Source organism: Bubalus kerabau, chromosome 15, assembly GCF_029407905.1.
Source record: "Bubalus kerabau isolate K-KA32 ecotype Philippines breed swamp buffalo chromosome 15, PCC_UOA_SB_1v2, whole genome shotgun sequence".
NCBI lineage: Eukaryota > Metazoa > Chordata > Mammalia > Artiodactyla > Bovidae > Bubalus > Bubalus kerabau.
Genome location: NC_073638.1, coordinates 20,485,543 through 20,773,900, shown reverse-complemented (window position 1 = coordinate 20,773,900; position 288,358 = coordinate 20,485,543). Strand labels below are relative to the sequence as shown.

Sequence of the window (288,358 nt, the reverse complement as noted above, 5' to 3'; positions counted from 1 at the left end):
ACTCCCCAGGTCGGTAGGTGCCCACTATGCTACTGGAGATCAATGGAGAAATAACTCCAGAAAGAATGAAGGGATGGAGCCAAAGCAAAAACAATACCCAGCTGTGGATGTGACTGGTGATAGAAGCAAGGTCCGATGCTGTAAAGAGCAATATTGCATAGGAACCTGGAATGTCAGGTCCATGAATCGAGGCAAATTGGAAGTGGTCAAACAAGAGATGGCAAGAGTGAATGTAGACATTCTAGGAATCAGCGAACTAAAATGGACTGGAATGGGTGAATTTAACTCAGATGACCATTATATCTACTACTGTGGGCAGGAATCCCTTAGGAGAAATGGAGTAGCCATCATGGTCACAAAAGAGTCCGAAATGCAGTACTTGGATGCAATCTCAAAAACGACAGAATGATCTCTGTTTGTTTCCAAGGCAAACCATTCAATATCACAGTAATCCAAGTCTATGCCCCAAAGAGTAACACTGAAGAAACTGAAGTTGAACGGTTCTATGAAGACATACAAGACCTTTTAGAACTAACACCCAGAAAAGATGTCCTTTTCATTATAGGGGACTGGAGTGCAAAAGTAGAAAGTCAAGAAACACCTGGAGCAACAGGCAAATTTGGCCTTGGAATACGGAATGAAGCACGGCAAAGGCTAATAGAGTTTTGCCAAGAGAATGCACTGCTCATAGCAAACACCCTCTTCCAACAACACAAGAGAAGACTCTACACATGGACATCACCAGATGGTCAACACCGAAATCAGATTGATTATATTCTTTGCAGCCAAAGATGGAGAAGATCTATACAGTCAACAAAAACAAGACCAGGAGCTGACTGTGGCTCAGACCATGAACTCCTTATTGCCAAATTCAGACTTAAATTGAAGAAAGTAGGGAAAACCACTAGACCATTCAGGTATGACCTAAATCAAATCCCTTATGATTATACAGTGGAAGTGAGAAATAGATTTAAGGGCCTAGATCTGATAGATAGAGTATCTGATGAACTATGGAATGAGGTCCGTGACATTGTACAGGAAACAGGGATCAAGACCATCTGCATGGAAAAGAAATGCAAAAAAGCAAAATGGGTGTCTGGGGATGCCTTACAAATAGCTGTGAAAAGAAGAGAAGCAAAAAGCAAAGGAGAAAAGGAAAGATATAAGCATCTGAATGCAGAGTTCCAAAGAATAGCAAGAAGAGATAAGAAGGCCTTCCTCAGCAATCAATGCAAAGAAATAGAGGAAAACAACAGAATGGGAAAGACTAGAGATCTCTTCAAGAAAATTAGAGATACCAAGGGGACATTTCATGCAAAGATGGGCTCAATAAAGGACAGAAATGTTACGGACCTAAATGAAGCAGAAGATATTAAGAAGAGGTGGCAAGAATACACAGAAGAAATGTACAAAAAAGATCTTCACGACCCAGATAATCATGATGGTGTGATCACTGACCTAGAGCCAGACATCCTGGAATGTGAAGTCAAGTGGGCCTCAGAAAGCATCACTACAAACAAAGCTAGTGCAGGTGATGGAATTCCAGTTGAGCTATTTCAAACCCTGAAAGATGATGCTGTAAAAGTGCTGCACTCAATATGTCAGCAAATTTGGAAAACTCAGCAGTGGCCACAGGACTGGAAAAGGTCAGTTTTCATTCCAATCCCAAAGAAAGGCAATGCCAAAGAATGCTCAAACTACCTCACAATTGCTCTCATCTCACACGCTAGTAAAGTAATGCTCAAAATTCTCCAAGCCAGGCTTCAGCAATATGTGAACTGTGAACTTCCTGATGTTCAAGCTGGTTTTAGAAAAGGCAGAGGAACCAGAGATCAAATTGCCAACATCCCCTGGATCATGGAAAAAGCAAGAGAGTTCCAGAAAAACATCTATTTCTGCTTTATTGACTATGCCAAAGCCTTTGACTGTGTGGATCACAATAAACTGTGGAAAATTCTGAAAGAGATGGGAATACCAGACCACCTGACCTGCCTCTTGAGAAACCTATATGCAGGTCAGGAAGCAACAGTTAGAACTGGACATGGAACAACAGACTGGTTCCAAATAGGAAAAGGAGTACGTCAAGGCTGTATATTATCACCCTGCTTGTTTAACTTATATGCAGAGTACCTCATGAGAAACGCTGGACTGGAAGAAACACAGGCTGGAATCAAGATTGCTGGGAGAAATATCAATAACCTCAGATATGCAGATGACACCACCCTTATGGCAGAAAGTGAAGAGGAACTCAAAAGCCTCTTGATGAAAGTGAAAGTGGAGAGTGAAAAAGTTGGCTTAAAGCTCAACATTCAGAAAACTAAGATCATGGCATCCAGTCCCATCACTTCATGACACATAGATGGGGAAACAGTGGAAACAGTGTCAGACTTTATTTTTCTGGGCTCCAAAATCACTGCAGATGATGACTGCAACCATGAAATTAAAAGACGCTTACTCCTTGGAAGGAAAGTTATGAGCAACCTAGATAGCATATTCAAAAGCAGAGACATTACTTTGCCAACAAATGTCTGTCTAGTTAAGGCTATGGTTTTTCCTGTGGTCATGTACGGATGTGAGAGTTGGACTGTGAAGAAGGCTGAGTGCTGAAGAATTGATGCTTTTTTTTTTTTTTTTTTTAATTTAATTTTATTTTATTTTTAAACTTTACATAACTGTATTAGATTTGCCAAATATCAAAATGATTCCGCCACAGGCATACATGTGCTCCCCATCCCGAACCCTCCTCCCTCCTCCCTCCCCACTCCATCCCCCTGGGCCGTCCCAGTGCACCAGCCCCAAGCATGCAGCATCGTGCATTGAACCTGGACTGGCAACCCATCTCACACATGATATTTTACATGTTTCAACGCCATCCTCCCAAATCTTCCCACCCTCTCCCTCTCCCACAGAGTCCATAAGACTGTTCTATACATCAGTGTCTCTTTTGCTGTCTCATACACAGGGTTATTGTTACCATCTTTCTAAATTCCATATATATGCGTTAGTATACTGTATTGGTGTTTTTCTTTCTGGCTTACTTCACTCTGTATAATAGGCTCCAGTTTCATCCACCTCATTAGAACTGGTCCATCAGCAGATGAATGGATAAGAAAGCTGTGGTACATATACACAATGGAGTATTATTCAGCCATTAAAAAGAATACATTTGAATCAGTTCTAATGAGGTGGATGAAACTGGAGAATTGATGCTTTTGAACTGTGGTGTTGGAGAAGACTCTTGAGAGTCCCTTGGACTGCAAGGAGATCCAACCAGTCCATTCTGAAGGAGATCAGCCCTGGGATTTCTTTGGAAGGAATGATGCTGAAGCTGAAACTCCAGTACTTTGGCCACCTCATGCGAAGAGTTGACTCATTGGAAAAGACTCTGATGCTGGGAGGGATTGGGGGAAGGAGGAGAAGGGGACGACAGAGGATGAGATGGCTGGATGGCATCACTGACTCGATGGACGTGAGTCTGGGTGAACTCCGGGTGTTGGTGATGGACAGGGAGGCCTGGCATGCTGCGATTCATGGGGTCGCAAAGAGTCGGACACGACTGAGCGACTGAACTGAACTGAAAATTATGTCCATAAATAATTCATAACCTATGGGGGGAAGAAACGTAAGTATCAATTGTAGATCAATGTATTAGTTTTGAAATATAAAGAAAATTGTTCTTTGCAGGAGCCCTAAAGAAGCATGGTTAATTCTGCCTGGTCTTCCAGGAAACAGATAAGGAGAAGAAACAAGGATTTGGGAAAAGTTCATAAGTAGATACGGATTAACTCACTATCATTTTAAGTCCTTTCAATTCAGTAGGTGTTTACACAGAATCTCTATGAATCTAGCAGTATTGCTGTTGTTCAGTCGCTCAGTTGTGTCTGACTTTTTGCAACCCTATGGACTTCAGCATTCCAGACTTCCCTGTCCTTCACCATCTCCCAGAGTTTGCTCAAACTCATGTCCATTGAGTCAGTGATGCCATCCAACTATCTCATCCTCTGTCATCTCCTTCTCCTCCTGCCTTCAATCTTTCTAACTATCAGAGTCTTATCCAATGAGTTGACACTTCGCATCAGATGGCCACAGTATTGGAGCTTCAGCTTCAGCATCGGTCTTTCCAGTGAATATTCAGAATTTATTTCCTTGGGGATTGACTGGTTTGATCTCCTTGCAGTCCAAGGGACTCTCAAGAGTCTTCTCCTACACTATAGATCAAAGGCATGAGTTCTTCGACATTCAGCCTTCTTTATGGTCCAGCTCTCACATCCATACATGACTACTGGAAAACCATAAATTTGACTATATGGATCTTTGTCAGCAAAGTAATGTCTCTGCTTTTTAATATGCTGTCTAGGTTGGTCATAGCTTTTCTTCCAAGGAACAAGTGTCTTTTAATTTGACGGCTGCAGTCACCATCTGCAGTGACTTTGGAGCCCAAGAAAATAAAGTCTGACACTGTTTCCATTGTTTCCCCATCTATTTGTCATGAAGTGATGGGACAAGATGCCATGATCTTCATTTTCTGAATGTTGAGTTTTAAGCCAGCTTTTCCACTTTCCTTTTTCGCCTTCATCAAGAGGCTCTGTAGTTCCTCTTCACCTTCTGCCATTAGGGTGGTGTCACCTGCATAACTGAGATTATTGATATTTCTCCTGGAAATCTTGATTCCAGGTTGTGCTTCATCCAGCCCAGAATTTTGCATGATGTACTCTGCATAGAAGTTAAATAAGCAGTGTTAGGTACTCCTTTCCCAGTTTGGAACCAGCTTGTTGTTCCATGCTCGGTTCTAATTGTTGCTTCTTGACCTGTATACAGGCTTCACAAGAGGCAGGTAAGGTGGTCTCGTATTCCCATCTCTTGAAGAATTTTCCACAGTTTGTTGTTATCCACACAGTCAAAGGCTTTAGAATAGTTAATGTGCATCACAAGTAGATATTCTTCTGGAATTCTCTTGGTTTTTCTATGATCCAGCGGATGTTGGCAATTTGATCTCTGGTTCTTCCGCCTTTTCTAAAACCAGCTTGAACATCTGGAAATTCTTGGTTTATGTACTACTGAAGCCTAGCTTGGAGAATGCTGAACATTACTTTGCTAGCATGTGAAATGAATGCAATTGTACAGTAGTTTGAACATTCTTTAGCATTGCCTTTCTTTGGGATTGGAGTAAAAACCAACTCTTCCAGTCCTGTGGCCACTGCTGAGTTTTCCAAATTTGCTGGCATATTGAGTGTAGTACTTTAACAGCATCATCTTTTTGGATTTGAAATAGCTCAGCTGGAATTCCATCACCTTCACTAGCTTCATTCTAATGATGCTTTCTAAGGCCCACTTGACTTCACACTCCAGAATGTCTGGCTCTAGGTGAGTGATCACACCATCGTGATTATCTGGGCCATGAAGATCTTTTTTGTATAGTTCTTCTGTGTATTCTTGCCACCTCTTAATATCTTCTGCTTCTGTTAGGTCCATTCCATTTCTGTCCTTTGTTGTGCCCATCTTTGCATGAAATGTTCCCTTGGTATCTCTAATTTTCTTGAAGAGACCTCTAGTCTTTCCCATTCTCTTGTTTTTCTCTATTTCTTTGCATTGTTCCCTTAGGGAGGCTTTCTTATCTCTCCTTGCTGTTCTTTGGAACTCTACATTCAGATGAATATATCTTTCCTTTTTACTTTCGCCTTTTGCTTCTCTTCTTTTCTCAGCTATTTGTAAGATCTCCTTAGTCAACCATTTTGCCTTTTTTCATGGTTTTTTTTTTTCCCCTTGGGATGGTTTTGATCATGACCTCCTGTATAATGTTACAAACCTCCATCCATAGTTCATCAGGCACTCTTTCTGTCAGATCTAACCCCTTGAATCTATTTGTCACTTTCACTGGGATTTGATTTAGGTCATACCTGAATGGCCTAGTGGTTTTTCCTACTTTCTTCAATTTAAGTCTGAATTTGGCAATAAGGAGTTCATGGTCTGAGCCACAGTCAGCTCCTGGTCTTGTTTTTGTTGACTGTATCGAGCTTCTCCATATTCAGGTGCAAAGAATATAATCAATCTGACTTCGGTACTGACCGTCTGGTGATGTCCATGTGTAGAGTCATCTCTTGTGTTGTTGAAAGAGGGTGTTTGCTATGAGCAGTGCATTCTCTTGGCAAAACCCTGGTAGCCTTTGCCCTGCTTCATTTTTTACTCCAAGGCCAAACTTGCCTGTTACTTCAGGTATCTCTTGACTTCCTACTTTTGCATTCCAGTCCCCTATGATGAAAAGGACATAATTTCTTGGTGTTAGTTGTGGAAGGTCTTGTAGACATTATATTAGGGCTGAAAAAAATATGTAGGATAGTATGACAAGGTCCTTACCTCAAGAAGTGTACAATCATATTGAGGAGATAAAAATTTCAAAGTAGTCGTTCAGTATCTGCAGGAATTGGTTCTAGGGCTCCCCTTGAACACCAAAATCCACAGATGCCCAAGTCCCTTATGTAAAACAGCATACTACCATCTGCACTTTGTATCTATAATTTTTGATCCACAGTTGTTTGAATTCAGGGATGTGGAATTCGCCAATAGGAAAGATATACTATATACATCAAATTATCAGAAGTCTGTGATAAAGTACCAAATACATCATGTAAATAAGAAATGCAATAGAAGATAAGAGAAGGGGGCTAGGAGTATGGAATTAGGCAGTCACAAAGAATTCCATGGAAATAGGACCATACTGTATGTGTTCTTTGTCCAAACCTTGTTATGAAAAGTGAAAGTGTTAATTACTAAGTTGTGTCTGTCTCTTTGCAACCCCATGGACTGTAGCCTACCAGGCTTCCATGGTACTTCCCAGGCAAGAATACTGGAGTGGGTTGCCATTCCCTTTTCTAGGGGATCTTCCCAACTCAAGGATCGAATCTGGGTCTTCTGCATTGCAGGATAATTTTTACCACCTGAGACACCAGGGAAGTCCCAACTGGAAAAAAAAAAAAAAAAGAGGTTGTAGTTTAGGGGAAATAATTTACCTATCCTTATTTCCATAAACTACAACTTCTCCTTTTCATTTTGTTACATTTATTTTTATAAGCTTATTTAACTCCTTTTTAAAAAAAATTTTTTTAAGTAATTTATCAATTTTAATTAAAGGATAATTACTTTACAATATTGTGGTGGTTTTTGCCATACATCGACATGAATCAGCCACAGGAGGACAGATGTCCCCCCATCCTGAACACCCCCACCTCCCTCCCCATTGCACCCTCTGGGTTGTCCCAGAGCATCAGCTTTGAGTGCCCTGCTTCATGCATTGAACTTGTACTGGTCATCTATTTTACATATGGTAATATACATGTTTCAGTGCTATTCTCTCAAATCATCCCACCCTCACCTTCTCCCACAGAGTCCAAAAGTTTATTCTTTATATCTGTGTCTCTTCTGCTGCCTTGCATATAGGATCATCATTAACATCTTTCTAAATTCCATATATATGTGTCAATATACAGTATTGGTGTTTCTCTTTCTGACTTACTTCACTGTGTATAATAGACTCCAGCTTCATCCACCTCATTAGAACTGGCTCAAATGCATTCCTTTATATAACTGAGTAATATTCCACTGTGTATATGTTCCACAGACTTCCTTATCCATTCATCTGCCAACGGACATCTAGGTTGCTTCCATGTCCTAGCTATTGTAAACAGTGCTGCAATAAACATCGGGGTGCATGTGTCTATTTCAATTCTGGTTTCCTCAGTTTGTATGCCCAACAGTCCAGTTTGTATGCCCAGGATTGCTGGGTTGTATGTCAGTTCTAGTCCAAGATTTTTAAGGAATCTCCACACTGTTCTCCATAGTGGCTGTACCAGTTTGCATTCCCACCAAAGGATAAGAAAGGAAAAGAGAAAGAGGGAGGGAGGGAAGAAGAAAAGCAAAAGTCTCTCCATTAGCTTTTGACTCTTATGATGCTCCGAGCCATGTAGTCCAAGAGCATATTATTATGTAAACACTACAGTAAAGCAAAGTGGCTAAGAACCTAATCTTAAGAGCTTAACTTCAGGGGTTCAGCTCTCAACTCTGCCACTTACAGGTATGTGATCTTAGACAAGTTATTTTGTCTTGAAAAAGTCTTGAAGAGAGAAATGGAAACATTTTCTATATTTAAATTTTGAAAGTTTTGTGTATATTTATTATCTGTGCCCTTTATTTCATAAACCACATATTGAGGCTCAGTTTCATTATATATAAAATGGAAATAGTAATAGTACTTTCCTCAACAGGTATATTGGGAAGATTAACTGAGTTAATTATATTAATGAGCTTAGAGCAGCCTCTACACAAAGGTAGTATTCAGTAGTCAGTCAACAATTATTTCCTGAACATTTACTATATTACAAGAATTGAGCTACATATTGGGAATATGTAAATAAACAATTTCAGAGAAGGCAATGGCAACCCACTCCAGTACTCTTGCCTGGAAAACCCCATGGACGGAGGAGCCTGGTAGGCTGCAGTCCATGGGGTCGCTAGGAGTCAGACATGACTGAGCGACTTCACTTTCACTTTTCACTTTCATACATTGGAGAAGGAAATGGCAACCCACTCCAGTGCTCTTGCCTGGAGAATCCCAGGGACAGGGGAGCCTGGTGGGCTGCTGTCTCTGGGGTCGCACCGAGTCGGACACAACTGAAGCGACTTAGCGGCAGCAGCAGCAAATAAACAATATACAGTCCTGTACTCAAGGATTTCACAATCTAATGGTAGGAACACTAAACAAACAACTTTTATTTTAAAGAAGCCATTTATTCAGCTGAAAAGTACATAATAGTTAACATTTAGAATGTTTGAAACATGTAATATTTTAGATTTTGTGGTAACAAAGACACATAAAAGCAACCAAAGTCAGAATTCTAATTCATTTACTTCCTTGCATCATAATCATACATATAAGATATTAATTATAAGTAGTTTATGAAATACTGGATATGTTTCCAAAAAGTCAGAAAATACAGTGGAAGAAAAAATATGGTTAAAGATAGAAATGAGAAAATAAAATAACCTAGAATAATCAAGAAATATGCAGGCAACATATAAAAATACTTTTCAACATTGAGAGGTGATTCAATATTCTAATGCTAATTATTTCTAAATTAACCTATAAATTCAACTTAATATTAATAAACCTCAAACTGTAACTTTTAAAATTATGACAATTTATTTTTAAATGTATATTAAAAATTATAATGTTCTCCAAGAATAGGTAGGGAATTATAAAAAGTAATATGGGATTGGGGACACACTCTGCCCAGATAATAACTTTATTATAATACTATAATATTTTACATAGTTTGGTACTGGACACAAACCAATCAGTAGAACAGATAACAATCCAGAAATATACCCAAAAGAAAAATATTATAGATCAAGGTCCTGCTTCAACATGTGATGGTTGACAGATAGAATTAATATCCTTTTTTTAGTATTTGAATTGTTTAGCTGAGTTTGTGCATTTTTCATAGCAAGTACCTGATTCTTAGAGAATTTATTTATATGTATAACACATATAGACATATATACATAAGTAAATGTTATATAATATATTAATATGAGTGCATGTGTGCTAAGTCACTTCAGTCGTGTCCGATTCCGTGCGACCTAATGGACTATAGCCCACCAGGCTCCTCTGTTCATGGGGTTTTCCAGGCAAGAATACTGGAGTAGATTGCTATGCTCTCTTCCAGGGGATCTCCCCAACCCAGGGATTGAATTAGCATCTCTTACATGTCCTGCATTGGCAGGCGGGTTTTTTACCACTAGCACCACCTGGGAAGTCCTAATATATTAATATATACATGTATAAAAATTAAATAGATTATGAATATATGCATATATTTGTGTAGCTGCACATATATATGCATGTACACATACATAAGTGTGTGTAAAAGAAAGATAAGTAAAAGATAAAGAAATAAATTAAACATTTATTAAATATGTCATAAAGAGATAATTTTTAATAGAGCTTGAAATTTGCTAAATTAGCAGCATGCACAAGCATATCTTCATATTTTCCTTTTACTGATGTGGCATAAAATGCGTTACCTTTTTACCAGTCAAAATTGAGCTTATGCTCAATGAAAACCTCTGGATTTTGTATAAGAAGTATTGCTTATTCAAGTCTTTTCCTTCCAGTACTATGCAATCAAAAATTTTATATACATATATATTTTTGTATCACATTTTATCTGCTTTAAGCCTATAATTTCAACTCATTAGGAATGGTTTAAATCTCAGTGCCACCCTGCCCTAATTCTCCCTTCCAAGTTTGTGTTATCTGTAGATTTGACGAGTATGCCTACTACATCATCAGTAGGTTTGTGGAACAGAACAGTTATGGACAGAATCCCACAGCACCATGAAATACTTCCTTTCATATTAATACCTAGTTAATCATCTTTTTGATATACAACCAACTGTAAAATTTAGCTACTGTGTTATCATCATTTAGTTCATATTTTTCAGTTTGCTCACCAGAGTATTTTACTGAGGTGCCATGTGAGGTAATAAGAAACTATGGTGTCTCGATAAAACCAAGATATATTCCTGTATAATACTCCCTGGTCCACTAGTCCAATAACCCTATCGAAGAAGGAAAATAAATCTTTTTTATGATTCATTCTGACTCTTGACAAATGTTACCTTCTTTGCTAGTATTAACCTGCCTAGTGATTATCCCACCTCTCTAATTCCCCATCCCATCCCCTATCCAGCTCCTAAATTGTTAGCACCTCCCGGTCAGGAATACAGAACTCTTTGCCATAGGGCCTAGCATAATTCCTGATATATAGCAGACAATCAATAAATAGTTGTTTAATGAATGAATGAAATCATCTATTCTATTTGGTTTGGGTTCAAGTTTCATCTAGGACATTCCTTTGCTAAATTGCAGTAACTATTCCAGGCCAAGTGTGTGATCACCCTTTGGAAAACATTAAGTTACGGGTTGTTATTATTTATAATAATAATTTTAGCCATTAATTTAAGAATGCTAGTGTAGTGTTCATGGATAACAAATAGAAAACAGAGCTTATTTTCTGTTTTGCTTCTGCCATTTCAAGGTAAATTATCTCCATCATGAAAAAGATAGAATAAAATGTGTGAGTTAGATACAGAGTTTCTGAGAAATCATATGTCTGGTCCCAATCAGTTCAAATTCATCAGTGGGTTAAAGACAGGGAACTCCGAAACCTTGCAAGTAAAATTGTACCAGTGAGCTCTAAAGAGAAGTAGAGGAATCTTAAAAGATATAATGAGTAAAGGGAACTAGCATTATAGTTTTATAAAGAAGAAAGAAAGTAGATTGGCATTTTATTTATTTCTAATTTATTCTTTCTTTGTCCAAATTTGATATCAAGGTTATTTAATCTCATAAAATGACTTGAGAGATTTTTTTTTCTATTGTCTTGAAGATTTTATATAAGACTGAAATGATCTGTTCATTAGAGTTCTGTAAAACTCATAAAATCATCTGGTAAGATGTTCTTAATCTAGGGAAGTTGTTGATTACTGATAAGTTAAGTTCTATAAGTTAAGGTCTATTTAGGTTTTCAATTTTTACTCGAGAAATATGGTCATTTTGTATATGTTTATATTTTATAGGCAAAATGTAAACATATCATTCTGTCACTAAATTGGCTATTAATATATTGTATTATAACCACTTTTTATTCCTAAGATTTTATCTTTTTTTCATGATGTTTCAACATGTGCGTGTTTATCAGTTTTTGGTTATATTGATCTAAATTACTATATTTTTTCTATTTCCTAGTCTCTTTCTTTAAATTAGCTCTGCTGTTTGTTTTCTAATGTTTTACCTTAAGCTGTTACATTCTCACTTTTTTAAATGAATGTATTTAAAGCTGTAAGAATTTCTATGCCTGTCATTTTAGCTGTATCCAACATTTTTTATATTATTTTTACTATTATTCATCTCTAAGAATTTTCTGTTTGGGGGGTAAGATAAGTTTGTACTTTAATTACACTGTAGGCACATAATTTGTATAATACTGATTCTTTGATAGTTGAGGGGGTTTGGGGGAGTTGTCTAAAGTACAGCTAATATATGTAAATGTCCCATGTGTGCTTAAAAAAGTTGATCTTTATGTGCAGATTCCATACTTTTGAATTCACCTGCTCACTAAAATGTATTTGTACAGCCAAGATCAATATCTATGGTGGTTTCGTAGCCATGTGTGGACATGCACAGAGCAGTGAAAACTTTGAAACCTACAATGTGTACCTTCCCCCCCACCCCACCCACCAAGTGAGGTCAGACTAGGTGACACTCTGCTTTCTTGCTTCAGCTCCCGTCATCTAAACAATTGTCCTTTCGCTGTGTACTTAGCGTCACTGTTTTACATTTTAGAACTTTTTGGTGGTGATTTTTCTAAATAAAATAAGTCTCCAAGCATAGTGCTAAAATGCTGTCTGCTGTTCCTATGGACAAGAAAGCTGTGATGTGCCTTATGGAGAAAACATGTGTGTTAGATTAAGTTTTGTTCGGATGTGAGTTATAGTGCTTTTGGCATAAAGTTCAGTGTTAATGAATCAACAGTTTAAATAAGGTGTCTTTAAACAGGAATACACATAAAACAAGGTTATATATTACTGATCAGTAGATGAAAATGTCATGATCAGAGGTTCTTGGAACTTTATATTTCTCCTAGGACCAGTGTGTTGCTGGGACTATATAGAACACAACTGCCATGAATAATAAGAATCAACCATATATACATGATAATTGTTGGATAAATATTTATAAATATACATATTAAATTTTCTACAAGGAAGACATGGCCATAATGTCAAAAACATGGTGAATCTAACAAGAGCTAGTTATTTTTACAAAATTTCTTATCAATTTAGGAACAAGATTAAGGAGGCTCATAGGTAACCTTTCAATAACCCTATTCAAAAGGGACTGATTGATACATCCACATTTCACTTAGAGGGAGATTTCTAGTGGTTGGCTCTAGAGCTTTGCCCTTAGCCCTGCCCCTTTAACATATTTATCATGATATGAATAAGAACAGTCAGAGGATAAGCTCTCATAGCAATTTTTATACTCCTACTAGTTTCCTAGAGGTTTCTTCTTCTTGGCCTACATATTGAAACTATTGACTTTTCTCCTTGATACCCTTCTTCATTCTAGACTGGCTATAGAGTGAAATGCCGTTTTGCCTGTTCTCTTCTATTCCTAAGGACCAGTACACAGGTCCTCTTGTTTTAAGAGATGATTTGGGAGAATGGCATTAAAACATGTATAATATCATATAAGAAATGAATCGCCAGTCCATGTTCATTGCAGGATACAGGAAGCTTGGGGCTGGTGCACTGGGATGACCCAGAGGGATGGTATGGCGAGGGAGGTGGGAGGGGGGTTCAGGATGGGGAACACGTGTACACCCGTGGCGGATGCATGTTGATGTATGGCAAAATCAATACAATATTGTAAAGTAAAAAAATAATAATAATAATAAAATTTTTTTAAGAGATTGAGGTATTATTAACACAAGGAAATAGTCATAAGGTGAAACTGAGAACATTACCATGCTTCCCCAAAGAGCTAATCATTATGGCCCCTAGTTTGTTTCTAGTTAATTTTGATTTAATAAGCATGCTTCTGAACATCTAGTATAAGCAGGCAGTGTGCAAAGTGCCTCCAAGGACATGAGGAGAATAAAACGGTACCCTGCCTTCAAGTCAACTGATGCTTCTTCCTTCATCATAGCCTGTGATGCCTGCAGGAAGGTCAGCAATCCTGGAGGCACCCCCTCCCACAGCCAGTTTATGTGTGCTGGCTCTTCCGAGGTCCTCAGGCTTGCACGATTCTTGCTGCAAAGGATCTCAGTTTAGTGAGGGAGCATTTTGGGGGCATTCCTGGAGAAGGCAATGGCACCCCACTCCAGTACTCTTGCCTGGAAAATCCCATGGACAGAGGAGCCTGGTTAGGCTGCAGTCCATGGGGTCGCTGAGAGTCGGACACGACTGCGCAACTTCACTTTCACTTTTCACTTTCATGCATTGGAGAAGGAAATGGCAACCCACTCCAGTGTTCTTGCCTGGAGAATCCCAGGGACGGGGGAGCCTGGCGGGCTTCCGTCTATGGAGTCGCACGGAGTCTGACACGACTGAAGCGACTTAGCCGCAGCAGCAGCTTCAGTGCTACTTCCCCATGTATGCTGCTGCTGCTGCTGCAGCTAAGTCGCTTCAGTCGTGTCAGACTCCGTGCGACTCCATAGACGGAAGCCCGCCAGGCTCCCCCGTCCCTGGGATTCTCCAGGCAAGAACACTGGAGTGGGTTGCCATTTCCTTCTCCAATGCATGAAAGTGAAAAGTCAAAGTGAAGTCACTCAGTCGTGTCTGACTCTTAGTGACCCCATAGGTGACCAAAATACACACACACACACCACCACCGCCACTACCACCATCAACAATGACAATCTGTAGATGACTTCAAATTGGAAGAGAAAGCAAATATACAAAGTGAAAAAGTTGGAATCCAGTTCCCAAAATTCAAATATAACAAAGCAGTGTAGCCAGGTGTCCACAGGCAAGGGTAAAAGTGGTTATTATTTGATTTTGTCACCTTTATACTAGTTTTTGGTTTGTTGATTTTTAGAAATAATTCATTACTTGAAAACTATACCAGGGACTGGGAGAGGAAAGAATGGTAATTATTGCTTAATGGATATAGTTTGTCAGTTTTGAAGTTGAAAAGAGTTCTGGAGATCAGTAATGGTAATAGCTGCACAATGATATGAATGCACTTAATACCACTGAACTACACACTAAAAATAGTTAAGATGGTAAATTTTATGTTACATGTATTCCCCTGCAATTTTTTTAAAAGTGAAAATGAAGAAAACAGTGCCCATGTTAAAGATAAGGCAAATATATGATTTTGAAATTTCATTTCTATTGGGTCATCTACTTTGATAATGGTTACCAAGACCTCTACTAACAACACGCATTTGATGGTGGTTAATACAGAGTCCTACTTTTCAGACTGAAAACCAACAACCTATAAGGGAGAGTAAATTTAAATTAGCAGCCTTAGGGATTTCATTCTAAAAGAGATGGGAATACCAGACCACTTGACCTGCCTCTTGAGAAATCTATATGCAGGGTCAGGAAGCAACAGTTAGAACAGGACATGGAACAACAGATTGGTTCCAAATAGGAAAAGGAGTACGTCAAGACTGTATATTGTCACCCTGCTTATTTAACTTATATGCAGAGTATATCATGAGAAACGCTGGGCTGGAGGAAGCACAAGCTGGAATCAAGATTGCCAGGAGAAATATCAATAACCTCAGATATGCAAATAACACCACCCTTATGGCAGAAAGTGAAGAAGAATTAAAGAGCCTCTTGATGAAAAAGAGGAGTGAAAAAGCTGGTTTAAAGCTCAACATTCAGAAAACGAAGATTATGGCATCTGGACCCATCACTTTATGGCAAATAGATGGGGAAACCATGTAAACAGTGACAGACTTTATTTTTCTGGGCTCCAAAATCACTGCAGATGGTGAGTGCAGCCATGAAATTAAAAGACGCTTACTTCTTGGAAGAAAAGTTATGACCAACTTAGACAGCATATTAAAAAGCAGAGACATTACTTTGCCAACAAAGGTCCATCTAATCAAGGCTATGGTTTTTCCAGTAGTCATGTATGGATGTGAGAGTTGGACTATAAAGAAGGCTGAGCGCCAAAGAATCGATGCTTTTGAATTGTGGTGTTGGAGAAGACTCTTGAGAGTCCCTCGGACTGCAAGGAGATCCAACCAGTCCACCCTAAAGGAGATCAGTCCTGAGTGTTCATTGGAAGGACTGATGCTGAAGCTGAAACTCCAATACTTTGGCCACCTGATGTGAAGAGCTGACTCATTTGAAAAGACCCTGATGCTGTGAAAGATTGAAGGAAGGAGGAGAAGGGGATGACAGAGGATGAGATGGTTAGAGGGCATCACTGACTCGATGGACATGAGTTTGAGTAAACTCTGGGAGTTGGTGATGGACAGGGAGGCCTGGCATTATGCAGTCCATGGAGTCACAAAGAGTCGGACACAACTCAGCGACTGAACTGAACTGAACTGAGGGGTTTCATAAATTCCATGAAACCTTAGTACACTGTGCTTAGACCATACATGTGCTGTGTGTGCTTAGTCACTCAGTCTTGTCTGACTCTTTGCCACCCTTTGGACTGTTAATGTAGCTACTAAAACCATGAACTTCGGATAAGTCAGGCTGGCTTACTTTCCCACCTAGACTCTTACCCGTCCCTAGCTGAGCAGCTTTGCTGTGCTGTACTTAGTCGCTCAGTCATGTCCTACTCATTGCAACCCCATGGACTATAAGTTGCCAGGCTCCTCTGTCCATGGGGATTCTCTAGGCAAGAATACTGGAGTGGGTTGCCATGCCCTCCTCCAGGGGATCTTCCCAACCCAGGGATCAAATCCAGGTCTCCCGCATTGCAGGCAGATTCTTCACTGTCTGAGACCACCAGGGAAGCCCAAGAATTCTGGAGTGGGTAGCCTCTGTTCTCCAGGGGATTTTCCTGACCCAGGAACTGAACCAGGGTCTCCTGCAATGTAGGTGGATTCTTTACCAGCTGTGCTACTAGCTAAGCCCAGCTAAGTGGCTTTGGGGGCAGTTATTTTAGTTCTTGGAGTTTTGGAAAGTTACAGGCATTTAATATCTACTTCTTGGGATTAGTTGAGAGAGTGTATATGAAGTGCCTGGGCCATAGTAATCTCCATGGATAATGTTATTATTTGCACATGCTGTTCCTTATATCCAGAAAGTTTCCACACTCCTGCCTACTTTACTCTGGCTTAGAAAGTTACATCCAGAGAGCCTTACTGACCCAGACATCCCATAGTCCAACTTCTAGTGAAGCCTGGGCATGCTGAGTTCCATAATTGTTCCTACCACATGCATTTTAATTATGTATGTATCTCTCACACTGGGTCGTAAACTCTTTGAAAATAGAAACTGTCTTGTATTTTAATATCCCAAGCATTTAGTAGCACTTGTCACATAATCATAAAGAACAATATGATATAGCCACTAAAAGGCCTAATATAATCTTCAGGATTATTTATAGAAAAAAGTGGCTCTGTGTCTTTGAAAAATTTTATACCTAAACTCTTAGGCCTTTGGGATGAGATCCTGCAGAATATTATCTTCATGGCTGGATTACATTCATGGTTGCCAAGTATGTGAGGGTGCATCAGGCAAGGTAGGGCATAAATTTTCCATTCTTTCTGGAGACTACATTTCTAGACTACTATTATTGGCTACTACTACTATCTTGAGACCACATTATTAGGTTCTTTTGTGTTAAATTATTTTCTTTTAAAAAGTGAAAAGAGGTTGATAGTAGATGAATATTGTGGGGATTACTTGTTTAATTTACTACTTTTAATTAGCAAAATAAAATAATTGCCAACTTTTTCTGTTCTCTCCCTCAAACATTTTAAAAAATTTTACTAATCAGTGAGACCAAAAGCCCAGAAACAGATGAAAATTGAGGTATTTCAACCCTAATATTCTGATTGTGATATAGAAATTGCATCCTATAGATAAAGCATCTAACCGCACATACAGGCCCATTTTAGAAAACTGAGAAATGACTCCGCAAACTCATATCACCAAATTCTAGTAATCTTAGGTTAGCCCTTAGATAAAGATTTCAGGCCTGTGATAGATTTTTTGGAAACTCATTCATGATGTTAAATCCAAGCCCACTTCTTACCAGAAGATTGCATTTCAATGATGACCTAGGGATGGGAGTATATGGGGGCCTGAGATAACAGGCACGTTGATAAAGTAAATGCTCCAGCTGACTACAATAAGCTGTTCAGTTAATTTTATTTTCCAAAAGTAAAGTTTACGTGAAGTGAAAGTGAAGTCACTCAGTCGTGTCTGACTCTTTACGACCCATGGACTGTAGCCCACCAAGCTCCTCCGTCCATGGGATTCTCCAGGCAAGAGTACTGGAGTGGGTTGCCATTTCCTTCTCCAAAAATTTAGGTAGGGCCAGCCAAAGCCTAATCAGCCCTTCCCTGGAAGTACTGCTACCACAGACAGACTGACTTCTTTTCCTAAAACATAATTAAGTCATCATGTGCTTTTCTAGTAATTTCCTTTCGCCTAACTTCCAACAAGCAAGATACATTTTTTCTAAAAATTGGCTCAATAATCAGAAGTTCCTTTCATCTTCTTGTTTTAGAACTGTCAAAATTCAGTGTTCATGACATTTCAGTCCATTACATGGGAGTGATGATCCACACACTGAAATTGGCTGATGTTAAATAGCCAGGTATGAATGGAAACTTCTGCCAAAGGATTAAGTAACCAACATATGGGTAAGCGGTGCAAACAGGGCATGATGGAATTTGGTTTAGAGATATGAAACCAGACTTGTGTTAAGCATTTGAAACTTTCTAGTTCCTTTAAATAATCTGGATGACAAAGCTCTTGCCTACAGATTCGGACTTTGTAGGATTAGAAGAGGGCTATTTATCATCAGCTGTGGTACAGTTTGCCCCTGTGCTTTCCCCTAAACAGTCACACAATCCCCAACATGGGAAAAACTAGAAAGCATTCCAGGACTGTGCTTTGCCTATAAAACAAATTTATAACATTTATCTTGACAAGAGTGGCTGAAGACAGTCCTAATACTTATTAAGAGTTATTTAGCAAGTGTCAGAACAAGTGGTTAAATATATCACTTATTGTGAAATCTATCCGGTTATATTTCCCTAGGAAATACAACTTTCTATTCCTCCAGGCATCTATTTTCAAATATTCTCTTCTCTTCTCTTCTCTCTTCAAGTCTCCAATCTCTCCTCCTCTTCCTCCGTATACCTAAGGATTTCACCTCATAGAAAAATTTAGGATTTTTTTTCTAAAAAAATTAAGGATTTTAATAGAAAAATATAAATCCAGTAGAAAAAGAACCACCTCATTACCTAATGATCCTTCTGCCAATCTCCTTACGCCTTCATCCTTTGCCCTTGTAGATAAATTTCCCCCTTTCTAATGGATCATTGTCACTGACAGACAAACATGTCTTAATTAATGTGTCCTATTTAAAAAAAAAAAAAGTAAACTGGACTCCCTTGATCCCACATTACTCTAGCTCCACAACATCAAACTAAAAATAGAAGGAAAATTTCTCAATCTGATAAGGGTACAAATATACAAAATGGTGAAATACTGAACAGTTTCCTGACCAGAGTAGAGAAAAGAATGTTTGCTGGCATCACTTTTACTCAATGTTATTTTGGAGATCCTAGCAAGTGAAATAGTGAATAAAAATAAATAAAAGCGAGAAATAAATGTCAGAAATGAAGGAATATAGTTGTTTTAATTAACAAATGATTGATGTGTATAGAAAATTCAAAGAAATCTACAAAATATCTACCAAAACTGATAAGTATGTTTAGTGAGGTCATAGTACACAAAGTAAAAACACACAAAAATTAATTGCATTTCTATATACTGAATGCAACAACTCTTTTAAAAAATTTAAGAATTATACCATTTAAAATAGCTCAAAATATTAAATATTTAAGGATAAATTTAACAAAATATGTACAAGATTTATAGAATAAAAAAATTAAAATGTTCTGAGAAAGTTAAATAAGACCTAAATAAAGGTAAAGCAACATCATGTTCATGAATTGAAAGAACTGAGATTATTAAAAGATTAATTCTAGTCTCCTTAATTGACTATGGAGAAGGCATTGGCAACCCACTCCAGTATTCTTGCCTGGAAAATCCCATGGACAGAGGAGCCTGGTAGGCTGCAGTCCATGGGGTAGCTAAGAATCGGACACGACTTCACTTTCACTTTTCACTTTCATGCATTGGAGAAGGAAATGGCAACCCACTCCATTGTTCTTGCCTGGAGAATCCTAGGGACGGGGGAGCCTGGTGGGCTGCCGTCTATGGAGTCGCACAGAGTTGGACACAACTGAAGCGACTTAGCAGCAGCAGCAGCAGCAGCCTTAATTGACTTATAGGTTCGAGGCCATTTGAATTAAAATTCAAGCAGGGCTTCTTTAAATGTTTTATATTTTTAGAAAATGAGACACTAATATTAAAATTTTATCGAAATATAAAAGACTTAGAGAGCCAAAACAGCCTTGAAAATGAAAAAATTTAGAAGGTTTCTCTATAGGATTTCAAAACTTACTTTAGTCCAACTGGCATAAAGATAGGCAAATAGATCAATGTAACAAATTACAGAATCCAAAATTAAGTAAAATAATACATATATATACATATGTATATATGTATACACATTCATATATATATGTGATCAAAGGATTTTTAACAAATTTATCAATGCAAGTTAAATGTAGAAGGTCTTTGACACAATTGAATAATCATATTTTTTTTTTAACACACACCTGGAACCTCTACTTCTCTGCCTAACATCATACCCAAATTAATTTGAGATGGACCAATTTACAAACTACAAAGCTTCTAAACAAAAACACAGGAGATTATCTTTGCAACCTTTATATAGGTAGAGTTCTTAGACAAAATGCAAAAGCACTAACCACCACAAAATTCATGAAAATTTATCACCTTTGCTAGAGGGGCATGGGCAAGATGGCAGAATAGGAAGACCCTGAGCTCACCTTCTTCCATCAGTTCAGTTCAGTCACTCAGTCATGTCCGACTCTTTGCGACCCCATGAACCACAGCCTGCCAGGCCTCCCTGTCCATCACCAACTCCCAGAGTCCACCCAAACCCATGTCCATTGAGTCGGTGATGCTATCCTACCATCTCACCCTCTGTTGTCCCCTTCTCCTCCTGCCCTCAATCCTTCCCAGCATCAGGGTCTTTCCAATGACTCAGCTCTTCTCATCAGGTCCACACAAAAATTCCAACAGTTCACAGAGCAACTATCTATGATAATGAACTGAAGACTTGCAGAAAAGATTTTCCACAATTAAAGAAATAAAGAAGGCGCTATAGTGAAATCGATAGGAGGAGCAGAGATGCAGAATAGTCAAGACCCACACTCTCAAATAGCTAACCCACAAAAGGAAGAATAATTCACAACATTTGCAAAGTTTCTCCCCAAGGAGCAAGGAGTCTGAGATTCACATTAGCCTCCCCATCTTAGAGGTCCTACACTGGGAATATAGACCCCCATAAAGTCTGGTTCTGAAAGCCAGTGGGTCCTGTGTATGGGAGAGTCAGAGGACTGTAGGAAACAGAGACTTTGCATTTAAAGGGTATATGCAAAATTTCATGTTCCAAGCCCAGTGCAGAGGTGATCATTTGAAAGGAACCATGGTCAGCCCTCTTGCAGATCTTGGACAGTCTCTTGGAGAGGCAAGAGGCAACTGGAACACCCCTTGGGGACAGATATACTGGTGGCAGCCAATTTGGAGACCTTGTTCTACTACAAGGACTCTAGTGCTATCAAGCACCATTTTGGAGTTCTTTCTCCAGACTATTAGCACCAAGAACTTACCCACCTACGAGTGAACAGGCACCAGTCCTGGGACACATCTAGGCAGGGTAGGCAGTCATAAAAGGACCCAGCCTTGTCTACTAGCAGGCTGGAACCAGTCATCCCCACAGAGACACAGGCCCACCTACCAACAGAGCATCAGACACTACAGAAGGCAAGGCCTAGCAACTAACCAGACCAGGGGCCACTCTACCCACCAGTAGGCCCATAGTGATTATCTTCACAAAAGCAAGGACCCATGAAACACAGATGGGACACCCTTAAGCATATAGGTCTGGTGGCCACAAATGAGTATGCTTCTGGGTTCTATAGAATATCTTCTACATAAGGCCACTTATCCAAGATTGGGAAATGTAACTGACCTACCTAATACATAGCTATAAATACAGAAGATTAGACTAAATATGGAGAGAGAGAGTTCAGTTAAGTTCAGTTGCTCAGTCATATCCGACTCTTTGCGACTCCATGAATTGCAGAACTCCAGGCCTCCCTGTCCATCACCAACTCCAGGAGTTCACTCAAACTCATATCCATCGAGTCCGTGATGTCATCCAGCCATCTCATCCTCTGTTGTCCCCTTCTCCTCCTGCCCCCAATCCCTCCCAGCATCAGAGTCTTTTCCAATGTGTCAACACTTCACATGAGGTGGCCAAAGTACTGGAGTTTCAGCTTTAGCATCATTACTTCCAAAGAACACCCAGGACTGATGTCCTTTAGAATGGACTGGTTGGATCTCCTTGCAGTCCAAGGGACTCTCAAGAGTCTTCTCCAACACCACAGTTCAAAAGCATCAATTCTTTGGCGCTCAGCTTTCTTCACAGTCCAACTCTCACATTCGTACATGACTACTGGAAAAACCATAGCCATGACTAGATGGACATTTGTGTGCAAAGTAATGTCTCTGCTTTTGAATATGCTATCTAGGTTGGTCATAACTTTCCTTCCAAGGAGTAGGCATCTTTTAATTTCATGGCTACAGTCACCATCTGCAGTGATTTCAGAGCCCAAAAAATAAAGTCTGACACTGTTTCCACTGTTTCCCCATCTATTTGCCATGAACTGATGGGACCACATGCCATGATCTTAGTTTTCTGAATGTTGAGCTTTAAGCCAACTTTTTCACCCTCCTCTTTCACTTTCATCAAGAGGCTTTTGAGTTCCTCTTCACTTTCTGCCATAAGGGTGGTGTCATCTGCATATCTACGGTTATTTATATTTCTCCCGGCAATCTTGATTCCAGCTTGTGCTTCTTTCAGCCCAGTGTTTCTCATGATGTACTCTGCATAGAAGTTAAACAAGCAGGGTGACAATATACAGCCTTGACGTACTCCTTTTCCTGTTTGGAACCAGTCTGTTGTTCCATGTCCAGTTCTAACTGTTGCTTCCTGACCTGCATACAAATTTCTCAAGAGGCAGGTCAGGTGGTCTGGTATTCCCATCTCTTTCAGAATTTTCCACAGTTTCTTGTGATCCACACAGTCAAAGGCTTTGGCATAGTCAATAAAGCAGAAATAGATGTTTTTCTGGAACTCTCTTGCTTTTTCTATGATCCAGCAGATGTTGGCAATTTGGTCTCTGGTTCCTCTGCCTTTCCTAAAACCAGCTTCAACAACTGGAAGTTCACAGTTCACATATTGCTGAAGCGTGGCTTGGAGAATTTTGAGCATTACTTTACTAGCATGTGAGACACGTACAATTGTGCAGTAGTTTGAGCAGTCTTTGGCATTGCCTTTCTTTGGGATTGGAATGAAACCTGACCTGTTCCAGTCCTGTGGCCACTGCTGAGTTTTCCAAATTTGCTGGCATATTGAGTGCAGCACTGTCACAGCATCATCTTTCAGGATTTGAAAGAGCTCAGCTGGAATTCCATCACCTCCACTAGCTTTGTTCGTAGTGACGCTTTCTGAGGCCCGCTTGACTTCACATTCCAGGATGTCTGACTCTAGGTGAGTGATCATACCATCATGATTATCTTGGTCATGAAGATCTTTATTGCATATTTCTTCTGTGTATTTTTGCCACCTCTTCTTAATATCTTCTGCTTTTGTTAGGTCCATACCATTTCTGTCCTTTATCGAGCCCATCTTTGCATGAAATGTTCCCTTGGTATCTCTAATTTTCTTGAAGAGATCTCTAGTTTTTCCCATTCTGTTGTTTTCCTCTATTTCTTTGCATTGATCACTCAGGAAGACTTTCTTATCTCTTCTTGCTATTCTTTGGAACTCTGCATTCAGATGCTTATATCTTTCCTTTTCTCCTTTGCTTTTTGCTTCTCTTCTTTTCACAGCTGTTTGTAAGGCCTCCCAGGACAGCCATTTTGTTTTTTTGCATTTCTTTTCCATGCAGATGGTCTTGATCCCTGTCTCCTGTACAATGTCACGAACCTCATTCCATAGTTCATCAGGCACTCTGTCTATCAGATCTAGTCCCTCAAATCTATTTCTCACTTCCACTGTATAATCATAAGGGATTTGATTTAGGTCATACCTGAATGCTCTAGTGGTTTTCCCTACTTTCTTCAATTTAAGTCTGAATTTGGAAATAAGGAGTTTATGATCTGAGCCACAGTCAGCTCCTGGTCTTGTTTTAGCTGACTGTACACAGCTTCTCCATCTTTGGCTGCAAAGAATATAATCAATCTGATTTCAGTGTTGACCATCTGGTGGTGTCCATGTGTAGAGTCTTCTCTTGTGTTGTTGGAAGAGGGTGTTTGCTATGACCAGTGCGTTCTCTTGGCCAAACTCTATTAGCCTTTGCCATACTTCATTCCATATTCCAAGGCCAAATTTGCCTGTTACTCCAGGCGTTTTACTTCCTACTTTTGCACTCCAGTCCCCTATAATGAAAAGGGCATCTTTTTGGGTGTTCTAAAAGGTCTTGTAGGTCTTCATAGAACCATTCAACTTCAGCTTCTTCAGCGTTTCTGCTTGGGGCATAGGCTTGGGTTACCATGATATTGAATGGTTTGCCTTGGAAATGAACAGAGATCATTCCGTCGTTTTTGAGATTGCATCCAAGTATGGCATTTTGGACTCGTTTGTTGACCATGATGGCTACTCCATTTCTTCTAAGGGATTCCTGCCCGCAGTAGTAGATATAATGGTCATCTGAGTTAAATTCACCCATTCCAGTCCATTTTAGTTCACTGATTCCTAGAATATCGATGTTCACTCTTGCCATCTCTTGTTTGACCACTTCCAATTTGCCTTGATTCATGGACCTAACATTCCAGGTTCATATGCAATATTGCTCTTTACAGCATCGGACCTTGCTTCTATCACCAGTCACATCCACAACTGGGTATTCTTTTTGCATTGGCTCCATCCCTTCATTCTTTCTGGAGTTATTTCTCCACTGATCTCCAGTAGCATATTGGACACCTACTGACCTAAGGAGTTCCTCTTCCAGTATCCTATCATTTTGCCTTTCATACTGTTCATGGGGTTCTCAAGGCAAGAATACTGAAGTGGTTTGCCATTCCCTTCTCCAGTGGACCACATTCTGTCAGACCTCTCCACCATGACCCCTCCGTCTCTTAGGTGGCCCCACAGGGCATGGCTTAGTTTCATTGAGTTAGACAAGGCTGTGGTCCTAGTGTGATTAGATTGACTAGTTTTCTGTGATTATGGTTTCAGTGTGTCTGCCCTCTAATGGCCTCTTGCAACACCTACCATCTTACTTGGGTTTCTCTTACCTTGGACGTGGGGTATCAATGGGGACAAAAATTCTATCTGATTAAGAGTTCAAGGAAATGATTAAAAAGATACTCAATGAACTCATGAGAAGAATGGATGAATACAGTGAGAAATTTAACATAGTTAGAAAATATAATGAAGAACCTTTAAGAATTAAAGAGTACAATAACTAAAATTAAAATACACTATAAGGAATCAAGAATAGATTAGATGATACAGAAAAAAAAAACATGGAAAACTGGAAGACAGAGTAGTGGAAATCACCTAAGCTGAAGAGAAAAAAGAATTTTTTAAAAGGATGGTAATTTAAGATACAATTATGATAATTTAAGATACCTTTGGGACAACATCAAGCATGCTAACATCCCCATTATAGGGGTCCCAGAAGAAGAACATGGATAGAAAGGAACAGAGAACTTATTTGAAAACAGAATGCTAAAAACTTCCCAATCTGGGAGAAGAAAGAGAATTCTAGGTGCAGGAAGCACAGAGAATCCCAAACAATAGGAAACCAAAGAAGTCCACATTGACACATCACAATTAAAATGTCAACAAATTTAAAAAAGTAAAGAGAGCATCTTAAAACCATCAAGAGAAAAACAACTAGGTAAAAACAGGGAACTCCCATAAGATTATCAACTGACTTTCCTTCAGGAACTTGGCAGGCCAGAAGTGAGTGGTATTTAAAATGAGGAAGGGGAAAACCTACAATCAAGAATGTTCTACTTAGCAATGCTATCATTCAGATTTGAAGAAAAGATAGAGTTTTAGAGACAAGCAAAAGCTAAAAGAATTTAGTACCACTAAACTGACTTTCCATGAAATCTTAAAGGGACTACTCTTAAGCAGCAAGAAAAGGGCACAAGTATAAATATGAAAATTCTGAAAAAAAAAAAATCTAAGTGGTAAAGACAAACATACAGTAAAGGTATTAGATCAACCACTTAGAAAGGTTTAAAAAAAAGTAGTAAACTCATCTATATCAACAATAAGTAGTTAAGGGATGCACAAAATAAAAACATAAAATGTGATATCAGAAACATTAAATGTAGCAGAGCAAGTAAAAGTGCAAGTTTCTTGGCATGCATTTAAGAGAGTATCAACTTAAAAAATCATAGATTTGTAACTAAAAACCAAAAATGTATAATAGATACAAATCAAACAAAGAAGATCAAACATAACACTAAAGATAGTCATCAAAGCACAAGGGAAGAGAACAAAAAAAGAAAGAAACAAAAAGGAACTATAAAACAGCTCCCCCAAAATTAACAAAATGGCAATAAATACATAAGTATTAATAATTTCTTTAACTTAAATGAACTAAATACTTCAACCCAAAGACATAGAGTGCTTAAATGGATGTAAAAAAATCAAGACTATTGTTTGTTGCCTGTGAAAGACTCATTTCAGAGCTAAAGACACCTGGAGACTGAAAGTGAGGGGATAGAAAAAGATATTTCATGCAAATGGAAAAGACAAGAAATCTGGAGTAGTAACATTCATATTAGACAAAGTAGACTTTAAAACAAAGTGTACAACAAAAACAAAGTGTATTATATAATGATAAAGAGATCAATAAAATAAAAGGACACTACATTAATTAACATATATGCACCCAATACAGGAGCACTTAAATATATAAAGCAAATGTTAACAGACATAAAGGGAGAGATTGACAATAATAGAATAATAGTAGAAGATTTTAACATTCTAATTACATTATGGACAGACCATTCAGACAGAAAATCAATAAGGCAATGTGGTCTTAAATAACACAAGTGGATTTGGTAGGTATCTACAGGACGTTCCATCCAAAAATAGCAGAATGCACATTCCTTTCATGTGCACATGCAACATTCTCTGGGATAGATCACATGCTAGACCACAAAATAAGTCACAATAAATTTTATTTTATTTTTTTTTTTTTTTTTGAACATTGAATCCATTTTATTTTCTTTTTTTTTTTTTTTTTTTTTTAATTTTATTTTATTTTTAAACTTTACATAACTGTATTAGATTTGCCAAATATCAAAATGAATCCGCCACAGGTTTACATGTGTTCCCCATCCTGAACCCTCCTCCCTCCTCACAATAAATTTTAAAAGACTGAAATCATATCAAGCATCTTTTCCAACCACCACTGTATGAGACCACATCAAGGACAAGAAAAAAGAAAAAAACTACAAAACACACACACACACACACACACAAGAATATGTAGAGGCTAAGCTGTAAGCTACTAAACAAACAATGAATCACTGAAAAAAATCAGAGGAAATAAAAAAATATTTGGATGACCCTATCTGCAGGGAAGGGATGGAGACTCAGATGTAGAGAGAATGGACTTGGGGACACAAGTGGAGAGGGTGGAATGAACTGAGAAAGTAACATTGGCATATATGCACTACCATGTGTAAAATAAATAGCTAGTGGGAAGCTGCCATATAACACAGGGAGCCCAGCCTGTTGGTCTGTGATGACCTAGATAGGTAGGGTGGGGAATGGGATGGGGGGTGGGAGGGAGACTCAAGAGGGAAAGGATATATATGGTTATTAGTGACTTGTATTGTTGTACAGCAGAAATAAACACAACATTATACAGCAATTACCCTTCAACTAAAAAAATTTTAAAAGCATACTTGGAGACAACAGACAATTAAAACACAGTGATTCAAAATCTATGGAATCCAGTAAAAGTTGCTTTAGGAGGAATGATTGTAGTGATACCAGTCTGCCACAGAAAAATAAGAAACATCTCAAATAAATAGTCTAACTTTACAACCAACAGAATTAGAAAAAGAAGAAAAAGAAAAACCAATGTTAGTAAAAGGAAAAAATAATAAAGATTGGAGCAGATATAAATGAAACAAACTAAAAAGTAAACAATAGAAAAGATCAATGAAACTGGTTCTAGAGCTGGTTCTTTGAAAAGATACTCAAAATTGATAAACTTTTAGCCAGACTCATAAGAGAGAGAGCCCAAATAAATAAAATCAGAGGAGATATTTGAACAAACACTATAGAAACACAAAAGATCATAAGAGATTACTGCAAAAATATATGTGCCAACAAAGGACAGAAGGAGATAAATTCTTAGAAATGTACACTCTTCCAAGACAGAATCAGGAAGAAACAGAAAATATAAAAAGATGGATTACCAACAATTAAATTGAATCAGCAATAATCCTTTAAAAATGTCCAAAATGAGATTGCTTCATAGTCAAATTCTACCAAACACTTAAAGAGGAGTTAATACTTATCCTTCTTTAATTACACCAAAAAGTTGAAGTGGAAATGATGATTCCAAATTAATTCTACCAAGCCAGCATCACTCTGATACCAATATCAGACAACACACAATGAAAATAATAATAATTACAGGCCAGTATGACTGATGAACACTGATGCAAAAATTCCCAACAAAGTATTAGCAAATAAGTTCAGAAATACATTAAAAGGATCATATATTATGGTCACTTGCATCCTAGGGATGCAAGAATAGTTCATCATTCACAAATTAATCAATGTGATACACCACATTATCAATTGAAGAATAAAAATCATATAATCATTTAAATAGATGCAGAAAAAAGTTTTGATAACATTCAAAATTATTTATATTAATAAAAAAATTCCTAATGATTGGGTAAAGAGATATAAATTCTCAATGTAATAAAGGCTAAATATGACAAACTACAGCCAACATGATACTTGATGGTGAAAAGCTGAAAGCATTTCTTCTAAAATCTGGAACAAGACAAAGATGCTAACTCTCACTACTTTTCTTTATCACAGTATTGGGAGTCCTAGCCACAGCAATCAAACAAGAGAAAGACATAAAAGGAACCTAAATTGGAAAGGAAAAAGTAAAAGCATCACTGTTTCTAGATGACATGATACTATATATAGGAAATCCTAAAGACAATTAGAACTCATCAATGAGTTTAGCAAAGTTGTAGGATACAAAATTAATATGCAGAAATCTGTTTTTGTATATATACACTAACAACAAACTATCAGAAAGAGAATTTTTTTTAAAAAAAACAACATCATTACAATTGCATAAAAAATAATAAAATAGCTAGGAGTAATCTAACCAAGGAGGTACTCAGAAAAATATGACACTGATGAAAGAAATTGGAAATGACACAAAGAGATGGAAAGATATACCAAGCTCATGAATTGAAAGAACTAATACTGTTAAAATTGACCATACCACTGATAGAATGTGGTCCACTGGAGAAGGGAATGGCAAACCACTTCAGTATTCTTGCCTTGAGAACCCCATGAACAGTATGAAAAGGCAAAATGATAGGATACTGGAAGAGGAACTCCCTAGGTCAGTAGGTGTCCAATATGCTACTGGAGATCAGTGGAGAAATAACTCCAGAAAGAATGAAGGGATGGAGCCAAAGCAAAAACAATACCCAGCTGTGGATGTGGCTGGTGATAGAAGCAAGGTCCGATGCTGTAAAGAGCAATATTGCATATGAACCTGGAATGTTAGGTCCATGAATCAAGGCAAATTGGAAGTGGTCAAACAGGAGATGGCAAGAGTGAACGGCAACATTCTAGGAATCAACAAACTAAAATGGACTGGAATGGGTGAATTTAACTCAGATGACCATTATATCTACTACTGTGGGCAGGAATCCCTTAGGAGAAATGGAGTAGCCATCATGGTCACAAAAGAGTCTGAAATGCAGTACTTGGATGCAATTTCAAAAATGACAGAAGGATCTCTGTTCATTTCCAAGGCAAACCATCTAATATCATAGTAATCCAAGTCTATGCCCCAACCAGTAAGGCTGAAGGAGCTGAAGTTGAATGCTTCTATGAAGACCTACAAGACCTTTTAGAACTAACACCCAAAATAGATGTCCTTTTCATTATAGGGGACTGGAATGCAAAAGTAACAAGTCAAGAAACACCTGGAGTAACAGGCAAATTTGGCCTTGGAGTACAGAATGAAGCAGGGCAAAGACTAATAGAGTTTGACCAAGAGAACGCACTGGTCATAGCAAACACCCTCTTCCAACAACACAAGAGAAGACTCTACACATGGACACCACCAGATGGTCAACACCGAAATCAGATTGATTATATTCTTTGCAGCCAAAGAAGGAGAAGCTCTATACAGTCAGCAAAAACAAGACCAGGAGCTGACTGTGGCTCAGACCATGAACTCCTTATTGCCAAATTCAGACTGAAATTGAAGAAAGTAGGGAAAACCACTAGAGCATTCAGGTATGACCTAAATCAAATACCTTATGATTATACAGTGGAAGTGAGAAATAGATTTAAGGGCCTAGATCTGATAGACAGAGTGCCTGATAAACTATGGATGGAGGTTCATGACATTGTACAGGAGACAGGGATCAAGACCATCCCCAAGAAAAAGAAATGCAAAAAAGCAAAATGGCTGTCCGGGGAGGCCTTACAAATATCTGTGAAAAGAAGAGAAGCAAAAAGCAAAGGAGAAAAGGAAAGATATAAGCATCTGAATGCAGAGTTCCAAAGAATAGCAAGAAGAGATAAGAAAGCCTTCCTCAGTGATCAATGCAAAGAAATAGAGGAAAACAACAGAATGGGAAAGACTAGAGATCTCTTCAAGAAAATTAAATATACCAAGGGCACATTTCATGCAAAGATGGGCTCGATAAAGGACAGAAATGGTATAGACCTAACAGAAGCAGAAGATACTAAGAAGAGGTGGCAAGAATACACAGAGCAACTCTTCAAAAAAGATCTTCATGACCAAGATAATCATGATGGTATGATCACTCACCTAGAGCCAGACATCCTGGAATGTGAAGTCAAGCGGGCCTCAGAAAGCATCACTACGAACAAAGCTAGTGGAGGTGATGGAATTCCAGTTGAGCTCTTTCAAATCCTGAAAGATGATGCTGTGAAAGCACTGCACTCAATATGCCAGCAAATTTGGAAAACTCAGCAGTGGCCACAGGACTGGAACAGGTCAGGTTTCATTCCAATCCCAAAGAAAGGCAATGCCAAAGAATGCTCAAACTACTGCACAATTGCACTCATCTCACATGCTAGTAAAGTAAAGCTCAAAATTCTCCAAGTCAGGCTTCAGCAATACATGAACCGTGAACTTCCAGATTGATATAGAGAACTTCAAGATGGATATAGAAAAGGCAGAGGAACCAGAGATTAAATTGCCAACATCTGCTGGATCATCAAAAAAGCAAGAGACTTCCAGAAAAACATCTATTTCTGCTTTATTGACTATGCCAAAGCCTTTGACTGTGTGGATCACAATAAACTGTGGAAAATTCTTCAAGAGACAGGAATACCAGACCACCTGACCTGCCTCTTGAGAAACCTATATGCAGGTCAGGAAGCAACAGTTAGAACTGGACATGGAACAACAGACTGGTTCCAAATAGGAAAAAGAGTACGTCAAGGCTGTATATTGTCACCCTGTTTATTTAACTTCTATGCAGAGTACATCATGAGAAACACTGGGCTGGAAGAAGCACAAGCTGGAATCAAGATTGCCGGGAGAAATATCAATAACCTCAGATATGCAGATGACACCACCCTTATGGCAGAAAGTGAAGAGGAACTAAAAATCCTCTTGATGAAAGTGAAAGAGGAGAGTGAAAAAGTTGGCTTAAAAGATCATGGCATCTGTTCCCATCACTTCATGGGAAATAGATGGGGAAACAGTGGAAACAATGACAGACTTTTTTGGGGGGGGCTCCAAAATCACTGCAGATGGTGATTGCAGCCATGAAATTAAAAGAAGCTTACTCCTTGGAAGGAAAGTTATGACCAACCTAGATAGCATGTTCAAAAGAAAAAGCAGAGACATTGCCAACAGAGATCCTTTTAGTTAAGGTTATGGTTTTTCCAGTGGTCATGTATGGATGTGAGAGTTGGACTTGAAGAAGGTTGAGTGCCGAAGAATTGATGCTTTTGAGCTGTGTTATTGGAAAAGACTCTTGAGAGTCCCTTGGACTGCAAGGAGATCCAACCAATCCATCCTAAAGGAGATCAGTGTTGGGTGTTCATTGGAAGGACTGATGCTGAGGCTGAAACAAATTCTTTGGCCACCTCATGTGAAGAGTTACTCATTGGAAAAGACTCTGATGCTGGGAGGGATTGGGGACAGGAGGAGAAGGAGACAACAGAGGATGAGATGGCTAGATGGCATCACCAACTCAATGGACATGAGTTTGAGTGAACTCCGGGAGTTGGTGATGGACAGGGAAGCCTGGCATGCTGCTATTCATGGGGTTGCAAAGAGTCAGACATGACTGAGCGACTGAACTGAACTGAACTGAATATTGTTAAAATTGACCATACCACTCAAGCCACTCTACAGATTCATTGTAATCCCTATCTAAATACTGATGACATTTTCTACAAAACTAGAACAAATATATTAAAATATGGAATCACAGGTGACCCCAAATAGCCAAAGCAACCTTGAGAAAATAGAACAAAGCTGGAAGTATTGCACTTGCTGATTTCAACCTACAGTACAAATCCACCATAATCAAAACAGCTATAGTACTGGTCCCCAGACAGACATATAGATCAATGAAACAGAATAGAGAGCCCCCAAATAAACCCACACTTTGTGGTCAATTAGGAGGCACTAGCAGTACTTTGCCTTGAAAATCCCATGGACGGAGGAGCCTGGTAGGCTGCAGTCCAGGGGGTCGCTAAGAGTCGGACACGACTTCACTTTCACTTTTCACTTTCATGCTTTGGAGAAGGAAATGGCAACCCACTCCAGTGTTCTTGCCTGGAGAATCCCAGGGACTGCGGAGCCTGGTGGGCTGCCGTCTGTGGGGTCGCACAGAGTCGGACACAACTGAAGCGACTTAGCAGCAGCAGCAGTGGTAAAGAACCTGCCTGCAAACACAGGTAGACATAAGAGAGTTGGGTTCAATTCCTGAGTTGGAAAGATACCCTGGAGGAGGTCACAGCAACTCATTCCAGTATTCTTGCTTGGAGAATCCCATAAACAGAGGAGTCTGACTGGCTGCAGTTCGTAGAGTTGCACAGAGTCAGACATGACTGAGGTGACTTAGCACACACACATGCAATCTATGACAAACGAGGCAAGAATATACAATGGGGAAAAGCCGACTTCTTCAATAAGAAGTCTTGGGAAAACCAGACAGCTACATGCTTTAAAGAATCAAACTGGAATACTTTCTCATACCATATACAAAAATAAACTCAAAATGGATTACAGACTTAAATGTAAGACCCGAAATGAGAAAATTTCTAGAAGAAACCATGGCAGTAAGCTCTTTGACATGGACTTTAGTAGTAATTTTTTGGGTATGTCTCCTTAGGCAAGATAAAAAATAGAGAAATGGAACTACATCAAACTAAAAAGCTTGTACACAGCAAAGGAAATTATCAATGAAACAAAATGGCTGCCCACTGCATGAGAGAAGATATTTATAAATGATGTATCAATAAGGGGTGAATATCCAAAATATACAAATAACTCCTACAACTCAAAAGTTGACAGTAGATACCAGAGAGACTTGACCCAAAGAAACTAGGGTAATGGTTAATGTAATTATTCTCAAACTTGAGCCTGCACCAAAATCATCTGGAAAGTTTCTAAAACAAAACTTTCTGGACCTCACCACCCTCCAAATTTCTGATTCAGTAGGGTGGTGGAATTTGATAAACTGCATTGTAAATAAGCTCTCTGGTGATACTAATGCAATTACACCTTGATACATGGTAATACTAATGAAATTACACCTTGATAATCACTAGGTTAGTAGAACATGGCACCCCTATGGGTAAGATAAATGGATAGCCAATAAGGATATTATTAACTTTTTTTAATCAAAAGAACTCATGAATGGAAAATCAGGAGGCTAACAGGCTGATTATCCATCCCAGACTTACTTTTTAGAGTGAGGCTTATGGCAGCCAGATAATAAACAGGTTTGACTCAGAGTGCATCTACTTGATCCTTGGACTTATCTAGTCATTTCTTCAATGTTGGTCTCTTGGCCTATGACGCAAGAATGATGACACTAGAGAAGGCCAAGTGGAAACCTCTGAAATTTCCCCTAATATCAGTCAAGAAAATAAAATTGCTTCCCCAAAATGGAAGGGACTATTGACAAGTTTAAAAATCTTAAGGATACAGAAATGATGCTCCACATTAAATCTCCATTAATTCACTAGTCTGGGTCCTACAAAAACTAGATGGATCCTGCAGAATGAAAGTGGAACAATGCAAAATCAACCAAGTAGAGGACCCATTTGCAGCTGCTATGCAAGATGTAGCCAAAACTGAATATCATGGCCTTGGGTACCTAATATAATGCAACTAATCTGAGGGATAAGTTTTTTTTACCCTACCTGGAAGGAGAGCTAGAAGCAATTCACATTCATGTGGGACAAACATCAATATAAAGTTATAGTCATGCCCCAGGGATGTCAATTATCCTGTTCTCTGTCTTAATATTATCCAAAGGAAACAAGACCATCTAGACACTGCAGAATTATTTCAGTGGGCAGAAGAGCTCACACTAATTGAACAAAATACACAAGAACCTTGGTAAGTACTTTGGAAGCCTTGGTAAGACATGTGAACTCTAAAGATGCCCTATTAATATTCAAAGACTTGCCAAATCAGTGAAATGTTCAGGAAACTAGTGGAGGGACCTAAGATTGCTTATCAAAGTAAAGTACAAATTATTACATCTTGTCTCTCTGACCATGAAAAAATAAACACAAATCTTCTTTATTGAATTCTGGAGGCAGCACATTCCCCAAATGGGAATACCACTCTGACCATTTACTGACTGACGCATAAGGCTGCCAGCTTTAAGTGAGACTTGCACAGGTCCAGGCTGTGGTGTAAACAGCCTTGCCACTAGGTCCAAATGACTCATACAACCCAACAGATCCTTCTGTACATCTGATGTAGAGCTTATGGAAAGCAGCCATAGGAGAATCACAGGTGGATCCTAAGGTCATGCCATCTATAGCACAAAAGTATACACCATTCAACAAACAGCTCCCAACGCACTAGAGGGCCCTAGTAGAGCTGTAGATTGAACTATGAAACATCAGGTGACTAGGAGATCAGAACAGTCCATCATTCTGTCAGACCCACCAAGATTGATTGGGCTTTCCCAGCATCAATCCATCTTGTATGCAAAGGGTACATCTGCAGTTGAGCATAAGAAGAACCAGAGAACATAAGCAAGTTAGTAATGGGGAATCTTTGGGTGGTGTACTGGTCTTCTATTTTGTATGACGAGAGAGGTAGGCCAGGGAAAGAATATAAAGTCACGGCAGTGGTGATTGATTTGACTGGTTGATCAGGGGCCTGAAGGAGTAAGATTGGAGGATTGTTTACAAGTCTGGAAAGGAGGTATGTGGACAGACAAATGGGAAAGAGTGCAAAGGGTGTAGATCTCTAAGTCACATGTTATTGCCCACTAGATGGTATATACCACAGAAGAGACACTTAACCCCCAGGTAGACAGAATGGCCTAGCTGTTTGATGTCAGCCTACCCTTGCCACTGGAAAAATAAACACTAGTATAATTGATTTAAATAAAATCATCAAATATATTTATGGGCTCAACTTGTAGGCTATTGATCACAGGGTTGATTCAATTACTACTACTCACCCTCTGCCTGTAACAGAAACCCACGCTAAGTCCCTGTTACAGTACTATCTCTTGAAGAGACCAATTAGCCTCTTAGCACGTTTATTACAGTGGATTTCTTCCACAGTGGAAAGGAAGATTTATCTCAACTAGAATTGCCACACATTCCAAGTAGGATTTGCCTTTCCTGCCCACAAGACCTTAGCTGGTATCACCAACTGAGGACTTTCAGAGACACCACCCTACAAGGATTAAGTGTCATTCTCTAGGCTGGTATGCACTCTATTTAGGACCCCAGATGACCAACCGGGGCATTTCTTGGTACTCTTAATGCATAATTTTGATGATAAATGGATGAGTGCTAGAGCCATACTCAGAGGAGAGTATGGTGGCTAAATAGAGTCACCTTTCCCAAGACTATGCTTGCTTCTCCACAGGCAGCCCACAGCTAATGACAGATCTCTGTAGGATTACAAGGGCCCGGCCACCTTGCCTCAACTGTGGATATCTCTGAAGGTTCAGCTCCGCAGAGTTTCCTGTGAAGTTGGTTGAGCCTCTGTTGCAAGTATGTTTTACGTTCCATCTGCACAATCCTGCTTCATCTACTCCTACACAGATGTTTCTGTGAGCACTTTCTGATAACCCTCCTACAGATGAATTGGAGTATTTGAGAGTTTACTTCCTTGGAATGGGAACCTGAAGCAGTAATGTGATTTTAAATCATTTGTGGGATGGTTGAACATGAGGACAATGGAGGTATGAAGACCAGCTTGTAAGCATCCAAGCACCAGGTAATAAAGGCTTTAATGAGGAAGAAGAGTGTGTGTGTGTGTGTGTGTGTGTGTGTGTTGAGGTTGGAAGAAGATGCATGTTTGACTATTCCATACTGATTAAACATGGAGAATGAGGGAAAAGTATGAGTTAAATTTTTACCTTTGGGAATTGACAGAAAGGTAATAAAATTGAGAGAAAAGAAGAGAAACCAGTGTAATGGTGATGAAGAAGCATCCACCTAGATGTGTTGCATTTAAGTGTACACCTGAAGGAAATGCCGTAACTTTAATACATGTAATGGAAACCATTGAATTAGCAGTTTTCTCTTCAGCTATCCTTGTGAATAGACTTTTTCCTATACAAGAACTAATTAAAAATAAATTAAAGCCCAAAACGAAGTCATTGCCCCTCCAAGAGCAAATCAAGATTCGATTGCAGTTTCAACCCTCCTAGAAATGTGACCTTTAAAACAATTAATCTGAAATTTCCCAATTCACGCTAGGTAAACTGCAGGATAAAAGCCTTGCTCACTCTCTTCTTCCCACCAAAAGAAGATGACCTGGCCTAAAGTAACCCTTTCTTCTCTTTCCCTAAGACTTCCTTGGCCCACCGTCTCCTCTATAAAAACCTCCCCTTTTGTAGCTCCTTCCTCAGAGTACTGCTAGTTGCTAGATGGGATGCTGCCTGGTTCATGAATAGTTGAATAAACCCAACTGGATCCTCAAATATACTCAGTTCTAATTTGTCTTTTAACAGCTCATAAGGGTGAGCTTCACTAGACTAAAACTGAAAGGACAACCCAATGCTAGAGGTTCCTCTTTTTATTGCTCCCACCTCCAGACTTGAGGTCTGCCAGCAGGAATGCTTTAAGAGACCATTGCTCTTTATAAAATTATTTTCTTTCAAAAATCAAATGGGCTAGAACATAACCATATAATCTATCAGGTGAAGAGATTTGTAAAATAAATAGGAAAATCTTTGACATACCACACCATATCTTCAATTGAGAGATACCTAAAAATATTTCTCTTGAAGTCAAAGTAGAATGTCTTTATATTTTGTAGAGAACTGTCAGGAGCATACAAACTGTATCAGTCTAAATGCAAAAGACTCTTGATCAAGTCAGCCTATCCTGTTATATATTACTTTCCTGGATCCATGCATGGTTTGGGAAAACACTGTTTTTTATTTTATTATTTTAAATTATTTTTTTTTATTGAAGGATAATTGCTTTACAGAATTTTGCTGCTTTCTGTCAAACCTCAACATGAATCAGCCATAGATATACATATATCCCCTCCCTTCTAAAACTCCCTCCCATCTCCCTCCCCATTCCACCCCTCTAGGTTGATTCAGAGTTCCTGTTTGAGTTTCCTGAGCCATACAGCAAATTTCTGTTGGCTATTTATTTTACATATGATAATATGTTTCCATGTTACACTTTCCATACATCTCACCCTCCCCTTCGCTCTCCCAATGTCCATAAGTCTATTCTCTATGTCTGTTTCTCCATTAGTTAGTTAGTTAGTTCAGTCACTCAGTCGTGTCCGACTCTTTGCCACCCCATGAACTGCAGCACGCCAGGCCTCCCTGTCCATCACCAACTCCAGGAGTTCACTCAAACTCACGTCCAATACAATATTGTAAAGTAAAAAAAAAATAAATAAAATAAAATATATATATATATAAAAAGGAAAAGAATAAAAGAATCAAGGCTTAAAAACAAACAAACAAAAAAAAACTTACGTCCATCGAGTCAGTGATGCCATCCAGCCATTTTATCCTCTGTCATCCCCTTCTCCTCCTGCCCCCAATCCCTCCCAGCATCAGAGTCTTTTCCAATAAGTCAACTCTTCGCATGAGGTGGCCAAAGTACTGGAGTTTCAGCTTTAGCATCATTCCTTCCAAAGAAATCCCAGGGCTGATCTCCTTTAGAATGGACTGGTTGGATCTCCTTGCAGTCCAAGGGACTCTCAAGAGTCTTCTCCAACACCACAATTCAAAAGCATCAATTCCATTGCTGCCCTGTAAATAAATTCTTCAGAACCATTTTCCTAGATTCCATATTTGTGTGTTAGAATATGATATTTATCTTTTTCTTTCTGACTCCCTTCACTCTGTATAATGGGTTCTAGGTTCATCTACCTCTTCAGAACTGACTCAAATGTGTTCCGTTTTATGGCTGAGTAATATTCCATTGTGTATATGCACCACAACTTCTTTATCCAATCATCTGTCAATGGACATCTAGGTTGCTTCCATCTTCTAGCTATTGTAAATAGTGCTGCAGTGAACAAAAGGATACGTGTGTCTTTTCCAACCCTGATTTCCTCAGGATATATGCCTAGGACTGGGATTGCTGGGTCATATGATGGTTTTATTCCTAGTTTTTTAAGGCATCTCCATACCATCTTCCATAGTGGCTGTATCAATTTACATTCCCACCAACAGTGCAAGAGGGTTCCCCTTTCTCCACACCCTCTCCAGCATTTATTGTTTGTAGACTTTGTAATGATGGCCATTCTGACCAGTGTGAGGTGATATCTCATAGTTTTTATTTGTATCTCTCTAATAATGAGTGATGTTGAGCATCTTTTCACGTGCCTGTTAGCTATCTGTATGTCTTCTCTGGAGAAATGTCTATTTAAGTCTGTTTCCCACCTTTTGATTGAGTTGTTTGTTTTTCTGGTATTGAGTTGTATGAGCTGCTTGTATATTTTGAAAATTAATCCTTTGTCAGTTGTTTCATTTGCTATTATTTTCTCCCATTCTGAGGGCTGTCTTTTCACCTTGTTTATAGTTTCCTCTGCTGTGCAAAAGCTTTTAAGTTTAATCAGGTCCCACTTGTTTACTTTGTTTTAATTTCCATTACTCTAGGAGGTGGGTGATAGAGGATCTTGCTTTGATTTATGTCATTGAGTATTCTGCTTATGTTTTCCTCTAAGAGTTTTATAGTTTTTAGTCTTACATTTAGGTTTTTAATCCATTTTGAGTTTATCTTTGTGTATGGTGTTAGGAAGTGTTTTAATATCATTCTTTTGCATGTAACTGTCCAGTTTTCCCAGTACCACTTATTGAAGAAGCTGTCTTTGCCCCATTCTATATTTTTGCCTCCTTTGTCAAAAACAAGTTACCCATAGGTGCATGGGTTTATTTCTGGGCTATCTATCTTGTTCCTTTGGTCTATATTTTTGTTTTTGTGCCAGAACCATACTGTCTTGATATCTGTTTCTTTGTAGTATAATCTGAAGTCAGGAAGGTTGATTCCTCCAGCTGTATTCTTCTTTCTCAATAGTGCTTTGTCTATTTGGGGTCTTTTGTGTTTCCATATGAATTATGCAATTTTTTGTTCTAGTTCTTTGGAAAATGCCATTGGTAATTTGATAGGGATTGCACTGAATCCGTAGATTGCTTTTGGTAGTATAGTCATTTTCACAATATTGATTCTTCCTGCCCAAGAACATGGGATATCTCTCCATCTGTTTATGTCATCTTTGATTTCTTTCATCAGTGTCTTTTTTTTTATTTAATTATGCAGAGCCCCTCTCTCATATTATCTTTTAAGTCACTCTTCATCTGAAATATGTTTCCTTCCTTAGGAAAGGCAGCCACAGTAGTGACAAAGGATACTCTAATCAATTTGCACAGTGTATTGCGGAGGAGGATGTAAGTGCTTGGGTGTGCTTCTTCTCCACCTTAGGCTATTTCTAATGAATGCTGCTGCTAAGTTGCTTCAGTCGTGTCCAACTCTGTGTGACCCCATAGACGGCAGCCCACCAGGCTCCCCCATCCCTGGGATTCTCCAGGCAAGAATACTGGAGTAGGTTGCCATTTCCTTCTCCAATGCATGAAAGTGAAAGTGAAGTCGCTCAGTTGTGTCCAACTCCTAGCAACCCCATGGACTGCAGCCTACCAGGCTTCTCCATCCATGGGATTTTCCAGGCAAGAGTACTGGAGTGGATTGCCATTGCCTTCTTCTCTAATGAATGCAGTTAGGCCTAATCTTTTTCTTCCTTCCAATCATAGGTCAGTCCTTCACATACCTCTTAGAGCTTTGGCAAACTAATGCTTGTTTGCATACTAGCTCTTTTCTTTTTTATTTCCTTTCCACCTTTATACTTGAAGGTCAGCAAGTTGACTATGACAGTTTATGGAATGTGATTCTATAGGTGGGGGACAAACACATGTGTCCAATTCTGAGTTGATGCCTATGTAAACAAGACACATGATAAATGTGCAAAGCACCAGCCAATAAAATACTTAAATTGGGAAACCCCCTAATTTCTCTACTTGTATTACATTAACGTTTGGGAAGAGTGTTAATGTTTGGTTAAGCTAAGTCCTGCTGCTGTTCTTGTCAAGATAACATAGAAGTGCATTATCAGCTGTAACTTTATCTTTTCCCTTCCTAATATCCCCCTACAGAGCAACAGTATGCCTTTAGCAACACAGTCTGTGATACAATGAAGATATCTTCACTTGGTGTTTTCTTTCTAGAAAGCATTATTTTCTTACCTCATCCTCGGATTCAATGTAGATGGTGCCTAATGTTTCCTCCTAACCAAAAGACTAAGAAGATGTATTACTGCTTTTACTCAAACATCAAATGTTCCTAGGAAAATGAATGTATATTTCTCTGCCTTCCCTGCCACACACGGTATGAAAACAAATGACTGTCTGATCGCCTGACCTGATGGGACTAGCCCTTAAGCAATGCCACATGCTTAAGCACATTTCTGCAAAATATAATTTGCTAAAAACCTCATTAAACATTCATGTATACTTTGTTTCCTTCCATTCTTTGCTGATTACTAAAGCATTTCTATTTGTCAACATAAGCATTTTCTTTTCTCATTGCTCTCCTCTTCCTGCTCTGTTCTTTGAGTTATGGTGTCATTCAGTAATTTAACATGGAAGTATTTTATCACTGGAAATGTGGAGAGAGTTTTAAGTGCCTTAATGGTTAGCTCACATAAGAGAGAAGTCTTCTTAAGCTTAATTTACACGGGAGTGAATTCCCATTGTTTCCCTCTTAATTGCATACTCTCTGGTTTTGATGGCTCAGTGGGTAAAGAATCTGCCTGCAATGCAGGAGAAACACGAGTTGAGCTCTGGGTCAGGAAGATCCCCTGGAGGAGGAAATGGCTACCCACTCCAATATTCTTGCCTGAAAAATCCCAGGAACAAGGGAGCCTGGCTGGCTACAGTCCAAGGGCTGCAAAGAGTCAGACGCAACTGAGAGACTAAGCACCCACGCATAAGAAAACTGAAAGGAGGATCAGTTCTCTCCTTCCCACCTCACCCTCTCCTCCCAGACCATAACCAGAGCTTATTACAAGAAACTGCAAAATTAATTTGATGCTCCCACCCTAGAGCTAAGGTTCAGGGAAATTCATGTCTATGTTAAAGTGAAGATAACAGTAAATACCACTTGTGTTGTGCTTTACATTATTCAACATGCTTTTACCTACATCTCATATATGCCAAGCCATAAAACCATTGAGGTAAGTGTTAAATCTATCTGAATTGAAGTTCAGAGAAGTTAAGTAATTTGCCTATGTTTGTTCCTGGGAAGTGCAGCCAGGAAGCAAACTTAGATCCTTGATTCCAAGTGGACTTTATCTGCTTAATTCTACATCACATTTGTGTTCATGATTCTTAAAGGAAAGTATCAGCAGCAAATCCATAAACTTTATGGTGGTTGAGATATAATTGATATATAATATTATATTAGTTTCAGGTGTACAACACAATGATTCAGTATATGGATTTATTGCAAAACGATCACCACAGTAAATCCAGTTAACATCCATCACCACCTACAATTTTTTTTCTCATGATGAGATCCTTTAAGATCTACCAGTGAACCAGTGAAGTTGCTCAGTCCTGTTCGACTCTTTGCAATCCCATGGACTGTAGCCTACCAGGCTCCTCCACCCATGGAATTTTCCAGGAAAGAGTACTGGAGTGGGTTGCCATTTCCTTCTCCTGGGGATCTTCTCAATCCAGGGATCAAACCCAGCTCTCTCACATTGTAGGCAGATGCTTTACCATATGAGCTACCAGGGAAGCCTGTTAAGATCTAACCTCTTAGCAACTTTCAAATATACATTACAGTACTACTGACCACAGTCACCACACTGTACATTACCTCCCCAGGACTTATTACTTTTGATGCCCTTTATCCATCTTAGGTGTTTTTTAAAATTTTTAATTTTTTTATGGATAAATAGGTTTTCAATTTAAATAAAACACGAGGTGTTCAAGTTATTGGATATTAACATGGTACATGAGAATGCCAGGATTATACAATGACTGCCCAAAAAAACTAATGTAAATATGCTGTAGAGATTTAAAACTACTGGTACTAGCTATTTCTTCTTCCTTGGAATAAACATTGCAGGTCTTCTTCTTGATTATTTTGGAGTAAAACAGTTTTAGGATTCATACTTTAAATCAACTGTAAAATCTCCCTGCAAATGACCATTTCATAAAATGGTTTTGTTATCCCAACCCAGGTATAAAAAGAATGAAGTGAACAGATTCAAGGTTAATTGCTATTTAAGTGTTCCTTATCAGAGACAGATTTTTTTGCAAGGTTATAACCCCAGACCAGTTGTCTCCCTGAAATGACAACTCAACATTTACTATTCTAGGAAATCAATTTTAATATTAATGTAAATATGGTACAATTAACAATAACAATCAAAAACTATAAGAATTTCCAAGCAAACTGAGCACATTTTTTTTGGCTTATTGTGGTTTGGGACTATCTACACTTTGGATCCAATACTGGATAATCTAACATTTATATTTTGCTTGAAGAACTTTTTAAAAAATGTCTTTTGTTTTTAAAATGTCAGAGGATCATATAAGCTTTTTTTCATCAGTGACTCTATAATTCTTACAGAGCATATTATGCCCTCAAGAAACTAATGACTCATTTCAAAGCATGGTGAGAATCTTACCATGGCCCATTACCTTAGAAAGTGGGTTCATAATACTAAAATACAATCAGAGGATGTAGTATTAGTAACTGATATGTTGGTCTCTTACACAAAAGTAAAACCTGTATTTGTTGATTTGCTCATCCCTGAGGCAATTTAACTGTATGTATTATATACTTCTGTGCATATAACTCATCCCAACACAGTCACTCCTCCAAGATTTTCAGTTTTCTAATTCACGAACACAAGGATTTAGCTACTGCTCCATACTGTAAAATACCTCCTGACTTGGCACTCTACAGTAACTAGAAGTCTTTTATTTTAAATATTAAAATATACTTATTTTTTCTCAAAAACAAAAGAAAGGACCAGTTAAGACACCTCTGAACAGGCAGAGAAACCAGAGATTATTAGGTTTGTTTTGCTTTCCACAGGAAAAATTGCTAAGGGATTAAAATAGAACAGCAGTGTTTAGTTATATTGTGAGAATCTCACCACTCTCTGCCCTTCTCCAATTTCTCTGGTTTCTGACACACATCAAGAACCAAATCTCTCTTGCCACAAAGTTCAGTTCTGATCTTGAATGAAAATTGCCTAGGGCATGTTTACTAGATCAAAAAATTGGTTTGTTAAGTTAAAGACATAGGCATCAATCATGCTATCTTTCTCTGAATAACATGTTTTCCAAGAAAAGGTGAATAGGGGAGGAGAATGGATGGAAGTCAAATCAAATTATTACTAAGCACACACACACAATATTAAATGTTGTTCCACCAGAAAGTCTATGATTGATGAAATCATATAGGCCTATCATATGTTGGGAAAATTTATTTCACCTTTTAATACTTCAGTTTTCTTTTATGGGGGGAAAAAATCATCCACAGAATGATTGTAATTAAATGAAAGAATGAATATAAAGGGTTTTGAAGTTATACACCTGGGTTAGATTCTTGGCTCACACAGTGCTGGCAAGAAACTTATGCTGTATGACTTCAGACTCCTCATTTTTGAAAGCAGGAATAATAACCTTTCTCATAGGTTTATTGTAAAGACTGAATGAGATAATATATAAAAGACTTAGCCCAGTACCAAACACACATTACATATTGAATGTAATGGTATGAAAAGAGAATGAAATGGTCATTCTCTTTTCCCCTTCCCATTAGTTCTCAAATGTAACTTTCTTCCTTGCAATTATTTTTATTAAACATTTTAACAACTTATCTTCTATCAAATTCTTCACTATTAAAATTTAGGAATCTAGGGAAAGATTCATCTTAAATTTCATCTCAAAATGGCACTTAGTAAATGTGCCTGTTTGCAAATATTCTGTTGATTAAAGAAACTTCTAAAGATGTTTTATTTTAGAACTCTTTTGCTTATGCTTTTTAGAAACAAAAGAAAATGGAAGGATATCTGCACCCAGAATCAATTACTGTTAACATCTTAGCAAATTAGCTTTTTTGTTTGTTTTATAGAAAAACTGCTCTATTGCTTTTGTAAAAATAATACATGCTAATTAAAAAGGATCCAGCAATCCAGAAAACAAAGTTTAAAATTACTTTAACCACACTACCCATAAATTAGTTATTAATATTACAAGAAAATAATTCAAGTTATTTTCTACACAACATGATAGATGAATTCATGTATGTGTTTATGGGAAGGGTGAATAGAAAAATAATTACTTTTTATTTCCCTTGAATTTTATAAAAAATTTAAATAAACTGAAGTAATGTAGGGATGGACTGAGGGAGACAAAGAGACTATAAAGTATTAATAGACTTGTCATTTTAAGAAATCTAAGATTATCAATTTTAGTCAATAATAGCCATTGATGCCAAATTTAAAAGACAGTAGTGATCTTTTTTCCTAGTCTCTTCCTTTGATCTTTTAAAATTTTTTATTTATTTTTTTATCTCTATATTGTCAGTATTCAACCATGCTCATTTCTTGTCCTGTTACCATGTGCTGTGCTGCGCTAAATCACTTCAGTTTTGTCTGACTCTTTGCAACCCTGTGGACTGTAGACCACCAAGCTTCTCTGTCCATGGGATTCTCCAAGCAAGGACACTGGAGTGGTTTGCCATGCCCTCCTCCAGGAGATCTTCCTGACCCAGTGATCAAACCTGTGTTTCTTACATCTCCTGCATTGGCAGGCGGGTTCTTCACCAGCAGCACCACCTAGGAAGCCCCCTGTTACCATATCCCATAATTAATTCAAACTGGTTTTATATCAATACTTAAACTGACTCAGTGCTCACCCACCAGTCTTTTACTATGATTTCTATATTCCTGAATTCTTTTTGATTCATTTCTTAAATGGCTAGATTAATGTCAAAATATTCTGTCAATAATGCTGGGCTCTCCAAATTGTTGGAGAATGTCTATTTGCTGCCTTTATATCATAATGCCATTTTGACTAGATACATTTCTTGACTCACTGTGAATAAGTATGAAGTCAGCCTCAATCAACTCTTTTCCCCTTGTAAGTAATTTGCATTTTAAGACAATTTTTGTAACAGTTTTTCTAATGCTAAGTCACTTCAGTCATATCCGACTCTGTGCGACCCCATAGACAGCAGCCCACCAGGCTCCCCTGTCCCTGGGATTCTCCAGGCAAGAACACTGGAGCGGGTTGCCATTTCCTTCTCCAATGGAACAGTTTTAGGTTTCCTTAAAACTGAGAGGAAGGTACAGAGATTTCTCATATACCCTCTGCCCCAGCACATGCATAATCTCCCTCTTTATGAACATCACTCATCAGAATGGTACATTTTTTTTACCAAGGATGAACCTATATTGACAAGTGTAATCACATGAAGTCCATAGTTACCTAAAGGTTCTCGCTTGGTGTTGTACATTGAAAAGATTTGGACAGATGTATTATGACATATGCTGCTGCTAAGTTGCTTCAGTCGTGTCCAACTCTGTGCGATCCCATAGACGGCAGTCCACCAGGCTCCCCTGTCCCTGGGATTCTCCCGGCAAGAACACTCGAGTGGGTTGCCATTTCCTTCTCCAAAGAGTGAAAGTGAAAAGGCAAAGTGAAGTCACTCAGTCATGTCCAACTCTTAGCGACCCCATGAAATGCAGGCTACCAGGCTCCTCCGTCCATGGGATTTTCCAGGCAAGAGTACTGGAGTGGGTTGCCATTGCCTTCTCCAATTATGACATACATCTATCTTTATAGTGAGGAAGGCATGGCAACCCACTCCAGTATTCTAGTCTGCAGAATTTCCGTGGACAGAGCAGCAGCCTCATGGGCTACAGCCCATGAGGTGACAAAGAGTCGGATACGACTGAGCGACTAAGCACAGCACTTCTTTATAATATCACAACTTATTTTCATTGCTCTGAAAGTCCTCTGTGTTCTGCTGATTCAACTCCTCTCCTCCCCCACCACTGGCAACCACTTATTTTTCCCTTGTCTCCATAGTTTTGTATTTTCCAGAAGGTCATATATTTGGAATCATACAGTATGTAGCCTTCTCAGGCTGGCTTCTTTCACTTAGTAATTTGCATTTAAATTCCTCTATGACTTTCCATGTCTTGATATCTCTTTTTAATACTGAATACTATTCCATTGTCTGATATACAACAGTTCAGTTATCCATTCATCTACTGAAGGACATCCTGGTTGCTTCCAGGTTTCAGTTATTATGAATAAAGTTGCTGTAAACATCAATGTGCAGGTTTTTGTGTAGACATAAATTTTCAGCTCCTTTGGGTAAATACTCAGGAGGATGTACTGGATGATGTGGTAAGAGTATATTTAGTTTTGTAAGAAATGGCTAAAATGTCTTCCAAAGTAACTGTACCACCAGCAACGAATGAGAATGGTTGTTGTATAGCCTCACCAGCATTTGGTGCTGTCACTGCTATGGATTTTGGCCATTCTAATAGGTATGTAGTGGTATCTCATGGTTGTTCTTTTAATTTATATTGTATTGATGACACATCTTGTGGAGCATCTTTTCTTATGCCTTTCTTATGTTTATACGCCCTCTGGACATCTTCTTTGGTGAGGTGTCTGTTAAGACCTTTGGCTCAATTTTCAATCAGGCTGCCTGTTTTCTTTTTCTTTTTTTTTTTTTTAGATTTATTTATTTTAATTAGAGGCTAATTACTTTACAATATTGTATTAGTTTTGCCATACATCAACATGAATCTGCCACGGGTGTACACGTGTTCCCAATTCTGAACCCCCCTCCCACCTCGCTCCCTGTACCATCCCTCTGGGTCATCCCAGTGCACCAGCCCCAAGCATCCTGTATCCTGCATCAAACCTGGACTGGCGATTCTGGCGTGCTGCGATTCATGGGGTCGCAAAGAGTCGGACACGACTGAGCGACTGATCTGATCTGATCTGATCTGATGATATTATACATGTTTCAATGTCATTCTCCCAAAGGCTGCCTGTTTTCTTACTGTTGGGTTTTGAGGCAATTTCGTATTTTGGTTGACAGGTATCAAATATATCTTTTGTGAATGTTTTCTACCCATCTGTGGCTTGTCAGAACACAATTCTCGTGATACTGTTTTTTGAAGTGCAGATGTTTATAATTTATTAATTTCTTTTATCAATTATGTCTTTGGTGCATTATCTAAAAACACATCAACATCTAGATTTTCTCCTATAGTTTTCATTTTACATTTAGGTCTATAATCCACTTAAAAGTTAATTTTTGTGAAGGGTGTAAGGAGTGCTCCAGTACCATTTGTTGAAGATACTAAATTTGCTCCATCATATTGCCTTTGCCCCTTTTTCAAAGATCAATTAGCTATATGTATGGGGATCTATTTCTTGGCCCTCTGTTCTGTTTCATTGATCTATTTACCTATTTGTTCACCAATACTTGGAGAAGGAAATGGCAACCCACTCCAGTATCCTTGCCTGGAAAATCTCGTGAACAGAGGAGCCTGGTGGGCTGCAGTCCATGGGGTCACAAAGAGTCAGGCATGACTGAGCAACTAACACTTCACCAATACTACACTGTCTTAATTATTATATCATTATGGTCTGTCTTGAAGTTGAATAGCATCAGTTCTCCAACTTTGTCCTTCTTCAAATATTGTATTGGCTATTCTGAGTCTTTTGCCTCGCCATATAAACTGTGTAATAAATTTAATGAAATCTATAAAATCACCTGCTGGGATTTTGATTGGGATTACATTGAATCCATAGAGCATGTTGGGAGATAACTGATATCCTAATATTGTCTTCCTATCCATGATCATGGAAATACCTCCACTTATTCAGTTCTTTTTAAATATCATTCATCACAGTTTTACAGTTTTCCTTATACAAGTCTTGTATATGTTTTGTTAGATTTATGCCTAAGTGTTTCATTTTGGGGATGCTAATGTAAATATTATTGTGTTTTTAATTTCAAATTCCACTTGTTCATTATCAGTACATAGGAAAGCAATTGACCTTGGAACATTAACCTCGTATTCTGCAAACTTGCTATGTCACCTATTAAGTCAAGGAGTTACTTTACTGATTCTTTTGATATTTTACATAGATGGTCAGGTCATCTGCAAAAAAAAAAAAAAGACACGGTTTTCAATCTTTCTTCCCAATATGTATACATTTTTATATCCTTTTCTTGCCTTATTGAATTAGCAAGAAATTCCAGTATGATATTGAAAAGGAGTGGTGAGAAGGGACACTAAGTGTTTTAAAGCTGTCCTAGTGGAAAAGCTTTGGGTTTCTCACTACTTACAATGAAGTTGTTGTTTTACAGTTGTGAAATTATGTCCAACTCTTTGCAACCCCATAGACTACTGTATACCAGGCTCTTTTGCCCTTCACTATCTCTCGGAGTTTGCTCAAATACATGTTCACTGAGTCAGTGATATTATCTAACCATTTCATGCTCTGCCACCTCCTTTTCCTTTTGCCTTCAATCTTTTCCAGCATCAGGGTCTTTTCCAATGAGCTGGCTCTTCACATCAGATGGCCAAAGTATTGGAGCTTCAGCTTCAGCATCGGTCTTTCCAATGAATAATCAGGGTTGATTTTCTTTAGGATGTACTGCTTTTTTTTTTAACTTTACAATATTGTATTGGTTTTGCCATATATCAAAATGAATCCACCACAGGTATACATGTGTTCCCCATCCTGAACCCTCCTCCCTCTTCCCTCCCCATACCATCCCTCTGGGTCGTCCCAATGCACCAGCTCCAAGCATCCAGTATCGTGCATTGAACCTGGACTGGTGTTGATCTTGCTGTCCAAGGGACTCTCAAGCGTCTTCTCCAGCACCACAGTTTGAAAGTATCAATTCTTTGGCACTCAGCCTTCTTTATGGTCCAACTCTCACATCCATACATGACTACTGGAAAAATTCATAGCTTTGACTATATGGACATTTGTCGGCAAAGTGGTGTCTTTGCTTTTGAATACGCTGTCTAGGTTTGTCACAGCTTTCCTTCCAAGGAGCAAGCATTTTTGAATTTCATGGCCACAGTCACCATCCACAGTGGTTTCAAAATCCAAGAAAATAAGATCTGTCACTGCTTCCACTTTTTCCCTTGCTATTTGCCATGAAGTGATGGGACCAGATGTCATGATCTTAGTTTTTTGAATGTTGAGTTTTAAGCCAGCTTTTTCACTTTCCTCTTTCACCCTCATCAAGAGGCTCTTTATTTCCTATTCACATTCTGCCACTAGAGAAGTTAGCTGTAGGTTTTTCACAGACTTTATCAAATGAAGAAAGTTCCTCTCTATTCCTAGTTTGTTAAGGTGTGTTTTATAGCCAAGAATGTGGTCTATGTTGGTGATTATTCCATGTGAGCTTGAGGAAATTATACATTCTTCTGTTGTTGGATAAAGTAGCCTATAGAAGAAAATTTTATCCCGTTGATTGATGATGTTGCTAAGGTCAACTATGTCACTGATTTTCTCTGCATGCTGGATTTGTCCGAGTGCTGAAGTCTCTAACATGATAATGAATTAATCTATTTCTCCTCGAAGTTCTATCAGTTTTGCCTCAGATAGTTTGACATTCTGCTGTTAGGCACATGCACATTAATAATTATAAAGGCTTCTTGAGGACTGAATCTTTTATATGTAATGCCCTTCTTTAGCCATAATAACTTTCCTTACTTTGAAGTCTGCTCTATCTGAAATTAATATAGCTACTCCTACTTTACTTTGATTAGTGTCAGCATGTATAATTTTCTGCATCATTTTATTTTTTTGTGACTGTGGAATTATTTATTTCATCCTTTAATTATGTCATTTTTTTCTATATATATTATTTTGAATGTGTTATTGAGCACATAGATTTATTATTATTATATCTTCTTGATGAGCTGAACCTTCAATCATTATGAAATGTTCCTTATTATTTCTTCCCTGGTGGCTCAGACGGTAAAGAATCTGTCTGCAATGTGGGAGACCTGGGTTCAATCCCTGTGTGGGGAAGATCCCCTGAAGTAGGAAATGGCAACCCACTCTATTATTCTTGCCTGGAGAATCCCATGGACAGACGAGCCTGGCAGGCTACAGTCCATAGGGTTGCAGTGTCAGACACGAATGAGGCGACTTAGCATGCACACACACATAGCTAATTAGCGATGTTGTGATAGTTTCAGGTGGACAATGAAGGGTCTCCGCCATATATACATGTATCCATTCTCCCCCAAATTCCCCTCCCATCCAGGCTGCTACAGAGCAATGAGCAGAGTTCTCTGTGCTATACAGTAGGATCTGGTTGGTTATCTATTTTGAATATAGCAATGTGTATATGTTGATTCCAAACTCCCTAACTATTCCTTCCCTCCATCTTTCCCCTCTGGCAACCATAAGTTCATTCTCTAAGTCTGTGAGTCTGTTTCTGTTTGTAAATAAGTTCATTTAAATAATTTATTTTTAGATCCCTCCTTTAAGGGATATAATACAGTATGAAAATCTTTTTCTTTTAATTGGTGCATTTAGACCATTGACATACAAAGTGATTGTTGACATAGCGGGCTTAATGTCTACCATCATCGTTACTGTATTGTATTTGCCTTTGTTCTTTGTTCCTACCTTTGTCTTCCACTTTTTTCTGCTTTTTGTAGTTTTACCTGACCACTCTTTATGTTCAAATTTACTTTTTTCTCTTAGCACATAATTTATATTTTTTTAAAAGCTATTTTTAGTGGGTGTCCTAGAATTTGCAGTATACATTGATAACTATATTCAAACAACACCAAACCACTTCATTGGTAATGTGAGTACCTTAAAGTAACAAAATAATCCTAATTCCTTTCTCCTATCATTTATTTCATTTGTATACATAAGTATAGGGACATACACATGAGAATATATAACCAAATACATTGCTGCTATTATTATTTTTAATAAACTGCTATCTGTTAGATCAACATCACTATATATAAAATAGATAACTAGTAAGAACCTGCACAGGGAACTCTACTCATTACTCTTTAATGGCCTATGTGGGAAAAAAATCTAAAAATTTACAGATTTATGGTGGACATATGTGGATATAACTGATTCATTTTTCTGTACACCTGAAACTAACACAACATTGCATATCAACTATACTCCAATAATTTTTTTATAAAAAAAGAATAATAAAAAATGTTTTATTTTATCTTCACTTATTCCTTCTTTGATGGTCTTCATTTTTAAAAAATTTAGAACTGAATTTCTGATCTATATTATTTTCCCTGCCTCTCAAGAACTTCTTTTAATATTTCATACAATGAAGGTTCACTGGCAACATATTCTCTCAATTTTTGTTTCTCTGAGAAAGTTTTTATTCATCCTTCACTTTTCAACGATGATATTTTACAGGGTACAGCATTCTAGGTTGGTGGTGTGTGTTTTTTTCCTCTCAATACTATAAATATTTCCCTCCACCCTCTTCTTGTTACCATGGTTTCTGACAAGTCAGATGTAATTGTTATCTTTGTTCTACTATAGCTAAGTTTTTTCCCTCTGACTTCTTTTGGGATTCTTTTTCTTCATCATTGATTTTCTATAATTTGAAAATAATATGCATAGGTATCATTTGTTGGCATTTATTCTGCTTGGTCTTCTCAAGCTTCCTGGGTTGGTGGTTTGGTGTTTGACATTAATTTGGGGAAATTCTCAGGCACAATTGTTTCAAATATTTTTTCTATTCCTTTCTTTCTTCCATTATGTGTACGTTACACCTTTTGTAGTTGTCCTACAGTCCTTGGATCTTCTGGGTTTCTTTTTTTTTTTCCAGACTTTATTTTCTTTCTTTTTCAGTTTTTAAGGATTCTGTTGATACATCATCTAGTGCAGAGATTCCTTTCCCAGCAACGTCTAATCTATTGGGCCCATCAAAGATATCATTTCTGTTATGGCGGTGCTTTTTTTTAAAATCTGTAGCATTTCTTTTGGGTTCTTTCTTGGGATTACCTACCTCTCCGCTTACACTGCCCATCTGTCCTTGCATGCTACTTTATCGTTAGAGCCCTTGGTATCTTCGTCACAGAAGTTTCAAGTTCCTGGTCTGATTAATTCCAACATCCTGCATTGTCTGGATCTGATGCTTGATCTGCCTCTTCCAATTGGATTTTTTGACTTTTGTTATGCCTCATAACTTTATCTTGGTAGCCAGACATGCTGCTCTGGGTAAAAGGAACTGCTGTAAATAGGCCTTCAGTAGTCACAGATAGTAAATCATGGAACCAACTTCAACCCAGACAACTCACTATGACTCACTAGTTCAGGTTTTCAATACATTGCCTACTAACTTTGTTAAATGGTATTTTAAATTGTAGTAAGACCATGCTGGGCTTCCCTGGTAGCTCAGTGGTAAAGAAACTGCCTGCCAATACAGGAGATATAGGTTCAATCCCTGGGTCAGGAAGATTCCCGTGGATAAGGAAATGGCAGCCTACTCCAGTATTCTTGCCTGGGAAATCCCATGGACAGAGGAACTTGGCTGGCTACAGTCCATGGGGTTGCAAAAGAGTTGGACATGACTTAGTGACTAAACAACAAACAAAATGTGGTGATGAGGTATGTGGAGAGGAGGGTTGTTCTGTAATCTTATTACTAGGTCTCAGTGTCTTAGTCCACACTTCTGGACAGTGAACTTCACAAGCATTCCTCAGGATTTTTTTTCTCTCCACTTACACGTAATAGGAAGATTAGAATTGGCTGAAATTGTGTGTTTACTTTCCCTGGTCACTTAGGCCACAATAACACCCCACCAGGCAAGGCTCTGGTTAACAAGTTTCCCCTGAGGGCAGGCCTATTAAGAACAGGAATGTTATGGCATATTTCAAAATGATCCATTTACACTTGTCCCTGATGAAAACCCTCAGGGATTTTACTCCAATACTTAGTATGGGAAACTGGTTGAGCTCCTGGGAGCAAATATCACAATATGTGGGACCCCCCCTCCCCCACTCCATGTTTGAGATCCCTAAAGTTTTTAATTTCCAGACTTATCCACATGGAGCCTCCAGAAAATTATCAGTTACAGTTCAGGTTTTCCTACCCTGGCAGTGGTTCCCGTGGCAGCTTCTGCTTGTGAGTCTTTGCTCCAGAAAGCTGTAGCTCCTTGTGTTTGCCATCCTGTCTCTCAGTCTTGGGGGGAGGCATTTGCCTTGTGTCCTCCCTTATTATGGATCCAAGAAGGTTGGTTGATTTTTAAGTCCATTCAGCTTTTTACTTGTTAACAGCTAGTGGTAACTCCTAGTGTTAGTCGCTCAGTTGTGTCCGACTCTCTGCGACCCCACAGACTGTAGCCCTCCAGGTTCCTCTGTCCATGGGGTTCTCCAGGCAAGAATACTGGAGTGGGTTGCCATTTCCTTCTCCAGGTGACTCCTAAGCAGAACCAGAAATTCAATAATTTTCTTTTTATTCCTAAATAAGTGACAAAATTTTTCTTTATCCTTTCATTCATTTGACAAATATTTGTTGGGCACCTACACCAATCTGCCTGCAAGGCTTTCCAGGATTCAGTCCCTGATTCGGGATGATCCCCTGGAGAAAGGAATGGCTTCCCTTCCATGGGGTCACAAAGACAGGACTGAGCAACTAGCACTTTCACTTACAACTTCTCAGACTCGTTCTAAGCACTGGTATTATAACAGTGAACAAAACAAACTCATGCTTTCATGGAACTTGTATGATAGTGGAATCTTATAAGTTTAATAGTTTAATAATAAGAATATATCTTGGTGTTAAGGATTTTAAATTTGCCAAGAGCACAATATGTTCTTTTGATATTAAAATTAAATTTTTGTGTCTATTTAACTTTTCTGTAATGACATTGGTTTGAGTCCTCATTTTATTTTCTTAAGCACACACCCTCTGTTTTCACTTCATCTTTGGCCTCTTGTTCATTGAACACTGGTTCTTATTAAGTTGTTCAATAGAAGGCAACATTTATGAATTATCTGTCTTTTATTTTGTATTTTCATTTAGGTTGGACTCTTTTGCATCTAATGCATAATTCCATGTTGTGCTACAGTATTTCGTGTCATTTGCTTGTTTCATCTTGTTCATTCTCTTATCTCTTTTAACATTTTGTTATATATTCTATACTAGGATGTTCTGCTTCAAGTTAGGGCGGAAGGTAGGACACCCTCCCACTGGGGGAAGATCTTCAATCTTTAGATCATTTTTTGATTTGTGGTTCTGGAGCCCTCTTTCCATAAGGAAAAGGCATTATCACCTGTTTCTTTCCAGCAGTAGTGCCTGTTAATCAATGATCAGAAGGAAGGAAGAAAAAAATAAGGCTACTTCACCCATGTTGTTTCTTCCTAGATTTAGAGAGGTTAGAGAGAGTTCCATTTGGCCAGTTTGGAAGTTCATCTTCTAGGATTTGGAGTGAAGTAAGAAATATTACTCCTTTTTTACTACTCTCCAGAATCTTTTTCACCCCCTCAGTAACCAGGTTTGAAATGTTTTAATTAAGTTAATGTTTTCTAACCATGGATGTAGCTATGAAGGTTTAAAAATCCTGACATTCAGACTGCATCACAGAACAGTTAAATTAAAATCTTTGGAAACAAAATCCAAGTATAATTTTAAAAAACTCCCAAATTGTTTTCATTGCTTGAGATCCAAGCTTAAGAACCACAGGCTTAGGTTATGCTTCTTTCCTTCTTCAGTGACAGTAGGTGATTTTTTTAAAAAAAACCCTTTTTGCTTATTTTGTGATATGCTTTGGGGCAGAAATTCTATGGTAATATTTTAGCCATCTTCATAATAACTTCTTAACAGGAAATTGAAAGCTCACAATAACTAATTTTTGCTTACATGTTTTTTCATATGTATGATATAGTCCTGCAAAATCCACTTCTGCCTTTCCCTCACTCAATACAGGACTATTTATTATGGGGGATAGCCCCCCATATTCCATTTGTGGGTCATATAACAATGTTAACTTTGAATAAAAATAACAGTATAAGTGCTGCAGTTAGATTCAGTATTAGGAAAATCATGCTATGCTAAGTCACTTCAGTCGTGTCCGACTCTGTGCGACCCCATATATGGCAGCCCACCAGGCTCCCCCATCCCTGGGATTCTCCAGGCAAGAACACTGGAGTGGGTTGCCATTTCCTTCTCCAATGCATGAAAGTGAAAAGTGAAAGTGAAGTCACTCAGTCGTGTCTGACTCTTAGCGACCCCATGGACTGCAGCCTACCAGGCTCCTCCGTCCATGGGATTTTCCAAGCAAGAGTACTGGAGTGGGGTGCCATTGCCTTCTCTGAGGAAAATCATAAATTCACTTATTCAACAAACATTCGAAAGGGTCAAAAGTCATTTGTGGGATCAAAAGTCATGATTCTCCTCAACAGGAGGAGGGAAGGAGACTACACATATAAGTGTGTTAGAAAAGGAAATAATAGGGGGCTTGGGAGATGCATAAACATATGAGTATGTGCGTGCTAAGTCACTTCCATTATGTCTGACTTTCGTGACCTTTGACTGTAGCCTGCCAGACTCCTCTGTCCTTGGGATTCTCCAGGCAAGAAAAGTGGAGTGGGTTGTGATTTCCTCCTCCAGGGGATCTTCCTGACCCAGGGATCAAACCTGCATCTCTTATGTCCCCTGCATTGGCAGGCAGGTTCTTTACCAAGTAGGAAAAGAGAATCCAGTGAAGGCTACTTAGAGAATTCAGAGAAATAGGAGGGCAATTGTAATGTAAGCTTCAGAAGAGTAGAAAGTGTGTCTAAATGGTTCATTTCGTACCTTCAGTGCTTAAAATGGTGGCAAGCACAACTGAGTAATTTATATAGATTTGTGAAATGAATGAATGGTTGGATGGATGGATGAAAAAGAAGTACTATTTAATGATTGCCAAGAGAAGAGTGGCTGCTCATATGCCACCAAGAGTCGTTCTTGAATTGATTGTAAAATCTATTTTCATTTGATCACTGGGGAAACGCGGAAGGCATCTCATATTTACATGGGAAGGCAATGAAAAAGTGGAGGCAGTTTACATGGATTCCCTTCTCCAAAAGTTAGCAATGAAGAAAAAAAGAAAGTTTGGGGGCGTGGGGGGTTGGTTAAGGGACAGTAATAAGTGCTAATACACATTAGCAGTATTTCCAATGAAACCCTTCATTATGGAACCCTTTTTTTACCTAAGAACATCTTAAGGGACTAGTGTTGCCCATAAGGTGCTTTGGAAAATATGCTTTAAAGTAAAAATTCTTTGAGAATGTTCATGTCTAAGTTCTTTTTATTTGACATAAGCTCTATTAAAAGATAAGCCATATTTTTGTTTAATTACCAGTACCACTTTCTGTTTATACTGCAAATATGCAACAGGTGATTTTAATTTATAATTTAAATAGGATTTAAGGGAAAGAATTTAAGCCTTATAGTTCTGAGAGTAACAACTGGACTAGAATGCTGTTCCACCACATATTAGCCAAACAATCTTGCACAGCTTACTGAATCTGTTGAGCTCCCTTACTCTACCTCATCAGTGAGACAATAATCAACTGTGTAGCAGATCCAGCAGAGAAATAGCAGTATAATTAAAAGAGCTAGTCTCCACAAATCACTGGAGGATTATAACATAAACATGTAGAATGAGCTAAAAAGCATGCAGTCAATTGAAATGCCTAGGAACAACACAGAGAAAAAAAATTTTAAGCCCAAAGTGATTTGTTGGGGAGAGAGGTGTCAGATTGTGCTTATCCTTGAGGATGGGCAGGAGCACAAGGCGTGTAGAAGACAATAAATGATAATTAGTTAATTAACTTGGTCTGGCTCATAGAGCAACCTAAACTTCGATGGAAACCGACATTTCTTCTTTTTGCTGCTTCTTAGTAAAATATCAAGTTGCTTTGTAAAGTACATTTTTTAAATGATTAACTTAAGCCTCTGATCAGCAAGTAAGCTTACCATGAACTAAGCAGAAGGGTTTAGGGTCATATCTGTTTTATCTCACATGAAAAGGATGTAACACAATAGGATGCTCTTCATTCATAAGGAACAAAACTAAGACAATACTATTTAGAGAAGCATTTAGCACCATAGGTTTGGAGATCCTATATTTGATTCTGGCTCTTGAACTCAGTAGTCATATAATCTTTGACAAGTAGCTTGATATCTCTGAGTATCAGGCTCATCATTTCTATGATGGGTGTAAGAAATACAAGCTCTTAATTTTCTTTTGAATATTTTGATAATGCATAAAACACTTAGCATAGTGCTTGTTCACCTAATCCATATTTATACAAAGCTAATTTTCAGTGAATGGTATCTATTGCTAATAATATTATAATATTGTTCCCATCCAAAGTGTATGGTCTTTGGATTCAATCAGATCTAGGTTTAAATTCTGGCTCCATCATTTTTTGGTTATGTGATCTCAGAAAGTTGCTTAACAATATTCTGAGTCTCATCTTCATATTTAAAGTAACTATAACAATATCTGGGGCTTCCCAGGTGGCTCAGTAAAGAATCCGCCTGCCAAGCAGGAGACACAAGTTTGACCCTTGGGTCAGAAAGATCCCCTGAAGAAGGAATGACAACCCACTCAAATATTCTTGCCTGGGAAATCCCCTGAAAGAGGAGCGTGGTGGGCTACAGACCTTGGGGTTGCAACACCGTCGGACATAACTTAGTGACTAAACCACCACACCACCATAATAATTGCCACATCTTTGTGATGGTCAAGGTTAAATGAAATAATGCTGGTTCCCTTTTTACCACTTTCCCTGGAAAATAACCAAATTTTTATCATGCAGTCCAAAGCCCTTCGTGGTCTGGCCCCTGGCTCTTTTCCTAGTCTGAGCTTTTTCTCTTTTCCTTCCTCCTTTCTCTAACTCCTATGCCTCCCACTTCATAAGCTTCCACTCTTAGAACTGGGATTTGTTCTGTAAGGAAACAGCCCCATTTGAGATTCTAACCGAGGATGATCAAGAAAGCGCCACATCTGATCTTGATAATTAAAGTCAAAAGCTCTCTTCTATCAAGGTTCCTAGTCACCTTGGAGAGGGCTTGATCTCTTGCAACACTAGACACTGTCAACCTCCCTTGTTGAAAAAGTCTTATTACTTTGGCTTTAAACACACACACACATACACATGGTGTTTCTCATTCTCTTCTTCCCTGTTCTCTCCCTCTCTTACCAGTTTTTCCTCTTCCATTGTCTTACCTTTTAGTGGTTCCCCAACACAGGGACAGTGATGACTTGACAATCATGGGTGCACGCGTGCTAAGTCGCTTCAGTCATGTCCGACGCTTTGCGACCCTGTGGACCACAGCCTGCCAGACTCCTCTGTCCATGGCATGCTCCAGGCAAGAATACTGGAGTGGGTTGCTGTGCCCTTCTCCAGGGGGTAGTCCCAACCCAGGGATCAAACCTGCGACTCTTATGTCTCCTGCATTACATTGGCAGGCAGGTTCTTTACTACTAGCTCCACCTGGGAAGCCCATGACAATCATAGGGTGGTTGTGAACATGAAATGTAATTAACAGATACAACTCAGTTTTAGCTGATTGTTGCCTTGCAGAACATGAGCTGAGTGTTGCTAATATTTTCTGAATTTTTTCAAGAGCACCTAGATTTTTATGTAAATTATCTTGATTTTTAAGGTTGCCAACAAGTTTGAAAAAAAAAAAGTGTTTATGTTGAAAAATGCCTGAATTCACTCTGTGGGCCATCAGTTTACAACCCAGCTCTAGGATATTTGGATAACACTGCCTATGATTCTTGTGTGCATTTTGAGGCTTACAAGGACTACACCTGTGAACTCATCTTGACCATATTCTATGTACCTGGCACAGTGTCTGGCACATAGCAGGCACATAATAAATACACATTGAATGAACAAGTTGCACGGATGTCTCCCTTTATAGCTAAACTTACTCACTGTTAGTCAATCTAATAGTTGGCAAAACCTTTTGCTTTCATTCTTAGATTGGTTCTTGTTAAAGGTCTGCTATTGGTATTTCCCAGCTGTTACATGTTGCTATTTTTAGTACTTTGCTTTATGGTTGGTTTCAAAATATTCTGGATACATCCTGCTTGTGTCAAGGCAGTCATCACACTCCTTCAACTGCCCTGTCATCACTTCTGGTTTTTGGCATCACCCTTTTCTACAACATAACATTCCCAGGACAGGGAAAATGGTTTTTACTGTCTAAGGAATGACAGGACTAGCCTAGGACTGTTTCCTCCCCACCAGAGCATCTTCCTTGTAGGATGGTTGTTTCCAATTCTTCATTCATTCAAAGGTAAATCATCAAAAAAGTCATTGAAAGTATAATTGTGTGCCTGGCACAGAGAAGAAAAGGCAAATAAATCTAACCTTCAATTTCACAGAGTTTACAGGCAAGTAAAATAGACGATAAGAGAACAGGAGAACATAGGCAAAACACTCTCTGACGTACATCACAGCAGGATCCTCTATGACCCACCTCCCAGAATATTGGAAATAAAAGCAAAAATAAACAAATGGAACCTAATTAACCTAAAAAGCTTCTGCACATCAAAGGAAACTATTAGCAAGGTGAAAAGACAGCCTTCAGAATGGGAGAAGATAATAGCAAATGAAGCAACTGACAAACAACTAATCTCAAAAATATACAAGCAACTCCTGCAGCTCCACTCCAGAAAAATAAATGACCCAATCAAAAAATGGGCCAAAGAACTAAATAGACATTTCTCCAGAGAAGACATACAGATGGCTAACAAACACATGAAAAGATGCTCAACATTACTCATTATCAGAGAAATGCAAATCAAAACCACTATGAGGTACCATTTCACACCAGTCAGAATGGCTGCGATCCAAAAGTCTACAAGCAATAAATGCTGGAGAGGGTGTGGAGAAAAGGGAACCCTCTTACACTGTTGGTGGGAATGCAAACTAGTACAGCCACTATGGAGAACAGCGTGGAGATTCTTTAAAAAACTGGAAATAGAACTGCCTTATGATCCAGCAATCCCACTGCTGGGCATACACACTGAGGAAACCAGAAGGGAAAGAGACGAGTGTACCCCAATGTTCATCGCAGCACTGTTTATAATAGCCAGGACATGGAAGCAACCTACATGTCCATCAGCAGATGAATGGATAAGAAAGCAGTGGTACATATATACAATGGAGTATTACTCAGCCATTAAAAAGAATACATTTGAATCAGTTCTAATGAGGTGGATGAAACTGGAGCCTATTATAGAGAGTGAAGTAAGCCAGAAAGAAAAACACCAATACAGTATACTAACGCATATATATGGAATTTAGAAAGATGGTAACAATAACCCTGTGTACGAGACAGCAAAAGAGACACTGATGTATAGAACAGTCTTATGGACTCTGTGGGAGAGGGAGAGGGTGGGAAGATTTGGGAGAATGGCATTGAAACATGTAAAATATCATGTATGAAACGAGTTGCCAGTCCAGGTTCGATGCAAGATACTGGATGCTTGGGGCTAGTGCACTGGGACGACCCAGAGGGATGGTATGGGGAGGGAGAAGGGAGGAGGGTTCAGGATGGGGAACACATGTGTACCTGTGGTGGATTCATTTTGATATTTGGCAAAACTAATACAATTATGTAAAGTTTAAAAACAAAATAAAATTTTAAAAAATAAATAAAATTGAAGAGAAATAGAAAAAAAAAAAAAGAGAGAGAAGAAACCATACACAGGAGAGGCAGTATAGCCAAGTGGTTAAGGGAATGGTTAAGTGGTTCTGAAGCAAATTCCCCAGCTTTTCCAAGTTTGGCTTCACTACTTACCATCTGTTTAACAAGTTATTTAAGGTCTCTGTGGCTTGGTTTCTCCATTTGCAAAGTAAGGTGTGAGGAATCTACCCTGTAGGATTTGTATGAAGATTTACGTAACTCAGTATGTGTAGAATGCTTAGCACGGTGTCGTATAAAGTAAGCACTCCATAAACATTATCTGTTACTACTGCTTAACTTGTGTGTGTGGTGATTGGTGTGTGGAGGTTAAAGAGGACTCAAGTCAGGAAGATTTCCCTGATTTAATGATTAACGTAAGTGTTGAAGATTTATTTCTGTAACAAATATTCATTGGTTATTTACTATGCACCCTGCACTAGATAAGTAAGTTTAAAGCAAGAGGTTGGAAAATATGGAAGTAAAATTTCCCAGGCAATGGGAACAGCCCGTTCAAAGTCATGAAGATGTGAGAGGTCAAGATAAGTTCAGTGAGAGGGAGAAAAGGGTGAGAGGTGAAAAGGCGTAAGAAATGAGAAAAGAAACTACTGAGGACAAGGGTTTCAAACTGTACTGACATCTGTAGTACAACATTTGAAATTCATTCCATAGACACAGCAAGCCAAAGAAAGTTTTAGCAGAGAAGCGGTATTATCTGATTTGTGTTCTTCAATCAATACACTGGTGATCATATTAATCTGAGCAAACTCAATTTTATTTAGGAAGTGAGACCTCCCTCCAAACTCCTTACAGGAGAAGGGTAGGATGGTTTTCTATGCAAATCAAAACCAATGGATTTTGAAATAAAAGCACTCAGAAAGTAAGAAGTAAAGTAGGTTTCCCATATATGCACTATAAGGACTTCCCTCATGGCTCAGACGGTAAAGCGTCTGCCTACAATGCAGGAGATCTGGGTTCGATCCTTGGGTCGGGAAGATCCCCCGTAGAAGGAAATGACAACCCACTCCAGTACTCTTGCCTGGAAAATCCCATGGACAGAGGAGCCTGGTAGGCTACAGTCTATAGAGTCGCAAAGAGTCGGACACGACTGAGCGATTTAACTTACTTACTTATATGCAATATAAATACTACTTTGATTTGGAGCATGAGGTATATATCTCAAAATAAACACCTGATAATACACAAGGCTCTCAGTGAAATGAGGCTTCCCTCCTGGCTCAGTAGTAAAGAGTCTGACTGCCAAGCAGGAGACACGGGTTAGATCCCTGGGTCGGAAAGATCGTTTCAAGGATATAGCAACCTACTCTAGTATTCTTGCCTGGGAAATTCCAAGGACAGAGAAGCCTGGCGGGCTACAGTCCCTGGGGTTGCAAAGAGTCAGATATGACTTAGCCACTGAGCACACACTCAGTGAAATAATCAAGTCTAGCCTGGCTCTTCTGGATCTATTTCATATCCCTTTTGTGTCTCATTCATTTATTGAATCAACATTTAATGTGCCAGACACGGCTATAGGCACTTGGGATGAACAACAACAACAAAGAGTCCTCCTCTCTAGAAGACAATAAGCCTTAAACATAACATGTAACTTACATTAGATATTTTTTAATTCTTGAAATTAAAAAATGAAACAGTAAGAAAAACTGAAATCACCCATGCAAGATAGGAATCATAATAGCATGATTTCAACAAGGAATGAAAAGAGCTGCAAAACCCTCTGCAGTGTAAAGTGTAAAATTCCAAAAAAACCTCAAGGGTGAATGCAAAGCCCTGTCTGGACATGGCTCTAAGCAGCAGAGTCACCCTGAAAATCTGTGTCTGTGTGGGTGTGTATAATTTACATATGTGTGTGTGTGTGTGTGTGTGTGTGTGTGTGTGTGTGATTTACAAAGCCAGTGTAACAAGCCTACTTTAAACAATGTGATATGTGCAAGGCATAAAATGGACTGGACTATTTTCTCCCCTTACTTCCACAATAACAATTGTGGGGTTAGTGGTGATGGTAGTGTGTGGGTGTGTTTTGGACAGCAACTTTTGCTTTGGAACAGAGCTGGCCAGAACCCTATTCTTCTATAATCTGACTCGATAACAGCCCAATCCGGCAGGAACCTCTGTTTTTTCTTACCACAAAAACAAACCTCTTCCACAAGCTAGTATCCTCGAGCTGCGTCCTTCATCACCAAACCATCCTTTATGGAGTCCTGACTCCAAGGGAAGAATGCCACCTACCGAACCAGCCTCCCTAGTCAGCCAGTCCTGCAAAGTACGGCAGTGCTCAACTCAGCCCGAGTAAGCTCCAAATCCCTTCCCTCTGATTATTCTCTGGCCTTTAAAAAATTTGCCACTATTTGGGCTGACAGGAAGTTATGCTCTCAGCGCAGATATCTGATAAACACTTCCACATATTGTAGCCTTCTCAACAGCTAAGCCAAATTTCAGAGCCCTCTCTCTGCCGCATTTTCCTTAATTGAGCTTACACGCTTGGAATGCCCGGGTTTCTGCAGCCCGCAGACAGCGGAAGCCGCCGGTGCAAATCGTGCGGGGGCTGCCGCCGGGGTGCAAATCGTGCGGGGGCTGCAGAACCCGCGCCGGTCCGGGAGCAGGCTAGCGTGCGGGATCGCGGGCTTCCACTGTGCGGCCCTCAGCGACGTGCGCCTCCGTCCCCGGCCTCCCCGCCGGGGAAGGGGCGGGGGACCCCGCCGCTGTCGGCCGAGAGCGAGGCGGGAATCGCCGCCACTCCTCCGTTCAGGCTGAGGTCGCCACAGCCGCGCCGCCGCACGCGGTGCCGCGGCGCGGGAAGGGATGGAGTCGGGTGCAAGTGGTTCGAGCGCCTGCAGAGGCGCGCGTCCGCGCTAGAGGCCCGCATTCGTGATACCGCCCGGTGAGCTGACCGCACTCGTAGGCGCGGACCGAGAAGGTCAGTCGGTCGCCCGTTCCCTAATATATTATCTAGGAGGGCGCGCGCCCTGGCGCGCCGCGGGAAGGGTCGGCGCTGTGTGGGCCGCGGTCGGGGGCGGGCCCGGCGCTGGGCGCCAGGCGCCGAGGGGCGGGCCCGAGGCGGGGCGGCCGCGGAGCTGACAGGCCGTCGCCGCGCCAAACCTGCAGCTTTGGTGCCGAGCGCGGGCGGCGGTACATGGCCCCGACGGGAGGCGCGCGGCTCGCCCCCGGAGCCCGGCTCGCCGCCTGAGCGCGGCCGCCCGTCTCGGTCCCGCGCGCCCTCGCCTGTCCGGCCGCCGTCCCGCGGACATGCCCGCGTAACCTCCTCCTGGGCTGGGATTTGCTCTCAAGTGCTCTTCATGGAAGCGATGTCCCCCCAGCAGGAGACTCTAGGGGGACAGCCGGGGCGCTCCTCTTCCCTGACAGGAGTGTCTCGGATCGCAGGCGGCCCCGGCACGAAGAAGGTGAGGACGCCGAGCGGGGCCCCGCCGCCGCCCGCGCGCGCCCTCCGCCGCTGCGCGGGTCGGACGCCGCGGGTATTTAACGCTCGAGGCTCGAGACCCGCCGCGTCTGTACGAGGCCATGCCCGCCTTCCCGTCTCCCCAGGTCACCCCGGCACCCCCGGGTTCGTCGTGTCTAGTGTCAGTCTAGCTCGTCGTGTCTAGAGTCGGGCTCCTAGCGAGCGGGGCGGCCTCCCTCCCCGTCCTCATCCGCCGCCCTCCTCCCTCGGGCGGGGCGCGCGGGTCGCTTTTGCGCCATCGCCCTCCCCAGCCCCGCCGGGTGCCCGGCCCCGGGGTTCCCCGAGGTCCCTCAGGCGCTCTTCGGCACCTGACGGGGTCTTCTCCGAGATCGCCAGGGCCGAGGCGATCCGCCCTGGCGCGGCGACCGCGCGTTGGGAAGGTAGGCGGCCGGAGAGCGGCGCCTGTGGGGCTGTCAGCCCCTCACCTGGACGCGGCCCCGCGGCCGCTCCGCGGGGTTTTGCAGGGCGAGGGGCGGCCGGGTGGGGTGCTTGCAGGCCGGGGAACGAGACCCGGAATGACCCCGGGTCACTGCAAGGCGGTGGTCAGCCTTTGCAGCTGTGCTGGGGATGCTAACGGTTGACGCCCGGGGACGCGGAGGGTCAGTTCGACTGGGAACCGGACTGGAGGGGCAGGTGGGCGGCGGCGGCGGTGGGGCCCGCACCCTGCGCTCGTCCGCTGGCCCCCGGGGCTCCGCGGGGCGGGTTGCGGGAGGCGCGCGCGGCCCCTGTCAAAGCCGGGAGCAAGGATGCGGGCAACAACTTGTAGCGTTCCTTTAGGATAAACGCGGCCGCCGAGCGGCGTGCTGACTCCAATCCGGTCAGGTTTCTTTGGAATGGTTCCCTCAGCAAGTGCAAGCGGCCACGAGCTGCCGGCCTCTGCGGCTTGGCTCTCGGAGGAATTGATTTGGGTGTTTCTAGCCTTTTCTGCTCTCGCTCCTCCCCTCCCCTGCCCCTTCTGATATTTGGCCGTTTATGCTCTGTGTCCTGGTGGTGACCTTCCAGCTTCTGTTGGGGGAAAACAAAAGAAAATTGGGACTAGAGGGATAATCTAAGTCATCCTTAAGAAACATCTTGAGGAATGCTTCAATGCATTTGTATCATTGGAACCTTAAGGGGCTACGCAGGCTCCCTCGTTGTCCGGCTCTTAACTGCCTTTCATGATTTTGCCCAGCAGAATCCTGGGTTGGCTGGAGGTCAGTAGAAAAGAAATGAGGTTGGTGCGGAGTGTAGAAGTTTGTGTGAGCACCAGGGACCTTGACCCTGTTGCAGAGCCATCTAGGGAGTGTCAGTGAACTTGATGATGTATCTGCTGTGGTGCTGGCTCTGTCTTTGATATACGGAGGCTGCGGTTTGTCCTTGTCGCTTTTCCCCTTCAGATATGCAGAGAGAGAGAATTTGCTAGGTTGGCATTGTGTGACTATTCAGTAATCAACATAGTTTAAAAGCAGTTTTTATTCTTGTAAACTTAAGAAATCGGGGAAAATAAAATATTTGTATGCCAGAACACATCTCATCTTTTTTTTTTTTTTTTTTTTTTGGCTAATGGTAATTAAGCAAGAAAGCATGAAAGTAGCTTGACCAATCAAGAAGTATTTGTTCAATAAATGAAGGATTGTTGTGCATCTTAAGCCATTTTTGTCCTGCATTATAAAACGTAATGATTTGTCACACTATCAATCCAGTCTTTTTATTTTTATTTTTTAAAAAAGGAAATAGGTTTTGCCTGCTTGGTCTTTCTACAGCTTTTTACTCCCTTTAGGGCAAAAGTAAAATTGAAGACTTGTGTTTATTGAAGAACTGCTCTTTATATTTTTACTTTTAATATTTTAACATATAATATTATATATTTTCTTTTAATATTTTTCCAGAAATGTGCATCTCTACCTGTTTTAAATGTGAGTAGGTGTATCTGTTTGATTTGAGACCTCCATAGCAATAGTAATTAATTATAATAAAATTTCCAAATTGTAACTCAGAATCATTGCCATTTACACTCTCATGGACCACAATCTCCTTGTATCCCAAATACTCAGCAGATTGATCTTTTTTATGTTTCCTCTTACCTTTTTAGTGCTTGGTAGTCCTAGTGAATCATGAGACTTATTTCTTAAAATGTCTACTATGCTGTTGTACTACTGCTGTTAATTACTGAGACTTGGATCAGTGTTGTTGAAATTGTCAGTTGCAGTCAGCATTTTTAAAAATGAAATAGAACAGAAAGTATTGGCACAGTAGTAAGGGTAAAGATTGCTTTGTATGACTTTTTGCTCTGTTTTATTTATGTATATGTATGTGCATTTGGGATAGTGGAGAAAAATGTGTTTCTTACTGAATATTCAGCATTTTTTAAAGACAATGTTATTGGCCAGACTAGTTATGGAATGGGTTCACTTGGCTTTTAGTCCTATCTCTGTTACTATCTGAGTGATGTTGAGGAAATCACTTGCTTTAGTTTCCTCATTTGTAAAAGGAGTATCAAAGAGAAGATAGTGGTGAAAGTGCTTTGAAAAGTATATATAGCAGACTATTACATCTTTTACTTTATGAAAACAAGTTGATCTTAATTAATAGTCCCTGAAGGACAAGCAAAACCGTAGCATCTTTCAAACTAGTCATCCTGAAAATTAAAATCCAGTGGTACTGCCGTTGTCTAGAATATGGTTCATATTCCTAGAAACTACTATTGAAAAGGCAGTTTTGCACAGTGTGGTGAAATTTGGAGTTTGGTGACCTGGTAAATAGATGGGGAAACAGTAGAAACAGTGTCAGACTTTATTTTTTGGGGCTCCAAAATCACTGCAATGGTGATTGCAGCCATGAAATTAAAAGACGCTTACCCCTTGGAAGGAAAGTTATGACCAACCTAGATAGCATATTCAAAAGCAGAGACATTACTTTGTCAACAAAGATCTGTCTAGTCAAGGCTATGGTTTTTCCAGTAGTCATGTATGGATGTGAGAGTTGGACTATAAAGCAAGCTGAGTGCTGAAGAATTGATGCTTTTGAACTGTGGTTTTGGAGAAGACTCTTGAGAGTCCCTTGGACTGCAAGGAGATCCAACCAGTCCATCCTAAAGGAGATCAGTCCTGGGTGTTTATTGGAAGGACTGATGTTGAAGCTGAAACTCCAATACTTTGGCCACCTGATGCAAAGAGCTGACTCATTTGAAAAGACCCTGATACTGGGAAAGATTGAGGGCAGGAGGAGAAGGGGACGGCAGAGGATGAGATGGTTGGATGGCGTCACTGACTCAATGGACATGGGTGGACTCCAGGAGTTGGTGATGGACAGGGAGGCCTGGCGAGCTGTGGTTCACAGGGTCGCAAAGAGGTGGACATGACTGAGCAACTGAACTGAACTGACCTGGTTCAAGTCTACATTGTGTTTGTACTAGCCTTCAAATCTAGGTCAGTTACTTAACCTTTCCAGTTTCCTATTTGTAAAATGAAAATAACAATAGTATGTAACTCTCAAGATAGAAAAAGTTAATGTGAAATGGAGTGAATATTAGCATATGTTAGCTCTTATGTTTGTACTTCCCACCATGTTTGTAATTCACACTACTTTGTCCCAGTTGTTTAAGCCAAAAATCTGGTATTTATTTCCTCAGTCTACAGCAACCATCGGAAATGCTCGTCCACTGTCACTTCAAAACATACCTTGAATTTCTTCACTTCATCTCCACTGCTGTCATTGTAGTCCAAGCCAAACCACTACCATCTCTCATAACCTTTGCAGAAATCCCCTAACTTGTCTAACACCTTTTTTGTTTTTACCTGACCCAGTCACCATTTAGAAGCTCCAGAGTGATCTTCAAAAATGTAAATTGATCATGTTTCTAATGGTGTAAAATCGTGTTGTGGCTTTCTGTCATATTTAGAATAAAATTGAAACTTCTCTTTTTAGCCCTCCCTACTCCTCTCACCTCATCTGCCTTTTCTGCCTTGTTAGTGTATTCTCCAGCCACATGGGCCTTCTTTTTCACACATCGAGTCATCAAATCCATTCTGTTCTGAGGCTTTGGTGTTGCTGTTGTCTTTTTTTTTTTTTTTTTTTTTTTTTTTGCCACAGATCTTTGCAGTGTTGATTCTTTCATGTCGTTCCCATCTTAGGTTCTCCCAGAGGCCTGTCCTGATTACCCAAGTGGAAGTTGCCCCTCAGTCATGCCCTGTGCCTTTTGTTTTATTCTTATCTCAGTATTCAGTCTTGCCTTGTATATCCTTATTTCCTTCTTGGTTGTGTTACCTGAGCAGCTCATCAGATTGTGAACACCATGAGACTAGGGACATTTTCTGTGTTGTTCAAGGCTGCTGCCTCCATGCCTGGGACAGTGCTCCATATTATGTGTATGTCAGTCGCTCAGTCGTGTCCAACTCTTTGTGACCCCACGGACTGTATCCCTCCAGGCCCCTCTGTCCATGGGATTTTCCAGGCAAGAATAAGTTGCTATTTCCTTCTCCAGGAGATCTTCCCAACCCAGGGATCGAACCCAGGTCTCCCACATTGCAGGCAAACTCTTTACCATCTGAGTCACCAGGAAAGCTATATATTAGGTACTTGTTAAATATAAGCTGGGTTATGTACAGCAGTCAGCAGGAATAGATATGACCCTCTTGTTCAGGGTTTATGATTTATAGCAGAATCAGCAAATCTTTTCAGAGAGCCAGATAGTGAATAATTTAGGTTTGTAGATCATAAGGTCTCTGTTGCAGCTACCTACTATGCCACTGTCATGCTAAAGCATCCATAGACAATATATAAATAAGTGGGCATAACTATATTCCAATAAAACTTTATTTAGAAAAACAAGAGGTGAATCTGTTGTGTAGTTTGCTGACCCCTGGAGCATGACTGTTAACTGGAACTTTCAACAATGGCAAAACTAGTCTTTATTTACAATGTCCAATTTAATGGACACTAGCTGTTACGTTGGAGAAGGTGATGGCACCCACCACTCCAGTACTCTTGCCTGGAGAATCCCATGGATGGAGGAGCCTGGTGGGCTGCAGTCCATGGGGTCGCAAAGAGTTGGACATGACTGAGTGACTTCCCTTTCACTTTTCACTTTCATGCATTGGAGAAGGAAATGGCAACCCACTCCAGTGTTCTTGCCTGGAGAATCCCAGGGACGGGGGAGCCTGGTGGGCTGCCGTCTGTGGGGTCTCACAGAGTCGGACATGACTGAAGTGACTTAGCAGCAGCAGCAGCTGTTACGTAGCTATTGAGCTCTTGATGTGTGGCTGGTACAACTGAGCAATTAAAAAATTTTAACAGATTTTTGAGGTATTCTTGGCATACAATAAGCTGTACATGTTTAAAGTACATAAATCAATAGGTTTTGGCACATTATACAACTCTGATACCATGACCACAGCCAAGATAATGAACATATTTATCATTCCTTAAAGTCTCCTCATGTCCCTTTCTAATCCCTTTGTCCCCTCCCAATTTCTAGGCAATCACTGGTCTGCTTTCTGTCACTATTGGTTAATTTGCATTTTAAAGAATTTTATGTAAATGGAATCATACTATGTATTCTTTTTGTCTGTCTTCTTTAATTCAGTGTAATTATTTTGAGATTCACCCATTTTATTTGTGTGCAAATCAGTACTCAGTAGTATTCTATCATGTGGATAAAGCACAGTTTGTTTATCCATTCACCTGTTTATGGCTATTTTGTTTTTTTCCTGGTTTGGGATACTATGAACAAAGCTGCTCTGAACATTCATGTACAAGTCTTTGTATGGACTTGTGCTTTCACTTCTTTTGGAAAAATACTTAAATGTTGAGCCTGGGTCATAATTTAAGTGTATGTTTAACATTTTAATAAACTGTCAAATTCTTTTCCAAAGTGGTTTTACATTCCCATTAACAGCGCGTATAAGTCCAGTTTCTCTACATCTTCACCAACACTTATTATCTGTCTTTTTTATTTTGATCATCCTAGAGGATAGAAGGTCTTCCCTGGTGGCTCACTGGTAAAGAATCCATCTGCCAATGCAGAGATACCAGAGATGCTATTTTGATCCCTAAGTTAGGAAGATCCCCTGGAGAAGAAAATGGCAACCTACTCTAGTATCTTTGCCTGGGAAGTCCAATGGACAGAGGACCCTGGTAGACAAGCAGTCCATGGGGTCGCAAAGGGGTCAGACCCAACTTAGTGACTAAATAACAACAGAGGGTAGAAAGTTGTATTTCATTTTGGATTTGATTTGCATTTCCCTAGAGGCATCTGTTGCCATCACTTCATGGGAAATAGATGGGGAAACAGTGGAAACAGTGGCTGATTTTATTTTGGGGGGCTCCAAAATCACTGCAATGGTGATTGCAACCATGGAATTAAAAGACGCTTACTCCTTGGAAGGAAAGCTATGACCAACCTAGACAGCATATTAAAAAGCAGAGACATTACTTTGTCAACAAAGATCTGTCTAGTCAAGGCTATGGTTTTTCCAGTAGTCATGTATGGATGTGAGAGTTGGACTGTGAAGAAAGCTGAGCGCCGAAGAATTGATGCTCTTGAACTGTGGTGTTGGAGAATACTCTTGAGAGTCCCTTGGACTGCAAGGAGATCCAACCAGTCCATCCTAAAGGAGATCAGCCCTGGGTGTTCATTGGAAGGACTGATGCTGAGGCTGAAACTCCAATACTTTGGCCACCTCATGCGAAGAGTTGACTCATTGGAAAAGACTCTGATGCTGGGAGGGATTGGGGGCAGGAGGAGAAGGGGACGACAGAGGATGAGATGGCTGGATGGCATCACCGACTTGATGGACATGAGTTTGGGTGAACTCCGGGAGTTGGTGATGGACAGGGAGGCCTGGCGTGCTGCGATTCATGGGGTCGCAAAGAGTCAGACACGACTGAGCGACTGAACTGAACTAAACTGAACTGAACTGAGTGATTAACAATATTGAGCATCTTTTCGTACACTTACTGTCATCCATTTGTTATCTGCAGTTAATGAAGTGCCTATTCAAATATTTTTGCTGAATTTTAGTTGTTAGTTTTCTTTCTTTTTAAAAAAATTTTATGAAAATTCATTATTGTTATTATTTTCTGCTGTGCTGGGGTTTTATTGCTGTGTGTACACAGTATCTAGTTGCGATATGCAGCCTTCTCATTGCAGTGGCTTCTCTCGTTGCGTAGCACAGGCTCTAGAGCACATGGTCTTCAGTAGTTGCGGCTCCCAGACTCTGGAGAATGGGCTCAGTAGACGTGGTACACAGGCTTAGTTGCCCCGCAACACATGGACCTTCCTGGACCAGGAATCAGACCGTATGTCCTGCATTGGCAGGCAGATTCTTTACCACTGAGCCACCAAGGAAGCCTGTTAGTTTTCTATTATTGAGTGTTGAAACCTATTTAAATATTCTGGAATCAAGTCCTTTATTGTATTTTTGTGACTTATAAATATGTTCTCCCTTTTTGTGTCTTGTCATTTTGTTCTGTTAACATTTTTTTCAAAGATTGAGTCATTAATTTTGATAAAGTCCAGTTTTTATTTTTTTTGTGGATTTTACTTAATTGTAGTTTATATTAATTTAAATTGCCACATGTGTTTAGAGGTATTGGACAGCACAGATTGAGAGGAGACAAAAGAACAACAATAATGCAGATTTATTAAATGGTGGGAACTGTTACCTAAGAAACCAACATGACACTGATTTCGAGAAATGTGAATGTGGAGTTAGACCACTCTGCCCTTAGGGTGTTTCAGGGAAGGCTTTTTTTTTTTTTTTTTTTACATGCTTAACTCTTTTATTGATGAAAAAGATCATGCAATAAAAATATTCCAGGAAATGGGAGCAGTTGTTCAAAGGTCCTGAGGTAGCAAAGCACATAATATGTTTGAGGACCTAGTTTGTAAATGCTGTATAAGAAGTCAGCCTCTTAATAGCTACATTTATTATTTTAGCCTCAAGAAGGATCACCTAGCTGGTTCATCCACCTTTCTTTGTTAGTTGCATGATTTGACTGTTTCCAAAAATAGAAAGTTTTCCATAATTGAGGATCTTCAAAAGAATAGACAGTAGATTTATATGGTATTTTCTAAAAGTGTGATTCTAGAATACAATATTAATATCAGCAATAGATAATGCATTATGGATAAAATCCTGGATAACATATCCTTGAGCACGTCCATGTTTGAATAGAACAGTTTTTGTGAAATGAAATGGCAGCACTTATTAGAATGATTTCAGTTAGGGATGATGATTTTTATAATTTTCAAGTCCCCAGACCCGTTGGTTTCACACACTAATTGAAAAGTCTTTAAATAAGATAGGTTTTGAGGATGGAAGAGAGACTTGCAGGTACAGAAAATCAAAGCAAAAGGATTTAAAAATAGCTCCAACATTAAAAAGTATAACAGCTGCCATTATACACTTCATTCTGGCTTTTATTTCTACATTCTCTGGGTCCAAATGTGTTTATAGCAACTCATGGTAGAACACCCCTGAGAGCCAACTTTAAGCCATGTGTGTGTCTTGCCCTGGGGTTTGAATGAAACATCTTGGTGAGTAAGACTTGGTTTTATTCTTTAGAACTGAGAAAAATATTATGCCCATAGTTAAGCCCGTATCCTACTGAACACTTTGTGATGTTATTCACAAAGTGAGTGGCATAAAGTCAGGTACCTGAGAGATTGTTTTGGCTGAGAGCAGTCTGGAAATACCAAAAACTGAAATAGATTTTGTTTTAATCAGAAACATCCTCTGTTAAACTGGTGTGACCTCTGAACTTCTGTGTTTTGTTTTTGTTTCTTTGTTTGTAAAATGGGGATAATAATCCATATCCTGTATATCTCACAAGGTTGTTTTTTATGGGTCAAAGGAGAAAAATATATAAAAACACTTTCGAAAAAATGCAGAAGCCATCAGGAATTTTTCACAGGTACCAGGTGAAAGTACCTATAAAGCAATAAAAAGAGTTTTATTTCCTTGGATTTAATACAAGAACATTTACATGCAAATGAGTGAATGCTATTTGTCTTATTCAGCTCAGGTTGCTGTAACAAAATCCAGTCAACTGGAGGCTTAAACAACAGACAGTTATTCCCTGCAGTTGTGGAGGTTGTGAATTCCCACGATCTGGGTGCCAGCCAGTTCAGTTCCTGGTGAGAGTCTTCTTGGCTTCCAATTATTGTTGTGTCCTCACATGGGAGACTGAGTGAGAAGAAAAGCGGTGAGGGAGATGAGGGAAAGACGGGGAGGGACAGATGGAGATGAAGTTGGATATCTTTGGTTTCTTCTTACAAAGGCACTAACCTTGTCAGAGAAGCCCCACTCTCAAGACTTCATCTAAACCTAATTACTTCCCAGAGACCCCTGCCTCGTAGTAAAATTACATTGGGGGTCAGCGCTTCATCATATGGATTTAGGGGGCACAAGTTTAATAATTTGATCCATAACATGCATCATCAAAGCAGTCACCCTTGAAGGTCATAAATATCAAATATTCTAAGGTAGAAGCTTGAGAAAAAAGGATAAGAGTTTACCGTTTGTAATATACGGAAGAGGGAAGGAAATTTTTTTGAAACTTCTTTGAGTAAATGCCTCACTATACGTAACACACGTAAGCTGCATGGTAGGTGTTAATAAGGCACTCTTAGAGGAAAGGCAGGGCCCTCCAGGGCTGTGTGTGGCAAGCAGCAGAGCTGAAAATTTGAACCCAGATTTTCCAACTCGGTTTCTCTTTCCAGCTAGACTACAGATGCATTTTCTATTAATTGTAACATAAGATGTAGGAGAGAGTGGATTTGAATTTTACATAACCAGTTGAGCAAAGCATATCTGAGAAGTTTTTCTCCTGAGAGGTAATTTTGCCCTTTGGAGAGCAGAGTTTCTACCTTCTCCGTGTACCATTGAATATTACGTCCACTACTGCCATTAGATAAAGGTACTGGTCAGGGTTCTTCAGAGAAACAGACGGGGGTAGGAGTCCCTTGATTGCCATCCACAGGGAGGAAGGTAGTGTAGTCTCTCCTGAGAACCAGAAGAAATGAGATGCTCTGGCTGTACCGTGAGGGCGGAAAAGGGGGGCAAATTCCTCTTTCCTCCACTTCTTGTTCTGTAAAGGCGAATGATGAATGACTGAATGATGGGGAGGAAACCTACTTTACTGACTGCTTATTCAAATGCTGATGTCATCTTGAAAATACCCTCACAGACACACCCAGAGATAATACGTAACCTGGGCATGCTGTGGACATGTTGACACATGTCAATAATAATAATAAGTTGACAATATTAATCTTCATAATAAATATGGACTAATAGTGACAATCAGGGACACAATCATTGATAATCTCTTTGGAAATTTGTGGTCATTTTGCTTTGGTACCTGTCATTTTCAGATATTTTATAAAAGGCGCTCATATTTCAGGACCTCTTCAGGAGACCTTCTTTTCATGCTGGTATCTCAGTTCTGCTTGCTGTTGGAAAACTTGGCATGTTCTCCAAACTCATAGAACTATATTTCAAGTTATGTGTGGGTGCACTGAATCCTGTGCCTTAGATATTTCCACCATGGAAAATTGGGTGTGGGAAATGTAGCTGAAACTCTCAACTCAGTAAACATTTTAATACGATAAATCTTGAGTGTAAGAAAAAGCTTGCTTCCCTAGTTATTTTTCACTTAAGATGTGAACACAGTAGTGCATTTTAACATAGCAAAAGAAAACTCACTCTTTTGTGGCTCTAACATTTGTATATTAGACCAGAGTACATTGTGTTTTATAAAATGAAAATTAAATTTTATTTCTATACATCTATGTAAAAAGTAATTATCAGCTTTGAAGATTGAGTCCTCACAGAGAGTTGTAGCTTATTGACCGGAAATTCACAAGTCACAGATTCCTAAGTAGTGCAGTTGTTGCTTTTTGGTTCTGAAGTGAAGGTTGTTATGAAGCACTTTATCACTTTCCCTCCCTTCACTGTTCTAATTTTAGGATTTGGTGGAAGGTCTGCAGGGCAAGAGGTGGAATATGTTTAGTAGCCTGGGAGAAGTGAGACAGCTGATGGCACCTTCAGAAAAGGAAACCTTGAACTTGGATAATCTGGGTTCTGAATCCTTTCCCTGTCCTCATGCTGCCATCCAGGACTTGGTGGCTGTTTCTTTCGACATAACGTGGTCTTGTGCCTTATAGGGCCACATACCACTTAACAAACATACTGATTATAACAAAACTTGCCTTCTTAGGAGCTTTTGGTAGCTGAGAATATACTGGACTTCAATTTAAATTGACATTAAAACGTGTTATAAACTATACAGTGTCACAAAAATTGGTATATAATATCAAGGTCAGATACTTGTGTGTACACTCTTATATGTGTAGTAGTAGTGTTAGTCACTCAGTCGTGTCCGACTCTTTGCGACCCCATGGACTGTAGCCCACCAGGCTCCTCTGTCCATGGATTCTCCAGGCAAGGGATACTGGAGTGGGTAGCCATTCTCTCTCCAGGGATCCAGGATAGAACCCTGGTCTTCCCCATATTGCATGAGGATTCTTTACCATCTGAGCCACCAGGGAAGCCCAAAGAGACATTGTTGCAAAGGGGGTTGCTGCTGCTGCTGCTAAGTCACTTCAGTCATGTCTGACTCTGTGTGACCTCATAGACGGCAGCCCACCAGGCTCCCCCGTCCCTGGGATTCTCCAGGAAAGAGTACTGGAGTGGGTTGCCATTGCGTTCTCTGCAAAGGGGGTTATAGATAACTTATATGTACATAGAGTCATATACACAGTGCTTTGAAGGTATATATGTACATTTTATTAGTGTGATTTGATGGAGTTTGGAGTTTCATGACTCATATCCCTCAGTCTCATGAGTATTTGACAATAACCTCTGTTACAGACTGAATGTTCATGTCTCCTGAAACTCAAAGGTTGAGCTCATAACCCCTAGTATGATAATACAGTTGACCCTTAAACAATGTGGAGGTTAGACATTGTCACCCTCCATGCAGTCAAAAAATCCACTTAGAACTTGACATTGGACACTCTCTATCCATGGTTCTACATCTACATATTCAGCCAACCTCATATGGTATAGTACTGTAGTACATATTTATTGAAATAAATTCGTGTGGAAATGGACCTGTGCAGTTCAGATCTATGTCCCTCAAGGGTCAACTGTATTTGGAGACAGGGGCTTTTGGAAAATAGTTAGCTTAGATGAGATCATGAGGGCAGAATCCCCATGTTGGGATTACCACCCATACAAGAGACCAGAAAGCTTGTTCTCTGTGTCCCCCATGCGAGGCTCCAACAGAAAGGCAGCTGTCTGCAAACTGGGAAGAGAGCTATCACCAAGAACTAAATCTGCTGACCCCTTGACGTTGGACTTCTTAACCTCTAGAACTATGAAAAATAAGTGTGTGCCATGTAAATCACCCAATTTGTGTTATTTTGTTATATTAAGTAGCTTGAACTTACTGAATATCTTTAAAATACACTTTCATCGAGGTGAAAGTTTGCTTTCCCGTTCTGTTGCTGTCTCAAGTGTTCTAGATCACTCGTGCCTAAGTATTCTAGGAACTCTAAGGTCCTATTGTGTACAGAAAGCCTTCGAGGTGAATGCTTAGTTTGGTGGTAGACACTGAAGCAGCCTGGGGTGGGGTGATGCTTCGCTTTTGTTTACTTACTGAAGACTTGGCCACAGTGTGGGAGATTGGAAACTAGTTAGAGGAAACTGCCTTTTGTCAGCCACCAATAATGGGTCTTGTAGGCATCACGGCCCAGTCTGTTTTATAATTTTGTTTCAGTTTGATTTTCTTTATCCAGGACAGGTTTAGATTAGAAATATCCAGCTGACAGCAGAAAAGCCCTATCAGTACGTCAGTGCTGGGCTGAGCAGCCTTGACCTAGATTTGACAGACAGCTGTCACATGGAACAACTGAAAGGTAAAACCTGTTTCTGGATGTCTGGTCATGTGTGTGTGGACTCTGAAAATGAAATGTATGTGTGCCCATGTCAGCTCATGTTTCAAAGATCTGGAAAGCTCAGCTGCTCTGTGGCTTTTCCCGTTTACCTGGGTCCTAATTTATACCTAGGAGAGTTTCCGTGTTTCTTCTTCTATGCCTACAGTCAATGTCTTGAACCTCAGCTTCCATTGTAGACTTTAATATGTTACAGTATATCTAAATCTGGTCAGACCTTGGCCTGGTTTTTATTCTTATTTGATACGCTCTGTTTTTTTTGTTTGTTTGTTTTTGTTTTTACCATTATGGTTTTGGATTTGATCACTGTACTCTTTTCTTCTGCAAGAGGAAAGTGAGAGGTTGCTGCAAGGAAGAGTTTTCCAACAGCATCTGATACATTCAGCCCCTGAGCCTTCATGCAGGTGGATGGGCGCTGGAGCAACCAGAGAGCCCCTCTGTTAGAGTGTGGCATGAGTGTAGAAATAGCAGCACTTCCTATGGACTGTGATGTGATATTTTAGTGAAGCCCTGCCCTATAACAGGATCACTAGGGAGAGAGCATCAGTGATTGAACTTGCATACTCCAGGGTGATGCTGAAAGGGAATCATGACTCAAGTTTGAAACTGGTGGCTTCATCAAAGAAGAAAGTCCAGTCAATTTGAAGGCCCATAGTGGTACTTCAGATATCTATATGAGAGGAATAAATAATAATGTAGAAGGAGAGTTCTACTATCCTCATATTTATTACATACGGTACTTATGCACTCTGAAACTTTTCTCTGTATGTTACACTGTCGTGGTGCATTCCCTGTCAAAGGGCTTTCACATGTAAAATCTTATTTGATTCTTTGTGGTAGGTCAAACAGTTTTTGTCATTTTGCAGAGAGGACTCTGAGAAGTGACAGAACCAGCATCCAGAGTTTAGGTTCAATGCCAAGTGCCCATTCTTCTCCATTACGTAGATCTCATATTTATTTTATTTCAACGTGCTTATCTCACAGAAACAGGAAATATGGCCAAAAGTAAAACATTTCTTAATCTCAGAAAGAAATTATGTCCCTTTATAGTAGTCTGTTCTGTGATGACATTTGCTTTAAATAAATGCCCAAACTGATTCTGGCTGGGATTATTATGAGTAAATAGAAGATCATACTCATTGCTTAGGAAAGCGACGATAGAGGGAAGCTTTAGCTCGTCCAGTGGTCGAAACCTTGTGATGATAGGATGTAGAAGCAAGGGGCAGGGGTAGAAATAATTTCCTTTTTTCCTTGCAGGGCCACTGTCTTTGGGGTATGTCTCCACAAGTTAATGGTTCAGGTGTGTAGGGAAGACAAGAAACAGTTCAATTGCTCACTGAATTGTACAGCTCACCCACAAAGGATTGAGTTGAATTTGAGTAAACTAAGTTGTAAATTTGATTAAGCATTTTTTTCTCTTTGAAACTTTAGAGTCTTAAAAGCTTTCCTCAAAGCCCTTAATTTAATACTGTGCTAATTTTTTTAAATTTTATTTTATTTTTAAACTTTACATAACTGTATTAGTTTTGCCAAATATCAAAATGAATCCGCCACAGGTATACATGTGTTCCCCATCCTGAACCCTCCTCCCTCCTCCCTCCCCATTCCATCCCTCTGGGTCGTCCCAGTGCACCAGCCCCAAGCATCCAGTATCGTGCATCGAACCTGGACTGGCAACTCGTTTCATACATGATATTAAATATTTGGAGGATCCCAGGGACGGGGGAGCCTGGTGAGCTGCCGTCTATGGGGTCGCACAGAGTCAGACATGACTGAAGCAACTTAGCAGCAGCAGCAGCAAATTGCATGCACTGGAGAAGGAAATGGCAACCTACTCCAGTGTTCTTGTCTGGAGAATCCCAGGGATGGGGGAGCCTGGTGGGCTGCCGTCTCTGGGGTCGCACAGAGTCGGACATGACTGAAGCGACTTAGCAGCAGCAGCAGCAAATTTGACTTATTTTCAACTGAACTGCTTGAATTTTTTCCTTCATAAAGTAGCTGGAACAAAACAAAGTATGAAAAATTGCAGTTCACCTGACTTGACTCTTTCATCCTGGTCCTTTCTTTTGATAGGCTTTTTCCCCTTTACATCCCTTTGAGAACTAAGAATGACCAGATTCAGAGTGATTTCACCATTCCAAAAATATTTTTTTGTTTCCTGCATGATACTTTGAGGTTCCAAAAATAGTTCTTTGTCTCCTGGTTGATACAAAGTTAAAATTCCACTGAGAGACTACATATAGGTTTTTATATAAACAGTGTTTTATGCCTTGTTGAAAGTAAAAGAACAAAACTTTTTTCTTCCATAACCTGCTTACAACTTTAGATTCCTACGCAGGCACACTTACTTTACCACCTTAAACTCTCAGATAAAGGTGAGAATTTACTAGGAAAATACTGGAGAAGTAGGGGAGGAACCGTGGCAAACCACAGTATGCAGGTCGGCATATTCCTCAGATCTCTCATGAGTTCAAATGAAGGGCCACTCAGACATTTTGTACAAAAATGTATTGGATAAAAAAAATAAGTAATTTTCATTTTCATGTATTATACTTCAGATGGTTGTTGTATGAACAAGGAAAAATATAGCTTCTGGCTATGAACCAGTTTGCTGGGCTAGAGCTCAGTAGTTTAGTAGTTTGGTGGTTAGTTTTTGTTTTACTCATTTTAAGAGCTTTGGTGAGATATAGTTTATATAGCATACAGTTCAGTCACTTAAAAGTGTATATTCAGTGCATCCATCACAATTTTAGAACATTTTCATTACCACAAAAAGAAATACTGCACCCCTTAGCCGTTACACCCCAATTTTCTCATCCCCCCAAACCCCAGGCAAGCACTAATCTACTTTTAGTTCCTATGGATTTGTTTATTCTGAATATTTCACTTAAATGGAGTCATATAGTATGTGGTCCTTTGGGACGGAATTCTTTTAATTAGCATAATGTTTTCAAGGTTCATCGATGTTGTGCACATTCATTGCTTCTTTTATTGGCAGGTAATATTCTATTTTATGAATGTATCACATTTTGTTTATGCAGTCTTCAGTTGATGGACACTGGTGTTGTTTCTACTTTTGACTATTATGAATAATGTTGCTGTGAACATTCGTGCACATGTTTTTATGTGAACGTATGTCCTCATTTCTCTTGGTTACATACCCAAGAGGAATTGCAGGATTGTACGGTAACTCAGTGTTTCGCCATTTGCAGAACTTCCAAAGTGGCATCACCATTTTACATTCCTACCAGCCATGAATAAGTTTAATTTCTCCACATCCTTAGACTTGTCTTTTTATTATCTTGATAATAATTGATTATCTTGATAATAAGATATTAACTCATCTTGATGAGTATACAGTGGAATTTCATAGTTTTAATTTGTGCTTTCCTGGTGGCTGACAATGTTGAGCGTCTTTTCTTGTGCTTTTTGGCCATTTATATCTTCTTAAGAGAACTTCCTATTCAGATCCATTTTTAAATTAGCCTACTTTATTGACTTGTAGCAGTTCTTTAAATATTCTGGATACAAATCACCTATCAGATATATGATTTGCAAAAATGTCCTCCGATTCTGTGGGCTTTCTTTTCAGTTTCTTAATAATGTCCTTTGAAGCACAGAAATTTTAACCTTGATGGTGTTCGATTTAATTTTTGTTGTTGTTTGTGCTTTTGAGGTCATATCTAAGAAACCATTACCTAGTCCATGGTCACAGATATTTATGCCTATGTTTTCTTCTAACATTTTTATAGCTTCATCTCTTTTAGATTGTTGATCCATTTTGAGTTAATCTTTGTATATGGTATAAGATATGAATCCAACTTCATTCTTTTGCATGTATATCCAGTTGTCCCAGCACCATTTGTTGGCAAATGATTAACTTTTATTATACAACAGATGTTTACCATGAAACTCCATGATAATGTAAATGTCAGTGAAAGCTGCTCATTCATATCCAACTCTTTGTGACCCCATAGACTATACGGTCCATGGAATTCTCCAGGCCAGAATACTGTAGTGGGTAGCCTTTCCCTTCCCCAGGGTATCTTCCCAACCCAGAGATCGAACCCAGGTCTCCTGCACTGTGGGATTCTTTACCAGCTGAGCCACCAGGGAAGCCCAAGAATACTGGAGAGGGTAGCCTAACCCTTCTCCAGGGGATCTTCCTGACCAGGAATTGAACCGGAATCTCCTGCTTTGCAGGCGGATTCTTTACCAACTGAGCTATCAGGGAAGCCCAATGTAAATGTCAACACTCTGTCAAAAGCTGTAGTTTGCAATGTACAAGGATGACTCTCACCATCCAGTTCCATAGCAGATGCTTACATTTCCTTAGTGACAGTGTTCCAACAGAACCCTTTAAGTAAGTCTGTTTGCCTTTCTATGTGTGTGTTGGAAACAGTAGCATAGATGTGGAGAATGAGTACATTTTAAGATTCACTGACAACCTTCGTTTATTAAGTATATAGTTTGTACCAGGTATTGTACTAGGCTCTAGTAATACAAGGATAGTCCTGCCACAGAGGAGAATTTCAGTAATTGTTGAAAGATAGGATAAAGTTTGGAAAGATGGGAGAATGTTTGGACATAGCCCTTGCTCTCAAGAAAGAGATAATTATAATATGAAATGCTTTAACTGAGGCATAACTATAAAGTTAGTTAGGAACACAGGAATTCAACATTTAGTTCATCTAACCAATTAAAAAAAGAATTGAAGTGAAAAGCACCTTCCAGGTTAGCTGGTAATGTTGCTATAGTTTTGTATTATTATTGAAACATAAAAGAAAAATTAATTATAGGCATTTGGTTTTTATCTTCATTTACCTCTATTCATATATTCTTTTGCAGAATAGGTTTTTTGCCTCTAATACTGAATATAGCTGCAGAGGGGGCAGCTTAGGAAACCAAAGATTTAATTTCTGTCTAGTGTTCATGTTATATTTTCCTAATAAATGGCTACTAGTATAAAGATGTGGAGAAGGCAATGGCACCCCACTCCAGTACTCTTGCCTGGAAAATCCCATGGATGGAGGAGTCTGGTAGGCTGCGGTCCATGGGGTCGCTAAGAGTCGGACACGACTGAGCGACTTCACTTTCACTTTTCACTTTCATGCATTGGAGAAGGAAATGGCAACCCACTCCAGTGTTCTTGCCTGGAGAATCCCAGGGATGGGGGAACCTGGTGGGCTGCCATCTATGGGTCGTCGCACACATGACTGAAGCAACTTAGCAGCAGCAGTATAAAGATGTCAGTTTTTAAAATTTAATCACAATTCCCTTTTACAACTCTGTCCAAGCCTCTCCTCATTGTTCCCATTTGCTAGCAGAGGAGTAAATAAATCCTACTTTATAATTTGTTTTTCAGCTTATATAAAAGTCTTGTTTAGTTTTTGGGGGGTTGCTTAAGCCTTGGCTTAATTAATTGGTACAAAGTCAAGAAAATCACTTCTAAAAGATTAATGCAGTTGATTTTTTGCCTAATGTTTATCAATTTACAAGATTATCTTTTAAAAACTACTCAGTTTCAGAATGGCATCTAATATTTGTGAGGTAATCTCAATATAGACATCAAGTATTTGGGCATTCTGAAAAGCCACACAGTGGATTGTGATTTTAACCTCACAAAGAAAACATACAGTGTTTAAACCTATCTGCTCGTTTCCTGTGAGGCCAAGTATCGTAGTTTTCTCTGTTACTGAGCAACTGGGAAATTTGTTGGTGCTGATATGACCATAGCTTCAACCTGTCCTGACAAGTTTGTATTATTATAGATTTAGAAACAAATCAGTAGTCTCCTTCTATTTTTGTGTATTTTATTTCACAGTTGTTAATAAACCAACAAAATCTAAGTCTTTATTGCCTGAGAACAGATTCTTTGACAGATGAGTGAATTTTTTTTGAAGTCATCATTGGTTCTTTATTTTGCTACACTTTTGAGCAAAAAAAAAAAAAAAAAGCGTACTTTGAATGAATTAATACCTAGATTCCCATTATATTGACAATTCTTAAGACTTTTTATTACTTAGAGAAACAAATCCTATGAATTCTAAATTCATTGTGTATATAACGTTTATTTTCTTGCTTATCCAGGGTGAATCTTTGGTAGACACTTACCATGAGAATATCAGAAATAGAAGTCACCTAAGAGACTATGTAGTCCAAATTTTCTCACTTTCTGTATAAGGAAATGGAGACCCAGAGGAGTGTGTGAATTACCTTAGGCTGCGTATCTGATTAGTAGTGAAGTGAGTCTCAGTACAAACAATAGGACTTCAAATATTATTTTGCCTGTAGTTTGACTGCAACATATGAATATGAGTCCACCAAATGAGGTAGATTCACCCCACATTTGATTCGTCACACATCTACCAATTTATAACTAAGAAACGTGAAAGTGAAAGTCACTCAGTTGAATCCGACTCCTTGCAACCCCATGGACTGTGCAGTCCATGGAATCCTCCAGACCACAATACTGGAGTGTAGCCATTCCCTTCTCCAGGTTCTTCCCAACCCAGGGATAGAACCCAGGTCTCCGGCATTGTGGGCGGATTCTTTACCAGCTGAGCCACCAGGGAAGCCCATAACTAAGAAAACACAGTCTAATTACTGCATACAAATAGGTACAAATAGTCTGCTATATTAGACCTCTATGAAAAACTATTTTAAAAGCATCTTTACAAAGAAAATTTGTCACTCTTCTTTAATTATCCATGCTCATGTTTAATAGCCATCACTCAGAAATATTTCTTTATATCAAAAAGTTTCAAATCTGGGAGTCCATGGATCCCTAAAGAATCCATATTAGGGGGTTTCTGAACCCCTTGAAGTTAGTGCATGATTTCTTTCACAGCTTTTATAAATTTCTTGATAAACCCAGTGTCCAGGATCAACCTGGATTCTCAGTCTACAGTATAGCCACATTTCTTTTCACCTTATCTTCTTTGGAAGACACTTGGTATCCTCTGTATAGTAACTCTGCATTACCTTGGAGACTTACTGTTTCCAAATGAAGAATCATTTTAACTTGTCAGATCATTTTAACTTGTCTTAAGTTTCTTTCTTTTTTCCACATTTTAAATCATTTTTATGGCTGTCTTTTGAATCTTTTCCAAATTCTTTGTAAGTCTGAAAGCCAAGGAGCTCAGAATTAGAAATCATATGTTAATGAAGATCTTGTTTAGGCACTTGGATCTGCTGAAAGTGGTATCAGAGGATTAGGAGCAGCAGAAGGAAGACTGCTGAGATAGGTGCAGGAATGTCACCCCTCCACACACCCCCCACCCCCTCACTCAGAAAGGCTAGGCAGAAACTCAAGGTCAAAACAGACCAAAGGTAAGGGGCCCAGGTCAAGCTTAAAGGATTGGGCGTATTTCAAAGTTCAAAGCATAGTACCTAGATTCTGAATAAAAGGATTCAAATTCCAGAAAAGAAATAGGAATCAAATCTAGACCTGAAGGTGAAACAGAATCCTGCAGAAAATCTACATAGTAAGGAACCATCACCTTTCTAAGTAATGTCAACCCAGTCTTCCCGAATTGAGACTCTTCATATGGGAACAGCCCACTGGTAATACTTGTCTCCCAGACTTCCCTTCACCCTGCAACCTCTACATTCACACTGGCCTCAGAGTGCTAGATTCCTGAGTTGTGTTCCCAGGAGATGTGACCAGTGGAAACAGTTAAGATACAGCTTACAAGCTATAACATATAAAATAGTTTATGAAAATCACTGGGGTTCAGAGGGATTACGGATTCTTCTGGGAATCTGATGAAAACTGTGGGCTTTCTCTTCAGAAGGAGGGCATCACATATATATCATGTTAAAAACTTTATGCAATTTAACCTGCCCTGAGACTGATTCAGTCTCCTGATTGATAAGTATGGTATTCTGTATTTCTTACCCGTTTGTTTCCTGTTCTTTATTAATGTTTTATATGATTGTTTCGGTTGTCTGAGCTATACCAAGGAGATTAGGGCATTTTGTCTTCACACGTGAGCCGAAGGATTAATGGAGGGAACAGCAACACTGAGGCCATGAGCCTGCTGATAGCAGTGATTTGGGAGAGATCTGTGGGGGATGGTGAATTGAGGGGGAAGAATTGTGCCAAAGAAGTCTAGTGTCCCCTTGTCATGGGATGATTTCTCTTCTCTTCCTTGGGATGATCTACATTTTATTAATTGAGAAGCTGTTCCTTTGTGAATCATGTAATGAGACACTGAGCTACTTGGTTTTATGTGTTTTTTCTTAGAGCAGCACCCAGCCCCAAACGTGGCTGGCCTAGGTCTACTCAGGTAGTGGGTGAGACTCCTGGCCAGGAAAGGGTGAGAGGGCAGAGCAGGAGGGATGCTTTGGTAACGCAGCATGAACTTCATGGCTATCTGTGACTAGATGGTAAATTTTACACATTTCTATCCAGTGGCTCACCCTCAGACTCTTTCTTAAGGTGTTAAATCTATAAGACTGAAAATTTAGAGAGTAATTATCTGGGTAAGTCCAATTGAATATAACCTCACCACAAAGTTTAGGTCCTGTAGAACACAGTACCGAATTATCCAATTGATCCTATATTTACATACCACTTAGAAAAGAAAAAAAAAAATCTTTTTTCTAAGTTACAATAAACAAAAAAACTATTTTGAAGAACAGATTCCTAAATGTGTAAATATTTAAGTTTAAATGTCTATTGTGTAAAAATCTACTCTCCATCTTGTGCTTTAGCAACTTATCTTCTCCCTTTACTTGGTCTTTTCAAATTCTGCCTTTCCCTAAAGCCCAGTTTTGGGGCCGACCCTGACAATGAAATAGAGCTGTCAGCTATTCTGATGCTATTTTGGAGTATAAATTAATCCAGTCCTGTCTTTGGCATGGGGCCTGGCATGTAATAAGCAATAAAACTGCAATTGATGATAATGGTTGTCATGCTGTTTTCTCAAATACTCTAGTCAATATTTAATCTCCTTTTTTTCTGACCATAAGAAATGCTTAACTGCCTATACCACTTTTTGACACTTAACTATCTTAGTTTAGATGTTACCATTTTATTTCCATAATAAGATTGCTCACTTCTTGATAGGCAGGCATAGGCATACAAAACTTGCTGAGTTGGGTTGAAAATTGTTATTTACCAGCTTTATAAGCCACATGATCTTCATTGTGTGTTTCTTCCCCTCAACAGAAAATGAAAACATTAGCAGAAAGGAGGAGGAGTGCTCCATCTCTTATCCTGGATAAAGCCCTGCAAAAGCGGCCCAGTACCAAGTAAGTGGGAAGCTTTGTACTACTCATTTGGGACCTGCTGCATTTCTTCTATGCGTGTCATTTGTTTGCTTTTTATCAGGACCAGAATTCTCTGTTAAATAATGGAAAGCATGACTTCTGTTCTGAGTTTATTTGATAAGACCTTTTTTTTTATAGGCAATCATTTTTATTATTATTATTTTTTTTTACTTTAGAATATTATATTGGTTTTGCCATACATCAGCTTGAATCCACCACGGGTGTACATGTGTTCCCCATCCTGAACCCTCCTCCCACCTCCCTCTGCATACCATCCCTCTGGGTCATCCCAGTGCACCAGCCCCAAGTTTCCTGTATCCTGCATCGAACCTGGACTGGCGATTCATTTCTTATATGATATTATACATGTTTTAATGCCATTCTCCCAAATCATCCCCCCTCCCTCTCCCACAGAGTCCAAAAGACTGTTCTATACATCTGTATCTCTTTTGCTGTCTCACATACAGGGTTATTGTTACCATCTTTCTAAATTCCATATATATGTGTTAGTATACTGTATTGGTGTTTTTCTTTCTGGCTTACTTCACTCTGTATAATAGGCTCCAGTTTCATCCACCTCATTAGAACCGATTCAAATGTATTCTTTTTAATGGCTGAGTAATACTCCATTGTGTATATGTACCACAGCTTTCTTATCCGTTCATCTGCTGATGGACATCTAGGTTGCTTCCATGTCCTGGCTATTATAAACAGTGCTGCGATGAACATTGGGGTACACGTGTCTCTTTCAATTCTGGTGTCCTCGGTGTGTATGCCCAGCAGTGGGATTGCTGGATCATAAGGCAGTTCTATTTCCAGTTTTTTAAGGAATCTCCACACTGGTCTCCATAGTGGCTGTACTAGTTTGCATTCCCACCAACAGTGTAAGAGGGTTCCCTTTTCTCCACACCCTCTCCAGCATCTATTGCTTGTAGACTTTTGGATCACAGCCATTCTGACTGGCGTGAAATGGTACCTCATAGTGGTTTTGATTTGCATTTCTCTGATAATGAGTGATGTTGAGCATCTTTTCATGTGTTTGTGAGCCACCTGTATGTCTTCTTTGGAGAAATGTCTATTTAGTTCTTTGGCCCATTTTTTGATTGGGTCATTTATTTTTCTGGAATTGAGCTGCAGGAGTTGCTTGTATATTTTTGAGATTAGTTGTTTGTCAATTGCTTCATTTGCTATTATTTTCTCCCATTCTGAAGGCTGTCTTTTCACCTTGCTTATAGTTTCTTTTGTTGTGCAGAAGCAGAACACCATACACAAAATAATTTCTAACACCATACACAAAAATAAACTCAAAATGGATTAAAGATCTAAATATAAGACCAGAAACTATAAAACTCTTAGAGGAGAATATAGGCAAAACACTCTCCAACATACATCACAGCAGGATCCTCTATGACCCACCTCCCAGAATATTAGGAATAAAAGCAAAAATAAACAAATGGGATCTAATTAAAATTAAAGACCTATTCTTTATGAGAAATGTAAAGCCTTTTGAGAGCTGGTGATCTGTTGCTTTAAAATTGATTCAAAAGTGAATCTTACATCCAGTGGTACACAAACATGCATGTTCCACATATTGTAAAAGTTTTATTTTTGGAAACAATTAGAAATCAGAATACTAAAGATGAGTTATTTTAACCACTGTGCTTGTTTGGTTATGCACAAACTTTTGTTTAAAAAGTGACAAAATCACTTTTATCATAAGGTGATCCCCGTGCAAAGGTAAAAGGCAGATTTTTAGAAACTTTCGATATGAATAAAGATAGATTAAGATTAATAAAAGATTGAATTCTGATTGCTTTTAGACATTATTGGTTAGCATAATCAGTGATTAATTAGTGAAATTTGAAGTGGAAAAACAGGCTAAATGTCTATTGAAATGACCATTTCGCCTATTAAAGCTAAATACTATTTTTATGGACATCATAAGAGTTTTTCGTAATACGTTGAAATTGGATGGCTTTTCAGTCACTAATTTATTAAATAATTTTTAATGGCATTTTAACTCAGAGCCTTTTTATGTTCAAAGGAATGCAGCAATGCTTTTCCACTAATATGTGAATCCTTTTATGTAAGGTGTGGTCTTTACCACATTTTTAAAGGTGAGGATATATCTGATATTTCTATGAATGGTGTACTGATTTAACATGAAATCTATATGAAGGCATGGCATTTTTTTCACTTTTTAAAATTTATTTATTTTTAGCTGAAGGATAGTTGCTTTACAGAATTTTGTTGTTTTCTGTCAAACATCAACATGAATCAGCCATAGGTATACATATGTCCCCTCCCTCTTGAACCTCTCTCCATCTCTCTCCCCATCCCAGCCTTCTACTTGGTATGGAGCCCCTGTTTGTGTTCCCTGAGACATACAGCAAATTCCCATCAGCTATATATTTTACATACAGTAATGTAAGTTTCCTTGTTACTCTCTCCACACATCTCATCATCTCCTCGCCTCTCCCTATGTCCATAAGTCTGTTTTCTAGGTCTGTTTCTCCATTGCTGCCTTGCAAATAAATTCATCAGTACTCTCTTTCTAGATTCCATATGTATTTGTTAGTGTACGATATTTATATTTCTCTTTCTGACTTACTTCACTCTGTATAATAGGCTCTAGGTTCATCCACCTCACTAGAACTGACTCAAATGTGTTCCTTTTTATGGCTGAGTAATATTCTTTTGTGTATATGTACCACTTATGGTCTTTATCCATTCATCTGTTGATGGACATCTAGGTTGCTTCCATGTTCTGGCTATTGTAAATAGTGCTCAAATGAACATTGGGTTACATGTGTCTTTTTCAGTTTTGCTTTCCTCAGGGTGTATACCTAAGAGTGGGATTTCTTTGGATAATAGGGTGGTTTTATTCCTAGTTTTTTAAGGAATCTCCATACCGTCTTCCATAGTGGCTGTATCAATTTATATTCCCACCAACAGTGCAAGAGCGTTCCCTTTTCTCCACACCCTCTCCAGCATTTATTGTTTGTAGACTTTTTGATGATGGTCATTCTGACCGGTGTGAGGCGATATATCTTTGTAGTTTTGATTTGCATTTCTATAGTAATGAGCGATGTTGAGCATCTTTTCAGTGTGTTTGTTAGCCATCTGTATGTCTTCTTTGGAGAAATGTCTGTTTAGGTCTTTTTCACCCTTTTTGATTGGGTCATTTGTTTTCCTGGTATTGAGTTGTATGAGCTGCTTGTATATTTTGGAAATTAGTCCTTTGTCAGTTGTTTCATTTGCTATTATTTTCTCCCATTCTGAGGGTTGTCTTTTCACCTTGTTTATAGTTTTCTTTCCTGTGAAAAAGCTTTTAAGTTTAATTAGGCCCCACTTGTTTACTTTTTTTTTTTTCTGTTACTCTAGGAGGTGGGTCATAGAAGATCTTGCTTTGATTTATGTCATTGAGTGTTCTGCCTGTACTTTCCTCTAAGAGTTTTAAAGTTTCTGGTCTTACATTTGACCATTTGGTCTTCCATTTTGAGTTTATCTTTGTGAATGGTCTTAGGAGGTATTCTAATTTCATTCTTTTACATGTAACTGTCCAGTTTCCCCAGCACCACTTATTGAAGAGGCTGTTTTTGCCTCATTCTGTATTTTTGCCTCCTTTGTCAAAAACAAGGTACCCATAGGTATATGGATTTATTTCTGGGCTTTCTATCTTGTTCCTTTGGTCTATATTTCTGTTTTTGTGCCAGAGTCATACTGTCTTGAGGACTGTAGCTTTGTAATATAATCTGAAGTCAGGAAGGTTGATTCCTCCAGCTCCATTCTTTCTCAAGACTGCTTTGGCTATTTGGGGTCTTTTGTGTTTCCATATGAATTGTGCAGTTTTTTGTTCTAGTTCTGTGAAAAATGCCATTGCTAATTTGGTAGGGATCACATTGAATCTCTAGATTGCATTTGGTAGTATAGTCATTTTCACAATATTGATTCTTCCTACCTAGGAGCATGGAATATCTCGCCATTTGTTCATGTCATCTTTGATTTCTTTCATCAGTGTCTTATACTTTTCTGTATACAGTTCTTTTGTCCCTTAGGCAGGTTTATTCCTAGATATTTTATTCTTTTTGTTAAAATGGTGAATGGGATTGATTCCTTCATTTCTCTTTCTGGTTTTTCATTGTTAGTATATAGGAATGCAAGTGATTTCTGTGTATTGATTTTATATCCTGTGACTTTGCTAAATTCACTGATTAGCTCTAGTAATTTTCTGATAGTATCTGTAGGGTTTTCTATGTATTGTATCATGTCATCTGTAAACAGAGCTTTACCTCTTCTTTTCTGATCTGGATTTCTTCATTTATTTTTCTTCTCTGATTGCTGTAGCTAGGACTTCCAAAATTATGTTGAATAATAGTGGTGAGAGTGGACCCCCTTGTGTTTTTCCTGATCTTAGGGGGAATGCTTTCAGTTTTTCACCATCGAGAATAATGTTTGCTGTGGGCTTATCGTATATGGCCTTTACTATGTTGAAGTAGGTTCCTTCTATGCCCATTTTTTGAAGAGCTTTAATCAGAAATGAGTGCTGAATTTTGTCAAAGGCTTTTTCTGCATCTATTGAGATTATCATATGGTTTTTATCTTTCAATTTGTTAATATGGTGTATCACATTGTTTGATTTGCCTGTATTGAAGAATGGCATGGCATTTTTTGATGGTCCAAAATAAATTATATAGCCAAATCCCAACAAGTGAAACTTTCAAAATACTTAGCTCGGTCTCCTCTTTTTTTTTTTTCAATTAGTCACTCAATCCTGTCTGACTCTTTCCGACCTCATGGACTGTAGCCCACCAGGCTCCTCTGTCTATGGAATTCTCCAGGTAAGAATACTGGAGTGGGTAGCCATTCCCTTCTCCAGGGAATCTTCCCGACCGAGGGATCAAACCCAGGTCTCCCACATTGCAGACAGATTCTTTACTGTGTGAGCTACCAGGGAAGCACCAGTCTCCTGTTAGTACTCAGCAAGTTGTCAGACTCATCCCTGGCTGCCCCCAGATGACACACTCTTTAGTCATTGGGTTGATCAGAAAATGTAAATTACTTTTAATAGATGCCTAATCAAAATTTTGGAGAAGGCAATGGCACCCCACTCCAGTACTTTTGCCTAGAAAATCCCATGGATGGAGGAGCCTGGTAGGCTGCAGTCCATGGGGTCGCTAGAGTTGGACATGACTGAGCGACTTCACTTTCACTTTTCACTTTCATGCATTGGAGAAGGAAATGGCAACCCACTCCAGTGTTCTTGCCTGGAGAATCCCAGGGATGGGGAAGCCTGGTGGGCTGCCGCCTATGGCGTCGCACAGAGTTGGACACGACTGAAGCGACGCAGCAGCAATCAAAATTTACTTATGAAAATATTCTGCCAATGAATAGTATAGAAATAAACTTTTGTGCCATATAAAAATGCCTTTTGGATTGTTTGTAATGTTATATCTTTGGATTGGGGCTTCTCTGATAGCTCAGTTGGTAAAGAATCTGCCTGCAATGCAGCAGACCCCGGTTGGATTCCTGGGTCAGGAAGATCCCCTGGAAAAGGGATAGGCTACCCACTCTAGTATTCTTGGGCTTCTCTTGTGGCTCAGCTGGTAAAGAATCTTACTGCAATGCGGGAGATGTGGGTTTGATCCTTGGGTTGGGAAGATACATGGAGAAGGGAAAGACTACCCACTACAGTATTCTGACCTGGAGAATTCCATGGACTGTATAGTCCATGGGGTCACAAAGAGTCAGACATGACTGAGAGACTTTTCACTTTCATCTTTGCATTAGTGGTAGATTAAATAAAGAATGATTGTGTCTTCACAGTTTAACCTTGATTATCTATAAAATTCAAGAGAAATTACTATTTTTTTTAATTTTATTTTATTTTTAAACTTTACAATATTGTATTAGCTCCCCCAAACATTGAAATGAATCCACCACAGGTACACCCGTGCCCCCCATCCTGAAACCCCCTCCCTCCCCCCTCCCCACACCTTCCCCCTGGGTCGTCCCAGTGCACCAGCCCCAAGCATCCAGTATCGTGCATCGAACCTGGACTGGCGACTCGTTTCATACATGATATTATACATGTTTCAATGCCGTTCTCCCAAATCTCCCCACCCTCTCTCCCGCAGAGTCCATAATATTGATCTATAGGCAGGTAGAGAGAGAAGGCAGAAATCATCTTTAATTCTGCTATATTTGTTTTTTTTTTAATTTAAATTTATTTATTTTAATTGGAGGCTAAATACTTTACAATATTATACTGGTTCTACCACACATCAACATGAATCCACCACGGGCATACACATGTTCCCCATCCTGAACCCCACCTCCTACCTCCCTTCATGTACCAACCCTCCGGGTCATCCCAGTGCACCAGCCCCAAGGATCCTGTATCAAACCTGGACTGGTGATTCGTTTCTTATATGATATTATACATGTTTCCATGGCATTCCCCCAAATCATCCCACCCTCACCCTCTCCCACAGAGTCTAAAAGACTGTTCTATACATCTGTGTCTCTTTTGCTGTCTCGCATACAGGGTTATCTTTACCATCTTTCTAAATTCCATATATATGCGTTAGTATACTGTATTGGTGTTTTTCTTTCTGGCTTACTTCACTCTGTATAATAGGCTCCAGTTTCATCCACCTCATTGGAACTATTAAAATGTATTCTTTTTAATGGCTGAGTAATACTCCATTGTGTATATGTACCACTGCTTTCTTATCCATTCATCTGCTGATGGACATCTAGGTTGCTTCCATGTCCTGGCTATTATAAACAGTGCTGCGATGAACATTGGGGTACACGTGTCTCTTTCAATTCTGGTGTCCTCGGTGTGTATGCCCAGCAGTGGGATTGCTGGGTCATAAGGCAGTTCTATTTCCAGTTTTTTAAGGAATCTCCACATTGTTCTCCATAGTGGCTGTACTAGTTTGCATTCCCACCAACAGTGTAAGAGGGTTTTCTCCACACCCTCTCCAGCGTCTATTGCTTGTAGACTTTTGGATTGCAGCCATTCTGACTGGCGTGAAATGGTACCTCATTGTGGTTTTGATTTGCATTTCTCTGATAATGAGTGATGTTGAGCATCTTTTCATGTGTTTGTTAGCCATCTGTATGTCTTCTTTGGAGAAATGTCTATTTAGTTCTTTGGCCCATTTTTTGATTGGGTCGTTTATTTTTCTGGAATTGAGCTGCAGGAGTTGCTTGTATATTTTTGAGATTAGTTCCTTGTCAGTTGCTTCATTTGCTATTATTTTCTCCCATTCTGAAGGCTGTCTTTTCACCTTGCTTATAGTTTCCTTTGTTGTGCAAAAGCTTTTTATTTTAATTAGGTCCCATTTGTTTATTTTTGCTTTTATTTCCAATATTCTGGGAGGTGGGTCATAGAGCATCCTGCTGTGATGTATGTCAGAGAGTGTTTTGCCTATGTTCTCCTCTAGGAGTTTTATAGTTTCTGGTCTTATGTTTAGATCTTTAATCCATTTTGAGTTTATTTTTGTATATGGTGTTAGAAAGTGTTCTAGTTTATTCTTTTACAAGTGGTTGCCCAGTTTTCCCAGCACCAGTTGTTAAAGAGATTGTCTTTAATCCATTGTATATTCTTGCCTCCTTTGTCAAAGATAAAGTGTCCATAGGTGTGTGGATTTATCTCTGGGCTTTCTATTTTGTTCCATTGATCTATATTTCTGTCTTTGTGCCAGTACCATACTGTCTTGATGACTGTGGCTTTGTAGTAGAGCCTTAAGTCAGGCAGGTTGATTCCTCCAGTTCCATTCTTCTTTCTCAAGATTGCTTTGGCTATTTGAGATTTTTTTGTATTTCTATACAAATTGTGAAATTATTTGTTCTAGCTCTGTGAAGAATACCGTTGGTAGCTTGATAGGGATTGCATTGAATCTAGCTTTATTTAACCACTTTTAAAAAAATAAACAGTTTCAGGTAAAATTTTTGTTGGAAGTTCCTGCAATGGACGTGTGGTAGGCTTTTCAATTAAAAATAGCCCTTATTTATGTCAGAGAAGGTTTAGCTCTAAATCAGGCGTCAAATAGCGGCATACCTACCCTCTAACCCAGGTGAGAATATACAACAGTATGCATGTTACTCTCTCAATTCACTCCACCCTCTCCTTTCCCCATGTGTCCAAAGTCTGGTCTCAGTGTCTGCGTTACCATTGCTGCCCTGGGTAGCAATGTACCTATCCCAGGGCAAAGGTTTAGAAGTACATACAAATGATTAATTGTGTTTACCCTCAGGAATAACTCAGTAGGTAAAGAATCCACCTGTAATGCCGGGGACCCTGGTTCAGTTCCTGGGTTGGGAAGATCTGCTGGAGAAGGAATAGGCTACCCACTCCAGTATTCTTGGACTTCCCTTGTGGCTCAGCTGGTAAAGAATCCACCTGCAATGCAGGAGACCTGGGTTTGATACCTGGGTTGGGAAGATCCCATGGAGAAGGGAAAGGCTACCCACTCCAGTAATCTGGCCAGGAGAATTCCATGGACTGTATAGTCCGTGGGGTCGCAAGGAGTCAGACACGACTGAGTGGCTTTCGCTTTAAAGTCAAGCATTGTAAAGCAGTGCTTATAGAAATAGGAAGCCCAAGTAAATCATTTGTATGTACTTCTAAACCTTTGTCTATGCAAGTGTAATTAAAATTTGTATTTACTTTCTGTAATGTTTAAATTCTCACTTTAATATAGATAAATTAGTTCTTTGCATTTTTCAAGTCTTGCATTCTTTTTAAAAGATCAAATCCTATTATAGTAACCATTCAAGAAAGCCTTTGAATTTTTCCTTTATATAATGTACACTCTTGAAAAGTTTTATCAATCAGATTTTACTAATTATTGATGAATTTGCTATTTTAAAGAAACTTTATAGTGAATTGCTTTATAAAATAGATCACTTCTCTTTTCACAGTTGTTAAGAATAACTCAAATTTTCATGACTGGAATTTTGCTTTTCCATGATTTATACCCAGGAAACAAGGAAAATTTCTAAAGTTTATTCTGAGCGCACACCTACTTCAAGTAAAATTTTATGCAACGAAATTCTACTACCTAAAAAGAATCTTTACAATCTCTTTGCATGTAACATCATGGGAATTAATCTATAAAATATTGGTATACATTGTGGAGATAGATAGCAAAGATATTGAGTGTTTTATTAGCATTGTATATTTCTTGAAATAGATTCATTATAGCACTTCATATTTCTTTAAACCTATATTTGATTTTGCTTTTCCAGTATAACATTACTATTTCTACTGTTGTCTTCTAATTATGGTGTTATTTTAATAATTAATGACTTATAGGTGATAAAGTTTTTATCCAAAGTTTAGCAATAACTCACAGAGGATTTATTGGAATTCTTTCATTTAACAGCTGTTGCACCTTAATTTTTTAACTTATTGGTTTTTAATTGGAGGATGATTGCTTTACAATATTGTATTGGTTTTTGCTATATATCAGCATGAATCAGCCATAGGTATATGCGTGTTGCCTCCCTCTTGAACCTCCCTCCCACCTCCCACCCCATCCTACCCCTCTGGATTATCACAGAGCACCAGATTTGAGCTCCCTATGTCATACAGTGGCTTCCCTGGTGGCTCAGAGGTTAAAGCATCTGGCTGCAATGCAGGAGACCTAGGTTCGATCCCTGGATCGGGAAGATCCCCTGGAGAAGGAAATGGCAACCCACTCCAGTATTCTTGCCTGGAGAATCCCATGGATGGAGGAGCCTGGTAGGCTACAGTGCACGGGGTCACAAAGAGTCGGACATGACTGAGCAACTTCACTTTCACTTTCAAGAGACAACTCTGCATCCCACTCCAGTACTCTTGCCTGGAAAATCCCATGGATGGAGGGGCCTGATGGGCTGCAGTCCATGGGGTCGCTAGAGTCAGACAGGACTGAGCGACTTCACTTTATTTTTTCACTTTCATGCATTGGAGAAGGAAATGGCAACCCACTCCAGTGTTCTTGCCAGGAGAATCCCAGGGACAGGGGAGCCTGATGGGCTGCCGTCTATGGGGTCACACAGAGTCGGACACGACTGAAGCGACTTAGTAGCATGCCATACAGTAAATTTCTACTGACTATCTTAATTTTACATATGGTATGGTATATGTTTCAATGCTACTCTCTCAGTTCACTCTGCCCTCTCCTTTCCCCCATGTGTCCAAAGTCTGTTCTCAATGTCTGCATCACCATTGTTGCCCTGGGATAGGTACATCAGTACCATCTTTCTAGATTCCATATATGTATATGTGTGTGCATTCCAATAATATATGATTCCAATAATATGCAATATTTTTCCTTCTCTGTTGAGTTATTTCACTCTGTATAATAGGCTCTAGGTTCATCCATCTCATTAGAACTGAGTCAAACGCTTTCCTTCTTATGGATGAGTAATGTTCCATTGTGTATATTTACCACAAATTCTTTATCCATTCATCTGTTGATGGACATCTAGGTTGTTTCCATGTCCTGGCTATTGTAAATAGTGCTGCGATGAACATTGGGGTGCATGTGTCTTTTCAATTATGGTTTCCCAGTAGTGTGATTGCTGGGTCATAGGATGTTTTTTTATTCATAGATTTTTTTTAAGGCTTGTCTATACTGTTCTCTTCTCTCTTTGGAGAAGGAAATGGCAACCCACTCCAGTATTCTTGCCTGGAGGATCCCAGGGATGGGGGAGACTGGTGGGTTGCTGTCTGTGGGGTCGCACAGAGCCGGACACAACTGAAGCAACTTAGCAGCATACTGTTCTCTATAGTGGCCGCATCAGTTTGCATTCCCACCAACAGTGCAAGAGGGTTCCCTACTCTCCACACCCTCTACAGCATTTATGTTTGTAAACTTTTTGATGATGGCCGTTCTGACCAGTGTAAGATGATACCTCATTGTGGTTTTGATTTGTATTTCTCTAGTAGTGGTGTTGAGAATCTTTTCATGTGTTTGTTAGTCATCTTTATGTCTTCTTTGGAGAAATATCTTTTTAGGTCTTCGGCCCACTTTTTGATGTTGCTGTTTGTTTTTCTGGGATCGAGCTTCATGAGCTGATTGTATACTTTTGAGATTAATCCTTTGTCAGTTGTTTCACTTGCTATTATTTCCTCCCATTCTGAGGGTCGTTATTTACTTTCCTTATAATTTCCTTCATTGTGCAAAAGCTTTTAAGTTTCAGTTCAGTTCAGTCACTCAGTCGTGTCTGACTCTTTGCGACCCCATGAACCACGGCACGCCAGGCCTCCCTGTCCATCACCAACTCCTGGGGTCCACCCAAACCCATGTCCATCAAGTCGGTGATGCCCTCCAGCCATCTTATCCTCTGTCGTCCCCTTCTCCTCCTGCCCTCAATCTTTCACAGCATCAGGGTCTTTTCAAATGAGTCAGCTCTTTGCATCAGGTGGCCAAAGTATTGGAGTTTCAATTTCAACATCAGTCCTTCCCATGAACACCCAGGACTGATCTCTTTTATAATGGACTGGTTGGATCTCCTTGCAGTCCAAGGGACTCTCAAAAATCTTCTCCAACACCACAGTTCAAAAGCATCAATTCTTTGGTGCTCAGCTTTTTTATAGTCCAACTCTCACATCCATACATCACCACTGGAAAAACCATAGCCTTGACTAGATGGACCTTTGTTAACAAAGTAATGTGTCTGCTTTTGAATATGCTATCTAGATTGGTCATAACTTTCCTTCCAAGGAGTAAGTGTCTTTTAATTTCATGGCTGCAGTCACCATCTGCAGTGATTTTGGAGCCCAGAAAAATTAAGTCTGCCACTGTTTCCACTGTTTGCCCATCTATTTGCCATAAAGTGATGGGACCGGATGCTATGATCATAGTTTTCTGAATGTTGAGCTTTAAGCCAACTTTTTCACTCTCCTCTTTCACTTTCATCAAGAGGCTCTTTAGTTCCTCTTCACTTTCTGCCATAAGGGTGGTGTCATCTGCATATCTGAGGTTATTGATGTTTCTCCCAGCAATCTTGATTCCAGCTTGTGCTTCCTCCAGCCCAGCATTTCTCATGATGTACTCTGCATATAAGTTAAATAAGTAGGGTGACAATATACAGCCTTGACGTACTCCTTTTCCTATTTGGAACCAGTCTGTTGTTCCATGTCCAGTTCTAACTGTTGCTTCCTGATCTGCGTACAGGTTTCTCAAGAGGCAGGTCAGGTGGTCTGGTATTCCCACCGCTCAGAATTTTCCACAGTTTAGGAAAACTTATTCCTAAGTATTTTATTATTGTTGTTGCAATGGTGAATGGGATTCTTTCCTTAATTTCTCCTTCTTATTTTTCATTGTCAATGTATAGGAGTGCAAGGGATTTCTGTATATTAATTTTATATCCTGTAGTTTTACTATATTCACTGATTAGTGCTAGTAATTTTCTGGTGACATCTTGAGCGGTTCCTGTATAAAGAATGATGTCTTCTGAAACAGTGAGACTTTTATTTCTTTTCCAATCTAAATTCCTTTTGTTTCTTTTTCTTCTCGATTGCTATGGCTAGGACTTCCAAAACTATGTTGAATAATAGTGGTGAGTGTAGGCACCCTTGTCTTGTTTCTGATTTTAGAGGAAATACTTTGAGTTTTTCACTATTGAGAATAGTATTTGCTGTGGGTTTGTCATATATGGCCTTTATTATGTAGAGGTATGTTCCTTCAGTGCCTACTTTCTGGAAAGTTTTTGTCATAAATGAGTGTTGAATTTTGTCAAATGCTTTCTCTGCATCTGTTGAGATGATCATATGATTTTTATCTTTAATTTGTTAATATGGTGTATCATAGTGATTAATCTCTGTAAATTGAATAATCCTTACATCCCTGGGATAAAGCCTGCTTGATGATGATATATGATGTTTTTAATGTGTTGTTGAATTCTGTTTGCTGGAAGCTTGTTGAGGATTTTTTGCTCATCAGTGATACTGACCTGTAATTTTCCTTTCTGTGACATTTTTGTCTGGTTTTGGTATCAGAGTGATGGTGGCCACATAGAATGAGTTTGGGAACTTTCGTTTCATTGCAGTTTTCTGAAAGAGTTTGAGTGGGATAGGTATTAGCTCTTCTCTCAACTTTTGGTAGAATTCGCCTGGGAAGCCATCTAATCCTGGGCTTTTATTTGTTGGAAGGTTTTTGGTTTGTTTGTTTTCTTTAACACTTTCAATTTTTGTGTCTGTGATTGGTTTGTTCATATTTTGTTTCTTCTGTTTCAATTTTAGAAGGTTATGCTTTTCTAAGAATTTGTCCATTTCTTCCAGGTGATCCATTTTATTGGCACATAGTTGCTCATAGTAGTCTCTTATGATCCTTTGTATTTCTGTGTTGTCTGATGTAACTTTTTTCTTTTTTCATTTCTAATTTTATTGATTTGAGTCTTCTGCCTTTTTTTCCTTGATCAATCTGGCTAACAGTTTGTCCATTTTGTTCATCTTCACAAAGAACCACCTTTTAGTTTTATTGATCTTTACTGTTGTGTCTTTGATTTCTTTTTCCTTTATTTTTGCTCTGATCTTTATGATTTCTTTCCTTCTACTAACTTTGGGGGTTTTATTCTTCCTTATCTAGTTGCTTTTGGTGTAAGGTTAGATTGTTCAATGTTTTTCTTGTTTCTTGAGGTAGGCTTGTATTGCTATAATTGTATATATTGCTATATTGCTTCCCTCTTAGCACTGCATTTAATGCATCTGATAGGTTTTGAGTTGTGCTTTCTTTGTCACTTGTTTCAAAGTATATTTTGATTTCTTTTTTGAATTCTTCAGTGATTCTGTTGGTATTCAGAATTGAATGGCTTATCCTCCATATGTTTTTATTCCCTGCTTTTTTTCCTGTAGTTGATATCTAGTCTTTTCGCGTTGTGGTCGGAAAAGATGCTTGAAATGATTTCAGGTTTGTTTTTTTTTTTAATTTCATAAGGCTTTATTTATGAGCTAAGATGTGATATATCCTAGTGAAAGTTCCATGCGCACTTGAGAAAAAAGTGAAATCTTTTGTTTTTGGATGAAATACCCTGTAGATATCAGTTAGGTCCAACTGGTCCAGTATGTCATTAAAAGCTTGTGTTTCCTTATTAATTTTCTGTCTAGAAGACTGTCCATTAGTGTCAGTAGGGTGTTAAAGTCCCCCACTATTATCATGTTATTGTCCATTTCCCCTTTCAGAGCTGTTAGCATTTATCTTAGTATTGAGGTGCTCCTATGTTAGGTGCAAATATATTTATAATTGTTATATCATCTTCTTGTATTGATCCCTTGATCATTATTTAGAGTCCTTCCTTGTCTCTTGTAACAGTCTTTATTTAAAATCGATTTTATCTGAGTCATGCTACTCCCACTTTTTTTAATTTCCATTTGCATTGTATACATTTTTCTAGTCCCTCACTTTCAGTCTGTGTGTGTCCCTAGGTCTGAGGTGGGTCTCTTGTAGACAGAATATATAGGGGTCTTGTTTTTGTATCCATTCATCCAACCTGTGTTTTTTGGATGGAGCATTTAGTCCAATTACATTTAAGGTACTTATTGATATGTTATGATGCTATTGCCATTTACTTTATTGTTTTGGGTTTGTTTTTTGTAGGCCTTTTCTTTCTGTTGTGTTCCCCTGTCTAAAGGAGTTCCTTTAACCTTTGTTATAAAACTAGTTTGGGGATGCTGAATTCTCTTTAGCTTTTGCTTGTCTATAAAGCTTTTGATTTCTCCTTCAAATCTGAAGCAGATCCTTGCTGTGTTCGAGTAATCTTGGCTGTAAGTTTTTTTCCTTTCATCGCTTTAAGTATATCCTGTCACTTCCTTCCAGCCTGCACAGTTTCTGTTGAAAGATCAGCTATTGGCCTTATGGTAATCCCCTTGTATGTTATTTGTTGCTTTTCCCTTGCTGCTTTTAATATTTGTTGCTTGTGCTTAATTTTTGTTAGTTTGATTAATATGTGTCTTGGTGTGTTTCTCTTTGGTCTGTCCTGAGTGGGACTCTTTGCGCTCCCTGGACTTGGTTGTCTATTAGCTTTCCCATTTTAGAAAAGTTTGCTTCTATAATCTCCTCAAATATTTTTTTATGCCCTTTCATTTTGTCTTCTTCTGGAGCCCCTATGATTCAAATGTTGTTATGTTTAATGTTGTCCCAGAGTTCCCAGAGACTGCCCTAATTTCTTTTTATTCTCTTTTCTTTATTCTGCTCTGCTCCAGTTATTTCTTACACTTACCATTCTTCTGCCTCAGATAGACTCCTCTTGGTTCTCTCTGCCCATTGGTTCCCTCTAGTGTACTTTTTAATCTCAGTTATTGTGTTGTTCATTGTTGATGGTCTGTTCTTTAATTCTTCTAGTCCCTTGTTAAACATTTGTTGTAACTTTTTGGCTTGTGCTTCCATCTATTTATCTGTGCCTCCATTTTATTTCCAAGATTTTGGTTCATCTTTACTATACTCGTATTTCTTTGTCAGGTAGAGTGCTTATTTCCTCTTCATTTGTTTGGTCTTCTGGGGTTTTACCATGTTTTTCATCCACTGCATGTTTCTCTGTATTTTCATTTTGTTTAATTTACTATGTTTGAAATCTCCTTTCTGCAGCCTGGATGGTTGTAGTTCCTCTTAATTCTGGAGTCTATCCCCTGTGGGTGGGGTTGGACCAGTGTCATGGTTGGGAGGACTTTGTGCCTGTGGTCTCGTGGATGGAGCTGGATCTTGTCTCTGAAGCGCAATGCCATGTCCGATAGTATGTTTTGGGGTATCTTTGGGCTTTGTTTGGCTTTTGGCAGCCTTTCTACTAATGGACAGTGTTGTGTTTCTGTCTTGCTAATGTTTTGGCATGAGGCGTCCAGCACTGGAGCTTGCTGGCCTCTGGGTGGGGTTTGCTGTTAGTGTTAGAGGGAGACCTTTGGGAGAGCTTTTGTTGACTAATGTTCCATGGGATTGGAAATTCTCTGGTGGTCCAAAGTCCTGGACTCAGGTCTCCTACCTCAGGGTTAGGGAAGGCCCATGAAAAGTGAAAGGTAATCTCACTACTCGTCCAAGCCTAGGTTGGAGTGATTTTGGATGTCTAGGCTGAGTGCCGGTTAGACCCTGTCCTGCCTGCAGCACCAAAACTTCACGGGCCTCACAGCACAGAAGACAAAACCCCAAGACTGATAGTGAGAGCAACACTTAATAGTCAAGAGCACCCAAAGAAATTCACACACTTACAAAGGGAAAAGTAGAGAGAGAAAAGAAAAAAAGAATAAAAGCAAGAGTCAAAGAGAAGAGAGCAATGAAGACTGTAAAATTAGGAAAAAATAAAATGAACTTATTTAAAAATAAGATGTTTTAAAAGTGGAAAAAGTAAGTTATAAAAAAATAAAAATTAAAGGGATAATAAAGAAATTACATGAGAACAATATGAAAAAGAAAAGAAGGAAGAAAAAAGGGGGGAAAATGAAAGAAAAAATAGAGGAAAATGTATGCAAAGTTGTAGTTCCACCTCCACCTCCCAGGAGGCTCTCGGTGTTGAGCTGTTCTCTGGACCTGCTGTGGGAACAGCTTAGACTCTAATCTGACCCTACTCATGTGTGTACTTGCCTCATCCATTGTCCTCAGTTGCCAGAGCGAGGGCTTTCTCTTTTGTGTGGACATTCATTGTCCTTCTATATATTCCATAGACACAGAGTCTACTTAGTTGGTTGTGTGGATTTACTCCGCAGCTTGTGCAGCTGGTAAAAAGGTTTTAGATCCTCTTCTTTAGCCTCTTTGCCATGGAGCTCAGTCGTGGTTTTATCCTCACCTCTGCATGTGGTCATTCACAGGAGTTTGCTCCTGCGGCTGCCTGGGAGGACTCAATTCTGCCCTAATGAGGATCAGGCATGGAGGTAGTGCAGCTGCTTGGATCACAGGGATCCTGGCAGTACCAGATACATGGGGGAGCCAGCGGCCACAGACACAGGCGATACGGCACTATTAGGAGTTTTTTAGCCTCTGGCAACTCTCCCCTAGTGAGGACCAGGCATGAAGGTGGTGCAGCTGCTTGGATCACAGGATACCTGGCGGTGCCAGATGTTCGGGGAAGCCAGCAGCCACAGGCACAGGAGATAAGGCACTTAGAGACTTCTTCTAGCCTCTGGCAGCTAGCATTCAAAGGGTTTCCCTGATTGGTCCTTTTCTGGCGCTTGGCACAGCAGGTGCTCAAAGACCCTACTGACTGGGGTCCTTCTCTATTGCTCAGTGCAGCAGGCACTCAAAGGGCCCTTCTGGCCAGGGTCTTTGTTGCTCATCACGTCAGGCACTCAAAGGACCACTCTCTGTGGGGTTTTTCTCTATTGATCAGCTGCCCAGTGCATGAGTGTGGAGAGAGCGAGAGGTTATAGTGATGGCCTTAGGCCCTGTGCACAACTCAGCAGTACTCCTGTGCCTCCTTGGCTGTCCAGCTTTCCTTGAAAGGCACTCCCTGCCGCAGTCTTCTCCCTCATGTTCCTGCAGGCCTTCTCCCTGCAGTCAACAGCAGTCCTCACCCTGAGAGTGCGCCTCAACCACTGTGCTCCAGCTCTCTGCCACCACATGTACTGGAGGATCTGTGTCCCTGTCCAGGCTGCTTTGGGCTGTGGCGCAGATAGTCTGTGTGGTTCTCACTCCCTTCAGACTGCCATAGATCAGCTGCCACCTCCAGCAGCATCAAATGCCTCCCCTCTGTCCTGAACTATTGCTCTGATACGGGGATCTCTCCCCTGCTCTTCCATCCCGTTTACTCCTCCTCTTTTTCCCTCCCTTCCTTCATCATACTGGGTTTTCCTGTGGTCAGGGACTCTTGTCAGCTCTCAGCTGGTACTCTGTGAGATATTCTATTTACTTAGGCATAAATTCATGTCATACAAACTTTTCTTTCAGAAATTTGTTTGTTTTGATATGCTTTTCAGCCCTCCTTATAGAAATTGCATGAAAATATACCCACTTTTCTTTTAAGTTACAGTCTGTTAGTGCCTTCAAGTTAGTATTCACCTATATCTATCCTTACCTCCAGCTTCCTGATGGCTCAACAGGTAAAGAATCTGCCTACAATGCAGGAGACTTAGGTTTGATCCCGTAGTTGGAAAGAACCCCTGGAAAAGGAAATAGCATGAAAAATTTTTTGCATGAAAATTTTTTTTCATGCAGTATTCTTGCATGAAAATTTTTTCTTGCCTGAAAACTCCCATAGAGAAAGGACCCTGGTGGACTACACTCCAAAGGGTTGCAAAGAGTTGGACATGACTGAGCAACTAAGCATGGAGAATGCTTCTTACCTCCAAATCAATTCATTGTGTGTATACTGTTTGCGAGACTTGGTACTGGGTACTTTACATGTATTACCTTTTGAATCTCTGCGTACTGCTGCTGATTGGAGAGAAAGGTAATGCCAAGGAAATGTTATGGTGCAACAGAAAGTGCTTGGGCTTTGCTACATTCATGACTTTACATCCTGATTGTCTGTGTGACCTTAAATAAATTACCTAATCTCTGAGTCTCAATGTCTTCCTCTGTAAAATATGAATCTAATGCTTAGAATATGAAATGAGAAAATAAGGGAAATGTTTAGATTGACTTCTTTATTATTAGTTGCCTCTTTCTTTCCCTTATATATATATTTCATTTTCAAGCTTTAAACCTCTTGAAATGTCCAACAAAGTCAAGTTTGTTAATAAGATTTTGTTGTTGCTGCTGTTCAGTTGCTAAGTCGTATCCAGCTCTTTGATCCCATGGAGTGGGATCTCATCCTCCACTATCTCCCAGAGTTTGCTCAGTTTCCTGTCAGTTGAACTAGTGATGCTAACCATCACATCCTCTGCTGCCACCTTCTCCTTTTGCCTTCAGTCTTTCCCAGCATCAGGGTCTTTTCCAATAAGTCGGCTCTTTGCATCAGGTAACCAAAGTATTGGAGCTTTAGCAACAGTCCTTCCAATGAATATTCAGAATTGATTTCCTTTAGGATTGACTGTTTTGATCTCCTTGCAGTCCAAGGGGCTCTCGAGAGTCTTCTCCATCACCACATTTTGAAAGCACCAATTCTTTGGTGCTCAGCCTATGGTCCAACTCTCACATCCATACATGACTACTGGAAAAACCATAGCTTTGACTATGTGGACCTTTATTGGCAAAGTGATGTCTCTGCTTTTGAGTACACTGTTTAGGTTTCTCGTAGCTTTTCTGCCAAGGAGCAGGCATCTTTTACTTTCATGGCTGCAGTCACTGTCCACGATGATTTTGGAGCCTAAGAAAATAAAATCTGTCACTACTTCCAATACTTTGGCCACCTGATGCAAAGAACTGACTCATTGGAAAACACGCTGATGCTGGGAAAGATTGAAGGCAGGAGGAGAAGGGAACAACAGAGGATGAGATGTCATCACTGAGTCAATGGACGTGAGTTTGGGCAAGATCCAGGAGATGGTGATGGACGGGGAAGCCTGACGTGCTGCAGTCCATGGAGTCATAAAGAGTCGGACGTGACTAAGTGACTGAACAACAACAAAAGGCTGTAAGAGAAACTAAATGAGTATATGTCAAGCCCTTAATGTAGTGTCTAGCACGTAATCAGTGCTTTTATGTTTGAGGACTGTGTAGCAGTAAGCAGGAGTAGTGGTGGTGGCAGCGGCAGCAATAACAGAAACAGAAGGACACATTATCCTGGCTCAGAGACGCCCTGAGGACAATGGTAGGTGAGAATCTTTAAAACATGAAATGCAGTCTGGAAGCCAGCTAGACTCTAATGTTAAATTCGTTTTAGCAAAAACAGTTGTATTTCCAGGTCTGGCCTGAAACAAGATCAGCTTTGACTATTTGGAATTCATTTCTGGTGGACCCTGAAAATTCTTGAGCTATCCCTAGACAGAAGCTTAAAGTATACCTAGAATGATTCTTGGAAACAAGAGCTTGCCACATGATGGATTGACCTGGTTGCCACATGGAGGATTGACCTGGTTTGCTCAGCCACTTGAGATGAAGGGGCTCCAAGAGCGTCATATGTACCAGAGCTGTGAATCAAGATTAAACACATACACAATTGGCTGGTTTGGGGTAAGGATGAGAGGGTAAGAGACCCAAAGTAGAAGGCAGTGGAGACCAGGAAAGCAGCTCTCTGCTGACTCTCCTCTTCCTTCTGGTCAGTTCATTCCTGTTATCCGTGGCTGTACACACCCGTGTGCTCACAAACATGCTAATATTCTTTTACTCAGAAGTTCCCACATTGTGTTCTGCAAATTCCTCATCATTTCATTTCCTTTTTCTCTGTCATGTTGGCATCTAACATCTAACTAGTCTAAAGTGGATGATAACTTACCATACTTTCTAAGGCAAGGAGAACATTTATACTATCTGGAATAGTTTACTGAGGATTGTGGTCAAATCTCCTCTCATAAGAGAATGAAAAACTGCTTCTACCTGTGATAAGTATAAACTTGACAAATATGTTATTGAAATGAACTGAATGACCTCGTGAAGGCCTCTCTCACACTGAGACTCTAGGTTAGTTATGGTAACTGTCTGATAGAATTTAAAGGAAAAGTCAATTTAAAAGGAAAATTACTAGACTCTCTTTTGGAAGAAATTCTATAAACCTTCTGTACCTAGATACAATTTCTTGATAACAAGACTTTAAAATAAAATAAAATTTTGAAGAATTCTAAAATAAATTTTTTAAAGAATTTTTAAAAATCTTTAAGACCTTTTCAAAATTTTAATAAACTATATTGATACACTATCTTCCAAAAAATCTGTATTATTTTCTTTTTTTAGAAAAACAAAGCAAAAAAGTACTTTTCATCATGCTGCCTTGTATTACATGCCCTGTGCTTAGTTGCTCAGTCGTGTCCGACTCTTTGTGACCCCATGGACTATAGCCCACAAGGCTCCTCTCTCCATGGGGATTCTCCAGGCAGGAATACTGGAATGGGTTACCACCCTCCTCCAGGGGATCTTCACAACTCAGGCATAGAACCCAGGTCTTCTGCATTGCAGGCGGATTCTTTACCCTCTGAGCCACTAGGGAAGCCCATATTATATTCCAGTTGGCTCTAAATAAGGCCTATTCCTACAGTTTTGAATAATGCGTTGTAAAGTTTTAGACTGCATAGATTGTTCAAGGTGTGTGATGAGAAGAACACAAAGTAGAAATTTAATACATGAAGATCACTACCACTAACAGTCTACTAGATACCTACTTTCCTTGCAAGGAACGTTTTCCAAAGTACTAAAACTCAGATGTAAAGGAAAGAGAGAGCAGTTGCTTTATAAAGTGGCAAAGTTGTTGGATTTTTGCCAAAATGAAATTCATTGCTTTCTTAAGCCAAAGACTTCCCAGATCCACATATCACTTTATTCTCTTCAAACTACTTTTCATATTCTTTAAAAATGATCAAATACATCTGTTCCTGATGGAGTATGCTGTTACCCTATGGTATGATTCTGGGAGGAAATCTATAGAAGATGTAAATCTCTTCACATGCTGGTGAGCTTGACAGGGTCAAATTAATTTATTTTTGCACTTGCAAAACAGTATATCCATTTAATTTCTTCATTCCAACTATAAACTAATTTCCTAATTGCAGTTAAAATTCAATTTTATGTTTAATTTTGGCACCAGGAAAACACTGTCTCATTAGTGAATGTTTATTCACCTTTCCTCACCTCTCTCTATGAGTTATCAGGCTATCCTAAGACATCCTTACTGTGTAGGGCTAAATACTGCCTTACCCTGTACAGCTTGAAAGATTTCTCAGAGGTACTTTGGAATCTCATGATTGGCTTCCTTCAAAACCCTTTACAAAGCAGAAGGATAATTGAGAACCTTCATACTATTATGGTTAAGAAAGTATGGACTGTGGAGCCGTCCTTCCTGGGTTTGGATCTGGCCCTGCTTCTTGTCAGATGTGAGAACTTTGACAAGATTCATAACTTCTTCAGGCCTCACTTTTCTCATCCGTAGCATGAGGACAATCTCCTAGGGGATTAAAAGAGTTAAAATTGTATCTGGCACATTTTAAGTATTAGATATGTTTTCTGTTAAAATAATTAAAAATACATAAATCCTTGTGCTGCCATGTCACATAATGTCTAATCTTCTTAGTGTTCCAGGTGTAGGTTTTCTTCAGCCTGTCTACATTTCGAGTGTCAGTTCAGTCGCTCAGTCGTGTCCGACTCTTTGCAACCCCATGAATCACAGCACGCCAGGCCTCCCTTTCCATCACCAACTCCCGGAGTTCACTCAGACTCACGTCCATCGAGTCGATGATGCCATCCAGCCATCTCATCCTCTGTCGTCCCCTTTTCCTCCTGCCCCCAATCCCTCCCAGCATCAGAGTCTTTTCCAATGAGTCAACTCTTCACATGAGGTGGCCAAAGTACTGGAGCTTCAGCTTTAGCATCATTCCCTCCAAAGAATACCCAGGGCTGATCTCCTTCAGAATGGACTGATTGGATCTCCTTGCAGTCCAAGGGACTCTCAGGAGTCTTCTCCAACACCACAGTTCAAAAGCATCAATTCTTCGGCGCTCAGCTTTCTTCACAGTCCAACTCTCACATCCATACATGACCACTGGAAAAACCATAGCCTTGACTAGACAGACCTTTGTTGGCAAAGTAATGTCTCTGCTTTTCAATATGCTATCTAGGTTGGTCATAACTTTCCTTCCAAGGAGTAAGCGTCTTTCAATTTTATGGCTGCAGTTACCATCTGCAGTGATTTCAGAGCCCCAAAAAATAGTCTGACATTGTTTCCACTGTTTCCCCATCTATTTCTATTTCAAGTGTAGGGACCATGTTTTCTGCACTTAAAATCTACATGTTTAGTGCTGCTACTAAGTCGCGTCAGTCGTGTCCGACTCTGTGTGACCCTATAGGTGGCAGCCCACCAGGCTCCCCTGTCCCTGGGAGTCTCCAGGAAAGAACACTGGAGTGGGTTGCCATTTCCTCCTCCAATGCATGAAAGTGAAAAGTCAAAGTGAAGTCATTCAGTCATGTCCGACTCTTTGCAACCCCGTGGACAACAGCCTACCAGGCTCCTCTGTTCATGGGATTTTCCAGGCAAGAGTACTAGAGTGGGGTGCCATTGCCTTCTCTGTGTTTAGTGCTAGGTATAGAAAAGATACTCTATAAATATTAGCTGAGCTAAATTAGTGATTCCTTTCTTCCCCCAGCTAAGTAGGTCAACCCTCAACTGGAGTAGAAAGAGGGTCTGAGAGTCCACTGCTGTCTGAGAACATGATACAGTCATTGCCGAAAAGCCACACAAAGAATTGCCAGTTATGGAATGACCAGCAGTCTAATGTTTGTTGATTTACTGCTCAGATGTTTAATGCATCAGCTGTGTTATGAGTCTGTGTTGATTTCTGATGCATAGTTTCTGGAGTAATGAGAAGACGGGAGTGGGTTCTAGTTTCTGCTCTATTATTAATGACCCTGGTAGAGTCACGTAGCTTTTTTTTCAACCAGAACTCTTTTCTTACCTGTCAGGCATGGAGCAGCGGGAGAGTGAAGTTGATTAAATCCTTTATATACTTCCTTCACCAGCCCCCAGCTGTACCATTTTGTGTTTCTTTATGATAACCATAACTCAGTCACAAGGAGAATGGAAAATGGTACAAACGCTTCTTACAAATCCTTTTTATCACAGCTCTTAAAACATCTCTAAGCATGTGTATGTCACACTACTGAGAAATGAGTATCCTCCTTATCCACTTTGAGTGCAGAGGTCAAGCATTTGCTCATGCAGGATCTTTGGTCTGTTTACTCTCATTATGTCATTTTGGTAGCCAGTCTCCACAATAGCCCCAATGATTTCTACTTCCTGGAATTCACACATTTGTCCAATTCCCCCCACACACTGTATCAGAATTGATCTCTGTAACCAATTGGATATTGTTAAAGTGATGATTGATCACTTCTGAGATTTGGTTATTAGATACCAAACTTCTGTCTCAATTGCTCTCATGCTTTCTCCGTCTCTGTAATCATTTGCTCTGGGGGAAGCAGTCTCCTAAGCAGCCCTGCAAAGAGGCCTCAATGGAAGGAGCTGAAGCCTCCACCCCATAGCTGCGTGAGTGACCTTCTAAGTGGATTTTCAAACCCCAGTCAAATCTTTTAGAGGTTGCAGCCCTAGCTTGACTGCAGCCTCGTAAGAAACCTGAGCCAGACTCACCCAGCTAAATTACTTCCTGGTTCCTGACACTTACAAACTGAGTGAGGTAATGTTTGTTGTTTTAAGTGACTGTGGTTTGTAGTAATTTGTTATGTAGCAAATGATAACCAATACAGTTACCTTCAAGTCATGAAAGTAGCTTTCTAGAGTGTTTCTTATATTCCCCTTTTATATATTCTTACAGCTAGAAGTGGAAGGATGGATACAGATCCTGTTCCCATTTATAAATTAAAACTCTCATTCCCCAAATCACGTAATTTGTTCGAAAAGGAGCCAGATGACGTTCTTTCTTTAAACGGCTCTATTGAGATACAGTTCATACCATTTAGTTCACCCATTTAAAATGTGCACTTCAATGGCTTTTAGTATATTCTCAGAGTTGTACAGCAACTGTTTAGTATTTTAGTCTGTGAATATACTAACCAGATAAAAATCTTAAACCATTTTCATCCCGCCTGAAAGAAAACCCATAGCCGTTAGTTATTTTTCTTTGTTCTCTCGCTTGTCCCTTCTTCCCTTGTCTTTGTCTGTAAGCAGCCACTCATTTCCTTTCTGTTTCTATAGCTTTGCCTCCTCTGGACATTTCATGTAACTGGATCATGTCCTGTGTGGTCTTTGGAACAGGCTTCTTTGAGTTAGCATGATATTTTCAGGGTTCATCCATGTTGTAGATTGTGTCAATACTTCATTACTTTTCTTTGTTGATAATATTTCATTATATAGATAGATATACCAGTTTTGTTTATTTGGTCATGAGTTAATGGACATTTGAGTTATCTTCACCTGTTGGCCATTGTGAATAATGCTACTGTGAACACTCATGTACAAGATTTTATGTGGACGTATGTTTCCTTTCTCTTGCATATATCCAGGAGTGGAGTTGTTGTATCATGTGATACTCTATGTTTAGCTTTGGAGAAACCAAATATTTTCCAAGGAAGCTGCACATTCTACATTCCTACCAATAATACATGATGAGTCTGACTTCTCCACATGTTTACCAATCCTTATTATTCTCCGTCTTTTCAACTATAGTCATCTTGGTGAGTGTGACAAGATATCACTTGTGGTTTTCATTTACATTTACCTTATGATGATGAGCATCTTTCATGTGTTTATTTGCCATTTGTATATCTTCTGGGGGGCCGAATTTTCTATTTAAAAATTAGAACATTTTTAGTTGAGTTACTTATCTCTTTATTAATGAGTTGAAAGACCTCTTTGTGTATTGCCAAACAATATTCTTAATATTACACGTGTATATGCACAGCACAGCACTACTTTGAAGCTTCCAAGGCTCCCAAAGCATGTAAACGTGAAGCATCTTGATAATGAAGATCAACCAGGCTTCAGTTGTCTAATTAACTAGTAGTATTTATATAACTTTGGTTTGGTCTTTTTTTTCCATTGAGATTAATCCTTCAGTTTGGGGGAGAAAATAATTTCTACAAAATGAATCCAAAATGATCATGTGGACAGTTTCTATGATGCACACTCTATAAATTATCTCTAAGTTAGGAGCTTTAATAATCCTTCTTTGATAATTATGATTTTCTAGAATACCTTTTTGTTTATTTTCTAAAACCACAGTTTTTATAATTATAAAAGTTATTATAGGTACATGTTAGAAAACTTGGAAAATGCGGGGAGGTACAAATAAAGTTTTCTCTCATTTGCTTCAGTTGTATGTATTTTATGACTGAATCATCAACATGACCATGTATAATGCTGTATATGGCAGAAACATTCCATGTTTACTGTATTTGTGTTATATATGTAAAAATCGAAAATAAAATTCTGTGGATTTGCTTAAACTTCTAACATGTACTTCATGTCTTTCCTTACAAAAATGTCTTTTATTTGAATGAAGTAGACACTGATTAAATAAGGCCTATTTTTCTATACTCACCTTCAAGGAGCTCATAACTTTATAGAGGAGAAAAATATGTGATGAATTAATACTATAAGGTCTATTATTAAAGTAAAAATAGGAGAACAAAACAACTGTCTTAAGGTATGAGCAAATGCTTCAAAGAAGTGATACAGTATATGCTACGTTTTAGTGGATGAGTAGGAGTTCTTCAGCATAGGAAACAGTGACATAATGTCCTAGTAGTGAACTCTTAAGTTAGAGTTCAAAGTTTGTATAAAGGAGTGGAGATGAGGCTAGTACAGTAAGTAAGGACCAGACAGAGGGCAGCCTTTGTCATGCTAAAGACTCTAGATATCTGGATAGTAAGGATTAAAATTAAACATTCAGAAATCAAAGATTATGGCATCCATTCCCATCACTTTATGGCAAATAGATGGGGAAACAGTGACATACTTTATTTTCTTGGGCTCCAAAATCACTGCAGTTGGTGACTGCAACCATGAAATTAAAAGATGCTTGCTCCTTGGAAGAAACGCTATGACAAACCTAGACAGCATATTAAAAAGCAGAGGCATGGCTTTGCTGACAAAGGTCCATCTAGTCAAAACTATGGTTTTTCCAGTATTCATGTATGGATGTGAGAGTTGAACTATAAAGAAAGCTGGGCGCCAAAAAATTGATGCTTTTGAACTGTGGTGTTGGAGAAGACTCTTGAGAATCCCTTGGACTGCAAGAAGATCAAACCAGTCAGTCCTAAAGAACATCAGTCCTGAATATTCATTTGAAGGACTGATGCTGAAGCTGAAAATCGAATACTTTGGCCACCTGATGTGAAAATACCCTGATCCTGAGAAAGATTGAAGGCAGGAGGAGAAGGGGACGACAGAGGATGAGATGATTGGATGGCATCACCTACTCGATGGACATGAGTTTGAACAAGCTCTAGGAGTTGGTGATGGACAGGGAAGCCTGGCGTGCTGGAGTTCATCAGGTCGCAAAGAGTCAGATATGACTGAGCAACTGAACTGAACGCTAAAGGAAATAAACTAAAAAAAAAAAAAAAAAAAAAAAGTCAAAGTTTGTGATGTGATTTAACTTGTGTTTTTGAAAGAAAGTTCTATTAAAGAATTGATTGGAAGAGAGATATGTTTTGGCAAAGCAGGTAAAACATTTAAGAGACAATTGAAAGTCAGGTAAATAATAATGAAGAACATATACAGTGAAGGGGAAATTTTTAGAGACATTTAAGAGTAAGAATAAGATTTGGGTGTAAGGAAATGAAAGGAATCAAGAATGAACTTTCTAGCTTTTGAATACTGGATAGATGGTGATGACATTAAAAGACTGGCTAATTGAGAAGATGAACAGGTTTCAAACATGGTAAATTTTGAGGTGTATGACAAAGTTTAATACTAGCAATATTAATAAAAGCTATAATTTAAACCAACTGCTTACCATGTACCAGGTTCTTAGTTCAGTATTTTGTGTATATATTTTTTGATAACTTTTTCCCTTTACAAATAAGGATATTTAATCTTAGAAATTTTAAATAGCTTAGATCTCACAACTGCTAAGTAATGGAGTTTAAATTTAAATCTACTTCTCTCTGACTTTAAAATTCATGACCTTACCCAACAGAGTATACTGCCTCAATAAAATCAATTCAATTTTGAGAATTTTGTATATCATAATATATATAAAGAATATTTCTAGAAGCTAAGTTTATAAACTTTACTGTAACTATTATAATCTCATTGCATCTATTAGATTCTGTCTGTTGTGGCACCAAGTGGGCCGATCAGAGATAATCATTTTAACTGAAACTGATAGAATGGTTCTGAAATTATTCTGCCACTTATTGAATTTTATCCATATTGAATTTTATCCAAACTGACAAAATTCCTTTTTATTGCTTTTATTCCAAAGTAATAAAGTTGCATTGCTTAATGTTATTCTTTTTTTTTATTCTTAATGATGGATATTTTCTAGTGTAACTCAGGAAGTTGAAATACTACATATTTTAATGTGTATTACTTGTTTTTGTTTTTGAGTCTAATTTTTAATGTTAGCTTTTTTATGTCCAGTGTCAAAGAATATGGTTGTATCCGATTTTTAAGTTTTCTTTATGAGTTGACACATAGATTTCTAGAAGTGTTAGGTGCATGTTGAAAAGTATGCTACCAATTATGTAAATCATCTGTCCCTTCCTAATATTTTGTCCTTGTCTTGTCACTTGCTAAAAGAGCTGTGAAATGTTTTCTACTTCAGTTGTGAACTTACAGATTTCTTCTTGTTATTCTATTAGTTTCTTGCTTTGTATATTTGGAGCCTGTATTGTGAGTTCCATAAAGCTCAGGACAGTTAATATCTTTTTGGTATTATACCTTTTATCAAATGGAAATACATGTTTTGTTCTCTTTTTCTTTTATATCTGTACCCTTTCACTAAGTGAAATGATTTTGAGATTCACTTTTGTTACATTTATCAGAAGTTTGTTCCATTTTCAAGTAGCATTCCATTGTATGGATATGCCATAGTTAGCTTATTTATTCATGTGTTAATAAACATTTGAGTTTTCTGTAGTTTGAAGCCATTATGGAGAAAGCTTCTATGAACATTTGTGTGTGTAGATCTTTATATGGGCATATGTTTTTATTCTGTGGGTAAATACCTAAGAAATGATTACTGAATCATACAGTGTTTACCTTTAAAATAAATTACCGTATTACTCAGCCATCAAAAAGAATACATTTGAATCAGTTCTAATGAGGTGGATGAAACTGGAGCCGATTATACAGAGTGAAGTAAGCCAGAAAAAAAAACACCAATACAGTATACTAAAGCATATATATGGAATTTAGAAAGATGGTAAAGATAACCCTGTATGCGAGACAGCAAAAAAGACACAGATGTATAGAACAGTCTTTTGGACTCTGTGGGAGAGGGAGAGGGTGGGATGATTTGGGAGAATGGCATTGAAACATGTAAAATATCATATAAGAAATGAATCTCCAGTCCAGGTTCGATGCAGGATACAGGATGCTTGGGGCTGGTGCACTGGGATGATCCAAAGGGATGGTATGGGGAGGGAGGTGGGAGGAGGGTTCAGGATAGGGAACACGTGTACACCCGTGGTGGATTCATGTTGAAGTATGGCAAAACCAATACAATATTGTAAAGTAATTAGCCTCCAATTAAATAAATTAAAAAAATAATAAAATAAAATATCTAAATTCAAAAAATAAATAAATAAATAAATAAATTGCCAGATGGTTTTCTATAGTGGTTGTATCATTTTATATACCTGTCAGTAATGTATGGGAGTTTGAGTTGCTCCACATCTTTGCCAAAACTTATTAAATGACAGTTAAAAATATCTTTAGTCTTTCTAGTGGGTATGTTTTTGGTATCTCATTGTGGTTGTCATTTGCATTTCCTAAAGATTAATATTGTGCATCATTCCATGGAATCATTGTCCATTCACATATTTTTATTTGTAAACTAATCTGTTTAAACCATTTGCTCATTTCTTTATTTATAAACCTAGGAAGTTGCAAGAGTTCTTTATACATTCTGGGTAAGTGTTTTGTCAGATATATGTAGTGAAAATATTTCCTCTGAATCTGGCTTTTCATTTTCTTAACATTGCTTTTTGAGGAACAAGTTTTTTGTTATGATGAAGTCTAATTTTATCAACTTCTTCTTCTGTAGTTTATACATTGTGTGTCTTATCTAAGAAGTATTTTTGAATACTTGGAAGTCTCAAAGATAGTATCCTATGTTTTCTTCCATGAGACCTGTGATCAAGTTTGGTTTAATTTCTGTATATTGTATAAAGTAAGGGTAGAGGTTTATTATTTTTCCTAATGGATATCCAGTTGTTGAAGTACCATGATTGAAGAGTTTCTTTTGACAGTTAGATTGAGAGAAAGGACATATGTTTTCATTCTGGAACCTTTGTCAAAAATAAATTACCCATATATGTCTAGGTCTACTTCTAGACTCAATTTTGTTCCGTTGATCTATATTTATGTCCTTACCAGTATTATAGTATCTTGATTCCTGAGCTTTCTAACAGGTCTTTTATGGTTTTTTATTGATATTTTAATACATTTTATTACATGTTCCATTTGGTCACTGATAATATATAGAAATACAGTTGATTTTTTAATTGACTTTTGATCCTTTGATACTACTAAATTTACTTCTTAGGTCTATTACCTTTTTAAAAAAAAATTATATTAACTTTAATGTAGGTTTCTCAGGATTTTCTGCAAAGACATTTTTACTTCTTTTATTACAGTCTTTTCAATTAAAAAAAAAAAAATACTTCCTTTTCTTGCCCCAATGTACTGGCTAAAACCTCTGGTATATTGCTGGACAGAAGTAGTAAGAACAGACATTCTTTTTTTTTTTTTTTTTATTGTTCCTCTCCTAAGCAAGGAAAATACTAAGTCTTTCATCATTAACTATGATATTAGCTAGCTACAGGGTCTTTTTGTAGATGTCCTTTATTAAATGGAGGAAGGTTACTAGTTTTTTCATTTCCGGATGTCTTTCATGAGTGAGCGTTGAATTTTGTCAAATGCTTTTCTTGCTATTTTGAAATGATCATATGTTACAATTTTTGTTTGGTCTTAATATGGTGAACTACATTGATTTTTTTAAACAAATTTTAAATTTTAGAATACATTTAGATTTACTGAAAAGTTATAAAAACATTGTAGGATTTCTGCATATCCCCCAACCAGTATCCCTTGTTAACATCTCACAGTACTGCAGTGCATTTGTCACAACTAATGAGCTGCACTTCATGCCTCTATTAATTATTAACTAACGGCCATACTTAATCAGATTTACTTAGTTAGTTTTACCTAATGTCCTTTTCCTATTCCAGGATTTCATCCCAGGTACCACATTAGAGTTAGTTGTTATATCTTCCTTAGGCCACTCTAGACTGTGACACTTTCTAATACTTTTTTTGGTTTTGATGACAATTTTGAAGAGTATTGGTAGACAGTTTTGAGATATTTGGTAGAATGTTCTTTAGTTTGGGTTTGTCTGATATTTTTTTATGATTAGAAAGATTATGGGTTTATAAAATATTTTGTTTGTGTGCATGAGGGATAGGGTCTGCATTTTTTCTGTACTTACTATGTCTGGTTTCAGCATCAAGATAATGATGACCTCATAAACTGAATTGAGAAATATTACCTCCTGCTTTGAAAGAACATGTAAAAGAATGTCATTGTTTCTTCCTAGCATGCTTGGAGTAGAATTTATCAGTAAAGTTAATCTAATATTTATTTTCTTTCCAAGTTTTAAATTATGATTTTAATTTTTAAATAGATATAGAACTGTTTGGTTATATTCTTCTTGAGTCAGTTTTCATAATTTGTTTCATTCAAGGAATATGCCCATTTCGTCCCAGTTTTCAACATCACAACAAAGTTATATATAATATTCTTTTATGTTTTTAATGTCTCTGAGTACTGTAAGGACATTCTTTCTTTCATTCTTGGTATTTGTAATTTCTCAACTTTTTTTCTCCTAGATTAATCTAACTAGAAGCAATCAATTTTATCTATCTTTTCAAAAATGCAGCTTTTGGTTTATTGTTTTTCTGTATTGTATGTCCACTTTTATTTCACTAACTTTGTTCTTACTTATAAAGGTTTATTGGAGTATAGGTATGTATAATAATGTACCTATATTTACAGTGCAGTTTGATGAATTTTGACATAGCATGTACCCATTAACCCATCACTACAATCAAGATAGCAGACATTTTCATACCCTCCAAAAGTTTCCTTGTGTGCCTTTGTATTTAATTTATTTCCTGCTACCCTACCAACCTATCCTCAGGCAATCAGTGATCTACTTGGTGTCACTATTAGGTTAGTTTGTATTTCTGAGAATTTTATTAAATGCTATATTGTTTTTTATTTGCTGACTAGTATTGCACTCAGAGAAGGCAATGGCACCCCACTCCAGTACTCTTGCCTGGGAAATCCTATGGCGCCTGGTGGGCTGCAGTCCACGGGGTCACTAAAAGTTGGACACAACTGAGCGACTTCACTTTCACTTTTCACTTTCATGCATTGGAGAAGGAAATGGCAGCCCAGTCCGGTGTTCTTGCCTGGAGAATCCTAGCGACGGGGGAGCCTGGTGGGCTGCCATCTATAGGGTTGCACAGAGTTGGACACGACTGAAGTGACTTAGCAGCAGCAATATTGCACTATGTGGGCATACCACAATTTGCATATCCCTTTTACGTGCTGGTAGGGTTTTCTCCAGTTTTGTAATGAAATACCAATGTGCTTTATACATCCATGTTACAAGTATTTATGTATAGTCCTATTTCATTTTTTTAATTTCTTGGTAAGTACCAAGAAGTAGAATAACTTGGTTGTAAGTGTTTTAAGGAACTGCTGAGTTATTTTCCAAAGTGGTTGTACCATTTTATATTCCCACTAGGTTATGAAAGTTATCATTGTTCTGTATCTTTACCAATATTTAGTATGGTCATTTTTTAAATTTACATCTGCTTTTGTATGTGTGTCATATCTCTTTGTAGTTTTAATTTGTATTTCCCTTATCATCATAATCAGAGAAGCCCGGAGTTCGTGGGCTTATTTGGCATCCATGTGTGATGTTTGGTAAAGTATCAGTTCAGATCTCTTGTTTCTTTTGTATTGGGTTGTTTATCCTCACTGTTGTGCTTAAAGTATTTTTTTATAAATTCAAGATCTGTGCTGCTCAGTATGGTAGTCAGTAACCACTGGAAATTTAAGTTTAAATTAATTAAAATTAAATACTTAGTTTATTTTTATTTATTTTTGTTAAACAAAATAATTAAATAGTAAAATTAAAATAAATTTGATTCCCTAGTCAAACTAGCCAATTTCAAGGGCTCATCTAATAGCATATGAATAATTGTTACCTAGTGGACAATGCAGATATAAAATAATTTCATGTCAGAAAATTCTCTTTGCAGTGTAGTTCTATATGTAAGTTCTTTATTGAGCATGTTTTGTGAATATCTTCTCCTAAATATGTAGCGTGGCTTTTCATTGTAATAACAGTGTCTTTCAAAGAGCAAATTTTAAATTTTGATTAAATCTATCATTCTTTTCCTTTTATACATTTGTGCATTTTATGTTTTATTAAAATGTTTTCTTTTTAGATCAGAGGTCAAGATTTTATCCTATGTATTACTTTAGAATTTTTGTAGTTCCAGATTTTGCATTTAAGGCTGTGATCCATTTGGACTTAATTTTTGTATATCATATGAGATCAGGGTTGATATTCATTTTTATTGCATATGGCCTCCAGTTGTTTCAGCACCATTTTGAAAAGATTATCCTTTCCCCATTTATTGTCTTTGCAATAGTATCACATAATCATTTGGTTATGTAAATGTGTGTCTACTTCTGGATTCTATTCTGTTCTTCATGATAGTATAACACTGTCTTGATTATTGTAGTTTTAAATATGTTTTTAAGTCAAGCTTTGCAAATCCTTCAGTATTTCCCTTGGTTTTCAAAATTATTTTGGCACTAGGTCTTGTAAGCTTCCATATGAATTTTTTAATCAGTTTAACAATTTCTACCAGAACACTGCTGGAAATTTCCTGATAATTGCATTTCATTGATATCAGTGGGGAGAAGATAGACGTTTTAGAAATGTTGAGTCTTCCCATCCATAAGCATAGTGTCTCTTCATATATTTCAATCTGTATTTATTTCCCTCAACAATATTTTACAATTTTCAGTGTCTTGCACATATTTTGTCAAGTTTATGCCAAGGTATTTTATATTGGTTGATGGTATGGTGAGTGGTACAGTTTTTGAATTTCAACTCCTTATTTTCTATATATTGCTAATATATAGAAAAAAATAATATGTGTGAGTGTATATGTATGTATGTATTGGGTTGGCCAAAAAGTTCATTCAGGTGTTTTGGTATACTGTTGTGGGAAAACCTGAACTTTCTGTCCATTCCAATATATATATATATATATATTTAATGAGAGAGATTATATCTAGCAACCTTATTAAACTGGCTATTAGTGCTAGTAGTATTTTTTTTGGTAGCTTCATTAGAATTTCCTGCATAAATAATCATATCATCTTTCATTCCGTGCCCTTTATGTTAATGAGGTTTCTCCATTGTGGCTGTTGGAAACATGAACTGTTTGCTCCCCTGTGACATCAAGGTATTGCTCTATCTGATTTTTCCTGGTGACTTTCCCCAGCTGGGTAATTTCCTCACACCTATCCATCAATCATTCTCAAATGAAACCCTTTGCAGATCTCTTAAGCTCTTTTCTTCATTGGTACTCTGAATTCTAACCACTCTGGCCTCTTTGAATTCTCAACTCTTTCTCTTCAAGTGGGGCTCCATTTGGCTTTCTTTTTGCATTTAGAGTGAAATCTCTCAGCTGCAGTCTGGGACAATCTCAGGGCTCACCTCATTTGTTTCCCTTATTTTAGGGAATCTCTGTTTTGTGTTCCTGTTTTCCAGTGTCTGAAATAGTTGATTCCTTTTTTTCTTTATCTTTTCTCTTCTCTGATCTTCTCTTCCCTTCTCTTTTATTCTTCTATAGTTTTAATTTAAAATATGATTGAGATCAGAGATCTCTGTTTTAATGACTTTTGCTTTTATCTTTAGTATTTTCTTTCACTTATTTTGGATTTTATTTGTTCTTTTCCTAACTTCTTAAAATGGAAGCTCAGATAATTTTAAATGTTTCATCTTTTCTAAAATGAGAAATTCTTTCTAAGCACTGGATTAGCTGTGTTCCTCAAATTTGGATATGTTGTGTTTTCATTCTCATTTAGTTCAAAATGGTTTTCTGACTTCCCTGTGATTTCTTCTTATACTCATGGTTATTTTTTGTGTTAATTTCCAAATATTCTGGGACTTTCCTTATGTCTTTTTGTTATTGATCCTAATTTAATTCTGTTGTAATTAGAAAATATACTTTTAATGATTTATACAAATTATCTATTAGAATTTTAAATGGTATTGCACAGGGTCTATCGATCAATCAGGATGGAATTTATATCTTGACAATATTGTGTCTTACAACACATGAACAAGATATAGTGATCCATTTATTTATATCTTCTGTAAATCTATCAGCAGTGTTTTATAGTTTTCAGTGTGCTAATATTTTACATATTTTACCATCAGTTCAGTTCAGTTGCTCAGACATGTCTGACTCTTTGCAACCCCATGGATGTAGCACATCAAGCTTCCCTGTCCATCACCAGTGCTCGGAGCTTACTCACTCATGTCCGTTGAGGAGGTGATGCCATCCAACCATCTCATCCTCTGTCATCCCCTTCTCCTCCTGCCTTCAATCTTTTCCAGCATCAGGGTCTTTTCAAATGAGTCAGCCTTTTGCATCAGGTGGCCAAAGTAATGAAGCTTCAGCTTCAGCATCAGTCCTTCCAATGAATATTCAGAACCGATTTCCTTTAGGAGTGACTGGTTTGATCTCCTTGCAGTCCAAGGGACTCTCAAGAGTCTTCTCTAATACCATAGTTCAAAAGCATCAGTTCTTCAGTACTCAGCTTTCTTTATGGTTCAGCTTTCACGTCCATACATGACTACTGGAAAAATCATAGCTTTGACTAGACAGACCTTTGTTGGCAAAGTAATGTCTCTGCTTTTTGATACACTGGCTAGGCTTGTCATAGCTTTTCTTCCAAGGAGCAAGCGTCTCTTAATTTTGTGGCTGTAGTTACCATGTGCAGTGATTTTGGAGCCCAAGAAAATAAAGTATGTCACTCTTTCCATTTTTCCCCATCTGTTTGCCAGGAAGTGATGGGACCAGATGCCATGATTTTAGTTTTTGAATGTTGAGTTTTAAGCCTGCTTTTTCACTCTCCTCTTTCACTTTCATCAAGAGGCTGTTTAGTTGCTGTTCACTGTCTGCCATAAGGGTGGTGGTGTCATCTGCATATCTGAGGTTATTGATATATCTCCTAGCAATCTTGATTCCAGTCCAGCATTTCACATGATATACTCTGCATTTAAGTAAACAGGGTGACAATATACAGCCTTGACAATGCAGTATTTTGTCATGTTTGCCCTTAAATATTTTGTATTTTAATGCTATTTGTAAAGAGTATTTTTAATTTCTTTTGTCAAGTGTTTGTTGCCTGTGTGTAGAAATACAACTGATTTTTATAGATTGTACATTGTCTACTCTGCAGCCTTGCTAAACTCCTTATCAGTTTTAGTAGATTTTTATTGATTCTTTTGAACTTTCCACATAGACTGTCATGTTGTCTGTGAACAAGATAGTTGTACTTCTTCCTTCCAGTCTAGATGTCTTTATTTCTTTTTCTTGCATTATTTTTCTGGCCCAAACTTGCAGTACAGTGTTGAAGAGAAGTAGTGATAGTGGACATCTTTGTCTTATTTCTGATAATAGGAGGAGAAAGGAAATTATCCTCTTTTCCAAGATTGCTGAGTTTTTATTGTGAGTGTTGAATTTTGTCAGATGCCTTTTCACCATCTATTGTGATGATCATATGATTTCTTGATTTTAGTTTCTTAATATGTGAAATTGTATTGATTGATTTCAAAATGTTAAAGCAACTCTGCATTCTCAGGATAAACCCTACTTTGTCACAATATAGTATCCTTTGTATGTATTGCTGAATTCAAATTTGCTGAAGAGTATTTTTAGAAGTTTTATGTCTGTGTTCATGAGAGATACTAGTCTGAAGTTTCCTTTACTTGTAATGTCTTTTTCTAATTTTACTTTTAATTGGAGTATAATTACTTTAAATATTAAATAAATTTTAATTGGAGTATAATTACTTTAAATATTAAACCATCAAGTGATGGTTCTGGCATACATCAACATGAATCAACCATAGGTATGCATATGTCCCTTCTCTTTTACCTCTCTCCCCATCCTACCCCTCTAGGCTGTCATAGAGCACTTTCTTTGGGTTTGCTGCATCATACAGCAAATTCCCACTATCTATGTTATATATGGTAATGTATATGTTTCAATACTACTCTCTCAAACCATCCCACCTTCTCCCTCCCCCTACTGTGACCTGAAATCTGTTCTTTATGTCTGCATCTCCTTCGCTGCCTTGCAAATAGGATCATCAGTACCATCTTTCCCAGATTCCATATATATGCATCTATATATGGTATTTGTCTTTCTCTTTCTGACTTACTTCACTCTGTAAAATAGGTTCTAGGTTCATCTCCCTGATTGAAACTCACTTAAATGCATTCCTTTTAATAGCTGAATAATATTCCATTCTGTATATGTACTACAGTTTCTTTATCCATTCATCTCTTGATGGACATCTAGGTTGTTTCCATGTCCTGATTGGTTTGGTTTAGTCACTAAGTCGTGTCAGATTCTTGCAACCCCGTGTACTAGCCCGCCAGGCTCCTCTGTCCATGAGATTCTCCAGGGAAGAATACTGCAGTGGGCTACCATTTCCTGATCCAGGGAATCCTCCCAACCCAGGAATCGAACCCAGGTCTCTCGCATTGCAGGCAGATTCTTTACTGACTGAGCTACGAGGGAAGCACATAAAATAGTGTCGTGATGAACATTGGTGTGCATGTGTGTTTTTCAGTTGTGGTTTCCTGAGGGTATATGCCCTGTAGTGGGATTGCTGGGTCATATGAAGGTTTTATTCATATTTTTTAAGAAATCTCTGTACTGTTCTCCATAGTAGCTATATCAACTTACATTCCCACCAGCATTCCCACTTCTCCATACCCTCTCCAGCATTTATTGTTTGTAGATTTTTTGATGGTAACTATTCTGACTGGTGCAAGGTGATACCTCATTATAGTTTTTATTTGCATTTCTCTAATAATAAGTGTGGCTGTGCATATTTTCATATGTTTGTAAGTTCTGTATGGTGTTAGGAAATGTTTTGTTTCCCAGCACCAGTTATTTGAAGAGACTGTTTTTTCTCCATTGTATATTTTTGCCTCCTTTGTCAAAGATAAGTTTTCCAAAGGTGCATAGATCTCCGAGCTTTTTTTCTGTCCCATCTATATTTCTTTTTTTTGTGTCAGTACCATACTGTCTTGATGATTGTAGCTTTGTAATTTAGTCTGAAGTCAGAAAAGTTGATTCCTCCAGTTCTCTTCTTCTTTCTCAAGATTGGCTTTGGCTATTTGGGATCTTTTATGTTTCCATACAAATTGTGAAATTACTTGTTCTAGTTCTGTGAAAATTAGCATTGGTAGTTAGATAGGGATTGCATTGAATCTGTATTGCTTTGGGTAGTACAGTCATTTTCACAGTATTGATTCTTCCAGTCCAAAAACCTGGTATATCTATCTATCTGTTTGTGTCATCTTTAATTTCTTTTATCAGTGTCTTATAGTTTTCTGCATATAGGTATTTTGTCTCTTAAGGTAAACTTATTCCTGAGTATTTTATTCTTTTTGTCGCAGTGGGATTCTTTCCTTAATTGCTCTGATTTTTCATAGTTTGTGTATAGGAAGGCAAGGTATTTCTGTGTAGTAATTTTATATCCTGCAACTTGACGATATTCACTGATTAGCACTAATAATTTTCTGGTGGCATCTTGAGTGTTTTCTGTGTAAAGAATGATGTCATCTGCAGACAGTGAGAGTTTTACTTCTTCTTTTACAATCTTGATTTCTTTTACTTATTTTTAGACAGTGAGAGTTTTACTTCTTCTTTTACAATCTTGATTTCTTTTACTTATTTTTCTTCTCTGACTAATATGACTAAGACCTCCAAAACTATGTTGAATAATAATGGGTGAGAGTGGGCCCCCTTGTCTTGTTCCTGATTTTAGAGGAAATGCTTTCATTTTTTCACCTGTGAGAGTAATACTTGTTGTACATTTGTCATATATGGCCTTTATTAAATTTTTATATGTTCCTTCTGTGCCTAATTTCTGGAGAGTTTTTATCATAAATGGGTGCTATATTTTGTCAAAAGCTTTCTCTGCATCTATTGAAATGATCATATGATTTTTATCTTTCAATTTGTTAATATGGTGTATCACATTGATTGATTTGAGTATATTGAAGAATTCTTGCATCCCTGGGATACAGCCCACTTGATCATGATATATGATCCTTTTAATCTGTTGTTGGCTAGAAGCTTGTTGAGGATTTTTGTATGTTCCATCAGTGTTATTGACCTGTAGTTTTCTGTTTTTGTGGCATCTTTGTCTGGTTTTGGTATTAGGGTACTGGTGATCTCCTAAAATGAGTTTGGGCATTTTCCTGCCTCTGCAATGTTTTGAAAAGGTTGAGAAGGCTCAGTATTAGTTCTCTAAACTTTTGCTAGAATTCACCTGTGAAGCCATCCGGGCCCTGGGCTTTTGTTTGTTTGAAGATTTTTTATTACAGTTTCAATTTTTGTGTATGTGATTGGTCTGTTCATATCTTCTGTTTCTTCCTGGTTCAGTCTTGGAAGGTTCTATTTCTTTGAGAATTTTTCCATTTCTCCCAGGTTGTCCATGTTTTTGGCTTATAGTTGCTCATAACAGTCTCTTAAGATCCTTTGTTTTTCTGTGTTGTCTGTTGTTACTTCTTTTTCTTTTCTAAAATTTATTATTTATTTTAATTGGAGGATAATTACTTTACAATATTGTAATGGTTTTTGCCTCCTTTTTCATTTCTAATTTTATTGATTTGAGTCTTCCATTTTTTTTCTTGATGAATTTCTGGCTAATGGTTTGTCAATTTTGATTATCTTCTCAAAGAACCACCTTTTAGTTTTATTGATATTTGCTATAGTCTTTTTCATTCTTTTTCAACTAATTTTCTGCTCTCATCTTTATGATTTCTTTATGTCTACTAACTTTGAGATTTTTTTGTTGTTCTTTTTCTTGTTGCTTTAGGTATGGAAGGTTATGTTGTTTTCTCAGTGTCTCTCTTTGTTTCTCAAAGTAGGCTTGTATTGCTATAAATTTCCCTGTTAGCATTGCTTTTACTGCATCCCATAGGTTTTTCATTGTCACTTGTTTCTAGGCATATTTTTATTTCCTTTTTGGTTTCTGAAGTGATCTTTTGGTTATTCAGAAGCTTGTTGTGTAGCCTCCATGTGTTTGTGTTTTTTATAGTTTTTTTTTTTTCCTGAGGTTGATATATAATCTTATAGCATTGTGATCATAAAGGATGCTTGAAATAATTTCCGTTTTTTAAATTTTACCACGATTTGACTTATGGTCCAAGATCTGTCCTAGAGAATGTTCCATGTGCACTTGAGAAAAAAGTGAAATCTGTTGTGTTTGGATGAAATGCTGTGGGTATCAATTAGGTCCAACTGTTCCAAAGGATTATTTAAATCTTGTGTTTCCCTATTAATTTTCTGTCTGGGTGATCTGTCCATTGCTTTGAGTGTATTAAAGTCCCCCACTATTGTGTTCTGGTCAGTTTCCCCTTTAATATTTGTCAGCATTCGCCTTATGTGTTGGGGTGCTCCTATGTTGGGTATATATATATAATTGTTACATCTTCTTCTTGGATTGATCCCTCAATCATTATGAAGTGTCTCTCTTTTTTTTTTTTTTTGCCTTTTTAATGGTCTTTATTTTAAAGTCTTATTTTATCTTTTGATTTCCATTTGCATGGGATATCTTTTTCCAGCTCCTCACTTTCAGTCTGTCTGTGTCCCTGGGTCTGAGGTAGGTGTCTTGTATACATCTTATATAAGGGTCTTCTTTTTGTATCCATTCAGCCAGTATGTCTTTTGGTTGGAGCATTTAGCCCATTTACATTTAAGGTAATTATTGGTAAGTATACCCTGTTACCATTTACTTTATTGTCTTTGGTTTGTTCTTATAGACCATTTATTTTTGTGTTTCCTGTCTAGAGAAGTTCTTTTAGCATTTGTTGAAGAACTGATTTGGTGGTGCTGTATTCTTTTTAACATTTGTTTGTCTGTAAAGCTTTTGATTTCTCCTTTGAATGTGAGTGTGATCCTTGCTATATAGAGTAATCCTGGTTGTAGGTTTTTTCTCTTTCATCACTTTGACTATATTCTGCCATTCCTTTCTGGCCTACAGAGCTTTTGTTGAAAGACCAGCTATTAGTCTTATGGATTTCTCCTAGTTGCTTTTCCCTTGCTGCTTTTAATATTTTTCTTTGTGTTTAATGTTTGTTAGTTTGATTAACATGCATCTTGGCATGTTTCTTCTTGGCTTTGTCCTGTATGGGACTCTCTGGGCTTCCTGGACTTTGATGGTTATTTCCTTTCCCATTTTAGAGAAGTTTTCAACTATAATCTCTTCAAATATTTTCTCAGGCCCTTTCCTTTTGTCTTCTTCTTCTGGCATGCCTATGAATCAAATGTTGGGGCACTTAATGTTGTCCCAGAGGTCTCTGAGACTTTCTTCATTTCTTCTTATTCTTTATTCTGCTCTGCTTCAGTTATTTCCACCGTTTCATCTTCCAGCTCACTTATCCGTGCATCTTCCTCAATTACTCTACTGTTGGTTTCTTCCAGTGTGTTTTTAATCTTAGTTATTATGTTATCCATTGTTGATTTTCATCCTTTAATTCATCTTTGTTGTTGTTGTTCAGTCACTAAGTCATATTTGATTCTGTCACCCCATGACCTGCAGCATGCTAGGCTTCCCTGTCCCTCACTGTCTGCCAGAGTTTGCTCAAACTCATGTCCATCAAGTCAGTGATGCCATCCAACCATCTCATCCTCTGTTGTCCCCTTCTCCTGTTGCCCTCAACCTTTTCCCAGCATCAGGGTCTTTTCCAGTGAGTCAGCTCTTCATATCGGGTGACCAAAGTATTGGAGCTTCAACATTAGTCCTTCCAATGAATATTCAGGATTGATTTCCTTTAGGATTGACTGGTTTGATCTTTTGCTGTCCAAGGGACTCTCAAGAGTCTTGTCCAGCACCACAATTCAGAATCATTGATTCTAGGTCTAAGACCTTGTCAAACATTTCTTTCATCTTCTTGATCCATGCCTCCAGTCTATTTATCTGTGAATCCATTTTGTTTTCAAGATTTTGGATCATCTTTACTGTCATTATTCTGAATTCTCTTTCAGGTAGACTACATATTTCCTCCTCTCTTCTTTAGTCTTCTGGGTTTTTACCATGTTCCTTTATCTGCTGTATATTTCTCTGTCTTTTCATTTTGTTTAATTTACTGTGACTGGGGTCTCCTTTCTGCAGACTAGAAGGCCATAGTTCCTCTTAATTGTGCAGTCTGTCTCCCTTGGGTAGCATTGGACAGTGTCTTGGAAAGGTTTCCTGATTGAGGGGACTTGTGCCTATGTTCTCATGGATGGAGCTGAATCTTGTCTCTCTGGAGGGCAGTGCCATGTCCTGTACTGTTTTGGGAGTGCCTGTGTGTTCAGTATGGCTTTGGTTAGCCTGCCTGTTAATGTGCAGAGTTGTGCTCCTGTTCTGCTGAAGGTTTGATATGGAGCGTCCTACACTCGAGCTTGCTAGCTCTTATGTGGAGCTTGGTCTCAATGTTGAGATGGAGGCCTTTTGGTGGCCTCTCATCTATTAATGTTCCATGGGGTCAGGAGTTCTCTGATGGTCCAAAGTTCTGGGGTTAAGTCTCCTTCCTCTGGGGTTCGGGCCTGACCCCTTTCAGTAGCATCAAGTTTTATCAGGCCACACAGCACCAATGACAAAACCCCTCATTTCAAGGAGATTGGTTTGCTTTTCTGGAAGTCTGGGTCCTCTGCAAGCATTCAGAAGATGTTCTGCAGGAATTGTCCCATCAGGTCCACCACTATATGTAAATCCCTTCACCTTTCTGAGCTTTCTGAGGCTCAGCTTCCTTACCTGGCAGCACATGCATGGACCCTCCCATCTTTCTACCTGAGGTAGTGACTGGCATGAGACCAGTGCTAGTCTCCATGAATGAGTTTGGAAGATTTTCCCCTTCAGTTTTCTGAAAGAGTTTATGTAGTATTAGTATTCTTTCTTTCTAAAATTTTGGTGGAATTTACCTCTGTCTAGTCCTGGAGTTTTGTTTTGTTTTATGGGCGGGCTTTAACTACATACTCAATTTCTTTAATAGGACTAATCAGTTATTTATTTCTTTTTTAGTAAATTGTGGTCGATTATGTAGTCCATCAGCCCTGGGATTTCTTTGGAAGGAATGATACCAAAGCTGAAACTTCAGTACTTTGGCCACCTCCTGCGAAGAGTTGACTCATTGGAAAAGACTCTGATGCTGGCAGGGATTGGGGGCAGGAGGAGAAGGGGACGACAGAGGATGAGATGGCTGGATGGCATCACTGACTCGATGGACATGAGTCTGAGTGAACTCCGGGAGTTGGTGATGGACAGGGAGGCCTGGCGTGCTACGATTCATGGGGTCACTAAGAGTCGGACATGACTGAGCGACTGAACTGAACTGAACTGATGTAGTCCAGGGATTTTTTTTTTTCCAATTCAATTAAGTTGTCAAATTTATAGCCATACTATTTTTCAAAGCATTCCTTTATTATCCTGTTAACATCTGTAGTCTGTAGTAATAAATATTTCCTCTAGAATTCCTGATACTAGTAATCCCAATATTAGTGCAGTATATAATAGGAATATTAATGTCTTCATAGAAAGTTTAATAATTTTTATCAGTATTCTCAAAAAACCAGTTTTTGGTTTCATTAATTTCTCCTATGGCTTTTCTGTTTTGTTTCAATAAGACATAAATACTTTGGCCTTGAGTATAACGTTCTTCTGCTTATTTTGAGTTTAATTTGCTACTATTTTAAGGTCTTTCTTCTTTTTCTAGTATAAGAGTTGAATACCATAAATCTCTTAAGTGCTATTTTAGTGGCATATCCCATGAATTCTCTTAGATTATTGTTGTTCAATTGCTCAGTTGTGTCTGACTCTTTGCAACCCCATGGACTGCAGCACACCAGGCTTCCCTGTCTTTCACCATTGCCTGGAGTTTGCTTAAAATCATGTCCATTGAATTGGTGATGCCATCTCATCCTCTGTCATCCCCTCTCCTCCTGCCTTCAATCTTTCCCAGCATCAGGGTCTTTTCCAATGAGTTGGCCCTTCACATCAGGTGGCCAAAGTATTGGAGCTTCAGCTTCAGTATCAGTCCTTTCAATGAATATTCAGGGTTCATTTCCTTTAGGATTGATGGCTGGTTTGTTCTTCTTGCACTCCAAGGTACTCTCAACAGTCTTCTCCAGCACTACAGTTCGAAATCAGTTCTTCGATGCTCAGTCTTCTTTATGATCCAGCTCTCACATCCGTACATGACTACTGGAAAAGCCGTGGCTTTGACTATATGGACTTTTTTCAGTAAAGTGATGTGTCTGCTTTTTGATATGCTCTCTAGGTTTGTCAGCTTTTTTCCCAAGGAGCATGCGTCTTTTAATTTCGTGGCTGCAGTCACTATCACCAGTGATTTTGGAGCCCAGGAAAATGTAGTCTGTCACTGTTTCCATTTTTTCCCCATCTATTTGCCAGGAAGTGATGGAACTGGATGCCATGATCTTAGTTTGCTGAATGCTGAGTTTTAAGCCAGCTGCTTTAGTCTCCGCTTTCACCTTCATCAAGAGGCTCTTTAGTTCCTCTTCGCTTTCGCCATTAGGGTGGTGTCATCTGCATATCTGAGGTTATTGATATTTCTCCAGGCAATCTTTATTCCAGTTTGAGCTTTATCCAACCTGGCATTTTGCATGATGTACTCTGCATATAAGTTAAATAAGCAGGGTGACAGTATACATCCTTTACATATTCTTTTCCCCTTTGGAATAGTTTGCTCTTCCATGTCTGGTTCTAACAGTTGCTTCTTGACCTGTATACATGTTTCTCAGGAGGCAGGTATGATACTCTGGTCGGTAGTGTTTTCCTTTTCATCTAAAAATACTTTGAAATTTCCCTTTTGATTTATTCTTTGATATATGGATGGCTTAAATATATAATTTTTAGTGTGACATGATATTCTTGGTTTAACTTATATACTTCCTTCCTCAGACCTGGAATCAGGTATTACCCCAAGACTATAATCTAGGCACTAAGGGCCTGCTACTATGTTGAGCATCTGTTCTAGGTCTTTTCTAGTGGATAACATAAGGAGAATATATCTTCTTTAGATATAAAATATGACAAAAGTAGAGTCATAACTGAATATAAATTTATTTTCAACTCAGATTTAGGACTACAGGTTTTTTACTTAAGCTAGTCTTTGTTGATATCTAGGTTTCCTTTCATGCTGAGAATACCACTTGCAGTGACTCTGGGAATGTATGAATTGGAATATCATACAGTCATATCACCTTATATATACAACTGCCTCAGAATAACATTATCAGCACTACTACCAGCAATATGATTACTGGAAATACTTGTATTTTTAGACCAATTATCTTTATCTTTATGGCATACCCAGTAGTGATATACAGTAACACTACTGTTTTTTAAAGTCACTTACTGTAGTTGTTCTCTAAGTGGTCATTTTGGCTCATTTTTTTAATTTTACTTTTTTAATTTTATAGTATTAAAAAAATTTACAAAAGTTTTATTGTTTATAATTTATAATTTTATAGTTTATACTTTTGTGAATTTTTAAATAAAATTATTGTATCTATGTAAATATTTACATAGTACAAGTTGAGTCTCTTTAAAAGAAGATACATTCAAAGAAGCTTAGTTTCTGTTTCTGTCTCTCAACATTGGTTTTTCTCTTCCCTTTGCCATTGGTAACTTTTAAAATGTTCAATTTTTTATATAAGCAAATATGAATATGTGTATCTATATATTCTCTTTCTTAAAAAATAAAATATACTTCCCACCCCACTTTTTTTATGTAACACTGCATCTATGTGGTTGCCTCATACTCGTTTATAGAGAGATTTTTCTTCCCTTTCTACATCTTCCTGGTAATCCATTGCTTACATGTGCCATAGTTTATTCAGACAGTCCCTTACTGACAAATGTATGATTACTTTGTTTTCAGTCTTTTTCTATAAATGATACTCCAGTGATAAACTTGTACTTATCAGAAATGGGATTGCTGTATATAATTTTGCTAGATATTGATATTTTCACTTTGTATTTGTGCCATTTCCATTCTTACCACTCATGTAGAGGAGTTCTGGTCTCTGCCACAGCCTCACTACAAAATTATGTTAATATGATATATCAGGGTACTTTCAATTTAAATTTCTACTGGTGTGAAGTAAAACTTGTATTTTAAATTATATGCTATACTAAATAAATGTAAACTAAACTTTAAAAGCCGTACTCTGTTCTGAAAACATCATCAGAAATGCGTGACAAAAATCAAAAACTCATCAGTACAAATATAAAATGTTCTTTGCATAAAAATAAATGCTGAATTATTATTTCATTTATGCCATTTGAAGTGTAATTTTGCTAAACTTTCACATTAACACATTGGTTTTAAAGGAGCTTTTTCAGTTAACTTCTGGATGTGAATTCTTTATCCTCCTGCTGTTGTTTTTCTCCCCAATGTGTTTTTCTTGCCATGTTCTGTATAAACAAACATGTTTATTTATTACATAAAAATGAGCTTATGGTTATGTTTGTGCACCTGGATACTGAAATGAACTTATTCCTCTTGAACTTAGTAATCGACTGCTTTTTATGAAGAAGAAAATAAGATAAATACAGGAAAAGGAGACAAAGGAATCAGTATCAACTTTTTTTTAAACAATCCACAAACATTGGATGAATAGGATAAATTTTTAGTTGAACTAATGGTTTTACGGGACTTCCCTTGCGGTACAGTGGTAACTAATCCTCCTCCACCAAAGTGGGAGATGTGGATTTAACACTTGGGTCGGGAAGATACCCCAGAGTAGGAAATGGTAAACCACTCCGGTATTCTTGCCTGGAAAATTCCATTGACAGAGGAGCCTAGTGGACTATAGTCCATGGGATCACAAAGAGTCGGACAAGACTGAGTGACTCCATATGTATGCATACTGGTTTAACAGTGGTCCTCTGATATGTTTGTTTTGGAATTGTGCAAACTTCTGACTTTGTGGATCACAGCAAACTGTAGAAAATTCTTCGGAAAGAGATGGGAATGCCAGACCACCTTACCTGCCTCCTGAGAAATCTGTATGCAGGTCAAGCAGCAACAGTTAGCACAAAACGTGAAACGACTGGTTCCAAATTGGGAAAGGCATACGTCAATGCTGTATATTATCACACTGCTTATTTAAATTATGTGCAGAATATATCATGTGAAATGCTGGGCTGGAGGAAGCACAAGATGGAATTAAGATTGCTGGGAGAAATATCAATAACCTCAGATATGCAAATGACACCACCCTTACGGCAGAAAGCAAAGAAGAACTAAAGAACCTCTTCATGAAAGTGAAAGAGGAGAATGAAAAAGTTGGCTTAAAAGTCAACATTCAGAAAACTAAGATCATGGCATCTGGTCCCATCATTTCATGGCAAATAGATGGGGATATAATGGAAACAGTGAGAGACTTTATTTTCTTGGGCTCCAAAATCACTGCAGATGGTGACTACAGGCACGAAATTAAAAGACGCTTGCACCTTGGAAGAAAAGCTGTGACCAACCTAGATAGCATATTAAAAAACAGAGACATTACTTTGCCAACAAAGGTCCGTCTAGTCCATCAAGTCCAGTAGTCATGTATGGATGTGAGAGTTGGACTATAAATAAAGATGTGTGCCAAAAAATTGATGCTTTTGAACTGTGGTGTTGGAGAGGACTCTTGAGAGAGTCCCTTGGACTGCAAGGAGATCCAACCAGTCCATCCTCAAGATCAGTCCTGAGTGTTCATTGGAAGGACTGATGCTGAAGCTGAAACTCCAATGCTTTGGCCACCTGATGCAAAGAGCTGACTCATTGGAAAAACCCTGATACTGGTAAAGATTGAAGGCAGGAAGAGAAGGGGATGACAGAGAATGAGATGGTTGGATAGCATCACTGACTCAATGGACATGAGTTTGAATAAACTCCGAGAGTTGGTGATGGACAAGGAAGCCTGACGTGCTGCAGTCCATGGGGTCACAAAGAGTCAGACACAGCTGAGCGACTGAACTGAACTGATTCATTGGAAGGAGTAATGCTGAAACTGAAGCTTCAGGTTTTTTTGGCCACCTTATGCGAAAGCCGACACAAGAAAAGACCCTGATGCTGGGAAAGATTGAAGGCCAGGAGGAGAAGGATCACAGAGGATGAGATGGTTGGAGGCATCACAGGCTCAATGGACATGAGTTTGAGCAAATTCCAGGAGATGGTGAAGGACATGGAAGCCTGGTGTGCTGCAGTCAATGGGATCACAAAGAGTCGGACTGGACTGTGCGACTGAACAACAGCAACAAGTTAATCCTTAAGCAGTACTAGGAGGTCAATTTCCAGACCTCTTCAGGATTACTGAATGTCTGGATAGACATGCTTCAGTCTCTGATAGTGAAAAGAAAAACAAACAATAAATTACAACATCCTGAGTCTAAGATGTTGTAAACATGGGCCAAACCTGAGTCCTCCAACAGAAGTGGAGCCACTACTGAGCATATAATCCATGTTTCACTATATTTCCATTACATGAACTGGAGTTTAACTCTGCCCTGTAAATAAGAATTTTTTTTTTTCAGCACATACTTTATTTTTTTTTTCAATCTGCTTTTCCTCACACATAGGCACAGTAAAACAGAGGAAGTTAGTAACTCTTCTTACTTGCGAGGCATAAGTTGTTACTTGCTATTTCCAGTAGGAGGGACTTTCTCCTTGAGCTACTTTTAAATGTTTTCTAGTTTTTGTGCCAAGGAGAAGATAGGAACTTAAGTATCTTAAGGAAGAAGATGATTATACAAAGGCTACAAGGAGACAGTTGTTTTCCTAAAGCAAGTGACCATTTAGACTTCTTGAGATTTCTAGAGAAGTCCCAAAAGAGTATTGTTGCAGAGGATGTTGGTGCCTCAGCACTGTGTTGGAGAACCATTACTAACAGTAGTAAGAGCCATTATTGTATTGAGCATGTGTATTCCAATTGTGCTTAGCTTAGTACTTAAGGCGGATTATCTAATTTAATCTTAACAACAAACCTGAGAGGTAGGTATAAATACTTCTATTTAACAAACTGGTGAACTGGTGAAATGCAGTTTCAGCTTCCCAGGTGGTGTTGTTGCTCAGTGGCTAACTCTTGTCTAACTCTTTGAGACCCTATGGTCTGCAGAATACCAGACTTCCCTGGTCTTCACTATCTCCCAGAGTTTGCTCAGATTCATGTCCATTGAGTCTGTGATGCTATCTAACCATCTCATCCTCCGCCACCCCCTTCTCCTTGTGCCTTCAATCTTTCCCAGCATCAGGATCTTTTCTAATGAGTTGACACCGCATCAGATGGCCAAAGTATTGGAACTTCAGCATCAGTACTTCCAATGAATATTCAGGGTTGATTTCCTTTAGGATTGACTGGTTTGATCTCCTTGTTGTCCAAGGGACTCTGAAGAGTCTTCTCCAGCAGACCTTCCCTCAAAGATGCTTCTTCAAAAGTATCAATTCTCCAGCACTCTGCCATCGTTATAGTCCAACGCTCACATCCATACATGACTACTGGAAAAACCATAGCTTTGACTACATGGACCTTTATTGGCCCGGTGATGTCTCTGCCTTTTAATATGCTCTTTAGGTTTACCATACCTTTTCTTCCAAGGAAAAAGTGTCTTTTAATTTCATAGCTTTAGTCACCATCTGCAGTGATTTTGGAGCCCAAGAAAATAACATCTGTCACTGCTTCCACTTTATCCCATTCTATTTGCTGTGAAATGGTGGGACCAGATGCCATGATTTTAGTTTTTTGAATGTTGAGTTTTAATCCAGCTTTTTCACCTTCTTTTACCCTCATCAAGAGGCTTTTTACTTCCTCTTCATTTTCTTCCATTTGAGTGAAATCATATGCAAATCTGGAGTAATTGATATTTCTCCCAGCAGTCTTGATTCCAGCTTGTGGTTCATCCAGCCTGGTATTTCACATGATGTACTCTGCATAGAAATTAAATAAACAGGGTGACAATATACAGCCTTGTAATACTCTTTTCCCAATTTTGAGCCAGTCAGTTTTTCCATGTCTAGTTCTAACTGTTGCTTCTCTAACCACATACAGTTTTCTCAAGAGGTAGGTAAGGTGGTCTGGGAGTCCCATCTCTTTAAGAATTTCCCACAGTTTGTTGTGATCCACAGAGTCAAAGGCTTGGCCTAGTCAATGAACCAGAAGTCGAAGATTTTCTAGGATTCCCTTGCTTTCTCTATCATCCAGCAAATGTTGGCGATTTGATCTCTGATTCCTATGCCTTTTCTAAACTGAGCTTGTACTTCTGAAAGTTCTTGGTTCACATACTGCTGAAGCCTAGCTTGAAGAATTTTGAGCATAATCTTGCTAGCATGTGAAATAAGTGCAATTGTGGGATAGTTTGAATATTCTTTGGTATTGCCCTCATTTGGGATTGAAATGAAGACTGAGCTTTTCCAGTCCTGTGGCCACTGTTGAGTTTTCCAAATTTACTAACATAATGAGTGCAGCACTTTAACAACATCATCCTTTAGGATTTTAAAAAGTTTGTCTGGAATTCCGTCACCTCCACTAACTTTGTTTGTAGTAATGCTTCCTAAGGCCCACTTGACTTCCACCTCCAGAATGTCCGATTCTAGATGAATGACCACACCTTCATGGTTATCCAAGTCATTAAGACCTTTTTTGTATAGTTCTTCTGTGTATTCTTGCCACCTTCCTAGATGGCAGAGTGGTGAAGAATCTGTCAGTGCAAGAGATACAGGAGACATGGATTCAATCCCTGGGTCAGGGAGGATCCCCTGGAGTAGGAAATGGCAACCCATTCCAGTATTCTTGCCTGGAAAATTCCATAGACAGTGGAGCCTGGCGGTTAAGCTATAGTCCATGGGGTCGCAGAGAGTTGGACATGACTGAGCAACTGAGCACAAAATGCAGCTTAATGAGCTTAACCAACTGGTCAAAGCCACCTGGTGTTGAAGCAGCATACCGGGTTTAAATTCAGATCTGTCTGACTCCAGAATTTATGCCCTTAATCCTTGTCTCTTGGCACTGCTCCCTGCATCCTCAGCCCTAAACACTTCTATGGTTTATTTATCCCTCTTTGCCTTAAATATACTCACCTGCTTCTCCACTTAGAGAGCTGCTTCAGGGCTAAGTTGAACTTGTGCTTTTTGATACTTTTCCTGGCCAGATTTTCTTATCTTCCTTCTCCAAGCTCCCCCAACTCCTCACACTAAATTCCCATCATGATTTTTCATTTAAGCTATGTTACACCTCTCTCACCACCCATTGTAATATAATCATATTTTGTCTGTCTGTCTCAATGGCCAGTGACTACCTCACAGACAAATTTTTAATTTCCTATTATTTTTCTCCATAGCTCCAGCCTGCACATATTTCCCTTCTATGATATTCTCAAAATCTTAGAAACTTAGAACTGTGACAAACTTAGAAACAGACCAAAAAAAAAACCAACAAAAAGCAATTTAACTCACATCTTTGAGGACAAAAGTGAAAGTGAAATCGCTCAGTTGTGTCCGACTCTTTGCGAACCCCTGGGCTGTAGCCCACCAGACTCCTCCATCCACGGGATTATCCAGGCAAGAGTACTGGAATGGGTTGCCATTTCCTTCTCCAGGGGATCTTCCCGACCCAGGGATTGAACCGAGGTCTCCCGCCTTGCAGGCAGACGCTTTACCCTCTAAGCCACCAGGGAAGCCCTTTTTGAGGACAAAAGGTTGAAAAAATATTACATGGCCGATAACTCATGCTTTGCCTAATAAAATAAATCCTCAAAAGATTATCATTCCCATTATAACAACATATAAAATCCATATCATATTCAAAGTTATAACTTTTCTTGAACTCGTTAGTTAACTGAGTTTATAAGGAAAACCAAGTGAACTGTGAAAAGAGAACTCACAAATTGTTTCACTTTTAAAAGAGCATAACATAAAGATGCTGACCTGGGAAAGAAAAAATCTACTAAAAGTTTAATGCATTTCTTAAATGCCAAGTGTGGGATAAAGTATCAGTTTAAAGTTATTGGGAGCCCCAGAACACAGAGGACATTAACATTCACTTGTAGGCTCTTTTTAATGGACCTCCACTCAGTGAGCAGTGACTACCTGGCCATTAGAGGTAGGTCAGAAGATAGAAAAGAGCCCACCTTATTAACATAGGTATACAAAAGTTGATTGGTTTCCTCTAGGGGTCAGGCATGAAATACTGCTTTCTTCCTTGGAATTTCTTTTTATATTAAGCAGAAGCCTTAAAGCACTAAGGGAAAGACAGAAAATCCTCTCACCCTCAGGGCCCAGATGAAATTCCATTGCTTCCTGGGAATGGTATAAGCAAAACCCATCGGCCTCTCAGAATTGAACTTTTCCTTCACCTATAGTGAAAGTGAGGTGAAAGTCACTCAGTCATGTCTGATTCTTTGTGACCCCATGGACTGTACCATCCATGGAATTCTCTAGGCCAGAATACTGGAGTGGGTAGCCTTTCCCTTCTCCGGGAAATCTTCCCAACCCAGGTCTCCCGCATTGCAGGCGGATTCTTTACCAGCTGAGTCACAAGGGAAGTCCAAGAACACTGGAGTGGGTAGCCTATCCCTTCTCCAGCAGATCTTCCTGACCTAGGAATCAAACTGGGGTCTCCTGCATTGCAGGCTGATTCTTTGCCAACTGAACTATCAAGGAATCCCACATGACTCAGGGAAATATCCACTGTTTCTCAATCATCCACCCCTATGAAAAAGGCAGAAAAACCTCTTGATTCCAGGATTCTGCACCAGTACAAACCAGAAGTCTGCTACCAATGAGAGAGAAACTGGAAACTTGTTCAAAAGCTATCACAGATTCAAGGTAGAATTTGGCAGCCATGGGGATTGAAGAGGGACAGGAATATGAGAAGAGCCTACCTCAGAAGCCCAGGTTCATAGACTTCTGCCTAAAACTGAGACTTGGGCTTCCTTGGTGGCTCAGATGGTAAGGAATCCACCTGCAATGCAGGAGACCTGGGTTCTATCACTGGGTTAGGAAGATCCCCTGGAGAAGGGCATGGCAACCCACTCTAGTATTCTTGCCTTGAAAATCCTCAGGGACGGAGGAGCCTGGCAGGTTGCCGCCCATGGGGTCACAGAGAGTCAGACATGACTGAGCGACTAAGCAAAACTGAGACAGATCAGGAGGGCTAAGAATCCGACATGCTCTTACCAAGAGCCTGATGCTGAGTAACAGCAGCAGTAGGATTCTACTGCTCAGACAAGAGCAAGAGCTGGCAAGAACCCAGCCCACCTAAGCACTGCAGGCATCAGGGACTGCTAAAAGATGATGACACCCCAGAGTTCCAGGCCTCACACTAAGCGCAAGACAGTAGTAGTCCTTCACTGGAGGAATCTGAAGCCTGTGGTGCATTGAGGTTTAAGATAGCAACAACAGAATGCAAATCTAGCTCATGACTGACTCAGTTGATCCAACCTCCCATTTCCATGAGAAAATACTGGTTTCCTCAGTCTCTGTTGTTCTGTCACAGTGTCCAACATTCAGTCAAAAATGTAACAACACATTAAGTAGCAAGAATTAAAAAAAAAAAAAAAAGACCTATTGAAAGATAAAGCAGTCAACCAGACTTAAAGATGAACCAGATGTTGGAACCATCATATAGGGACGTTTAAAATGATTGATATGTATAAGATCTAGTGGAAAAGGTGGACAGTGTTCATGAAATTTTAGCAAAGAAATGGAAACTGAAAAAGAATCAAGTGGAAACTTATAAGATAAACATGCATGTGTGCTAAGTTGCTTCAGTCATGTCCGACTCTTTGCAGCCCTATGGACTATAGCCGGCCAGGCTCCTCTGTCCATGGGATTCTCCAGACAAAGATACTGGAGTGGGTTGCCATGCCCTCCTCCAGGGGATCCTCCTGACCCAGGGATCGAACCTGTGTCTTTTTACATCTCTTGCATTGGCAGGCAGGTTCTTTACCACTACCGCCACCCACATGATATCAAGGTTTATCCACACACTTGACATGGTTAAAGAAAGAATCAGTAAACCTAAAAGGGGATTAATAAAAATTTTCAAAAGTTAAACCCAAAGAAAAAATATAAAGCATCCAGGAGCTGTGGGATAATATCACAGCCTAACACACATGTAGTTGGTCCCCGAAGAGAGAGGAAATAGGGCAGAAATAAATTTGAAGATTCAAATGGCCAAGAATTTTACAAATTAAAGAAGCTCAGAAACTCTGAAGCTGAATAAATAAACTCAAATCCTTCTACACTGGTAGTTAAGGGAGAATATCCAGGCAGGGAGAGATGGCTGGAATTCTCGATTCAGTGTCTTATCCCTTTATCTCCATAAACCAGTGAGGATCTCTTTCTAGTTATCACTGCTATCTTCACACTGGCAGTTTAACACTCTTAACTATGTGTACGTATTGCTGAAGCCTGGCTTGGAGAATTTTGAGAAATACTTCACTAGCGTGTGAGGTGAGTGCAATTGTGCGGTAGTTTGAGCATTCTTTGGCATTGCCTTTCTTTGGGATTGGAATGAAAACTGACCTTTTCCAGTCCTGTGGCCACTGCTGAGTTTTCCAAATTTGCTGGCATATTGAGTGCAGCATTTTCACAGCATCATCTTTCAGGATTTGAAATAGCTCAACTGGAATTCCATCACCTCCACTAGCTTTGTTCGTAGTGATGCTTTCTAAGGCCCACTTGACTTCACATTCCAGGATGTCTGGCTCTAGGTTAGTGATCACACCATCGTGATTATCTGGGTCATGAAGATCTTTTTTGTACAGTTCTTCTGTGTATTTTTGCCACCTCTTCTTAATATCTTCTGCTTCTGTTAGGTCCCTACCATTTCTGTCCTTTATTGAGCCCATCTTTGCATAAAATGTCCCCTTGGTATCTCTAATTTTCTTGAAGAGATCTCTAGTCTTTCCTATTCTCTTGTTTTTCTCTATTTCTTTGCATTGATCGCTGAGGAAGGCTTTCTTATCTCTCCTTGCTATTCTTTGGAACTCTGCATTCAAATGCTTATATCTTTCCTTTTCTCCTTTGCTTTTCACTTCCCTTCTTTTCACAGCTATTTGTAAGGCCTCCTCAGGCAACCATTTTGCTTTTTTGCATTTCTTTTCCATGGGGATGTTCTTAATTCCTGTTTCCTGTACAGTGTCACGAACCTCCATCCATAGTTCATCAGGCACTCTGTCTGTCAGATCTAGTCCCTTAAATCTATTTCTCACTTCCACTGTAGAGTCATAAGGGATTTGATTTAGGTCATACCTGAATGGTGTAGTGGTTTTCTCCACTTTCTTCAATTTAAGTCTGAATTTGGCAATAAGGAGTTCATAATCTGAGCCACAGTCAGCTCCCCGTCTTGTTTTTGCTGCCTGTATAGAGCTTCTCCATCTTTGGCTGCAAAGAATATAATCAGTCTGATTTCGATGTTGACCATCTGCTGATGTCCATGTGTAGAGTCTTCTCTTGTGTTGTTGGAAGAGGGTGTTTGCTATGACCAGTGCATTCTCTTGACAGAACTCTATTAGCTTTTGCCCTGCTTCATTCTGTACTCCAAGGCCAAATTTGCCTGTTACTCCAGGTGTTTCTTGACTTCCTACTTTTGCATTCCAATCCTCTATAATGAAAAGGACATCTCTTTGGGGTATTAGTTCTAGAAGGTCTTGTAGGTCTTCATAGAACTGTTCAACTTCAGCTTCTTCAGCGTTACTGGTTGGGGCATAGACTTGGATTACCGTGATATGAATGATTTGCCTTGGAAACAGACAGAGATCATTCTGTCATTTTTGAGATTGCATTCAAGTACTGGTTTGGGTGGACTCCAGGAGCCGGTGATGGACAGGGAGGCCTGGCGTGCTATGTTTCATGGGGTCGCAAAGAGTCGGACACAACTGAGTGACTGAAGTGAACTGAACTGAGCTATGTGTACATTTGGAAGTCCTCTTTTACTGCCAGCATCACAGCAAGGGCAGACTCAATGGCATTACCTAGGCAGGACACAGGAGTGTGTTTCTCAGTCTGTTCAATGTAAATGGCAAACATTGCTGCTGTCACATGTTTCAGTTTGAGGAGAAGAAAGGCTCTTCATCAGTTTTCGCTGTACATGTACTTAGTCAGTGCTCTGGAAAATAAGTAAAGAAAGCTCTTCAATCTCATATTTCCCTCGCGTTCCTTTTTTCTGGTCTTCATAGAATGTACACTCTAGATGAAATAGGGATATGTTTTGGTCTCATTCACCTTGTAGAATGATACTTGGCAACTATTAATTTATTCAGCTAATATTTAAGTGACAGCTATTATGTTTTCTTTTCTAGGCCTTTGGTTATATAGTTGTATGATCCTTACTTTCATGGAATTTATATTCTAGTAAGGAAATGTGGATAGCAAAACATACAAATAAATGAGAGTGTAGAAAGTAGTACCTTGTATGGGGAAAAAAAGGGCAGTTATAGTGACTAGGTAGGGTCCAGGGCAGACCTCCCTGAGCTGAACACCTGTTAACATCCCATGGATGCTGGACTCTAAGGGAAATAACATAGCATTAGAAAATATCATTCCTGAATTAGACCTTTTTCTCTCCTCCCTTTCTCCTGGTCATCTCAGTGCCAATCCCAAGGAGCTCCATGTTTTTATAGGGCACAAGATCAAAGAATGAGAATTCAGAGTCAGGCATTCTCATCCACTCGAGAGACTTGTGCCTTCCCATGTCACTAGCCCTGACAGTATCCGCCACCTTCAGGGAAGACCCATGACTGTCCATAAGGAGCTTTATAAGACAATAACAAAATAGACATTCACCATCATAATTCATTCAGCAAATATTCATTGAGTTTCTGATGGCCAGACACTGCTAGGAACACAGCAGTGAATAAAACAAAACCCAGAGCTCTCATGGAGGGCAGGGACCCTGATTTTGTTCTTAATATTTGGAGCACTTTAAGCCCCAAATAGTAGAAGAGAAGGAGGCTTGTTCCCTTCCTCATCTCTCCTTTTGTTTTCTTCTCTTTCCAAAGTCTGTCTATTTAGCTTCTTGGTTATAAAAAGGAGAACAGAGTATAGACAGCTCAAATGTAATTAATTCGACTCTGTTTTTATGGAATACTGACACTCCCTATGGATATCCAGAGTTGAGGTCAATGGAGAAGCCTTTTTTGAAGAATGAGAAAAATGAAACTTCCATTGGAATTTGTGTTCTGGTTAAAGCTTTATTCTTAAACCTTCTCTGAACCCCTATAGACAGAAACCTCTGGAATTTATTTCCCATATAATTTTATTGGGAATGGTAGAAACAATAGAACACTTACCCAGTAACCTCTCTTTCAGTGAGGCCCCTTTGACAGGGAATATTGCTTTAGCACTTGTGCTAAATGGTCAGAGAAAGCATCTTTAGCAGTGCACTAAAATTTTCACAGTCTGGAGATAAATCAGGCCACATGTGTATTTGCTCAACTCCACCAACACAGATGCAGTGCGTGCTTTCTGCTTTGTTAAGGCAATGATGTCATTTTAACTATGTGAAAAATGACTTTAAAATGTGGTTTGGTTTTAGTTAAGCTGTCAATTTTTATTTTGTCTGGCTTTTAATATGTGGGTTTCACACTTGAATGTACACCAGCAATTATTTGTAAGTATTACATTTATTACTAACATTTTAAAGACTTTGAATAAAATAGAGATTAAGACATTTGTTGTTTAGCATTAATTTATGATCATTGTGATTAGTCTCTTCATGATTTGAATATGACAAAAAAATTTGAGAATGACGAAAGATTTTTAATATGATTTTAATATGATTGTTCTTCATGACTAGTGTCCAGTTGGTGAGTACTTTAATGTTTCTTGTTTTTCATTAGTTCAATTTGGACTTAATTTCATAAACATTTGTTGAGCATATGCTAGACTTTGTATTTTGTAAGGAACAAAATTTAAAGTTTCACCCTTGCATGAGGGGTTCGAGTTCCAAAACCACGCTAGGCATCTTAGCACATGCTTTTGTAAATGTACACACAGCCAGGGTTTTCAATTATGAGTTAGAGTCTGCTAATTTGTGGCAAGAGAAACAGTTGGTTGAGGTTTTTTCCCTAATATGTTTTAGCATTTTCTCACTTTTTAGAATGCTTTGATCGCTTGGAGCCACTGTGAATGAAATTGCGTGAAGTCAAATACTCATCCTTCTGGAATTCTTCTCCCTTCTTCTTTTATTTTTATTTAGGAACATTGATGGAAAAAAATTCCAGAAATAGAGTGACATGGATGTAAAAGTGAGACTTCAGTCATAAAGTAGGTGGGGAATAAGAACAAACAAGCAAATAGGTCTGCCTTCCCTGGGGAAGGTTAGTTACCTTCTGCAGTGCTCCACTGTGTTACTAGAACTGTGGTAATAATCAGCCACAGGAGAGGAGAACCTGTTTCCCACTCCTCCCCGACTCCAGCTAGAAAGTATTATTACCAACGTAGACTCAGAGAAAAGTGACTTTGGAGTTTGATTTTGGTTTCTGAATGATCCAAATAAATGCAGTGATTTCTGTACTTTATTTTTGTGGGTGGAAAAAAACCTAAAGACACTGTTTTGTTTGTTTAACTCTTCATTCTGCAGACATTCAACCGTCTGTACCAGGCATGGTTCTAGAAATAGAGAATCAGAAACAAGACACGGATCCTAACTTGCTGCACAATGTAAAGTGCTCACTGGAGCTCCATCCAGTTGGGGAAACATGGCATACAGATACAAAATAAGTAGAAAACATGAAGAATAATAAGTAAGGCAGTGCTAAGGAGCACAGTTGTAATACATTTAGTCAAAAAATAATAATAACACCTGTCATAAGTCAGATACTGCTGGTATACCAAGATACAGATTTTTGTTTTGTTTGTTTTGTATAGTTTCTGTCAAGTAATATAGGTAATTTAAATATAAACTGTGAAATTTTTCCTGTTCTCAGTGTCTTTTTAGCAGATAGTGTTTTCATTGTGACCAGTTTCAACCAGAGAAATGGAAAAAATAGACAAAGATCATGTAGTGTGAGGAAAAACTAGATGAAAATAACAGCCAAAACTGCCACTTCTGTGCCAAATTCAATGCCTAATCCAAGCCCTACTTGCTTTTAGACATCAGGAAACCATTGTTCCAGGCCTGACTTTCAATAAGTAATTTCGTGACCTTTGGCACATCACCTGATTTTTCTTTATGCTAAAGTTTTTCTCTTTTGTCCCAAACCTAACTCTGAAAGATCAAATGTTGACTCTTCTGTGAAGTTTTTTCTGATCTTCTATCTTTGCCCACCCTCTTCTTCCCATTTGACCACATACTCGTTTGGAGAACACTTTCTGACTCCTAAATTCCCTTAACATCTGAGTTACACCTCTTTTCTGTGGTACTTACCACCCAGCGCCTTCCTTATATTGCATCATTATTACATCTATCTATTTATTTACATCTATTAGATCTACTATTTACATCTATTTTACTACCTTCAATGCATCTGAATGGCTTAATGATTCCTATGAACTTAAATAATTTTATGTTTGTTTTTTGCTTTAGTGACAGATGCCAAGGTTTTACAAGGTGAAGAGAGTTATTTAAAATGCCAGACCTGATAAGTGCCATGTGATAGTTCATTCAGATATTTGCATCAGTGGTGATAGCCCCAAGTGAAAAGGATAAATAATTGGAAATTAGTTTCTCATGTATTAGTAAATATGAAAATTGTGTCTCTTAAAAATCTTTATTACATTTGTTGACAGTGTATATTGTACATGTTCCATGTAAAGTTTTTATATTAGGGCTCGGGTTTAGTTTGAAATTGAAAAGTATATTAGATTTTCACGTTTTCACAAGTAAACGTCAGGATTAGATTTCTCAGCATAGGCTTGCTTGAAACACTTGAGATATATTATCAGCCTAACATCTTGTTACTATGTTATTGTTTTTATTCTGCCTACAATAAGTGAATATTAGCATAGTAAAACAAGCAGCCAGTTTATCTGGAAAGCTCAGTCACATGAATTTGGGCCAATTTTATAAAAAAAGAGATAAATGAGAATATTGCAGACTAACAGCATAGATTTACTTGTTTAAGAAGCATTTTGTGTTGTGGTATGGGGCTTAAGAGCCTATTTCTTTGGAATCATGATTACTGGTGTCTGTAGCAACTGCTGGATTCTATCATCATGGATTTACTTGTATATGTCTACCTGTGGTACTGAGTTTGGTAGACAAGATGGTTGTTCAGTCTCAAAGGTTGGAACAAAGAGCATCCCAGGCTTTTGGTAGTTTATTCAATGCTTTCACCTACAGTGTGTGACTGAAATAGACTGTCTGTCAAAGAAATGTTCTGACATCTGTTCCCTGTAATGTATTAACTGATTCTTGACTTCAGCATCGATTTTATGAAAAGCTGCCAGCATTTGATAAGAATTACTGCTGCTGAGTATAAGAAAATATGCTTTGCATCCTCAGAGCAAAGGTACTTTCTTAGCACTGTGGGGAGAATTTTCTGGAGTATATGAAAATATCTGCTCTAATCATGATAACTTTTATGTTCTATTTGGGTTGGTTTTTACCTGTTTTAGTGAGAGAATACTATTAGAACTTTGTAAGACATCTAGCAAACGATGGCCAAGACCCTTTTATTAGCACCTCCTTGGATTTAGAGTCTTCTTTTGTATGTTTCCAATTATATTTGGTATCTTTTAAACATTTTCTTCCAAAAATTATACATGGTTTTAGAGAAACCATATACAGTACCTAAAATTTGATGTTAACCAAGTTGGGATCATTTCTTCATGAATACCCACCAGAATTTTTCTTTACAGGGTCACTGGTAACTGCCATAATGCCAAGTCTGTGTACTGACAGCCAGGTTTCTCCTCCTTTTCCAACTTTGCACAGTGCTTGAACCTGTTCCCCATCTATACTGACTTGCTACATGAGCTGATCTAATTCATAGCTTTAGCATCTCCATTTTATGTCTAATTGTTTTTCAAATTTATATGTCTAAAAATAAATTTCTTATCCCCACCCCTACCCCAGTTTCCCATGCCAGAAATCAGTCTATCATCAGATTCTATTCAATTCTACCCTGAAATATACCCAGAATAGAACTATTTCTTACCACCTCCGCAGCTCCCAAACCACGATTATTTCTCTCCTCTAAGTTACTGTATTTCAAAACGTTTTTGCTTAAGAAATTTCAGCCAACTCTGTACTGTGATTTTCCTTTAAATTTTCTTTAAGCAAGTATTTTTTACATGGTTTAACCTTTGCTTCCTTACATTCTAGTCACCATATCTGTGTGTCACTTCTGTCTTCTGTGTGTCGTATCTGTCACTTCTCTTTCCAAACCACCCCTCCTTCTATCTTATTCAAAATAAAAAAGGTGAAATTCTTTGCATGGCCCCTGGCTACTTCATAAACTGCTGTATCCCTAGTGCCTTGAATAGTGCTTAATGCTTTGTAGGTAATCAGTGATATATAAGTGACTGAGCAAGTTGTTTGTAAATATGCAGTATGATTCAGTTCAGTCGCTCAGTCGTGTCCGACTCTTTGCGACCCCATGAACCACAGAACGCCAGGCCTCCCTGTCTAGCACCAACTCCCAGAGTCCACCCAAACCCATGTCCATCGAGTTGATGATGCCATCCAACCATCTCATCCTCTCTTGTCCCCTTCTCCTCCTGCCCTCAATCTTTCCCAGCATGAGGGTCTTTTCCAATGAGTCAGTTCTTTGCATCAGGTGGCCAAAGTATTGGCGTTTCAGCCTCAACATCAGTCCTTCCAATGAACACCCAGGACTGATCTCCTTTAGGATGGACTGGTTGGATCTCCTTGCAGTCCAAGGGACTCTCAAGAGTCTTCTCCAACACCACAGTTCAAAAGCATCAATTCTTCGGTGCTCAACTTTCTGTACAGTTCAACTCTCACATCCATATATGACCACTGGAAAAACCATAGCCTTGACTAGACGGGCCTTTGTTGGCAAAGTAATGTCTCTGCTTTTTAATATGCTGTCTAGGTTGCTCATAACTTTCCTTCCAAGGAGTAAGCATCTTTTAATTCCATTGCTGCAGTCGCCATCTGCAGTGATTTTGGAGCCCAGAAAAATAGTCAGCCACTGTTTCCACAGTATGCTTAGGATTTAAAAAATAAAAGTTAAACTTCTTTTTTTTAATTTATTTTTATTTATTTATTTTTTTATTATTATTATTTTTTACTTTACAATATTGTATTGCTTTTGCCATACATCAACATGCATCCGCCATGGGTGTACATGTGTTCCCCATCCCGAACCCCCCTCCCACCTCCCTCCCCATACCATCCCTCTGGGTCATCCCAGTGCACCAGCCCCAAGCTTCCTGCATCAAACCTGGACTGGCAATTCATTTCTTATATGATATTATACATATTTTAATGCCATTCTCCCAAATCATCCCCCCTTCCCTCTCCCACAGACTCCAAAAGACTGTTCTATACATCTGTGTCTCTTTTGTGTCTCACATAAGTACTTTATCTGTATCAATACAGAAAACCAAAACATTGAATTAAAATATCCCTTTAATATTCAACTTCATATTCAGCATTCACTAAAAAATTTATTTTTTATTTCCCAAATTATATACACTGAAATAAATTTGTCAAAATGAAGAATGTGCTTTAAAATGTATTTCAAAGCCTCTAATGAGTTTTTTAAGAGCCTTCAACAACTCATTGCTATGATTTTCTTTTAAAAATAGTTCCAAGCAAGTATTATGTTCTTCTTCCTTGCTCTGAAATATCTTATGTAGATAGTTTGTTCAAATTGTACAGTAGACCCTTGAACAAGGCAAGGGGCTTAAGGTCAATGACTTTTCATAAGAAATTGTAGATAGAGCTACCTTTAATCAGATAGGATCCTTTTGTTGCTTCCAGTCTACTATCATTACATAACTATTACCTGAATCAAACTATTCAAACTACAGGAATGCCAGGGTGGCATACTGGTGATTTGATTCACTGTTGAATCAGTAAATATTGGAGAAAGCAATGGCACCCCACTCTAGTATTCTTGCCTGGAAAATCCCATGAACAGAGGAGCTTCATAGGCTGCAGTCCATGGGGTCGCCAAGAGTCGGACACGACTGAGCGACTTCCCTTTCACTTTTCACTTTCATTCACTGGAGAAGGAAATGGCAACCCACTCCTGTGTTCTTGCCTGGAGAATCCCAGGGACTCCTGTGTTCTTGCCTGCTGCTGCTAAGTCGCTTCAGTCGTGTCCGACTCTGTGCGACCCCATAGACGGCAGCCCACCAGCCTCCCCCGTCCCTGGGATTCTCCAGGCAAGAACTTTGGAGTGGGTTGCCATTTCCTTCTCCAATGCATGAAAAGTGAAAGTGAAGTCACTCAGTCGTGTCCGACTTTTCGAGACCCCATGGACTGCAGCCTACCAGGCTCCTCCATCCATGGGATTTTCCAGGGAAGAGTACTGGAGTGTGGTGCCATTGCCTTCTCCAGTGTTCTTGCCTGGAGAATCAGTAAATATACATATTACCATATTACACTGTCATCACTATGCATAAATCTCCTTGAGTAACAAATATATTTGATGTTCTTATCTAATTCAAGAAGATGACCCAAACCAGTTTGGCACCCCACTCCAGTACTCTTGCCTGGAAAATCCCATGGATGGTGGAGCCTGGTGGGCTGCAGTCCATGGGGTTGTGAAGAGTTGGACATGACTGAGCGACTTCCCTTTCACTTTTCACTTTCATGCATTGGAGAAGGAAATGGCAACCCACTCCAGTGTTCTTGCCTGGAGAATCCCAGGGATGGGGGAGCCTGGTGGGCTGCCGTCTATGGGGTCGCACAGAGTCAGACACGACTGAAGCGACTTAGCAGCAGCAGCAAGGTAAACGGTATTTTTAAGACAGCAAACCACACAAGTGACTGCATTGGTTTGGAGGCTTCTCAGATGCTTATCTGCAATCTGTCTTTTCCTACTCATTCTTTCAGAATGAAGTAGACCCGTTCTGCATGAAGAGGTGTCATTTTCACTGGAGTGTTTGAAGTTCTAAAACTCAGGTTTTTGTCTAAGTGGATTACATTGTTTAATATAATTTGTACATATTTTTTTAAGTTCTCAGAAACAATGCTCCTAAGATCCTATTCTCTTCTTTCTTCTTATGATGTCTTGACAGGTGTTTTGTACTAAGTAAATTAATAATAAATGTTGCTGAGCAACTTCTGTGTCAGGGCTCTGAAGAAGTTACGTACTTTACTCCCTTCTTTGGAGTCAATATCCCTTTGTGTATGGATCTTGCTTTGTTAGTGTAACTGTTCATTAGTGTCCTTCTCTGACAGCATATTAAGAAGCAGAGACAGTACTTTACCAACAAAGGTCCGTCTAGTCAAAGCTATGGTTTTTCCAGTAGTCATGTATGGATGAGAGTTGGACTATAAAGAAAGGTGAGAGCTGAAGAATTGATGCTTTTGAATTATGGTGTTGGAGAAGACTTTTGAGAGTCCCTTGGACTCCAAGAAGATCCAACCAGTCAATCCTAAAGGAAATCAGTCCTGAATATTCATTGGAAGGACTGATGCTGAAGCTGAAACTCCAATACTTTGGCCACCTGATGCGAAGAACCAACTCATTGGAAAAGGCTTCCCTGATGCTGGGAAAGATTGAAGGTGGGAGAAGAAGGGGACAACAGAGGATGAGATGGTGATGACATCACCGATAATGGACATGAGTTTGAGTAGGCTCCGGGAGTTGGTGATGGACAGGGAGGCCTGGTGTGCTGCAGTTCATGGAGTCGAGAAGAGTCAGACACAGCTGAGCAACTGAACTGAACTGAACTGTCCTTCACTCTCTCCTTCCATATTACTGTTCTGTCTTTGCTTAGTGTTTATGTTTTCCTTGCTCTTCAAATATTAGCATCATTGATATAAAGTTGTTATCCTCGTTATATCATTTCACTGTCTGTTTTAATCAGCATTTTTATGATAAGTTAAAAGTTCTCCTTTGTATTGGGAAGATCCCCTGGAGAAGGAAATAGCAATCCACTCCAGGACTATTGCCTGGAAAATCCCATGGACAGATGAGCCTGGTAGGCTACAGTCCATGGGGTTGCAAAGAGTTGGACACGACTGAGCGGCTTCGCTCACTTCACTTAGCTTCACTCACTTCACTTAGCTTCACTCAGCTTATCCAACCATAAACTTGTTTGATGTATCCTAAAAGCCCTTATCCTAGCTTAGTTTCATTTTGATCTTGGCATTATCACTATGACTAGATTCTGTTCTAATATCGTCAGAATTCCAGCTGTGTAATATGAGCTACATGATGTGTCATTGTGTTGTTAATTTGAAAGTAGAAATAATAGCACATATTGTATATAGTCACATCATGTTATAATCTCTGTATATAATTTTCTTTGGTAGTTTGAATGTGATTTTACTTCAGTGATGACTGTTGAAATGTAATAGTACTTTTTCATGTTTTATCTTATCAGCAAGACAGATAATTGCTTTAGACTAGATTTCCTGAAAATGTGAGAAAATGTAAAACATTTCGTAAAAATGTTTTAATATCTGAGACATTTGAGATAGTCATGACTATCTGATGAACAGACATATATTGTTGAATAAGATAGAATTTTGGTATTAATAGTTTTTTTTTGGCTGCACAGCTTGCAAAATCATAGTTCCTAGACCATGGTTTGAACCTGGGCCCCTGCATTGGAAGCTCAGAGGCCTTACCACTGAACTGCCAGTAAATTCCCCTGGTAGTGGTTTTTTGTAGCTTTATTCCAGTAGTTATCTCTTTATGTTCTTCTGGACTAATATATTCTCTAATACTCACCAGGGTTACCTTTGTAGAGGCAGTATAGAGAATTCTACCCTGACACATCATTATAACCAGGTAGGATAAACAGATGGCTCAGTTATCTCCAACTCTTTATGATCCCATAGACTGTAGCCTGCAGGCTCCTCTGTCCATGGGATTATCCTGGCAAGAATACTGGAGTGAGTTGCCATTTCTTCTTCCAGGGGATCTTCCCAACCCAGGGATTGAACCAGTATCTCCTCAAACTCCTGTGTTTACCACTGAGCCACCTCTTCAATGCTAAGTTAATGAGTTGTACTTACTCTCAATAGGACCCTTATACATTGCTAGTGGGACTATAAAATAGTGCAATCACTGTGAAAATATGTTTGATGGTTTCTCAATAACTGAAACCCCACTCCAGTACTCTTGCCTGGAAAATCCCACATTTGGAGGAGCCTTGTAGGCTGCAGTCCATGGGGTTGCTAAGAGTTGGACACGACTGAGCGACTTCACTTTGCCTTTTCACTTTCATGCATTGGAGAAGGAAATGGCAACCCACTCCAGTGTTCTTGCCTGGAGAATCCCAGAGACAGGGGAGCCTGGTGGGCTGCCATCTGTGGGGTTGCACAGAGTTAGACATGACTGAAGCGACTTAGCAGCAGCAGTAACTCAAACATAGAATTACCATATGATCCAGCAATTCCACTCCTGGGTATATACTCAAAAAAATAAAAATGTTCAAACAAAAATATGCACATGAATTCTTTAATAGCACTGTTCACTATAGCCATAAGCTGGAAACTGTCCAAATACCCATCAGCTAATGAATGGATAAGCAAATATGGTATATTCATACAATGGGATATTATTCATCAATAATAAGGAATGAAGTACTAATTTCACACTACAATATGGATGAACCTTGAAAATGTTGTTAAGTGAAAGAAACCAGACATAAAAGTCCACATACTATCTGGTGTGAAATGTCCAGAAAAGGAACATCTATAGAAAGAGAATGCAGTTAGTAGTTGTCAGAGACAGGATGGAGTAGGGGAGTGATTGTTTAATACATACAGGTTTTTCTTTAGGGATGATGAAAATATTCAGGAACTAGGTAGTTGTGATAGTTATACAACATTGTAAATATACCACATACAACGGAATTACACATTTTTAAATAGTTAAAATGATAAAATGTTATGTGTATTTTACCATAATTTTTAAAAATAACTTAAAATTAAGCTAGTTTTTTTTTTTTTTAAATAACACTAAAGACCACCTGACCTGCCTCTTGAGAAACCTATATTGCAGGTTAGGAAGCAACAGTTAGAACTGGACATGGAACAACAGACTGGTTCCAAATAGGAAAAGGAGTACATCAAGGCTGTATATTGTCACCCTGCTTATTTAACTTCTATGCAGAGTACATCATGAGAAACGCTGGGCTGAAAGCAGCACAGGCTAGAATCAAGATTGCCGGGAGAAATATCGATAACCTCAGATATGCAGATGACACCACTCTTATGGCAGAAAGTGAAGAGGAACTAAAAGGCCTCTTGCTGAAAGTGAAAGAGGAAAGTGAAAAAGTTGGCTTAAAGCTCAACATTCAGAAAACGAAGATCATGGCATCCGGTCCCATCACTTCATGGCAAATACATGGGGAAACAGTGGAAACAGTGTCAGACTTTATTTTTGGGGGGCTCCAAAATCACTGCAGATGGTGATTGCAACCATGAAATTCAAAGACACTTACTCCTTGGAAGGAAAGTTATGACCAACCTAGATAGCATATTGAAAAGCAGAGACATTACTTTGCCAACAAAGGTCCATCTAGTCAAGGCTATGGTTTTTCTAGTGGTCATGTATGGATGTGATAGTTGGACTGTGAAGAAAGCCGAGTGCCGAAGAATTGATGCTTTTGAACTGTGGTGTTGGAGAAGACTCTTGAGAGTCCCTTGGACTGCAAGGAGATCCAACCAGTCCATTCTGAAGGAGATCAGCCCTGGGCTTTCATTGGAAGGAATGATGCTAAAGCTGAAACTCCAGTACTTTGGCCACCTCATGCGAAGAGTTGACTCATTGGAAAAGACTCTGATGCTGGGAGGGATTGGGGGCAGGAGGAGAAGGGGATGACAGAGGATGAGATGGCTGGATGGTATCACCGACTCGATGGATGTGAGTCTGAGTGAATCCCAGGAGATGGTGATGGACAGGGAGGCCTGGCGTGCTGAGATTCATGGGGTCGCAAAGAGTCGGACACGACTGAGTGACTGAACTGAACTGAACTGAAAGCAAGAATCACTGGCTTAAATGCTTTCAGGTCCCTGGGAGGTTCAGGAAACGGGGCAAAGTTCAAGAGAGGGAATGTGGTGAACTGAACAATCAAAATCACATTTTTGGAACCTCTGGTCAGGCCACATAAAACATGACTGTGGGTTATGGTTTTTCAACCTCTGTTACATATTGAACTGAGCAACAAGCAGATAGCTGACAGTAGAACTAGACTCATGATTCCTTAAAGATTAGGGAAGAGGAGAAATCTGAATTGTTTATCCCATAAATTCACCATTGAATGTGATGCGATGCCAACACATGTAGATGCTCACCAGGAATTTGTTGGATGAAAAATAAATTAAAAATAAGTAAATAAAGTTTGGGCAGTACCTCTGTATTCCTTTTCTTAGTCAATTCTATCTCTATCTGCCCCTGCCACAGCTAATCAAATTGCAGATTTTAACAATCAATATTTGTAATATCTCTTGAATATGTATTTTCATACATCTTCATATTGCATACATGTTTTCAGACACTCATATTGAATATGTATTTTAAACATATTTATATTGAATACATATTTTCAAACATTTTTATTGAATATGTGTTTTCAATAACCAGTGCTTCTCTGGTGCCTCAGACAATAAAGAATCTGCCTGCAATGCAGGAGACCCGGGTTCGATCCCTGGCTTGGTAAGATCCTCTGGATAAGGGAATGGCTACTCACCACAGTATTTTTGCCTGGAGAATTCCATGGATAGAGGAGGCTGGTGGGCTACAGTCCATGGGGTTGCAAAGAGTTGGACACGACTGAGCGACTAACACTTTCACTTGTCATATCTCATGAATATGTTTTTTCCTATATTTACTATCGTTTTCTCACTGCCAACTCAGGTCCATGACATTTCTTGCCTTAGGTTACTGCAATCAATTCCTTAAGATCTCCCTTCCTCTAAGCTTGCCTGCCTCTAGTCTCTTCAGCATTTTGCAAAAGAGTGTCCTACTTTAAATCTTTTGGTGCTCTCGGATGAAGTCTAAATGTGCTAGGAAGACACCTGTAATATGGCCCCTTCCTCATCTGCTGTGGCTCTTCTTCAGGCCTTCTCACTCCAGCCTTGCTGAACTTCGCACAGTTCCTGAAGCGCACCATGCATGTTACATTTGGTGTGCTCTTCTTTCTGAAGAGAATGCCTTTCAGCCTTCATTGTTCTGTTCATCCTTTAAGACTTTGGTTCCTCCAGGAAACTTTCCTAGCCAATTCAGTCTCAGATAGCACCTCCTATTTTTGTCCCTCCTTGTGCCTTCAATATATTATATTTCTTTTATTGCACGTAACCTCACTAGTTTATTATTGTGTTTAGTATCCCATTGCTAGCTCCTTGAAACTAAAGACCACATCTGTCTCTAGTTCCTTGCACAAGGCAGCCATCCAGCAAAGGCAACCCTTATCACTACTACAAATAACTAATTTATTATATGGTGATCATATACTCAGTATATGTTAATAGAGGGTATTTAAGAGGTACAAGGCAGGATATAAGTGTTAGATATATGAGATACCTACCAATCAAGGATTCAATTGAGAGGAAATTTTCATAGAAGAGATGGTATTTGGAATAAGCAGTGATCATGTGCTAGGCTTTGAGATTATCAAGGTCCTGTCTAGTACTTGTCACCATAATCACTGATGGCTTACCACTTATAAACATAGACATTTCCAAGAAGCATTCTGAATTTTAGTTCATTTTCTTTTGTAATTTAAGATGAAGTAACACTGCCTTTAAAATTGTACATAAAAGTGGACTCACTTTTACATTGAACCGTAGTAATATTAAGGGGTATCACTGTGGCCCAGTTTCATGAAAGCTATTATCTGGTTTTAGAGAAAAATGACTAAGGTCCTAAAACTCCTTTTTTTTGCCTTTCAGAAGTGGCTTCATAAACTTAATTTGAAAATGGAATGTTAATACATAAGATACAGGCAGCAGGTTAATTCTGAGACTCTGCTTGTATTAAATCATTTTAGAGCTTTGTTAATTATAACTTGTAAATCCTAATCAGGCTACATTAAGAGGCTAAATGGAAGGTTATCATCTTACTCTTCTTCCCATTTCCATACTCTGAGACTAAAATAAACCCATCTACATTACATTCAGAATAAAAATAAACAGTTCAGAGTAATTACTGAGAAATACATTTTTAAATAGGGAACACTGATTAAGATTGTAGTTTTAAAAAACACAAAAGCTACTTGTGTTTTTATTTCCTTATAGAAAAGAATTTTTCTTCTTAAGTTATGTGAATGCTGAGATGTTTATTTTTACTGTAGAGTGTTGTCTGAATGTTTGGGTTTAAAAAAAAAAAAAAAAACAGTGCTTAGCTTGCTAAAATCACAAGGCATCTCTTGCCATAATGTAAATCTTTATATGTAAATCTTTAAAATGAAAGACTATACACATGTACATTGATAAATCTACACTGAAAAAAAAAGATTTTTAACTTTATTATGAATTATCACCCACACCACCATCAAATCTACTTATTTGAAAGTATTACTGTGAGATGGAAAATGAATTATTATGTACTAAAATCCTTTGGTATTGTTTTAAAACACAAACCATTTTTGAAAGAACCCAATTAGCTCCAAGCAAAAAAAAAAAAAAATTCTTTTTAATTTTCTGATTACTTCAGTTTAGCCTTTATTTATAATGCATATTAATGTTTTATAAGTAGTATTATTTCAACTAGGGGACAGCAAACTCTGGCCCAGATAGGCTGCCTGTTTTTTATAAAAAAAAGTTTTATTGGATCACAGCCACATCTGTTCCATTAAGTATTATTTATGGCTGATTTTTCCACACAATGGCTAGTTGGATATTTGACAATGGAGATCACCATATGAATGGCCTACAAAGCCTAGACAATTTATTATCAAATCCTCTGAGTAATAGTTTGAAGATCCCTAGTTTAAATAATACTGCTATCCAATGGTTTATCATTATAATCAGAAATTTTTATTTATTGAATATCTAAAGCCAAAATGCAAAGGTGATTTTTTTCCCCTTGCAAAATTTTCCTGACAGTTAAGAAAATAGATGTAAAATGCTATTAGTCATTTCTTTATTCATTGCTTGCTTACTAGTCTTGTCATTCGTTGCTCAGTTTTCATAAGATCAAGTGAAATTTCATTCTTGTTTTCTGTAAATTTGAAAGTCACTACTTAATACCAGGTGCTCTTATGCCTCCTCCTATTCCCCCACCCAAGAATATTTTGAAATAGAAAGGATTCTTCTCTGTGATGATGAATCTGGGTCTTTTCTGTCTAATTCCAATTTATAATATTAAGCATAATATTAATTGTATTTAATATAATTATGCTAAACATAATTATTAATTAACATAATCCATTTCCCTTCTGTTTATAAATACTTCAGCTGATTTATTTGCCTTGTCATTCACTGCTACATCTCTGCAAATTACACATCTGACATGAAGTCGCTCAGTCGTGTCCGACTCTGCAACCCCATGCACTGTAGCCCACCAGGCTCCTCCGTCCATGGGATTTTCCAGGCAAGAATACTGGAGTGGGTTGCCATTTCCTTCTCCAGGAGATCTTCCCAATCCAGGGATTGAACCCAGGTTTCCCGCATTGTAGGCAGACTCTACCGTCTGAACCATATGTAATTAGTAATTGGTCAGTGTAACAGAATTCACTTATTAGGGATGGGAACTATAGTTCAAAAATTCCATAAAATGATAAAACAAATCCTGAAAGTTCGCTTTATCTTAAGTAGAAATATATGTTACTAATATTTACGTTAAAAAGATAGTTGTAGAATTTTAGAGTGTTAGGATGTATGTTGAGAGAGTCAGCAGAGAACAGTAGTATTCAAACTGCAATGTGCATTAGAATCATCTGAATAGCTTGTTAAAATACAAAATTTGGAACCAACTCTCTAGAGTTTCTGATTCAATAAGTCTGAGGTGGGCCTGAGAATTTACATTTTTAAGAAGTTCCCATTTGATGCTGATGCTGCTCCTGGGGAAACCACACTTTAAGAACTGTAATAAGGAAGGAATGGCTGACCACTCAGACATTACCTCAGAGAGTTATCAGGATAGTGTGTGTTCTCAGCCGGTAGGCCTGTATAAATGTTAGGCTTGGATCATAAAGAAGGCTGAGCACCGAAGAACTGATACCTTTGAATTGTGGTGCTGGAGAAAACTCTTGAGAGTCCCTTGGACTGCAGGGAAATCAAACCAGTCAATCCACCATGGATATTCATTGGTAGGACTGATGCTGAAGCTGAAGCTCCAGTACTTTGGCCACCTGATGCAAAGAGCCAACTCACTGGAAAAGACCCTGATACTGGGAAGGACTGAAGGCAAAAGAAGAAGAGGGTGGCAGAGAATGAGATGGTTAGATAGCATCATCAACTCTATGAACATGAGTGTGAGCAAACTCAGGGAGATAGTGAAAGACAGGGAAGCCTGGCGTGCTGCAGTCTATGGGGTCACAAACAGTTGGTCATGACTTAACAACTGAACAACACAGCAATAACTCAGCCCTGTTGTATACTTAGAAGAGATCTGACACTGTGACCCATACTGTTCAAATCCAAGAAACATAGATAAGCCAGAATCTCCATTTATTGCAGCTACTATGTGAACCAGATACTTGGAATGATAGAGCATGGTCTCTTATATTCTATATTATTTTGTTGGACACCCTGACAATGCAAGTTCTTGCTCTTTGAGCTCCTTTAAAAAGTAGACTAATAAATATCTCTTTGTTTTTGTTGTTACTATTATTAATGTTGCTTGGATTTTATTTCAACTCTGGCTTGTGTCCTTTAGGAGACTTTCATTAATGCTTATCCTCACATTTATAAACTATACTTTAGGATAGGGTTGCTTTCACAGAGGTAGCTAACTGCATACATTATCTATTTCCCTCTTATCAGTAATCTTACTATTTCTTTTTTCATTTTTAATTGAGCATGGTTGATGTATGATACTAATATAAGTTGCAGGTGTAAAATACAGTGATTCATAATTTTTACAGGTTATAATCAATTTAAAGTTATTATAAAAGACTATATTCCTTTATTTTGTAGTATGTCCTTCTATCGTATTTCATGCATAATACCATGTGCCTCTTAATTTCCCGTGCCTGTGTTGCCCCTGTCACAACCTTTCTTCTCCCGACTGGTAACCACTAGTTTGTTCTCTATATCTGTGAATATACTTCCTTATTATATTCACTAGTTTTTTGTATTTTTTAGGTTCCATCTTCTTTATCCATTCATCTAGTGACGAACACTTAAGTCGCTACCATATCTTAGCTATTGTAAATAATGCTGCTATGAACATTGGATTGCGTGTATCTTTCAAATTAGTGTGGTGTTTTTTTGTTTTTTTGGACATATACACAGGAGTATAATTGGTTGGTCAAATAGTAGTTCTATTTTTTAGCTTTTTTACAAGAATCCATACTGTTTTCCACAGTGACTGCACCAATTTACATTCCCACCAACAGTATATGAGGGCTTCCTTTTCTCCACATCATTGCCAACATTTGTTATCTGTGTTCTTGTTGATGACAGCCATTCTGATAGGTGTGAGGTGATATCTCATTGTGGTTCTGATTTGCATTTACCTGATAATGAGCTATGTTGAGCATCTTTTCGTGTGTTTGTATGTCCTTTTTGGAGAAATGTCTGTTCAAGTCTTCTGCTCATTTTAAAAATTAGGTTACTTGTTTTTTGATGTATGAGCTGTGGACCAAGGAGCCTGGTGGGCTACAGTCCATGGGGTCTCAAAGAGTCAGACACAACTGAGCAACTTCTCTTCTTCTTCTTCACTTGGATATTAAACCCCTTATTAGTCATATAATTCTCAAACATTTTCTCCCATTCAGTAGGTTGTCTTTTCCTTTTGTCAGTGATTTCCTTTGCTGTACAAAAGATTTTCTTCTAGGAGTTTTATGATTTCCAGTCTTACATCTAGGTCTTTAATTCATTTTAAATTTATTTTTGTATATGAATGTTAGACAGAATTCTAATTTCATTCTTTTGTATGTACCTATCAAGTTTTCTCAACTCCACTTATGAAAGAGACTATCTTTTGCCCATTGTATATTCTTGCCTCCTTTGTCATAGACTAATTGACCAAATTATCATTGACTAATAAATTATTAATTAATTATTAAGTAATTATTTCTGGGCTCTCCAGTTCTGTTCACCTATGTTTCCCTTTTAATGACTTTACCATACTGTTTTGATTACTGCAACTTTGTAGTATAATCTGAAGTCAGGGAGCCTGATTCCTCCAACTCTGTTCTTCTTTCTCAAGATTCCTTTGTTTACATGAGGTCTTTTGTCTTTGCACACAAATTTTTAAATTTTTCATTCTAGTTCTGTGAAAAATGCCGTTGGTAATTTGATAAGTATTGCATTAAATCTGTTGATTGCCTTGGGTAGTATAGATCATTTTGATAATACTGATTCTTCCAATCCATGAACATGGTCTATCTTTCCACCTGTTTGTCTCATCTTCTATTTCTTTCATCAGTGTCTTACAGTTTTCAGAGTATATGTCTTTTGCCTTGTTAGGTAGATTTATTCCTAAGTACTGTATTCTTTTTGATGAAATGGTAAAATTTGTCTTAATTTCTCTTTCTGATACTCCATTGTTGGTGTACAGAAATGCAATGGATTTCTGTGTGTTAATTTTGTATTCTACAACTTTACCAGATTCATTGATCTCTAGTAGTTTTCTCTTGTGCCTTTAGGATTTTCTATGTGTATTGTTATGTCACCTGCAATCTGTAACAGTCTTACTTCTTCCCTTCCAAGATGGATATCTTTTATTTCTTCTTCTCTGATGGCTGTGGCCAGAATTTCAAATACTGTGTTGAATAAAAATGTCAAAAGTGGGCATCTCTGTCTCATTCCTGATCTTAGAGGAAATGCTTTTAGCTTTTCACATTCCAGCATGGGGTTAGCTGTGGTTTGTCATATAGGGTTTTTATTATGCTGAGATTTATTCTCTCTATGCACACTTTCTGGAGAGTTTTTATCATAAATAGATGCTGAATTTTTCAAAAGCTTTTTCTGCATCTATTGAAATAACCATATAGTTTTTCTTTTCTTTTTTTTAATTTAAATTTATTTATTTTAATTGGAGGCTAATTACTTTACAATATTGTATTGGTTCTGCCACACATCAACATGAATCCGTCATGGGCGTACGCATGTTCCCCATCCTGAACCCCCCTCCCACCTCCCTCCCCGTACCATCCCTCCAGGTCATCCCAGTGCACCAGCCCCAAGGATCCTGTATCAGTTTTTCATTCTCAGTTTGTTAATGTGGTATATAACATTTATTGGTTTACAGATAATAAAAATTCTCCTCGTCTCTGGAATAAGTCCCACTTGATCCTGGTGTATGATTATTTTAATGTTTTGTAGAATTCATTTTGCTAATATATTCATCAGTGATGTGAAGTGAAAATGTTAATCACTCAGTCGTGTCTGACTCTTTGTGACCCCATGGACTGTAGCCCACCAGGCTCCTCTGTTCATGGAATTCTCCAGGCAAGAATACTGAAGTGGGTAACCATTCCCTTCTCCAGGGTATCTTCCTGACACAGGGATCAAACCCAGGTCCCCCTCTCTACAGGCATATTCCTTACCATCTGAGCCAAGGAAAGCCCCAGTGATAGTGGTTGATAATTTCCTTTTTGTGTGTGATGTTTTTGTCTGGTTTTGGTATTAGGGTGATGCAAACCTCACAGACAGAGAAGGCAGTGGCAACCCACTCCAGTACTCTTGCCTGGAAAATCCCATGGATGGAGGAGCCTGGTAGGCTGCAGTCCATGGGGTCACTGAGGGTCAGATATGACTGAGCAACTTCACTTTCACTTTTTACTTTCATGCATTGGAGAAGGAAATGGCAAACCCACTCCAGTGTTCTTGCCTGGAGAATTCCAGGGACAGGAGAGCCTGGGTGGGCTGCTCTCTCTGGGATCGCACAGAGTCGGACACGACTGAAGTGACTTAGCAGTAGCAGCAAACCTCATAGAATGGTCTCAGGAGTATTCCTTGCTCTGCAGTATTTTGGAATATTTTGAGAAGGATTATTCTCTAAATGTTTGGTAGAATTCACCTATGAAGCTGTCTAGTCCTGGACTTTTGTTTGTTGGGAGTTTTAAAATGGTTGAAGAGGAAGATGATGCTTATGACTTCAGTACAAATTATGCATAATAGAACCATGTCCTTTTAAAAAGAGTTTTATTGGGGATCATTTTTAACATTTTGTGCAGACTGCTAAGCTATTCTGCATGTGATGTACTGGTTTCTCATGGGTATAATAAGCTGTGTAAATTTTGAGTATGTATATGCTGATATAGTCATTTAAAAAATTAGGCAACTTAAAAAAATTGCTGATTTAATTTAATTACTGGTAATTCAGTTCAGTTCAGTCACTCAGTTGTGTCTGACTCTTTGCCACCCCCTGGACTACAGGACGCCAGACTTTTCCTTTCCATCACCAACTCCTAGAGCTTACTCAGACTTATGTGCATCGAGTCGATGATGCCATCCACCATCTCATTCTCTGTCATTCCCTTCTCCTCCTGCTTTCAATCTTTCCCAGCATCAGGGTCTTTTCTAGTGAGTCAGTTCTTCACATCAGGTGGCCAAAGTATTGGTGCTTCAGCTTCAGTATCAGTCCTTCCAATGAATATTCAGGACTGATTTCCTCTAGGGTTGACTGGTTTGATCTCCTTGCTGTCTGAGTGACTCTCAAGAGTCTTCTCAAACACCACGGTTCAAAGCACCACTTCCTCAGCACTCAACTTTCTTTTTTTTAATTAATTTATTATTTAATTGAAGGATAATTGCTTTATAGAATTCTGTTGTTTTCTGTAAAACCTCAACATGAATCAGCCATAGGTATACATATGACCCGTCCCTCTTGAACCTCCCTCCCATCTCCCTTCCCATTCTACACCTCTAGGTTGATACAGAGCCCCTGTTTGGGTTCCCTGAGACATATAGCAAATTCCCATTGGTTATCTATTTTACATATGGTAATGTAAGTTTCCATGTTACTTTCTCCATATATTTCACCCTCTCCTTCCCTCTCCCCATGTCCATAAGTCTGTTCTGTATGCCTGTTTCTCCATTGCTGCCCTGCAAGTAAATTCTTTGGTACCATCTTTCTAGATTCCATATATATGTGTTAGTATATGATATTTCTCTTTCACTTTCTGACTTACTTCACTGTAAGCTCTGTATAATAGACTCTAGGTTCATCCACCTCATTAGGACTGACTCAAATGCTTTCCTTTTTATGGCATGCTCAGCTTTCTTTATGGTCCAACTCTCACATCCATACATGACTACTGGAAAAGCCATAGATTTGATTAGACTGACCTTTGTCAGCAAAGTAATGACTCGGCTTTTTAACATGCTGTCTAGGTTTGTCATAGCTTTTTTCTCAAGGAGCGAGCGTCTTTTTTAATTTCATGGCTATAGTCACCATCTGCAGTGATTTTGGACCCCAAGAAGATAAAGTCTCTCACTGTTTCCATTGTTTTTGCATCTATTTGCCATGAAGTGATGGGACTGGATACCGTGATCTTAGTTTTTCAAATGTTTAGTTTTAAGCCAGCTTTTTCACTCTCCTCTTTTACTTTCAGCAAGAGTCTCTTTAGTGCTTCTGTGCTTTCTGCCATAAGGGTGGTGTCATCTGCATATCTGAGGTTACTGATATTTCTCCTGGCAATCTTGATTCCAGCTTGTGCTTCATCCAGCCTGGCATTTCACATGGTGTACTCTGCATATAAGTTAAATAAGCAAGGTTACAATATACAGCCTTGACATACTCCTTTCCCAGTTTTGAACCGGTCCATTGTTTCATGTCCAGTTCTAACTGTTGCTTCTTGACCTGCATATAGATTTCTCAGGAGGTGCGCAATGTGGTCTGGTATTTCCATCTCTTAAAAAATTTCCCCCAGTTTGTTGTGATCCACACAGTCAAAGGTTTTGGTGTAGTCAATAAAGCAGAAGTAGATGTTTTCCTGGAATTCTCTTGCTTTTTCTATGATCCAGTGGATGTTGGCAGTTTGATCTCTGATTCCTATGCCTTTTCTAAATCTAGCTTGTACATCTGGAAGTTCTCAGTTCATGTGCTTTTGAAGCCTTGCTTGGAGAATTTTGAGCATTACTTTGCTAGCATGTGCGATGAGTACTGGTAATTGGTCTGTTCAAATTTTTTATTTCTTCTTGGTTCAGTCTTGGGAGATTTGCTTTTCTAGGAATTTGTCCATATCATCTAGGTTGTCCATTTTCAGCATATAGTTGTTTGTAGTAGTTGTATCTTATGATTCTCTGAATTTCTGTGGTGTCAGTTTTAACTTCTCCTTTTTCATTTCTGATTTTATTGATTTGGACCCTCTCCCTCTTAAGTGTCTGGCTAGATGTTTATCAATTTTGTTTATCTTTACTAAGAACCAGCTTTTAGTTTCTTTGAGCTTTTCTATTATTGTTTTTTCTATTACTTATTTCAGTTCTGATGTTTATAATTTCTTCCCTTTTACTAACTTTGGGATATTTTTTGTTCCTCTACTTCTAGGTGTAAGGTTAGGTTGTTTATTTGAAAGTTTTCTTGTTTGCTGAGGTGAGCTTGTATTGCTATAAAATTCCCACTTAGAATTGCTTTTGTTGCTTTCTATTGATTTTTGGATCTTTATTCTTTTGTTTTCATTTGTCTGTAGAATTTTTTTTTAATTTTTCTTTGATTTCTTCAGTGATTCATTGATTGTCTAGTAGTATATTGTCTGGTCTGCACAAGTTTGTGGGTTGTTTTTTTTTTTTTTTTTTTTCATTTTTTTCTTGTAGTTGATTTCAGGCTCATAGTGTTGTGGTCAAAAAAGATGCTTGATCTGATTTCCGTTTTCTTAAATTTACAAGGCTTATTTTTAGCCTCACATGTGATTTATCCCAGAGAATGTTCTATGTGCACTTGTAAAGAACATGTATTCTGCTGTCTTCAGATAGAATGCTTTACATATACCAATTAAGTTCTTCTGTTCTAATATTCCATTTAAGCCCAGTGTTTCCTTATTGATTTTCTTTCTGGATGATCTGTACATTGATATAAGTGGTGTGTTAGAGTCCCCTACTATTATTGTGTGACTGTCAATTTCTCCACTTATGCCAGTTAGTATTTGTTTTATGTACTTAGGTGCTCCAATGTTGGGTGCATATATATTTACAGTTGTTCTATATTTTTCCTGGATTGATACCTTGATTATTATGTAGTATCCATCTTCAGTGGTCTTTACCATATAGTCTATTTTATCTGATATAAAACATGCTGGGGCTTCCCTGATAGCTCAGTTGTAAAGAATCCACCTGCAATGCAGGAGACCCCTGTTCAATTCCTGGGTTGGGAAGATCCCCTGGAGAAGGGATAGGCTACCCACTACAGTATTCTGGCCTGGAGAACTCCATGGACAGTCTATGGGGTTGCAAAGAGTTGGACACAACTGAGAGACTTCCACTTCACTAAGACCTGCAACCATGGGTTTCTTTTGATTTCCATTTCCTTGGACTTTTTTTTTTTTCATATGCTCACATTCACTCTGTGTGTGTCTTCAGATATGAAGTGAATCTCTTGTCAGCAGCATATATTTAGGTCTGGATTTTGTATTTATTCAGCCACTCTGTCTTTTGATTGGAGAGTTTAGTCCATTTACATTTAAGGTAAATATTGATATATATGTTCTTATTGCCATTTTGTTCGTTGTTTTGGAGCTGTTAGTCTGGGTCTTCTTTTATTCTCTTCTCTTGTGACTTGATGACTCTAATGTTATGTTAGGATTCCTTTTTCTTCTTAGGGTATATGTCTATTACAGATTGTTGGTTTATGGTTACCATGTGGTTTTTATATAGCTATATATATATATATATATATATGATTATTTAAAGTAACTGGTTCAAGATTGAGAAAAGAGTATAACAAGGCTGTCTTCTGTCACCCTGTTTGTCTAATCTGTACACTGAGCACATCATGAGAAATACCAGGCTGGATGGGTTACAAGCTAGAATCAAGATACACAGGAGAAGCATCAACCACCTCAGATATGCAGATAATACCACTCTAATGGCAGAAAGCGAAGAGGAACTAAAGAGGCTCTTGATGAGGGTGAAGGAGGAGAGTGAAAGAGCTGGCATAAAACTAAATATTAAAAGACTAAGATCAGGGCATCGCACCCCATTACTTCGGCAAATAGAGGAGAAAAAGATGGAAGTAGTAACAGGTTTCCTCTTCTTGGGCTGTAAAATCAGTGTGGATGGTGACTGCAGCTGTGAAACCAGAAGACATTTACTTCTTGACAGGAAAGCTTTGACAAACCTAGAAGTGTTTTGAAAAGCAGAGACATTACTCTGCCAACAAAGGTCCATATAGTCTAGGCTATGTTCTTCCCAGTGGTCATGTACAGTTGTGAGGGCTGGACTGTAAAGAAGGTGGAGTGCCTTCAAACTGGGGTGCTGGAAAAGATTCCTGAGAGTTCCTTGGAGAGCAAGGAGATCAAACCAATCATTCTTAAGGGAAATCAACCCTGACTACTTGTTGAAAGGACTGATACTGAAGCTGAAACTCCAGTATTTCAGTCATCTGATGTGAACAGCTGACTCTTTGGAAAAGCCCCTAGTGCTGGGAAGGATTGAAGGCAGAAGGAGGAAAGGGTGTCAGAGGATAAGATAGCTGGGTGGCATCACCGATGCAATGGACATGAACTTGGGCAAATTTCAGGAAATGGTAAGGGACAGGGAGGCCTAGCATGCTGCACTCCATGGGGTTGCGAACAGTCAGACACAACCGGATGACTGAACAACAGCAGAAGTTACTGATCTCTTAAGTTTGAAAGCAATTTAACAACGCTGCATTTTTACCTGTGCCCCATGTTTATGATCGGCTTCCCCAGGGGCCCAGTGGTGAAGAATCTGCTTGCATTGCAGGAGACACAGGAGACATGGGTTCAGTCTCTGGGTTGGGAAGGGGAAGATCCACTAGAAGAGGGCATGGCAACCCACTCCTGTATTCTGGCTGGGAAAATCCCATGGACAGAGGAGCCTGCCTGGCTATGGTCATGAGGTTTCAAAGAGTCGGACACGACTGAAGTGACTGAGCACATATGTTTGCTGACTGGGACATTATATTTTACAACCTTTTGTGTGCGCCTTAACTACTTACCGTGTATATAGATGATTTTTCTACTTTTTTTCTTTAACCTCGCTACTGTCTTTAAATGTGATTGGCCTACTACCCTTACTGAATATTTGCCTTTACCAGTGAAATTTTTCCTTTCATAATTTTCATATTTCTAGTTGTGGCCTTGTCTACTTAGAGAAATCCCTTTAAGATTGCTTATAAAGTTGGTTTGTGGTGCTGAACTCTATCAGCTTTTACTTCTCTGTAAGACTTTTTGATCTGTCTTCCAAATCTGAAGGAAAGCTTTGCTGGGTAATTCCGTGGTTGTAGGTTTTTCTCTTTCATCATTGAAAATATGTCATGTCACTGCCTTCTGGTTTGCAGACTCTCTGCTGAAAAGTCAAGCTGATTGCCTTAAGAGAATTCCTTTGTAGATATGTTATTGCTTTTCCCATGTTGCTTTTAATAAGTATTCACTTATATCTTTATTTTTAGCAATTTAATTGCAGTGTGTCTTGGTGTTGTCCTCTTTGGGTTGATCCTCTATTTCCCATACAGGATTCTCTATACTTCCTGGACTTGGATGTCTGTTTCTTTTCTCAAGTTAGGGGTGTTTTCAAGGTGTTATGTCTCCAAATATGTTCTCTGTCCCTTTTCCTCTCCTCTGTCTGGGACCCCTGTCTTGGGAATTTTAGTGCACTTGATGTTTGCCCAGAGCTCTCTAAAATTGTCCTCATTTATTTTCATTCTTTTTTCTCTGTTCAGCATCAGTAATTTCCACTATTCTGGCTGACAGCTTGCTGATTCATTCTTCTATATCACTTTGTCTCCTGTTGATTCCTTCTAGTATATTTTTCCTTTCAGTTATTGTATTCTTTTCTCTGTTTAGGGCTTCCCTGGTGGCTCAGTTGGCATAAAGAATCCACCCGTAATGCAGGAGACCTGGGTTCGATCCCTGGGTTGAGAAGATCCCCTGGAGGAGGGCATGGAAACCCGCTCTAGTATTCTTGTCTGGGGAATCACCATGGACTCTAGCCCACCAGGCTACAGTTTGGTTGTTCTTTAAGTTTTCTAACTCTTTGTTAAAAAACTTCCAACTTCTTACTCTGTGCATCCGAGTTCTTTGATCATCTTTACAATCAGTATCCTAAACTCCATTTCATGTAGATTTCTTATCTTCACATAGTTCTTCTCTATGTCTTTATCTTGTTCTTTTATTCTAGAACATTTTCCTCTATCACCTCATTTTGCCTCAGTTGCTGTCTCTTTTTATGTATCTAGTAGATTGGTTATGATTCCGGACCTTAGAGAAGTTTACCTTTTGTATGATACATCCTATGCTTTCTAGCAGCACAGTCCCCTTTTATCACCCAATCGATATTCTCTGAAAGTTCCCCCTATGAAGGTTACATGAATCTTCCTGTTGTGATGAGCAGACTGTAGGTGGAGTGGCGGCATGGTTGGCTCGGGTTCTTAACTTGTGCAGAGGCTGCCAGCCAGGGATAGATGGAACTGGCTTATGAAGAAGCTGACTGTGTTACCCCCAGAGGCCCTGGGGCTTCTGCTGGCTCACCAGTTTGCAGAGACAGTGTCCAGAAGACTCCAAATCTGTTGCTTGGCCACTGGTGGGTGTAACCAAGTCCTGGGGTTAGTACTGGACTACTGCCAGTCAAGACTGGGTCCTGGAATCTGGTTATAGAGTCCAGGGATCCTAGAGTTGCTGTCATGTCACTGGTTGGGAAAGAGGGTTCTTGATATAGTTGGGTATGGGGTCCAGGGTGTCTCAAAGCTTGTGTGAGTCTGCTGGTGGGCAGGGCCAAAGCCCAGCTCGTCTTGGGGCGAGGTCTGGCATGCTGTGGGCAGGCTGTAGGATAGTGGTTTTCTTGTTTCTGCCTCTTGGTGGGTGACATTGGTCTAGAGGCTGGCACAGGTTTCCTATAGGGCAAGAGGTTCCCAGGGGTTTCTGGAGCTGGATCCTGCCCACTGGTAGATAGAGCTGTGTCTGGGGCCCTCTGGTAGCAGGGCCATGTCTAGAGGCATGTCTGAGACAGCTGTGGACTCAAGAGGGCTTTAGGCAACCTGTCTGCTGATAGGTGGAGCTGTGTCACCACCCAGTTAGTCGCTTGGCCTGACGTGTCCAGCACTGGCACCTACAGGCTGTTGGGGCTCTATCTTGGCACTGAGCTAGAGGAAAGATCCCAGCACTGGCACCTGCCAGCGCCAGCTTCCACATAGTAGGAGAATCTCCTGAGAATGGTTGCTGCTATAGTCTGTTTCTCCACAGTGAGCCATATCCACCCGTTGCCTATATGGGAGACTCTCCAAGACCAGCAGGTAGGTCTGTCCCAGACTTTTATCAGATTACTGCTTTTTTCCTTGGGTCCTGTTATGTGTGAGATTTGGGGTGTGCCCTTTAAGAGTGAAGTCTCTGTTTCCCCCAGTCCTGTGGTTATACTGAAATTAAGCCAGCTGGCCTTCAATGTCAAGTGTTCTGGGGGCTCATCTCTCTGGTACAAGGCCTCTGGGCCAGGGAACCTGATGTGGAGCTCAGAGCTCTTGCCCTGAGAGGAAATCTAGACAGGACCTGAAAAAATATTTGAAGAGATAGTAGCTGAAAAGTTATCTTAACATGGGAAAGGAAATAGTCATCCAAGTCCAGGAAGCATGGACAGTCCTAGGCAGGACAAACCCAAGGAGGAACACACCAAGACACATATTAATAGTAATTCAGCTGACAGAAATTAAAGACACAGATAGAACATTAAAAGCAACAAGGGAAAATGACAACATACAAAGAAATTTCCATAAGGTTATCAGCTGATTTCTCAACAGAAACTCTACAAGCAAGAAGGGAAAGTTATAATATATTTAAAGTGATGTAAAGGAATAACTTAGTCAAGAATACTCTACCAAGCAAGACTTTTGTTCAGATTTGACAGAAAAATCAAAAATTCTCCAGACAAGCAAAAGTTAAGAGAATTCAACACCACCAAATCAGCCTTACAACAAATGCTAAGGGAACATCTCTAAACACAAAAGAAGGAAAAATAAACCCAAAACAATTAAAAAATGGTAATAGGGTCTTATATATTCATGATTGCCTTAAATGTAAATGGATTAGATGCAGCAACCAAAAGACATAGACTGGCTGGGTGCATGAAAACATGTGTATGTATGCATCTCCACTTACCATATCACTCTATTTAACCTCCCAAAAATATGTAATTGTTTTATATTGTTAGGGTAATCATGTTTCCAGTATGGCTTTAGATTGTAATTATCTTTTATTTTTTATCTGGCTAATGGTTGTGAAAACTGAGAAACATCTTTTACTATTGTGATATATATAACTATTACTCATTTTAATACCATTGTATCATGATTGGTCAACAGAAAATAACAGAATTCTCTATCACTGAAACTACCATTTGACAGAAAAATCTGTAATCACCTTTTAGAATATTGGAAATAAAAGCAAAAATAAATAAATGAGACCTAATTAAAATTAAAAGCTTCTGCACAACAAAGGAAACTCTAAGCAAGGTGAAAAGACAGCCTTCCGAATGGGAGAAAATAATAGCAAATGAAACAATGGACAAAGAACTAATCTCAAAAATATACAAGCCACTCCTGCAGCTCAATTCCAGAAAAATAAATGACCCAATCTAAAAATGGGCCAAAGAACTAATTAGACATTTCTCCAAAGAAGACATACAGGTGGCTAACAAACACATGAAAAGATGCTCAACATCACTCATTATCAGAGAAATGCAAATCAAAACCACAATGAGGTACCATTTCACACCAGTCAGAATGGCTGTGATCCAAAAGTCTACAAGCAATAAATGCTGGAGAGGGTGTGGAGAAAAGGGAACCCTCTTACACTGTTTTTGGGAATGCAAACTAGTACAGCCACTATGGAGAACAGTGTGGAGATTCCTTCAAAAACTGGAAATAGAACTGCCATATGACCCAGCAATCCCACTGCTGGGCATACACACCAAGGAAACCAGAAGGGAAGGAGACACGTGTACCCCAATGTTCATCGCAGCACTGTTTATAATAGCCAGGACATGGAAGCAACCTAGATGTCCATCAGCAGATGAATGGATAAGAGCGCTGTGGTACATATACACAATGGAGTATTACTCAGCCATTAAAAAGAATACATTTGAATCAGTTCTAATGAGGTAGATGAAACTGGAGCCTATTATACAGAGTGAAGTAAGCCAGAAAGAAAAACACCAATACAGTATACTAACACATATAAATGGAATTTAGAAAGATGGCAACAATAACCCTGTATGTGAGACAGCAAGAGAGACACAGATGTATAGAACAGTCTTTTGGACTCTGTGGGAGAGGGAGAGGGTGGGATGATTAGGGAGAATGGCATTGAAACATGTATAATATCATATATAAAACGAATCACCAGTCCAGGTTCGATGCAGGACATAGGATACTTGGGGCTGGTGCACTGGGATGACCCAGAGGGATGGTATGGGGAGGGAGGTGGGAGGGAGGTTCGGAATGGGGAACACGTGTACACCCGTGGTGGATTCATGTTGATGTATGGCAAAACCAATACAATATTGTAAAGTAATTAGCCTCCAATTAAAATAAATAAATTTATATTTAAAAAATAAACAAAATCCAGATGACTTTAGAATTATCTTGGAATGTTTTGAAAAATATAAATGCCCAGGTATTGTTTTTTTAATTCAGAGCTGCAGATGTGATTCTAATGAGCAGCCATGTTTAAAAAAAACTGAACTATATGATGATGATTTACTTTTATCTAGTTTGTTTCAACTTTTCTATTTCATTTTCAGTGCTTCCATTTCCTTTAGGTAATGTTTTCCAATTTCTTGATGTCTTTTTATCGTTGTTCTTTCTCAAGCTTTTATCAAATGTAGTAGAAAAGCTTTTGTATACATATATATAGTATGTATTATATATATATTAGGAAACACAAATTTTTGCTTAACTAAAAATTTTGTGACATTTTGGTTTCACTTGTTTGACTAAGTATGAATAAAATGCTAAATTTCTAATTTATATTCACTCAAAACTTTGATATAGTTCTGTTTATTCTGGCATCTAATATTATTCCTAAAATTCTAGAAAGTTTATTATTTTAGCGGATTTTTTAAAGAATTGTATGAGGCTTGAAACTTCTAATCCAGTTCTGAGAATATAAAGAAATACTATGTTGTTTAAAAAAAAGGGGGGGTGGGGGATTAATATGCGATACAGTATTAATAACTAAAATACAAATTTTGTTCAAATTTCCAAAATTTTATGCTTGTGTCCATTATTTGTTTTAATACCTTATTCAAGGTTTTGCATTGTTAACTAGTTTCATTGAGCAGATTCAGCTGCATGCAACAAATTCTCATAAGTTCTTTTCATTTTTGTTGTTACAAATATTTTCTAATTTTCCCTGTAATGGCTGTTAGATACACCCATCATTTTAAAATGGGCATTTAATTTCCAAATATATGGGGTTTTAAAGTATCTTTTATATTAACTTCTCAATTAAATCCTTTCTACTATCACCTTCTGTATTTTTTCAGTCTTTTAACTTTACTGAAGCTCTCAGTGGCTAAGTCAAAGATCTCTCTTTGTAAATGTCACAATCTACTTGAAAATATGTGAGTTATTTTCAAATATCTTTTGATAATGATTTTTAACATGATTCCACAGTGATAAGACTGTGTGATTTCAATACCTTTAGACCGTGAAAGAAATTTTTGCACCTTGTTTTGTATCCCTGGATATGTTTCAGTGCCTCCTGGTTTATAGTCTATGGGAACTGGATTAGAATTTGTATCCTGCTGTTGTGTGAAAATTGTATAAATCTTAATTATGTTGAATTGGTTCATTGTGCTTTTCAGGTCTACTGTATCCTTCTACTTTTATGTCCACTTATTTTATTAATTTTTGAGAGTTTTATATTGAAACTGCAGCTAAGAATCTTAATTTATCTACTTAAAAAAATAATTGTAATATACAGTGGAACTGTATGTACCTGTATGTAATCTTTTCACTCTTTACCTCAGACCCCAAACTATTTGAGTTCTGCCTTTACCGTTTTCCTGGAACTGTTTTTTCTTAAACATCTTAATGACTGACAATTTTTTCCCAGACATCTTCTCAGTCTTCAATTTATTATCTCCTTGTACCAGCTTCAGCAATACAGACCACCACTCCTTTTTATTATTCTTTTTCTGCTGCTGTATTCACTAGTCTCCCATCTCATTCACAGATTCTCCTCCTTTCTTCACCCCTTCACATTATATTTTTTTTTCAGGTATTTGTCTCTGCCTTTTTTCATAGGTTTTGCCCCTTCTATTGGCAGTTCTAGTCATTCCCATAGTATTATTTGTGCAGCTGTCTTTGTATGATTACAAATATGACATCTCTTTTAAGTGGTAGCTGCCTTCCTTATATTGGCATATCACTTAGTCCACTGCTAATTTTACACTCAGTATAATTGAAGCTGTGTTCATTGCCTCTTCCTTCACCACAATAGGTTTTCTTTCCTGTGTTCTTCATGTTTTTTAATCTCAAAAATGTATAAATTAATACAGAGGATTATATGTGTTAATGCACAGATGGGGCCTGGTGGGCTACAGTCCATGGGATTCTCTAGGCAAGAATACTGCAGTGGATTTGCCATGCCTTTCTCCAGGGTATCTTCCTGACCCAGGGATCAAACCCGAGTCTCCTGCAGCTCCTGCTTTGAAGGCAGATTCTTTACCACTGAGCCACCGGGGAAGCCCAGATTATCCAAAGCAGTTTTAAAACAAGAAAAAGTTCGTACTTATACTGCCTAATTTTGTGATTTGCTCTGTAAAGATAGAATAATAAGGCAGTGTGATTCTGACATAGATTAATCTTTAAAATGATCAGTGAATCTGTTGAACCTATTTACAGAGAAGAAGTGTAGATGGAGACATAGAAAATGGTCTGGTGGACAGAGCAGGGGAAGGAGGAGAGGATAGGACAACTTGAGAAAGTAGCATTGACATATATACTCTTATCATGTATAAAATAGATAACTAGCAGGAGGCTGCTCTGTAACACAGGGAACTGAACCTGATGCTCTGATTACCTAGAGGAGTGGAATGGGTATGGCGGGGAAGGCTCAGGAGGGAAGGGGTGTATATGTAATTATGACTCATTTGCATTGATGTGTAGCAGAGACCACCACAACATTGTAAAGCACTTAGCCTCCAATTGAAAAAAAAGGGAAGGAAAAAAGTATAAGTTCATCCTAACATAGAATTTTCAAGATATTCTATATTCTATAATGAAGTTTGTTGATAAACTTTAAAGAAAAAAAATAGAAAGCCCAAAAATAGACCTGTGCTCTGTAGTCATGTGATTTTTCAACAAAGGTACCAAAGCAATCCTGAGGAAAGGAAAATCTTTTGCGCATGTGGTGCTGGAACAATAAGGTGATCATATAGAAAAACAAAATGAAGCTAAGCCCCTACCTTATACCATAAACCAAAATTAATTTAATGTAAATTGTAAACTTAGTTGTAAAAACTAAACTCATACAGACTTTAGTGAAAAATGTAGGAGAGTATTTCATGACTTGGGGATAGGCAAAGATTTCTTTAAAAGGACACAAAAAATCATTATAAAAATAATAAAGTAGGCTTCATCAAAATTAAAACTCTTTTAAGTTTTAAGAAAATGTACAGGCAAATCATAGACGAGAGAAAATATTTGCAAACATTTAACAGAGGATATACATTTATATTTATCTGTAATAGTGCATAGGTGCATGTATGTATATGTATATATATATATCTATACTCAGAAAATAGATACATATGCACATACATCCAGGATATATAAAAAATTTCCACAATTCAATAATAAAAAGAATATGTAACACAATATTTTTAAGATTTGAAGACAAGGGAGTGTGGTTCAAGATGGTAGAGTAGAAGGACGCGCACTCATCTCCTCCTGTGAGAGCACCAAAATTGCAGCTATCAACAGGAAGACTCTGGAACCCACCAAAAAAACGATTCCCCACATCCAAAGACAAAGGAGAAGCTACAGTGAGACAGTAGGAGAGACACAGTCATAATAAAATCAAGTCCCATACCTGCTGGGTAGGCAACCCACAAACTGGAGAACAATAATACTAAAGAAATTCTCCCACTATTGTGAAGGTTCTGACCCCCATCACAGGCTTCTTAGTCTGGGGAATCTGGCGAAGAGACTAGGAATCCCCAGGAAACCTGATTTTGAAGGCTAACGGAATTTGATTACAGGACTTCCACAGGACTGAGGGAAACAGAGAAAGAAAAAACTTTAAAAAAGACTTGGAGACAATTCACAAATTAATATATATGAATGACCAATAAGAACATGAATGTTCAACATTATTAGTCATCAGAGAAATGCAAATTAAAATCTTATTGAGACGCTACTATATATCCACTAGAATGACCAAAATTTAAAAGATTAACAATGCCAAATGTTGATATGGTTGTGAAGTAACTAGAATTATCCTGCAATATTAAGTTTAAAAATTGCAGAGGAAGGAACACTTCTGAACTCATTCTGTGAGGCCACCATCACCCTGATACCAAAACCGGACAAAGATATCACACACAAAAAGGAAAATACAGATCAGTATTACTGAAGAATGTAAACACAGAAATCCTCAAGAAAGTACTAAACTGAATCCAGCAACTCATTAAAAGAATCATACATCATGATCAAGTGGAATTTATCTTAAGAATACAAAGATTTTTTTCAATATCTACAAATCAGTATGAAACACATGAATAAAGTAAAGAATAAAAACAATATAATCATTTCAATAGACACAGAAAAATTATTGACAAAATCCAATGCCTGTTTATGGTTGAAAAACTCTTCAGAAAGTGTGCAAAGGGAACTTGTGTTGCTGTATAGTCACTAAATCGTGTCCAGCTCTTTGTGACCCCATGGACTGTAGCTTCCCAGGCTCCTCTGTCCATATTTCCCAGGCAACCATACTGGAGTGGGTTGCCATATCCTTCTCAGGGAATCTTCCCAACCCAGGAATAGGACTCCTGTCTCCTCCATTGGCAGGTGGATTCTTTACTGCTGAGCCACCAGGAAAGCCAAATGTAACTTACCTCGACATAATAAGGGCCATATACAACAAACCCACAGCAAGCATCATTCTCACTGGTGAAAAACTGAGAGCGTTCTTAAGATTAGGAACAAGACAAGGATGTCTACTCTCCCCACTATTATTCAATATAATTTTGAAAGTCATAGTGACAGCAATCAGAGAAGAAAAAGAAAGGAATCCATATTGGAAAAGTTAAACTGTCACTGTTTGGAGATAACATGATACTATACATAGAAAATTCTGAAGATGCTACCAGAAAACTACTAGAGCTCATTGATGAATTTACAAAGTTGCAGGATATAAAATTAACACACAGAAATCTCTTTCATTTTTGTACACTAACAATGAAAGATCAGAAAATCAGAGAAACAATCCCACTCACCATCATATTAAAAAGAATAAAATGCCTAGGAATAAAACTACCTAATGATGCAAGACTTCTACTCAGAAAACTGTAAGATATTGCTGAAAGAAATTGAAGATGATGTAAACAGATGGAGAGATAGACCATGGAAGAATTGGAAGAGATTGGAAGAATCAATATTGTGAGAATGACTGTAGTACCCAAAGCAATCTACAGATTTAATGTTAAGTCCTATCAAATTACTAAGAGCATTTTCCATTACATTAGAACAAAGAATTTTGCAAATAACCATAACAGTCTTGAGAAAGAAAAATGGAGCTGAGGGAATCAACCTTTCTGACTTTAGACTGTACTACAAAGCTACAGTCATCAAGACAATATGGTACTGGCAGAAAAAAAAGAAATATAAATCAATGGAACAGGGTAGAAAGTCCAGAGGTAAAATAAACCCACACACTTAGGGCCACTTAGTCTATAACAAAGGAGGCAAGAAGATACAATGGACAAAAGACAGTTTTTTCAAAATATGGTGCTGGGAAAACTGGACAGCTACATGTAAAAAGAATGAAATTAGAACATTCCCTAACACCATACACAAAAATAAACTCACAGTAGATTAAAGACATAAATGATAGGCCAGACACTATAAAACTGTTAGAAGGAAAACTTGGGCAGAACACTCTTTGGCATGGATCACAGCAAGATCTTTTTCAGTCCACCTCCTAGAGTAAAGAAAATAAAAACAAAAATAAACAAGTGGGACTTGAAAGCTTTTACACAGCAAAAGAAACCATAAACAAAATGAAAAGACAACCCTCAGAATGGGAGGAAATAATTGCAAGTGAAACAACTGATGAGATTAATCTCCAAAATATACAAATACTTTATGGAACTCAACATAAAAAGCAAACAACCCCATCAGAAAATGGGCAGAAGATCTAAACAGACATTTCTCCAAAGAATACATACAGATGGCCAACAAACATATCAAAAGATGGCTCAGCATCACTTTTTCATTAGGTAAATGCAAATTACAGCTACAATGAGGTATTACCTCACACCAATCAGAATGACCATCTCAAAAAATCTACAGGCAATAAATGCTGGCAAAGGTATGGAGAAAAGCATGACTCTCCTAAACCATTGGTGGGAATGTAAATTAGTAAAGCCACTGTGGTGAACAGTTTGGAGGTTTCTTAAAAAAGTAAAGGCAGAGTTGCCATGTGATCCGGCAATCCCACTCCTGGGCATCTATCCAGAGAAAACCATGATTCAAACAGATACATGCACCCCAGTGTTCACTGAAGCACTATTTACATTAGCCAGGACACAGAAGCAGACTAAATGTCCATCAACAGAGGAATGGGTAAAGAAGATGTGGTACATATGTACAATGGAGTATTACTCAACCATAGAAAGAATTAAATAATGCCATTTGCAGCAACATGGAAGGACCTAGAGAGTGTCATACTGAGTGACATAAATCAAGGACAAATATGTGATATCACTTATATGTGGAATGTTAAAAACAGAGTTATCTACAAAACAGAAATAGAGTTACAGATGTAAGTTAACAAGAAAAAGCAGGGAGAGGGATAAATTGGGAGATTGGACTTGTCATATACACACTGCTAAATATAAATAGATAACTGATAAGTACTCAGTATTCTGAGTAGGCCAGGAAATTCTATTCACTCCTCTGTAATGGTTTATATGAGAAAGAATCTAAAAAAGAGTGGATATATGTATATGTATAACTGATTCTTTTTGCTATACAGCTGAAGTTAGCACAACATTGTAAATCAACTATACTTCAATAAATAAAATATATATATACAAGCAAATCACAGACTAGAAGAAAATACTTGCAAAATTTGACAAAAGATAAATATATATTTATATATGCATATATGCATGTGTATATGTATGTGTGTGTATATATACATATATGGCAACCCACTCCAATATTCTTGCCTAGAGAATCCTGTGGACAGAGGGGCCTGGTGGGCTGCTCTCCATAGGGTTGCACAGAGTCGGACATGACTGAAGCGACTTAGCATGCATGCATGCCTTGGAGAAGAAAATGGCAACCCACTCCAGTATTCTTGCCTGGAGAATCCCAGGGACAGAGGAGCCTGGTGGGCTGCCGTCTATGGGGTCGCACAGACTGAGTCGGACATGACTGAAGTGACTTAGCAGCAGCAGCAGCATATGTATATCCAGGAGATAGATCCAGGATATATGAAAAATTCCTGATCTCAATAATAAATACATATGATTTGGAGCAATTCACAAATTAATATATGTAAATAACCAGTAAGAGCATGGGTATTCAACATTATTAGCCATCAGGAGTGCAAAATAAAATCTTAATGCGACATGCTATATATCCATTAGAATGGCCAAAATATAAAACGTTTACAAATGTTGACATGGTTGTGAAGTAACTGGAATTATCCTGGAATATTGTTGAAAATATAAATTAATATAACCATTTTGGAATACTTACTGGTAGTTTCATTTTTTTCCTAAAAATAGCATACAGCTACGCTGTGACCCACTGTGAGTTCTTTATTGAAGAAAAATGTAAACATAGGTTATAAAAAAAGACTAGTAGAAGTTTAATAGCAGTTTTATTCATAATAGTTAAAAACTGAAAAGAGCCCAGCTGTCCATCAATAGAATAAATAAGCAAACATATATTTATACAGTGGAATACTATTCATCAATATAAAGGAATGAAATGCTAATAAATGTAACAAAAAAATACTGAGTTAAAAAATATCTTACACCAAAGAGTATATATAAGTTTCCATTAATATGAAATGCTAGAATAGGCAAAATTTCAGAGGGGGAAAAAATCATAATAATGGTTGCCTTAGGACTGATGGAGTAAGGATTAACTGTTGTAAGGAGTTTGAGGGATCTGGGGGTTGATGAATGAAAAAGCTATTATCATTGGACAGGTTTGCATAAGAAAAGTCCTCACAGCATGAGACTAGCTAGAGGCTTCTGGCCGAAAGAGAAGGAGGGCAAAGGAGTTCCTGAGGTGAAGGAGACTGCAGCGACTGTCTCTGGAAGGTACAAGTCTAAGTGATGTTGCTTCTATCTCTGATAGTCACTACTCTAGTCGTGACTTCAGGTCTTAAAACCCTAACCTCTATCTTATCAATGGCTAGAAGATGTTCAGTGTTGTTTTGTGGAATATACAAAGCAGGCAAGCTATAAATCATTAAAAGTCTGCTTGTTTGGGGTCATTTTTTTTTTAATAATTGAGTGTATAAAAATGTTAGTTTATACAACATTTAGTTGGAGCTAATGGATCTCAGCCTGCAATGAAGAAATAACTCAGGCCAATACATAGAAGCCATCTTTATCTAATATAACAACTGAAAAGGAATAAGAGGAAAATTTTTTGGAGTGATGATAATGTTCTACATCTTGATAAGGGTTTAAATCACACAAGTGAATACATTTGTCAACACTCATGAAATATATACGTAGAATTTTACATTTCATTGTACATGATATGCATGCTAAAATGCTCAGGGTGAAATGTACTGCTGTATCAGTTTGTACTGAAACACCAAAAATCAAATGGGTTAATAGATAGTTGAATAGATATCTGATAAAGCAAGTATAGTAAAATTTTAATAGTAGAATCTAGGTTGGGATATATATATGTTTATTATAAAAATTTTTTGCTTTTTGTTTAAAAAAGTTTATAATGAGATATTGAGGCCTACCAGGTTGAGATAGACTAAATGTAACAAGAAGTACTGAGTAAAAAAATATCTTACACAGAAGAGTATGTGTAAGTTTTCATTACTATGAAAAGGGACCTGTTAGGAAACTATGCCATTGCATTAAAAAATAGAGAGAGAGAAAGCTTTGTATTTCTTGACCAATTTTAAAATATAATCTCTGTAGAAACAATCCTGTGTTTGATCATTTGACTGAAGATATGTGGTGTTTGCTCTTTTACAGAGAAAGTCCTTCTGCTAGCCTGGACACATGTGCATTTCTATCATCATTTGTGTGCTCCAGTAGGACTCTGCTTATTGATGGCCGTGTAGAACTCAAGAGAGGCCTGCAGAGGCAGGAGCGGCATCTTTTCCTGTTCAATGATCTGTTTGTTGTGGCCAAAATCAAGTAAGTATACTGGACACTCTCTCCTGGTTTATCATTATAAAATTGCATTTCCACTAACAAAGATAACCTTTCTTTTCCATATCACTATAAGAATATGTGGCCTCTATTACCATAACTAATGTGTGAAGTGAGTTTTATGTTTGTTTTGTTTTTGAAAAAATGTTTCAATTGTTTACTCATCTAACAAGTGTTCATTTAAGTCCTGCTCTATGCCATGCTCTGAATAAATATAGGGGAAACAGTGAAGAAGGTGATGGATATGGTCCCTGCTTTCCTGATGCTTTCATTTATAATGTGGATGGGGAGTGGAAATTACAAATTGTGCTTAGTGCCATGAAGAAAATAGGGTGAAATGAAATATGGGATATATGTTAGGTAGGAAGAATAAAATCAATGAAGAATGAAAAATGACTAGCCATTCAGATATTAGGAGGGTGGGTATTCTAAGTAGAAGTAATAGCAGGTACAAAGCAGGCGGGGAAAGTTTGGCCCTTTGGAGTTGAAAGAAGGCCTATGTCACTGGAGCATAATAAGCAGGAAGAGAGTAATATAAATTGATATTGGAGAAATGGACAAGGATCAAGTTATCAGGACCTTTGTTGGCTGCATGAATTATCTATTGCCATATAACAAATTATCCCAAAAGGTAACAGTTTATGACTACAAACGTCTTACACATTTTCTCCGAGTCAAGAATCTGGGAATCCTTTAGCCAGGTGTTTCTGGCTCAAGGGCCCTAATGAGGTTACAGTAGAGCTGTTGACCAGGTTTATAGTCATCTCAGAGCTTGAATGAAGAGTCTTCAAACCTCCCAGATCACTCATGTGGATTCTGGCCATCCTCAGTTCCACAGTGGCTCCTGGCCAGAGGCTCTAGTTCTTTTCCATGGAGATCTCTCCACAGAGCTGCTCTTAACATGGAATTGTTTCCTTTAAAGTGAAAGATCCAAGGGAGTGAGGAAGAGAGTGTTGAAGGGAGTGTGTGTGTTCAGTCGCTTCAGGGTCCTTTGGTCCTTTGCGACCCCAAGGACCATAGCCACCAGGCACTTCTGTCCATGGGATTTTCCCACCAAAAATATTGAAGTGGGTTGCCATGCCCTCCTCCAGGGGATCTTCCCAACCCAAGGATTGAACCTGTGTCTCCTACATCTCCTGCATTGCAGGTGGATTTTTTTACATTCTGAGCCATTGAGAAAGCCCTGTTGAAGGGAGAGAATGCTTAAAATAGAAGCTGCAGTCCTTTATAACCTAATTTTAAAAATCATTTCTAATGTAGGCTATTGGCCACACAGAATACTGGGGAGCCAGTATCTTTGGGAGCTATTTTGGTAGGCCATGGTAGAAGTTTACATTTTATTCCAATGGTTTTAATTAGGGGAGTAGCATAAAGGGGTACATATTTTTTTAACACTTTTTAAATACTCTTCTGGCTATAGTGGATAATGGATTAGAGCGTAGACAGGAGTAGAAGCAAGGAGACTGGACTGGAGTCCTGATGAGAAATAATGGAGGCTTTATCTAAAGAAATGCCAGTTAAAAAAAGGATGCAGACATATTTGAATATTCTTTCAGTTCAGTTCAGTTGCTCACTTGTGTCCAACTCTTTATGACCCATGGACTGCAGCATGCCAGGCTTCCCTGTCTATTACCAACTCCCAGATCTTGCTCAAATTCATGTCCATTTACTCGGTGATTCCATCTAACCATCTCATCCTCTGTTGTCCCCTTCTCCTCCTGCCTTCAATCTTTCACAGTATCAGGGTCTTTTCTAATGAGTCAGTTTTTTGCTTCAGGTGGCCAAAGTATTGGAGCTTCAGAGTCAACATCAGTCCTTCCAGTGAATACTCAGGATTGATTTCCTTTAGGATGGACTGGTTTGATCCTCTTGCAGTCTAAGGGACTCTCCAAGAGTCTTCTCCAACACCACAGTTCAAAAGTATCAGTTCTTTGACACTCAGCATTCTTTATACTCCAACTCTCACATCCATACATGACTACTGGAAAAACCATAACCTTGACTAGATGGACCTTTGCTGGCAAAGTAATGTCTCTGCTTTCTAATAGGCTGTCTAGGTTTCTGCAGCTTTCCTTCCAAGGAGCAAGCATCTTTTAATTTCATGACTGCCATCACTATCTGCAGTGATTTTGGAGCCCCCCCAAAATAAAGTCTGTCATTGTTTCCACTGTTTCCCCATCTATTTGCCATGAAGTGATGGGACCGGATGCCATGATCTTCGTTTTTTTAATGTTGAGTTTTAAGTACACTATTTCACTCTCCTCTTTCACTTTGATTAAGAGGCTCTTTAGTTCCTCTTCACTTTCTTCCATAAGGGTAGTGTCATCTGCTTGTCTGAGGTTATTGATATTTCTCCCATCAATCTTGATTTCAGCTTGTGCTTCATCCAGCCTCGCATTTCACATGATGTAATCTGCATATGACTTAAATAAGCAAGGTGACAATATATAGCCTTGGTGTACCCTTTTCCCAATTTGGAACCAGTCTGTTGTTCCATGTCCAGTTCTAATTTGCTTCTTGACCTGCATACAGATTTCTCAGGAGGCAGATAAGGTGGTCTGGTACTCCCATCTCTTGAAGAATTTTCCACAGTTTGTTGTGATCCACACAGTCAAAGGCTCTGGCATAGTCAATAAAGCAGAAGTAGATGTTTTTCTGGAACTCTCTTGCTTTTTCAATGATCCAGCAGATGTTGGCAATTTGATCTCTGGTTCCTCTGCCTTTTCTAAATCCAGCTTGAAGATCAGGAAGTTCTCAATTCACGTACTGTTGAAGCGTAGCTTCGAGAATTTTCAGCATTACTTTGCTAGCGTGTGAGATGAGTGCAATTGTGTGGTAGTTTGAGAATTCTTTGGCATTGCCTTTCTTTGGGATTGGAATGAAAACTGACCTTTTCCAGTCCTGTGGCCACTGCTGAGTTTTCCAAATTTGCTGGCATATTGAGTGCAGCACTTTAACAGCATCATCATTCAGGATTTGAAATAGCTCGACTAGAATTCCATCACCTCCACTAGCTTTGTTTGTAATGATACTTCTTCCTAAGGCCCATTTAACTTTTCATCCAGGATATCTGGCTCTAGGTGAGTGATCACACCATCATGATTATCTGGGTCATGAAGATCTTTTTGTATAGTTCTTCTGTGTATTCTTGCCACCTCTTCTTAATATCTTCCTCTTCTGTTAGGTCCATATAATCTCTGTCCTTTATTGTGCCCATCTTTGCAGGAAATGTTCCCTTAGTGTCTCTAATTTTTTTGAAGATAACTCTAGTCTTTCCCATTGTGTTGTTTTCCTGTATTTCTTTGCATTGATCATTTAAGAAGGCTTTCTTATCTCTCCTAGCTATTCTTTGGAACTCTGCATCTAGAGGGATATATCTTTCCTTTTCTCCTTTGCCTTTTGCTTCTCTTCTCATATACTTTCAGTTCAGTTCAGTCACTCAGTCATGTCTGACTCCTTGTGACCCCATGAATTGCAGCACGCCAGGCCTTCCTGTCCATCACCAACTCCCGGAGTTCACCCAGACTCACGTGCATCGAGTCAATGATGCCATCCAGCCATCTCATCCTCTGTTGTCCCCTTCTCCTCCTGCCCCCAATCCCTCCTAGCATCAGAGTCTTTTCCAGTGAGTCAACTTTTCGCATGAGGTGGCCAAAGTACTGGAGTTTCAGCTTTAGCATCATTCCTTCCAAAGAAATCCCAGGGTTGATCTCCTTCAGAATGGACTGGTTGGATCTCCTTGCAGTCCAAGGGACTCTCAAGAGTCTTCTCCAACACCACAGTTCAAAAGCATCAATTCTTCAGTGCTCAGCCTTCTTCACAGTCCAACTCTCACATCCATACATGACCACAGGAAAAACCATAGCCTTGACTAGATGGACCTTTGTTGGCAAAGTGATGTCTCTGCTTTTGAATATGCTATCTAGGTTGGTCATAACTTTCCTTCCAAGGAGTAAGCGTCTTTTAATTTCATGGCTGCAGTCACCATCTGCAGCGATTTTGGAGCCCCAAAAAATAAAGTCTGACACTGTTTCCCCATCTATTTCCCATAAAGTGATGGAACCAGATGCCATGATCTTCGTTTTCTGAATGTTGAGCTTTAAGCCAACTTTTTCACTCTCCTCTTTCACTTTCAGCAAGAGGCTTTTTAGTTCCTCTTCACTTTCTGCCATAAGGGTGGTGTCATCTGCATATCTGAGGTTATTGACATTTCTCCCAGCAATCTTGATTCCAGCTTGTGCTTCTTCCTGTCCAGCGTTTCTCATGATGTACTCTGCATAGAAGTTAAATAAGCAGGGTGACGATATACAGCCTTGACGTACTCCTTTTCCTATTTAGAACCAGTCTGTTGTTCCATGTCCAGTTCTAACTGTTGCTTCCTGACCTGCATACAAATTTCTCAAGAGGCAGGTCAGGTGGTCTGGTATTCCCATCTCTTTCAGAATTTTCCACCGTTTCTTGTGATCCACACAGTCAAAGGCTTGGCATAGTCAATAAAGCAGAAAGAGGTACCCAAAAGAATTCATTTTTACTCAACACTAAATGCCAGTGCAATTAACATCCAACCTAGAACATGAAAGCTATACCTTGCTCTAATCCCTTTCTCATTGTTTATGAAATATCATAAAATAGTTTATCAAATCCAGTATCTCATCAAAGAGACTTTGGTCACTGGAGAAGAGTTGGCTTTTTTCTACTATCTGTACCCTCACATTTAAGTTATGCTATGTGATAAATAAGATGTGAATGGGGAGGTAATCAAGATTGTGGGTTAGAAAGATGCTGAGCTCACCTACCCCCATCAACACATGAAAAGTACATCTTAATGTGAAGGAATTCTCACTGAAAAGTACCTCGAGACCAGCAGAAAGACCCTTTGGCAACCAAGGCTGTGAAGAAAGATCCACAGGAGTCATAAAGGAAGGGAGGGAAACAATGAGGTCAGGACACACATCCCTAAGAATGTACAGAGAAGAGGAGGGGTAAATCATGAGCTTGCATATCCTTGGGATTTAGGAGTCTGAACCACATACTGGGCACACCAGCCAGCACTGGGAAGATAAGTCCCCTTAGCTGGTTTGAAAACCACTGACTGACAGGAGGGTGTAAGAGACTAAGACTCCCATCTTTGAAGAACATGGACATGCTCTTGTTTACTCTCAGAACAAGGCAAAGGAAGCAGGTTAAAACTACCTAGGGCTTTGACAGTAATGGATACCTCAGCATTGCCTCTAGCTCTTGTGCAAATACCAACTAGGATATAGGCTAATATTGCCAAAGCAAGTGTGCACTTTTGAGGGACAGAGCCAACTCAGACCCAGCACTGCAGTTAAATGTGGCAGGGACGTTTATTGCTGGCACTCACAGAAGGCAGTGGATCAGGAGCTGTCTGCAGATCTGACTGGCATGCTGGAGCCATCCCAGTGCATGCCCTAGTTGCACCAGCTGCCTGCTCTAACCCCTCTTTCTGCATTCCTACTCCCCTCTGCAGTGAAGGTACTATGTCTAGGAGAGGGGAATATACATACTTAGAGGGACTAGAACAAGCTCATATCTGACCTTCAGGGTTTCTGCCCGAACACTTTGGACCTGACCCTGCCACCAGTAAGATGGTGATGGCCACTGAACATAGTAAAAGCCCCAATTCACACTTGGCTCTGGCTTTAGCCCCTCAATTTCCACCCCTACCTTTTACCAAGGTGATAGATGCCAGCACCCAGGGGGATGATGTGCTCAGTTGAGATCCAGCTCTCCCACCAAAGCCATTGGGAATACACAGACTTAAATAGGCTTGAATAGTGATGCTCCCACACAAGGACACATCTTCAAGACTGGGATAGGTAATTATTCACCACATTTCATAGAGACAGAAAGTTAACCAAAATGAAAAGAAAGAAGAATTTGTTTCAAACAAAAGAACAAGAAAAAACTTTTAAAAAACAACTAGAGGACACAGTGAGAATTTTGACAAGGAAGTGGGAAATGTAAACAATACTGGTCAGAGTTTAAGAATACAATAACTGAAATGAAAAGCAGACTAGAAGGAATTAACAGCAGACTATGATACAAAAGAAGGCATTACTGATCTTGAAAATAGAATAATGAAAATCATCAATCAAAAAGAAAAAAAAATTAGAAAATAATGACATTTAAAAGAAACTGTGGGAAAACAGCAAGCATAATAACATTTGCATTATGGTGGTTCCAAGGAAAAAACAGAAAGGGGCCAAAAATGTATTTGTGGAAATTATGGCTGAAAACTTGCCAAACCCGAAGGAGGAAACAGATAACCAGGTGCAAGAAGCAGAGTCCCAAATCAGATGAAACCGAAGAGACTCAAACTAAGACATGTTACATTAAAATGGCAAAAATAAGGCATCAAGAGAAAAACAAAGTGTCACATACAAGGGGACCCCCATAAGGCTATCACCTGATTCTTTTCTACAGAAATTTTGCAGGCCAGAACAGAGTGGCATGATACAGTTAAAGTGCTCAGAGGGAGAAACCTGCAGCCTAGAATACCACCCATCAGATGGTCATTCAGAATTGAAAAAAAGACAAAGAACTCAGGCAAGCAAAAACTAAGAGTTCACCAATATTAACTTGACTCTGAAACATGTTAAAGAGTCTTCTCTTAGTAGAAAAGAAAGTGCCATAGTTAAGATATAACAAATTATGGAAAAGGAAATATACAATGAGTGAAAGAAAATATACAGTAAAGGCTGTGGATCAGTGACTTAGATACTACTAAGTTTAAAGGACAAAAATCATAAAAAACAAGTATAACTGAAATAAACAGTTAAGGTGAAAAAACTGGAAATAGAACTGCCATATAACCCAGCAATCCCACTGCTAGGCATACACACTGAGGAAACTGGAATTGAAAGAGATACATATATCCCAATGTTCATTGCAGCACTGTTTACAATAGCTAGGACATGGAAGCAACCTAGATGTCCATCGACAGATGACTGGATAAAGAAGTTGTGGTACATATACACAATGGAATATTACTCAGCTATTAAAAAACACACACACATTTGAATCAGTTCAAATGAGAGAGACAAAATTGGAGCTTATTATGCAGAGTGAAGTGAGTCAGAAAGAGAAACACCAATGCAGTATATTGACACATATATATGGAATTTAGAAAGATGCTAATGACAACCCTATATGCAAAGACAGCAAAAGAGACACAGATGTAAAGAACACATTTTGGACTATGTGGGAGAAGGCAAGGGTGGGATGATTTGAGAGAATAGCATTGAAACATGTATATTACCATATGTAAAATAGAGGACCAGTGCAAGTTCAATGCATGAAACAGGGCACTTAAAGCTGGTGCTCTGGGACAACCCAGAGGGATGGGGAAAACATGTGCATCCGTGGCTGGTTCCTGTCGATGTATAGCAAAATCCACAATATTATAAAATAATTAGCCTCAAAGTAAATTAATTTCTTTTTAAATAAACAATTAAGGGATAAGTATGTTGGAGAAGACTCCTGAGAGTCCCTTGGACTGCAAGGAGATCCAACCAGTCCATTTTAAAGGAGATCAGCCCTGGGTGTTTTTTGGAAGGAATGTTGCTAAAGCTGAGACTCCAGTACTTTGGCCACCTCATGCAAAGAGTTGACTCATTGGAAAAGACTCTGATGCTGGGAGGGATTAGGGGCAGGAGGAGAAGGGGATGACAGAGGATGAGATGGCTGGATGGCATCACTGACTCAATGCACATGAGTCTGGGTGAACTCCGGGAGTTGGTGATGGACAGGGAGGCCTGGCGTGCTGCGATTCATGGGGTCGCAAGGAGTCGGACACGACTGAGTGACTGAACTGACTGATGAGCTTGTAAAAGATGACATCAAAAAACAAAGTGTAGGGAAAGAAGAAAAATACAGATTTTTTTAGACTGTGTTTACACTTAAATGACTATAGATTAAAATAAGTAGGTACAGGGTGCGGTCCTAAGATGGAGGAGGAATAGGACGGGGAGACCACTTGCTCCCCCACAAATTCATCAAAAGAACATTTGAACGCTGAGTAAATTCCACAGAACAACTTCTAAATGCCGGCAGAGGACATTAGGCACCCAGAAAAGCAGTCCATTGTCTTCGAAAGGAGATGTTTTATCAGCGGTGCTGTATAAAAAATGGAGAAGTCTTGAGGCTACTGTAAAACTAAGACTGAAAACCAGAAGCAGGAGGCTTAAGTCCAAATCCTGAGAACACCAGAGAACTCCTGACTCCAGGGAACATTAATCGACAGGAGCTCATCAAACGCCTCCATACCTACACTGAAACCAAGCACCACCCAAGGGCCAACAAGTTCCAAAGTAAGACATACCACACAAATTCTCCAGCAGCACAGGAACATAGCCCTGAGCTTCAATATTCAGGCTTCCCAAAGTCACTCCAAACCCACTGACATCTCATAACTCATTACTGGACACTTAATTGCACTCCAGAGAGAAGAAATCCAGCTCCACCCACCAGAACACCTACACAAGCTTCCCTAACCAGGAAACCTTGACAAGCCACCCATACAACCCCACCCACAGTGAGGAAACTCCACAATAAAGAGAACTCCACAAACTGCCAGAATACGGAAAGGCCACCCCAAACTCAGCAATATAAACAAGATGAAGAGACAGAGAAATACCCAGCAGGTAAAGGAACAGTATAAATGCCCACCAAACCAAACAAAAGAGGAAGAGATTGGGAATCTACCTGATAAAGAATTCCAAATAATGATAGTGAAAATGGATCCAAAATCTCGAAATCAAAATGGAATCACAGATAAATAGCCTGGAGACAAGGGTTGAAAGGTGCAAGAAAGGTTTAACAAGGACCTAGAAGAAATAAAAAAGAGTCAATATATAATGAATAATGCAATAAATGAGATCAAAAACACTCTGGAGGGAACCAACAGTAGAATAACAGAGGCAGAAGATAGGATTAATGAGGTAGAAGATAGGATGGTAGAAATAAATGAATCAGAGAGGAAAAAAGAAAAACAAAAACAATGAGGACAATCTCAGAGACCTCTGGGACAATGTTAAACGCCCCAACATTCGAATCATAGGAGTCCCAGAAGAAGAACACAAAAAGAAAGACCATGAGAAAATACTTGAGGAGATAATAGTTGAAAACTTCCCTAAAATGGGGAAGGAAATAATCACCCAAGTCCAAGAAACCCAGAGAGTCCCAAACAGGATAAACCCAAGGCAAAACACCCCAAGACACATATTAATCAAATTAACAAAGAACAAATATTAAAAGCAGCATGGGAAAAACAACAAATAACACACAAGGGGATTCCCATAAGGATAACAGCTGATTTTTCAATCGAAATTCTTCAAGCAAGGAGGGAATGGCCGGACATACTTAAAGTGATGAAAGAAAATAACCTACAGCCCAGATTACTGTACCCAGCAAGGATCTCATTCAAATATGAAGGAGAAATCAAAAGCTTTACAGACAAGCAAAAGCTGAGAGAATTCAGAACCACCAAATCAGCTCTCCAAAAAATGCTAAAGGATCCTCTCTAGACAGGAAACACAGAAAGGGTGTATAACCTCGAACCCAAAACAATAAAATAAATGGCAATGGAACCATACTTATCAATAACTACCTTAAACGTAAATGGGTTGAATGCCCCAACCAAAAGACAAAGACTGGCTGAATGGATACAAAAACAAGACCACTACCTATATATGTTGTCTACAAGAGACCCACCTCAAAACAAGGGATACATACAGACTTAAAGTGAAGGGCTGGAAAAACATATTCCATGCAAACAGAGACCAAAAGAAAGCAGGAGTAGCAATACTCATATCAGATAAAATAGGCTTTAAAACAAAGGCTGTGAAAAGAGACAAAGAAAGACACTACATAATGATCAAAGGATCAATCCAAGAAGAAGATATAACAATTATAAATATATATGCACCCAACATAGGAGCACCGCATAAGACAAATGCTAACAAGTATGAAAGGGGAAATTAACAATAACACAATAATAGTGGGAGACTTTAATATCCCACTCACACCTATGGATAGATCAATTAATCAGAAAATTAACAAGGAAATACAAACTTTAAATGATACAGTAGACCAGTTAAACCTAATTGAAATCTATAGGACATTTCACCCGAAACCATTGAATTTCACCTTTTTCTCAGGCACACACGGAACCCTCTCCGGGATAGATCACATCCTGGGCCGTAAATTCTAAACTTCATAAATTCAAAAAAATTGAAATCATTCCAAGCATCTTTTCTGACCACAATGCAGTAAGATTAGATTTCAATTACAGGATAAAAACTATTAAAAATTCCAGCATATGGAGGCTGAACAACATGCTGCTGAATAACCAACAAATCACAGAAGAAATCAAAAAAGAAATCAAAATATGCGTAGAAACGAATGAAAAATGAAAACACAGCAACCTGTGGGACACTGTAAAAGCAGTGCTAAGGAGAAGGTTTATAGCAATACAGGCATACCTCAAGAAACAAGAAAAAAGTCAAATAAATAACCTAACTCTACACCTAAAGCAACTAGAAAAGGAAGAAATGAAGAACCCCAGGGTTAGTAGAAGGAAAGAAATCTTAAAAATTAAGGCAGAAATAAATGCAAAAGAAACAAAAGAGATCATAGCAAAAATCAACAAAGCCAAAAGCCAGTTTTTTGAGAAGATAAATAAAATGGACAGACCATTAGCCAGACTCATCAAGAAACAAAGGGAGAAAAATCAAATCAATAAAATTAGAAATGAAAATGGAGAGATCACAACAGACAGCACAGAAATACAAACGAACATAAGAGAATACAATCAGCAATTATATGCCAATAAAATGGACAACATGGAAGAAATGGACAAATTCTTAGAAAAGTACAACTTTCCAAAACTGAACCAGGAAGAAATAGAAAATCTTAACAGACCCATCTCAAGCACGGAAATTGAAACTGTAATCAGAAGTCTTCCAGCAAACAAAATCCCAGGTCCAGACGGCTTCACAGCTGAATTCTACCAAAAATTTAGAGAAGAGCTGACACCTATCCTACTCAAACTCTTCCAGAAAATTGCAGAGGAAGGTAAACTTCCAAACTCATTCTATGAGGCCACCATCACCCTCATACCAAAACCTGACAAAGATCCCACAAAAAAAGAAAACTACAGGCCAATATCACTGATGAACATAGATGCAAAAATCCTTAACAAAATTCTAGCAATCAGAATCCAACAACACATTAAAAAGATTATATACCATGACCAAGTGGGCTTTATCCCAGGGATGCAAGGATTCTTCAATATCCGCAAATCAATCAGTGTAATACACCACATTAACAAATTGAAAAATAAAAGCCATATGATTATCTCAAATATGGAGAGAAAGCCTTTGATAAAATTCAACATCCATTTATGATAAAAACTCTCCAGAAAGCAGGAATAGAAGGAACATACCTCAACATAATAAAAGCTATATATGACAAACCCACAGCAAACATTATCCTCAATGGTGAAAAATTGAAAGCATTTCCCCTAAAGTCAGGAACAAGACAAGGGTGCCCACTTTCACCACTACTATTCAACATAGTTTTGGAAGTTTTGGCCACAGCAATCGGAGCAGAAAAAGAAATAAAAGGAATCCAAATTGGAAAAGAAGAAGTAAAACTCTCACTGTTTGCAAATGACATGATCCTCTACATAGAAAACCCTAAAGACTCTACCAGAAAATTACTAGAGCTAATCAATGAATATAGTAAAGTTGCAGTATATAAAATCAGCACACAGAAATCCCTTGCATTCCTATACACTAATAGTGAGAAAATAGAAAGAAATTAAGGAAACAATTCCATTCACCATTGCAATGAAAAGAATAAAATACTTAGGAATATATCTACCTAAAGAAACAAAAGACATATATATAGAAAACTATAAAACACTGGAAAAAGAAATATAAGAGGACACTAATAGATGGAGAAATATACTGTGTTCAAGGATTGGAAGAATCAATATAGTGAAAATGAGTATACTACCCAAGGCAATCTATTGATTCAATACAATCCCTATCAAGCTACCAACGGTATTTTTCACAGAGCTAGAACAAATAATTTCACAATTTGTATGGAAATACAGAAAACCTTGAATAGCCAAAGCAATCTTGAGAAAGAAGAATGGAACTGGAGGAATCAACCTGCCTGACTTCAGGCTCTACTACAAAGCCACAGTCATCAAGACAGTATGGTACTGGCACAAAGACAGAAATATGGATCAATGGAACAAAATAGAAAGCCCAGAGATAAATCCACACACCTATGGACACCTTATCTTTGTCAAAGGAGGCAAGAACATACAATGAAGAAAAGACAATCTCTTTAACAACTGGTGCTGGGAAAACTGGTCAACCACACTTGTAAAAGAATGAAACTAGAACACTTTCTAACACCATACACAAAAATAAACTCAAAATGGATTAAAGATCTAAAAGTAAGACCAGAAACTATAAAACTCCTAGAGGAGAACATAGGGAAAACACTCTCCGACATAAATCACAGCAGGATCCCCTATGACCCACCTCCCAGAATATTGGAAATAAAAGCAAAAATAAATGAATGAGACCTAATTAAAATTAAAATCTTCTGCACAACAAAGGAAACTATAAGCAAGGTGAAAAGACAGCCTTCAGAACCGGAGAAAATAATAGCAAATGAAGCAACTGACAAAGAACTAATCTCAAAAATATATAAGCAACTCCTGCAGCTCAATTCCAGAAAAATGAACAACCCAATCAAAAAATGGGCCAAAGAACTAAACAGACTTTTCTCCAAAGAAAACATACAGACGGCTAACAAACACATGGAAAAATGCTCAACATCACTCATTATCAGGGAAATGCAAATCAAAACCACAATGCGGTACCATTTCACACCAGTCAGAATGGCTGCGATCCAAAAGTCTACAAGCAATAAATGCTGGAGAGGGTGTGGAGAAAAGGGAACCCTCTTACACTGTTGGTGGGAATGCAAACTAGTACAGCCACTATGGAGAACAGTGTGGAGATTCCTTCAAAAACTGGAAATAGAACTGCCATATGACCCAGCAATCCCACGGCTGGGCATACACATTGAGGAAACCAGAAGGGAAAGAGACACGTGTACCCCAATGTTCATTGCAGTGCTGTTTATAATAGCCAGGACATGGAAGCAACCTAGATGTCCATCAGCAGATGAATGGATAAGAAAGCAGTGGTACATCTACACAATGGAGTATTACTCAGCCATTAAAAAGAATACATTTGAATCAGTTCTAATGAGGTGGATGAAACTGGAGCCTATTATACAGAGTGAAGTAAGCCAGAAAGAAAAACACCAATACAGTATACTAATGCATATATACAGAATTTAGAAAGATGGTAACGATAACCCTGTATGTGAGACAGCAAAAGAGACACAGATGTATATGAACAGTCTTTTGGACTCTGTGGGAGAGGGCAAGGGTGGCATGATTTGGGAGAATGGCATTGAAACATGTATAATATCATAGGTGAAACGAATCGCCAGTCCAGGTTTGATGCATGATACAGGATGCTCAGGGCTGGTCCACTGTGATAACCCAGAGGGATGGTATGGGGAGGGAGGTGGGAGGGAGGTTCAGGATGAGGAACACGTGTACACCCGTGGCGGATTCATGTTGATGTATGGCAAAACCAATACAATATTGTAAAGTAATTAGCCTCCAATTAAAATAAATTTATTTTTAAAAAAATAAAAATAAAAGAAGTAGGTACAAGTCAGTATATGAGCACCATGGTAATCACAAACCAAACACCTACAATAGATAAAAAAACACTAAAAACAAAAAAAGTAATACAAACATTCCACTGAAGAAAGTCATCACACCACAAGAAAAAAAGCAAACAGAAGAAAAAAAGGAACAGCGAACTACAAAGCAACCAGAAAACAAGTAACAAAAAGGCATTTTTGTTATCAATAATGACTTTAAATGTGATTGGAAAAAATACATCAAAAAAGTAGACTGACTGATGGGGTTCAAAATCCAAGATCCATCTATGTGAACCTGCATGAGACTCACTTCAGAGCTAAAGACACAAACAGCCTGAAAGTGAGGGGATGGAAAGAGATATTTCATGCAAATGGGAAAAAAATAAAGTTGGAGTAGCAGTACTCATATAGCTCAAGTAGACTTTAAAACAAAGCTATTTAACAAAAGACAAAGACAGGCATTATTTTATAATAAAGGGATCAATACAAGAAGAATATATTATAATGATTGACACACATGGATCCGATACAGAAGCACCTAAATATATCAAGCAACTATTAAAAGACATAAGGGAGAAACTGACAATACTACAATAACAGTTGGAGATATTAACACTCCACTTACCTCAAAGGATAGATCATTCAGACAAAATTATTAAGGCAACAGTGGTTTAAATGGTATAATATACCAGGTGGGCTTAATAGATAGCCACAACACACTCAAAAATCCCTGCAGATGGTGACTGCAGCCATGAAATTAAAAGACGCTTGCTCCTTGGAAGAAAAGCTATGACAAACCTAGATAGCATATTGAAAATTGAGACATTCCTTTGCCACCAAAGGTCCATACAGTCAAAGTCATGGTTTTTCCAGTAGTCATGTGTAGATGTGAGAGTTGGACCATAACGAAGGTTGAGCACCAAAGAATTGATTCTTATGAACTGTGGTGTTGGAGAAGACTTTTGAGAGTCCCTTGGACTGTGAGGAGATCAAACCAGTCAATCCCAAAGGAGATCAGTCTTGAATATTCATTGAAAGGGCTGATGCTAAAGCTAAGTGCCAATACTTTGGCCACTTAATGCAAAAAGCCAACTCATTAGAAAAGACCCTGATGCTGGGAAAGATTGAAGGCAGGAGGAGAAGGGGACAACAGAGGATGAGATGGTTGGATGGCATCACCAACTGAATGGACAGGAGTTTGAGCAAGTTCCGGGAGATGGTGATGGACAGGGAAGCCTCGCGTGCTGCAGTCCATGGGGTCACAAAGAGTCAGACAGGACTGAGCGACTGAACAACAGCACCCTCCAAACAAAACACCAGCAGAATACACCTTTTGATGTACACATAAAACATTCTCCAGGATAGTTCACATTCTAGGCCAAAATACAAGTGTCAACAGATTTAACAGGAGAGAAGTTATATCAATCATCTTCCAATCACAACTATATGAAACTTGAAATCAATTACAAAAAGAAAAATGGGAAAATCACAGACATGTGGAGAGTAAACAGTGTGCTACAGAAAACCAATGGGCTGATGAAGAAATCAGAAAGTGTCTTAAGAGAAATAAAAATGGAAACAGAATGCTTCAGAATTTATGATATGCAGCAGAGTAGTTGTATGTAACTTCCCTGTAGCTCAAATGGTAAAGAACCTGCCTGCAATGCAGGAGTCCAGAGTTTGATCCCTGGTTTGGGAAGTTCCTCTGAAGAAAGGAATGGCAATCCACTCCAGTATTCTTGCCTGGAGAATCCCATGGACAGAGAAGCCTGTCAGGCCACAGTCCATTGGGTTGCAAAGAGTCACACACGACTGAGTAACTAACACACAAAGTTGTATGGGGAGTTGACATCAGTACAGGCCTTCCTCAGGAAACAAGTAAAATCTCAAATAAACAACCTAACCTGTTTTGGGCTCCAAAATCACTGCAGATGGTGATTTCAGCCATGAAATTAAAAGATGCTTATGCCTTGGAATGAAAGTTATGACCAACCTAGATAGCATATTAAAAAGCAGAGACATTACTTTGCCAACAAAGGTCCATCTAGTCAAGGCTATGGTTTTTCCAGTAGTCATGTATGGATGTGAGAGTTGGACTGTGAAGAAAGCTGAGCACCGAAAATTGATGCTTTTGAACTGTGGTGTTGGAGAAGACTCTTGAGAGTCCCGTGGACTGCAAGGAGATCCAACCAGTCCATTCTAAAGGAGATCAGTCCTGGGTGTTCTTTGGAAGGAATGATGCTAAAGCTGAAACTCCAGTACTTTGGCCACCTCATGCGAAGAGTTGACTCATTGGAAAAGACTCTGATGCTGGGAGGGATTGGGAGCAGGAGGAGAAGAGGACGACAGAGGATGAGATGGCTGAATGGCATCACTGACTGCATGGACGTGAGTCTGAGTGAACTCCGGGAGTTGGTGATGGACAGGGAGGCCTGGCGTGCTGTGATTCATGGGGTCGCAAAGAGTTGGACACAACTGAGCAACTGAACTGAACTGACTGAACCTGCCATCTGAAGGAATTAGATAAAAGAAGAATAAGCAAAGCCTAAAGTCAGGAGAAGGAAGGAAATAAAAAATATCAGAGAGGAAATAAATAAAACATAGACCAAAAAGTAATAGAAAAAGACCAGTGAAATAGCTAATTTTTTGAAAAGATAAAATTGATAAACTGTTTAGCTAGACTCATCAAGAAGAAAAGGGACAGGACCAAAATAAGAAATGAAAGAGGAGAAATAACCGTCAATACCACACAGAGATACCAAAAAAAAAAAAAAAAAGAATTCTGTGAATAGTTGTATGGCAACAAATTAGACAACATAGAAAAAATAGGCAAATGTTGAAAAATATACAACCTGCTAACACTGTATCAAGAGAAAACAGACAATTTGAACAGACTAATTACTAGTATGGGAATTGGATTTGTAATTTTAAAAAACCTACTTCAAACAACAGTCCAAGACCAGATGACTTCAAAGGGAAATTCCACCAAACATATAAATAAGAGCTAATTCCTTTCTTCCTCAGTCTCCCAAACTCATTCTCCAAGGCCACCATTACGTTGATACTAAACTAGACTGAGACACTAAAAAAAGAGAAAAGAAAATTACAGGCCGATATCCTTGATGAATATACATGCTAAAATCCTTAACAATATATTAGGAAACTGAATTAAACAGTACAAAGAAAAGATCTTACATTGTGATCAAGTGGGATTTATTCCAGGGATGCAAAGATGGTTCAAAATGGGCAAGTAAATCATTGCAATACACCACATTAACAAAGTATGGAAATCACATGATCACCTCAGTAGATACAGAAGAAGCATTTGACAAAATTCAGCATCAATGTATGATAAAAAAAAAAACTCATCAAAGTTTTCCCCATATCTGGAGAGAACATATCTCAACATAATAAATACTATTTATGACAGACCAACACCTAACACCATAAATACTCTGAAAAGCTGAAAGCTTTTTCTTTTAAATCAGTAACAAGACAAAGATACCCACTCTAACCACTTCTATTTAACATAGTATTGGAAGTCCTAGCCACACAATTATAAAAGAAATAAAAGGGATCCATGTTGGAAATGAAGGAGTAAAATTATCGCTATTTGCAGATGACCTGACACACTGTATCAGTTCAGTTCTGTTCAGTTGCTCAGTCTGTCTGTCTCTTTGCAACCCGAAGGACTGCAGCATGCCAGGCTTCCTGTCCATCACCAACTTACTTGAATATTATGTATAGAAAACCCTGTATATACTATGTATAGAAAACCCTCAAGTCTTTATCAGAGACCTATTAGAACTAATAAATTAACAGTAAATTTTAATATACAAGATTAATATACAGAAACCTGCTACTTTTGTATACACTAATAAAGAACTATCAGAAAGGGAAAACAATCCAGTTTAAAATGGCATCCAAAAAAAAAAAAGGCCAAGTAATAAACTTAATCGTAGAGGTGAAAGACCTCAATTTTGAAAACTATAAAACATTGATGAAGGAAATTGAAGATGATACCCCCCCCCCCGCCAAAAAAAATGGAAAGATGTCCTGTGTTCATCAGTTGGAAGATGGATGAGATGGCTGGATGGCATCACTGACTCGATGGACGTGAGTCTGAGTGAACTCTGGGAGTTGGTGATGGACAGGGAGGCCTGGCGTGCTGCGATTCATGGGGTCGCAAAGAGTTGGACACGACTGAGTGACTGAACTGAACTGGAAGTGTCTATAGTGCTCAAAACAGTCTACAGATTTAATGTAGTCCCTATTGAAATACACATGACAGTTTTAACAGAACCAGGCAAATAATCCTAAAATTGATATGGAATGACAAGAGATAACATAGCGAAAGCAGTCTTGAGAGGACAACATGATAGGGGTATCATGCTCCCTGTCAGACTAAACTTCAAAACAGTACAATACTATTGTGACTACTCTGTTACTCTGTATATAAACAGTGAGGAAAAGTGTTACTAGGAAAACCTGAGAGCAGGATATAAAAGAATGACATTAGAATATTCCTTCACAACATATATAAAAACAAACTCAAAATGGAATAAAGACCTTAGTGTAAGACTGGAAATCATAAAAATCTATAAAAAAAATTCTATAAAAAAACCATAAAAAAAGAAAATTCACAGAACACTCTTCGACGTAAATCATAGCAGTATTTTTTTTGGAACTCTCTCCTCAGGCAAAAGAAACAAAAGCAAAAAAATAAACAAGTGGGACCTAATTAAACTTAAAAGCTTTTGCACAGCAAAGGAAGCCATTGACATAATAAAAAGATAATCTACTGAATGGAAGAAATTATTTGCAAATGATATAACTGACGGGTTAATATCCAGATGAGGTAAATAACATCAGGACAACAAACAACCCAATTATAAAATTGGAAGATTAACCGAATAAGAAAAAAATTCAAGTTCAAAAAGAATTCCAAAAAAAAGACATTTTTCCAAAGAAAACTTATAGATAGCCAATAGGCACTCAATATCACTAATTATTAGGGAAATGCAAATTAAAACCATGATGAGGTAGCAGCCCACATCTGTCAGAATAGCTGCCATCAGCAAGAACACAAATAACGAATGCTGCAGGGGATGTGGAGAAAAGGGAACCGTTGTACACCGTTGGTAAGAAGAAACTGGTGCTGATAATAAGGAAACAGTATGAAGATTCCTCAGAAAAACTAGGACTTGAACTTCCATATGATCTAGTAATTGCACACCTGGGTTTATATCCAAGGGAGATGAAAACACTCATATGAAAATATGTAATACATTGATCCCAATATTCATTAACAGGTTTATTTACAATTGCCATGATATGGAATCTATTTGAGTGTTCATTAACAGATGAGTGGAAAAAGAAGATGTGGTATGTATATACTGTAGAATGGTACTCAGCCATAAAAAAGAATGACATTTTCTCATTTGCAATAACATGAATGGACTTGGAAGGTATTGTGCTTACTGAAATAAATTACATAAGGACAAATACTGTGTGTTATCACTTACATGTGAAATCTAAAAAGTAAAATGGATATAACAAAACAGAAACAGACGCAAAGATACAAGAGAACTGATGGTTACCAGTGAGGAGAGGAAGTCAGCAAGGGAATGACAGGGTTGGTACCAACTATTATTTAAGAGGTGCCAACTATTATTTAAGAAATAAATAAGCTACAAAGATATATAGCTCAGAGAACATTGTCAATGTTTTATAATAATTTAAAATGCATATAGTCTATAAAAATGTTGAATGACTATTCTGTACCTATGAAACTGGTTTAATATTGTTAGTCAACTCTAGTTCAATTAAAGAATAAGGCATGGGCTTGACTAAATATTAATACTGCTTTTGCAAGCACTATATTTAATCTGAGCATTATTGATAACAATGGAGATCTCACATTTATTGGAAGCCTGTTAAGTATTTTTCTAGAAAAATGTACCCATATAACTGTTCTGTTGTATAGATAGTATTTTTCTCATTTACAGAAGGTGTTTCTTAAAGAAATTAAGTGACTTTCCCAAGATAACAAAATTAGTAATTAGTTGAGCCCACATTTGAATGTAGATCTATCATATGTCAAACTCCATGCATTTAATCAATATGAATCGATCAAAATTTCATCCATGCTGTCTCTATAACTTACCTCTTTTTTTATGGATGTTATACAAGATTCCTCAACCAGTTAGTGTTTGTTCTGTTTTGTTTTTTGAATCAGTCTTTCTCTTGTGATGAGTAAAAGGATCTAAGTAATTACTCATCTAACTAATTAAGAAATGATATAGAATGTTTAATGAACTGTTGATGTTTTAAAACCATATGCAAAGATAATAAATGCAGAGCTATTTCTGAATGTGTTTCCCTTAGGAAAAATTTATTGTGGTAGGAATATTTAACATTGAGATCTACCTTCTAAGCAAATTAAAGGTACAGTACAGTATTGTTCATAGGCACAGTGTTGCACAGCAGCATCTCTAGAATTTATTCATCTTACATAAATGAAAATGTATATTGATTAGTCAGCAGCTCCCCGCATTCCATCTTTCCCCAGCCCTTTGCCATCTATATTCCACTTAGGTTCTGTGAGTTTGACCCTCTTAGATACCTCATATAAGTAGAATCGTTGTTCTTCTCTGATTGGCTTATTTTATGTAGCATTATGTCCTCTGGGTTCATCCGTGTTGTTGCATATGATAGGATTTCTTAAAGCTGAATACTATTCCACTGTATGTATGTGTCAGTGGACATTTAATTCATTTCCACATCTTGTCTATTGTAAATAGTGCTTCATTGAACGTGAAAGTGCTAATATCTCTTCTAGATCCTGATTTCAGTTCTTTGATAAATATACAGAAGTTGGATTGTTGAATTTTTAAGTACTGTCTACATTTGTTGGGGATATTAAAGAGTAAGAGTGGTCTAAGTTAATTTTGTGAGGGCATGAACTCTTTCTCTGTGACCTAGAGAAAACATATATTTGAGGAGATAATCATTGCTGTTGAATACTGACATCAGTATAGGATCACTGACTAAATGGGCATAAATTTAAGCAAACTCCAGGAGACAGAGGAGGATAAAGAAGCCTGGTGTGCTGCCCTGGTGTGCTGCAGTCCATGGGGTTGCAAAGAGGTGGACTTGACTTAGTGATTGAACGACAAATAAAAGCTGACATCTTGCAAAACTTTTACCACAATTTTTCAGGAAATTGCTGATATATACATATATATGTATATCAAACATTTTAATATACTGACAGATCCTTCTTAATATGAGATAATTTATTCTTTCTGAAATAGCAACCAAAAAGTAGTTCCCTGATACACTAAACCTATGTCCTCCCTATTACTTCTTACCCCTGTATGCAGGATTGAGTTGAACCCTGAATCAATTACTTGTTTGAATAAACGAGGTTATTTATTTATTTATTACTCAGTTATAAATAACTGAGTTATTTAGTACTTAATCATATACTTAGTGAACAGATCCACTACCTTATATTCAATATTGCCTCAGCTTATCTTCAGGCTCCATTTGGAAGCTGCTTTCAGTCCTTAAGTTGATGCTATAGAAATAAACTTTGGGGGGATAAATAGTTGGCCAACTGCCACATATTTATTTAGTCAAAATAAGTGGATTTTAGTGAGTACAATAATACAGAATGTTTTAAAAGTCTTTCTTTGGCTAAGGTATTTTATTTACTCCATTTCATGCAGAATGTTGACAATGTTTGCCTAAAATTGTTGTGAGTTTATTGTCATTCTTTTCCATATTGAATTAAAACAAGTATTAATATTAAAGCTGGATGTGACCTTAAAGACCACTTTTGATATTCATTAGAAAGGTAAATTAAAATTTATTTTCCTATAGAATTGTGTCTTTACATTTTTTAAAACAATGTTTGAGCATCACTGTATTTATAAAGAAGCTGATATATCCCGTGTTAATATCCTTAGACGGAGAAGGCAATGGCAAGCCACTCTAGTACTCTTGCCTAGAAAATCCCATGGATGGAGGAGCCTGGTAGGCTGCAGTCCATGCGGTCGCTATAAGTCGGATGCGACTGAGCGACTTCACTTTCACTTTTCACTTTCACACAATGGAGAAGGCAATGGCAACCCACTGGAGCACCTATTTGGAATATACAAAAAAGGAAATAAAAGGGCTTCCCAGGTGGCACAATGGTAAAGAATCCACCTGCCAATGCAGGAGATACAAGAGACACGTGTTTGATCCCTGAGTTGGGAAGATCCCCTGCAGAAGGAAATGGCAACTCACTCCAGTATTCTTCCCTCAGAAATTCCATGGACAGAGAAGCCTGATGGGTTACAGTCCACGGGGTCACATTAAGTCAGGCACGACTGAGCATACACAAGGAAATGGAAGTAGTTATTTCATACTCTCTTAAACCATCACTATTCTCATATTCTATTTCCTGAAAGAAATATGGAACTAATGATGAATTCTCTGTAGGTCAAAAAGATGAGGAGAAAAAAAGTTCCAAATATTAATTCATTACTAATAGGATTACCATCAGATACTTATGGAATATAACATGTTCTCTACCCCAAAATGTATTTAATAGAACATCTCCATCTTGGAGTAGAGTGAAATCTAGTAAATTTCTATTGGAATAATGCAAAAAAGCAAAATGGCTGTCTGGGGAGGCCTTACAAATAGCTGTGAAAAGAAGAGAAGTGAAAAGCAAAGGAGAAAAGGAAAGATATAAGCATCTGAATGCAGACTTCCAGACAATACCAAGAAGAGATAAGAAAGCCTCCCTCAGCGATCAATGCAAAGAAATAGAGGAAAACAACAGAATGGGAAAGACTATAGATCTCTTCAAGAAAATTAGAGATACCAAGGGAAACTTTCATGCAAAGATGGGCTCGATAAAGGACAGAAATGGTAGGGACCTAACAGAAGCAGAAGATATCAAGAAGAGGTGGCAAGAATACGCAGAAGAACTGTACAAAAAAGATGTTCACATCCCAGATAATCACGATGGTGTGATCAGTGACCTAGAGCCAGACATCCTGGAATGTGAAGTCAAGTGGGCCTTAGAAAGCATCACTACGAACAAAGCTAGTGGAGGTGGTGGAATTCCAGTGGAGCTATTTCAAATCCTGAAAGATGATGCTGTGAAAGTGCTGCACTCAATATGCCAGCAAATTTGGAAAACTCAGCAGTGGCCACAGGACTGGAAAAGGTCAGTTTTCATTCCGATCCCAAAGAAAGGCAATGCCAAAGAATGCTAAATCTACTGCACAATTGCACTCATCTCACATGCTAGTAAAGTAACACTCAAAATTCTCCAAGCCAGGCTTCAGCAATATGTGAACTGTGAACTTCCTGATGTTCAAGCTGGTTTGGGGTTCAGGATGGGGAACACATGTATACCTGTGGCGGATTCATTTTGATATTTGGCAAAACTAATACAATTTTGTAAAGTTTAAAAATAAAATAAAATTTTAAAAAAAAGAAAAGAAAAGGCAAAGGAACCAGAGATCAAATTGCCAACATCCGCTGGATCATCGAAAAAGCAAGAGAGTTCCAGAGAAACATCTATTTCAGCTTTATTGACTACGCCAACACCTTTGACTGTGTGGATCACAATAAACTATGGGAAATTCTGAAACAGATGGGAATACCAGACCACCTGACCTGCCTCTTGAGAAGTCTGTATGCACATCAGGAAGCAACAGTTAGAACTGGACATGGAACAACAGACTGGTTCCAGATAGGAAAAGGAGTATGTCAAGGCTGTATAATGTCACCCTGCTTATTTAACTTAAATGCAGAGTACATCATGAGAAACGCTGGGCTGGAAGAAACACAAGCTGGAATCAAGATTGCCGGGAGAAATATCAATAACCTCAGATACGCAGATGACACCACCCTTATGGCAGAAAGTGAAGAGGAACTAAGAAGCCTCTTGATGAAAGTGAAAGAGGAGGGTGAAAAAGTTGGCTTAAAGCTCAACATTCAGAAAACGAAGATCATGGCATCCGGTCCCATCACTTCATGGCAAATACATGGGGAAACAGTGGAAACAGTGTCAGACTTTATTTTGGGGGGCTCCAAAATCACTGCACATGGTGACTGCAGCCATGAAATTAAAAGACGCTTACTCCTTGGAAGGAAAGTTATGTCCAACCTAGATAGCATATTGAAAAGCAGAGACATTACTTTGCCAACAAAGGTCCGTCTAGTCAAGGCTATGGTTTTTCCTGTGGTCATGTATGGATGTGAGAGTTGGACTGTGAAGAAGGCTGAACGCCAAAGAATTGATGCTTTTGAACTGTGGTGTTGGAGAAGACTCTTCAGAGTCCCGTGGACTGCAAGGAGATCCAACCAGTCCATTCTGAAGGAGATCAGCCCTGGGATTTCTTTGGAAGGAATGATGCTAAAGCTGAAACTCCAGTACTTTGGCCACCTCATGCGAAGAGTTGACTCATTGGAAAAGACTCTGATGCTGGGAGGGATTGGGGGCAAGAGGAGAAGGGGATGACAGAGAATGAGATGGCTGGATGGCATCACTGACTCGATGGACGTGAGTCTCAGTGAACTCTGGGAGTTGGTGATGGACAGGGAGGCCTGGCGTGCTGCGATTCATGGGGTCGCAAAGAGTCGGACACGACTGAGCAACTGAACTGTAACTGAACTGTAATACTATTAAAAATTGAAGTGAAAAATCTGAAGAAACACACTGTGACCCTAAGGTTCTCCATCTGAATATAAATTGAAATGCTAGTTTTAAATATTTTAAAACTAGTACCTCTAGCTTTATGGACATAAATGTTCATGAGATTTGTCCCCCAAGTCCTTAAAAAAAGAGTCCCATCAGAAAGCCTTGTAGGTAAGGAGATTTAGAAGAGTACGGTTTAAAATTTAGGTCATACCTGAATGGTCTAGTGGTTTTCCCTCCTTTCTTCAATTTAAGTCTGAATTTGGCAATAAGCAGTTCATGACCTGAGCAACAGTCAGCTCCCAGTCTTGTTTTTGCTAACTGTATAGAGCTTCTCCATCTTTGGCTGCAAAGACTATAGTCAATCTGATATAGGTATTGACCATCTGGTGATGTCCATGTGTAGAGTTGTCTCTTGTGTTGTTGGAAGAGACTGTTTGCTCTGACCAGTGCGTTCTCTTGGCAAAATTCTGTTAGCCTCTGCCCTGCTTCATTTTGTAGTCCAAGGCCAAATTTGCATGTTACTCCAGGGATCTCTTGACTTCCTACTTTTGCATTCCAGTTCCCTATAATAAAAAGGACATCTTTTTTGGGTGTTAGTTCTAGAAGTTCTTGTAGATCTTCATAAAAACGTTCAACTTCAGCTTCTTCAGCATTACTGTTCGAGACATAGACTTGGATTACCGTGATATTGAATGGTTTGCCTTTGGAAACAAACAGAGATCATTCTGTCATTTTGGAGATTTCATCGAGGTACTGCATTTCAGACTCTTTTGTTGACTATCAATATCAATAACCTAAGATATACAGATGACACCACCCTTATGGCACAAAGTGAAGAGGAACTAAAGAGCCTCTTGATGAAAGTTAAAGAGGAGAGTGGAAAAGTTAGCCTAAAGCTCAACATTCAGAAAACTAACATCATGGCAACTGGTTCAGTCACTTCGTGGCAAGTAGATGGGGAAACAATGGAAACAGTGAGAGACTTTATTTTGGGGGGCTCCAAAATCACTGCAGATGGTGACTATAGCCATGAAATTAAAAGACGTTTGCTCCTTGGAAGAAAAGCTATGACCAACCTAGACAGCCTGTTATAAATCAGAGACATTCCTTTGCCAACAAAGGCCCATCTAGTCAAAGCTATGGTTTTTCTAGTAGTCATATATGGATGTGAGAGTTGGGCTCTGAAGAAAGCTGAGTGCCAAAGAATTGGTGTTTTTGAACTGGGGTGTTGGAGAAGACTCTTGAGAGTCCCTTGGACAGCAAGGAGATCCAACCAGTCTATCCTAAAGGAAATAAGTCCTGAATATTCATTGAAACCCCAATACTTTGGCCCCCTGATGCAAAGAACTGACTCAGTGGAAAAGACCCTGATGCTGGGAAATATTGAAGGTGGGAGGAGAAGGGGATGATAGAGGATGAAATGATTGGGTGGCATCACCGACTCGATGGGCATGAGTTTGAATAAGCTCCAGTAGTTGGTGATAGACAGGGAAGCCTGGCTTGCTGCAGTCCATGGGGTCGCAGAGTTAAACAGGACTGAGTGACTGAACTGAACTGAAGGTTTAAGATAATAAAGCTGAAGAAAACTTCATGGAGACACAGTCCCCTCCAGGTGCTTCGTAATAATGGCCATGTCCACAGGACTTTTTATAGATACATAATGGTTATGAGCATAAGTAAGCTCAAGAGTCAACCCTGCTCAGGTTCAGATTCTAGCTCTGCTAGTTAGTCTGTTGGACTTTTGGCAAATTACTTAGTCTGCCTGTGACAACATTTTCTTGTCTATAAAAAAACTGTTTGAGGATTAAACTAATATGTGTAACGTGTTAACAATTACTAGTAAATGATAAGTTCTCAATACATATTGACCATTAGAATGAAAGTGTTTTTTACACTTCAGATAGCTCCTTGTTTTTTTGTATTAATATAAGGAAGTAGACAGTCTTGACAGTTTATTTATCTAAGGAAGGCATTATTGGAATGCCGTTTTTCCAGATGAGTAGATATACAAGTTCCCACGTGGTATCTGATGTTTCTAATATAAAGAGACCCCATAGACGGCAGCTCACCAGGCTCCCCCGTCCCTGGGATTCTCCAGGCAAGAACATTGGAGTGGGTTGCCATTTCCTTCTCCAATGCATGAAAGTGACAAGTGAAAGTAAAGTCACTCAGTCATGTCCGACTCTTAGTGACCCCATGGACTTCAGCCTACCAGGCTTCTCCATCCATGGGGTTTTCCAGGCAAGAGTACTGGAGTGGGGTGCCATTGCCTTCTCCAATATAAAGAGAGGCCTGCATTAAAAAAAAAAAAAAAAAACTCAAAATGTATGAAGGCGGATACAGAAACACTGTTCCTCCCAAAAGATTCATAGTTTCAATTTTTTATTACCTTAAATAGCTACCATCAAGAAGTAAGATTTTTAAGAGAAAAAGTAAGATTTTTACTTTTTAAAAAAAAATCTAATGATTTATAGCAGTAGGGTGGAAAATATTGAAATAAAGAATGAAGCCATTATGCCACAAGGCACTTTTCTATTACATTTACATTGTTTGCCTTACAGGAAGTATAGATGAGGCTTTGAATCTAGATTGTCATTCATGTAAAGGCTCCTAAAAAATCCTGTTTCATTTTATAAATTCTAGTGAAGAATTTTAGCTTTAACTATTCCATGAGGAGTTTTAGGAATATGAAGTATCTTTGATTTTCATTTTAGCTTTTAGTGTTTCTGTAAATGGTTCTGAATGGTAGAAAGTACTGTGGTTTCCTAAAGCATTCTCTTTATCCTTAACCAGTGCCTTCTAATTGTTTAAGTTTCAGGTCCATTATAAGCATTAAATCTGTAAAGTAGGTCAAGAGAATGATGGTTTCAATACCAGGGTTGTAAGGAGGATTAGATAGAAATTCAAAAAGCAATTTCATTGCCAACTTAAAAGTAGATCACTTTGTGGGTATCCAGAGATAAATATCAATTATATTAACTCTACTTTAAATATAATACTTCCTGGCCTCTTTTTTTCCAGTTTAGGGTCTATTTTTAGGCTATAGTTTTTTTCAGTTTTAGCCACAATATAAGGGAAGTGGTAAGAAAAAAGTCCTTAAAAAGGAAATTTAAAATAATCTTTGCTTGTAAAGACTAGAAAGTCATACAACTACTCAGTTGGAAATGCATTGTAAATTTCTCTAAGTCCTGGTTATATTTTTAGTGCATATAAGGTAGAAATTTTATAAATATTTTAATAAATAATGTTTATGTTTAATCTTTACCCAACCATTTATATATTTTTGGAAATAAACAAGTTATAAGTAATAAATGAATTAACTTTTTATAACAGCAATAAGTTTAAAATTGGGTTTTTGATCCAAATGCAATGTTCAACATATAGAAAATAAAATTGCCAGTTTATGGCTATTTGCTGCCACAAATGCAAGCATTAGGACCAATATGTCAAATGTTTCAAAGGCCTTTTTAGGCTAAGGTAACCGAACATGTTACGATTCACTGAAGGTAAAAACAATGAATAAGACATTCTTTGCCCATGATTAGTAAAACTGTCTTCTTATCACAAGTACGGAAGTTCTCATAAAATTTAAGAAACAAATTAACAAAAAATCCTATCTGGTTTTTCTCTTTCTAGATATAACAATAACTTTAAGATAAAAAATAAAATAAAATTAAGCGACATGTGGACAGCAAGCTGTGTGGATGAAGTGGGAGAAGGCAACACCAATGCCATGAAATCCTTTGTCTTGGGCTGGCCCACAGTGAACTTCGTGGCCACTTTCAGGTGAGAACCGTAGCTTGTCTTATATTATTCACATGGGATTGCTACCATGAAATACAATCAGCTATGTAATTTCTAGAATGGAGAGGAGAAAAAGATAATTCAGTTTTGTTCCCATAATTTTTTAAAGAAAAATATTTTATTCTGATTGATCTATTCTGTTTTGTAGAGAAGTTCATTTGTATTCTAAGCCAATAACTCATCTTTTGGCACACCTTCAATAAAGACACCTGTATGCTTTATGTTTCTCCCAAAGAGTGTTTTATTAAAAGATATGAAAGGTAATGGTAAATATTGAGAACTCTTGAAAGCATTTACCTTGGTTTGAGCTGTGACTTTTTAAAGGGGCTACTTAAACACCTCAAACACCATGGACGAGGAATAGAATAATCAGAGGTCTAGGATCTCCCTCTCCAGTATTCCCTTCCCTCATGTTTAGGCACTGTTTTATATATTGAATTTTCAAGTTAGCTTTTTAAACCACTGAAACAGATGTTTTACTGAAACAAATTCTATAAAAGACTCCAATTAAGCTTGAATAACTGGTTTATACTCCCAGATTTTCTTTAAAAATAGTTTATAATTATAGAAATAAATTTAATGTCATGAAATAATGTGGTTCCTAACTGCGTATCATGTTCTAACTTGGTATCTATCAAGGTGTGATAATCAAAACCAGATTTATGAATTCAAGGAAGGAAAGTCAGTTTCCTAAGACTTATTCCTTGGCTGGGATGGAGATGGAGAATGCATGAAGAGAGAATCTTTGTGCTCTTATCTGAACAGGCTAAATTGACACTTTTCCGTTCAGAGTGAGCATACAAAAACTCAGACTTATGATTTTGAACAATTACGTATTCAGTATTTGTTTTATACTTAAAAGAGCTGTTTATTATTTCAAGCACACATTTTTCTTTCTACTTCCTCATTACCATCCAACTCCTCAGGCATCATTTTAAAACCAAATAACTACTTTTTTGAAGCTGTTAATCTTCTAATAAAGGAAAGGCGTGCCATTAAATTCTATTATGTACTATTGACCTACCACAGGATTTTAAGAATTTATTTAGAAGAAACATGCATTTGTATCATTCTCCATGTGTCTTCTTTTCCATGACAAGCTTCTCTAAATATTGTCATTTCATATTGTTTAATCTCCCTGGTGTTTGCAGCTGAAAGGAAGTGATTTCAAGTGAAGGGTGAGACTACATTATGTCTTTAAACAAGGAGTTTCCATAAAACTTTTTTAAGTAGAAGGGAAAATATAGAATAATTTATAAAATAATTCCTCAAAAAGTATAGGACTTTAACTGAATGACTAAGTTAGCATCCCTAGTGATGTCATGTGCTTTGATAGTGTGATGAGGAGTTTCTGTCTCCAATATTTGTCTCCAGTACCCATAGCCTCAGTCCAATCACAAGAAAAATATCAGATAAGCCCAAATTGAGGAATGTTCTATAGAGTTACCTGACCAGTAAGCCTCAAAATTGTCACAATCAAAAAAAAATCCAAAAACAAAACATGAAAAGGCCCAGAAAAGGTCACTAAGGAGACATGATATCTAAATCTACTACGTGGTATCCTACAATAGAAAATAGGAAAAGGACATTAATGGAAACACTGGTGAAATCTGAAGTCAGTAGTGTAGTTAATGGTAATGTACCAATATTGGTTTCCTAGTTGGATGGATGTGCCATGATAATGTGAGAGGATAACATTAGAAGAAACAAAAACTGGGTGTGAGGTATATAGGGATTCTCTGTACTATCTTTGCAACTTTCCTGAAAATCTAAACCTATCTTGAAATTAAAAGATTACTCTTTAAAAAAAAAAAAGTAGTGTGGAAGAGTTCAGACTCTGGTATGGCAGCGTGAGGTCTTAACAGACTGACCACTCTACAGATAACAACTGTAAACTGAACAAAACACAAACTACAACCTCCTGAAGGTTCTGGAAAGTGAACAAAACGTTGGCAGATTTGGGAGAAGAATTGAATCTTGGAACAAGGCATCAGCACTGCATGAGTTTCCTGCTTTTAAGGCATCAGCCTGAGGGCAGGCTGCAGTCAAATCATGGTGCAGGGCATCTAAACTTACAAAAACTCAGGCATTCTGGGCTGAAACACCAAAGTATAGAGTTTGGGTCAGCCACAGCCACAGGAAACTTGAGGGAGGAAATCTCAGAAAGAAGAGTATCAGAGAAAGGAAGCTCCAACTTTTCTGTTTAGACTCTGCCCAGCTGAATGCTGAACCACACATGCATGGAACAGACTTAAAGCAGCTTCAAGCTAAGGCTGAAAGACTTGCACTGAGTTTCTGCTGAACACAGGAGAGGTAGGGTTTTCAGCTTGAATCTAATAAAATGAGTTGTCTGTTAAAACATCAACATTATTTTGCAACTATAACAAAACTCACAGTCTCCAGAATAAGATATTTATAATGTCTAGAATGCTATCTGCAGTTTTTTAATCTATGAAGTATCTAGAAAGGAAAAAGATAATAAATAGAAGCCAATCATGAGATGATCTATTAGTTGGAATTGCTATAAAAGAACTTAAAAGCAACTCTTACACCTATGCTCAGTAGGTAAAAGAAAAAGCCAATTGAAATGAGTGAAAAGATAGGAAATCTTAGCAGAGACATAGAAAATATTTTTCAAAAGCCAAATGAAAATTCTAGAACTAAAAATTATAATATCTTAAATTTTAAAAAATTTTCTCTGTGGCTTTAGTTGCAAAATGGAAATGAAAGAGAAATAAGTCAGTGAATTTGAAAGTATATCAACAGAGATTATCCAATCTGAGAAGGAGAGGAAAAAAGATTTTTTAATCAAAAATGCATCAGAGACTTGGAGGAAAACCAAAATGTATAATATACATGTAATGGGAATTCCGGAAAGAAGAAAGAGAAGGAATGTGGCAGAACAAATATTTTAGAAATAATGATTTAAAAATCTCCCAAATTTGATGAAAGACATATATGTACAGATTCAGTGAGCTCTGTGAACCCTAAATGAGAGTAGTATGAATAAAACTTCACCTATTTATTTATAGACAAACTGCTATAAACTAAATATAAGAGAAAATCATGAAAGCAGCCAGAAAAAAAACAACATATTGCATACAGTGGAGCAATAGTTTGCATCACTGTGGTTTTCCCATCAGAAATTATGGCTGTTTCAGAGATCACCGGAATAGCATCTTTAGAGTGTTTAAAGACTCAAGATTGATCAAAGTGGCAGAGTAGGAGGATGTAGAACTTACCTTCCCCCATGTAGATTATTCCACATCTACATGTGGAATGATTCTCACTGAAAACTGGCAGAAAGACTCCTGTACAACCAAAGCTGCAAGAAAGATCTACACGTAATCAGGAAGAAAAGAAAAGTGATCAGGCTGGAAGCTTGCCACCAGGAGTATCCTCAGAGGAAAAGGGAGATTACATGGGCAGAGACCTGCCCTGGGGAGTGAGCAGTTCAAACCACAGATTGGGCATCCCACTCCTGGCATCCTACACAGGGGAGACCAGCCCTCTTGGCTCATTGGAGAACTGCTGGAACTAACAAGAAGAATGTGGGAAACCTGGACTCTGCTTGCATGCATGTACACACTCACTCATACACAGAAACGCACATACACACTCATAAGCTGGCTTGCCCCTGAGGCAGAGTGAAGAAGGCTGATAGAGGATTGCTCTAGGGGCTGCTCATTTTCCCTAACCACCTCAGCGGTGCATGATTTGGGCCTGGCGGAGAAATGCTCAAGCCCTGCTTCCTCCAGTTGCAACTCCCCACTGGACCAAGAGCTGCCATGACTAGGAACAGAACTTGGACCACCAAAGGTGACTTGGTCCTGAGGTGATGTTTAGGTGGGGTGGCAGTGGCCATTGGTGCTTACTTAAGGAGTACATCAGATGCAGACCAGAACTCGGATGACACCTGATTCATTACAGCTCATGCCACAATATATGGAGAGTTCACACAGACCCTGCCTGTCCTGCAGAACAGGACATGACAGTGGAGGCAGCAGAGGAGGAAGAAGGACAAAGGGGACTCAGACCCACAGCTGCCTATGAGCAGAGTAAGGGAAACAATTGCAGATTCTTGCACAGTCAGCAGATCAGAGACAGCTCAGATGTCTGTCTGAGGCCTACATGACCCAAGAACCCACATGAGCCCCCCCTTGCATCAGCACGGCCCCACTCTGGAACAAAGGTTCCAGTACTTAGAGAAGTGAAAGCACACGCTTAACAGGAACAGAGCCAGCTCAGGCCTGAATCTCAGGGCTTCTGCAGCAGCAATTTGAGAGCCATTGAGGAGAGAGGAAGTCCTGCCTCACAAGAAGCTTCAGCTCTAACCTATCCATTTCCAGCCACATCTACCACCAAGGCTATTGCTGCTGGCACACACTGAGGAAACGTCTGACTTCATCTGCATCCAGCTCTGCCACCAATGGCACTGGGCACGCACAGTCTGTATAGGGATGCTCCCACCTAAGTACACCATTTCAAGAATGGAATAGGTGAGTGTTTCACCAAAATACACAGAGGCCGAAAATGTTAAGCATCATGAAAAAGGCAGAGGAACTGGTTTCATTTGAAGAAGTAAGAGAAAACCCGAGAGAAATAATGTAATAAACTGTTTATCAGACAAATAATTCAAAGCATTTATAGTAAAAATATTAATTTGATTAGGGAAAAATAGATGAACACAGTGAAAAATTTTAACAAGAAACTAGAAAATAAAAGAGGACCCAGTTAGAAATGAAGAATTCAATAACTAAAATAAAAAATACACGAGAAAGGATAGTACACTGTGTGATCTGGAAAACAGAATAATAAACACCTGATCAGAACAGAAAAAAATGTTTAAATGAAAAGAATTTAAGACAGCTCTGGAATAACATTAATTAAGCTTACCAACATTCACATTATCGGTAACCCAAAAGGAGAAGAGAGGGAGAAATTGAAACTCAATATTTCATGAAATTATGGTGGAAAACTTGCCAAACTTGTAGAGAGTAACAGATACGCAGGTACAGGAAGCAAGGAGGATCCTAAATAGGACAGGAAGCATGACATGATGTATTCAAAGTGTAAAGGGAACCTGTGATACTTCGCAAGATTATCATTTGGAGTCAAAGAAGAGGTAAAGGACTTCTCAGAAGGCAAAAACTGAAGGAGTTCATCCATATTAAACCTACCCTAAAATAATTAAAGAATTTTCTCTAAGTGGAAAATAAATAAGAATCTATAGGAAAGGGAAAATCCCACTGGGAAAGTAAATAGTAGGGACTGAGAATCAACCACTTAAGTGAGCCAGTATGAAAATAAAAAGACAAACAATTGTCTTTTTATTACTAAAAGGGCTAAAAGTAGATATTATAACTAAAAAGCTATATTAAAAGTTTAATAAAAAGTTATATATTAAAAGTTATATCTAAAAGTAGCTGTTATAACTAAACAACTATAAATAAATAGTTAAGGGATAACATGAAAATGTAAAATATGACATCAAAAGCAGAAAATGTCAGAGAGGGGGATAAAAAATTAAATCTTTTAGAATGTGTTTCAACTTAAATGACTACAGCTTAAAACAAGTAGATGTAGGTCAATGTATATGAACCCCATGATAACCACAAATCAAAAACCTATAATTGGTACTTAAAAAGAGACATTACTTTGCCAACAAAGGTCCATCCAGTCAAGGCTATGGTTTTTCCAGTAGTCATGTATGGCTGTGAGAGTTGGACTGTGAAGAAAGCTGAGCGCCAAAGAATTGATGCTTTTGAACTGTGATGTTGGAGAAGACTCTTGAGAGTCCCTTGGACTGCAAGGAGATCCAGCCAGTCCATTCTAAAGGAGATCAGTCCTGGGATTTCTTTGGAAGGAGTGATGCTAAAGCTGAAACTCCAGTACTTTGGCCACCTCATATGAAGAGTTGACTCATTGGAAAAGACTCTGATGCTGGCAGGGATTGGGGGCAGGAGAAGGGGACGACAGAGGATGAGATGACTGGATGGCATCACCGACTCTATGGACGTGAGTCTGAGTGAACTCTGGGAGTTGGTGATGGACAGGGAGGCCTGGCGTGCTGCGATTCATGGGGTCGCAAAGAGTTGGACACGACTGAGCGACTGATCTGATCTGATCTGACAGCAGTGAAAACATGACAAACACAAATACTTGGCGACTAAACAACATGCTACTGAAAATCCAGTGGGTCAATGATAAAATGAAAGAAGAAATGAGAAAATACCTTGAGAAAAATAACAGTGGAAACACAGAACTACCAAATCTTTAGGATGTTGCAAAAGCATCTCTTAAGAGGAAAGCTTATAGCAATACAGGCCTTCCTCAAGAAACAAAAAAAATCTCTAATACAACCTAACCTGCCATCTAAAGGAATAGAAAGAGAACAAACAAAGCCCCAAAGTCAGCAGAAGGAAAGAAATAGAAAGGATCAGAAAGGAAACAAATAAAATAGAGCCCCCGCCAAAAAAAGAAAAGATAAATGAAACCATGAGCTGGTTTTTTGAAAAGATAAACAGAATTGATAAACCTTTAATGAGGTTCCCCAAGAAGAAAAGGGAGAGGACCCAGGGAAATAAAATAAATGAAAGAGGAGAAATAACAACCAATGCCATAGAGATACAAAAATCATCAGTGAATCCTGTGAACAATTGTATGCCAACAAATTGGACAACATAGAAGAAATAGACAAATTTCCAACAAAACCTGCTAACATTTTATTAGGAGTAAACAAACAATTTGAACAGACCGATCACTAGTACTACCACTGAATTTGTTATTTTTTTTAAAAACTGCTAGCAAACAAAAGTCTAGGAATTCACAGGGAAATTCTGGCTTTGCAGGAAAATTCTACCAAACATATAAAGGAAAGCTAATATCAATCCTTCTCAAACTCTCCAAAAAAATTGAAGGAGACACTCCCAAACTCATTCTCTGAGAGCACCATTACCCTGATGCCAAAACCAGACAAAGATGCTCCAAAAAAATTAGAGGTCAATATCTTTGATGAATAGACATGCAAAAACCCTTAGCAACAGATTAGCAAATGGAACCAACAGTATATAGAAAGAACCATACACCATGATGAAGTAGGATTTATTCCAGGGACATAAGGACAGTTCAGTATTTGCAAATCAGTCAGTGTGATATGTCACATTAACAAATGGAAGGATAAAAATCCTTTCTGTGTCAAGATACAGAAAGCGTATTTGGCAGAATTCAACATCCATTCATGATAAAAAAAAAAAAAACTCTCATCAAAGTTGGATTAGAGGGAATATATCTCAGCATAATAAAGAACATTTTTATAAACCCAGACCTAATATGCTCAACGGTGAAAAGCTGAAAGACTTTCCTCTAAATTAAAAAGAAAGACAGGGATGCCCACTCTTACCATTTCTATTAAACATGCTATTGGAAGTCTGACTCACAGCAATCAAACAAGAAAAAGAAATGAAAGGCATCCAAAGTGGAAGAGCAGAAGTAAAACTCACTATTTGCAGATGACAATATACTATGTATGGAAAACCCTAAAATCTCCACCCAAAATTATTAGAACTAATAAATGAATTCAGCAAAGTTGCAGGATATGAGATTAATGTACATAAATCTGTTGCTTTTCTATATACAAGTACTGAACTATCAGAAAGAGAAAGCAAGAAAACAATCCCATTTAAAATCATATCAAAAAGAATATAATGCCTAGGAATAAACTTAATCTTGGAGGTAAAAGACCTATACACTGAAAACTAAAACATTCAAGGAAATTGAAGCTGATACAAGGAAATGGAAAGATCTCCCATGCTCTTAGATTAGATGAATTAATATTGTTAAAGTGACTTCACAGAACTGAACAAATAATCCTGATATTCATATTGAAGTACAAAAGACCCTGAATTGCCGAAGCAATCTTGAGGAGAAAGAACAAAGCTAGAGGTGTTAACCTCCCAGACTGCAAATTACACTACAAAGCTACAATAATCAAAACAGCATGGGCCTGGCCCAAAAACAGATACATAGATCAATGGAATAGAATAGTGAGCCCAGAAATAAACCCACACACTTTCAGTCAATTAATCTACTACAAGGAGGCGAGAATATACAATGGAGAGATTAAAGTCTCTTCAAAAAATGGTACTAGGAAAACTGTACATCTATGTGTGAAACAATGAGGTCAGAACATCCCTTCATACTGTACACAAAAATAAATACAAAATGGATTAAAGGCCTAAATGTAAGATCAGAAACCATGAAATTCATAGACAAAAACATAGGCAGAACAGTCTTTGACATAAACAGTAACAATATTTTTTTGGATCTGTCTCCTAAGGCAAAATAAAGAAAAGCAAAAATAAAGAAATGCCCTTAAACTATAAAGCCCTTACATAGCAAAGGAGACCATTGACAAAACAAAAAGACAACCTACAGAATGCAAGAAGATATTTGCAAATAATGTGTTCAACAAAGGGATGATATCTAAATTATTTAAACAGTTCATACAACTCAGTATCAAAAAACAAACAGTCCAGAATTGGCAGAAGACCTGAATAGACACTTTTCTAAAGATGACTTTAAGATGGCTAGCTAACAACGTATGAAAAGATGTTCAGCTTTGCTAATTATCAGAGAAATGTAAATCAGAACAATAATGGGATATCACCTCACACTTTTCAGAATGGCTGTCATCAACAAGAACAAATGTTTTCAAGGATGTAGATAAAAGGAAACCCCTGTACTCTGTTGGGAATGTAAATTGGTACAGCCATTGTGGAAAACAGTATGGAGGCGCTTAAAAAAAAACTAAAATTAGAATTGCTGTAGGATCCAGCAGTTCTTACTCCTGGATATACATTCAGAAAAAAAGCAAAAACACTAATTCAAAAAGATTCCTGTACCCAATGTTCATAGTGTCATTATAAGAGTCAAGATATGGAAGCAACCCAAGTGTCCATGAACAGACGAATGGATGGATAAAGATACAGTGCATATACACACACACACAGGATGGAGTATTATTCAGACATAAAAAAGAATGAACTTCTGCCATCTGCAGCAACATGAATGAACCTTCAGAATATTAGGCTTAGTGATATATGTCAGCAAAAGATAAATGTTGTATAATATCACTTATACATGGAATCAAGAAATTAAAATGAATGGAAATACAAAAGCAGAAATAGACTCAAAGATAACAGAAAATAAAGTAGTGGTTACCACGGGGAGAGAGAGGTGGGGAGGCACACATTACAGCTATGGGATTAAGAGATACAAACTGCTATGGATAAAACAGATAAGAAACAAGGATATATTGTACAGCACAGGAGATTATAATTAATATAGTAGCTTTTAATGGGATATAATGTAGAAAAATATTCAATCATTATGTTGTACACCTAAAGCAGATATAATACTGGGTTGGCCACAAAGTTCATTTGGATTTTTCTGTAACATGTTAAATGGAATTCAATTTAAATTCAACTATACTTCAATTAAAAAAAAATAAGTAATTAAAGAAAAACCTTTCAACCTAGAATATTATATCTAGAAAAAATATCCTTCAAAAATGAAAGTGAAATAAAAATGTTTTAAACTCTAAGAATTTATTGCCAGCAGAACCGTACTACAAAAACAAAAATGCTGACAGAAATTTTTCAGCCCGAAGTGAAATGATCCAAGAAAGTGGCTTGGATCTTTACCAAAGAGTAAAGAACATCAGAAATCATTTATATAAATAAATATTAAGAAAATCTAGTTCATGATCGCTTTAAAATGCTATTGGGCTAGCAGCTCAAGAAGCAGTCTTTCATAGCCAGTTACTCTAATATTTATAAGGAAACAAAAATGTAGACTAATAGTTTTGAAATCAAAGGCTGATATCAACTGTCAGAATCTCTAAGAAATTCCCAATTAAGTCAAATTGGGGGAATAGTGGTCAATAAATGTGAATTTTCCATGATTTACCTTGGGAAGTGGTGTAGATGCCACATCTTGAAACAGACTAAAAGAAATGTCTTACCTCTATCACTATGTGGATGCTTATTCACTATTTGGATGCTATTCACGCTAGGGTCTATCTCTGTCAGAAAAATAGGAACTTCTCCTTGGGTTTAAGACAAATACAATAATAAAGTGGGAACAGTACAATAAAATGGGAACATTATTCAGAAGATAATGAAAGTATTTAAATCTGACAATGTTCTATCTATAAGAGGAATCAGAATAACATTTTAATTTAGGTACCTAATATGAATCTTATTCTACAAATTCAGGTATGCCACAAGAGCCTGTTTATGTATAGATCAAATTAAAATCTACCTTGAGCCCCTATTTAGCCAGGCTTTTAGGAAATCAAATTTTCTTCTTTAATGGAACCCCTGTTTTCTTAGGGTAGAACCAGAATACAGGAGACTTCTGTGATGTCCTCGAAACAGATGAAATGCTTCTGACCTTCAGTCTCTTGTGATCTCTGCTGACGTTCTCTCTTTTATGCCCAGAGTTGTTTTTTGGCATCCAGAGATGCTCTGATTCCTTGCCACTTGTGGGCTGCAAGTTTCTTATTGATGTAAAATAAAAACCTTAGTTCCTAGGAGCAAGCCTCCCCACTTACCCCTTATAACCATTTCCTCAGGGATCTTTCTGTTTCGTTAGGCACCTCAACTGAGTGGCACATGGCTCCCAGCCAACTCTTAAGGATAACAGATTCTTTCTCCTCCCAGGTTTAAGGGAGTCTTTCCTGTCTTACCCTTTTCTTTCACTAAGATATACCACTTTCTTCTCTCCTGGCTCTTATCATAGGTGCTTATTAAACTCAGAGCTAGCCTTGATTTTGGAGTACTTCTGTTTTTAGTTCTATAAAAGTGCCTCGGAGAAGGCAATGGCAACCCACTCCAGTACTCTTGCCTGGCAAATCCCATGGACGGTTGCTAGGAGTCAGACACAACAGAGCGACTTCACTTTCATTTTTCACTTTCATGCATTGGAGAAGGAAATGGCAACCCACTCCAGTGTTCTTGCCTGGAGAAGCACAGGGACGGGGGAGCCTGGCGGGCTGTCATCTCGGGGGTCGCACAGAGTCGGACACGACTGAAGTGACTTAGCAGCAGCAGCAGCAAGGAAAGAGAAGTCCTGGATTCTTGCCTAGAGCAAGAGATAGCGGAACTACAAGATTACCAAATCAATTTCAATGAGTTGACCTGATGCACTTAAAAATTTGTTCATTTTGAGTAATTGTGTGCTGTATATTCAAACAATGGAACACTGTACAGCAATGAGAATGAACAAGCTAAAACCACATACAGTAATATGGCTGTCTCACAAATATAATGCTAAATGAAAGAAGCCGTGTACAAAAATAGCACATACTATATGGTTACATTTATAAGAAGTACTCAAACAAACAAAACTATTCTGTTTTGTTAGAAGTCAAGATAGTGGGAACTAGTACCTGAAAATGAACACAGGGACACCTGACAAGGTGGTTTTCTGTGGAATATGGGTGTGAGTCACATGGGTATGTTCAATTTGTGAAAAATTTTCAAACTGTACTTTTAAGCATTCTACAGTTTGTGTATCTTACATGTCAATTAGAAGTTTTAAAAAATGCCAAAAAAAGTTTTAAAAAATACTATGTGTTTAAAGGGGTGATTTTCTTAATTGCTTTGAAAAAAGTTTAAAAATCTAAAGAAAACACACCTTTTTTTTCAACATAGATTTTTGCTAAATAAATGCAATATTTGACATTAATGAACCTAGAAAATCTTCTGTTTATGAAAGAAGGCATAAAAGATTATAAGTGTTATGAAAGATGAAAATTTGTCAGTGGCAAAAGAGATACAGTGCACTTTGGGATGACCAATTCTGGGAGATTACTTATGGGGAAAATTGCTAAGCAGCAAAAAAACAAATTACAAATGTTTGTTAAGTGTATTTTTCTGGAAGAAGAAAATAACTAGTGTTTCCAACTTCTTTGAGAAGGTTAGAAATAGGATTTTAAGAGCTAATGAGTAACAAGACCATATAGAAATAAACTTTATTTTTAACTTCAAGAATTAAATGCAGCATTGACTTCAGCAGGAAAATTAATAGTTATTTGTTTAAATGAATTGATCTTAGATGATTATAGTAATTAAAAATAAATTTTGTATTAATTCATTGGCTAAATTTTAGTCCTGCCGTATGTATAGAGAAATAAATGTTTCTTTTGCTGACAATAAACTGGTTTCTGAGCCAAGATTTTTCCATCAATATGCCAAATTTCTCCTTAATCTCTTTAGTCTCAAAAGAAACATAGTTTTTATTTGCATGCGGCTGAAAACTACAAAAACACTCTGAGATAATTACAGATGTGGATGTTGAAGCTTAGCGATGTTATGTGATATGTCCATAATGATACATATTGCATGTATTTTTGAAACCAGGTATTTGAATTCCCAATCATTTACCTTTTCCACTATCAGTATACCACTTGTAAAAGAGACATGAAGTAAAGAAGTGGGTCTGTCTTGGATCCATCCAGGAAGTTTTAATAAAACTATGCTTGACTGTGTAGTTCTTCCTAATAACCATTTCACTTCAGGGTTCTTTAGGACACAGTTATGCCAAGGTTGCAGTCATGTGGGCCCATATCAGTAACAGGCTGTTGTTATTCCATCTGAATTTAAAAAGTTAAAAGAAGTATTTTGCATAGTTTAATTTTGTCTCCCATTTTCTTATTGCAGTTCTCCAGAACAGAAGGACAAATGGCTCTCTCTCCTTCAAAGGTATTTTTTTTAGTATATATTTTCTAATTCTGTAAGGTATAATTACACCTTAATGAAGTAAATGAATTAAAGTTTTGTCTGCAAGAATGTGCCCCAAGCTATCCCCCTTCACCTTAATAGAAATTGTTCATTTGTCCTCAAAATAAGCTGTTTAAACTGTACATTAGCTACTGCTTACTGTAAGTAATGTTCTCTGATTACGTGTATCTCTTTCTTACTAGGAAGGAGAATGTTGAGGTCTGGTTAGATCTTTCTAGACAGAAATTTATCAATAATAATCTTTCCCATCTCTTTCTGTGTTCCCAGCCTACCATTTGGAGCTAACAGTTTCCTCAAAGCATGTATTATTTCCATTTCCATACATGGAGGTTTTCTGCTGAGCCCCTCAAAATTCAATTATTATCCCAACCTTTGAGCATATGGACTAAAATGATCAATTGAGGCTCATCTCTTATTCCCATAGTCCTTCCATCCTTCCTCTCTGCTCTCCCTTCCCAAGCTTGGAGAAAACCAAGGTGTACAGCTCAATGAGAAGTAAAAGCCCATTGTTGTGGTTAGGTCTAGTAAAATAGTATATATGCTCCTGTACTTATCACTAAGATAATTGCTAAGTGGACAGTCCAGAAAATGTAGGGAAGTGTTGAGGATAAAGCATCACCAAAAGATGTCTTAACCGGACTGTGCTTCCCAAACCTCTTTTGAAATAGATCTCCTCTGTTCTTCTTTGTGCCTATGCCTAATGTCCTGAGAAATTTTTTTTTTTAATTCTCTTCCAACCCATAATGTAATCTGACTTTGCTGAGTCTTTCCATCTGTCTTTTTAAAAATAGCACATAAATATATTGAAAATATTAGCAAAATAGAATGCTTTAAAAATAAGCCATTAGCAAAATCCATCTGACTCAGTGTTGTTTTGGGTTGTTGTTGCGTTTGATTAGATACATCAATCTAGAGAAAGAAAAGGACTACCCGAAGAGCATTCCCCTCAAAATCTTCGCCAAGGACATTGGGAATTGTGCCTATGTAAGTGTTTCTAAGTCAGAAAATTAAATTCTAAGTCCCTGCCTAAGGCAGAACACCTGGATAGAAAGAGAGACAGGTAGGCAGACAGACTGGGTATGTGCTGTGGAAGGTAGGCATTTAGAAAAATACATTGTGAGAAAGTATATTTTCCTGGGTATCTGTGTTGTACATATGAAAAGTAACCCTAGAGAAAATGAAGCGAGAGAAATTCACATTAACTCAGTATTTAACATTTATACTTGGTAAGATTATTGCCTGTCAAATGTCTCTGTCCTTCCTCTGGCATTAATGCTTCTCTGGATCTTTTCAGTAGCAGCCACAGAGGCTCGTAGTAAAGACATTTCCACAAGGAGATATTTCCTATTACTATTAAGCAATTTTTCCAACCTGTCACTTCTTAAGTTGAGAGTGAGTTTTGGAAAGTTCTTCATTCTTTGAGTTTTTAGGTATTGAATTCCTCAGCTTAATAAATGGATGAGCCGAGAGAGATAACATTTTTAATGAATCAGCACAGTTTTTATCATTTTGGTCAAAATAAAAATTAAGTTTGTTTAGCCCTAGGTGTTATACGCAATTTTATGACTGAAGTATAGTCCAAGATGTTATCGATGATGCACAAAATAGAAATGAGCATTTTTATGATACTGTAGATTGTCACACTTCTCAGCAGCTCTGTTTTATCACTCGTACCCTGCTTAAGTTCGGGATGATGTGACACACGGTCTTTTGCTCTCTCAAGTTGCTCCGTGGCAGGAGTCTCCTTACAGGGAGCCCTGCTTCCAGAGTGATTCCCCCCAAAGAGGAGTGCATGTAGGAGAGGCATTCGTTCTCCTTGGCCTTTAGTTATGCACAGCTTGTTAGTGAATTCTGCTAATGTGGTAAAAAATAGCCACATGCTCTAGTTAAATTGCTATTTTTTTTTTTGTTTACTAGCCAAAGAACACGCATCTGCTAAAAATTCATTTGTTTTTTCTACCAGAGATGCATGCAAGAAAAAAAAAAACACATCCTATAATTACTATTTTGAACATATATACCTAATATTAAGAAAAATCATTATTTTAGAAACCAGATATTTTGGGAGTGGTTATTAGTATTATAGGATAGATCTTTCTGGTGGAAGACAACCACTGAGCTTTCCCTGTTCATTTCTGATACTTTTACTTAATCCTTGAAACTATAAGGAACACAGTTTGAAATCAGTGAACGAATTTCAGAAGCAATTTGTTATTGTATTTATATAGAGAATAAATACCATGATAGATAAGTGATGAGTTATAAGTGGATTTCACTTAGCTTTATTTTTAGATCATTCTGTTTCCATTTATTCTACTTATTTGTGCCATTTAAGCCTTATCAGGGACACAGCACTAATTGCTTATTTATCTGATAATTAGAATATGTAAAATCTACCTATGTGCATAGTAAATACTTCCTTTTTAATGTTTATTTTATAATGGAGTATAGTTGATTGATTTAACAATGTTGTGCTAGTTTCAAGTGTATAGCAAAGTTATTCAGTTTACATACACATGTATCTATACTTTTTCAAATTCTTTTCCCTCTTAGTTTATTAAAGAGTATTGAGCAGAGTCCCTTGTGCTATACAGTAGGTCCTTGTTGGTTATCTGTTTTAAATACAGCAATGTGTATGTGTCAATCCCAAACTCCCAATATTTATTTCTTTTTTGATAGCATAGCATTGTCTTATTTTTAAATAATGTCTTATAATTCAGTGAACTCTATAGGTAATCTCATTAATTCCATTTTTCTTGTTGAGAACTATTTATTTTTAAGCAGTAATCTCTCAGTGTAGTTGAGTATTTAACACAGGGATAATATAGATACTGTATTCAGTAGCAGAGTTGGTAACAGAATTAAGTTTTATAAAATGTTCAGTTTATTTGCCAGACTCTTTGGTTTTAAGGCCTCTTCAGATTTCAGCAGTGAAAGTCTCAGCAGCCACAGTGCCTGACATACAGAAAATGCTCAATAAATAGTGTTTTTAATTCCAAACTTTAAATTTTATAATGAGTTCTTATTCTGATTTTATCTCAACTGATTTTTTTTTTACCATACAAAGAAATGAAAACCCACATTGTGAAAACAGTGCTCAGAAAAAAATGGAAAATAGTTTCATGTTCTCCCTTTTTTATCACATGTTGCTTTATGGAAATAGTCATAGACATGATGCAGAGGACCAGCCTCTCTGACTTTTTGTTTGGTTTTGAGAGTGGTCCATGTAATCTCTCTGAACTATATTTATTCTTTTTCTTTCTGGCTGAAGGTCTCATATTTTGAGTCATATTTTAAGAGGAAGAGATGTTTTATTAAAAGGAATAATATAAAAATTGAATGAAAATAAATTATAATCAAGGATTTGTGTTCTACCTAAGTGGTACTTTGTCAACACTTGAAATCAAGATTTGCCTGTGGATAATCATTTGACAATAATTATTTGTTCCCCTGGTTTAAAATCCTTTATTTATATCTGTATTTCTTTTTTTCTCCACAGTCTAAAACTATAACAGTAACGAATTCAGATACAGCAAATGAAGTTATCAACATGTCACTTCCAATGCTAGGGATAACTGTAAGTTACTCTGCTAGATATTCTTAATTAAAAACAAACTTTGATGCTTTGTGCTTAGCCACTCAGTTATGTCCGACTCTTTGTGACCCCGTGGACTGTAGCCCGCCAGGCTCCTCTGTTCATGGGATTCTCCAGGCAAGAATACTGGAGTGGGTTGCCATGCCCTCCTCCAAGGCATCTTCCCAACCCAGGGATTGAACCCAGGTCTCGTGCATTGAAGATGATTCTTTACCATCTGAGCCACCAGGGAAGCCCTTTATTTGATACTTTAGATTATTATAAATACTATCCCTTCCATCATAAGACAGCTGATTCTTAGAGGTACCAAAGTCATATTTTGTTCTCAAAAATATGGAAAATAATGACAACAGTTTTTTATTCTTTTTGAGAGTTTTGTTTTCTTTTGAATTGAAGTATAGTTGAATTATAATATTGTATTAGTTTCAAGTGTACAACATAGTGATTTGATGTTTTTATGGATTATACTCCATATCAGTTCAGTTCAGTCGCTCAGTCACATCTGACTCTCTGCGACCCCATGGACTGCAGCACGCCAGGCCTCCCTGTCCCTCACCAGCTCCCAGAGTTTACTCATACTCAGGTCCATTGAGTCAGTGATGCCGTCGAACCATCTCATCCTCTGTCATCCCCTCTCCTGCTGCCTTCAATCTTTCCCAGCATCAGGGTCTTTTCAAATGAGTCAGCTCTTTGCATCAGGTGACCAAAGTATTGGAGTTTCAGCTTCAACATCAGTCCCTCCAATGAACACTGAGGACTAATCTCCTTTAGGATGGACTGGTTGGATCTCCTTGGAGTCCAAGGGACTCTTAAGAGTCTTTTCCAACACCACAGTTCAAAAGCATCAATTCTTCAGCATATAATTATTGTAAGATATTATCTATATTCCCTATGCTATACATTGCATCCGTGTATCTTAATTTATTTTATACCTAGTAGTTTTATACCTCATAATCCCCTTCACCTACCTTGCCCTTCCTCCTAACCTACTCCTCATTGGTAATGGTAGTTTGTTCTTGTTATGTATGTTCCTCTTTTGCTGTATCTGTTCACTTGAGGGGCTTTTTTGGATTTTACATATGAATGAGTGCGTGCAGTATTTGTCCTCTGTCTTAACTTATTTCAGTAAGCACAATACCTTCCAGGTCTGTTCGTGTTGTGTTGCAAATGACAAAATTTTCATTCTTATTTATGGCTGAGTAGCATTCAATTTTTTATATACACATATACCACATATTCTTCATCCATTTGTCTATTGATTGACATTTGGATTGCTTCAATATCTTGGCTATTATAAGCAATGCCACTGTGAACATTGGGGTACATATATCTTTTCAAATTAGTGGTTTTGTTTTCTTTGGATATATACACAGGAGTGGGATGACTGAATCTCATGGTAGTTGTAGTTTTTTGAGGATCCTCCATACTATTTTCCACCAGGGCCGCACCAGTTTACATTTTCACCGGCAGTGTACAAAGATTCTTTTTTCTCTGCATCTTTGAACACTTTTGTTATTTGTGGTTGTTTTGATGATAGCCTTTTTTTTGTTTTGTTTTTGCATTTGAGTGTCCAGTTACTCCAATAACAGTTTTTAATATTTACTTCTTTAGCTGCATTGGGTCTTAGTTGTGGCGTAGGGGCTCTCTAGAGTTACACAGGCTCCAGAGCGTGCGGGCTTCAGTAGTTGCTGTGCATAGGCTGCTTTCTTTGTGGCAGGTGGAATCTTAGTTTCCTGACCAGGGATCAAACCCACATCTCCTGTATTTGCGAGCCGGATTCTTAATCAGTGGCCACCAGGGAAGTCCTGATGATAACCTTTCTTAAAGGTGTGAGGTAATATCTCATTGTTTTGATTTGCATTTCTCTGATACTTAGTGATGTTGATCATCTTTTCATGTGCCTGTTAGCTAGCCACCTCCAAGCCATCTTTGGGAAAATGTCTGTTCAGGTCTTCTGCCCATTTGGGGATTGGATCGGTTTTTTGATATTGATTTGTATGAGCTGTGTAAATATGGATTTAAATCCTTTATTGGTCATATCATTTCCAAATATCTTCCCCCATCCTGTAGGTTATCTTTTTGTTTTATCACTGGTTTCCTTTGCTATGCAAAAGCTTTTACTAATTTAATGAGGTCATATTTCTTTATTTTTGTTCTTATTCATTTTGCCTTAAGAGATAGATCCAAGAAAAACATTGTTATGATTTTAAAAGTGTTCTGCTTATGTTCTCTTCTAGGAGTTTTTGTTTTTCAGTTCTTAACCTTTAGGCCTTCAATCCATTTTGAATTTATTTTTGTATGTGTTAGGGAAAATATTCTTATTTTATTTTTCACATGTAGCTGTCTTGTTTTCCCAATACCACTTATTGAAGAGACTTTATTTTCCCCATTGTATATTCTTTCATACTTTGTTGTAGATTAATTGCCCATATACACATGAGTTTATTTCTGGGCCCACTATCCTATTGCATTAATCTTTGTGTGTATTTTTGTGCCGGTATCATAACAGTCTTGATTAACTATAGCTTTTTAGTATTATTTGAAGCCAAGGAGCATTTTTTTTTCCAAGATTGCTTTGGCTATTCGAGGTCTTTTGTGGTGGTTCCATACAAATTTTAAGATTATTTATTCTAGTTCTGTGAAAAAATGTATATATTTTGATAGCGTGTGCATGCATGCTAAGTCGCTTTAGTCGTGTAGGACCATAACCCTCCAGGCTCCTCTGCCCATGGGATTCTCCAGAACGGTACTGGGGTGGGTTGCCACGCCCTCCTCCAGGGGATCTTCCCGACCCAGGGACTGAACCTGCATCTCTCATGTCTCCTGCATTGGCAGGGGGTTTCCTTACCACTAGTATCACCTGGGAAGCCCATATTTTGATAGGGATTATATTTATTTTGTCATTTATTTATATCATCTTCAGTTTCTTCTGTCGATATTGCATAGTTTTCAGTGTATAGGTCTTTCACTTGGAACAGTAAAGTTTTAATATTAGCTTAATATTGAATACTCTTCTTCCATTCCCATTTTATAACTTGTGTTAACTGAAAAGCATAATAAGTTTAGACTACAATGTTAGAGTGTTAACATGCATTTTAATATTATATGCTATACATATACAGTTAGGATTTTTTGATATAAATTCTTAGTAGAAAGTTTCAACCTCTTTCCCCTCTTTTCACTTGTCACTATGTAACTCTTATTTTCCTATCTTCTCTCCTGGTTCTTCTTCCTTACCTGATTATTCACTTATTATCCCAAGACTCAGTCAGTCTTAGAATGATGGATTCTGAAGGATTTACCCTACAATAGAATTTTTACATAAAGAATGCCATAGTTAGTAACCATATTCAGTGGCTGCAGGTCCAGAATATGGGGTTGTTCTACCTCCAAATGAACTGGTAAATTTAAAAATAAGCTTTGAATTAGATCATGGATTTTAAAGCATTTTAGTATGCACAGTACATTTTCCCTTGCTTTGCTTTTAGCTTCTGTTTCTTTCTGTTTCATTGGGCAATGGTGAGTTTTTGAAATTTTATTGATAGATAAGATTGGAATGTTTGAGGATGAGGTAGGGAAAGAGAGTTGGAAAGTTCTCGTATTCTCCCTACGAGTATATAAAAATCATATAATGGGTATTTGTATTAAAGGGAATGGCTTTCAGAAGGATGGAACTAAAGGAAGCACTTGAACAACATCATTTCTTGAGTGAGATTCTTCATAAGTATGAAAATATAGTGTTACTAAGATGTAACATGCCATAGTCTTAACTGTTTCCATTTGCTTTTACACATTGCAATTATAAGTCCGTAAAAACTCAGGGCAACCAAAATTGAGGATAATAAATCAGATTTATTTTATTTAAATTGAATAATATATTTAAGATATAATTAAATATATATGCACTGGATAAAGCAGACACCTCTGCATTGATTTCTTATATAAGCTTATACATTAGAAGAGAATGAATAGTTTAAAGGGGAAGGAGAGAGATTAATTAATTAATGACATTTGTTTTCTTATTTATGCTTTTCTTCTGGTAAAGTGATCAGTCTCATCATACCAAAAATATTTCTGTTCAGTATAATTAGGAATTGATGCTGTTTGGTTGTTAGGTTGTAAGGGATTATTAAAGTGTTTTCAAACACTACAAAAAAAAAAAAGGATTTTTACTAAATTGCTCTTCCTGTTTGCAATAAAGTTTTTTGACTAGGAGACTGTGAAGGACATGATGGAGTAGGGGAGGGCAGTGGGAGATGTAATCTCTTAGCCAGGACCCTCCATTATAAGGTCAGAATCATAATTTTTAATTAGAAGATAAAGGTAAGAATATTAAATATTGCCCATCTGTTGCAGTTTCATTTAAAGCATTTTTGCTTTATCCTCTTTTAAAGGATACAGCAAAGTCTGTATAATTTAATATTGTTTCTTTCAAGTGGGATTTTAAACATTGCTGGGTTGTGGTTCTGCTAGTGAACAGTTTCATTGTTCCCCATAACTGGGCCTATTCTCTAGACAGAATTCTTGTCCTTTCTGTCCCCAGGACTGAACTTGCTCAAAGTAAAGCCAGTGTAGACTGTGCCAGCTACCTGTCTCTCTCCTCAAAGCCCCGTTTCTCCTTCTACTCAGAAGCAGCTAAACTGACTTCCACTCAGAAGTCAGCCTTTGAGATTTTACTTTTTCATCACAGACACAGCAGGGCTGTAGCTTTCTGGATAACAAGGTTGTCTTTGCAGGGGCATGTTGTAGATTAAATCCAATATTCTTTGAGAAGTTCAGAGAAGCAGAAGTTAGAACTCTGAAAAAGATTGGTTAACCTTTCAGAAAACCAAGAAGTTTCTTCTTACTTTGTGAAAGAGCATATATATGATTTCATATTCTGTTGGCTATCAATAATAGTGAGGGCCTGATTCTGTTACAATCAGTGGATCCCTAGTCATCCCTAGGTAAAAATGAGTCCTCTATTAGGGTTTAGAGAGGTTATAGAATCAGCACTACCATCTTCAAAAGCCATATCCACCCGCTATGAAGCTTAGAAGCATTTATATTGCCCCCCCTTTTTTTTTGCAAAACATAAAAATGCCCAGAAAATATATTCTCATTCATTTACCTAATGTGAAGAATTATTGTTAATTCTTTTATCTCTAAGGGCTCTGAGAGAGAGTACCAGTTATGGGTCAATTCTGGCAAAGAAGAGGCACCATACCCACTTATTGGTAAGTTTCTATGAAGATCTAAGATAGAATTGATTGTGAATTAATTATAATTCTAAATATCTCAGCGAATTGACTATATAGTCCTAAAATTAAATACTATTAAATATTAAATTTTCTATAATATTCATGTGTTAATTTAATAGATGCTTATCAAGTATTTCCTATGTGCCAGATAAATGATATCTCTTTATTCGAGCAGCTAACAATATAGTTGGAAAGAGAGATGTGAATTCTCCTCTTTTTTTCTTTACAAAGAGAACTATCTTGTCAACTTTGTAAAAATTTTTTCTGAAAAAAAGCATGTTGTTACTCCTTTTCCCTATATATTTATTTTTCATGATTAGATTTTTAATTTTCTGTTCCCTTTCCTACCTACTACTTGCCTCTGTGGAAGACTATCTATGATCCAATCATGCCTCAATCTGTCAGTGAGTGTTTAACATCTGCCCTGCACCAGGAATTCTCCTAGGCATCATAAAGACAATGAAATTAAACCATTTCAATTCCTAAATATACTCATTGACTAACTTAGCAGTCTAGTTTACTAACTACTTTGCTGTTTCTGTAGTCAAATTTTCCAGCATTTGTTTTGAAGAGTCATTGATAAATGATTTATCACCTCACCTTATTTAAATTGATTTCACTAAAAAAAAATTCTTGATAAGTGAGTCCATTCAGTGTGGTTAACAGAAAAAGACCAATTACATTAAGGGACAGCATCTGTAGCAGATCTTGAGATGATAACCATTGTTGATGAGAGTTCTGTTAATAATTTTTAAATGCTTACTATCTGCCGGACTTTGTACAAAACATATCATATGAGTTATCTCATGTTATCCTTTCATTTACCTGTGGAGATCACTACTGTGTAATTCAGGTTTCAAACAATCTGAGTAATCTAAAATCAAACTTTTCTATGAAATGTATGTTCTCAGACTTAAAACAAGTTGTTATGCACATAGGTGGGACCAAAACATTCTTTGCATTTCCAGTTTCTTAGTGTTGAACTTTTATAAAAGTCAGTAAGCAACAATTAAAGCTGGGATTAAAAACCAAATGAGTACTTAAAACAATTGTTTTAATAAAATATATTAATTTAATTAAGACTGTATAGATGGTAACTCTCAGGCTTAAAACAGCTTTAAGCTTCATTTCTAACTCTCACTAAAAAAACCATGGGACATGAAACATGATTGTTACTTAGCAATGGTTCTCCACTTCATATTTTAACATGCTTTGCAAACTTCAATTGTATATTAGCTATTGGCTATTTTGATAAATTGACTTGGCTTTATTACTGTGATAGAAGTCCTTTTTTTTGCCTTAATCCCTGAAAGTTGCTGTGGTGCTTGATGTTAATGGAGCATTGACATTGTCTGCCTATGCCAGATGGAAAAGAAAGGGTTCACTGAATTACATTCAGTGAAAAATAAGGGATACAAGAGAATTTACTCTTTTTAAAAAGTAAACAAGATCTACAGCACAATGGTACTTGAGGAATAATAAAGAAAATGCATCTGCTTAAAAGTACTAAAGAACAAAAAAATCATGTTGCAGTCAGATGCAGAGTCGATGTAGAGTTTAGTTTTTCTAGTTTGAAAATTACTTTTTGAATCTTGTCTCTGTGTTTCTAATACCCTGCAGTCTTCCTTCTAATTCTTGCCTTTGAATAACAACCTCAGAGCACAGTAGTGGGAGGGAAACATAAATCAAACAAACCAGTCCTATTCGCTATTGAGTGACTAATTATATAACTAATAAAAAGTATAAAATGTCTTTTTTGGAAAGATATCTTGTGTTGAATAATAGTAATAATAGCGATGTCTGAAATAAGTAGTTTTGCCCTTATTATTTTAAAAAATATTAATTCTAAGGTTTACTTATTTGATCCTTATAATGCTATGTGATAGATAGGGTAAATATTTTAAGTCATGGATTTAAGGCTGAGAGAGGTCAAGGACTGACTGAAGATTTACAGAATATAGTTAATGTCAAAGGAGAAACTAGAGTGCCTTTAAATATGTTCGCAGATGTGAGCATAGGAGAAGTCAACATTATGCAACTCACAAACTAATCTGTGCATTCCCAAACAAGATACTCTTTAAAGACATTTTCTTCTCTTTGCTTTTTTCCCTCCGCACTCCAAAAATAAACTACTCTGGTTGGGCCACCTGCATTATGCACTGGTCTCCAGCTGTAAGAGTGTGCATGGTGATCATTAAATCAACAAAAGGATTCTTTATACCAAAAGTCCCAGGAGCAAATTGCAGTACATTCCAGTATGTAGCACACACAGTCACAGTGTTAGTCTGCCTAAAGTCTACATTTAGATTTTTTTTTTTTTTCTCTGTATAGGGCATGAATATCCCTATGGAATTAAAATGAGCCATCTTCGAGACACTGCACTCCTGACACAGGGATCAAAGGACTCCCCGACACCTTCCAACTTCCAAGAGCCCTTCCTCATGGAGCAGCTGCCCCGAGAGATGCAGTGTCAGTTCATCCTGAAGCCCAGCCGCCTGGCTGTGACCCAGCAGCTGAGTGGTGAGTTTTCTCCTCCCTCATAGAGCCTTATTTTAGCAAAACGTTTCATTCCTGAAAGCAAAAAGAGTTCTTTGCCTTTCAGCCAGATGAAATATTTTTTTCTTTTAAATTTGCAAAGTGTTTTGAAGGAAAGATGGCGTTTTAGAAGATAGTTTTAGAAATTAGTGGTAGGACTGACTGACTTGTAATCAGCAGCTAATAACTGCAGTAGAGTCTGTTCCTTCTTTCTTCGCTATTTTTTCCCCTTTAACCTTATGTCCACTGCAGAGTCAAAGGCACCGGGCAATGCTGCAGGTGCTTCAATGCTTTCTTTGTACTGTAATACATTGCACAGTGTGTTCCCCAAATGGTCACATTGTAAAAAGGAGGCTGTCAGTGATGCGTGTCAGGAGACTCTAATGCCCGACCTGGATCCTGCTACTGATAGGTATGTAAAGATTACAATGGTTTCCACAGAAATCTCTTGGTATTCTGCTAATCCCTCTGAACATAGCCATCTCTTATCCACCCCTAATAAAGACTCCAGAATGGTAAAAATAATATTCAACATAGGAGGACCATCATTAATTAACTGAAGTTTGAGCTTTACACCTCAGTCTGAAAGTAAGATTTTGAAAAAAATAGAAGAAAACATATCATGCCAAAAAGTGTTGAGTGGGGTAGTGGAAAATTGGTGCTGAACTTTTGTAGCTGCTTTTGTCAGTTTGAAAAAACTGGAGAAACCAGTGAACAGTGGCCATTGTTTTATACTCATCCCCCAACACATGCATGTCCAACCCTGTCCCTTTCGGTTGATGACCTAGCCTTAGATTTTATACTTCATTGAAGTCATTGGTCTAGAACTCCTTAATATTGCTGACATTGCACGCAGGCAGGCTCAGTCGTGTCCACCTCTTTGCGACCCCATGGAGTGTAGCCCACCAGGCTCCTCTGTCCATAGAATTTTCTAGGCAAGAATATTGGAGGTGGGTTGCCATTTCCTACTCCAGGGGATGTTCCCAACCCAGGATCCATCCTACGTCTCTTGTGTCTCCTGCACTGGCAGCAGATTGTTTACCACTGCGCCACCTGGGAAGCCCTGATCTTGCTGATAGCAGCTATAAAAACTGATCTTGCATGTGCCCCAGTCCTCCTCCCTCCAGCAGTGATAAATTGAGGTTTTGAACTCTAAGGCTATTTACTCACATCTTTGGGCCATTTTGAAGGGGTATTATAGACATATTACAGTTTCCTAACCTCTAAAATATGAGCTCCTTGAAGGTAGAGAGTTTGGTCTGTTTTGTTTATTGCTATATTCCCAGTACCTGGAACAGTTTCTGCATACATAAAAAAATGTCCAATAAATATTTGTTGAATGAATTTATTAATAGGTCTGTTGTTAGTGCTTATTAAAGTTACAAAAGGAATGTTGCCTTTATATCGAAGATGAGAATATTATTTTACTCTTCTACCTACCCATGTTTTTCAAAACTGTTTCTGTGGGTACCTTGTTAATAAAAGAAAATAAGTGTATTTTAACTAATTGGACCAAAATAATCAGGAGTCAAGAACCCTGAAGGTTTTACTCATTTTTGCCAACAATTTGATTAATTAATTGTAAGCAGCCTTTACTTATTAATCCTGTTTCTCCCTGTTAAAGGTTAAGATAATAATGGTTGCAGCTATAAAATGATTCATAATAAATGGAATAACTATAGACCAATGGTGGCAACTACCTGTGTAGTTAAACAATTAATATGTGAACCAGTTTTGTATGTTTTTTTAATACAGAGGATTTTGAGAACAACTACTTTGGAAACCACTAACTTAGATCAGGGATCAACAGACTTTGTCTCTGTAAAGGACCAGGTAGTAAAATTTGCAAGTCAGCAGACAAAACTGAGAATATCATGTAGGTACTTACATAACAAGAGAGAAAACAAATTTCCACAAAATTTTTATGGATGATATTCAATATGTAGTAATAATAATTGAGTGTGTGCATGCTCACTCACTCAGTCATGTCCAATCTTTGCAACCTCATGTACTATAGCCTGCCATTCTCTGTCCAGAGATTTTCCAGGCAAGAATACTGGAGCAGGTTGCCATTTTCCTCCTCCAGGGGAATCTTCCCAACCCAGGAACTGAACCCATGTCTTCTGCATTGGCAGGTGGATTCTTTACCACTGTCCCACCTAGGAAGCCCATAATTGAGTACAATTTTATGTAATACAGATATACTAATGAAAATAATTCCTTTGGGTAAATAACATTTCACTTAATTGGGGTTCAAAATTAGTATTCCAGGTTGGGAAGATCCCCTGGAGAAGGGCATGGCAACCCACTCAAGTATTCTTATCTGGACAGTATTCTTACATGGCAGGCTACAATCCATGGGGTCACAAAGCGTCAGACAAGACCGAGCGACTAAGCACAGCACAGCACACATCATAATTAAATGTAAAATATTCTGATCTGTAATGATATTTTATACATTTCATGATCTTTGAAAACAGCTTTTCACACACATAGGTACTGCCAAATACTAATGTATCATTCTACAAGCATATAATTTTTTATTTTTTTTAATTACACTGTTTGTTTATTTATTTATTTATTTTATTTTTTAACTTTACAATATTGTATTGGTTTTGCCATATATCAACATGAATCCACCACAGGTATACACGTGTTCCCCATCCTGAACCCTCCTCCCTCCCCGTACCATCCCTCTGGGTCATCCCAGTGCACCAGCCCCAAGCATCCAGTATCATGCATCGAACCTGGACTGGTGACTCATTTCATATATAATTTTTTAAATTTTTATTGGAGGATAGTTGCTTTGCATTGTTGTATTAGTTTCTACTGTACAACAAAGTGAATCAGCTATACATACACATATATCCCCTCTCTTGTTTATTTCTTTCCCATTTACATCACCACAGAGCATTGAGTAGAGTTATAGATTCTCTATGCCCTACATCTATGTTTTTATTTCTGCTTAAATAAGATCATCTATACCAATTTCTTCAGATTTCACTTATGTGTATTAATATACAATATTTGTTTTACACTTTCTGACATACTTCATCTTGTATGACAGTCTCTAGTTTATCCACATCTCTACAAATGACCCAGTTGTGTTCCTATTTTATGCCTGAGTAATAGTTTTCTGGGCTCCAAAATCACTGCAGATGGTAATTGCAGCCATGAAATTAAAAGATGCTTACTCCTTGGAAGGAAAGTTATGACCAACCTAGACAGCATATTAAAAAGCACAAGGCTATGGTTTTTCCAGTGGTCATGTATGGATGCGAGAGTTAGACTATAAAGAAAGCTGAGTGCCGAAGAATTGATGCTTCTGAACTGTGGTGTTGGAGAAGACTCTTCAGAGTCCCTTGGACTGCAAGGAGATCCAACCAGTCCATCCTAAAGGAAATCAGTCCTGGGTGTTCATTGGAAGGACTGATGTTGAAGCTGAAACTCCAATACTTTGGCCACATGATGCAAAGAGCTGACTCATTTGAAAAGACCCTGATGCTGGGAAAGATTGAGGGCAGGAGGAGACGGGGACAACAGAGGATGAGGTGGTTGGATGGCATCACTGACTCAATGGACATGGGTTTGGGTGGACTCTGGGAGTTGGTGATGGACAGGGAGGCCTGGTGTGCTGCAATTCATAGGATCACAAAGAGTCGAACACGACTGAGTGACTGAACTGAACTGAACTGAATATTCCAATGGTAGCTCAGCTAGTATATTCCCTGGTACCTCAGCTGGTAAAGAATCCACCTGCAGTGCAGGAGACCCTCCGTTCGATCTCTGGATTGGAAAGATCCCCTGGAAAAGGAATAGGCTACCCATTCCAGTATTCATGGGCTTCCCTGGTGACTCAAGACAGTAAAGAATCCGCCTGCATTGTGGGAGACCTGGGCTTGATCCCTGGGTTGGGAAGGTCCCCTGGAGAAGGGCATGGCAACCCACTCCAATATTCTTGCCTGGAGAATCTCCATGGACAGAGGAGCCTGGTGGGCTGCAGTCTTGGGGGTCACAAAGAGTCGGGACACCGAGCAACTAAGCACTGAGCAATATCCCTTTGTACATATGTACCATATCTTCTTTATCCATTTCTCTCTTGGTGGACATTTAGGTTTCTTCCATGTCCTGGCTATTGTAAATAGTGCTGCAATGAACATTTGGGTGCATTGTCTTTTTGAATTATGATTTTCTCCAAATATATGCACAGTAGTGGAATTGCTGGGTCACATGGTAGTTCTGTTTTTAGTGTTTTAAGGAACTTCCATACTAGTCTCCATAATGGCTGTGTCAATTTACATTTCCACCAACATTACAAGAGGCTTCCCTTTTCTCCATACCCTCTCCAGCATGTATTGTTTATAGATTTTGTGATGATAGCCATTCTAACCAGTGTGAGGTGACGACTCTTGGTAGTTTTGATTTGCATTTCTCTAATAATTAGTGATGTTGAGCATCTTTTCATGTGTTTGTTGGCTATCTGTATGTCTTCTTTGGAGAAATGTCTATTTAGACCTTTTACCCATCTTTTGACTAGGTTGTTTGTTTTTTTATATTGAGCTGAATGAGTTGCTTGTATATTTTGGAGATTAGTCCCTTGTCAGTTTCTTCATTTGCAAATGTTTTCTCCCATTCTAAGGGTTGTCTTTTTGTCTTGTTTATGGTTCCTTTTGCTGTGCAAACTCTTTTCAGTATACCTAGGTCACATTTGTTTATTTTTGTTTTTATTTTCATTACTGTAGGAGGTGGGTCAAAAAAGGTTTTGCTGTAATTTATGTCAAAGGGTGTTCTGCCTGTTTTCCTCTAAGAGTTTTATAGTGTCTGGCCTTACATCAAGTCTTTAATCCATTTTAGTTTTGTGTATGGTGTTAAGGAGTGTTCTAATTTCATTCTTTTACATGTAACTCTCCCATTTCCCCAGCACCACTTATTGAAGAAGCTGTCTTTTATCCCTTGTATGTTCTGTCCTCCTTTGTCATAGATTAGGGGACCATAGCTGTGTGGGTTTATCTCTGGGCTTTCTATCTTGTTCCGCTGGTCTATATTTCTGTTTTCTGCCAGTACCGTACTGTCTTGATGACTGCAGCCATGTAGTATAGTCTGTAGTCAGCACGCCTTATTTCTCCAGCTCCATTTTTCTTTCTCAAGAATGCTTTGGCTTTTGAGGGTCACGTTTCCATACAAACTGTAAAATGTTCTGTTCTAGTTCTGTGGAAAATGCCATTGGTAATTTGATAGGGATTGCATTGAATTTGTATATTCCTTTGGATAATATAGTCATTTTCACAACACTGATTCTTCAAACCCAAGAACATGGTATATCTCTACATCTGTTAGTGTCATCTTTGATGTCTTTCATCAGTATCTTATAGTTTTCTGCATACAGGTCTTTTGCTTCCTTAGGTAGGTTTATTCCTAGGTATTTTATTCATTGGTTGCAGTGATAAGTGGGATTGTTTCCTTAATTTGTCTTTCTGATCTTTTGTTGCTAGTGTATAGAAATGTAAAGAGATTTCTGTGTATTAGTTTTGTATCCTGTAACTTTAATCGCTCTCGTAGTTCTCGTTATCTTTAGGATTTTCTATTTATAGTATCATGTCATCTACAAACAATGGTAGTTTTACTTCTTCTTTTCCAATTTTGATTCCTTCTCTTTCTTTTTTTTCTGTGATTGCCATGGCTATGTCTTCCAAGAATGTGTTGAATTATAGTGGTGAGTGGAGATCCTTGTCTTGTTCCAAATCTTAGAGAAAATGCTTTCAATTTTTCACCATTGAGAATAATGTTTGCTGTAGGTTTGTCATATATGGCCTTTATTATGTTGAGATAGGTTCCTTTTCACTTTCTGGAGAGTTTTTATCATAAATGGGTGTTGAATTTTCTCAAAAGCTTTTTTTGCATCTGTTGAGGTGATCATATGGTTTTTATTCTTCAGTTTGTTCATGGTGATGTATCACATTGATTTGTATACATTGAAAAATCCTTATATCCCTGGGATAAATCATACCCTTGATCATGATTGATGATCCTCTTAATGTATTGTTGGATACAATTTACTAGTATTTTGTTGAAGATTTTACATCTGTTTTCATCAGTGATACTGTGCTATAATTTCCTTTTTCTGTGATATCTTTGTATGATTTTAATATTATGGTGATGGTGGCCTTATCCAATTAGTTTGGGAATATTCCACCCTCTGCAATGTTTTAGAAGAATTTGAGAAAAATAGGTGTTAGCTCTTCTCTAAATGGTAGAATATTTGCCTATGAAGCTATCTCATCCTAAACTTTAATTTGTTTGAAGATTTTTAATCACAGATTCAATTTCTTTACTTGGATTGGTCTCTTCATATATTCTGTTTCTTCCTGGTTCAGTCTTCAGAGACTGTACCTTTCTAAGAATTGTCCATTTCTCCACTTTGTGCTTTTCATTGACATATAGTTGCTTGAAGAAGTCTCAGGATCCTTTGCATTTTTGCATTGTCAGTTGTACCGTCTCCTTATTCATGTCTCAGTTCAGTTCAGTTGCTCAGTCGTGTCCGACTCTTTGCGACCCCCTGAATTTCAGCATGCCAGGCCTCCCTGTCCATCACCAACTCCCGGAGTTCACTTGGACTCACGTCCATCGAGTCGGTGATGCCATCCAGCCATCTCATCCTCTGTCGTCCCCTTCTCCTCCTGCCCCCAATCCCTCCAAGCATCAGAGTCTTTTCCAATGAGTCAGCTCTTCGCATGAGATGGCCAAAGTACTGGAGTTTCAGCCTCAGCATCATTCCTTCCAAATAACACCCAGGGCTGATCTCCTTTAGAATGGACTGGTTGGATCTCCTTGCAGTCCAAGGGACTCTCAAGAGTCTTCTCCAATACCACAGTTCAAAAGCATCAATTCTTTGGCACTCAGCCTTCTTCACAGTCCAACTCTCACATCCATACATGACCACTGGAAAAACCATAGCCTTGACTAGATGGACCTTTGTTGGCAAAGTAATGTCTCTGCTTTTGAATATGCTCTCTAGGTTGGTCATAACTTTCCTTCCAAGGAATAAGCATCTTTTAATTTCATGGCTTTAATCACCATCTGCAGTGATTTTGGAGCCCCAAAAAATAAAGTGTGACACTGTTTCCCCATCTATTTCCCATGAAGTGATGGGACCAGATGCCATGATCTTAGCTTTCGGAATGCTGAGCTTTAAGCCCACTTTTTCACTCTCCTCTTTCACTTTCAACAAGAGGCTTTTTAGTTCCTCTTCACTTTCTGCCATAAGGGTGGTGTCATCTGCATATCTGAGGTTATTGATATTTCTCCCAGCAATCTTGATTCCAGCTTGTGCTTCTTCCAGCCCAGAGTTTCTCATGATGTACTCTGCTTAGAAGTTAAATAAGCAGGGTGACGATATACAGCCTTGATGTACTCCTTTTCCTGTTTGGAACCAGTCTGTTGTTCCATGTCCAGTTCTAACTGTTGCTCCCTGACCTGCATACAAATTTCTCAAGAGGCAGGTCAGGTGGTCTGGTATTCCCATCTCTTTCAGAATTTTCCACAGTTTATTGTGATCCACACAGTCAAAGGCTTTGGCATAGTCAATAAAGCAGAAATAGATGTTTTTCTGGAACTCTCTTGCTTTTTCCATGATCCAGGGGATGTTGACAATTTGATCTCGTGATTCCTCTGCGTTTTCTAAAACCAGCTTGAACATCTGGAAGTTCATGGTTCACGTATTGTTGAAGCCTGGCTTGGAGAATTTTGAGCGTTACTTCACTAGCATGTGAGATGAGTGCAATTGTACGGTAGTTTGAGCATTCTTTGGCATTGCCTTTCTTTGGGATTGGAATGAAAACTGACCTTTTCCAGTCCTGTGGCCACTGCTGAGTTTTCCAATTTGCTGACATATTGAGTGCAGCACTTTCACAGCATCATCTTTCAGGATTTGAAATAGCTCAGCTGGAATTCCATCACCTCCACTAGCTTTGTTCGTAGTGATGCTTTCTGAGGCCCACTTGACTTCACATTCCAGGATGTCTGGCTCTAGATGAGTGATCACATCATCGAGATTATCTTGGTCATGAAGATCTTTTTTGTACAGTTCTTCTGTGTATTCTTGCCACCTCTTCTTGATATCTTCTGCTTCTGTTAGGTCCATACCATTTCTGTCCTTTATCAAGCCCATCTTTGCATGAAATGTTCCTTTGGTATCTCTGATTTTCTTGAAGAGATCTCTAGTCTTTCCCATTCTGTTGTTTTCCTCTATTTCTTTGCATTGATCACTGAGGAAGGCTTTCTTACCTCTTCTTGCTATTCTTTGGAACTCTGCATCCCGATGCTTATATCTTTCCTTTTCTCCTTTGCTTTTCACTTCTCTTCTTTTCACAGCTATTTGTAAGGCCTCCCCAGACAGCCGTTTTGCTTTTTCGCATTTCTTTTCCATGGGGATGGTCTTAATAATCCCTGTCTCCTGTACAGTGTTACGAACCTCCGTCCATAGTTCATCAGGCACTCGATCAGATCTAGTCCCTTAAATCTATTTCTCACTTCCACTGTATAATCATAAGGGGTTTGATTTAGGTCATACCTGAATGGTCTAGTGGTTTTCCCTACTTTCTTCAATTTAAGTCTGAATTTGGCAATAAGGAGTTCATGATCTGAGCCACAGTCAGCTCCTGGTCTTGTTTTTGCTGACTGTATAGAGCTTCTCCATCTTTGACTGCAAAGGATATAATCAATCTGATTTCGGTGTTGACCATCTGGTGTTGTCCATGTGTAGAGTCTTCTCTTGTGTTGTTGGAAGAGTGTGTTTGCTATGACCAGTGCATTCTCTTGGCAAAACTCTATTAGCCTTTTGAGAACTCTTCCTTTTTTCCTTGATGAGTCTGGTTAAAGGTTTTTGTATTGTATCTTCTCAAATAAACAACTTTTAGTTTCATTGATCAGTGCTATTGCTTTCTTTATGTCATTTATTTCTACTCTGATCTTTATGATTTCTTTCCTTCTACTAACTTTGGGTTTTGTTTGTTCTTTTTCTAGTTGCTTTAGGTGTAAGGTTAAGTTGTTTATTTGAGATTTTTCTAGTTTCTTGCAGTAGGATTGTATTGCTATAAAATTCCTTCTTAGAAAGTAAGTTACTATATAGCACAGGGAACCCAGCCTGGCACTCTGTGATGAGCCAAAGGGGTGGGATGGGGGAGAAGAGGAAGGCTCAACAGGGAGGGGGGAAAATGTATAATTATAGCTAATTCTGTTGTTGTACAGTAGAAACCAACACAACTTTGAAAGCAATTTCCCTCCAATTTAAAAAAAAAAAAAATATATATATATATATATATATATATATAAAGTTCCCTCTTAGAACTGCTTTTGCTGAATCCCATAGGTGTTGGGTCATCATGTTTTTGTTGTCATTTGTTACTAGGTATTTTTTTATTCTTGGGGATGGTTTTGATCACACCGCCTCCTGTACAATGTTAGGAACCTCTGTCCATAGTTCTTCAGGCACTCTGTCTATCAGATCTAATCCTTTAAATCTATTTGTCACTTCCACTGTATAATTGTAAATTATTTTATTTAGGTCATACCTGAATGGCTAGTGGTTTTCCCTACTTTCTTCAACTTAAATCAGAATTTGGCAATAAGTTCATGATCTGAAGCACAGTCAGCTCCTGGTCTCATTTTTGCTGACTGTATAGAGCTTCTCTGTCTTCAACTGCAAAGAATATAATCAGTCTGATTTTGACATTGACCATCAATGTCATTTGACATTGATGTCCATGTGTAGAGTTGTCTCTTGTGTTGGTGAAAGAGGGTGTTAGCTATGACCTGTTCATTCTCTTGACAAAACTCTGTTAGCGTTTGCCCTGCTTCATTTTGTACTCCAAGGCCAAACCTGCCTGTTAGTATATAAGTATCTCTTGACTTCCTACTTTTGCATTCCAGTCACCTATGATGAAAAGTACATCTTTTTTTGGTGTTCATTCTAGAAGGTCTTGTAGGTCATCATAGAACCATTCAAATGCTTCAGCTTCTTCAGCATTCGTGGTTGGAGCATAGACTTGGATTACTGTGATACTGAATTGTTTGCCTTGGAAATGAACAAAGATCATTCTGTCATTATTGAGACTGCGCCCAAGTACTGCATTTCGTAGGGCTTCCCTGATAGCTCAGGTGGTAGAGAATTCACTACAATGCAGGAGACCCTGGTTCATTTCCTAGGTTGGGAAGATCCCCTGGAGAAGGGATGGGCTACCCACTTCAGTATTTTTGGGTTTCCCTTGTGGCTCAGCTGGTAAAGAATCTGCCTGCAATGAGGAAAACCTGGGTTCAATCCCTGGGTTGGGAAGATCCCCTGAAGAATGGAAAGGCTACCCACTCCAGTATTTTGGTGGAGAATTCCATTGACAGTATATATAGTCCATAGTATCACAAAGAGTCAGACACGACTGAGCAAGTTTCACTTTCACTGCATTTCAGATTCTTTTGTGACTATGAGGGCTGCTGTATTTCTGCTAAGGGATTCTTGCCAACAGTAGTAGATATAATGGACATCTGAATTAAATTTGCCCATTCTGGTCCAGTGTAGTTCATTGATTCCAAAAATGTCGAAGTTCACTCTCCCCATCTCCTGTTTGACCATTCCCAATTTACCTTGATTCATGGACCTAACATTCCAGGTTCCTATGCAATATTGTTCTTTCATCATTGGACTTCACTTCCATCACCAGTCACATCCACAACTGGGTGTTGTTTTCGCTTTGGCTCAGCCTCTTCATTCTTTCCTGAACTATTTCTCCACTCTTCTCTACTAGCATATTAGGCACCTACTCACCTGGGGAGTTCATCTTTCAGTGTCATATCTTTTTGCCTTTTCATACTGTTCATGAGGTTCTCAAGGCAAGAATACTGGAGTGGTTTACCATTCCCTTCTCTAATGGACCACGTTTTGTCAGAACTCTCCACCATGACCCGTCCATCTTGTGTGGCCCTAAATGGCATGGCTATAGTTTCTTTGGGTTAGACAAGGCTGTGATCCATGTGGTCAGTTTGGTTAGTTTTCTGTGACTGTGGTTTTCATTCTGTATTCCCTCTGAAGGGTAAGAATAAGAGACTTGTGGAAGCTTCCTGATGGGAGGGACTGGCTGGGGGGGAATCTGGATCTGACTTGGATGGGCAGGGCGATGCTCACTAAATCTTTAATCCAATTTCCTGTTGATGGGTGGAGCTGTGTTCCCTCTCTGTTGGCCTGTGTTTGGTAGGGGAAATGTTGGTAATGGTAACCTCCTTCAAAAGGACTTATGCCAGCACACCACTCCCATGACTGTTGTATTCAGTGCCCCTGACCCACGGCAGGCCATTGTCAATCCACACCTCCGCCAGAGACTCCTGGACACTCACAAGCATGTCTGGCTCAGTCTCTTGTGGAGTCACTTCTCCTTTCTCTTGGATCCTGGTATGCACGAGGTTTGTGCCCTCCGAGAATCTATTTCCCCAGTCCTGTGGAAGTTCTGTAATCAAATCCCACTGGCCTTCAAAGTCAAATTCCCTGAGAGTTCTGTCTGTTTACCAGATCCCCAGGTTGGGAAGTCTGCTGTGGGCCCTTGGACTTTTGCAACAGTACAAGAACTTCATTGGTATAATTGTTCTCCAGTGTGTGGCATCCGGTCCCATCACTTCATGGCAAATAGATGGGGAAATAATAGAAACAGTGGCAGATTTTATCTTTCTTGGGCTCCAAAATCACTGCAAGTGGTGACTGCAGCCATGAAATTAAAAGACGCTTGCTCCTTGGATGAAAAGCTATGACAGACCTAGACAGAGCATATTAAAAAGCAAAGACATTACTTTGCCAACAAAGGTCTGTCTAGTCAAAGCTATGGTTTTTCCAGTAGTTGTGTATGGATATGAGAGTTGGACCAAAGAACTGATGCTCCTGAACTGTGGTGCTGGAGAAGACTCTTGAGAGTCCCTTCAACAGCAAGGAGATCAAGCCAGTCAATCGTAAAGGAAATCAATCCTGAATATTCATTGGAAGGACTGTTGCTGAAGCTGAAACTCCAGTACTTTGGCCGCCTGATGTGAAGAACTGACTCATTGGAAAAGACCCTGATGCTGGGAAAAATTGAAGGCAGGAGGAGTAGGGGATGACAGAGGATGAGATGGTTGGATGGCATCACCAACTCAATGGACATGAGTTTGAGCAGGCTCTGGGAAATGGTGAAGGAGATGGAAGCCTGGCATGCTGCAGTCCATGGGGTCACAAAGAGTCGGACACGACCAAGTGACTGAGCTGATTTTTTAATTTCCTCTTTGATTTCTTCAGTGATCTCTTTATTATTTAGTTGCATATTGTCTAGCCTCCATGTTTGTGTTTTTTGAAGGTTTTTTTTTTTTTTTTTTTTTTTGTATATGATTTCTAATGTTATAGCATCATGCTTGGATATGCTATGAAGTTTCAATTACAATTTCAGATATGCTTTGTGTTTGTTTTTTTTTTTTTAATTTATTGAGGCTTGATTTGTGACCCAAGATTGATCTGTCCTGGAGAATATTTCATGTTCACTTGAGAACAAAATGTATGCTGCTTTTAGATGGAATGTCCTGTGACTATCAATTAAGTCTATCTAGTCTAATGTGTTTTTTAAAGCTTGTGTTTACTTATTAATTTTCTGTCTGAATGATCTATCCACTGGTGTCAGTGGAATGTTAAAGTCCCCCACTATTAGTGTGTTACTGTTGATTTCCCCCTTTTATGGTTGTTAGCATTTGCCTTATGTGTTGAAGGGCTCCTACGATAGGTACAGTAAATATTTATAATTGTTATATTTTCCTCTTGGATTGATGATCATTATGTAGTGTCCTTCCTTGTCTCTTGTGATGGTCTTTATTTTAAAGTCTATTTTATGTGACATGAGTATTGCTACTTCACCTTTGTTTTGATTTCCATTTGCATGGAATATCTTTTTCCATCCCCTAACTTTCAGCCTATATTTCTCCCTATATCTGAAGTGTGTCTCTTGTGGGCAGCATATATATGGATCTTGTTTTGTATCCATTCAGCCTGTCTTTATTTTTTTATCAGAGCATTTAATCCATTTACATTTTAAGTATTTATATGTATATTCCTATTACCACTTTCTTAGTTGTTTTGAATTTGTTTTTGTAGGTTTTTTCCTTCTCTGTGTTTCCTGCCTAGAGAAGTTCTTTTAACATTTATAACAAAGCTGGTCTGGTGACAATGAATTCTCTTACCTTTTACTTGTCTGTAAATCTTTTGATTTCTCCATCAAATCTGAGCCTTCCTGGGTAGAGTAATCTTATAGGTTTTCCCTTCTATCACTTTAAATATATCCTATCTGGCCGGCAGAGTTTCTGTTAGGAAATCAGCTGACAATCTTATGGAGATTTCCCTATATGCTTTTTTAATTAATTTATTTTAATTGGAAGCTAATTACTTTACAATATTATAGTGGTTTTTGCCATACATTGACATGAATCAGCCGTGGGTGTACATGTGTCCCCCATCCTGAACCCCCCTCCCATCTCCCTCCCCATCTCATCCCTCAGGGTCATCCCAGTGCACTGGCCCTGAGCACCCTACCCTGTCTCATGCATCGATCCTGGACTGGCTATCTGTTTCACATATGATAATATACATGTTTCAATGCTATTCTCTCAAATTATTCCACCCTCGCCTTGCTGCTTTTAATATTTTTTGGTATTTAAATTTTTCAGTTTGATTAATATGTGTTTCAGCTTATTTCTTCTTGGGTTTATCTTATATGGAACTCTCTGTGCTTCCTGGACTTGACTATTTCCTTTCTCATGTTAGGGAAGTTTTTTACTATAATCTCTTCAAATATTTTCTCAGACCCTTTCTCTTTCTGTTCTTCTGGGACCCATATAATTCAAATGTTGGTGTGTTTAATGTTGTCCCAGAGGTCTCTGAGATTGTGCTCAATTCTTTTCATTCTTTTTTCTTTATTCACAGCAGTTATTTCCACCATTTTATTTCTAGCTCACTTATCCATTCGTCTCTCAGTTATTCTGCTATTGATTCCTCCCAGTGTATTTTTAATTTCAGTTATTGTGGTGTTCATCATTGCTTATTTGTTCTTTAGTGTTTCTAGGTCCTTGTTAAACATTTCTTGTATTTTCTCCATTCTGTTTCCCAGATTTTGGATCATCTTTACTATCATTACTCTGAATTATTTTTCAGGTATATTTCATATTTCCTTTTCACTTGTGGGTTTTTACCTTGCTCCTTCATCTGTAATATATTTCTCCGTCTTCTCGTTGTTTAACTTGCTCTGTTTGAGGTTTCCCTTTTACAGGCTACAGGGTCATAGTTCCTCTTGCTTCTGGTGTCCTCCCTAGTGGGAGAGGTTGGTTATTCCAAGGGCTTGTGTAGGCTTCCTGCTGGGAGGGACTGGTGCCTGTGCTCTGGTGGATAGTGCTGAGTCTTTTCCCTCTGATGGGCACATACATGTCAGGTGGTATGTTTAGGGATTTCTGTGAGCTTAGTACAACTTTAGGCAGCCTGTCTGCTGATGGGTGGGGCTGTGTTCCTTTCTTGCTGCTTGTTTGGTATTAAGTGTCCAGCACTGGAGCATGTATGCAGTTGGGTGGAGCTAGGTCATGGTATCAAGAAAGATAGTTTATTCAAGGTTATTCAGCTAAGAAGCAGCGCCAGAATCTGAAATCAGCTCTGACTGTAGAAACCATATTCTTTCCAAGACACCACATTGCTGATGGATGGTAAGTCTATCAGGTAAGCTACATTCCCGGGATGCAGCACTGACCTAGCCAGTTGCCAGCTCCCAGAGCAAAGGCTGTCTTAATCTATTTTGAGTTAATTTCTGTATATGGTATGGTCCAGTTACATTTTTGCATGTTGCTGTCCAGTGTTCCCAACATGACTTAATGAAGAAACTGTCCTTTCCTCATTGTATGTTCTTGGCTCCTTTGTCATAAATTAATTGAGCATAAGTATACATGTCTATTGGAGAAGGCAATGGCACCCCACTCCAGTACTCTTGCCTGGAAAATCCCATGGACAGAGGAGCCTGATAGGCTGCAGTCCAAGGGGTCGCTAGGAGTCGGACACAACTGAGCGACTTCACTTTCACTTTTCACTTTCATGCATTGGAGGAGGAAATGGCAACCCACTCCAGTGTTCTTGCCTGAAGAATCCCAGGGATGGGGGAGCCTGGTGGTCTGCCATCTCTGGGGTCACACAGAGTCGGACACGACTGAAGCGACTTAGCAGCAGCAGCAGCAGCATACGTGTCTATTTCTGGACTGTCTATTCTGCTCCATTGATCTGTATATCTGTTTTTATGCCAGTATCATTTTATTTTGATTACTATAGCTCTATAATATAGTATGGATCACAATAAACTGTGGAAAATTCTGAAGAGAAGGGAATAGCAGACCACCTGATCTGCCTCTTGAGAAACCTGTATGCAGGTCAGGAAGCAACAGTTAGAACTGGACATGGAACAACAGACTGGTTCCAAATAGGAAAAGGAGTGCGTCGAGGCTGTATATTGTCACCCTGCTTATTTAACTTATGTGCAGAGTACATCATGAGAAACGCTGGGCTTGAAGAAGCACAAGCTGGAATCAAGATTGCCGGGAGAAATATCAATCACCTCAGATATGCAGATGACACCACCCTTATGGCAGAAAGTGAAGAAGAACTAAAGAGCTTCTTGATGAAAGTGAAAGAGGAGAGTGAAAAAGTTGGCTTAAAGCTCAACATTCAGAAAACGAAGATCATGGCCTTCAGTCCCATCACTTCATGGCAAATAGATGGAAAAACAGTGGCAACAGTGGCTGATTTTATTTTGAGGGGCTCCAAAATCACTGCAGATGGTGATTGCACCCATGAAATTAAAAGACACTTACTCCTTGGAAGGAAAGTTATGACCAACCTAGATAGCATATTAAAAAGCAGAGACATTACTTTGTCAACAAAGGTCCATCTAGTCAAGACTATGGTTTTTCCAGTGGTCATGTATGGATATGAGAGTTGGACTATAAAGAAAGCTGAGCACCGAAGAATTGATGCTTTTGAACTATGGTGTTGGAGAAGACTCTTGAGAGTCCCTTGGACTGCAAGGAGATCTAACCAGTCCATCCAAAAGGAGATCAGTCCTGGGTGTTCATTGGAAGGACTGATGTTGAAGTTGAAACTCCAATACTTTGGCCACCTGATGCGAAGAGCTAACTCATTTGAAAAGCCCCTGATGCTGGGAAAGATTGAGGCAGGAGGAGAAGGGGACAACAGAGGATGAGATGGTTGGATGGCATCACCGACTCAATGGACATGGGTTTGGGTGGACTCTGGGAGTTGGTGATGGACAGGGAGGCCTGGAGTGTGGCAGTTCATGGCGTTGCAAAGAGTCAGACATGACTGAGAGTCTGAATTGAACTGAACTGATGTAGTTTGAAACTACATTAGTTTCAAACTAATGTAGTTTGAAATTAGGAAGCATGAAGGCTCCTGCTTTGTTGTTCCTTCTCAAGATTGATTTGTCTATTTTAGGGTCTTTTGTCATTCTATACAAATTTTAGAATTGTTCTATTGCTGTGAAAACCACAGTTGGAATTTTGATAGGGACTGCATTGAGTCTATAGACTGCCTTGAATAGTATGGAGATTTTAGCAATACTAACTCTGCCAATCCGTGAGCATGGAATATCTTTCCATTTATTTGTGTCTTCTTCCTTTTTTTTTCATCAGTGCCTTCTTAGTTTTCAGTGTACTGGTCTTTCACCTTCTTGATTAAATTTATTTTTAGGTAGTTTATTCTTCTTGGTGCAGTTATAAATGGGATTATTTTCTTAATTTAACTTTCTGATAGTTTGTTATTAGTGTATAGAAACACAGCAGATGTATGTTGGTCTTATATCTTTCAAATTGACTGAATTCATCTGTTAGTTCTAAAGTTTTTTGAGGGGAATCTTTAAAGTTTTCTGTATATATTATTATTATATCATCTACAAAGAGTGACATTTTTTCTTTCCAGTTTGGACATCTTTCATTTTTTTCCTGCCTACTTGGTTTGGCTAGGCCTTCCAATATCATGTTGAAGAAAAATGATGAGAGTGGGCATCCTTGTCTTGTTTCTAATCTTAGAGGAAAAACTTTTTGGCTTTTGACCATTGAGTATGATATCTGCCATATTTATATATGACCTTTGTTATGTTGGGGTACATTTCCTCTATTCCCACTCTGTTGAGGATTTTAATCATATTAATAAATGGATGGATTTTTTCGAGTGCTTTTTTTAATCTATTGATATGATCAAAGAAAAATCATATGATTTTTTCTTCTGTTTTATTAATACGGTGTATCACATTGATTGATTAGTGGAATATGAATCATCCTTGTATACCTTTAGTAAGTCCAACTTGATTATGGCATTGATTTTTTTAATATATTGTTGAATTCAATTTGATGATTTCTTTGAGAATTTTTACCTATATGTTCATCAGAGATGTTGGCCTGTAGTTTTCTTTGCTTGTGGTTTCCTTGACTGGGGTATCAGAGTAATTATGGCCTTGGAAAATGAGTTTAGAAGTGTTCCCTCATTTCCTACCTTTTGGAAGACTTTGAGAGTATTGATACTAATTCTTTGAAGGTTTGATAGAATTCACCAGTGAAGCTGTCAGGTCCTAGACTTTTATTTGTAGAGAGTTTTTAAATTACTTAGCCTTGGTAAATTCAAAAAAATAGAAATCATTCCAAGCATCTTTTCTGACCACAATGCAGTAAGATTAGATCTCAATTACAGGAGAAAAACTATTAAAAATTCCAACATATGGAGGCTGAACAACACGCTGCTGAATAACCAACAAATCACAGAAGAAATCAAAAAAGAAATCAAAATTTGCATAGAAACGAATGAAAATGAAAACACAACAACCCAAAACCTGTGGGACACGGTAAAAGCAGTCTTAAGGGGAAAGTTCATAGCAATACAGGCACACCTCAAGAAACAAGAAAAAAGTCAAATAAATAACCTAACTCTACACCTAAAGCAACTAGAAAAGGAAGAAATGAAGAACCCCAGGGTTAGTAGAAGGAAAGAAATCTTAAAAATTAGAGCAGAAATAAATGCAAAAGAAACAAAAGAGACCATAGCAAAAATCAACAAAGCCAAAAGCTGGTTCTTTGAAAGGATAAATAAAATTGACAAACCATTAGCCAGACTCATCAAGAAACAAAGGGAGAAAAATCAAATCAATAAAACTAGAAATGAAAATGGAGAGATCACAACAGACAACACAGAAATACAAAGGATCATAAGAGACTACTATCAACAATTATATGCCAATAAAATGGACAATGAGGAAGAAATGGACAAATTCTTAGAAAAGTACAACTTTCCAAAACTCGATCAGGAAGAAATAGAAAATCTTAACAGACCCATCACAAGCACGGAGATTGAAACTGTAATAAAAAATCTTCCAGCAAACAAAAGCCCAGGTCCAGACGGCTTCACAGCTGAATTCTACCAAAAATTTAGAGAAGAGTTAACACCTATCCTGCTGAAACTCTTCCAGAAAATTACAGAGGATGGTAAACTTCCAAACTCATTCTATGAGGCCACCATCACCCTAATACCAAAACCTGACAAAGATCCCACAAAAAAAGAAAACTACAGGCCAATATCACTGATGAACATAGATGCAAAAATCCTTAACAAAATTCTAGCAATCAGAATCCAACAACACATTAAAAAGATCATACACCATGACCAAGTGGGCTTTATCCCAGGGATGCAAGGATTCTTCAATATCCGCAAAACAATCAATGTAATACACCACATTAACAAATTGAAAAATAAAAACCATATGATTATCTCAATAGATGCAGAGAAAGCCTTTGACAAAATTCAACATCCATTTATGATAAAAACTCTCCAGAAAGCAGGAATAGAAGGAACATACCTCAACATAATAAAAGCTATATATGACAAACCCACAGCAAACATTATCCTCAATGGTGAAAAATTGAAAGCATTTCCTCTAAAGTCAGGAACAAGACAAGGGTGCCCACTTTCACCATTACTATTCAACATAGTTTTGGAAGTTTTGGCCACAGCAATCAGAACAGAAAAAGAAATAAAAGGAATCCAAATTGGAAAAGAAGAAGTAAAGCTCTCACTGTTTGCAGATGACATGATCCTCTACATAGAAAACCCTAAAGACTCCACCAGAAAATTACTAGAACTAATCAATGACTATAGTAAAGTTGCAGGATATAAAATCAACACACAGAAATCCCTTGCATTCCTATACACTAATAATGGGAAAACAGAAAGAGAAATTAAGGAAACAATTCCATTCACCATTGCAACGGAAAGAATAAAATACTTAGGAATATATCTACCTAAAGAATCTAAAGACCTATATATAGAAAACTATAAAACACTGGTGAAAGAAATCAAAGAGGACACTAACAGATGGAGAAATATACCATGTTCATGGATTGGAAGAATCAATGTAGTGAAAATGAGTATACTACCCAAGGCAATCTATAGATTCAATGCAATCCCTATCAAGCTACCAACAGCATTCTTCACAGAGCTAGAACAAATAATTTCACAATTTGTATGGAAAAACAAAAAACCTCGAATAGCCAAAGCGATCTTGAGAAAGAAGAATGGAACTGGAGGAATCAACCTACCTGACTTCAGGCTCTACTACAAAGCCACAGTCATCAAGACAGTATGGTACTGGCACAAAGACAGAAATATAGATCAATGGAACAAAATAGAAAGCCCAGAGATAAATCCACGCACATATGGACACCTTATCTTCGACAAAGGAGGCAAGAATATACAATGGATTAAAGACAATCTCTTTAACAAGTGGTGCTGGGAACTCTGGTCAACCACTTGTAAAAGAATGAAACTAGAACACTTTCTAACACCATACACAAAAATAAACTCAAAATGGATTAAAGATCTAAACGTAAGACCAGAAACTATAAACCTCCTAGAGGAGAACATAGGCAAAACACTCTCTGACATACATCACAGCAGGATCCTCTATGACCCACCTCCCAGAATATTGGAAATAAAAGCAAAAATAAACAAATGGGACCTAATTAACCTTAAAAGCTTCTGCACATCAAAGGAAACTATTAGCAAGGTGAAAAGACAGCCTTCAGAATGGGAGAAGATAATAGCAAATGAAGCAACTGACAAACAACTAATCTCGAGAATATACAAGCAACTCCTACAGCTCAACTCCAGAAAAATAAATGACCCAATCAAAAAATGGGCCAAAGAACTAAATAGACATTTCTCCAAAGAAGACATCCAGATGGCTAACAAACACATGAAAAGATGCTCAACATCACTCATTATCAGAGAAATGCAAATCAAAACCACTATGAGGTACCATTTCACACCAGTCAGAATGGCTGCGATCCAAAAGTCTACAAGTAATAAATGCTGGAGAGGGTGTGGAGAAAAGGGAACCCTCTTCCACTGTTGGTGGGAATGCAAACTAGTACAGCCACTATGGAGAACAGTGTGGAGATTCCTTAAAAAACTGGAAATAGACATGCCTTATGATCCAGCAATCCCACTGCTGGGCATACACACTGAGAAAACCAGAAGGGAAAGAGACACGAGTACCCCAATGTTCATCGCAGCACTGTTTATAATAGCCAGGACATGGAAGCAACCTAGATGTCCATCAGCAGATGAATGGATAAGAAAGCAGTGGTACATATACACAATGGAGTATTATTCAGCCATTAAAAAGAATACATTTGAATCAGTTCTAATGAGGTGGATGAAACTGGAGCCTATTATACAGAGTGAAGTAAGCCAGAAAGAAAAACACCAATACAGTATACTAACGCATATATATGGAATTTAGAAAGATGGTAACAATAACCCTGTGTACGAGACAGCAAAAGAGACACTGATGTATAGAACAGTCTTATGGACTCTGTGGGAGAGGGAGATGGTGGGAAGATTTGGGAGAATGGCATTGAAACATGTAAAATATCATGTATGAAATGAGTTGCCAGTCCAGGTTCGATGCACGATACTGGATGCTTGGGGCTGGTGCACTGGGACGACCCAGAGGGATGGAATGGGGAGGGAGGAGGGAGGAGGGTTCAGGATGGGAAACACATGTATACCTGTGGCGGATTCATTTTGATATTTGGCAAATCTAATACAGTTATGTAAAGTTTAAAAATAAAATAAAATTAAAAAAAAATAAAAAAAAAAAAAAAATTACTTATTCAGTATCCCTACCAATAATCAGCTTATTCAGATTTTCTCTTCATATTCAGCCTTGGAAGTTTGCATGTTTCTAAGAATTTTTCCATTTGTTCTAGGTTTTCCAATCTGTTGGCATGTAATTGTTCATAATAGTCTCGTAATGATCCTGTATATTTCTGTGATATCAGTTGCATCTCTTTCATTTCTGAATTTTTTTTTTTTTTTACTTTAGTTCTCTCTCTTTTGTTGAATCTGGCTAAAGGTTTATCAACTTTGTTTATTTTTTCAAAAAACCAGCTCTTATTTTCATTGATCTCTTCTAGTGTCTTTTAGTCTCTATTTCATTTACTGCTCCTCTTAGGTCTGAAGTGAGTCTCTTGTAGGCAGCATGTAGGTGGGTCTTGTTTTTTATTCCGTCAATCCCTCTCTGTCTTTTGATCAAAGAATTTAGTCCATTTACCGTTAAAGTAATTGTTAATAGATATGTTATTGCCATTTCTATTGTTTCTGGCTGCTTTGTGGTTCCTCTGTTCATTTCTTCTCCTGCTGTCTTCCTTTGTGGTTTGATGACTTTCAGCTTCCTGTCTGTCATTATTTTTGTGTATCTACTTTAGGTTTTTGCTTGTTGGTTACCACAAGGCTTACAGATAACAACTTGTATTTATAACAGTGTTTATATTGATACCAGTGTTTGAACACTTCGGAAAGCTCTACTTATTTATTCTCTACTCACCCAACATTTTGTTTTTTTATATCATATTTTATATCTTTTTTATCTTGTGAATCCCTTGCTTAAATATGTAGCTACAGTTATTTTTACTATTTTTGTCTTTTGACCTTCGCATTAATAATTCATTCACTACCATTACAATTATCATATATTTGCCTTTACCAGTGAGATTTATGCTTTTATATATTTTGTTACTAATTAGCACCCTTTCTGTTCAGCTTAAAAAGATACCTTTGACATCTCTTCTGAGAATGGTTTAGGTTTAGTGGTGATGAACTCCTTTATCTTTTGCTTGCTAGAAACCTCTATCTCCTTCAATTCTGAATGATAACTTTGGTAGGTGAAGTATTCTGGGTTGGAAATGTTTATCTTTTAGCACTTGGAATATATTGTGCTATTTCCTTCTTATCTTTAAAATTTCTGCTAAAAAATCTGCTGATAGTCTTACAGGATTTCCTTGTACATAATAAGTTGTTTTTCTCTTGCAGCTTTTAAGATCTCTCCTTGTCTTTACCTTTTGACATTTTAATATAATGTGTCTTGGTGTAGATCTCTGGGTTCATCTTATTTGGAACTGTCTGGGCTTCCTAGATCTGAATGTCCGTTTCTTTCCCCAGTTTAGGACAGTTTTCAGCCATTGTTTTTTCAAATAAGTTTTCTTTCCCTTTTTATTTTTTTCTGAGACCTCTGTAATGTGATGGTTAATGCACTTGATGTTGTCCCATAAGTCCTTTAAGCTGTCTTCACCATTTTGCATTCTTTTTTTCTTTTTGCTGCTCTGATTGGGTGAGTTTCTCTGCCATGTCTCAAGTTCTCTGATCCTTTCTTCTACTTCATCAAATCTGCTTTTGACCCCCACTGGTTATTTTTCAGTTCAGTTATTGTATTCTTCAGCTCTGTGACTTCTGTTTGGAACTTTCTTGTATTTTCTATCTTTAAGTTCTCACTTAAGTTTATCCATTCTTCTCCCAAGTTTAGTGAGCCTCTTTATGATCATTTATTGAACTTTTTACCAGGTAAATTATTTATCTCCAGTCCATTGACTTTTTTTTCTGATGTTTTATCTTGTCCTTTCTTTTGGAACATATTTCTGTTTCTTTATTTTGCTTGATTCCATCCTGGTTTCTATGCACTGGGTGAAAGAGCCACCTCTTCTGCTTGAACTGCTGGCTTTGTGTAAGAGATGAACCTTTTTCATTCAACCCTGTCCTGGCTCTTGGTTTTCTCTCAACTGTTTGTAATTATCCAAGAAGCCTATCTTATATTTAATAGCTCTCAGTACTTGAAGAAGTGCCAAGATCAGTCACTGTCCCAAAGGGGAGAGCTCAGTCAGCACCTTGATTCAGGCTGATTGGAAACTAAGTCCTCAGGCAGCAGCTTTTCAAGAATGCAAATTATGCAGTTCTATAGGACTGCAAGGATAAGCCCTGCTGGCCCCCAGAGCCAGGCTATCTGGAGTTGGCCCCTGGCAGCAGTAACAGAAATTGCGTCTCCAGGTGGGTTTTTAAGCTCCTTCTTGGGAGTTGCTAATGAACTGTAGTCACACAGGAGAAAGTGCAAAGATGGTGTGCCCTGGCTGCATCTTTGAGAGCACCTGCTCACCATCTAGGTGTGTGCCAGACCTGTTGCTTATCCCCAGGGCTGAAGTTCCTAGACAAGCAAATAGCCTCTTATACAAAAAGAGTGGGAGTGTGTTTCACACACTGTGCGATGCCCTGGAAATGGTAGTCTTTCAAGAACTGTCTCTATAATTGTTACAGTCCTGTGTGACCCAGGAATGCAAGCCCCCCTGACCAGGTGACCACAGGTCTTTCCCAGGTGGCAGCTGTAAGAACCATGTCACCAAATGTGAAAACCAGAGCACCAGTGTTGTGTGTAGAACCTCCTCTCCAGAAGATAAAAGCACTCTGGAGTATAGCAGAAGAGCTCAAAAATGGTAGCCACTGGCTGACATGGGACAGATGGGGAGTACAAAGATGGCATTCACTGAAAAAAACAGGAAAAGGAAAAGAAGGGAAAGAAAAAGAGAAAACAGGGGGAGAGGAAAAAGAAAAAGATGATACCCAACAAAAGTGCAGGGGGTTGGGGAAGGAAGATGGTGCTGCTGACTTTAGCAAGACAGAGAGAGAATAGGAAGATAGTGTCCACCAGCCTCTGTCCAAGGGAGTAACCAAGCAGGTACCAGTGCTTTAAATTAGTAAATGAATCTCTTTCATATGGAGTCTGGATGCTTTGCAAATGGCTGCTTCTGCACTGGGCTCTGGGTTAGGTGAGCCTAGGCATAAACCCTTTAAGAACCCTTCCTTGGTTCCACAAAGCCCCATATGTCTCATGGACATGAGCCTTGTTAGTCTTCAAAGTGAGATGCTTTGGGGGTTTATCTCTCAGACACTGGATCTTAAAAGTTAGGGTGAGGTATGAACCCTTCACTCCTTCTGGAGAAGCTCTGGGTTTTGAGTTCCCTCCAGACTGGGGGTTGTTGTATTGGGGGTGCAGTTTGTAATGAGATTGTGTTTCAGCCTTTTCGACCCACTAGGATGTGGTTTCCCTCTCATTTGCCCAATGTAACAGGGTCTCTTTACCAATATGTGAATTATTTTCAGAAGAAGTTGTTCCATATATAGTTTTAGATAAACTGTATCCATGGGAGAGGGTGAGTGCAAGAGCTTCCTACATATCCATCTTGCTAAAATTTCTTATTAAAAGTTTTTTGTTGTGGTCATTATTTAATAATCAATAAGCACAAACTTTTAAGAATTACAATTTTTAATATTCAGTTTGTTCATTTAAGCATGAAGAGACTCTTAACTTGACTCTTGCTGGGATTGTTGAGGAAAGTTGTATGTTCATGAATTTTATTTGCTCTATATTTACATCATCGTAATATTTTTTATAACAATTGCATGTTTTTTCATCAGCCTTTGACATTTAGAAAGTAAGAGCTATGCATTAAAACCTCTGCAAGAAAGTAAACTTTAATGAAATTTTTTTCCTCTCAGTCCCAAAGGGAACATGAACCCTAAAATTGACTGTGGTATATAATAAAAGGCATGACTGCAGCTGAAAGCATTTATAATAAAGTACAAGACTCAATTTCTACTTTGTCCTCTGTCTATACTCATTGGATAGCTGAGTTTATAACTTTATGATAGAACATTCTTCCTAAGAAGTGTGTGAAACCGAAAAGATAAAATAAATCTAATAGTTTTCAAAATAGTGAAACCATATTAAATGTGAGGAAACTAGACTGAGTATAACTGCTGCTGCTGCTAAGTCACTTCAGTCGTGTCCGACTTTGTGCGACCCCATAGACAGCAGCCCACCAGGCTCCTCCATCCCTGGGATTCTCCAGGCAAGAACACTGGAGGGGGTTGCCATTTCCTCCTCCAATGCATGAAAGTGAAAAGTGAAAGTGAAGTCACTTAGTTGTGTCTAGCACCCCATGGACTGAAGCCTACCAGGCTCTTCTGTCCATAGGATTTTCCAGGCAAGAGTACTGGAGTGGGATGCCATTGCCTTCTCCACTCAACATATATAAACATACATATTAAACAAATATTTGCACAGATTGACATTACTGCCACAAAGGAACCCCTTTCTGAATTTAAGAATGGGTTCAGTTTCCTAAACTACTTGATCAGTCAGTTCAGTCGCTCAGTCTTGTCCGACTCTTTGCACCCCCATGGACTGCAGCACACCAGGCTTCCCTCTCCATCACCAGTTCCCGGAGTTTGCTCAAACTCATGTCCATCAAGTCGGTGATGCTTCCAACCATCTCATACTCTGTCATCCTTCTCCTCCTGCCTTCAGTCTTTCCCAGTATCAGGGTCTTTTCCAGTGAGTTGGCTCTTTGCATCAGGTAGCCAAAGTATTGGAGCTTCAGTTGCATCAGTCCTTCCAATGAATATTCAGGACCAGTTTCCTTTCCAATTGACTGGTTTGATCTCCTTGCAGTCCAAGGGACTCTCAAGAGTTTCTCCAACACAACAGTTCAAAAGCATCAATTCTTTGACACTCAACTTTCTTTATAGGCCAACTCTCACGACCATACATGACTACAGGAAAAACCATAGCTTTGACTAGATGGACCTTTGTCAGCAAATTAATGTCTCTGCTTTATAATATGCTATCTAGGTTGGTCATAGCTTTTCTTCCAAGGAGCAAACGTCTTTTAATTTCATGGCTGCCTTCACCATCTGCAGTGATTTTGGAGCCAAAGAAAATAAAGTCTGTCACTGTTTCCATTGTTTCCCCATCTGTTTGCCATGAAGTGATGGGACCAGATTCCATAATCTTAGTTTTTTGAATGTTGAGTTTTAAGCCAGCTTTTTCACTCTCCTCTTTCACTTTCATCAAGAGGTTCATTAGTTCCTCTTCACTTTTTGCCATAAGGGTGGTGTTATCTGCATATTTGAGGTTATTGATATTTCTCCTGGCAATCTTGATTCCAGCTTGTGCTTCATCCCGCCTGGCATTTCGCATGATGTACTCTGCATATAAATTAAATAAGCAGAGTGACAATATACAGCCCTGACGTACTCCTTTCCCAATTTGGAACCAGTCCATTGTTCCGTATCCAGTTCTAACTTTTGCTTCCTGACCTGCATACAAATTTCTCAAGAGGCAGGTCAGGTTGTCTGGTATTCCCATCCCTTGAAGAATTTTCCACAGTTTGTTGTGATCCACACAGTCAAAGGCTTTGGCCTAGTCAGTAAAGCAGAAGTAGTTCTTTTTTTCTGAAGTTCTCTTGCTTCTTCTATGATCCAACGATATTGGCAATTTGATCTCTGGTTCTTCTGCCTTTTCATTCCAATCCCAAAGAAGGGCAGTGCCAAAGAATGTTCAAACTACCACACAATTGCACTCATCTCACACACTAGCAAAGTAATGTTCAAAATTCTCCAAGCCAGGCTTCAACTGTACGTGAACTGTGAAATTCCAGATGTTCAAACAGGATTTAGAAAATATAGAGGAAACTACTGGTATTATGTATAAAATAGATAACTAATGAGAACATACTGTATCGCACAGGGAACTCTACTTAATGCACTGTGGTGACCCAAATGGAAGGAAGTCCAAAAGGGAGAGGATGTATATGCATGACTGATTCTTTTTGCTGTATGGTAGAAACTGACATGGAGAAGGCAATGGCACCCCACTCCAGTACTCTTGCCTGGAAAATCCCATGGATGGAGGAGCCTGGTAGGCTGCAGTCCATGGGGTCGCTAAGAGTCGGACACGACTTCACTTTCACTTTCGCTTTTCACTTTCATGTGTTGGAGAAGGAAATGGCAGCCCGCTCCAGTGTTCTTGCCTGGAGAATCCCAGGGACGGGGGAGCCTGGTGAGATGCCGTCTGTGGGGTCGCACAGAGTCGGACACGACTGAAGGGACTTAGCAGCAGCAGCAGAAACTGACAGGCAAGAATACTGGAATGGGTAGCCGTTCCCTTCTTCAGGGGATCTTCCTAACCCCGGGATCAAACCCAGGTCTCCTGCATTTCAGGCAGATTCTTTACCATCTGAGCCACCAGGGAAACCCAGAAACTAACACAACATTGTAAAGTAACTATATGGCAATAGAAATTAAAAATAAACAAATAAAGGGCTTCCAGTTCAAGATGATGGAGTAAAAGGACATGTGCTCATCTCCTCCTACAAGATGACCAAAACTGCAACTAGCTGTTGGACAACCATCAACAGGAGGACACTGAAACCCACCCCAAGAAAGATACCCCATGTCCCAAGCAAAGAAGAAGCCACAGCGAGATGGTAGGAGGAGCACAATCATGATAAAATCAAATCCTGTTCCCACAGGGTGGGTGACTCACAAACCAGAGAACAGTAATACCAAAGAAGTTCTCCCACTGTTATGAAGGTTCTGAACCCCACGTCAGGCTTCCCAACCTAGGTATCTGACAAAGGGACTGGGAATCACCAGGGAATATGACCTTGAAGGCCGGCAGGACTTGATTATAGGACTTCCACGGGACTGAGGAAAACAGACTCCAGTCTTGGAGGGCACAAACAAAATCTGGTGTGCACCGAGACCCAGAGGAAAGGAGCCGTAAGCCCACAGGGAAGTAAACCAAAAGTACCTACTAGTGGTGGAGGGCCTCCTGTGGAGGCATGGGTCCACAGAAGCTCACCACAGGCACGGGGGCTCTGGCAGAAGCAAGCCAGGAAGGTCCCTCTTGGTGTAAACCCTCTTGGAGTTCACCATTAACCCAGCCATAGAGCCAGGAGACCCCAGGGCTGAGTCACCTCAGGTCAAACAGCTACCGACTACCTATTAGGGAGTGCAGCCCCACCCATCAGCAGATAATTGGATTAAAGCTATACTGAGCAAGTCCCTGCCCACCAGAGCAAGACCCAGTTTTTCCCATTGCTAGTCCCTCCCACCAGGAAGCTTACACAAGCCTCTTAGCCTCATCCATCATAGGGCAGACAGAAGAAGCAAGAAGAACCATAGTCTCACAGTGGCTAAAACAAAACCATATTACAGAGAGTTCATCACAATGAAAAAGTAGAAAGTTATGTCCCAGATGAAAGGACAAGATAGAACCCCAGAAAAACTTCCCTAATGTGGGTAAGGAAATAGTCAACCAAGTCCAGGAAGCACAGAAAATCCCAGACAGGATAAACCCAGGGAGGAGCACACCAAGACACATAGTAATCAAACAGACAAAAATTAAAGACAAAGATAAAATATTAAAAGCAACAAGGGAAAAATGACAAATAACATACAAGGGAGCTCCCATCAGGCTGTCAGCTGATTTCTCAATAGAAACTCTACAAGCCAGGAGGGAATGGCAGGATATGTCTAAAGTGGTGAAAGGAAGAACCTATAACCAAGAATACTCTGCCCAGCAAGACAGTCCTGCAGATTTGATGGAGAAATCAAAAGCTTTCCAGCAATCAAAAGTTAAGAGAACTCAGCACCACCAAATCAGTTTTACAACAAATGCTAAAGGAAATTCTCTAGGCAGAAAATACAAGATGTTTAGAGCTCCCGCTATTCAGTTTTTTCCTTTCTGGGATTTCCTTCTTATGGGAGTTTCCTTTATGTTACTTGCCATTTTTCGTTTGTTGCTTTTAGTATTTTATCTTTGTCTTTAATTTTTTTCAGCTATTATCTCTTCAGATATTTTCTCAGGTCCTTTCTGTCTCTCTTCTCCTTTATAGTTGTTACTTGTGTGTTTGTTTTGAGGGCCAGAGGTGCATGCAGCAGGAAGATCCTAAAGGAACCTCAAAGAGCCATTTAAGTATCAAATTCTGTGTAAATCCATCAATTTTCATGTTAAAGTTAGATACAGATGACATCAGCAATGCTTTAGAACTATGATCTCACAAAATCGCGTTTCAGTGTTGACCTTTCTTTTGCCTGTTTTGCTCACATTGTCTTTTATCACCTGAGTGTCTCCTCAGTTCAGTTACTGTCCAAGAATGACTTACTGAGTACTTACCAGATACAAGTCATGAAATTAGATCCTCTACCTATTGAGATCATGTTCACTCAAAATTCACATCAAATGCAGAAGCCTCCAAGATCAGTCTTGCGCTCGTCATGTGTAGATGTATGCGTGCTAAGTTGCTTCATTCCATGTCTGACTCTCTGCAACCCTAAAGACTGTAGCCTGCCAGGCTCCTCTGTCCATAGACTTTTCCAGGCAAGAATACAGGAGTGGGTTGCCATTTCCTTCTCCAGGGGATCTTCCCGACCTGGGGATTGAACCTGCATCTCTTGTGTCTCCTACATTGGCAGGCAGGTTCTTTTCTCCTAGCACCACCTGGGTAGATAGATGTGATTTATTGTTTTTCTGAATGTTTTTTGTGCTTCCTTCTCCCCTTATGACATTTTATTTATTAACATACTTGCTTTCCCTCCACCCACCTATCGCCAGTCTTGTTCCACCCATTAGGTTGTAAACTTTACTGTGGCAAGGACAAGTCTCACTCATGTTTATATCCATCCATGCTGCCTTAAACATGCTTTTGAAAGTCGGGACTAAAAAGATACAGGAAAGTCTTTGCAGCTGGAAAAAAGTGGGGAAATGTGGAACATTAGCTTTCTGTCTCTGTTCTCAGTAGAGTAGAGCATCAGGTAATGATGCTCTATTGTTTCTAGAACACATTTTAATAGAGACAACTCTTCTTCCCCTAGTTCTTCTTCCCCTTTGCTTCCCTTTTCCTCCTTCTCCTTCCCCTTCTCCTCTCCTCTCACCTTTTTTCCTTCTTCCTTTCTTACTTTCACTATTTAATTGTGGCCTAATTTAATCTTCAACTTTTTGTATGCTTTGTCTCAGCTTTAAAATGGGATATGTGCTGGTATCCCAGCACAAATGTTTTACTTTAAGTTGTTACAGTTCAGTAAGGGATCCCTTCTTTCACCTTTGAAGACTTATTGCCAGAACTCAACTAAATAGACCAGTGATGTTCCCAAGAATAGGTACGAGAATAATCCAAATGTTTGATTCTTCCTTAATTTACAGAATATTGAGCCATAATGGACATACTGCAAAATGAAAACTGTAGAAATAAGATTAAGTGAATTGAATTATTTTTCCTAATAATCTCACTTCTTCCTTAGATTCAGGTCAGAAGACATTTAAAAGGAGAAGATCTATCATAAACTGGGCCTTTTGGCGGGGTTCTAGCATTCACCTGGATAACTTGCCCGTGTCACCAACGTCTCCTATCCCAGGACAGCTCTTCGGGGTTTCTCTGCCAGATATTTGTGAGAATGACAATCTGCCCAAAGCTGTCTTGGTAAGTCTCATTTTGGGCTATAGTACTAATGGGAAAGGAGGTTTGGGAAAGGAATGCTCTGTAGGTAAATCTTTCCCTAAAAAATGGGAAATTTATAGATACCCATTGCTTTGCTGAGAATCTTTATTATTCCTTCAAAGAAAAAAAAATCTGATTAAGCTACTGCAGAGTCACAAGGCAGACATAATAGGGAGAGATAATCTAGCCTACTGATTTCAGGCAAGAGCCCCATTAACCTGCTCAGATAAATTAGAACCTACACTGCAGACGGAGAATCCACATTAGCCCTGACATTTTTCTCACACCCTTTCTTGAACCCTGCAATGTTCAGAAAGTCTCATTTAATCACTTTAGCAATACGGACTAAATCTTAACATTTTTAAACTTGTGTTTTATTTGTATTCCAAGTCTTTTAAGTACAAAGATACATCTTCTGGTATTTAGTTATCTTTTGTATGTAGAAGAGATCAAATGAAAGCCACTGAGTATATATTTTTTCCAGTTAATATAGTAAATGGGTCATGTTAAAGAATATTTATTGAGTGTCCAGTATCCCCAAGCAATATGCTAGGTGCCTGGCCCTTTATTCTATGTTGTGCATCTATCTATAAGCACCAGGTACTAATCTAGCCACTTTATTGCTTATCCTTCACAACAGATTTAGAAGGTAGTTATCATCATCATTACCATCATCCCTACTCTACAAATTAAAGGGAAACCCCCGCCCAAGTTTATCAAAGGTCACACCATAAATATGTGTCATAGCTAGGTTCCAGATCCCATGGGTTGCTTGTCTCCAACACCCATTCTCTTCCTGTATGGCAAGCAGAGGGCACACAACTAGAAAGAAAGTGAAATAAAAGACTGAATGGAATGGAATGGAGAAAGCTTCCTAAAGGAGATGATTTTGGAGGCTACTTTTAAAAGAAGGAAATAGTGACTTTCCTGGTGGTTCAATGGTTAAGAATCTACCTTCCAGTGCACAGGACAAGGATTCAGTCCCTGGTCAAGGAACTAAGATCCCACATGCCACAGGGCACAGTCTGCGTACCACAATGAAGACTCAGCACAACCAAAAAACAACAACAAAAACATAATATTTGTTAAAAAAAAAAAAGAAGAAGAAGAAGGAAGTAAAGTATAAAGCCACATGAAAAGAAAGACAAGCAAGGGGACTTCCCTGGTGGACCAGTAGTTAAGAATCTGCCTTTCAGCACCGTGGGTTCTATCCCTGGGCAGGGAACCGACCAAAGATCCCACATGCCATGGGGCAGCTAAGCCCACGTACCTCAACGAAGAACCTGCATGCAGCAACTAAGACCTAACACAGCCAGAAACAAATACCCCAAAAAAGAAAGAGCAAGATAAGCAAGTGGAGAATGAATTTGGGAGGAGCATTTTCATCCTTGGGGAAAAGAATCCATATTGGAGAGTAATGGGAGAATAGTTAGGGAAGAGAGAGACAAGGGTTACAGGTACCTTGAAGTGACTGCTGGTTCACTTTTTGAAAAAAGTCGCATTAAAGCAAGTGTTTAAAACGTTTTAGATGTTAAATATAGCAAGCGTAAATAGGAGAAAGAAATTTAGAGATGCCAAAAAGCAAATAGAATTTAATCCTCTAGCAGGCCTTCGAGCCCCAGGCCTTCAGGACTTTCCCCTGGTACACCCCACCCTCTAGCAGCTAGAAAGGGCAAATATATGTTCCCTTGCTTGTTCTGCATGAAGTGCCATCTTGATTTTCTTTTTCTTTTGCTTCCCCATAGGATATGCTTTTATTTCTTAATCAGAAAGGACCTCTCACAAAAGGCATCTTCAGACAGTCGGCCAATGTGAAATCCTGCAGAGAGCTGAAAGAAAAACTGAATTCCGGAGCTGAAGTACAACTAGACTGTGAATCTATTTTCGTAATAGCATCTGTCTTAAAGGTAGGAAAGTTTCTCCCTTCATCCACTCCACAGCATAGCTCTGGAGAAAGACAACTGATTTATCTCATTGTAACATTACTCCCATCTGAAGAAGACCATGATAAAAATAGAATCTTAAAAGTGTTAAAAAAAAAAAAAAAAACTTCATACAGTCATGTGTGTGCTCAGTTGTGTCTGACTCTTTGTTACCTGATAAACTGTAGCCCACTAGACTCCTCTTTGTCCACAGGATTCTCCAGGCAAGAATACTGGAGTGGGTTGCCATTTCCTCCTCCAGTGGTCACAGAATCACACTGGCATTTAAAAGCCACTTCTAATGATGTGGCATGTCAGATAGTCATTTTAAAATTTTTCATCCCACGTCACTGTCCCCATCTTCACTTCTGCTACCCCATGCAAAAAAGAAAAAAAATGAAATGAAAATTAAAAACAATTATAACACACAGTATATTTACCAAAATAAACATCCCAATTAGATGACTTTCTCACAATCTATCTTCCTAATAAAGGCAAAATTTTCAAAAATAAACTTTTATTAAACTTTGAAGCAGAGTTTTACCATAATAAACAAACATTTGCCTAATAATTGAAATATTGCTCACTGAGACTACTGAAAATTCTATTCAGTTATACAGTACCCCCCCTCAATGCCTTTTAAAAGTAAAGATGGAGTAGGAATGATTGCAACATCTAATCCTTCTTTTATGAAACCCTTACCGCATTTGGTACCCTTGATCCCATGTATATCTGGTATTTCACAATAAGCTTCTTTGCTGCAAGCATTTTTGCTACAGACATTTTGGACATATAACCATATAATTAGCCTTATGATAATTTTGCTAAAAAAATAAAATAAGTTGTTGACAGTTTGTTTTGACATACACAATATAAAAATCATGACAGATGACAATGATTTGTCCCAAGAATTGGTTTCACATTTTGAAATATACTACATTGGAGTTGAAAGGGACCAAGGGCCTTGAAGACATAGCATGAACCCACATTTCCCTTAGAACTCTGAAATGTTTATCAAGAACAAATGGCAATATGCCAAGAACAAAAAATAGTGTGCAAGGCTTTCACAGAAACTCAGGCACAAATAAGTATCCTAGTACCTAGTATTTGAAGCTTGATGCCTCTCCTAAGAAATTTGAGCAAAAAATCAAAAAGTGCAATGCTGAACAACAGACAGATCAACAATCTATATATATATATATATATATATATATATATGCATATACGTGTGTGTGTATGTGTGTGTGTGTGTGTATTGTGAATGAAAGACTTGGAAGACAAATGCTTTAGTATAACCCATGAAAAAATATCGAATTAATAATATGAATTGTGCAGTATTGCCATGAATCTATACACATTTTATTTTTTAACTTTTTATTTTGTATTGTAATATGGGAGATTAGCAATGTTGTGATAGTTTCAGGTGAACAGCAAGGGGACTCAGCCATTCATACACATGTGTCCATTCTCCCCCAAACTCCCCTCCCATCCAGGCTGCCACATAACATTGAGCAGAGTTCCCTGTGTTATACAGTTGGTCCTTGTTGGTTATCCATTTTAAATACAGCAGTTACACACATTTTAAATGTGTTCACGTGTTTTGTATTTCACAATAAAGTCTTTAATTCTGTTATTCTAATTGTTTTATTATGTCCTTCTTAGTATCCCTCATTTATTTTTTGTTATTTTATCTTTTATGGCAGAACTGCCTTACAGCAAGTTCATTATTTGGTTAAAGTATTTGCTGGAGAAATGCTTGTGGCAAAAATGTCTATGGCAAATAAGCTTACTTATGGCAAAAAAGCCAGATCCTCCCCCCTCCACCCATCATAACACCACCCGCCCCCCACCTATGGTTACTTAACTCACATCCATAGTTGAGTTGATCTTATGAAATGTTTTCCTCCTCACATTCATGAAAATGCCTCACATTTTTTGAAAATCTAGAGTCAAAACTAGCTTTTCGCAGAGCTTTTGACCTGAGCAGTAGCTTCTGCAGATCAGAATCAGGGTTGGAAGGGATTCTTGGGGAGCTGGAGGCTCCCTCTCCGGGCAGGGTTGGAATGTCCCAGAGCCAGGGGTAGAGACAGTGCCCCAGCCTGCATCACCAGGCCTGGAGCGTAAAAACCAAATTAAGGAAAGCATGATGAAGAAGACTCCTGCATGTGCCTCCTCCTGGTCAGTGCCTTACACAATCATATTTTATGACTTAGTGAATAATCAGATGCCTCTTGATAAAAGAGCCTCATCTGCTCTTAAACAACCCCACCATAGAGTTTCACAATAAAGTGTCACTTTAAAGAACTGGAGAGGGGCTTCCCTGGTGGCTCAGTGGTAAAGAATCCGCCTGCCAGTGCAGGAGACACAGGTTTGATCCCTGCTCCAGGAGGATCCCATATGCCGAGGAGCAACTAAGCCCATGCAAAACTATTGAGCCTGTGCTCTAAAGCGTGGGAGCTGCGACCACTGACGCCTGTGTACCTAAGAGCCTGTGCTCCACAACAAGAGAAGCCACTGCAATGAGAAGCCCCTACGTGTCACAACTAGAGAAAAGCCTGTGCAGCAGTGAAGACCCAGCACAGCCTAAATAAAGAAATAAATTTTTTTAAAAGAACTGGAAAATTGGAGCTAGGGTCATCTAATTTATTTTACACAGGGTTTGTGATTACCTTTCAGTCCTGGAGTACAATAAAGGTATGTATAGTGTGCTTAGCCAGATACATAGCAGGCATGCAAGTATATGCATGATAAATTTTTCTTTGATTTTTGTCATAAAATTAGGCTTTCTCCCATTTCTTAATAAGTTAAAGCCTATGTTTTAGAAATTTTGCCTTAGTATGCTATTCATCACAGCACTCTCACTTCTTAAAATTTTGTTCTAAATTGTTGAGGCTGCTACAAAGAAGTATGGTTCTAGAACAGTTTAACATATTTCAGTGAACAAATAGTACTTATAGAGGAATAGGCAAAAGATGAAAATTAATCCAAATGAAAAATCTGGTTATATGAGTTCTAACTAAAGTGTTATAATCATGTAGCTGTGTTTTACTCTCATTTCTTCCAAGCAGTTGCAAGAAAGGGATACTTTTTGCCAAAAGTTTTGAGCTTTTGTTTGTTTCTTATTTTTAAGGCTATTTGGAAGCAGTACTTAAATTTTCCTTTAATTTTTTACTTACACTGGTTTTGTTTAAATGTAACTCTAATTGGAAGAAAATTACCTGTGATACTGTATTTTTGATTCATCAGACCTCTGAGGAAAAGCGCATTTTTAATCCTGTAGGAATCTCATCTCAAATTAATTTAGGAGTTCTGCTGATGGCCTGGTTTCTGTTTTTGGAAGGGAGAAGACTTTTGGTTGAGTGCTAAGAGCTGGTGATTGTAATTCAGAACCAGCTTTCACGTCCCTTCTCAGATCCAATGGTGGTTGTTATTTCGTAACTTGTTATTCCAGCTGTGGAGAGTTCATTGAGATGTTACAAGTTATTATCTTTCAAGTGTAGGTTTTAAGATTTAATGATGTTTTTCTTCAAGACAGATCATAACTGTGTTTTCCACTGAGATTTTAAAAGAGAGGTATTGTCACTGCCCCATTTTGAAATAACAGATTTTTGCTCTTCTGAATCTGACTTTTAATGTAGGTGCAGCCACTAAAATTAGTCTGAATTTATGAAAATTTGATAGATTGACCCAGAAAAGAGGTAATTTTTATGATGACACATTGAATCACATATATCCATGGATATTACTACTGGAAAATAGAACAGAAAAAGACTTTGTATCAATCATCTTCCTACTTGTTAACTACTCTAAAAAAAAAAGTATGATAATAGGTGACATGACTACCAAGAGGTTTTCAAAATTACTGTAGATATAGTTAATTGACCTTTCCTTGTCCTTCACTGATATTTGACCAGATGACAAATAGCCACAGTTCAGTAATGACCTCTACTGTGTTTGGGACTGGGGCTTCCCAGGTGGCTCAGTGGTCTGCCAATGCAGGAGATGCAGGTTCAATCTCTGGGTTGGAAAGATCCCTTGGAGAAGGAAATGACAACCCACTCCAGTATTCTTGCCTGGGAAATCACAAGGACAGAGGAGCCTGGCAGGCTGTAATCCATGGAGTCGCAGAGAGTCAGACATCACTGAGTGACTGAGCATGAGCACGCACGCACGCCTGTCTGGGAATGTGCTTGGCATTAAGGTGTATGAAGTAGAAGGTGAGGGTCTGATTCTGCCATGAAGAAGCTGGTTAGCTAGTAGGAAACATGCTCACCTAGTTAGTTAACTGCAACACTTAGGAGTCACAGCTTCCATATTAGCAGTATAAACATGACGTATAAGTAACAAGTTGTGCGTTCTCTTTTTAAGGCACAAAGGTAAAGTTGCTGATTTGATTTTCCAACAAGAATTAAAATTATTCAGTTCCAGATTTTCACCTGTCTCCACATTGTAGGCAGGAACTTATAAGCAGATAGTCAACCAGTGCCAAAAGCAACAAAGAGATTGCTGCTGCTAAGTCGCTTCAGTCGTGTCTGACTCTGTGCGGCCCCATAGGCGGCAGCCCACCAGGCTCCCCCGTCCCTGGGAATCTCCAGGCAAGAACACTGGAGTGGGTTGCCATTTTGGCCTAGAACAAAATAGGAAACATAGGACCAGGACCAGAATTCTTATTTTTAAGCTTTTTATTAACATATGTCAAACCGGAAACTGTTGGATGTATCCTGCTTGTGTCATAGTCTGGTTTCATCACACCCAGCCCCGCCAGTGTCTCAGTATAAGAGTCTCAAAGACCAGAAAGGATAATGTACCAGAGACATGTTATTTAATGTACATTACGTGTGGGGTGCTGCCCCATGCTTCCAGAGCCCAGCCATAGTCTGGAATGCTTCCTCCTCCTAATATATGAGAGCCCTTCTAGGGGGAACACTAGGAGAAGCTCTAAGCATCTCTGCATGAAATTATTCACCAAAGCCACTGGAATATAAAGTTCTAATATAACAGGGACTTGGTTTAATTTGCTACTCTATCCCTACCACCTCAAAAAGTACCTGGCACATATGCATAAATATTTGTTGAGTGGTTGGATGACTGATTACTATATTATGAATCTCACAAATGTCTTCATACATTTCTTTTAACTAATGAAATAAAAAGGATTTAGGTTTGCCAGACCCTGCCATGTTATACTAGTTTGCTAAAATGTGCACAAACAGGAGATTTCAGCCTAAGCAGGTTGTCCTTTATCTTTACCACTATAGTCCAGACTCCAGTTTCCCTCTGGTTTTTGTTAGAAAAATATCAAAGCAAATGTTTCTATGGGTGCACATCATTGAGGGGTTGGCACTGAGCTCCATGTAGTCCAAAGAAGAGAGAACTTAACTGTACTTTTCAATAAAGTGTCTTCTTTCTAATGTCTCTAAAAATATTTAACCTGAGAATAACAATTTAAAATATTTATTTTTCCCCTCTATATAAGGATTTTCTACGAAATATTCCAGGAAGTATTTTTTCATCAGATCTCTATGATCACTGGGTCTGTGTAATGGATCAAGGAAATGATGAAGAGAAAATAAATGCAGTTCAAAGGTAATTATTCTGACTTGGTCATTTTTCAAAAATGATTTTTAAAAAGCTTATATTCTGTAAGCTTGTCTAGGAAGGTAGTGTGCTTGTGCTTGCTGTGTTTAGTCACTCAGCTGTGTCTGATTCTTTGCAACCCTTTGGGCTGTAGCCTGCCAGGAACCTCTGTCCATGGGATTTCCCAAGCAAGAATACTGGAGTGGGTTGCCCTTTCCTCCTCCAGGGGATCTTCCCGACCCAGAGATTGAACCCACATCTTTTGTGTCTTCTTCATTGCAGGTGGATTCTTCACCCACTGAGCCATAATCACTATCAAAATCATATCCGTGGGGACCAGTTTAAATATAGATTTATGCTAGCTACTGTCACTTTTCTTATTGCTTTTCCCTAATCCTATTAACATGGAATACTTGACCATTTTACACATTCTGTACATCTGAATCTGATAGGAGCTGAAACCCATTAGACCAAGAGTTAACACAGTAGACTCAATCTATAATTTACGTCTTAGTTTAACCAGACTATTCCTTATGTACTTCATTTAACACCTGAATTCATAAAGAGAAACTTCCTTCCCCCTCAAGGGTCTCACAGTCTAGTAAAACAGATAGATAAAACCAAGAATTACAAAGTAGTATAATCGATGCTAGTGAGATACCTGCAGAATATGTGGGAATGCTTCAGAGGGATAGTCAACTTGTTGAAAGTGTCAAAGAAGGAAGGGAGTTGCAAAATCTCAGTCTAATCACAAAGAATGCATCGTTTGTATTCAATGCAAAGAGAAGTGGCTGGCAGGTCTCGCCACCCCAATCCCTTATAGGAAAGAAGAGTCTGTTAACAAAAAGCATACTTCCAGTTCTGTGAAAACCTATGAATCCTAAAATCATTTATTTGCATATGCTTGTTTAGTGCAGTTTTTCTTGAGCAGCTCTCAAATACAAGTCATTATCTACACACTGCTATTGATAGACACCTGTTATCAATAGAAAAACATAATATAACTGTTGAAGACACCAGAATCAAAGCCACGTAACAGAATTGTGTCTGTTTTGGCAGAAATCATTCAGGGGCAGTGAATGTCAGATCCTGTATTTTGTTGCTCATTGTCTAAAACTTTATATTCTACAAATGGTTAAAAAGATGATGTTTTTGTATATTATATGTGAAACGAATCACCAATCCAGGTTCTATGCATGATACAGGGTGCTCAGGGCTGGTGTACTGGGATGACCCAGAGGGATGGGATGGGGAGGGAGGAGGGACGGGGTTCAGGATGGGGAACATATGTACACCTGTGGCAGATTCATGTCAATGTATGGCAAAACCAATACAATATTGTAAAAAAAAAAAAAGATGTTTTAAAGAGGGTTAGACTTATATCTCTCATACAAATACAAAATGAGCACATGTGAGAGGTTTTATTTAAAACATTAGAGAACTAGTATGATATTACTGCAAAGTCAAAAGAGATTTCAAACTATCACAACTTACATAATTAAATCAGAAATGCTGAAATGAATTTATAAATAGATGCAAAACTGGCTTTTACTGCTAGGGCATGGGGCGCGGTGAGTGGGGCACTGTATGTTCAAATAAAGCATTTGTCTCTCTACCAGATAAGATTTTTGAGTCTACAGGCAAGTGTTAAGTGCACTGCTATCAGTAATCTACAGTTTACAGAGTCAAATAACTCAACCCCTATGACCCAGATACCCCAAAGTATGATAACAGTACCTTACTTTCCATTGAATCAATCCAGGAATCCTTTGATTCATTTCCGTATCTTTCATAATTTGTCCCTTCAAAACTGTTCTCATTGTCAGTCCATAGTGCTGAAGAAACACCTTTCTATTGTTATGCAACAGGAGTCCAAGTACCCAGTTTTCTCCCCCAGGTTACAGATTCTTGTTGGAAAAAAGCAACCACCATGACTATCAACATTTGTATCTGTTTTCTGTCTGACAGTAAAAATCATTTCATGTGAATGATCATTTAAAATCCTTTATCAGTTACAAAATAGGAACGTTAGAAAAAATATTATAAGCTTGTATTATATGTGCACGTAATGTCAGTGAGATAGAAAGATGCAGGGCAAAATTGACCTTGAGAGCTGCCGGAGCAGAATGGACCTGGGAGTCTCATGGCCGAGGTTTAGGTTTTTACCAAGAGACAGAATCCTGTGTTGCTTTTTGGAAGTAAAGGAGCTACATATTAGTAAGTAAAGGAGTTACATATTAAATGCAACTGTTTAATTTCATTAGAAAGCTTTTTGGGGGTTTTGGTTGAGAATATTCTGGAATGTTATAGGGTTTGCTTAAGATACTTTGTAACAGTTTCAGGTAAATATTTCAGACAGCATCTTTTTATGAATTACTTTTTTGCGTTCTTTTACATTTTCATTGGATTGCAAAATAAATAATAAATCTCCAGTGCTCCCTCTCTCCTCTTCACAGGCAGTCCTCCCTTCGCACGTGCCGTGTTAACAGATAGTCCTGCACGTCTGAACTGTGAAAGTGAGGACTGCCTGTCAGTGCAGGTTTTCTATGAAATGTTTGCTTACAGAGTGCATTTTTCTGTCTTTAGGCTGTTAGACCAGCTTCCGAGAGCCAATGTTCTTCTCCTAAGGTATCTTTTTGGGTTATTACACAACATTGAGCAACATTCTTCATCCAATCAGATGACCGCATTTAATTTAGCAGTGTGCATCGCCCCAAGCATTCTTTGGCCTCCTACTTCCTCTAGCCCAGAACTAGAAAATGAATTTACAAAAAAGGTAATGAAGTTTTTCCTTTTTCTGCTCTGGGGGACCAATTCCCCATTTTGAACCTAAAATTCGGGGTATGAATTCTGAAAGATACATATTTTCTTAAGTGAAAATACTTAAGAAAATAAGTACTATATGTACTAAGTACATATCATTATAAATCTGAATTCATTGAGTGTTTTATCCTATCCGAGTAGACGACAAAAGTAATTTCTTGAGCAAAAGAGTGATAGAAGTTGGATTGCTTCTCTTTTCTCTTTAAGGAGGAAAAACAACTATGACTGACTTAAACCATAGAGTGATACAAAAACAGTTGATATGATTTTAAAAATAAATAAGGACTTTCAGTTCTAATGAGGTGGATGAACCTAGAGCCTATTATACAGAGTGAAGTAAGTCAGAAAGAGAAAGACAAATGTCGTATATTAATGCATATATATGGAATCTAGAAAGATAGTACTGCTGATCTTACTTGCAGGACAGCAAAGGAGACACATGTAAAGAACAGACTTTTGGGCACAATGGGGGAAGGAGAGGGTGGGATGGTTGGAGAGAGTAGCACTGGAACATATACATTACCGTGTATAAAATAGATAGCCATCTATCTATTTAGGGGGTTTGCTCTATGACGCAGGGAAGCCAGAGCCAGTGCCCTCTGACAACCTAGAGGAGTGGGATGGGGAGGGAGGTGGGAGTGGGGTTCAAAAGGGAGGGGCCATATGTATACCTATGGCCAATTCATGTTGACGTATGGCAAAAACCATCACTATATTGTAAAGTTTGTATCCTCTAATTAAAAAATAAATAAGGGCTTTGGAATTAGACAGGTCAAGGTTGAATTCTCAGCCCTAACACTTGCTAGATTTACAATCTTGGGCAAAATTACATTAATCCACAGTTTCCTCATCTAATGAATGGAGATGTTGCTAATACCCAGTTCATACATTATTTAAGTTGGTGCAAATGCAGTTTTGGACTGCGAATGTTAAATCATTATAACTAGGCTCAAACACAATCTTTATTAATCAAAATAGGAACCATTAAAAAAAAATAGGAACCATTACAATCAACACATTTTTGCCAATGAGAAATAAGTTTGTTGATTCCTGTAGCATAAAAATCTATGCTTTGGGATTCGACAAACTCTTGGGAAGCATTTTCTGCCTCCTCCTGGTTGTGGAAGCATTTTTCCTGCAGAAAGTTGTCAAGATGCTTGAAGAAGAGGTAGTTGGTTTTCAAGAAGTCAGGTGAATATGGCAGATGAGACAAAACTTCGCAGCCCAGTTCATTCAACTTTTGAAGCCTTGCTTGTGCAACGTGTGGTCAGGCGTTGTTGTGGAGAACTAGGCCCTTTCTCTTGACTGGTGCCAGCTGCAGACGTTGCCTTCTCGGTGCTTCTCATCAATTTGCTGAGCGTTCATCTCAGATGTAATGGTTTCACCGGGATTCAGACAAGCAGCGGACCACCAAACAGTGACCATGACCTTTTTTTTGCTGCAAGTTTGGCTTTGGGAAGTGCTTTGGAGCTTCTTCTTGGCCCAGCTACTGAGCTGGTCATAACCAGTTGTCATATAAACTCCACTTTTGGTCACACGTCACAATCCGATCAAGAAATAGTTCATTGTTGTCGCATAGAATAAGAGAAAACGACACTTCAAAATGACAGTTTTTTAAATTTTCAGTCAGTTCACGAGACACCCACTTAGCGAGTTTTTTCACCTTTCCAGTTTGCTTCAGAGAAGTTCTTCGGCAGCTCCTCATTTAGTTGTAAGGGGATCAGCTCCGCTGTTTCCTCCCAGTTGGTCACTGTCAACTTCTGTTGGCTGGCCAGTAAGCCCCTCATCTGCAAGGCTCTTGTCTCCTTTGCAAAAACAAATAGCACTGCAGTATTTATTAGCAGTTTCTGGGCCAAATACACTGTTGATGTTGTGAGTTGTCTCCGCTGCTTTATGACCCATTTTGAATTCAAATAAGAAAATTGCTCAAAGTTGCTTTTTGTCTAACTTCATTTCCATAGTCTAAAATAAATATAAAATACACAGAAAGTAGTGTCATTTGCCAAAAACATAAAACAAAAATTTCACATTAAAATGATGTATACCACAACCACATTTATTTAAGAATGTATTCCAACATCAAACAGCAGAGTTCAACAGTGCAAAACCGCAATTACTTTTGGCCCAACCTAATAGTTTCTTGAAATCACACACTCCTGTATTGCCTGATTGTAAGTACAGGAGTTGGGGCTTTGCTTCAGCTATTGGGGCAAAAAAAAAACTATGTAAAGGTTTCTGTATATCTCATGGAGGCACAAAGCTCCCTAGTAAAATCTTACCTCTTCCCGAAGCACCTCCAGTTAGCAGGGCCAAGAGAAAGAAATGCATAGGAAGAGACTAGTCAGCAAAGTGCAAGTTTTTTCTCCAGCTGTCTCTCCTCCTCACAGAGAACCACAGAGGTAGATACCTACCAACTTCCCAGCTCATGACACCTGCCTTTTGCATAAGAAATACATTTTATAAGTCTTCATTTAATGACACTTCATGAATTTTAATGAGAAAGTGTGTTTCCTCACCCCAAGTGCCCTATAGAGAATACTTAAAATTACTCTAATTTTAAAGACAAGACAGTTGGTATAAAAATGTTAGTATTAAGCCAAGGCCACAAGTAATAACTAGTCTACTGATTAAAATTAATGTCTGTACTCAAACTACTCTTGAAAGTATCATAGTTTTGTAGGGGAAACTGTATTGTAAAGCAAACCTGAATTTTTCTCGGGATTCTTCGGCATTTTTTGTTAGAATTAGGATTCATATATGAAATGTGATTTACAGACAGGCTGTATGAGAAGTTTGCAGCTCATTTTTGTCTGTTTTTTGTACAGGTTTCTCTGCTTATACAGTTTCTTATTGAAAACTGCTGTCGGATATTTGGAGAAGAAATCACTTCCCTCTTGGGAGAGGTTTCAGTGAGATGTGATACCAGAGAGAATGCCTCAGGTATTGTGAATAACTGGATTGTTTTTTGTGGGAAACAGACACACGTCTGTGAAAATCAGCTGGGACAGTGGTTATCCTGGAGCCCACAGCAGCTCAGGTGAAGAAGGCCTCTCACCTCGGTCAGTGGGTCTAGGATTCTGCTCCTTCCTTAGAAGGTCAGGGTATGTTAACACTGTGGTAGGGTTAAGAAGTGTATAAGACAAGGTCCCAGATGGTTAGTGGCAGCATTATATAGTATGATGTTTTTAACCTTTTTAAAAATAAACTTTACAAGGAGCCCCAATATGTATAACACAACTGCTCTGGTTGAAACTGGAGTAGAAGGCCCAGAGGCAATAGAGACAGCCCTGTTTTTTCTCCTCGCCTCCCTCTTAGAGGTCCCTGAGGCTTCTCAGAATTCTCGTGCACTGCTGAACACATTAAAAACAAGTAACATCACGGGGCAGGCTGGGGTGTGTGGGGAGTAAAGACACTCAATATTCCAAATTATGAATTCTTGTAACGCCAATTACTAGTTATGTTGTCTTTGGCCAATTCTTCTATGCCACTGAACATCAATATCTTCATCTACAAATATGGATAACCATCATATCTAACTGTTGTGATTGTAGTAAAGATAAAGTAATATATAGTAAAGAACTTTGTCAAAGAGAAATTGATAGGGCTGGTAAATGGTTTTCTTTTGAGATTAGAGTTAATTATGTGTATACACCAGCAGATCCATTTAAAAGACAGAGTCTTAATCCGAACCTGGATATATCTGGCATTAATTTCTTTATATTTTTAACTGTTTCTTGGTATTATGACCATTTCCTCGTTGAGGAAATCTTAAAGAAAGCCTGTTTCTTCAGGAACTGAGGTAAATCTCATATACCTCAACAGTTTATTTTTAATTCTGCACTTACATCTGGGGAGATTATGAAAGATTCTTTCTTTCCTTAGAGTGAAAATTTGAACAATCTACATTTAAAAACAGAATTATACCAAATATCACCATAGTTAGGGTTTTTTTTCTTATTTTTAAGGCAGCATGCATTTGTGTTAAGTAAAAATGTTAATCATGGTTTGCTTTTTCGACAGATATCTCTTGCTTCCAGCTGAATGACTCCTCCTATGACAGCTTGGAAAATGAGCTGAATGAGGATGTTGACGCCCCATGTCGTGACTTGGTAAAGAAACTTGGTCAGGGTAGCAGAAGCATGGACTCCGTGTTAACCCTCAGTGACTATGACCTCGACCAGCCTGAGGTGGAAGGCCTTTTAACCCTGAGTGACTTTGACTTAGACCATTCTAAAGATGAAGACATTCAAATGGGACAGCCCCTTGAGTCTAAGCCAGTGGACACTGCAGTGTACACCAAGGTCCCACGTGCCCAGGCCCCCTTGGGCGCGAGCACACCCAGCCGCCTGTCCACAGCTGCCGCAGATGCTCCAAAAGGCCTGAGGCGACACCGCCGCTGCTCGGAGCCCAGCATCGACTATCTCGATTCAAAGCTTTCCTATCTCAGGGAGTTTTATCAGAAAAAGCTACGCAAGTCCAGCTGTGATGCCATTCTCTCAAAAAAAGATGAGAGCCATCTGAATCAGAATCAACCCCTTCAGGAAGGGGGTAAGACATGTTTTAAAAAGAGTTTAGTCACAGGTATTGATAGCAAGAAAAATGCCGCTAGTAAAAATGTTAAGAAGAAAAGTTTGTCTGATAATGAAGGAAGTCATGTAAAACTTTTTCCCAAATCCAAGCCAGTAGCCATTTCCGTGGCATCATACAGTCACATGTCCTCCTGTGATCATCCCAGGAGCCAGCCCTTTGACATGGATGCATCCGAATACTCCCCTCCACACACTGCAGACGCCCTCAAGAGTTCAAGGAGGCAACGGCGCTGCTCAGAGCCCAGCATTGATGACCAGCACTGCAGACTGACCTATCTCAGGGGGATTTATCCAAAGAAGCAGCAGAAAGCCAGCTACGAAGCCAGTCTCTTGCATGGAGAGGAAGATTATCTCAAGCGGCACAAGTCTTTACAAATGGAGGGCCAAAAGCTTATTAATCAGAGTTTGGTCATGGGGATTGAGGTGGGCAAGAGTAGTGCCACAAACCAAAACACGGAGAAGGTTTTATCCCCAAGTTTAAACCTTTGCTCAAGGACTAGCTATTCCAGCTTGTCCTCCCCAGGCACTTCCCCATCTGGTTCATCAGTGAGCTCCCAAGACAGTGCTTTTTCTCAGATTTCTGAACACTCTGTGTTTACACCCACTGAAACATCCTCTCCAATAGATTGTACTTTTCAAAGAAAACAGGCAGAGCTTTCTTCTGACTTTAGCACTTCTGGCCTCATTTCTGGAATTCCTGGTCCCTCATCAGGGCAGGCCAGCGGCCGCCTGGCCTATACAAAAAAGGACAGCGTAGAGTGGCATTCACACATACATTCTGTAACTCTTCACCCCAGCACATGGTTGAAGAGTGGTGTAGCCAGTTTGAAAAACTGGTCTCTCAAAAAGAAGGCAAGGGCACCCAGACCAGAGGAAAATAAAGTGGGTTCTCTAAAAGGACCCACGGATCCTCCTGCACATGCTTCTGGTGTTCCGGAAGCCATCGCACTACAAGAAAGGCAGAAAGACGTGCCCCAAAGGGCAGCTGAAGGACTGGGACCTGTGCAGACAGCCCTCTGGTATAGTTCCTACCCCAGCCAGGACTCAGAGAAATACTGTAGCTCTCCATTCAGCCTCGTGGAAGACACACTTGGGCTTCGTATGAAGTCGCCCGAGGAAGGAGAAGATAGCAGGCAGTGCTCTCCTGGTATGCTGCCCCAGAGAAGATCCTCCCCCGGCTCTTTGACTGTGGATGATGCGTCCAGCCCAGACTCAGGGCCGCCTGTGGCGTGTGATGCTGAGGATAGACATTTGGCCAGAGACATGTAACCACCATGAGAACCTGATGTCTACAAGAACAGAAACAGGCTGATAATGATACAACAATTACTATGACCCCTTTGTATAAAATACCTGGGATGGGTAGCATAAAGATAATCATTGCTAATACTTTGGACAACAAACGAATTCTCTTTCTTGAGACTATTTGGCCAAAAGTTTAGATTGAAAAAATCTGTGACCTCAGTGTTTGGGAGGCTTTTCCGTATTAAAGCATGGATGGATCCTGTCATGCATTTTAAGAGCTATGAGCAGACAGCTAGAGAAAGCATCTTCTGTAGAGGAAACATGCTGTTTATGATGAGCTTAGTTCCTGAGGAAGCCAGGAGATAAGAAGCGAAAAACAGGAAGTGTGGAGAGAGAGGGAAGGCTGTGGAGAAACCATTATTCCATGGAATGTTTTTAATAAGTAGGCCAAAATAATGCTGCTAGTCAAAAAGCTAAAGAGGTAACACATCTGATAATAAAGAAAATTATGTGAAATTTTTCCCCAAATCCAAACCAGTGACCGTTTCTGTGACATTTTATATTCAGTCACATACCCTCACAGCATCATTTCAAGTATCAGCCCATTGGTGGCAGCCAGAGAGGAAAAAAACTGAAGTGATTTGAAAGCCATGAGTACCATGATATTGTAGGTGGTTTTGTTTGTTTTGTTTTTTTTGTATTGGTTGAGTTTTTCCATCAGTGTTTCGTGCTCCACAGAGGCTCCACTGCACACTGCAGTGAGGAGGAAGAAGGAGACGACTGCTCATCTTGGTGTCCTTTCAAGGTGCCTGAGCTCGGAACCTTGTCCTGTCATAAGACGACCTTCCCACTGTATTCACTGTCTTAGTGTGGAGGGAAAGGAGGGAAAGGCTGCCAGAGCAGCCCTTTCTCTTACCCAGTTGCTGTTGCAAACATGTGATCAAAGCATGACTCCTCTTTGCTAAAATGTTTTTCTGTTCCTCACCTCTTAGTCAGCCAGAAAAAATTCCTGATAAGTCATCTCTTTACTGATGGTCATTTGTCAGTTGAGAGAACAGTTTTGAGGTTGGCAGGTTATAAATAGTCACAGAGTGGAGGAGCCGTCAGAGTGGCTCTCAGGCCTTCTTTTTGACAGTCACTGGCTTGGGATTATCTTACCTCCAGAAGTTTTTACATCTTTTTTGTTCCAATAGTTCAGTTTATACCCCCATTGATTTATTCCATATTGATGGACATTTCTCCTCTTGCCTTAAAGATTACACCAGTACATCTCCTGGATTATTTCCTTGGGTTATTAGGCCTTGCCAGCCAGTGTGATATGAAAGAATCAGAAATGGATGTGCATCTTCCTTCATTTTAAATACTTAAAAGAAGTTGCTTAGAGCCCATTGAGTTCAATATTAGATGGACCTCCCCCCCACAATACTTGCTTATTTCAAATTATTTTCCTCAGCCACCCAGAAACTTTCATGTCAAATATTTTCTCAATGTTGTCCTAAAGGTTGCATTTTTCACTTATATAAAAAAATAATGTGTTCTGTAAGAGAGAAGTCCTTTCAGTATTAGCTTTAGGTGCTACCTACCTCTAGGGGACATGGCCCTGTTTGTCCTAAGCATTGTAGTTAACTTTTAGAACTCTCTCAAAAGAGCTCCTTTATGACACTGGCCATCTCAGTCACAGATGTGAAGTAGATTTTACCTTTTAACTAACCACTCATATATTTAGACTCCTCAGTGTCCATATGCATCTTCTGTGGTATGATATATAAAGGCAACAGGGATTCCCCTCACCCTTAGGGCATACTACTGCAGAACCGCAAGATGTGAATGAAGCTCTTATGGCTTGGAGTGTCTTTCCAGAAGAAATTGCTTCTCTGCTTAACAAAATAATAGTTGTATCCTTTTTTCTTTCATAGTGGTGGTTAGGAAACCATCTACTCAGTTTGAAGCATAGAAGATGCTGAGGTTCTTCCATAACCATTCCTGTTCTCTGTGTTCCCTTAGATACTCCTGTAACATTTAATGTGAATAATTAATATTGCTGTAAAGTATTGTATGATTTGAAGACAGACTACATGTCATTTTATTATACTCCATCAATCTATAATATATTAGACCAATGCTTTATCTAAAATGCTTTGAGTTTGTATAATATATCTTGACAAATTTTACTACCATATGTTATGTAATAAATGTGTATTTTTGTACTTGCAGAAACTGCTGCTAACTTTTAAAGTTGTTTGGTTTTAAAGGCACTGATTATGGATATGTATGAAGTCCATGCTGTCTGTTAAATAAAACATCATCCTTCAGAGTTAACAGTCCCACCAGGGCAATATTGCCCTTCGTAGACTTGTTTTAGCTAACGAGCCCAATTTCTGCTTAACATTGGAAATTTCGTAAAATGTAATTAATGTTGATTGGAACTTTGAGCTTTTAGTCATAGGCTGTGTGGTCAGTCTCTCTAGAAAAGGAGGGCTTTATTTCTTTTATATTTTTCTGATCTTACTGTTTACCAAACAATACAACAATACATTTTAGACATAAAGTCTTCGTTTTTCTTAGATATTACATGTACACTGTGCTCCTAGAATCAGATACATATTGTCTGTGTTCTCATAGCAAAGAACCATCAACTCAGTTCAACTGATGTATGAGATCATCTTGTCTAAATTTGAGCCCTTCTGACCAGAGTATCTAATTGATTCCAGACATGTCCAAACATCCCAGGATGTCTAGATCTAGATACTACAAGACATCAGTACTTATAAAGTCATATAAAGTCAGTAAATATTCTCATTTCTCTCATTTCCCATGAGTATCTTTGCCTCCTCAAAGTTCATGGAGGTTCGCTGTATGTAAGTTTATGCACCATTTCAGAAAGGTTAAAAATATACACATAACCTTAGTCCAGAAAAAAAATGATTCATTCTGAGCAGTAAAGACCTAAATGTTAAAGAAATGCAAAGATGATTTTTGCTTCTAAAGAAGCAGCTTAATCTACTAAAAACATTGAGTTCAATAAATTATCTTAGTTTTATGGTTTTTCGGCTTTTCATGGAATGGCATTGAATTGAAAGGATCTAATGTATCCTCGAACCAGTGGCATATTTTGTCTGTTGAAACTAAAAATATGTATCTTAATCCAAATTATGGTAGATTTTAATCTTTTTTACCTGGTCATGTTTTAATGACTTGAGAGGAAGTATCTACAAACTGTTTATTTCAATACAAAGAAAAAAATTTAACAATAAAGCTGGGTAAAATGTTAACTTCTTTAATATCTATTCTGGTTACAAGGATATCACATAAGCTAAGTTTCCTGCTGAAAGGAAGAGTACTCGAATTCTGTGCTTTCTACCCGAAGTGTGAGTCTACTCTGTTCCTAAGCCACCTGTAAATATAAATCCTTCATTTGTATTGTTTGTTTGTTTTTAAAAGGGAGAGGTGGAATTTCATAAACTTCAGTTCTACATAGTACTGGGTGTGATAGAATTGGCAGAAGGCTCTGGGGTGTAATTTGGAAAATTTTGTTTCCAAGTCCCAAAGAAATATGCACAGGGTGGTAGAAGATGCATATTGTTTCTTAATTTGTGGAATGCCTTCTCGTTGTGCATTGTCAGAGCGCACATGCATTTGTACATCAAAGTGTTTTTCTACCTATTTAATTTGTTAAGGCAAAGTAAATATGTTCTCTGGAGTTTGATTTTATGTGACAATAGAAGATGCTGATTTGGGAGACATTTAAGATTTAAATGCTAGTATTTTTCTCTAGGTTTAATTTTTAGATTACAGTAACTTGAAATTAAATTTAGAACTTCTTACAGCCTTTTGATCTGCCACGAGGAGTGAATAAACTTAGCTAAAAATATATACTTGTGGCATAGGCCCATTACTCTGAGCAAGTAAAATGGATGCTTAAAGAAATACCCAGTCTCTGCCAATCACAGGAATTAATTTTTACTGTCTAAAATTTTCAGAAGAAAGAATCATTTTATATCTTTGCCCAAGAATGAGATGACTGAGAAGCAGAGAATCATCAAAATACATGAACACAGAGAAACACTGCTTGAAGGTACAGTGAATGATTAGAGAGGAGGAAAGTAATTCAAGACACTGAATCACAAAGAGCTCAAGAGCTTAGTTAAGAAAAGGGAAAAAGAGTTTGTCTAGGGAGAGAGAGATGTTAACAAATGATGTAAATGCTAGTCAGGCCATCTAAGTTTTATTGTAGGTACTGTTCTAGACCCTAGGATAAAGGTGAAAAAATATTGTGTCCTCAGGGACTTCAAACAACTAAGGGAAAATTGAGTTGTGTAGAAGAAGGGGAACAATAACATTGGGCACTCACTGTTGCCTGTATGCACTGGCGACCAGTGCATTATTGGTTTTATTTCATTTAGTGCTCACTGCAGCCCTTTGTGGTAGGTACATTCAGCTAGAACCTCATTCTGACCCCAGGCTCTTTTTTTCATCCTTTCATCTTAAAATTATGATGATAATAATACCTCTTCCATAGTAAAGCAGACACAAAGTTAGGTACTTGAGGACCATCCAAACTTTGCTAAGTTATAAGCTAGATATCTCTAAGAAAATCACTCAGTATCAGAAATAATTCAGAAACCTATGATAAATGTAAAAATAATTGGGCTGAAAGTTGGTCCAAACAGTGTAGACCTGCCTCCCTGCTTCTTCTAAGTACATCTATAAATCCTGGAAACAACACAGAGACCAATCAAAGATGGGTGGATTGGTTCAGAATGCTGGGACTGAAAGGAAGCACAGTAGCGGGACATCTTACATCCCCCTCAGCCAACAGAAGAAGAACCAGATCTGGTCTTTTCCAACCTAGCAACAGAAGGCAGCACAGATCCGTGCATTGCTCCCCAGAATCAGATGGCATCCTTCTGACACCAGGGGGTATACCAAGCACCACCAGCAAGAGGGATAGTTGAGCCATACTGAGCGGCCAGGCCTGAGACTTCCCACCCCCACTGGAGATACTAGAGTCACAACAAGCAGTTCAGCCTGGGAAGTATCTTGGTTCCAGCAGCCCTGACTCCCCCACCCATCCAAAGACACTATGATCAGATGCCATGTACCCCAGAAAGCACTCAGCCTGGGGAGTCTCAGGGCCAAAGAACAAATAGGCTTCTCTGACTGAGAAGAGATCAAAAAGAGCACCAAAAAGACTGAAAAACTCAATGAACTGACAATTTCCAGTAGGCCAAGGGCCTATGTGTTAAAGCTAAACAAGGTGACTGCTATGAAAGTAAATAGGGCCCAGAGTCTCCTAACACAACAGATGAAGTGTCCAGGATACAACTGGAAATCACCTGTCATACCAAGAACCAGGAAAATCGCAAGTTCAATGAGAAAAAGCTGATGCCAACATGAAGATATAAAAGCAAGCTAGCATCTTCTGTGGACAACTAAATACAAATTATCTTGAAACAAAGAGAAACAAATAGAAAATCCTACCAAAGAAACAGAAGTACAAAACAGCCAAATGAAAGTTGTAGATCTAAAAAATACAATAACAGATTTTGAAATTCAGGGTGTATACCTAGTAACAGTGAAGACGACAGGATGGAATCAGTTAACATGAGGACAGAATTACATGATCTAAACAACAAAGAAAATAGACTTAAAGGGGGGAAAAGTAATCAGAGGCTTAGAGATCTGTGCAACAGTAACAAAAGCCAACATTTGTATCATCAGAGTTTCAGAAGCAGGGTAGGGCTGAGACAGTATTCAGAGAAATGATACCTAAAAACTCCCCAAATTTGATAAAATATACAAACCTACACATTCAGGAAACTAAGTGACACCCAAACTGGATAAATGCAAAGGAAGACATATCACAATTAAATGAAGACTGACTATGGAAAAAAGTGTTTAAAGTAGTAACACTTACCTTTAGGGGAACACCAATTTAAATGACAGGAATTATCATCTGAAACCATAAAGGTCAGGAAAAAATGGCACATTTTGAAAGTACTGAAAGAAAACTGTCAACCCAGAATCCCATATCCAGTGAAACTGTCCTTTGTGAATGAAGGAGAAATAAGGACCTTCTCGATGGAGGAAAATTTAAAGAATTTGTCACTAACAGATATATCCTTAAAGACTGACTGGCCAAAGGAATTTTTTAAAACAGAAAGTAAATGGTAGAAGAAGGAAATTTGGAGCATCAGGAATGTAAGACAATGGAAAGCAGAAATAATAGTATATAATGATTGACTGTTTTCATGAGTTTTATATGTGCTGCTTGAAACTAAAATTATAACACTGTGTGATACTCAAGAAAATGATATTTAAAAGTGGGAAAAATAAAAGAGACCTAATAGAAATGGCAGAAAGCAAAGAAGAACAAAAGAGCATCTTGATGAACGTGAAAGAGGACAGTGAAAAAGTTGACTTAAAACTCAAGATTATGAAAACTAAGATCATGGTATCTGGTCCCATCACTTCATGGCAAATAGATGGGGAAACATTGGAAACAGTGACAGAGTTTATTTTGGGGG

General features: G+C 38.5%; 1 protein-coding gene across 9 annotated transcripts; it reads left to right on the top strand.

Annotated features, from left to right (window-relative positions):
- The first annotated feature begins 61,888 nt into the window (after nucleotides 1–61,888).
- On the top strand, nucleotides 61,889–284,145 carry ARHGAP20 (Rho GTPase activating protein 20). 9 transcript variants are annotated; one of them, XM_055547844.1, is made up of 16 exons: nucleotides 74,193–74,285; nucleotides 77,952–78,071; nucleotides 87,283–87,365; nucleotides 182,264–182,428; nucleotides 210,576–210,725; nucleotides 223,469–223,510; nucleotides 224,449–224,533; nucleotides 227,049–227,126; nucleotides 232,294–232,360; nucleotides 234,716–234,904; nucleotides 265,479–265,657; nucleotides 267,421–267,582; nucleotides 273,074–273,183; nucleotides 275,761–275,950; nucleotides 278,823–278,937; nucleotides 280,018–284,145. In XM_055547844.1, the coding sequence occupies exons 3-16, from the start codon at nucleotides 87,286–87,288 to the stop codon at nucleotides 281,853–281,855; spliced, it is 3,450 nt and encodes a 1,149-aa protein (XP_055403819.1). In that variant the 5' UTR covers nucleotides 74,193–74,285; nucleotides 77,952–78,071; nucleotides 87,283–87,285; the 3' UTR covers nucleotides 281,856–284,145. The 9 variants fall into 9 exon arrangements, with proteins under 9 accessions (XP_055403815.1, XP_055403818.1, XP_055403814.1 ...); XM_055547840.1 differs by lacking the exons at nucleotides 74,193–74,285; nucleotides 77,952–78,071 and adding an exon at nucleotides 61,889–62,066; XM_055547843.1 differs by lacking the exons at nucleotides 74,193–74,285; nucleotides 77,952–78,071 and adding an exon at nucleotides 64,494–64,627.
- The last annotated feature ends 4,213 nt before the right edge of the window (nucleotides 284,146–288,358 follow it).

Bases quoted from the DNA above. Each gene is read 5' to 3' on its own strand.
- ARHGAP20 (XM_055547839.1), top strand. From the start codon at position 65,007: ATGGAAGCGATGTCCCCCCAGCAGGAGACTCTAGGGGGACAGCCGGGG. The intron at 65,112-87,282 runs GTGAGGACGCCG...TCCCCTCAACAG, and splicing joins GCGGCCCCGGCACGAAGAAG to AAAATGAAAACATTAGCAGA. The intron at 210,726-223,468 runs GTGAGAACCGTA...TTCTTATTGCAG, and splicing joins AACTTCGTGGCCACTTTCAG to TTCTCCAGAACAGAAGGACA.